General features: G+C 46.4%; 4 protein-coding genes, 1 long non-coding RNA gene and 20 other non-coding genes across 29 annotated transcripts; 23 read left to right on the forward strand and 2 right to left on the reverse strand.

Moving 5' to 3' along the window:
• The first annotated feature begins 9,588 nt into the window (after positions 1–9,588).
• LOC132807014 (uncharacterized) lies at positions 9,589–32,613 on the forward strand. Of its 4 annotated transcripts, XM_060821293.1 has the most exons (4): positions 9,589–9,736; positions 14,513–14,611; positions 25,471–25,774; positions 29,573–32,613. In XM_060821293.1, the coding sequence occupies exon 4, from the start codon at positions 30,371–30,373 to the stop codon at positions 31,985–31,987; it is 1,617 nt and encodes a 538-aa protein (XP_060677276.1). In that variant the 5' UTR covers positions 9,589–9,736; positions 14,513–14,611; positions 25,471–25,774; positions 29,573–30,370; the 3' UTR covers positions 31,988–32,613. The 4 variants fall into 4 exon arrangements, with proteins under 4 accessions (XP_060677276.1, XP_060677277.1, XP_060677278.1 ...); XM_060821294.1 differs by lacking the exon at positions 25,471–25,774; XM_060821295.1 differs by lacking the exons at positions 14,513–14,611; positions 25,471–25,774.
• Positions 32,614–92,225: 59,612 nt separating this feature from the next.
• Positions 92,226–101,534, forward strand: LOC132807103 (uncharacterized). Of its 2 annotated transcripts, none has more exons than XR_009641926.1 (2): positions 92,226–92,771; positions 100,353–101,534. It is a non-coding gene; the product is annotated as an uncharacterized LOC132807103 (long non-coding RNA). The 2 variants fall into 2 exon arrangements; XR_009641925.1 differs by having other exon boundaries at positions 92,226–92,601.
• Positions 101,535–101,796: 262 nt separating this feature from the next.
• On the reverse strand, positions 101,797–112,816 carry LOC132807136 (gastrula zinc finger protein XlCGF7.1-like). The gene is made up of 2 exons (XM_060821454.1): positions 112,718–112,816; positions 101,797–103,507 (listed from the first exon to the last, which is right to left on the reverse strand). The coding sequence occupies exon 2, from the start codon at positions 103,198–103,200 to the stop codon at positions 102,370–102,372; it is 831 nt and encodes a 276-aa protein (XP_060677437.1). The 5' UTR covers positions 103,201–103,507; positions 112,718–112,816; the 3' UTR covers positions 101,797–102,369.
• Positions 112,817–118,108: 5,292 nt separating this feature from the next.
• On the forward strand, positions 118,109–118,180 carry trnam-cau (transfer RNA methionine (anticodon CAU)). Its single transcript has one exon. It is a non-coding gene; the product is annotated as a tRNA-Met (tRNA).
• Positions 118,181–121,370: 3,190 nt separating this feature from the next.
• Positions 121,371–121,442, forward strand: trnam-cau (transfer RNA methionine (anticodon CAU)). Its single transcript has one exon. It is a non-coding gene; the product is annotated as a tRNA-Met (tRNA).
• A 12,709-nt stretch (positions 121,443–134,151) lies between these two features.
• trnam-cau (transfer RNA methionine (anticodon CAU)) lies at positions 134,152–134,223 on the forward strand. Its single transcript has one exon. It is a non-coding gene; the product is annotated as a tRNA-Met (tRNA).
• Positions 134,224–136,722: 2,499 nt separating this feature from the next.
• Positions 136,723–136,794, forward strand: trnam-cau (transfer RNA methionine (anticodon CAU)). Its single transcript has one exon. It is a non-coding gene; the product is annotated as a tRNA-Met (tRNA).
• A 2,475-nt stretch (positions 136,795–139,269) lies between these two features.
• trnam-cau (transfer RNA methionine (anticodon CAU)) lies at positions 139,270–139,341 on the forward strand. Its single transcript has one exon. It is a non-coding gene; the product is annotated as a tRNA-Met (tRNA).
• A 2,164-nt stretch (positions 139,342–141,505) lies between these two features.
• trnam-cau (transfer RNA methionine (anticodon CAU)) lies at positions 141,506–141,577 on the forward strand. Its single transcript has one exon. It is a non-coding gene; the product is annotated as a tRNA-Met (tRNA).
• Positions 141,578–144,076: 2,499 nt separating this feature from the next.
• On the forward strand, positions 144,077–144,148 carry trnam-cau (transfer RNA methionine (anticodon CAU)). Its single transcript has one exon. It is a non-coding gene; the product is annotated as a tRNA-Met (tRNA).
• Positions 144,149–146,635: 2,487 nt separating this feature from the next.
• trnam-cau (transfer RNA methionine (anticodon CAU)) lies at positions 146,636–146,707 on the forward strand. The gene has a single exon. It is a non-coding gene; the product is annotated as a tRNA-Met (tRNA).
• Positions 146,708–149,204: 2,497 nt separating this feature from the next.
• On the forward strand, positions 149,205–149,276 carry trnam-cau (transfer RNA methionine (anticodon CAU)). Its single transcript has one exon. It is a non-coding gene; the product is annotated as a tRNA-Met (tRNA).
• A 2,167-nt stretch (positions 149,277–151,443) lies between these two features.
• On the forward strand, positions 151,444–151,515 carry trnam-cau (transfer RNA methionine (anticodon CAU)). The gene has a single exon. It is a non-coding gene; the product is annotated as a tRNA-Met (tRNA).
• Positions 151,516–153,680: 2,165 nt separating this feature from the next.
• trnam-cau (transfer RNA methionine (anticodon CAU)) lies at positions 153,681–153,752 on the forward strand. Its single transcript has one exon. It is a non-coding gene; the product is annotated as a tRNA-Met (tRNA).
• A 2,497-nt stretch (positions 153,753–156,249) lies between these two features.
• trnam-cau (transfer RNA methionine (anticodon CAU)) lies at positions 156,250–156,321 on the forward strand. Its single transcript has one exon. It is a non-coding gene; the product is annotated as a tRNA-Met (tRNA).
• Positions 156,322–158,488: 2,167 nt separating this feature from the next.
• trnam-cau (transfer RNA methionine (anticodon CAU)) lies at positions 158,489–158,560 on the forward strand. The gene has a single exon. It is a non-coding gene; the product is annotated as a tRNA-Met (tRNA).
• Positions 158,561–160,727: 2,167 nt separating this feature from the next.
• trnam-cau (transfer RNA methionine (anticodon CAU)) lies at positions 160,728–160,799 on the forward strand. The gene has a single exon. It is a non-coding gene; the product is annotated as a tRNA-Met (tRNA).
• A 2,499-nt stretch (positions 160,800–163,298) lies between these two features.
• trnam-cau (transfer RNA methionine (anticodon CAU)) lies at positions 163,299–163,370 on the forward strand. Its single transcript has one exon. It is a non-coding gene; the product is annotated as a tRNA-Met (tRNA).
• Positions 163,371–165,858: 2,488 nt separating this feature from the next.
• trnam-cau (transfer RNA methionine (anticodon CAU)) lies at positions 165,859–165,930 on the forward strand. Its single transcript has one exon. It is a non-coding gene; the product is annotated as a tRNA-Met (tRNA).
• A 2,497-nt stretch (positions 165,931–168,427) lies between these two features.
• trnam-cau (transfer RNA methionine (anticodon CAU)) lies at positions 168,428–168,499 on the forward strand. The gene has a single exon. It is a non-coding gene; the product is annotated as a tRNA-Met (tRNA).
• Positions 168,500–170,666: 2,167 nt separating this feature from the next.
• trnam-cau (transfer RNA methionine (anticodon CAU)) lies at positions 170,667–170,738 on the forward strand. The gene has a single exon. It is a non-coding gene; the product is annotated as a tRNA-Met (tRNA).
• Positions 170,739–175,234: 4,496 nt separating this feature from the next.
• On the forward strand, positions 175,235–175,306 carry trnam-cau (transfer RNA methionine (anticodon CAU)). Its single transcript has one exon. It is a non-coding gene; the product is annotated as a tRNA-Met (tRNA).
• Positions 175,307–179,808: 4,502 nt separating this feature from the next.
• Positions 179,809–179,880, forward strand: trnam-cau (transfer RNA methionine (anticodon CAU)). The gene has a single exon. It is a non-coding gene; the product is annotated as a tRNA-Met (tRNA).
• A 22,610-nt stretch (positions 179,881–202,490) lies between these two features.
• LOC132807138 (gastrula zinc finger protein XlCGF49.1-like) lies at positions 202,491–206,823 on the forward strand. The gene is made up of 2 exons (XM_060821460.1): positions 202,491–202,568; positions 203,883–206,823. The coding sequence occupies exon 2, from the start codon at positions 204,482–204,484 to the stop codon at positions 205,235–205,237; it is 756 nt and encodes a 251-aa protein (XP_060677443.1). The 5' UTR covers positions 202,491–202,568; positions 203,883–204,481; the 3' UTR covers positions 205,238–206,823.
• An 8,076-nt stretch (positions 206,824–214,899) lies between these two features.
• Positions 214,900–225,868, reverse strand: LOC132807135 (zinc finger protein 239-like). The gene is made up of 2 exons (XM_060821453.1): positions 225,647–225,868; positions 214,900–216,984 (listed from the first exon to the last, which is right to left on the reverse strand). Exon 2 carries the CDS (start codon positions 216,587–216,589, stop codon positions 215,414–215,416), a length of 1,176 nt encoding a protein of 391 aa, XP_060677436.1. The 5' UTR covers positions 216,590–216,984; positions 225,647–225,868; the 3' UTR covers positions 214,900–215,413.
• Positions 225,869–242,114: the final 16,246 nt, after the last annotated feature.

Genomic DNA, 242,114 nt, shown 5'->3' on the forward strand with positions numbered 1-242,114 from the left:
ACGTCAAGGCTACCATCTGAATTTTGGATAACTCCACCTGAAAACGAATATCTTTCAGGACATTGAGATACTGCTGAGAGTGGGCAGGTCTGATTTTGGAAACAAAACAAAAATGGTTTAAATTCAGGTTGAACCTGTAGCTCCTTGAGAAACAACCAGACACAAAATGCTTAACGTCCCAGTGGGGTGGTGAATCAGACATCAGGGCATCGACAGACACCAGAGAGAAGCTGAACATAAAGACATGGCAAACATTGGTGGCAAGGAGAAAGTGAGGATTGTAGATGCTGGAGATCAGAGCTGAAAATGTGTTGCTGGAAAAGTGCAGCAGGCCAGGCAGCATCCAAGGAGCAGGAGAATCGACGTTCTGGGCATGAGCCCTTCTTCAGGAATGAGGAAAGTGTGCCAAGCAGGCTAAGATAAAAGGTAGGGAGGAGGGACGTTGGAAATGCGATAGGTGGAAGGAGGTCAAGGTGAGGGTGATAAGGTGAGGGTGAGGTTTTCGTCCAATGTGTGCAGGAAGGTTTCCTGACCAGTACGTAGGCAGACCAACAAGGGGCAAGGCCACATTGGATTTGGTACTGGGTAATAAACCCAGCCAGTTGTTAGGTTTGGAGGAAAGGAGCAATTTGGTGATAGTGACCACAATTCAGTTATGTTTACTTTAGTGATGGAAATGGATAGGAGAAAGTGAGGACTGCAGATGCTGGAGATCAGAGCTGAAAATGTGTTGCTGGAAAAGTGCAGCAGGTCAGGCAGCATCCAAGGAGCAGGAGAATCGACGTTTCGGGCATGAGCCCTTCTTCAGGAATGAGGAAAGTGTGCCAAGCAGGCTAAGATAAAAGGTAGGGAGGAGGGACTTGGGCGAGGGGCTTTGGAAATGTGATAGGTGGAAGGAGGATAAGGTGAGGGTGATAGGCCAGAGTAGGGGGTGGCGCGGAGAGGTCAGGAAGAAGACTGCAGGTTAGGACGGTGGTGCTGAGTTCGGGGGTTGGGACTGAGACAAGCTGGGGGAGGGGAAATGAGGAAACTGGAGAAATCTGAGTTCATCCCTTGTGGTTGGAGGGTTCCTAGGTGGAAGATGAGGTGTTCTTCCTCCAGCCGTTGTGTTGCTATGGTCTGGCGATGGAGGAGTCCAAGGACCTGCATGTCCTTGGTGGAGTGGGAGGGGGAAGAGTGTTGAGCCACGGGGTGGTTGGGTTGGTTGGTCTCTGAAACATTCCGCAAGTAGGCGGCCTATCTCCCCAATATAGAGGAGGCCACATTGGGTGCAGCGGATGCAGTAAATGATTGTGTGGAGGTGCAGGTGAATTTGTGGTGGGTATGGAAGGATCCCTTGGGGCCTTGGAGGGAAGTAAGGGGGGGGGATGTGTGGGCGCAAGTTTTGCATTTCTTGCAGTTGCAGGGGAAGGTGCCGGGAATGGAGGTTGGGTTGGTGGACTTGATGAGGGAGTCACGGAGGGAGTGGTCTTTTTGGAACGCTGGTAGGGGAGGGGAGGGAAATATATCCCTGATGGTGGGGTCCGTTTGGAGGTGGCGGAAATGATGACGGGTGATACAATGTATATGGAAGTTGGTGGGGTGGTAGGTGAGGACCAGTGGGGTTCTGTCCTGGTGGTGATTGGAGGGGCGGGGCTCAAGGGCGGAGGAGCAGGAAGTGGAGGAGACGCGGTGGAGGGCATCGTTGACCACGTCTGGGAGGGGGAAATTGCGGTCTTTGAAGAAGGAGGCCATCTGGGTTGTTTGGTATTGGAACTGGTCCTCCTGCGAGCAGGTGCGGGGGAGATGAAGGAATTGGGAATATGGGATGGCATTTTCACAGGGGGCAGGGTGGGAGGAGGTGTAGTCCAGGTAGCTGTGGGAGTCGGTCGGTTTATAGCAAATGTCCGTGTTGATTCGGTCGCCCGAGATAGAAATGGAGAGGTCTAGGAAGGGGAGGGAGGAGTCTGAGATTGCTGGCAAGCCAGAGTTATAGAGAAATACAGCACAGAAAAAGATGCTTCCGTCCAACTCATCCATGCCGACCAGATATCCTAACCTAATCTAGTCCCATTTGCCAGCAGTTGCCCATATCCCTCCAAACCCTTCCTATTCATGTACCCATCCAGATGCCTTTTAAATGTCATAATTGTACCATCCTCCATCACTTCTTCTGGCAGCTCATTCCTACACGTACCACCTTCTGCCTGAAAACGTTGCCCCTTAACTCCCTTTTAAAATCTCCCCTCCCCCCGCCTCCATTACACTAAACATATTACCCTGCAACTCTGGACTCCCCCATCCCAGGGAAAAGACCTTGTCTGTCTACCCTATCCATGCCAATCATGATTTTCTAAACGTGTGTCAGGTCACCCCTCAGCCACTGGCAAACTAGTGAAAACAGCTCAAACCCTGAAACCCTGGCAACATCCTTGTTAACCTTTTCTGAACCCTTTCAAGTTTCACAACATCATTCTGATAGGAGGGAAACCAGAACTGCACACGATATTCCAAAAGTGGCCTAACCAATGTTCTGTACAGCCACAACATAACCTCCCAACTCCTATACTCAAAGGATTGGGAAAGTTTTCAAAACCCACAAAAGACAACAGGAAAGAATGAGGGACAAGCTGAACTGTTGAAGGTCAGCTTGGAAGCATCAATGTCTGAGGGCAGGGGGTGGGGAAGGAAGCCAAATGTGCTGGAGCCAGGGGGAAAACAAGAAATTAGAATGCCTACAGTGTGGATACACACCCTTCAGCCCTACAGGTTCACACCGACCATCCAAAGTGTATTTCACCCAAACCCAGTCCCCTACCCTAGGACTCTACATTTACCCCGAACTAACACATCCTGAACACTATGGACAATTTAGCACGGCCAATTCACCGTAACCTGCACACACTGGGGGAGGGAGGCTTGAATCGAACCCGGGTCCCTGACGCTGTGAGGCAGCAATGCTAACCACAGAGGCCATGGTGCTGCCCACTTGTGCTGGAAGAGGTAGAGGTTGGGAGCTTTATTGACTGTACAGCATGACAAATTGTTGAGTAAGGTTAAATCTCACAATCCGGGGAGAACTAGTCAACTGGGGTACAAAATCTAGGAGCACATTGCTGCAGATGCTGGAATCACTCTTGAAAACAAATACTGGAGATCACAGTGGGTCAGGCAGTGTCTGTTAGCATTTGTTTTGAGTTTCTCACACACTTGATGCAATTGCAACACCAACTTCTGTGAACAAGCAACCAAATGTATTAAACGCAGTACAGTACAGGCTTCCTGCAGGCACCTTAAACACACACCTCGTGGAGCCTACGGGGTCGTGGCAAAAGCTCTCTCTGAACAGAGGAAACAATTCAAGTTTATTAAAGCTTGTACAATCTAGGTGACCCCCTTTGATCTCCATCTCAGGCGTGCGAGGTGGAATCAAAGTGAGGCACTCGAAGAAATCATATCTCCTCTATACAGGTCAGTTGCAATGCCCTGATACACTGGCTACTTCCCCACAGTCACATGCTTCTCAAGACAACCCCCAGTTACTCGCAGTCACATTCTACCCCTGGTACAATGGCAGGAGGGGATCATCCTCGGAGATAACACACATGCTAATGCCCCAATCCTGGGGAATCCTTATGCAAATGATTTACTGACTCAGTGATTTCCCCAAGACAATGAAGGTATGAGATACCTCTGGCCAGAAAGCATTTCTGAATGGAAGAGATTGAATTGATGGTGAATTTGACAATAGCAGGGGAGGAATGTCGAAATGAAGCGTAAATTACAATGGATAGTCAGCCGCATTCTTTCATGGCTGTTGTCCCCACCCAAAGGGAGAATTTCTGCAGATCTCATTGCTGCAGAGAATTGATTAGATTCCCTACAGTGTGGAAACAGGCCCTTCAGCCCAACAAGTCCACATCGACCCTCCAAAGAGTAACACACACAGACCCATTCCCTATACTTATCCCTGACTAATGGACCTAACACTTTGGGCAATTTAACATGGACTGTTCACCTGACCTGCACACATTTGAATTGTGGGAAGAAAGGAGAGCACCCGGAGGAAACCCATACAGACAAAATGGGTGTGTGGAGTCTATACAGTCGCCAGAATTGTACCTGTGTCTCTGGTGCTGTGCGGTAGCAGTGCTAACCACTGAGCCATCATGCCGCCCCAGTTAGGATTAGAATGTAGAACATTACCAGTGCAGTTCAAACCCTTTGGCCCTTGATGTTGCACTGACCTGTGGAACAAATCTGAAGCTCACCAACCTACACTCTTCCATTTTCATCCATATGTTTATCCAATGACCATTTAAATTCCCCTGAAAGTTGGCAAGTCTACTACTGTTGCTGGCAGTGTGTTCCATGCTAAGCCTTGTTAACATGGATATAGTTTGTTATTTGTCAAAGTATCCTTTTTATTATTTAGAGTCATAGAGATGTTTAGCACGGAAACAGACCCTTTGGTCTAACACGTTCATGCTGACCAGATATCCGAAATTAATCTAGTCCATTTTCCAGCACTTGGCTCATATCCCTATAAACCCTTCCTATTTGTATCTCCATCCAGATGCCTTTTAAGTGCTGTAATTGTACCAGCGTCCATCGCTTCCTCTGGCAGCTTATTCCATACGTGCACCACCCACCCTCTGCATGGAAACTTTGCCCCTTAGGTACCTTTTATATCTTTTTGCTCTCACCCTAAACCTATGCCTTCTAGTTCTGAACTTCACCCCTACACTGAGGAAAAGCCATAAAAATGTTGAGCAACCAGACAAGATGCAAAAGCAATAAAATATCGAGCCATATGGGAAAAAAATTGTGGCTCTACCCTTTTTTTCTCCTATTGGTATTTGGACACTTAAAATCTGTCAATAATATCAGCCATGCCACTGAGCATATTGTGTGCATTCCTGTGTCAACAAGCACGGCCATGTTCACCGGTGTCACCAAAACATTGTGCATGTTCCTCACTATTGGCAGAAAAGGCGTGAGACCTTCTTTTGATTGACCAAGAGTACAGCATTCTGATTTCTCATCCCCTTTACTATTTATTTTTCATTGTGAGGTTCATTTGTTGACTTGCTGCAACTGATAGGAAAGGGAGTGAATCCAGGGAGGGCACAGACTCGAGAAAAGTTGGTCCAGGTCTGTGACTCAATTGGCAAAACAAACAGGCAGGAGGCTGGAAGAATGCAGCAAGCCAGGCAGCATCAGGAGGTCAAGAAGTCAACGTTTTGGCTGTCACCCTTGTTCAGGATGGGGGGGGGGGGGGGGGGTGTCAGGAGGAGCTGCAGAACAAGGATGTGCTGGGGGCAGGGTGATGAAGTGGGGATAGGTGAAGACAGGTAGAGGTTGGTCACTGTGAGGAAGGAATCTGGTTGGTGGCAGGGAGGAGGGGGAGGGGCTTGGAGGGGATTCAAGGGGTGGGGAGGGAGGTTATTTGAATTTGGAGAACTCAATGTTGAGTCCTCCATGCTGTAGGCTGCCCAGGTGGAAGATATGGTGGTGTTCCTCCAATTTCCGGTTTGGTTCGTTGTGGCAATGGAGGAGGCCTAAGGTGGTCATGCAGAAAGGGAGTGGGAAGGGGAATTAAAACGGGTGGTGACTGGGAGGTTTGGTTGGCTTCTACGGACCCAGCTGTGATGCTTGGCGAATCATTCCCCAAGATTACACACTCACTCCCCAATGTAGCGAAGACTACAATTGGCAAACACATGGCAAATACTGTACCCCAATGTGAAGTCAGAACGTTTGCTGTGGGGAGAGAAAAAGCAGGAAGGAAGTGCATTGTTTAAATGTTGATGTACTGTATTGGGATATGGAGAAAGTCAGGCCGGCAGATGCTGGAGATCAGAGTCGAAAAGTGTAGTGCTGGAAAAGTACAGTAGGTCAGACAGCATTCCAGGAGTGGGAGAGTTGACGTTTTGGGCACGAGCCCTTCATTAGGAATGATGTGTGGATGTACAAAGGGGCCTCAGCATCCTTCCTCACTAGTCAATACTAGTTGTCAGGTGCAGCGTGCAATGAGCAATGCAAGTAGTATATTAGCAAGAGGAATTGAGTTCAGAAGTGGGGATGTCTTCGTGCAGTTAGGGGGTTATTGATATATTCAAGGCTAAGTTAATGTGATTTTTGAACAACAAAGAAGTGGATGTTTATGGGGGAAGGTGAGAAAATGTGTCTGGGCATTCATTCCACACACAAACCACACTCTTCTCCTCTCGCCGTCAAAACTTGCTCCCTAATCTTAAAACCCCACCCGAGGGCAATGACACCCACTGTTACTTCATCTACCCCCCCCCCCCCCATGATTTTATACAACCTCTCAACCTCCTGTGCTCCAGTGAAAAAAGTCCCACCCTATCCACCCAGATGTGGGTAGAGTAATATCCAGTTCAATGCTGGTGCAGACTCGAAAGACCCAATGGCCTATTCCTGCTCCCAATTCTGACACTGTCCAGGACAGCAAGAGACCATAGGAGCAGAAATTAAACCATTCAGCCCATCAGGTCTGCTTATACCACACAATCATGGCTGATAAGTTTCTCAATCCCATTCTTTCACTTTCTCACTGAAACCCTCGATCCCCTTAATATTCAAGAACCAGTCTATCTCAGTCTTAAATATCCTCAATGACCTGGCCTGCACAGCCTGCTGTGGCAGTGAATTCCATAGATTCACCACTCTCTGGCTGAAGACATTTCTCCTTCTCTCCGCTCTGAAAGGTCTTCCCTTTACTCTAAGGCTGTGCCCTCGGCTCCTTGTCTCTCCTATCAATGGAAACATCTTCACAATGTCCACTGGTCAGTATTTTGACCCTTCATGATGAGGTACAGCAGGGATTAGGTTCAGCAAAGTGAAAAAGGAGGGGGGAGTGTGTGGTATGGAGATTTTCAGCTTCTAGGGCATAAGAGAGCAAAGAGAGTTTACTATAAATTTGAATTTATGGGATGGGCAATGGACTGAGGAGTGGCAGATAGAGTTTAATTTAGAGGAATTGAGGTATTGCATTTTGATCAAGCAATCTAGCCAGGACTGACACAGTTTAGTGGAATGTTGCTGAACAAAGAGACTTTGGAGTCACAGGTCGATAGGCGAGTGAAGAAGGCGTTTGGTATGCTTTCCTTTATTGGTCAGAGCATTGTGTAAGGAGGTCGTGAGGTCATATTGTGGCTGTATATTGGTTAAGGCATATTTGGAATACAGCATGAAGTTTTGCTCCCCCTGATATAGGAAAGAACTTGTGAAACTTTGAAAGGGGTCGTGAGAATGTTTATAGCCTTAAAACTTGTCCTTAAACATTTATGCTAAAATCTAATGTTAAATTATAGAACACATTTGCTGCACATTAGAAAATAGACAGGCAGAGAGGGTAAGGCAATTACGAACACTTGCCTTAACATCAGCGAATCTGTATAAACAGGATATTGAGTGATAACATTCATGGCTGTTCATTTGTGAAATGAATAAGTGTTTGATTCTGACCTCAACACAAAACTCTGTATCTATTACTTCTCCCCTGAATTATTGTCCTTCACTGTCATCTGTCTAGTTCAGAACATGCAGTGCTTTTGTAAAAAAAATTCATACAGACAAAGCAAGTTTGCGACAGCACTGCCTCTTGAAAGAAGAGCGATTGCCGATGACATCAAAATTGGAGGTGTAGTGGACAGCGAAGAGGGTTACCTCAGATTATGACAGGATCTGGACTAGATGGGCCAATGGGCTGAGAAGTGGCAGATGGAGTTTAATTCAGATAAATGCGAGGTGCTGCATTTTGGGAAAGCAAATCTTAGCAGGACTTACACTCCCATTAAGTGTATAGGAGACCTTGGAGTGCAGATTCATAGCTCCTTGAACGTGGAGTCACAGGTAGATAGAATAGTGAAGGCAGCATTTGGTATGCTTTCCTTTATTGGTCAGAGTATGGAGTACAGGAGTTGGGAGGTCATGTTGCAGCTGTACAGGACATTGGTTAGGCCACTGTTGGAATATTGCATGCAATTCTGGTCTCCTTCCTATTGGAAAGATGTTGTGAAACTTGAAAGGGTTCAGAAAAGATTTACAAGGATGTTGCCAGGGTTGGAGGATTTGAGCTATCAAGAGCGTTGATCAGGCTAGGGCTGTTTTCCCTGGAGCATCGGAGGCTGAGGGGTGACCTTATAGAGGTTTACAAAATCATGAGGGGCATGGATAGGGTAAATAGGCAAAGTCTTTTCCCTGGGGTCGGGGAGTCCAGAACTAGAGGGCATAGGTTTAGGGTGAGAGAGGAAAGATATAAAAGAGACTTACTGGACAACGTTTTCGCACAGGGTGGTACGGGTGTGGAATGAGCTACCAGAGGAATTAGTGGAGGGTCTGTTTACATGCTGCACATCTCAGTGACTCTATGACATTTGCTGCACACTAGAAAATAGACAGGAAGGCTCAGAAAAAGGAGGGGAACCTCAAGGTATGCAGAAGATAAAAACATCTGTGCTCATCCAGTGATAACAGGGTGCCCTAAGGCAATGAAGAACATTTGCCATAGCGCCAGTGAATCTATGTAAACAGGACACCAAGTCCATTGACAGCTGTTCCCTTGTGAAATTAATGACAGCGTTTGATTCTGACCCCAAAACAAAACTCGGTACTATCAAAAGCCTTGTAATTGACTGTCGGGTCCTGTCAATTATAATGGATTCTTATTACCCCTCGCAAGTGAGGCAGACAGAGAAAAACATCTTTGCTGTTACAAGTCCCAGACTTGAGTTCAAAAGGACACGAGAGAGAGAGAGACCATTTTGATGCTGACGCTGATGAAGCCAGTAGAAAATTAACTCTTAGTGCATAGCTGCTATGGATTGAATTTAATTGCATTTTGGGACTAATGATGATATTGAGTAGCCATTACTGGTTATTAAATACAAACTCTGTAAAAGGTAATATTGAGGAAGCTTTAACTTGCTGTTCTTGCAGAATACTCTGCAGACCTTACAGCCTGCCCCTTTGTCAATTCTAACTAATCAGCTCTTGTGTCTTGTTTGAATTCGAATCACAACCCTGAAAAGAAAGCATGTTTAATTCGAAAACTAATGAATCAGTTTAAATGCAACCTTCCGTTAACATCTCAGCCTCAGGTACAGAATGATTCAGTGCTTAAAAAGCAGGAGTCTGCTCCTCGCTTAGAAATTATTCTCGGCCAAATATTGAAGAGATTCTGGCACAATGTGTCGGGAAGCCATTTTATGGTCAAACGTTTGCCCTCCTTGCTAAGAAGTCATGGCCTGAGGAGTGATTAGTCAAGTGTACACAGACCTGTCAATTAACATTTCTTCCTTACGAATTATTGTCTTTCACTGTTATCTGTCTAATTAAAAACATGCAATGTTTTTGTAAACTTTTGTATAAAGGAAGTCACTATGTATCAGTTGATTGGAGTAGCCTGCTGGGGCACATGAACAGCTGGTACCCTATTCTCCTAGTTTATTAGAACCTAGTTAGTTTAGCTTATAGGTGTCAGTGTTATGTCGTAACAGTGATGCTATTGGTAAATAAAGGGGATGACTAAAATTAAACTAATCTGTCTCTGCGTTTTTTTTTATTCCAGACTTCTGAAGAGTACGATCTCTGGGACGACCCAAGAAAGAGAGGCTTACGGGTCTGAGTCCATAACGGATTCCCTGGGCTATCTCATATATGTACTTCAACAGTGCAGGTTCACAGTTCCTTGAAAGTGGAGTCTTAGGTAGACAGAAGAGTGAAGAAGGTATTTGGTATGCTTTGCTTTGTTGGTAAGAGCATTGAGTAAAGGAGTTGGGAGGTCATGGTGAGGCTGTACAGGACATTGGTTAGGCCACTTTTCGAATACTGTGTTCAGTTTTGGTGGTGGGGTCTTTTTGGAGGTGGCAGAAATGTCGGCGGATGATTTGGTTTTTGCGAAGGTTTGTAGGGTGGAAGGTGAGCACCCAGGGGCGTTCTGTCCTTGTTACGGTTGGAGGGGTGGGGTCTGAGGGCAGAGGTGCGGGATGTGGACGAGATGCGTTGGAGGGCATCTTTAACCACATGGGAAGGGAAATTGCGGTCTCTAAAGAAACTGATCCTCCTGGGAGCAGATACGGCGGAGGCGGAGGAATTGGGAATACGGGATGGCATTTTTGCAAGAGATAGGATGGCAAGAGGTGTAATCTAGGTAGCTGTGGGAGTCGGTGGGTTTGTAAAAAATGTCATTGTCAAGTCGGTCGTCATTAATGGAGATGGAGAAGTCCAGGAAGGGGAGGGAGGTGTTAGAGATGGGAGCGAGTTTCACTTTGAAATTGACAGGGCCATTGTGATGTCAACAATTGGAACGGGGGGGGCGGGTGGGGCAAGGCCAACAGCGGGCCCCGCACTGTGCCTGCGCTGCCCTGCATTGTTGGTAAAAATTCCTTTTCCTTCAGAGAATCCCCACAGTGCAGAAGCAGGCCACTCAGCCCAAAGACTCCACACCTACCCGCCAAAGGGTAATCCACCCACACCCATTCCCCTACTCCTATTGCTCTGCATTTACCCCTGACTAATACACCTAACCTGCACATCCCTGGACACTATGGGTAATTTAGCGTGGTCAATCCACCCTAATCTGGACAATGTTAAAAATCACACAACACTAGGCTAAAGTCCAACAATTTATTAGGAAACACAAGCACTGCTTCATCAGGTGGTTGTGAAGAATAAGATCATAAGGCACAGAATTTATAGAAAAACATTACAGTGTCCTGCCACTGAAATGATATATTGAACAAACTTGGATTGTTCAGTGTTTCATATATTAGAATAGGTTGCAGCTATCATTATGTAAATTCCAGAACTTCCTGTAGGGCACCTTCAAGATAGCCTAAGGTTTTCATGACAAAAGGTGACATCTCAGCTCAAACAATGCATTAAAGGTGCAAGGTCAGAGTCTGTCTGTTTTTCGATCTTCAGTCAGACTGGTGATAGAGTCATAGAGATGTATAGCACGGAAACAGACCTTTCGGACCAACCCAGCCATGCCGACCAGATATCCCAACCCAATCTAGTCCCATCTGCCAGCCCTTATCCCTCCAGTTGCCTTTTAAATGTTGTAATTGTACCAGCCTCCACCACTTCCTGTGGCAGCTCATTCCATACATGTACCACCCGCTGTTTGAAAACGTTGCATTTTAGGTCTTTTTTTATATCTTTCCCCTCTCACCCTAAACCGATGCCCTCTAGTTCTGGACTCCCCAACGCCAGGGAAAAGACTTTGTCTATTTAACCTATCCATGCCCCTCAATTTTATGAACCTCTATACGGTCACCCCTCGGCCTCTGACACTCCAGGGAATAGCCCTAGCCTGTTCAGCCTCTCCCTATACCTCAAGTCCTCCAACCCTGGAAACATCCTTGTCAATCTTTTCTGAACCCTTTCAAGTTTCACAACATCCTTCCGTTAGGAAGGAGACCAGAATTACACGCAATATTCCAACAGTGGCCTAACCAATGTCCTGTACAGCCGCAACATGACCTCCCAACTCCTTTACTCAATACTCTGACCAATAAAGGAAAGCATACCAAACGCTGCCTTCAGTATCCTATTTACCTGCGACTCCACTTTCAAGGAGCTATGAACCTGCACTCCAAGGTCTCTTTGTTCAGCAACACTCCCTAGGACCTTACCATTAGGTGTATAAGTCCTGCCAAGATTTGCTTTCCCAAAATGCAGCACCTCACATGTATCTAAATTAAACTCCATTTGACATTTCTCAGCCCACTGGCTTATCTGATTAAGATCCCATTGTAATCTGAGATAATCTTTGCTGTCCACTACACCTCCAGTTTTGGTGTCATCAGCAAACTATACCTCATGTTCACATCCAAGTCAAGTAATGGGCCTATTGTCAAAGTGGAATTTACAAAATATTATATGTATTGACTGCCTGCAGATTGTGTAGTTTTTGAGCAAAGTAGAATGTATCTGCAAACATCATGCTGCAAATACAAAATCACTCCCATGGACGTGTGTGTGTGTGTGTGCATGCATGAGATAGAGAAAAAGTCTATTTCCGTGCTGTATATCTTTATGTCTATTTGATAACAGATGCTTTATTTCTGTTGGTGTAAATGTTGTAAATCATAACTGGGTACTATAAGTTAGATGTAAGGGTGACATAATTCCTCTAGTAGGGCACTGTAAGAATCCTGGGAGAACCCTATTTCTGGTTTACTTCCTCATGAACAAACATTAAGCACAAGCGCCTATTTATTTATGATTTTGTTTCATTTTTCTTGTTTGATTCCCTGCTGTGACTACACCCTGGGTCTGGATGGTTGGCAGGCTGGGAGATTGTGGGTTGGATGTCGATTGAATGTTTTATTGTTCCAGAAGATGTAAAAGGAGGGGTAAAAGCTTTAGCAGAAATCCAGCAGAGCTGAGAACAAACCGATCTCTTATTCTGTGGGAACAGGGAATTCAACAGAGGACAGAAAAATCAGGACCTGAAACCCGAGCTGACACCAGTGATCAGTGCTTTGATTAGCAGTGCCAACCCTCTTCCTTGACCGAGCTTCCCATTTGACTACCCCCTCGATATTTAGGACCCAATCCTTATTATCCTGAAGCCATGTCTCTGCAAGGAGTCACAGATCATAATTATTCTCTTCAATGTGTGCAATTTATTCACTTTTGTTACAATGCAGCACATGTTCTGAATTTTTGTGATCTTTAAAACCAATTTTGATTGCTGGTATATTTACTCTCCTTGTCCCTTTCTATCGTTCTCTGTGATGTACATTTTCCACATCACTACATTGCTCACCTGCCTTGATATAATTGGCCATGCTAAATTGCCCATTGTGTCCAGGGATATGCAGGTTAGGTGGGTTAGCCATGGGAAATGCAGGGTTATAGTTTCATAATAATAGAAGCATGAGGCGGCTATTTGGCCCATCCAGCCTGCTCCACCATTCATTAAGATCATGGCTGATCTTTACATCGTCTTAGCTCCGCCTCCCTGCATTATCCCAACTACCCTTTATTCCCCTACCATACAAAAACCCATCCAACTGTGTCTTGAACATATTTAATGAAGCTGCCTCTACTGCTTTCTTGGGCAGACAATTCCATAGATTCACTAGTCTCCAGGAAAAGCAGTTCCTCCTCACTTCTGTCCTAAATCTACTCCCCCTAATCTTGAGGCCTAGTCACAGCCACCAGCAGAAATGACTGGATAGAGTAGTGCTTCATCCCCACAGTGCAATGAATTCTCACTTTCCACCAAAATCCTGGATGTACTCACTCATTTGATGTCTCACAAATGAAAGATTTCATTGCAACTTATTCTGCTCCCAGTAAGGGCATAACACCTCAGAAATCTGCTCTCAAAATCCAGTGTTCACAGCCACACTTCTGCTTTCGCCGAAGACGATAGAGTCATCCAGCGTGGAAACAAACCGTTGCGTCCAACTAGTCGTGCTGGCCAGATATCCCAAATTAAAAGAGTTCCTTTTGCCAGCATTTGGTCCATATCTCTCTATTCATGCACCCATCCAGGTGCCTTTTAAATGTTGTCATTGTACCAGCCTCCGCCACTTCCTCTGGCAGCTCTTTCCAGACATGCATCACCCTCTGTATGAAAAGGTTGCCCTCAGGTCCCTTTCCCCACTCACCTTAAACCTGTGCCTCTCTCGTTCTGGACTCCCCTACCCTGTGGAAAAGACCTTGGGTATTCAGCCTATCCATGCCCGTTATAAACTTCAATAAGGTTGTTAAAGTACAGATTTGAGATGGCCCTGGGAATCCCTTGTGAATTGAACCGGTAAGCCTCTCTTGATTTGTCCCGGAGATCGTACTTTTTGGAAGTCTGGAATAAAAAAAAACCTCTTACAGATAGTTTAGTTTAATTTTAGTCACTTACCAATAGCATCACTGTTAAAGCATAACACTGTTACTGAGAAGCTAAACTAACTGGGCTCTAATAACCCAGGAGAGTAGAATATCGGCTCTTCGAGACCCCTGGCAGGCTACTCTGCTGTACTGTCTCAAACAGGCTTCCGTTATACAAAATGTTTACAAAAAGCACTGCATGTTCTTAATTAGACAGATAACAGTAAAAGACAATAATTCATAAGGAAGAAAAGTGAATTGACAGATCTGTGTGCGAGAGACTGATCACTCCTGCACTTCCTCAGGTGGGATAAACAAATCCAGCTGAGTTAGCTGGCGAGATAATTTCCTATAAAGAAGTACCAGTCTAAATCAAGTGGGAGATGGCATAAGGTAACCTTGCAGAGCTCCCATATCTGATACATTTGTTTTACAAAATGGCGACTTAGCAAGGAGGGCAAACTGTTGACCATAAAATGGCTTCCCGACCGATTGTGTCAGAATCTTTTCAATGTTAGGTTTAGAATAATTTTAAGCTGGGAGCTGATTCCTGCTTTGTATCTTAAACACTGAATCATTTTGTACCTGAGGCTGAAATGTTACTGTAAAGTTGCACTTAAACTGATTCATTAGTCTCAAATTAAACATGCTTTCTTTTCAGGGTTGTGAATCAAATTCAAATAAGACATAAGATCTGATTAATTAGAACTGACAGTGGGGCAGTCTGTGAGGTCTGTAGAATGGTCTGCAAGAACAGCAAGTAAGTTAAAGCAGCATCAATATTACCTTTTACAGAGTTTGCATTTCCTAATCAGTAATGGCTACGCAAAATTATCAAAGTCTCAAACATACAATTAAATTCAATCCGCAGCAAGTAAGCACAAAGAGTTAATGTTCTACTGGCTTCAGCATTGTAAGTAATCTAAGCCGTCCCAGCACTAAAATGGTCTCTCTGTCTGTCTCTCTCTCTCTTAGTGTCCTTTTGAACTCTCAAGTTAGGGACTTGTAATAGAAAAGATGTTTTTCCCTCATTGTCTGCCTAGCTTGCAAGGGGTAATAAGAATCCATTATAATTGATAGGACCTGACCATCAATTACAAGGCTTTTGATAGTACCGAGTATCATTTCAGGATCAGAATCAATCACTGTCGTGAATATCACAAGGGAACAGCCGTGAATGTTATCTCTCGGTGTCCTGTTTACACAGATTCACTGATGTTAAGGCAAGTGTTCTTAATTGCCTTTGAGCATCCTGTTGTCACTTGGTGAGAACAGATGTTTTATCTTCTGCATAACTTGGGTTCCCCCTTTTTTTCCCTGAGCCTCCCTGCCTGTCTATTTTATAGTGTGCAGCAAGTGTGTCTTAATTCAACATTACATTTTAGTCTAAACGTTTAATGGACAAGTTTTAAGGCTATAGACTTGCTCAGCCTCGTCTCAACCATCAGCAGAAATGATTGGATAGGGTAGGTCTTCATCCCCACAGTGCAATGAATTCCCACTTTCCACCAAAATCCCAGATGTAATCAGTCACTCAGTTCTGTCTCACAAAGGAAACATTTGACTGTAACTTCTGCTCGCAGGAAGGGCAAAACATCTTTGAGAGCTGCTCTGAAAGTCCAGTCTTCACAACCACACTTCTGCTTTCACCAAAGACGATTAGAGTCATGCAGCACGGAAACAGACCCTTCAGTCCAAATCATCCATGCTGATCAGATATCCAAAATTAATCTAGTTCCATTTGCCAGCATTTGTCCCATATCCCTCTAAACCCTTCCTATTCATGGACCCATCCAAATGCCATTTAAATGTGATCATTGTGTTAGCCTCCACCACTTCCTCTGGCAGCTCGTTCCATCATGCACCACTGTCTTTGTGAAAATGTTGCCCCTCAGGTCCCTTTCCTCTTAAACCTCAAGTTAAACCCCTGCCCCTCTGGTTCGGACTCCCCTATCCTGGGAAAAAGACTTTGGGTATTCATCCAATTCATGCACCTTTAAACTTCAATAAGATCACTCCTCAGCCTCCGATGCTCCAAGGAAAATTATCCCAGGCTCTCCCTGTAGCTCAAACCCTCCAAATCTGGTAACTGTCTTGTAAATCTTTTCCGAGTGCTTTCAAAATTTCACAACATCCTTCTATAGGACAGAGACCAGAATTACATGCAACTTTCCAAAAGTGGGCTAACCAATGCATTGTACAGCCACAACATGATATCCCAACTCCTTTACTCAATGCTCTGATCAATGAAGGAAAGCATAGGAAATGCCTTCTTCACTGTCCTATCTACACTGTCCTATCTATCTATCACTTTCAAGGAATTATGAACCTGCACTCCAAGGTCTCTTTGTTCTGCAACACACCCCTTAAGTGTGTTGGTCATGCCTGGATTGCTTGACCAAAGTACAAACCTCACATATCTCTAAATTAAACTCCATATGCCAGTCTCGGCCCATTGATCCATCCAATCAATTCGAATTGATAGTGAACTCTTTTTCCTCTCTCATTCCCTAGAACCTCAAAATCTCCATCTGACACACTCTCCCTCCATTCTCACTTTGTTGAACCTAATCTCTGTTGTACTTCACCCTGAAGGGTCTGGTTCATGCTAATTAACAGGCCCACACTCAGGGGGGATCTAACTGAAACACACAGAACCCTGAACAGCCTGAACTGAGTGGACATTAGGAAGATGTTTCCATTGATCTGAGAGACTAGGACCCGAGGGCACAGCCTTAGAATAAAGGGAAGATCTTTTAGACTGGAGATAAGGAGGAACTTCTTTAGCCAGAGAATGGTGAATCCGTGGAATCCATTGCCAACGAATGCTGTGCAGGCCACATCACTGAGGATATTTAAGACTGAGCTAGATAGGTTCTTGAGTATCAAGGAGATTGGGGGTTATGGGAATAAAGCCAGAGAATGGGTTTGAGAAACTGATCAGCCACAATCGTATGGTATGAACAGACCTGATGGGCTGAAGGGCCTAATTTCTGCTCGTATGTCTTACAGTCTCTTGCTGTCCTGGACACAGTGGGAGAATTGGGAGCAGGAGTAGGCTTTTTGGTCTGCACCAGCATTGAATAGATCATAACTAGATATGAATATACTTATAGCTAGGTGGATGGCTGAGACTGTTTCACTGGAGCACAGGAGGTTGATAGGTGACCTGAAACAAGTTTAAAAAACCATGAGGGGTCTCGACGAGGTGAATGGCAGGTGCCGTTTCCTGAGGGTGGGGGTTTAAAAATTGGGGAGCAAGGTCTTAAGATGAAAGGAGAAAGATTTTAAAAAGATTTCAAAATATATTTTTTAAAAAAGACATGAGGAGCATTTTTTTTGAGTGGTTTGTGTGTGGAATGAACATCCAGAAGAAGTGGTGGATGCAGGTATGGATACAACGATGTTTGGAGAATTACATGAATATGAAAGATTTAGAGGGACATGGACCAAAAACTGGCAGGTGGGACAAGTTTAGTTTGAGATCACAGTCAGCATATTGAAACATACAGAATACTGAATGGCCTGAACAGACTGGAAGTTGGAAAGATGTTTCCATTCAAAGGAGAGACTAGAACCAGTGGGCACAGCCTTAGAGTAGATTAGATAGAATCCCTACAGTGAGGAAACTGGCCCTTTGGCCTAACTAGTCCACACCGACCCTCCGAAGAGTAACCCACCCAGTCCCATTCCCCGATATTTACACTTATGAGCAATTTAACATGATCAATTCACCTAACCTGCACATCTTTAGTCTGTGGGAGGAAACCAGAGCACCCGGAGGAAACTCACGCAGACATAGGGAGAATGTGTAAACTCCACATGGACAGTCACCCGAGTAAAGGGAAGACCTTTTAGAATGGAGATAAGGAGAAACTTCTTCAGCCAAATTGCAGTGAATCTGTGAATGTCACAGAAGGCTGTGAAGGCCAGGTCACTGAGGATATTTAAGACTGAGATGGAGATGTTCTTGAGTATCAAGGGGATCGAGGGTTACGAGGAGAAAGTGGGAGAATGGGGTAGGGAAACTTATCAGCCATTATTGAATACTGGAGCAGACCTGATGGGCTGAATGGCTTCATTTCTGCTCCGATCTCTTATTTTCTTTTGCTGTCCTGGACACAGTCAGAGAATTGGGAGCAGGGCTAGGCCATTTGGTCTTTCAAGCCTGCACCAGCATTGAACAGATCATAACTGAATACATCTAGGTGGATAGTCTGGGACTTTTCCATTGGAGGAGGTTGAGAGGTGACCTTGCAGAGGTTTATAAAATCATGAAGCACAGAGAGGCATGTTTTTTGTGGAACCCTACAGGAGTTTTCTGATCACAGAATCATACAGTACAGAAAAGGCCCTTTGGCCCATCAAGTGTGTACCACCAAAATATTGCTACTTACACTAGATTCATAGAGCTGTACAGCATGGAACCAGACCCTTTGGTGTCCAAAACTAGAGGGCATAGGTTTAAGGTGAGAGGGGAAGGGGGATCTAAGGGGTAACCTTTTCACACAGAAGGTAATGCATGTATGGAATGAGCTACCCGAGGGAGTGGTGAGACTGGTACAATTACAACATTTCAAAGTCATTTGGATGGATACATGAGAGAGATGTATGGTACAAATTCTGGCACATAGGATGAGATTAATTTCAAATTGATCAGAGTGGCCGAGTTGGATGGAAAGGTCAGATTCCGTACTGTCCAGCTCAATGGTGGGGACATAACCTGTGTCCACATTCCCCCCTCCACCCTGCCACTTGTTCCCAGGCTCTGAGTACACAACATCATTGGGTCACCCAGATCCTGACAATTTCCAAATAGCTCCGGGCATTTCTCACAAGCACCACTCAGATTGTCAGCCGCCGTCAGAAACTTTAGTTGTCCTTTTTGTCCAACCTTCAGCACTGGGCAAGCATTCTCTGTTCCCGTTGTGGGATCGTGTTCAAATGTTGTGGTTCTGTTCGCCGAGCTGGGAATTTGTGTTACCGACGTTTCGTCCCCTGTCTCGGTGACATCCTCAGTGCTCCTGTGATCTTTCCTCCGGCATTTGTAGTGGTTTGTCTCTGCCGCTTCCAGTTGTCAGTTCCAGCTGTCCGCTGCAGTGGTCGGTATATTGGGTCCAGCACATCGACCTGGATCCAATATACCGACCACTGCAGCAGACAGCTGGAACTGACAACTGGAAGCGGCAGATTCAAACCATTACAAATTCCGGAGGAAAGCTCACAGAAGCGCTTCACATGAAGCTCCCAAACACTGAGGATGTCACCGAGACAGGGGACGAAACGTCTGCAACACAAATTCCCAGCTCGGCGAACAGAACCACAACAACGAGTACCCGAGCTACAAATCTTCTCCCAAACTTTGATCGTGTTCAAATAGCGACCAAAATCAGCGACTGGCGAAAATAGCCTCTTCATTCAGCAACTGCAAGTTGCACAAGTTTGAGATAGTGATGGAATCGCAAAATACCGTCCTTACAGCAGCCTCTTTACATACAGTTCTTACAGAGATTAACACTCCATCACTATGGTGTCCCATTGTTTTATCTACTGTACACAAACGCTGGCTGCTACTCCCGATAGGATTGAGATTGTCTGTGTGGTCTGCTTGCTGAATTAAGAGGTGTTAATCCTTTAGTCTTTTAAGCTTGCAAATGTTCGTAAAAATACTAGGCCTGCATGCTCTATATAAGTTGGACGTTGTGCCTGCACTGAATAAAAGAATAAAGGATATTAAACTGCTTACTGCAGCTGGGTTGTGAGATTTCTTTAGTATTTGCCGACGTGAGTTTCATTCATTCCTGCAATTTCACAGAAGTGCAGTCTAGATAGTCAGTTTCTTAAAGGGGACAGTGGCTGTGAGTTGAGGAAACTGTTTGATGCTCTGTATCTGTGCAGATCCCAAGAGGTGGTTGGCAAGGACTGATTAATATCATAATTCTTCATGGAGACAAGATGGCATGGGATGGTATTGTTCTGAATAAATTACTGCGTTCAGAGTTAGCTTTTGATGTAGAAATAAGCCTAAACACTGCTTGTAACAAGAGCTGATAAGGGTTGAAGGTGCGAAAAAGTAGGAATGACTTGAAAGGTGTTTTAATTTAGTCTATCTTGTAATATTAAAATAGATTACAAAACCGCGGTTTTATGAATGGGGCGCATTATAGGCATGAGTTATGAATGAATCAAACGGGAATGCAGAATTATTAGATACAGGGCTCTTGTGAGCAGGTTAGAAAAGACTTATGAATGAGTAAATAGAAAGCGTTTGTGAGTGGGTTAGTAAAGAGACCACTTTATAATACAACATCTCACACCATATTACCGTCCTCACAGCCTCATGGAAAGGGAGAAAACGGAGCCAATCTTTACACAGGGTAAATTTCTTCACAGAGATAAACATGACACGTATGCACCTCCCAACTCCACTGTATGTTCCAAATCAGTAAATGTGTCTTAAATAGGGATTCAATTCACCAAGGAATGTATGCCCCCTTGAATACTAATAGAAGTCACACCCACAAAGCTTCCAAACGTTCTCTAGTCGCCGTGACTGGATTGGTGTCTGAACAGATGGGATAACTGACTGAATACCTTCCTGCAGACGGAGCAGGTGAACGGTCTCTCCCCAGTGTGGACAGGCTGGTGTTTCCGCCGGGAAGACCAATCAATGAATCCCTTCCCGCACACGGAGCAGGTGAATGGCCTCTCCCTGGTGTGGACCTGCTCCATCACATGAAAGAAAACTAGATTTGCAATTTAAGGCCAAACATGCTATTCCGCCAAGTTACTCCAATTAATTGGTTTTTTTTATTTAAAAATGTGAAAACTTAGTGTATAGTTCTTCCAGTTAATCACTGGGTATTTAAATTTTTCTTCAAAATTAAAAATCATAACAAAACTGGGTTTGGGGGATTTTAAATCTGTAGGGTGTGCTTGGTAAAGTTTGAATGAACAATATTTCAAAGTGAATTTTATCGTGTTAAGTACCAAGACTTTCTGGAGAGGAAAGATTTGCCCACAAAATAAGTGTTGGTTCTGTAGAAAATGAGTCTGGGGACTCAACAACAGAGGATAAAGAGATAGCAGATGAATTGAAAGAGCTTGAATGTCTTTACTAGAGAAGGATACAAGAAACACCCTGGAACTAGCTGTAAAGCAGGAATTGAAAGGGAGGGAGGAACTGAAGAAAATTACAATTGCTAGGGAAGTAATACTGAGCAAACTGTTGGAACTACGGGTTGACAAGTCCCAGGTACCCGAAGGATTTCATCCTAGACTCTAACAAAAACTGGCTAGTGAAATAGTTAATGCATTGGTTTTAATTTTCCAAACCACATTAGTTTCAGGGAAGGTTTCTTTAGATTGGAAAACTCCTTTCTACAAAAAGAGAGACCGAGAACAGGAGACTATTTACCTTAATATATATCGTAGGGAAAATGTGCAAAGCTATTATTAAAGTTTTTATGACAGGGCACTCGTATAAGTTCAAGGTTATCAGGCAGCGTGAATATGTTTTTGTTAATGGGAAATAATGTTTTGAAGAACGGCATCTCCCCACTGCGACTGATCTGATGAATCTCCAGTGTCGATAGGGAATAGAATCTGTGTAACTAGTTACAGCTCCTTCCCACAGACAGCTCATTGGGACACATTCTCTCTCAACAAGGGGAAAAGACATACAAACGTTGAGCAACGAGATAAAATGTCGAACCACAGGGGAAAAAATTGTGGCTCTGTCCTTTTTAATTTTCTTTCGGCATTTGGACTCTTTTAAAATTTGCCAGTAACACCACCCACGTAGAACATACTGCGCATGTTTGCCGGTGTCAGCAAAATACTGGGCATGCTCATCGCTGTCCGCAAAAAAAGGCGCGCGACCTTTTCTTGATTGACCAATAGAGAATCCTGGAGGACCGGAAGGGGTCTGGTCCTCCTGCCAATCAGAGCCACCCCATTGTCTGAATGCGGACTTTGGTCCATGAGCTTTTGAAGCTTCTACTCCTGTTCCTCTCTCTGAATAAAGATTGAGCTTCGCCTAGACGGCAAATTCCTTCCTCTGTCCAAGATCTGTGAGTACGGCAGTCTATTTTCTATTTGTTTTTCATTCTGGGATTCAATTATTGACTTGCAGCAATTGATAGGAATGGGAATAAATCCGGGAGGGGACAGACTCTGGAAACGATGGTGCAGGTCTATGTCTCAATTAGCAAAATAGACAGACAGGAGACTTGAAGAACACACCAAGTCAGGCAGCATCAGGAGGTGGAGAAGTTGACATTTCGGGTGTAACCCTTCTTCAGGACTGGGGCCTGGTGTAGGGGAGATGCAGATAAATGGAGTGCAAGGGGCAGTGTGGTGAAGTGGGGATAGGTGAAGATAAGCCGAGGGTACGACCTAGTTGGTGGCGTGGACCAGTGGAAATGAGCTGTCTAGGCTCAGAAGGGAGTCGGGGAATGAGAAGGGAGGTTATTTGAAAGTGGAGGTATCAGTGTTGAGTCCTCTGAGCTGTAGACTGCGCAGGTGGAGAATGAGGTGTTGTTTCTCCAATTTGCAGTTTGGTTCGTTGTGACAATGGAAGAGGCCAAAGATGGTCATGCTAGAAAGAGAGTGGGAGGGGGGATTAAAATGGGTGGTGATTGGGAGGTCTGTTCCGTCTCTGCCGATCCAGCTGCTACGCTCAGCGAACCAAAAATTTTTTGAAGATGTAACTCTGAAGATTGACAAGGGAGATCCAGTGGATGTAGTGTACTTGGACTTTCAGAAAGCCTTTGATAAAGTCCCACATAGGAGGTCAGTGAGCAAAATTAGGGCGCATGGTATTAGGGGCAAAGTACTAACTTGGATTGAAAATTGGTTGGCTGACAGGAAACAAAGAGTAGTGATAAACAGCTCCCTTTCTGAATGGCAGGCGGTGACCAGTGGGGTACTGCAGGGATCAGTGCTGGTTCTGCAGCTTTTTTTACAATATATATTAATGCTATCGAAGATGGTATTAATAGTAACATTAGCAAATTTGCTGATGATACAAATCTGGGTGGCAGGGTGAAATGTGAGGAGGATGTTAGGAGATTACAGGGTGACCTGGACAGGTTAGGTGAGTGGACAGATGCATGGCAGATGCAGTTTAATGTGGATAAATGTATGGTTATCCACTTTGGTGTCAAGAACAGGAAGGCAGATTACTACCTAAATGAAGTCAAGTTAGGTAAAGGGGCAGTACAAAGAGATCTGGGTGTTCTTGTACACCAGTCAATGAAGGCAAGCATGCAGATACAGCAGGTAGTGAAGAAAGCTAATAGCATGGTGGCCTTCATAACAAGAGGGATTGAGTATAGAAGCAAAGAGGTTCTTCTGCAGCTGTACAGGGCCCTGGTGAGACCGCACCTGGAATATTGTGTGCAGTTCTGGTCTCCAAATTTGAGGAAAGACGTTCTGGCTATTGAGGGAGTGCAGCGTAGGTTCACAAGGTCAATTCCTGGAATGGCAGGACTATCTTATGTTGAAAGATTGGAGCGACTAGAGGGGATCTGATTAGATGTATAAGATTATTAAAGGATTGGACACTCTGGAGGCAGGAAACATGTTTCCGCTGATGGGTGAGTCCCGAACCAGAGGACACAGCTTAAAAATAAAGGGTAGGCCATTTAGGAATGAGACGAGGAGAAACTTCTTCACCCAGAGAATGGTGGGTGTGTGGAATGCTCTGCCCCAGAAGGCAGTGGAGGCCCAGTCTCTGGATTCATTTAAGAAAGAGTTGGATAGAGCTCTCAAGGATAGTGGAATCAAAGGTTATGGAAATAAGGCAGGAACAGGATACTGATTGAGGATGATCAGCCATGATCATATTGAATGGTGGTGCAGGTTCGAAGGGCAGAATGGCCTACTCCTGCACCTATTGTCTATTATCATTCCCCAAGTTTACACTTGGTCTCCCCAATGTACAGAAGACCACAATTTGCAAACATGTGGCAAATGCAGTACCACCATGTGAAATTTTAGCCTTTGCTGTGGAAAAAAAAGCAGAAAGGAGGCTTATTATTTAAATGGTGATGTATTGGGATGTGGAGAAATTGAGAATTGCGGATACTGGAGATCAGAATCAAAAAGTGTGGTACTGGAAAAGCACAGTAGGTTAGGCAGCATCCAAGGAGCAGAAGAGTCAACATTTTGAGCACAGGAATGATGTGTGGATGTATAGAGGGGCCTCAGCATCCTTTCTACACCAGTCACTGCCAGTTGTCAGACAGGTGCAGCAAGCAATCAGCAAGGCAAGTGGTATATTAGCAAGAGGAATTGAATTCAGAAGTGGGGATGTCTTCCTGCAGTTAGGGGGGTCATTGAATGTATTCAAGGCTGAGTTCATCTGGATTTTGAACAGAAAAGAAGTAGATGGTTATGGGGGAAGGTGAGAAAATGATTTTAAGACCAGTCTACAACAGTTATAGTATCAGACAGCACAGACCCTTCAGTCCAACTACTCCATGCTGACTATATTCACAAACTAAACTAGTCTCACTTGCCTGTGTTTGGCCCGTATCCCTATGAACCTTTCCTATTCATGTAGTTATCCAAACGTCTTTTAAATGTTGTTACTGAACTGCATCCATCACTTCTTCTGGATATTCATTTCACATACCAATTATTCTCTGTGTTAAAAAAAAAGTGCCCCTCATGCCTTTTATAAAATATTTCTCCTCTCTCCTTCAAATTTGCTGCATTATCTTGTTACCCTCACTCTAGGGAAAGGATACCCGGTGGTCACCTCATCGATGTCCCTCATGATTTTATACGCCTCTCTAAGGTCACCTCTCAACCTCCTGTGCTCCAGTGAAAAAAGTCCCAGCCTATCCACCGAGATGTTGGTAGATCAATATCCCATTATGATCTGTTTAATGCTGGTGCAAGTTCAAAAGACCAAATGACCTTCTCCTGCTCCCACTCCCATTGAATCCAGGACAGCAAGAGATAGGACATAGTGATAAGTTGGAAATAAACACAGTGACCATATAGAAAATGGCGCTTGGCATGTCGGTTAAAATGGTCAATGTTTGTGGTGCATTGGCTGTACTGACCGACATGCTGAGCGAAACACAAACTGCTAACACAGCAACTTGTAAGGTTCCCTGAAACAAGCTGAATAAACAAGTCCGTTCCCACATGTCCGAAAATAGTATAGTACATAGCACCAGGTCAAGGGGCAGTTACCAGAAGGATGCTGGTGCCTAAATGTCTAACTTTAAAACAATGCTGATGTCTTAACTAAAGAAGGTGCTAATAGCTTATCTTCAGAAAAATGCTAATGTCTTAACTTGAGGTAATGCTGGCGTCTGTATGTCGGACTTAGAACATTCCTGATGTGTACTTTTACATTTAAGTATAACTTGATTAACGTACTTTGTGATAACCCCGTGACACGGGAAACTGTCTTGCGTGAGAACTTCTGTATAAATATGACAATGTTCCCAATCGAAGGCGAGCAACTACTGTCTAGCATCCGGCGTGGGCTAGCGTGGATCTGCTCCCAAGCTTGTTTGTATACGTGTATACTGGCAATCTTGAATAAAGACAGTACTGTTGACGCTATTAATCAAGTGGTGGTTCTCTGTTCTCGGACAGGCGTTCACAAGAAGCCAGCAAGCTCGGGGCTGGGCTTCCACATTTTGGTGGCAGCGGTGGGATCCCAACGGAAGGCGGCTCCTGGTGACGGTTGAACAGGATACGGTCTTGCCGAGGCGAGGTGGACACGGGCCCAACTAGGACGTGAGTATACCGTTTGGGACTCGCGACTAGTGTCTCCCCAAGCCAGGGGCAGACCTAGATCCAACTCACCGCAGCAGGAACTGCTACCGGATGGGATCCAGAACGAACCCATGAACAGCCTTTGAAAGGAACCACCACCGCGCTGGGAGCACTATAGAAGGTAGGAAACTTTAAAAAGCGCTGGGAGCACGGGTAGAAATAAGAGTAGTTAGATACATAGAACATAGAAAAATACAGCGCAGTACAGGCCCTTCGGCCCTTGATGTTGCGCCGACCAAATCCTACCTAACCTACACTAGCCCAATAACTTCCATATGCCTATCCAATGCCTGCTTAAATGACCATAAGGAGGGAGAGTTCACCACTGCTACTGGCAGGGCATTCCATGAACTCACAACCCGCTGCGTAAAGAATCTACCCCTAACATCTGTCCTATACCTACCACCCCTTAATTTAAAGCTGTGTCCCCTAGTAACAGCTGACTCCATTAGCGGTAAAAGGTTCTCAGTGTCTACCCTATCTAAACCCCTAATCATCTTATACACCTCTATCAAATCTCCCCTAAACCTTCTTTTCTCCAATGAGAACAGGCCCAAGTGCCTCAGCCTTTCCTCATACGATCTTCCTACCATGCCAGGCAACATCCTGGTAAACCTCCTCTGCACTCGTTCCAATGCCTCCACATCCTTCCTATAGTATGGCGACCAAAACTGCACACAATACTCCAGATGAGGCCGCACCAGAGTCTTATACAACTGCAACATGACCTCAGGACTCCGGAACTCAATTCCTCTACCAATGAAGCCCAGTACACCATATGCCTTCCTCACAGCACTATTTACCCGGGTGGCAACTTTCAGAGATCTATGTACATGGACACCAAGATCCCTCTGCTCATCCACACTACCAAGTAGCCTACCATTAGCCCAGTAATCCATCTTCTTGTTACTCCTACCAAAGTGAATGACTTCACACTTAGCTACATTGAATTCCATCTGCCACCTTTCTGCCCAGCTCTGCAACCTATCTATATCCCGCTGTAACCTGCCACATCCTTCTTCACTGTCCACAACTCCACCGACCTTTGTGTCATCCGCAAACTTGCTCACCCAGCTTTCAAACCCCTCCTCTAGATCATTTATAAAGATGACAAACAGCAACGGTCCCAAAACAGATCCCTGTGGTACACCGCTAGTAACTGCACTCCAAGATGAACCTAGTCCATCAACTACTACCCTCTGTCTCCTTCCAGCCAGTCAATTCCTAATCCAAACCTCTAATGCGCCCTCAATGCCATACCTCCGTAGTTTTTGCATTAGCCTTCCATGGGGTACCTTATCGAACGCCTTGCTAAAATCCATATACACCACATCTACTGCTTTACCCTCATCCACCTCCTTAGTCACCTTCTCAAAGAACTCAATAAGGTTTGTGAGGCACGACCTGCCCTTCACAAAACCATGCTGACTATCCTTGATCACATTATTCCTATTCCTACGTACGGGTTTAAAGTCCCTTGGGGTTAGAGTCCCCATAAAAGCACCACAGTACGTTTGTGTGAGAGGGTTTAAGGTCTTTTGAGCAGAATCTCATAAAAGCACCACCCACAAAGTTTAGGGAACATTATGGTACAGTTAATGGATAAATGTGAGGATCCGGGATCATTAATTGTAACAGTCTGCGCAGAATATCCTGAGGATGCGCAGTCACTCAGGAAATTGTCAGGATGGCTAACAGAAAAATTGGGACCCGACGAATGGCCTGTAGGGGGTACGTGGAAATTGGAGATTGTAAAGAGAGCTACGGAGTTAGTATGGAAAAAGGGAACAGGGGGAAAGAAGGGTAAGAAAATTATGGCCAAACTAAGAAATGCATGCTTAAAAAAGAAAGAGGAAGCTAAAAAACAACACGAGCAGAAGGTTTACAACAGTTGGTTACATAATGCTACCAAAAGGGGGTTAAGTGTCACCAAGGATGGGCTTCCTTTGACCCTCCATGAGCTCAAGGTTGCATGTGCAAAATTTGATGAAAATATTAACGAGAACAAACGGTTGGCCAACCAAGCGGTGGAGATAGCATTGTCAGACCTGAGGCTGGGTGCAGGATGGGAAGATAAGGGAATTAGTTCTAGGAACGTGGAATCCCATCCCCAACCCCCTCCACCGGGCTGAGACTCCTGTCCCCGTTCACGATTGCGCCCAGAAAATCATGCTAGACACTAGGCCCAGACTTGACTTGACTGACCGCCCCCTTCCACATCCCGATGTTACTTTGTTTGTGGATGGTAGCTCCTCTGTAAACAAGAATGGAGAACGTGTGGCTGGATATGGTATAGTAGATGCGGGGGGCAGGATTGTGGAGCAGCGTCGCCTCCTACCCGCGGTATCCGCTCAAAAAGCTGAATTAATTGCATTAACTAGGGCATGTGAGCTAGCCTCCGGACTTACAGCTAATATTTATACTGACTCTAGATATGCTTTCGGGGTTGCCCATGATTTTGGGACACTATGGGAAAATCGAGGTTTCCTCACCTCGTCTGGGACCCCCATCGCACACAGGGAGGAAGTTATTAATTTGTTACAGGCCATTCAAAGTCCTCGCGAATTGGCCATTATTAAATGTTCCGCGCACTCTGCCGGAACGGATCCAGTTTCTATGGGAAACAAACAGGCAGATGAAGTTGCTAAACAGGCTACGGAGCTCCCTGGCTCCTCTATGATGGTTCAGAGGAAATCTATTAGGGCCTCAGTTCCTGACAAGCAGCCTCCCTCCACCGCTGATATTGTTGCTTTACAGGGGGACGCCCCTGACAATGTACTTCATGAATGGACTGATCTGGGATGTTTCAAGGACGTTGACGGTCTTTGGAAAACCCCAGCAGGCCAGGTGTGTATGACTGATGTTCTAGCCGTCTGGGTGGTCGATGTCGTCCATCACTTAACGCACTGTGGGGCTAGACAAACTGCAGATTTAGTCTGGGAATCTTGGTGGCATCCCAGTGTTCTGCAATTGGCTAGAGCACAAACCAAAAAATGCTTGACATGTATGCAGCATAACCCCGGCAAGGGGGTCCCCTGTGAACAGGGTAGAACCCCGCTGCCTGAAGGCCCCTTCGACACGTTGCAAATGGACTTCATTGAGCTACCCAGGACGGCCAAGTGTAAATATGTTTTAGTTATTGTCGATGTTTTTAGTAAATGGATTGAGGCTTATCCTGCAGCCAATAACAAGGCTGACACTGTTGTTAAGACTTTACTCAAGGAGATTATTCCTAGATTTGGTGTGCCGCGGACACTCAGTTCCGATAATGGCCCTCACTTTGTGGCCCTTGTTAGTCAAGAACTTTGTAAAGTTCTTAATATCAAGCAGCAGTTCCACTGTGCTTACCATCCTCAGAGCGCGGGAGTGGTGGAACGGGCTAATCAGACCTTGAAATCCAAATTGGCCAAACTGTCAGCTGACAATGGTCTCTCGTGGCTCCAAAATTTGCCCATTGCCTTGTTTCAACTCCGGGTGTCCCCGGCAGGGGCCCACCGTCTCTCCCCCACCGAGATTTTGTATGGGCGGCCCCTCCGCACTCCCTTTAGCTCTGACTTCTCTGATTCTCCTGTTGACATCCATCAGATGTCGGATGGGATGATCTCCTATGTTTTATCCTTAACTGATGCCTTACGCATGAACCATGCGATGGTTAAAGCTGCCAGGCCTTTGCGGTCGGATTTGCCGTTGCCTCCAAACATCCGACCTGGCACCTTTGTAATGATCAAAAACTTTGCCAGAAAGCACGGCTTGGAACCCCGGTGGGAGGGCCCTTTCCAAGTCCTCCTTACCACCCCTACTGCTGTTAAGGTTGAAGGTCGTAAAGCCTGGATCAGCCTACACCATTGCAAGCTTATTGGGGAGGAATGAGAATAAGGGGCAGCTACTGCTGTATGTATTTTCTCTTCCCTTGACATAGGTGCCACTAAGGAAGGAAGACTGAAGGAAAGTGAAACGATGAAAACTACCCTCTTCCTCTTTGGCCTCTGCCTAACAGCGACATGGACATCAACGCAGACCAGTAACACCACCAGCGGTGCACCTCCCACTCTCCAAGGGCCTACAAGCAACTCTAGTGCAGTCACCGCGGATACTTGGATAAAAACAGGCACCCCCGCGATGACTTCACATTCTATAGATGTTACTACTAATATGACTAATGATTTTGTGAGTTTGGCATCAAGCATTGTTTCTGGTGGCCCCAATGGTGCTGTAATAGCCCCGAGGGACTTCGTGAGTACTATGAGTAACAAAATAACTACCAGCATCCACCCAATGAGTTTACCACTGCCCAGAGTGACAGATACCCAGTCTAATAAAATAAGAGAGTCCAGTCAGGCCCTAGCTATCCCTTGCAACCTTACCGGGGATTGGTGGATATGGAAACAGGAGAATAGCATAACGCTGAATAACAGGCCCCACTAGAATAGTTCAGGTCAGATTGAACGTCACGTGTGATCATCATGGCTCAGATAACAGTGGGTTTAACCAGACAATTTGTCCCTTGATCGGCTTTCCCGATTACTCCAATGCCACTTTTAACTATAGCAGCATAGTCATCCAAAATATTGCATGGTCACAGGATTGCGTAGAGCATTTGCAAAACTTAACAGGACTTAGACAGTGGTGCCCTGAATATAATATCACAACTCTGGATGCCAGGACGGAATGTCCCCATAATATAACAACTCATAACACTGGCACCTGCCAGGAAGTAATGTATGTGTGCCTACGCGGAAATGGCACCAAATCTGGTGACACCTATACGCACCTAAGTGATACACGCACTTGTTGCCATGCCTTTGTGAATAATACAGCAGCGGACCCCAGAACTTATTTGTTCAACTTTCCCGGTTGCTTAGAGTCCAAAAACCTCGCCCGCCTACCGCACCGTTTCCTTGAGACCCACCGAAAGAAACGAAGCGATCCACCGAGAGCAACGAGTCTTATCGGCAACACCTTTACTGGCTTCCTTGAAAAATTAAAAAATCATCTTGACAATCAGACTAATGGAGGAAAGAATACCAAAATAGTCTGCGTCCCAGGCCCACACTCGGTAGGGTCCGGATTCCTCATGATGGCAGTCCCTACGAGTCAGGATGAACTCTGCAGTCTTACCTATAAACGTACCCAACAAATCCCAAAGCTTATTCCCTATAGAGACATTTCTGACCAGTATCCAATCCATTATGGTTACCTCAGGCGTTGTTATAACACTTGGCAAGTGATACCGAAAGGTTTTGCAGTCGCGGTGGTGCCGGAATTTAAATGGTGCATTCGCAGTGCTACAGGAACGCATGACATGGGGGACTTAGAAGACAACAGATGCCAGGAAATAATATATCAGGACGAAACCGAGTCAGACCCCTTTGAGGGCTTCCCAGAAGACGATTGGGACCAGTGTGTTAACGAAAAGCCTCATCCCGTTGCACCTACAAGCCGCATGGGTGCTGTCCTCTTTCATGCTAAACACAGCATTACGCCTGCACTTAACGGGACATTTTGGTTATGCAATCACACAGCCTATGAATACCTACCCATTGAGTTTAAGGGCACCTGTGCGCTGATATATTACCTCCCAGCATTCCGGTTATTGAATTCAACCCCAGAAGTTAATAGCGAGTGGAAGAAGTGGCACGACCTTAATTCAAATTACAAACCTCATACTCGAGGCCAGAGAGACCTGTTCCACCAACAGTCATTTTGGAGCAGATTCTTTGGCGCCCTTCTGCCCAATTATGGGGTTAAGCAAGCCCTGGACCAGATCCGCGATCTCAGCCACGAACTTGAGGCAATGGCCAGAGCTGCTGTGGATGCCCTGGGTCATTTGGCACACGAACAGGTTGCCATACGAATGGTGGTCTTACAGAAAAGGATGGCTTTAGATTATCTCCTAGCAAGCCAAGGGGGAGCATGTGCAATTATTGGCCCTGAGTGCTGTACCTGTATTGAGGATGAGAGCTCGGCTGTATATAATGACACTTCACTAATTAACGACGTTGCCACTAGGGCATATGATCTGGACCACACAGTCTCAGATGAGGCCTGTGCCTGGTGGAATCTACTATGTCAGCTGCTGGGATGGCTAAACTCTATTGGGCTGGACATTCTCTCCATTCTGGCCATCATTCTTGGCATCTGTATTTGTATCCGAATCGCTTGGGCCCTTATCAAAAGAAGTTGTCAGACTTGTCCCGAACGACGCCGACGTGACAAAGAGTCAAGCCCGATATGGACTGAGAAGGAAGGGCTGATATCTACACTTTCGACTGATGACGGTTCAGATGTAGAAACAGGCAAGGAGTTTGCCCGACTTCAACGTATTATAAAATGATAAAAAGGGAGGAATGATAAGTTGGAAATAAACACAGTGACCATATAGAAAATGGCGCTCGGCATGTCGGTTAAAATGGTCAATGTTTGTGGGGCATTGGCTGTACTGACCGACATGCTGAGCGAAACACAAACTGCTAACACAGCAACTTGTAAGGTTCCCTGAAACAAGCTGAATAAACAAGTCCGTTCCCACATGTCCGAAAATGGTATAGTACATAGCACCAGGTCAAGGGGCAGTTACCAGAAGGGTGCTGGTGCCTAAATGTCTAACTTTAAAACAATGCTGATGTCTTAACTAAAGAAGGTGCTAATAGCTTATCTTCAGAAAAATGCTAATGTCTTAACTTGAGGTCTTAACTTAAGTCTGTATGTCGGACTTAGAACATTCCTGATGTGTACTTTTACATTTAAGTATAACTTGATTAACGTACTTTGTGATAACCCCGTGACACGGGAAACTGTCTTGCGTGAGAACTTCTGTATAAATATGACAATGTTCCCAATCGAAGGCGAGCAACTACTGTCTAGCATCCGGCGTGGGCTAGCGTGGATCTGCTCCCAAGTTTGTTTGTATACGTGTATACTGGCAATCTTGAATAAAGACAGTACTGTTGACGCTATTAATCAAGTGGTGGTTCTCTGTTCTTGGACAGGCGTTCACAAGAAGCCAGCAAGCTCGGGCTGGGCTTGCACAATAGGAGCAGAAATTAGACCATTCATCCCATTGGCTGTCATAGAGATGTACAGCATGGAAACAGACCCTTCAGTCCAACCCATCCATGCCGACCAGATATCCCCACCCAACCTAGTCCCACCTGCCAGCACCTGGCTCATATCCCCCCAAACCCTTCCTATTCATATACCCATCCAAATGCCTCTTTAATGTTGCAATTGTACCAGGCTCTATCACTTCCTCCGGCAGCTCATTCCATACATGTACCACTCCCTGGGTGAAAAAGTTGCCCAGTAGATCTCTTTTATATCTTTCCCCTCTCATCCTAAATTTGTGGCCTCTAGTTCTGGACTCCCTGACCCCAGGGAAAAGACTTTGTCTATTTATCCTATCCATGCCCCTCATAATTTTGTAAACCTCTATAAGGTCACCCCTCAGCCTCCGACGCTCCAGGGAAAACAGCCCCAGCCTGTTCAGCCGCTCCCTACAGCTCATATCCTCCAGCCCTGGCAACATCCTTTGCAGTCTTTTCTGAACCCTTTCAAGTTTCACAACATCCTTCCAAAAGGAAGGAGACCAGAACTGCATGCAATACTCCAACAGTGGCCTAACCAATGTCCTGTATAGCCGCAATATGACCTCCTAACTCCTGTACTCAATACTCTGACCAATAAAGGAAAGCATACCAAATGCTTTATCTATCGGCAACTCCACTTTCAAGGAGCTATGAACCTGCACTCCAAGGTCTCTTTGTTCAGCAACACTCCCTATCACCTTACCATTAACTGTATAAGTCCTGCTAAGATTTGCTTTCCCAAAATGCAGCACCTTGCATTTATCTGAATTAAACTCCATCTGCCACTTCTCAGCCCATTGGCTCATCCGGTCAAGATCCTGTTGTAATCTGAGGTAACCTTCTTCGCTGTCCACTACACCTCCAATTTTGGTGTCAACTGCAAACTTACTAACTGTACCTCTTATGCTCACATCCAAATCATTTGTGTAAATGACAAAAAGTAGAGGACCCAGCACCGATCCTTGTAGCACTCCACTCGTCACAGGCCTCCAGTCTGAAAAACAACCCTCCACCACCACCCTGTGTCTTCTACCTTTGAGCCCGTTCTGTATCCAAATGGCTAGTTCTCCCTGTATTCCATGAGATCTAACCTTGCTAATCAGTCTCCCATGGGGAACCTTGTCAAACGCTTTACTGAAGTCCATATAGATCACATCTACCGCTCTGCCCTCATCAATTCTCTTTGTTACTTCTTCAAAAAACTCAATCAAGTTTGTGAGACGTGATTTCCCACGCACAAAGCCATGTTGACTATCCTGAATTGGGCCTTGCCTTTCCAAATATGTGTACATCCTGCCCCTCATGATTCCCTCCAATAACTTGCCCACCACTGATGTCAGGCTCACTGATCTACAGTTCCCTGGCTTGTCCTTACCACCCTTCTTAAACAGTGGCACCATATTAGCCAACCTCCAGTCTTCCGGCACCTCACCTGTGACTATCGATGATACAAATATCTCAGCAAGAAGCCCAGCAATCACTTTTCTAGCTTCCCACAGAGTTCTTGGGTACACCTAATTGGGTCCTGGGGATTTATCCACCTTTATGCATTTCAAGACATCCAGCACTTCCTCCTCTGTAATCTGGACATATTTTGCAAGGTGTCACCATCTATTTCCTTACAGTCTACATCTTCCATATCCTTTTTCACAGTAAATACTGATACAAAATACTTATTTAGTATCTCCCGCATTTTCTGCAGCTCCTCACAAAGGCTGCCTTGCTGATTTTTGAGGGGCCCTATTATTTCCATAGTTACCCTTTTGTCCTTAATATATTTGTGAATCCCTTTGGATTCTCCTTAATTCTATTTGCCAAAGCTATTTCATGTTCCCTTTTTGCCCTCTTGATTTCCCTCTTAAGTATACTCCTACTGCCTTTATACTCCTCTAAGGATTCTCTCAATCTGTCCTGTCTATACCTTACATATGCTTCCTTCTTTTTCTTAACCAAACCCACATTTTCTTTAACCCTCAATTTCTTCATTTCTGAAGAAGGGCTCATGCCTGAAACGTCGATTCTCCTGCTCCTTGGATGCTGTCTGACCTGCTGCGCTTTTCCAGCAACACATTTTCATCTCAATTTCTTTAGTGATCCAGCATTCCCTATACCTACGTCTTTCCTTTCACCCGAACAGGAATATACTGTCTCTGGATTCTTGTTATGTCATTTCTGAAGGCTTCCCATTTTCCAGCCGTCCCTTTACCTGTGAACAACTGCCCCAATCAGCTTTTGAAAGTTCTTGTCTAATAACGTCAAAATTGGCCTTTCTCCAATATCGATCTGGTCTATCCTTTTCCATCACTATTTTAAATCTAATAGAATTATGGTCGCTCTCCCAAAGTGCTCCCCCACGGACACCTTAGTCACTGCCCTGCCTTATTTCCCAAGAGTAGGTCAAGTTTTGCACCTTCCCAAGTCGGTGCATCCACATACTGAATCAGAAAATTGTCTTGTACAAACTTAACAAATTCCTCTCCATCTAAACCTTAACACTACGGCAGTTCCAGTCTATGTTTGGAAAGTTCAAATCCCTGACCATAACCACCCTATTCTTACAGATAGCTGAGATTGTATTATAGACCTCCTAATAGTCAGAGGGAAATTGAGAAACATATTTGTAACGTGATCTCCGCTATCTGTAAGAATAATTGGGTTCTACTCGAACCTATCTATCTCAGTCTTAAATATCCTCAGTGACCTGACCTGCACTGTCTTCTGTGGGTTTCTCATTATCTCCGTTCTGAAAGGGGGTCCCTTCACTTTAAGACTGGGCCTCGAGTTCTCCCAATGAAACCATCTTCCCAACATCCACTCTGTCCAGGCTGTTCAGTATTCTTTATGTTTCAATTAGATCCTCCCTGAGTGTGGGCCTGTTAATCAGCATGAACTAGACCCTTCAGGATGATGTACAGCAGGAATTAGGTTCAGCAAAGTGAGAATGGAGGGAGAGTGTGTGGGAGGGAGATTTTCAGCTTCTAGAGAATAAAGAGGAAAGAGATTTGCTTTAAATTAGAATTGATCGGATGGGTCAGTGGTCTGAGGAGTGGCAGATGGAGTTTAATTTAGAGAAATTGAGGTGTTGCATTTTTGTCAAGCAATCTGGGCAGGACTGACTCGGTTAGGGGGAGTATTGCAGAACAGAGAGACCTTGGAGTGCAGGTTCATAGTTACTTGAAAGTGGAGTCTCAGGAAGGCAGGATAGAGAAGGTGGCATTCGGTATGAAGATGAAGAGGAGCTCCTTTTCCCGGTGAGTAGTGAATCCATGAAATTCTTTGCCCAAGGAAGCAGTAGAGGCAGCTTCATGAAGTATATTCAGCAAACAGTTGAATGGGTTTTTGCATGGTAGGGGAATTAAGGATAGTTGGTACAATGCAGGGAGGAGCAGCTGAGACAATGGATAGATCAGCCATGATCTTAATGAATGGCAGAGCAGGCTGGATGGGTAAAAAAAAATGGCCTACTCCTGCTTCTATTACTATAACCTTGCATTTCCCATGGCTAACCCACCTAATCTGCACATCCATGGACACTCTGGGCAATTTAGCATGGCTCATCCAAATCAAGATCAGTGAGCAATGTGGAAAATGAACATCAGAGTATGATAGAAAGGAACAAGGAGATTCAATGTACCAGCACTCAAAACTGGATTCTAAAGATACGAAAGTTGAAACTAAAAAGGGTGTGTCTGAATGTATGCTGCATTGTAAGAAAAGTGAATGAATTGACTGTACACATTGAAGAAAATAATTATGATCTGAGACTCCTTACAGAGACACAGCTTCAGGATGACAAAGATTGGATCCTGAATATCGAGGAGTAGTCAAATGTGAAGCTAGGTAAAGGTAGAGGGTTGGCCCTGCTAATCAAAGCACTGATCACGGGAGATCCAAGATGGCGGCGACTCAGCAAGTCTGAGTTTACAGTGCTCTTCCCAAAACCTGGGTAAAGTGAGTTACTCACCCCCACCACACTTACCAAACCACCCAAAAAAAAAATTTTTTTAACCTTAATTAGCTGCTTACTATTGTATTTAAGCAGTTTAATATTAAGTGGATAATGAGTAAACCAAAGGGATCCCGCAGCTCTCAGAAAACAAAGACCCCTCCCCCACCCTCCTCTCCTCCTGCTGCAGCTGATGTAAAAACAGGCCTTGAAGAGATGATTGCCAGGCTGGAAACGACACTCGTCAATTTCATCGCAGAATCCCGACAGAGATGGAACTCATTCGAAGAAAAGCTACAAAAGCACAGCCAGGCTATTGAGGAGCTGCAGGGCCGAGTGAAGGGGGCGGAGCTAAAGGCCACGACCTCCGAGGCTGCAGCACAAACAGCTGCAGAACAGGTGCGAGCTCTGGAGCAGAGAGTCCGGGCCTTTGAAATCTACATGGATGACCTGGATAATAGAAATCGGAGAAAGAATATCCGTCTTCTGGGCCTCCCTGAACAAGAAGAGAAGGGACAGTTAGCAGTATTTCTGGAGCGATGGCTGCCCCAGCTTTTAAACCTGGGGGCTGAAACTGATCGGGTAAGGGTGGAGTGGGCCTACCGGGTCGCAGTACACGGATCTGGCCCAAACCAGCGCCCACGCCCGGTCCTGTTCCGGCTGCAGAGTTATAGGGAGAGGCAGATACTCCTGGATGCCTCCAGAAATCTTGGAAAGGATCCTAAAGCCATGATCCATGAAGGATCCAAGATTATGTTATTTCAGGACTTCTCCCCGGCTTTGGCACGAAGGAGGAAGGCGTTTGATGAGGTGAAGAAATGTCTAAGGAACTTAAATATTCAATACACCTTACGCTACCCAGCGACGTTATGCTTTAACCACGAAGGATCCGAGTATAATTTTAGATCACCAGAAGAGGCTAAGGAACTTTTAGACTCGTTTAAATAAATCGTAAGAGACAATTTATGTTGGCTTGCCTCTTCCACACTCCGTGGGGAGAAGTGGATACTTTACTCTACTTTACTTTTGCTTCTGGGAGCAGGGTTGTCTTCCCTTGCTATTTTATGTTATTATACTTAACTGTAATTTGTTGGAGTTGTAATTTTATAGTTATGTGTGTTTGTACGTGGCATTGATGCTATCAGATATACTCAGATACTCAGGTATGGGTGGGGAGGGGTGGGGGTGGGGCGCTCACTGTTAACTCTAGCTCGGTATTATATCTAAATCCTATTAAGGAGCGCCCGGGTCAAGGGTGGGACACTGTTTGGGAGAGGATATGGTGGACCTTTAGAAAGGAAGTAAGGCCCCCTGAGAACAAGGGGGAGGATCTCCATTCAAACATGTTTTATTTTTTTTTGTTCTTGTTGTTTGGAAATAGTTTCCTTTTTATTATACTGTTATGAGTGTATTAGAGAACATTTTCTCTTGTTTGAAGGATGTAAGTGACTCAACTATACACTCTGGATAATTGTGGATTAGATTAGTAGTTAACTGAGTTTCATTGTTTTTCTTTCTTCTTTAGTATCATTCCTTTGAATTTTGATGATTATATATTTAAGATCTATTTTTATATTAATGTTTGTGCTTGAAAGTTCTGTTTATTTTTGTGAATCTGTCAAAATATTAAATTTCTAATAAAAATATCTTTTAAAAAAAAAGCACTGATCACAGGGTAGTCTGTTGTCAGCTCAGATTTCAGGTCCTGATTTCTCTGTCCTCTGTTGATCTCCCTGTTCGTCTGTTCTCAGCTCTGCTGGATTTCTGTTGAAGCTTTGACCTCTGCTTTTCACACCTTCCAGAACAATAAAACATTCTCGATCGAGACCCAACCCACGATCTCCCAGCCTGTCAACCATCCAGACACAGAGTGTGGTCATAGCAGGGAATCAAACGAGAAACATGAAACAAAATTAGAAATAAATAAATGCTTAATGTTTGTTCATTAGGAAGTAAACCAGAAATAGGGGTCTCCTGGGATTCTGATGTCCCCTACATGAGGAATTCTCTCTCCCTTAGATGTAACTGTTAGTGCTGTTGGGGCAAAGTAACTCGTGTGGCAAATCATTTAAAACAAAGTAGTCAGGAGAGGAGACCTTGAGCAATTAACTAGCTCTATTCATTCCCATGGGGAAGACCTCTTTGTTTGGAACAAAGTCCGACTTATTACACTGAAATACAGAATGTTACAAGTTTTATAGTAAAACACAAGCCCATTCTCCATTAATTATGCAACTGAGGGGCAGTCGTAAGGTTCACAGACATTGTCCAGACCTACATTTCTTAATGTCTACAAAACTGAATGTTATCTTTTACTGCAGGTTTAGCTCGGCTCGAATTACCGATAAGGAACAAAGAGAACCAATCCATCATTCTATGGAGCAGCACAGTCTAATTGCCTGAGGAGCGGAGACAGCCTACAGCTGCAAGGTCAGCCTATCAAAACAGAATTCCTTAGCCAGGGCATTACGTTAGCAGGCTACGTTTTACTGCAAACATAGCTTTGTGACAAAATAACCTCCACAGAGTTGTGTCAACTTCTCCCACATTCCCTCCTCCTTTTATTAAAAAGAGGAGATTGAGGGTGTCAGCAAAAGGGGGAATTATATACCCAGAGCCGGGGGATTGCCAGTGTGTGGTGGTTGGACATCGGACAGATAGTCCTCTGGCTTAGTAAGGACAGGGGCAGAAGGCTCCAGGGATTGGGAATCATCATTGGGGTTTCATCAGGAAGGGGAAATCTCGGCATCTGGGAGATTGCTGGAGAGGAGGGCCACAACAGTGAACTGAGCCGAGCACAGGATTGTCTGCGGGGTGACTTTGATTTTCAGTCGAGCAGTTCCAAAGGCAGGGGAAAAGAAAGCTGCATAAGGGCTCGTTTGGTGTGAGTTCAGGACAGATGGAGATATGGGCACATACCCAGCAGCCAGAGTGGTTGACCTGTGTATAAAGAAAAGTATTCAACTGTAATTCCCATTTACTAGAGGTTATCAGGCCCAATCAAATATAGTTCATGAAAGGAAGATAAGAAAGAGTGCAGTGAAAGGCTGAATGGTCAAATTAATATTTACAAATTAAACACACTTCAGCTCGTTTCCTAACTGCTTTCTGAAAATCTGGGTGCCAACAGGTTTGTAACAGAGTATTAATCATTCCCTCTTTGCTCAACTGTCTACAATAATGTACATAATCAACTGAAATAGGCAGCAGCAAAGAATGAACATAAACCAGTCCATCAGGGGTCACCCACATTTTGGTTTGGGTGTGGAGGGAGTATCCTATTTGAGACCATAGTTTGTGCTTTCCAGGAGCTTCCCCTGTGATTTCAGCACTATACCCAGGCAAATATGCATTCAAACCAGATTACTAAGTGTTAACCTTTCTGCAAGCTGCAGGGTGTCGGCGCTGAGTCTGTCTCTCCCTGTCTGCCTGCGGCTCTCTGTCTGTGCCCCCACCCCCCCCCTCTCTGCCTGCCTGCGCCCCTGTCTCTCTCTGCCCCCCCCCCCCCCGTCTGCCTGTGTGTCTCTCTCTGTAACATTTTCCAACTTTCTTCCTATCTCAGTTTGTCAGTTTTTGTTTATTCCTTCCTTCCAAGGGTAATGAGGCACTCACATTCCAGAACAGCCCAAGTTAGGGAGTTAAGCCTCATAAATCCTGGCTGTGACACTTAGCTGCCTAACCAAGTGTGCAACCTCTAAATACCTGTCAGCCGTTCCATTTGCAAATCGAACACTGTTTTCAAGGCAAGTTGTTCATGTCTCACAACCCAGGGGAATTACAACGGAGTCTTTAATAGTTGCCCAATGTATCCTGTATGTCAAATTCATTCAAGCCTAGACATCCTGAAGCGAGCAATTCTATTTACTGCAGATTTCTACTCCCTAATTAAAACTAATGTTGGGCACTCAAACGGATCAGGGCCTTTTGAAACATGCCGCGAACCTCCGTGTTGGTCCAGGGCTTATCAAGTAGGGTTTCCCTTGTCATAACCCTGGGGCAAGCAAATTCTTTATTGTTAATTTTGTAAAGTGTAAGTGCTCTCAGCAGCATTACGTCAGGACACTTAGGAGCCTGTTGAGTACTACACTCGTATCTTGTGGCTGAGTAGCGAGAATTGTATCAGCATTTCTAACAGCATTTTTGTCTCTGGCCAGCTTTCCTTTTTATTTTGGACACAACAAAAGCAGCAACCACCCTCTATATATCATCTCTCAAACAATATCGGCTGGTGACCCGGCAGGATCATGGTATCTCCTTCCTAACTCGCCAATTGTGGAGGATGGAAATAAAGTCCCATGCAAGGAAAGAATTGGTTTATCAGGGAGCAGTACAGCTGCAAGACCAACTGTCTCCGCTGAGCCTGGGAAACACAATCTTAGCCTGGGAAACATGAAGCCCTTAGCAAGCAGGCACTAAGAAGGCACAAAATGGTTTCCAGGCTTTTAATATGTAACAAAATGTCTGACCCAAATCTAACAATTCTCCCACATCCTCACAGGGAATGAAACAAGAAAAATGAAACAAAATTAGAAATAAATAGGCGCTTGTGGTTAATATTTGTTAATCAGGAAGCAAACCAGAAATAGGGGTCTCCCAGGATTCTTATGGTGCCCTACCTGAGGAATTCTCTCTCCCTTACATCTAATTATTAGTACCCAGCTAAGATTTACTACAATATTTACATCAACAGAAATAAAGCATCTGTTATCAAATAGACTTAGAGACTTACAGCACTGATGTAGACTTTTCTTCTCTCTCTCAGGGACATATGCACACACGAGTCCATGGGAGTGAATGTGTAACTGCAGAATTAAAAATCACACAACACCAGGTTATAGTCCATCACGTTTAATTGAAAGCCCTTGCTTTCAAAGTGCAGCTCCTTCATCAGGTGCGTGGAGAATAAGATTGTAAGACACAGAATTTATAGCAACAGTTTACAGTGTGATGTAACTGAAATTATATATTGAAAAAGACCTGGATTGTTGAAGTGTTCCACCTGTTAGAATGACGATGTTGATTTCAGTTCTTTCATATGTAAACCACAAAACTTTTTTAAGAAAAAGTTACATTCCCAAGTGAACTTTACCAATTGCTGTCATGTTAGCCTACATATTGTATTGATTGTGTGAGCTCCCCTGTGTGAGACTGATTCTAATCTAAAAAATTGATTTATGGAATCTTACATTGATTCATGCAGTTTTTGAGCAAATAAAGACGTAATTTTGCAAGTACAAATTCACCCAACAAACTGTGTGTGTGTGTGTGTGTGTGTGTGTGTGTGTGTGTGTGTGTGTGTGTGTGTGTGTGGAGGTATATTTGCAGATACAGTCTATTGTGCATTTTTTAAGCAAAATCTGCAGGCAGTCAATCCATGTAATATTTTGTAAATTCCACTTTGGAAATAGAACCAGTCTGACTCAAGATTGAGATACAGGCAAACTCTGACCTCACACCTATAATGCATTGTCTGAGCTGAGATGTCACCTTTTGCTATAAAACCTTGTTATCTCGAAGGTGGCATACAAGAAGTTCTGGGGTTTACATTGTAATGATACCTGCAAACCATTCGAAATGGTGAAAGACTTAACCATCCAGGTTTTGCTATAAATTCTGTGCCTTATACTCCACAACCACCTGATGAAGAAGCAGCACTCCCAGAAGTCACTGCTTCTAAAAAAGCCTATGGGACTAAAACCTGGTGATGTGTGATTTTTGACTTTTGTGCAGTTTAGAGTGGATTGGCTATGCTAAATTACCCATAGTGCCCAGGGATGTGCAGGTTAGGGTGGAATGGCTATGCTAAATTATGCATGATGTGCAGGTAAGGTGCATTACTCAGGGTTAAATGTAGGGGAATGGATGTGGGTGGGTTACCCTTGGGAGGGTTGGTGGGGCCGAGTGGCCTGTTCCCACATGGTGAGGATTCTCTGAAGGGAAGAGGGTTTTGAAGTGTGTTCGGCTGCACTGCATCGTATGCGTTGCGTTTCGCCCCGCGTTTCTTAAATGACGTCACAATGCGGAAGTGACCCTCCCTCTGGGCTACTCTTCATCCTGGGAGGAAGACCGGGATGGGGAAATCTGTTCAATATTGGCTACGGCCGTGAATCCAGGGAGGGAGCAGACTCCACAAACTCAAGTATGTGACTCCTGGTGAGGAGGAATGGAAGGATAGAGTCACAGAGATGTACAGCATAGAAACAGACCCTTCGGTCCAACCTGTCCATGCCAACCAGATATCCCAACACCATCTAGTCCCACCTGCCAGCACCCGACCCATATCTCTCTAAACCCTTCCTATTCATATACCCATCCAAATGCCTTTTAAATGTTGCAATTGTACCAGCCTCCACCACTTCGTCTAGCAGCTCATTCCACACACGTACCACCCTTTGTATGAAAAAGTTGCCCCGAGGTCTCTTTTATATCTTTCCCCTCTCACCTTAAACCTATGCGCTCTAGTTCTGGACTCCCCGACCCCAGGGAAAAGACTTTGTCTATTTATTCTATCCATGCCCCTCATGATTTTGTAAACTTCTATATGGCCACCCCTCAACCTCCGACGCTCCAGGGAAAACTGCCCTAGCCTGTTCAGCCTCTCCTCATAGTTCAAATCCTCCAACACTGGCAACATCCTTGTAAATCTTTTCTGAACCCTTTCAAGTTTCACAACACCTTTTCCAATAGGAAGACCAGAATTGCACGCAATATTCCAACAGTGGCCTAACCATTGTCCTGTACGGCCGCAACATGACCTCCAAACTCCTGTACTCAATACTCTGGCCAATAAAAGAAAGCAAACCAAACGCCACCTTCACTATCCTATCTACCTACGACTCCGCTTTCAAGGAGCTATGAACCTGCACTCCAAAGTCTGATTGTTCAGCAACACTCCCTAGGACTTTACCATTAAGTGTATAAGTCCTGCTAAGATTTGCTTTCCCAAAATGCAGCACCACACATTTATCTGAATTAAAGTCCATCTGCCACTTCTCAGGCCATTGGCCCATCTGGTCCAGATCCTGTTTTAATCTGATGTAACCTTCTTCACTGTCCACTACACCTCCAATTTTGGTGTCATCTGCAAACTTACTAACTGTACCTCTTATGCTCACATCCAAATCATCTATGTACATGACAAAAAGTAGAGCACCCAGCACCGATCCTTGTGGCACTCCGCTGGTCACAGGCCTCCAGTCTGAAAGATAACCCTCCGGCACCCTTTATCTTCCACCTTTTGAGCCAGTTCTGTATCCAAATGGCTAGTTCTCCTTGTATTCCGTGAGGTTGGGAAGGGGGAGGGTTAGATACCTTTTCTGTTTTTACTTTTAAACTGCATCCGATTCCCACAAGTAAATTCAACAGGTGCAAGTACAACACATGCAATATTCCTCATTGCAGCTTCACGTCGGCTTTACATCCTCTGTTCTTCCTCAGCCTTGGCTCCAGCACATTTGGCTTCCTTCCCTCATCCCCATTCTACCACCCTGAGGTCCAAGCTAACTCCCAAATTTCGGTTTATCCCTCCATTCTTTCCCAGTTGTCTTTGGTGGGTTTTGAAAACTTTCCCAATCCTCTGAGTATAAGAGTTGGAAAGCTATGTTGTAGCTGCACCAGACATTTGGTTAGGCCACTTTTGGAATGTTGTGTGCAGTTTTGGTCTCTCTGCTAGAGGAAGGATGTTGTGAAGCTTGAAATGGTTCAGAAAAGATTGACAAGGATGTTGTCAGGGTTTGAGCTCAATAGGGTGGGCTGTTTTCTTTTGCACGCCGGAGGCTATGGTGTGACCCTACAAACTTTTATAAAATCATAAGGGACATGTATTGGGTAAATAGACAAAGGTTTTTTCCCTGGGATTGGGTCATAGGTTTAGAGTGAGGGTAGAGGGGGGAGATTTAAAAGGGACCTTAGGGGCAACGCCTATATTCAGAGGTTAGTGTGTGTATGGCATGAGCTGCCAGAGGAAGTCATGGAGGCTGGTACAAATACAGTATTTAAAAGGCATCTGGAGGAGTATATGAATAGGAAAGGTTTAGAAGGATGTGGGCCAAGTGCTAGCACATGGGATTAGATTGATTTAGGTTATCTGCTTGGCAAGGACGAGTTGAACTGAACAGACTGTTTCTCTGCTGTGCATTTCTGTGACTCTGTCTTGCTCCCAACGTTTGGCATGTTTGTATGTTCAATTTCTCTCTGTTAATGCCTTGATGTTTCATTTTGCTCCCCACAGCTTGGGGCCATTAACCATTTCCCATCTGGTTGTTCTGATGATCCAGGTCTTGGTCAATAAATACATCTGAAAATGACTCTTTGTCAATCACACAAGCAATTGTTTATTCTTTGGTACGGCCAGGTCGGTAGACTGTGATCAGCACAGAAGGTATGAGTACTCCTCGAGTGCCATAAGAATCGGATGATTTAGAGTTTGCATAGAGCTTATGTACATTGTTTATAGTCAGGCATGGAGCGTGATCACATAGTAACAATCAGATTTCCTGAGGTCCTCATGCTCTTTTGACTTGGCCTATCACAATTTCTTGTAAACAACCTGATCTTGATATCGTATTTGTCCTGCCTGGTGGATAGAGTTAAACCATAACTTCTTCGACTAATGGTTAAGGTCATATTGTTACTTCTGCATTTGCAATTATTTCACCGGATTTACATCAGTCTGGTGTTTCTTGTTTATTCTGAGTATCTACCTGACTCAGTTCAGACCATGTTAGCCAAGCAGAAGCCATTTTGTGCAGCTCCTTCAGCCATTTTGTCTTACCTCCCAGATGCCTACATCCTCATTCCCCCCTTTGATCGCACTGCAATCACTAAAAGGAAAGGCTAATCCAAACAAATGCCCTTCAAGGTGTCCCAGCCATCAACATCCTCTAGAGTGGCACCATCATCTTCGCCACTCACCTGGTCATTGCCATCGACAGGTGAGCCATCAAATCTATATCACTAAGGGGAGCTCAGATGATTTCCAATTAAACATTTAATAGCAATACTGACATACAGAGGAAAATTATTCTGATATACATAGCTAAATTGATAAGCCCATTGTATCAAGAGCCCGATCCCCAGTTTCCCCAACTGGTCCCTTCAAGGAACACCTGGATCTCGTCTTGTTCCTTAGTAAAATTGCAAGTGCGATTGGGAATGCCCACAATGCATTTATCTTGGAAAGTAGTGTAGACCTCACCTTCCTGGGCTACTATAGTCTAAGGCATACCGATTCTGCATAGAGTAAAGAGGCAGATCTGATAATCCCAGGCTAATCTGTTCCAGAGCCTTTCTAGCCTTATTTCCTAGAACGGTCAGGCTGCAAATGAGGTAATTGCAGTTCTTTTGACTTATCACCCCTACCAATCTTCCAAAACTCAGGATTCCCCAGCCTATTGAGTGTCCTGAATTGTTATTCAGTCCCTTGGGATCCTTCCAGTTGGAGCAAGGTCAACTGAGACGGCCTGCTGCATCCTCCTCAGATGAAGGTCCCATTAACTTGTCCACAGGCCAGGACAAGGTACTGTTGTGGGAGCAAGGGCTCTGATAGTGACCTTATGAAGAACATTTTTGCCATCAAGGACAAGGAAATTGGTAGCTTTACCTTGACTGAAGAAATAGTAGCTGAAAATGTGTTGCTGGAAAAGCGCAGCAGGTCAGGCAGCATCCAAGGAGCAGGAGAATCGACGTTTCAGGCATGAGCCCTTCTTCAGGAAACTGAAGTAGTAGTATCCAGGTTTGGTGTATAATAGGGAGGATTTGTTAAAATAGGTTACTGAAATGTTACAGCAGAGGGTCTGGTCGGGTCTACAAGAGTAAAGGGCTGACGTTTTGCAAGAGGAGTCGCTTGTGCACCATAGAAAAATTGGCAAAGTGACTGTTGAGCGCTCGCACTGTATGGTAGACAATGGACCTCTGAATTCTGTTCCCGTTAGGCTGTCCCTTAGCTCTGTTTCACATGATCTTGGTGACAGTATTAGATTCTGAAAAGAGAAAAGACCTATAAATGCACCAGGGAAGGGTTCCGTTCTGGGTCAGTACATGGAGATGGGTATAGTTACTTTTGCTGCGTAAGGCCTGTTGTACCCCAGCCAGTGGCACACAAGTTGTTTGTATACATGGGAAGGAGGTATAAGGCCCCTTTTGTCTTACACGTGAGGGTGAGACAAGTCTCAAATAGGTGGGAGATGTTGTGTGGAACATTAAGAAGTGCACACCCATAGTCAGTTCCATTAAAGCAATTCTCCTATGACCCTGCAATAGAGTTAAAAGACTTGGCAGGAGGGCTAACACAGTATTGGAAATTGATATCTCTCTTTGAAGGGTCGGCAGTAGAAAGTCTGATGAATAGATTGGGATTGGGGACTGAGGACAGGGCAAGTAAGTTATCTACCAATAGAGAAAAGAGTAACATACTACTGACTCTGGGGTGAAGAGCATTCTGTGGGCCTGTATTAATAAGTTGTTTGTGGATTGAGGAGTTTCCCCTATCAGGCTTCTTTTCTCAAGTAGGTCCGTCCTGCAAAAAGGGATGGTGTTCCCGGGCTTCCTTCAAATATTTACCATAATAACGGGGTTGATCATTTTTATCCTCACTAGGCTTGCGTCTGCAGGTAAAATAAAAAAGACAGGTTCGGTAACGACAAGGTAACTCTCACTGATTTCTACCGTCCAGATGGACCATACGTTTCTGATGTAAGAGTCCATTGCAATAATCAATCACGTTCCACATGCCTCGACATCTCCTCGGCATAGGTGGTGGATAATCTCAGATCGTTCCAGATTGCATCATACTTAGTGGCTTTCCCCATCATGGGATCAAACAGGTCAATAGGTAGGCGATCCCCCACATGTCCCTCCTCTTAGTTCAGGTCTCTGTAATAAGAATAGCATTAGAACAACAGCAAAATTCAAAAACCCAAATGGACAGGATCCCCTCGGTTTTCAGTATTCTTTCCTACTCTCGCTCCTTTTGATTGGTGTGGCCAGTTAATTTACAATGATGCAGATGGACCCATGTCAAGCGCCCAGCGATTTTGACCGCCGTAGGGGTGGGAAGTAAAACATGGTAGGGGCCATCCCAACGAGGTTGGAAACCTTTGCGAGTCCAGTTCTTGAAGTGCACCAACGAACCAGGCTCTACCCGTGACGATGCTGAAAGGGAAAGAACATTGCCGTAGGCTGTATGCATAACGTTGGTTAGAACAACTCAAACCAATCATGCTTTGGTCATGTGGTGGAAGTGGACCAAGGAGAGAGCCGAATCATTCCAAGGGGTATGGAGTGGGCAACTGTCGTGTCTCACCTACAGGCGTGGGTTGCATCTGGAAGTTGCGTAACTAATGCATCTGTTAGAATACAGAAATTGCTTGATACGATAAGGAAGTATTAGTCGCTATGACCGCTAGAATACAAAAGAATCAAAAAGGTGACTGGCTGGCTCTCGGTGCAGGTGCAGTGGCACTGTATCACAAGACAAAAGTGACCTAACCGTTATGACCTAAGTTGTTTACCAGTTAATTAAATTGGATCAAGTAACTGTAAATAGTGATATCACGTATTGATTGGTAATTGTCTGAATATACAATGTGATCATGACCTATGTTCTCATTTAAGAAAAGTGTACAAGTGTCTCTGTATTAAGCCATATGTGTGCAGTTCCTCTGAGGAATTTAGAAGTGCATAACTTGTGTTTCTCGGCGCTCTGCACCCAGCCGCATGAAGAAGAGTGAAGTCTAAAACAGCCAGACTGAATTTGAGGGTTCATTGACCAATTGCAGAACCCCACCAGGTGTCCAGATCTTTACTTGCAAATTCAGTTGTGTGTCTTAATTACCTGGGTGAGAAGGGATGGAAGGATACAGATTGGGATGGGGATGGGGTAGATATCTTTTCTGTTATTATTTTATCTTTTCTATCCTGGACTGACAGTGATGACCTTTGTAATCTCTTTTCACAGAGTATTTGAAGATGTGAAGACGGAAGTTTCAAAATCAACAGATGGAGGGCTTAAGGCCTGAAACATCGACTCTCCTGCTCCTCGGATGCTGCCTGACCTGCTGTGTTTTTCCAGCGCTGCACTTTCTGAGTCTAACTCTCCTGTGTCTGAAGTCCTCGCTTTGTCGTCAATGTCTGACAGTCACTCAGTCCATCGGGACCCCAACAATTTTTGACTATGGTTCTGTAAAAAGGAGCAAAGCTTTTTGGTTCCTGTTTGAGTAAGTTTTCAGCATTTGTGGGACTGGATGAGAGATCCTACTGTTGCAGTACACTGAGTGTGGAGCCTGAAACAGTTATATGGCCTGAAAAGAGGAACCCACGGCAGAGAGAGGCTGTACACGCATTTGTGTGCAGCTGAAGCTTCAGCCATGGAGAAGCCTGAGGAATCCCGCCCCGTGGAGAAACCGTGGAAGTGTGACGACTGCGGGAAAGGCTTCTGTGCCCCGTCTGTCCTGGAGACGCATCGGCGCAGTCACACCGGGGACCGGCCGTTCCCCTGCCTTGAGTGTGGGAAGAGCTTTTATCAGGCCTCTGCCCTGCTAACCCACCAGCGGATCCACACAGGAGAAAGGCCCTTCAGCTGTCCCGAATGCAGGAAGGCATTTACCCAGGCCTCCAACTTACTGACCCACCGGCGGGTCCACACAGGGGAGAGGCCGTTCACCTGTGCCGAGTGTGGGAAGGGATTCAGTCACGTGGGCAGCTTGTGGACACACCAGCGGGTCCACTCCGGTGAGAGGCCCTTCAGCTGTCCTGAGTGCAGGAAGGCCTTCCGTGATTCCTCTGCCCTGTTGAGGCACCAGCGGGTCCACACGGGGGGAGAGGCCCTTCAGCTGCCCCGGGTGTGGGAAGGGCTTTACGCAGGCCTCCAACTTACTGCCCCATCGGCAGCTCCACACTGGGGAGAGCCCCTTCGGCTGCCCCGAGTGCGGGAAGGCTTTTCCTACACCCTGCTGAGGCACCAGCGGGTCCACACAGGGGAGAGGCCCTTCAGCTGCCCAGAGTGCGGGAAGGGCTTTACCCATACCTCCACCCTGCTGACCCATCGGCGGATCCACACGGGGGAAGAGGCCCTTCAACTACCCCAAGTGCAGGAAGGCCTTCACCGATTCCTCCTCCCTGTTGAAGCATCAGCGGGCCCACACGGGGGAGAGGCCATTCACCTGCTCAGAGTGTGGGAAGGGGTTCAATCGGGTGAGCCACCTGCAAAAACACAAGCAGCTCCACTCTGGAGGGGGCCTGTCAGGCGTCCCGAGTGCAGGAAGGAGCTCACTTGCTCGGTGAAGCAGCTGACCCACTGGTGGGTCCACACGGGGGAGTAGCCATTCACCAGTTTTCAGTTTGAGACTGGCTTCACACGCTGCTCCCACCTATAGAGGCTCCAGTTCATATAGGGTCAAGTGTTGTGCAGGTTAGGGTGGATTGGCCATGCTAAATTACCCATAGTGCACAGGAATGTGCAGGTTGGGTGTATTAGTCAGGGGTAAATGTAGAGCATGAGAGGTAGGGGAATGGGTGTGGGTGGGTTACCCTTCGGAAGGTCAGTGTGGACTCGTTAGGCTGAATGGCATTGCTCCACACTGTGGGGATTCTCTGAAGGTAAAGGATTTTTGGAAACTGTACAGAGCAGTGCGGGCCATTGGCCGCTGGGCGTTCGGAGCAAGCACAGTCCGGCAGCATGTTTTGGGCCTCGCTCCACTGATGACATCACAATGTGGCCCACACTCAGGGAGATCCAATTGAAACATACAGAATACTGAATTGTCTGGACAGAGTGGACTTTAGGAAGATGGTTCCACTGGTAGGAGAGACTACCACTCAAAGGCACAGCCTCAGAGTAAAGGGAAGACCTCTTAGAATGGAGATAAGGAGAATCCTTAAGGGGGAGGGTGTGCAGCCAGAAGTCGTGGTGCACATTGGCACCAATGACATAGGTAGGAAGAGGGGTGGGGAGGTCATTCAGGAAGTTAGGCTGGAAGCTAAAAGCTAGGACGGACAGTGTCGTCATCTCTGGGTTGTTGCCGGTGCCACGTGACAGTGAGGCAAGGAATAGGGAGAGAGTGCAGTTGAACACATGGCTGCAAGGATGATGTAGGAGGGAGGGCTTCAGGTATTTGGACAATTCTGGGGAAGGTGGGACCTGTACAAGCAGGACGGGTTGTACCTGAACCAGAAGGGCACCAATATCCTGAGAGGTAGGTTTGCTAGCACTCTGGGGAGGGGTGGGGGGGGGGGAGGGGGCGGTGGGGGGAACTAATTTGGCAGGGGGATGGGATCCGGACTTGTAGTCCAGCAAGTAGGCTAGCTGTTTTTCAGGATGTCCAAGAATGTAGGGAAGCTGTGGAGAAGGGAGCACTGACAGGGTATACTTGAGGACACAGAGATAGGTTCAAGTGTGCATACTTCAACGCAAGGAGTATCAGAAATAAGGTGGATGAACTTAAGGCGTGGATCGGTACTTGGAACTACACTGTTGTGGCCATCACGGAAACGTGGCTAGAAGAGGGACAGGAATGGTTGTTGGAGGTTCCTTGTTACAGATGTTTCAGTAAGATTAGGGAGGGTGGTAAAAAAGGAGGGGGTGTGGCATTGCTAATTAGAAATGGTATAATGGTTGCAGAAAGGCAGTTCGAGGGGGATCTGCCTTTGGAGGTAGTATGGGCTGAAGTCAGAAATAGGAAAGGTGCAGTCACCTTGTTGGGTGTTTACTATAGACCCCCCCAATAGCAGCAGAGATGTGGAGAAACAGATTGGGAAACAGATTTTGGAGAGGTGCAGAAGCCACAGGGTCGTAGTCATGGGTGATTTCAACTTCCCAAATATTGATTGGAAGCTCTTTAGATCAAGTAGATTGGATGGGGCGGTGTTTGTGCAGTGTGTCCAGGAAGCTTTCCAAACTCAGTATGTAGATTGTCCAACCAGAGGGGAGGCCATATTGGATTTAGTACTCAGTAACGAACCGGGACAAGTGACGGGCTTATTAGTGGGTGAGCATTTTGGTGATGGTGACCACAATTCTGTGACTTTCACCTTGGTTATGGAGAGAGATAGGTGCCTGCAACAGCGTAGGTTTTACAATTAGGGGAAGGGTAAATACGATGCTGCAAGACAGGATGAGGAGCATAATTTGGGAGCGTAGGCTGTCAGGGAAGGAATTCATTGAAATGTGGAACTTTTTCAAGGAACAGATGTGATGTGTCCTTGATATGTACGTACCTGTTAGGCAGGAAAGAGATGGTTGTGTGAGGGAATCTTGGTTGACGAGGGAGGTTGAATGTCTAGTAAAGAGGAAGAAGGAGGCTTACATAAGGTTGGGGAAACAAGGTTCAGACAGAGCGTTGGAGGGATACAGGATATCCAGAAGGGAGCTGAAGAAAGGGATTAGGAGAGCTAAGAGAGGGCATGAAAAATCTTTGGCAGGTAGGATCAAGGATAACCCCAAGGCCTTTTATGCGTATGTGAGAAACGTGAGAATGACGAGAACAAGGGTAGGTCCGATCAAGAACAGTAGTGGCAGACTGTGTATTGAGTTGGAAGAGATAGGAGAGGTCTTGAATGAGTACTTTTCTTCAGTATTTACAAATGAGAGGGACTGTATTGTTGAAGAAGAGAGTATGAAACGGACTGGTAAGCGAGAGGAGATACTTGTTAGAAAGGAAGATGTGTTGGGCATTTTGAAAAACTTGAGGATAAACAAGTCCCCCGGGCCTGACGGGATATATCCTAGGATTATGTGGGAAGCAAGAGAGGAAATTGCAGAGCCATTGGCAATGATCTTTTCATCTTCACTGTCAACGGGGGTGGTACCAGGGGACTGGAGAGTGGCGAATGTTGTGCCTCTGTTCAAAAAAGGGAATAGGGATAACCCCAGGAATTACAGGCCAGTTAGTCTTACTTCGGTGGTAGGCAAAGTAGTGGAAAGGGTACTGAGGGATAGGATTTATGAGTATCTGGAAAGACACTGCTTGATTAGGGACAGCCAGCACGGATTTGAGGGGGGTAGGTCTTGCCTTACGAGTCTTATTGAATTCTTTGAGGTGACCAAGCATGTGGATGAGGGTAGAGCAGTGGATGTAGTGTGGGAAATTTGGCCAGTTGGATAGAGAACTGGCTAACTGGTCAAAGTCAGAGTGGTGGTAGATGATAAATATTCAGCCTGGAGCCCAGTTACAAGTGGAGTGCTGCAGGGATCAGTTCTGGGTCCTCTGCTGTTTGTAATTTTTATTAATGACTTGGAAGACTGAGTCGAAGGGTGGGTCAGTAAATTTGCAGACGATACGAAGATTGGAGGAGTTGTGGATATTGAGGAGGGCTGTTGTCAGCTGCAAAGGGACTTAGATATGATGCAGAGCTGGGCTGAGGAGTGGCAGATGGAATTCAACCCTGTCAAGTGTGAGATTTGTCCTTCCAAAATGGACAAGAATGCGGAATACAGGGTTAACGGTAGGGTTCTTAGTAAGGAGGAGGAGCAAGGGATCTTGGGGTCTACGTTCATAGCTCTTTGAAAATTGCCACTCTGGTGATCAGAGCTTGTAAGGCGGCCTATGGTGTATTAGCGTTCATTAGCAGAGGGATTGAATTCAAGAGTCGTGAGGTGATGTTGCAGCTGTACTGGACCTTAGTAAGGCCACATTTGGAGTACTGTGTGCAGTTCTGGTCGCCTCACTTTAGGAAAGATGTGGAAGCTTTGGAGAGGGCGCAGAGGAGATTTATCAGGATGTTGCCTGGAATGGAGAATAGGTCATACGAGGATAGGTTGAGTGTGCTAGGCCTTTTCTCATTGGAACGGCGAAGGATGAGGGGTAACGTGATAGAGGTTTATAAGATAATCAGGGGAATAGATAGAGTAGACAGTCAGAGACTTTTTTCCTCGGGTACAACAGAGTGTTACAAGGGGACATAAATTTAAGATGAAAGGTGGAAGGTATAGGGGAGATGTCAGGGGTAGGTTCTTTACCCAGAGAGTGGTGGGGGCATGGAATGCACTGCCTGTGGGATTGGCAGAGTTAGAATCATTGGTGACCTTTAAGGGGCAATTGGATAGGTACATGGATAGGTGCTGAAGCTAGGATAAATCTTTGGCACAACATCGTGGGCTGAAGGGCCTGTTCTGTGCTGAATTGTTCTATGTTCTAAACTTCTATGGCCAGAGAGTGGTGAATAAATGGAATTCTCTGCCACAGAAGACTGTGGAGGCCAGGTGACTGAGACAGGTTGATTCTTGAGTATCAAGGGTTACAGTGATAAAGCAGAAGAATGGAGTTGAGAAACTTATCAGCCATGATTGAATGGCCGAGCAGTCCTGATGGGCTGAATGGCCAAATTTCTGGTCCTGTATCTTATAGTCTCTTGCTGTCCTGCCAACAGAGTGAGAGAATTGGGAGCAGGAGTCAGCACCAGCAATGAACAGATCGGAACTGGATATGAATATACCTAAACATCAGTGGATAGGCTAGGACTTTTCTCACTGGAGCAGAGGAGGTTGAAAGGTGACCTTATTGAGGTTTATAAAATCATGAGGGCCATAGATGGCCCTAGGGTATGGGTTTCAAGATTAGGGAGCAAACTTTTTAAGATGAAGAAAGATTTTAAAAAGACATGAGGTGCACTTTTTTTAATAGTGGTTTGTGTGTGGAATAAATGTCCAGAGGAAGTGGTGGATACAGGTACAGTTACAACATTTAAAACACATTTGGATAAGTACATGAATAGATAAGGCACAGAGGGACATAGGCTAATCACTGACAGGTCAGACTAGTTTAGTTTGAGAACATAGTCAGCATGGACTAGATGGACTGAACGGTCTATTTCTGTGCAGCCTGACTCTGTAACTGTTCTTAAAACCATTTTCTTGCCTCCTCCTATAACTATCCACTTTTTTGTTCTTTAAAAAAAATGAAATCAGCTTTGAATATATTCAATGACCTCCTAACTGCTGCAAAGCATTTCGACATCTGAAACCAATTCATCTTGCTAATATACCACTTGCCTTGCTCATTGCTTGCTGCACCTGTCTGACACTGGCATTGACTGGCGTAGAGGAATGCCAAGATTAGAGTGGTGCTAGAATTGCGCAGGTCAGGCAGCATCCGAGCAGAAAAATCGACATTTCGGGGAGGTGTGAGGACCCATTGTCCATCTATATATGATTCCAAATGAAGGGCTTGTGCCCGAAACGTTGACTCTCCTGCTCCTCGGTTGCTGCCTGACCTGCTGTGCTATTCCAGCGTCACGTTTCCCAACTGTGATCTGTAGTTCTCTCTCTCCACATCCCAATATATCACCGTTTAAACAATGCAACTGCTATCTGTTCTTTTTCTACGGCAAAAGTTATAACTTTACATTGTGGTACTACACTTACCACGTGTTTGCTAAATGAGTCACAGACCTGAACCAAATTTTCCAGAGTCTGTCCCCTCCCTGTATTCACTCCCTTTCCTTTCAATTGCTGCAAATCAACAACTGAACCTCAAAGTAAAAAAAAATGGAAAAGGGGGTGAGAAAATAGAGTAACGTACTCACAGATGTTGGACAAAGGAAAAAAAGATGCAGTCTGGAATGAAGCTCAATCTTCACTCAGAGAGATAGAAAGAGAGGAGCAGCAACATCTTCTTCACCTCATGGTCGAACTTCCGTAGTCAGACAATACGAAGACTGTGATTGGCAGGAGGACCACACGCCTTCCGGTCCTCCAAGGCTTTCCATTGGTCCAACAGAGGAAAGTCACGCGCTTTTCCGCTGACAGCGAGAAGCATGCGCAGATTTTTGCCGACGCTGGCAATGCCTGCTGACACCAAAGAGCATGCGTAATCTGACCTGTGAAGTTTCTGGTGTTACTGACAGATTTTGTGTCCAAATGACAACAGAAGAAAAAAAGGCTGGAGCGACATTTTTTGTTCCCTTATGCCGCGACATGTTATTTCTTTTTGCATATTGTCTTGCTACTCAAGTTTCGTATATCTTTTCCCCAAGGTGGGGGACTCCAAAATTAGAGGGCATAGTTTTAGGGTGAGAGGGGACAGATTCAAAGGGGTCCTCAGGATTAGAAAAAAGTGTGAAAGTTAATTCCCCTCAAAAAATGCGCTCTCTTACGTGGTGATAAAAATAGATTGTTCACAGCCTATTAATCACTGAATAGGAAGAATATTTTGAAACTTGAAATACTAGGGGCGGCTTGATGGTTTGTGCTGCTGCCTCACAGCACCAAGGACCCAGGTTCTGTCTGTCTTCTCCCATGTCTGCGTGGGTTTGCTCTGGTTTCCTCCCACAGTCCAAAGATGTGCAAGTCAAGTTAATTGGCTATGCTAAATTGCCATAATGGATAATGTTTGTTGTATTAATCAAAGTGGGTTACTCTTCAGAGGGTCGGTGTGGACTTGTTGGGCTGAAGGGCCTGTTTCCACACTGTAGGGGAATCTAATCTCACTTCAGAAATGATTTGTAAGGATGTTACTCGGGTTGGAGGGTTTGAACTTTAAGAAGAGGCTGCATAGACTGGGGCTGTTTTCCCTGGAGTATCGGGGGCTTAGGGGACTTTATAGAGGTTTATAAAATCATGAAGAGCATGGATAGGGTAAGTAGACAAGGTCTCCCCTCAGGGTGGAGGAGTCCAGAACTAGAGGGCATTAGTTTAGGATGAGAGGGGAAAGGTTTAAAAGGAACTGAACAGGCAACATTTTCACGCAGAAGATCATGCGTTGATTGAATGAACTCCCAGAGGAAGTGGTAGAGGCAGGTACAATTGCAAATACATGCTGGAGGATATTTAAAATGCATTTAGATGGATATATAAACAGGAAGGTTTAGAGAAATGGGCAAAGTGCTGGGAAATAGGACTAGATTAATTTAGGATACCTGGTCGGGACGGGCCGAAGGGGTTGTTTCTGTGCTCCACAACTGTCTGACTCTATTTCTACATAGTCAGAACCAATTTCACATGATAAGGAATAGGCCATTTTGCTAACAGCCTGTCCTTAACTGTGGCCTAACTGCGCATATTTCAATGCAAGTTTGAGAAATATGTCTGCAGCTTTTTTAAATATAAAATTGAATATGCTTTCAAATTTTAATAATGTTTCTGAATATATCATTTTAATTTTTCTCAACTTTAAAAATCAGCCATTTCCCGTGCACCTGCGACTCCTAGACAGAGTCATCACCATCCATTCTCTCTCTCTTCTGAGAAGGGCTTGTTACAGCGATCAAAGAGGGCTCAAGACATGAGAAATTTTGTGTGGTTCGGGGGAAAGAGAGACAGAATAGACAGGGGGTCAGAGTGTCGAGGCCATCAAGAGACTGCGGGGATAGAGGGTGAGGGAAAGGGAAAGTCTGGTGGGAACAAAGGGTGGGAGGAGAGAGAGAAAGAGAATGGGGGAGTATATATACATGGCTAAGACAGTAGAATCATATAATCCCTGCAGGTCATTCGGCCCATCAAATTTACACCGACCTTCCAAACAGCATCCCACCCAAACCCATCCATGAATTCTACAGGTGGCGCAAACTTCAAACAATTATGTACCTGAACCCATAGGACAGAAGGGTGGGAGTGGAAGAGAAGAAGAAAAAGAGACAGAGAATGAGCGAGAAAAGGGGGATAAAAGCCAGAAAAACAGACAGAAGTTAAGGAAAAATATGGAGAGACTGAGGAAGGGATACCATTCCAGTGGGTCCCAGTTTTCTCTATGATTTCACATACTCCCTCTCACCCATGAGGGATAGACTCTGCTCCTGAAGTCTGCTTCAGTCTAGATGGTTCAGGGAGGGGGGTGGGGGTGATAGAGGATGATTAATCGATCAAAACTGACACTGAGATTCTAACGTACCACACAGACACACAGAGAAACCCTCTGATACTCACCTCCTGCTCCATCCACATGGCAAAGGGAACTATGGCTGTCAGGACCTACTTTAAATACCTTCAGGTTTATCACTTAAAGACCCATCTGTACCCAAATCTCAGATCACCCAGTCAACTCCTTCTACCGAGGGCATACCTCCCCCCAGGGATGGAGCATTGCAAGAGTAATCTTTGTGAGCTGAGAGGAGGTGGGGGATGGTGTAAGAGAAAGCAGCAGCTCAATAGTTTAATCCAAATTATTTATCTGTCTGCCCCTCTCCTCCTTCCTCCACCTCCTCACTTCACACACAGATTCCAGACTTAAAATCCACACAGAGACAAAGCTGCAGTTTCAAACCAGCTGCAGCCACAACACACGTTCATTTAGACAACAAAACACAGGCTTCTGCACCCAAATTACACAAATTTATTTCACAAGGAAACAAGGATTTTCACACAGCTGATCACAACATTGTCTGTGTATATCTCTGTGGACATGTTTTAAAAGTCAGTGATTCTGTGTCTCACTGTCTGTATTGCGCTTCTGTTTTTGTGTTAATGCCTGTTTTTCTGTGTTGATGTGACCATCTCTGCAAGCAATGTGACACAGTTTATCTCAGAGGGAAGTTTGAGTGTGTCTAAATGTGTATGAATGACAAACTCTGTCTGCAGTGGCACACACACATCCCAGAAGCGTGTGACTGAAAGTCTCATTATAGCTGTCTGTGAATATGATTTTGTGCCTGTGTGTGTCCGTGTGTTTGTGTGTGCCCAGCTCTGCCTGCAATGGGACAAACTTTGAAAGAAATAATTAAAACGTGATGGATCAAAGTCAGGGTTTCTCTCCCTCTGACAAGTAAAGTAACACAATGCCTACCCATGTGATATCACAAGCGCTACATTTCCCTGTTCCACTCCATCTGTTTCTTGGTCCTCCTAGGGAAAGGTTATGGGGGTTGGATCCATCAGAATTTTATTGAGAATAGCAGCAGCACAAAACTGCCTGCAGTCAGGTATGAAATTGCTGGTGTGTCAGAGGGTGAGATGACTGAGTAAATCCTTTCCCACAAGATCAACAGGTAACAGCTTCTCACTGGTGTATATTCATTGGGGTTTCATTTCCCACACACAGAGCAGGGGAATGGCCTCTCCGTTGTGTGAATGTATTCGTGTATCAGCATTTCATGTCTCCATTTAAAGCTTTTCTCACAGCGTGAAAGGTCTCTCATCAGTGTTAACTAGGTGGTGTGCCTAGAGGTTGATAACTGAGAGAATACCTTGTCATACTCAGAGCAGCGGAATGACCTCTCCTCAGTGTGATCTCACTAGTGCGTCAGCAGGTAAGATGAGTCACTGAATCCTTTCCCACACTCAGAGCAGATGAATGGCCTCTCCCTACTGTGAGTGCATTCATGTTTCTCAAGGTCAGTTAATTGAATCTGTGAGAAACGAAGTTCACTCACTTCAATAATTTCAGTCCGAGACAAGATCTGAATCAGTAGTGTCATTTATTTTGCTCTTGCAAGAGGAATGTGGTGTCCACTATCCACAAGGCAGGGACACACACACACACTGAATTCAACTAGTACTCAATATTTATGTAATTCGTTCCTATTCTTTCATCCCATTGCTCCTCCCCGGTTTACATCTCCCACCTCTCTAAGACCGGCGCCCATTACTCTTGTTTATCTCTTGCCTTATCTGGCCTTGTCTGTGACAAAATGGTTATTTCTGGCCTCACAAGGCTGTTTGACCACATCCTGTTGTGGCCCATTGTTAGGCGTATCCTCCTTCACTACCATCTGTTTCCCTCACTTGTTATGACCTTATGACTTCTTGATTGTGATTTGTTCTTGTTTTTGCAGAAGCGCGAAACAGATGCTTATAACTACTGTTTGTACAGGTGTATCTAGCTTAACCTCCTCCCCTTACAGCACCTTATCTATTTGTCTGTAACATCATTGTTTGCAGGCACATTTCATTCTTGTATGCACATTTTAGCTAATATATAAACAATTATATATTTCCTTCACATACTTTTCATTCTCGTTGACTCAGCTCTTGGCTGAAACAATTATACACTGGTGTGAGTTCATTTACCTTGCATAAGTAGTTATGGTTGCAGAAGTAACACTACTTTACCTATATCCCACAATTTCCCCCTTTTTCTTTAATTATCATTTGTTACCTTCTGCATTTTTCTTATATGTTGCTTCCAAATTGACGAGCATCTTACCCAAAATTTCATTTATTTTGGAAATCTCCCCGAGGTCACTTATTCCTTCATTGTTTAACAGGTTGCTCTTTAGGGGCATCTGTTTCATTAAGGTCGTCTCAATCAGTCTCTGGGTGAGCCCTCGTATACAGGGTATGATGCAACAGCCAATAGCTACCAATACCCCGGCTGCTACTATCAGGGAAGTAAGGACGGAGACCACCACAGCCTTCCATTTTCCAAACCATGATTCAAGCCATCCCGTGAGAGATGTGTCTACTCCTGAATTCTCAGCCAGTTCCTCTGCTAAAGTAGTCAATCCCCTTACAGCCTGAGTAATTGAACCACCAGGCACAATGCTATTAGGAATAAAGGTACAGCAACTTCCTCCTAACATCACACACACACACACACACACACACTCTTTTTCCGCTAGAATTATATCAAGGGCCATTCTGTTTTCCCATGCCATCCTCCTTGTTGCATCAAGCTATTCTGATATTCCTTTAACCACATCTCTTGTATAATTTATAAATCACTGTTGATTATAGAAAATGTAATTTATCCAATCTACATTTTTATTAATTGATACCCACTAGAAGAGAGCTGACTCAAAGTCTGCTGCAACCACTCCACCGAGGACATGCAGGTCCTTGGACTCCTCCACCGGCAGAACACAACTACACGACGGCTGGAGGAGGAGCGCCTCATCTTCCGCCTGGGAACCCTCCAACCACAAGGTATGAATTCAGATTTCTCCAGTTTCCTCATTTCCCCTCCCCCCACCTTGTCTCAGTCGGTTCCCTCAACTCAGCACCGCCCTCCTAACCTGCAATCCTCTTCCTGACCTCTCCGCCCCCACCCCACTCCGGCCTATCACCCTCACCTTGACCTCCTTCCACCTATCCCACCTCCATCGCCCCTCCCCCTAGTCCCTCCTCCCTACCTTTTATCTTAGCCTGCTTGGCTCTCTCTCTCTTATTCCTGATGAAGGGCTTATGCTCGAAACGTCGAATTCTCTATTCCTGAGATGCTGCCTGGCCTGCTGTGCTTTGACCAGCAACACATTTGCAGCTGTGATCTCCAGCATCTGCAGACCTCATTTTTTACTCAAAGTCTGCTGCAATCTGGTTACGAGCCTTGAACTCATCAGATACCCCCCTTGGGACTCCTATAGAGTCTAGATAAATTCTGCCATCGAAAGAAGTGTCTAACAGTGATCTCTTACCCCTTCCCTTTTTCTCTACTATCTTTTCCTTCTCAAATGCCAGAGTAAATGGAATTGCCAATTATACGATTGCACATATCCCTCTCCAATCAGAAGGTAGGATGGGTCTCAATATTTTGCCTCCACAGTACCATCACAGATCCGCTCGGGGAACCTTTAGTGCTGAGTAGTTCCCTCTCTTGTATGTGTTGGCGACACTCTTAATCTCTGTACATAATTTCAGCTCCCCCTAATCTCTGGACCAATTTGTGCCTCATCTACGCACACACCACGTGTGATTTCCAATTGTGGCTGAAAACGTAGGGGGGTGCTTTTAAGTCTTTCTTCTCCAAGGTAGGGAACATCAGAGATAGGGAGGTACAGTTCCTATCATTCCATGCAGTCTCATCCTGGTACAGGGCTATCATACATTTCATGCCCTTCCTGTCTCACTTCCACCCGAGTGGAAAGGGTCACTGGCCTACCGGAGGCACATGCATAGCAATTGCTCTTGGACAGACTTTTTACAGTATATTTTACCCATTCAACCCAGGCATTTGCATCCCCATATCCAGTTTCTATTTCGATATTTCTGTTTCAAGTCCTTTACATTCATAATTTGTACTACTTTAGGGTCATTGGGAGGGGTGAAAGGTTGTACCTTATTATCCAGTAGTTCTGCCCATTTTCCCTGTCCTACGCTAATTCGAAAACAACAGCCCGAGAAATCCTTCCCGTTTGTTTTCATTTCTATCCTAAATGTTTCATTTAATTGTACCTGACAGGTGACCCCCCCCCACCCCTCACCCCCACCCCCCACCACCACAATCGCTTTGTGCCATGTGGTTTTCTTTATCGTTAGGCATATTGGGTTACGCTCTTTATCGGGACAATTGGGAGCAAGAGATCGGAAGGGGACCCGGTGTATTGTGCCAAAATGATTATACCAAGTACCATCCCCAAGGCCATCCCCATAGGACTTAAGATGTATCTCTGAGCTGCGGTACTGTCTCTGATTATCTACATACCCACAATTTACTAAGCTACATGCATCAGGTCTATTACTTGCAGATTATCAGACTCAGGAACCGTTAATAAACATATGAAAATAATATTTGACAAAATCTCAATATTAAGAGAGCTTGTATCATAACCCTAAGCATCCCCAGCATTCTAAAAATCATGTTGAAGCACCAAAAGACTTAATATACAACACCACAGAAATAATCCCGCGCCTGCATCGCCACTGTATAATCGGTTACTCAAAGTCTCTTTAGCCTGAGTTTCAGCGGGTCTTGCGTTGATTCGGCTGTCCAGACTTCTTCCTCAACTGGAGATTCCACTGGCCCTTTGATCTGAGTGTAGTGAGTCCAGCCTTTCCCCGCCATTCTTATCGCTGTTTCGGTAGTCCAAAGAGCCTGATACGGCCCTTCCCAATTTAGTCCCTGTCCGTGATTTTACTAGGATGCAATCTCCCGGTCGAATCGGATGAACAGTGAATTCAAGGGGCAGAGTCTGTGCCAATAATGCCTGTTTCCTGACGAAAGACAAAGAGGAGGACAAGCCTAGAATACACTTCTTTAAGAACAAATCTTTAGTTTCTGGGATTGGCACTGGCCAGAGATAAGAGCTTCCCAAGGACCCGGGACAGTAGATATTAGGGAATAAACCACCGTTTCCTGTGGATTCAGGCCTGCTTCTTTAGTTACCTCATCAGCCAGTGATGTAGCTTTCCATTCTTCAATTAACAATGAATTAATGCAGTCATGTTTTAAATTAGCCATGAATCAATATGACAGGTCACTGAGAATGTGTGGCGGGATCCTGCCAATTAATATTGATTCAGGCTAGCACAATCGATTTATTATAAATATTAATTATTAATTAGATATTATATTAATATAAAAATCATCAACTGTAATTCAGGGTGGAAATGTAACAAATGACCGAAACATTTTTGAAACGGTACTTGTGCAGTTCTCTTTGTTTATCAGTCACTTGTGACTTCTCATTCTGTTTCTGTCATTGTTTTGCTCGAGCACATTCATTTTTAAGAACCTCAACAGATTTCAAATCACCATTTACAGTTACTTCAGTCCCCAATTTGGTGGCAGTATTTTGTCATGAGCGCAAAACTGATTCTTCGTACCTCTCATCACAAAACTGTCACCATAATCCAATTAACTCTTTCGTTCCAGCTGCCTTGGGCTTAAATTTTAAGGATGACCTTACTGCCCTTGTATCAACTAGGAAAACTACTTCCTCTTTATAAAGTTCCACCTTTAAATTTACCAAGGGTTCCTGGTGGGTGCCCAGGGGCAGGAACCCCTGACACCCCTATTTTTCATCAAGGTTCATAAACGGTACTCCCTTTACTTCCTTTTTCAAATCTGGACACTCTCTCTTAAAGTGACCCGTCCTTTCACAGTAATAACATCCCGTCTGTGGGGATTTCCACTTCGATCCTTGTTCCTGTCCACCAGACCCCTTAACATCTCTTCCCGACCATTCCAGTTTCTTTCTTCTTTTAGTTTTGTCCCTTCTCTTCATTATCTCATCAACCGTGGCTATCATTATTTTTGCCTTTTGTTTCTACTTCTCATGTTACGTTGCCAGATGAATTGCTGACCCGATTTAACCAACTGAACAGCTTTAGGGCCACCTAATGGCCGTTCTTCATCACCCAATGTTTTGATTAGACCTTGAAATTTTTAAAAAAATAAATATTGCAATATTTTTTGCTTCCTATAACTTCAAATACCAATTCATCAATTTATGCTTGTCTAACTTTAAAGCCTGTTCCTAACTTGTAAATATATATTCATTTATTCAGTATTCAATATTTAAAATGTAAAATGCATACAGTTCCCAACTTTGAAATCCACTATAATTACCCAGTTTTAGTCCTTTAATTTAAATCCAAAATTGTTTCTTAAGTAGTCCTGACCAATCATTGCTCAATTACAATGCTATAGGTCGTGAAATAATTGGAGCTGCCTTAAAAGAATTTGTCTATTCAAGTTAGAAAAAAACCTTCTAATGCATGAATAATGGCCGAATTCAAGGTCACAGATATTAACCATAGGTTTTTTTTACTACAATCTAATGCTGAACTGAAACTTCAACTGTCCTCCATAAATCACTTTTACAAAAGGATAAAAGAGATTAGTTAGAAACTGATAGTGAGGCAGTCATGACCTGTAAAAAGAACAGGACTTAATATTTTATTTCATAATCACGGTAAAATCCTTAACCTTAAAAGAAATCATGTTAAATTTCCATAATAAAAATCAGATTCAAAATAGTCCTGGAACTCAAGCTCCAGGGAATAAAGCACAAACATTCAATCACCAACAAACAAATGTATTTTCAAACCAAATCACAAAGGGTTAAACTTTCTACCAGCTGTACAGCTCTTTTCATTCTCTCTCTCTCACACACCATATCTCAGAGACACTTTCTGAGCATCCCACAACACCTCTAGGTGCTCCTCGTTTCTCCCCTCTACCTTTTGATTATTTTTCTGAATGTCTGGCCATGATTTAGTTACAAAGTGTACCATCAGTAGCCCTTCAGCCACTAGCCCTTCCGACTTGAAGCATAATCTGATTTCTCCTGACTGTAAGGCTGTTTTTCATTGACATATAAATTCAAATATTTACAAACCCAGTCTTCGTCCGACCCGTACTTTGACCAGAAAACTCGAGACGAAGGATGGATTCCTTAGTCCATACAAAGCAACAATATTTAATCATCTGTTTCCTATCTTTTTCGTTTGTACAAGTATTATTTTTCCAATTCCACAATATCCTGTCCAACGGACTTTCTGGAGGTATGTTGTAAGGCACCCCCGCCTCCATTTCCATTGCCTTTTTCTTCTTTTGTTTTCCCAGATGCTTTTTCCTTACCCACGGTACAGCCCATATTGAGTTCCTTCGTTAGTCCCTTATTAACTACTAAAACTCAATCCCGGCCACCAAGGCAATACTTCAAAGTCAATTTTCTTACCTTGGCCTGTGCACAGAGTTGCATGGCCCCTTTTTGCCATATTTCCTATCTACCTCCTTTCACTGTCTGATTCAGATGTCTCTCTTGTGGGATTCGTACCAGTTGCCCAAGGGAGCGGACCAAACAGGAACACGAGACCGCTTCTTAATTGGGAATGGGACACGTCTTCCCAGTGTCTAGGGCTAGCCACTACCCCAGCGTTGGAAGAATATCCTGGACAGACCTCAATTGTGAGAAATGAAGCCCACTCACTTCAATAATTTCAGTCCGAGACAAGATCTGAATCAGTAGTGTCATTTATTTTGCTCTTGCAAGAGGGGTGTGGTGTCCACTGTCCACAAGGCAGGGACACACACACACACACACACACACTGAATTCAACTAGTACTCAATATTTATGTAATTCGTTCCTATTCTTTCATCCCATTGCTCCTCCCCTGTTTACATCTCCCACCTCTCTAAGACAGCGCCCATTACTCTTGTTTATCTCTTGCCTTATCCGGCCTTGTCTGTGACAAAATGCTTATTTCTGGCCTCACAAGGCCGTTTGACCACATCCTGTTGTGGTCCATTGTTAGGTATACCCTCCTTCACTACCATCTGTTTCCCTCACTTGTTATGACCTTATGACCTCATGACTTCTTGATTGTGATTTGTTCTTGTTTTTGCAGAAGCAGGAAACAGATGCTTATAACTACTGTTTGTACAGGTGTATCTAGCTTAACCTCTTCCCCTCACAGCATCTTATCTATTTGTCTGTAACATCTACCATTGTTTGCAGGCACATTTCATTCTTGTATGCACATTTTAGCTAATACAAAAAACAATTATATATTTCCTTCACATAGGTATTTGTATCCCTTCCCACAGTCTGCACATTTCCATGGTTTTTGTTGTGCAGGTGTCCTTATGTCTCTCCATATTGGATGATCAGCTGACTCCTCACCCAGACATAGGACAGGGTCAATAAATTTATAGAATCCCTACAGTGTAGGGATTTGTTTCGGCCCAACAAGTTCACACTAATCCTCTGAAGGGTAACCCACTCAGACCTATTCTCCTACCCCATTACTCAACATTTACCCTTGACTATTGCACCTAACGTACACATCTCTGAACACTATGGGCAATTTTACATGGCCAATCCACCTAACTTGCACATCTTTGAAATGAGGGGAAACCGGAGCACCCAGAGGGAACTGACACAGACCGGTGGAGAATATGCAAACTCCACACAGACGGTCACCTGAAGCTGGAATTGAACCCAGGTGCATGGTGCTCTGAGGCAGCATCTGTTTAGCGTGTGGGGTGCTGGAAAAGCACAGCAGGTCAGACAGTATCTGAGGAGCAGGAGAATCAATGTTTCGGGCTTAAACCCTTCATCAGGAATATCAGGCTTATGCCTTAAGCATCAATTCTCCTGTGCCTCCGATGCTGCTGTGCTTTTCCAGCACCACACTCTCGACCCCATGCCAGTCCAAGTCTGGCTCCTCTACATAGTTTCTAGTGAACACAGCCCACACTTGCCACTATTGCCAGTAAACTTTACAATGTCGATAAAATGATGCAGAACCTGTACTCATGAAAATTTTACAATTTCTAACGGTACTAGCTACTCATTCATTGTTCCTTCTGATACATGACTTTGGAAACTTAGTGTTGGAAGCTGAAAGAAATGATCAGTTTTAAAACAGAAACCTTTTGGATCTCACAGCTTTCAATGAAAGTCCAGAGTGTGGTATTGGAAAAGCACAGGAGGTCAGGCAGCATCCGAGGAGCAGGAGAATCGACGTTTCGGGCAAAATCTGAAAATTACAGGAATGAGGCTCAGAGTCTCGAGGCTGGAGAGATACATCCGACTCCAGCAGTAAGTTCAGGAAACTTTATTGCCACCCAATTTTGTTACAACTTCAAATCTCCCCAGCAGAAGGCATACTAAAACAGCTCAAGGTCAAAACGTTTCCAGACCCCTCCCCCCCCACCACCAGCCTAGAGTCACGTGTAAGCCAGACTGGGGAAAGGATACAGTTGGGACAACTGAGTGAATAATTTCCTGCAACGGCAGTTTCCTTCACTAAAAAGGACATGGTTTCATCATTAGATTCTGAACTCCAGATTTCTGAGCAAATTCCAACTCCATCATCTGTCGCAATGGGATTCAAACCCTGGAGTCCATGGAACTGGGTTGATAGTCTGGTCGATAATGGCACTCAGCTGCCGCTCCTTTTCTCTGGGGTGGGTGGGTCCAGAACTACAGAGCATAGGTTTAGGGTGAGATGTGAAAGATATGAAAGGGACCTAAGGGACAACTTTTTCATGCAGAGGGTGGTGCGTGTGTGGAATGAGCTGCCAGAGGAAGTGATGGAGGCAGGTACAATTACAACATTTTCAAATGCATCTGGATGGGGCATGAATAGGAAGGGTCTCTACCTCTCTCTCTCATTCTTTGTCTCTCTGATTCTTTCTCATTCTCTCTTTCAGTCTCTCTCTCTCACATATTCTCTCTCTCTCACATTCCATGTCTCCCCAGTCTTTCTCTTCTCTTCCCACCACACTCTATCCCCATGTCCATTTTTTTCTCTCTCCGCCTCCCTGACCATTCTCTCTCCCTTCTCCTTCACTCAACCCCATTCCCATCCTTTCTTGTTCGTCAAGCCCTCTTTAATCACTGTACCAAGCCCTTCTATGAGACAGTCACTCTACATGGGAGATGGGGGTGCATGAGAAATGGCTGATTTTTAAAATTGAGAATAGCTAAAATGATAATATTCAGAAACATCATTAAAGTCTAAAAGCATGTTCAATTTTATATTAAAAAAAAGCTGCAGACATATTTCTGTGCAAGTTCCAGAAAGATGCATAGTTAGGCAACAGTTGAGGACACGCTGTATAGAGTGAATGGCCTATTCCTGGTCTTGTGAAATTGGTTTTGACTATGTAGAAATAGAACCATAGAGTTGCAGAGCATGGAAACAACCCTTTAGTCTGTGTTGACCAGACATCCTAAGTTAATCTAGTACCATTTGCTAGCACTTTGCCTATGTCCCTTTGAAACCATCCTATTCACATACCCATTCAGATGTCTTTAAATATTGTAATTGTAACAGCCTCCACTATTTTCTCTAGCAGCTCATTCAGTACACATATCAACATATACGTGAAAACGTTGCCCCTTAATCCCTTTTTAAATCTTTCCTCTAGGTCTGGACTCCCCCATCCTAGGGGAAAAGCCCCTATCTGGGTCTAGATTAGAGTGGTGCTGGAAAACCACAGCAGGTTAGGCAGCATCCAAGGAGCAGGTGAATCGATGTTTCGGGCAAAAGCCCTTCATCAGGAATGCTAAAAGCCCCTATCTGTTTATCCCATCCATGATCCTAATGATTTTATAAACCTCTATAAGGCTCAACCTCCAACACTCCAGGGAAAACAGTTTAGCCTATTCAGCTCTGTAGCTCAAACTCTCCAACCCTAGCAACATCCTTACAAATAGTTTCTGAACCCTTTTAAGTTTCACAACATCCTTCTTGTTTAGTGAGTAATGGGCTGTGAACAATCAATTTTGTTCAGGTTGTAAGAGGGGGCTTTTCTTGAGGCGAAATAACTTTCACACTTTTTTTTCTAATCCTTAAGACTCTTTTAAACCTTTGCCCTCTCACCCTAAACCTGTGCCTTCTAGTTTGGGATTTCCCTTCCCCTGGGGAATAGACAGGCAAAAGGAATGCACTCCAACCTCCTCTCTGGCCTATCACCTTCATCCCACCCCCATCCACCCATTGTACTATTTGCTACCTTCCCCCACCCTCCTCTCTGACCTATCACCTTCATCCCCTCCCCCACTCACCTATTGTACTCTATGCTACTTTCTCCCCACCCCCACTCTCCTCTCACTTATCTCTCCACCCTTCAGGCTCTCTGCCTGTATTCCTGATGGATACTGGGGGGGGGGGGGGGCGCGCGGGAACGAGAAACAGAACTCACTCACAAATCAATCAGTCTGAGACAAAGCCTTGAAAACACGAACAATTTTTTACAGTCTTGCAAGAACTGAACACCTCTGCAATCAAGCAGAAATGTGCACAAAATCAGAGCGTGTAAGCAATCTTATTCATTTACAAGTTGCGGAATCACGCCTCCCTTTTCCCATCCTATCATAAGCCGATTACCTCACTTGTTAGTTATTTTCTTATCTGACCATCCTGCTGTCCTTGTCTGCATTCTTTGTTCCTTGTTTGTTACAGCTTGTTCTTTTATCCAGTTTCTCTTATCATACTATAAGCTTTATTGTGAAATGCCCCTGCTGCTTCTTTTTGTGGTCAGCTACAACCCTTTAAAGTTATTTCCCAGCTTAAAACTATTTTCTTTAAAAGACCCTCTATATTCATTAAAGTCTTAGCTTTAAGTATGCTACATGCTACAAGAATTCACACCCCAACCCCCCCCACCTGCAAAAACATTTCTAATCTCCCACAATTCCCCCTTTTTATTTTTCTCTAACTGTTGTTTTTTGCACTTAAGTCTCCTTTCATTCATTTTCTTATGTTCTGCCCTCTTACGCCTTTTAGCGATGAGGTTCACAATCTTACATTTTACATTTGTGCTGTTCATCCCTCGAACTCTAGAAGCATTTATTGACTTTCTCTTTGTTGCATATCACCTGCTGATTATAAAAGCATCTGATGATCTATTTGGGTTCCTTCCCCAAGGGATGTCATCAGTCGGCTCATTACCCATTTTAGGACATTGAACCCTACCACCAGACCCACTAATCCATAGATAGCCAGATTGACTAACCACCTTCCCCAACCAGTCAGTCCCCAAATCCCCCATTCCCATCCGAGTTTGTTCCAGTACCGATTACAGGCCTCCCTTATCTTGGTGATTTTGTTTCGCACATGTTTGGCGCTGGAAATGGAGCTGAATCAAGGACAATGAAAATGAAATGTTAAGGCTGCTTGAGAAAAGCAAACCAGTAAAGTTGTTGAATGATTTCCTACTGTCCTATTAAATAAAAAAGATGACAAGAAATACAGGGTTTAATTTCAGTGCTAGATTAGATTGTGAAAAGTAATAGCCACAAAGCTTTTATAACAGCGAATAATATCAAATATACATCATATGAAGCAATATTATGTCTACATTTTATATCAATGTGCCAATCCCTTAGATTCTGCTCCATCCCATGAGTAACTACCCTTTTAATTCTGAACATGAGGAAAGAAGCGATCTTTTTCCACAATGCAAATTGTATTTAAATAAGCGTGTCAAACTGAAGGAGAAAAATTAATATACCATTAAGAAGGACGGAGAGCATTTGATACCTTTCCAGAATCTGCTCCCTTCCTGGATTCACTCCAGATGCTACAAGTGAATAGTGTTTCTCCCCCACCCCTCCCCCCCCCCTCTCTCTCTCTCCCCCTCCCAAGATGAGGAATGGAAAAGGCGAAGACATTGCTTTGCTCCCATGACTTCTCCATGATGTGGGCATCCTTGTCTCTCTCTCCAGCTTTGACAATCGGGTTGAAAGACCACTCACGTACGGAGGTGTTCTGTCTCTTGCCGCTGCGAATGGGGTGTTGCTATTTCAGGCTGTGTACCCACTTAAAGCTCTTCCCGCGGTCACTTCACTGGGACACTCTCACTCAGGTCTGCGTGCCTCAGTCTCACTGATGTCTGAAACCTTTCGAAGCAGACAGGGCAGGAGAGAAATTTAAAAATCCTACAAGATTCAAAGGCTGATGATATTCCCGTGCCAATTAATTAATTGTCTCTATCAGATCTTGTTTTGAGATTTCTAGCTGGCACTGTGGCTCCAAGGCCTCCAAGCCCTCAGTTTTTTCCTTTCTCGTATCCTGTAAAAGGAGATTATAGAAGACATTGCTGTCTACACAGGATAGAATTTCAAAACAGACAATTCTAGTTTCTGTGGAACATTCCTTCTTCTCTCCTTCCCTCAAAAATGTGAATATTAATGCTACAGTCTCCCTGCATTCTTACTCTGCTGTAGCTACTATCACCCTCATTCCCGTTCTCCTAACAATACAGAAAAATGTTGACTGACTGATCTATGCTCGCCTTCTCCAGCCCTGGACACAGGCTGTAAGAGATTGGGCCAGGAGTGGGCCATTCAGCTCATGGGGCTTGCTCTGCAATTCCACAAGACCCTGTCTGTGCTGCTGTAGGCTTAACTCCATTTCCTGCCTGCTGTCTATAACCTGTCATATCCCTGTCACTCAAAATTATGTTCAATTCAGCCTTGAAGACATTCCATGAGCCAGTCTCCATTACTCTATGGGGAAGAATTACACAAATTAATGAGAGCATAAATTCCTCATTTCTGCCTGATATGGGAGAGCCCTGATTTGTAATCTGTGTAAGCGAGTTCTGGATTTTCTGACTAGGAAGCATTTTATCAGAACCTGTGCTGACGGGACGACCCTAGAATTTTATTGGTTTAAATAAGGTCACCCCTCATTTTTGTCAAAGCCAGTGACTGTTTGCCTAATGTGCTCAACCTCTCCTCATAAGACAACCCTCTTCATGCCAGTAATCAGTCGAGTGAACTTCCTTTGAACTGCTTCCAATGCAAGTACACCCCTCCTTAAGGAAATGACCCAGAACTGAATGGAATATTTGAGCTGTGGTCTCACCAATACCATGAGCAGCTGGAAAAAGCCCTCTCATCCTATAAACTCCACCCCTTTCACCTCCTGCAAAGTCAACAAGTTAACCTTGGAGTGAGAAAATAAATGGAAAAGGAGAGGGTGAGCAAAGAGTGTGTGGTACTCACAGATGTTGGACAGAGGAAAGAAGTTGCAGTCTGGGGTGAAGCTCAATCTTCATTCAGAGAGAGGTACAGCAGCAGCAGCATCTCCAGGAGCTCATGGTCCAACTTCTGCATTCAGACAATAGTGGGTTCTGATTGGCAGGAAGACCTAACAGCCATCGGTTGTCGAGGGATTCCAATTGGTCAATGTCCAGACATGGCTCACAATGGTGTTTGTGACACGAGGGTGGTTGACCAATGCGAGACAGGCAGTTTGGAACACATGCATGTCACTAGCTGTCACTGCGGCTCCAAGGCCTCCAAGCCCTCAGTTTCTTCCTTTCTCGGGGTCCCCACTGGTACCCCTCCAATGACACTTTTATTGACTTGGCTGAACTCGTCCTCACCCTCAATAATTTCTCCTTTGAATCCTCCTATTTCTGCCTGACCAAAGGGTCATGGTCACCGACATCGGCCCCAGCTACGCCTGTCTGTTCGTCGGGTACGTGGAAAGGTCCACCTTCTGCAGCTACACTGGGACTATTCCCCACCTTTTCCTCCACTACATTGATGATTGTATCAGCGCCACCTCGTGCTCCCACGAGGAGGTTGAACAGTTCATCAATTTCACCGACACATTCCACTCCGACCTTAAGTTCACCTGAACCATCTCGGACACCTCCCTCCCTTTCCATCTCCATTAACAGTGACCAACTCGACGCAGACATTTTCTACAAACCCACCGACACTCAAAGTTACCTGGACTACACGTCCTCCCACCCTGCCTCGTGTAAAAATGCAATCCCTTATTCCCAGTTCCTCTGCTTCCACCGCACCTGCTCCCAGGTGGATCAGTTCCATTAAAGAACACACCAGATGACCGCTTTCTTCAAAGGCCACAACTTCCCCTCCCACGTGGTTGATGATGTCCTCCAGCGCATCTCATCCCTTTCCCAACCCAACCCACCTCCCCAGGAATTGCGAAACCTGCACCTACACCTCCCCTCTCACCTCTGTCCAAGCCCCAAAGGAGTCTTCCACATCCATCATAGATTTACCTGCACTTCCACACACATCATTTACTGTATCCGTTGCTCCTGATGTGGTCTCCACTACATTGGGGAGACAGGACAACTACTTGCAGAATGCTTCAGAGAACATCTCCAGGATAGACACACGAAACAACCCCACCAACCAGTGGCTGAACACTTTAACTCTCTCTCCCACTCTGCCAAGGACATACACATCCTGGTCCACCTCCACTGCCAAACACTAACCATCTGATGCCTGGAGGAAGAATGCCTCAGTTTCCACCTTGAGACCCTCAAACCACACAGGATTAATTGGATTTCACCAGTTTCCTCATTTCCCCTCCCCGCACCTTATCCCAGACCCAACTTTCTAACTCGGCACCGCCCTCATGACCTGTCTATCTTCCTTCCCACCCATCTGTTCCACCCTCCTGTCTGACCTAGCGCCATTACCCCCACCTTCATCTACCTATTGCACTCTCAGCCATCTTCCCTCCCATCCCCACCTCCCTCTCATTTATCTCTCTACGTCCTTGGCTCACAAGCTTCAATTCTCCTGCTCCTCAGATGCTGCCTGACCTGCTGTGCTTTTTCAGCACCACACTCTCAACACTGCGGCTCCGATTGGCTCCTTCAAGAAGTCTCTCCCTGATTGCACAACGCAGAAGTAGCCCTGTCAGTTTGAGCAACATCTGGGAGCAAAGCAATGTTTCTCCCTTCCCATTCCTCATCCTGGGAGGGAACGAAAGGGGGGGAAATCACTGTTTACTTGTAGCAACTGGAGGCAAAGGCTGTGAATCCAAGGATAGGAATTTCACATTCTCTCTCTCTCCAGGTTTTCAGATCCTCATGGCAGTTATCAGTACTGGAACTTGAAAAGGGACACAAATCTGTCTAGTGTTATTAAATGGTTAAGCATTCAATGTTCGTGGTTCTGTAAAATTGTTGATAATTATTTGTTGTAATATTGTGTTGTAGCTGTGTCAATATACTTCAAATTATACTATTATTGAAGGGGACAGTAAGCGAGCATTGGGAAGAGAGTCACAGAGACGTACAGCACGGAAATAGACCCTTCGGTCCAACACATTCGTGCCCATCAGCTATCCTGGACAAATCTAGTCCCGTTTGCCATAATTTGACCCATATCCCTCTGAACCCTTCCCATTCATGTCCCCGTCCAATGCCTTTTAAATGCTGTAAGTTTACCAGCGTCCACTTCGTCCTCTGGCAGCATACACCACCCTCTGTGTGAAAAAGTTAACCCTTTAGCCCCTTTTAAATCATTTCCCTCTCATCTGAAACTTCTGCCCTTGGACAGTTTTGGACACCCCACTCTGGAAAAATGCTCCTCGTGATTTGATAAACCTCCATTAGGTCACCCTTCAGCCTCTGATGCTCCAGAAAAATAGTCCCAACCTATTCAGCCTCTCCTTATAGCTCAAATCCTCCAACCCTGGCAACATCCTTGTTAATCTTTTCTGAATAGTTTTAAGTGTTAAAACCCTTCCGAAAGCAGGGAGACCCGAACTGAACACAGTTATTCCAGAAGTGGCCTCACGAATTTGGGATATCTAGTCAGCATGGATGTGTTGGACTGAAAGGTCCGTTTCAGTGCTGTCAAGTTCTATGACCCTGTGGTAGGGACGTAACCTATGTCCACATTCCCTTCTCCATCCTAGATATGCAAACACTTAAGATTAGAGGCTATTCCCTCTGGCCCGAGGCTCTCCCACAAATGAACACTACCTTTTTGGCAACTAACCTTTCAGGCCCAGTAAGATTCTGATATTTATTCATTAAGATCTCCTCTCATTCTTCCAAACTCAAACAAATGCTCAACTAAGCTACTCAACCTTGCATCATTAGCAAACACGTCAATTCCCAGGATTAATTTTGAGAACGCTCTCTCAGCAGCTTCCAATGTTTCTGTCATCTCCTCTACTTCGAGGGACCAGAAGTGCAAAACACACAAGTTGCAGCATAATACAAGAATGATAAAGAATAGACATTTTTCTAGCAGCAATTCGAAGCTGCGTAAAAAACTTCAGATGGAAAAGAGTCCGATCATACAGTGTTAAAGAGCCTGATGGCTTGGGGGGAGAAACTGTTGCACAGTCTGGTCGTGAGAGACTGAATTGGGAGGTATGTGGGGTGGGGGGTGGACTTCCTCATTGCCACATCATTTTGTGCCTCAAAAATTGTTCGACTCATCCGGGAGCGGGGAGGTACCACCAACACAACCAGTTCTGTGGCTAGTGATGGCCTGGATGCCCTTCCACAAGCTCAACGTATCGCCACTGTCCTGAAAATGGATGTGTATTTTTTGTGTGTTATGCACATTTTGACTCTTTGATGGCCCGGGTCAGGTTGGCACTCTGTTGTTAGGCCCGCCTTGTCATCTGCTATGACGATGGAATTACGGGTCCTCAGCACCGCACACACTTTGCAGTCATCCGGGGCTTCTGGTTGGGGCAAGAATTGATGGTCTTGGACACAATTACATCATCAATACATTTCTAATGTAGGAAATCGCCGACACCATGTACTCCTCTAAATTGATGGAATTGCAATCAGTTGCTGTCTCTCTGAACACCCACCAGTCAGTGCGCTCAAAACAGTCTTGAAGAGCAGAAATGGCTCCACCTGGCTAGGTTTCACCTGCTTCAGAAGTGGTCTGACACGCCTGTATACTGGGATTAGCATAACAGAGATGTGGTCTGAGGAGCTGAGGTGGGGCCGGGGTATTAGTTTAACCCCAGAACGAGAAAAGAAATGGAAAAGATTGAGGAGGGTGTAAAAACAAAGTGCCGTGCTCACAGATGTTGGACAAAGGAAGGAAGCTGCAGTCTGGGGTGAGGCTCTATCTTCATTCAGAGACAGGGTAGCAGCAGTGGCAGCTTCCGGAGCTCATTCAGACAATAGGTGAGCTGTTTGCAGGAGGACCAGGTTCATTTCAGGTCCTCCATGGATTCCATTTGGTTAATCTCCAAGCACGGTTCATGTGTTTGTGTGACGTACGGGCCATTGGCCAAAAGGAGATAAACAACTTGGAATACAGCGACGTCACCGGCCGGCGCTGGGATTCCTTTGACAAAGGGTCAGTTATACTCGAAACGTCAGCTCTTTTCTCTCCTTACAGATGCAGCCAGACCTGCTGAGGTTTTCCAGCATTTTCTCTTTTGGGGTCTGCGATTCCTATTGGCTTCTTCAAAGTCCCCGCCCGCCGAGGTCAACTTCAGAGGGAAACTCCCTCCCTCTGGGCAAAATCTGGGAGCAAAGCAATCTCTCCCCTTTTCATTCTTCATCCTGGATGGAGGCGGGGAATGAGAGGAGGGATGGGGGAGGGAGAGGGGGAAAGCTGTTCACTTTTGGCAGTTGAAGACAGAGGAAGCGAATCAAGTGGAAGGGGTTTCAGATTCTCTCTGTCTCTCAAGACTTTCAGATCTGCAAACCATTTATCAGGACTGGAACTTGAGAAGGGACAGAGACCTATCTAGGTGTTATTGAATGGTTACATATTCAACATGCTATTCTCCGAGCTGTAGCTATGTCATATACTTCCAATTATAGAATTATTGAAGGGGACAGTAAGTGACCATTGGACAGAGACCTCGCAACTCCTGTATTCAATGCTCTGACCAATATAGGGTTACTTTCTCTGGAGTGTCAGAGGCTGAGGGGTGACTTTATAGAGGTTTATAAAATCATGAGGGGCATGAATAGGGGAAATAGGCAAGGTCTTTTCTCTGGGATGGGGGAGTCTAGAACTAGAGTCTAGAACTAAGTTACGGTGAGAGAGGAAAGGTATAAAAGGGACCTAAGGGACAACTTTTTCACGCAGAGGGGGCACGTGTATGGACTGAGCTACTAAAGGAAGTGGTGGAGGCTGCTACAATGACAACATTCAAAATGGCATCTGGATGGGTGTATAATTAGGAAGGATTTCGAGGGATATAGGCCAAGTACTGGCAAATGGGACTAGATTAGGTTCGGATTCTCGTCAGCATGGACGATTTGGAATGAAAAGTCTGTTTCTGTATGTACATCTCCATGATCCTAAGACTCTATGACTCTCCCTATAGCTCAAACCCTCCAAGTCTGACAACATCCTTGTACATTTTTTCTGAACCCTTTCAACTTTAACATCCTTCCTATATCAGGGAAGTCAGAATTGAACATAATATTCCAGAAGTGGCCTCACCAATTTGGGATATCTGGTCAGTATGGATGAGTTGGACGGAAAGGTCTGTTTCCATGCAGTCAGGTTCTATGACTCTATAGTAGGGATATAACCCATGTCTGCATTCCCTTCTCCATCCTGCCATTTGAGGTGTGGCTCAGACTCTGGGAACATCAGTGGGCCACATAGACTCTGACAATTTCAAAAATACCTCCAAAAGCCACCACTATCAGAAACTTTCCTTTTTCCAATTTGTCCAACCTTCAGCACTGGACGAGCATTCTCTGTTTCCCATGTTATCATCCTGACAGCCTCATGGTGAAGGGAGAAATCGGAGGCAACCTTTACGTGGGGTAGATGTCTTCACAGAGTCAAACATGGCAGGTATACATCTCCCGACTCCACTGCATGCTCCAAATCAATAAGGGTGTCTTAATGGGTGCTCAACTGACCAGAGAATGTAATCCCTCTTGTGTACTAATAGTCAAGTGTGTTGCTGGTCAGACAGCATCCAAGGTGCAGGAGAATCGATGTTTTGGGCATAAGCCTTTGCATGAGGATCGACACTCGGGCAGAAATCCTTCATCAGGATCAGCTATTCCTCAGTACTGCCTACGGAACCGTCTGATCTAACAGTTTGGACCTGAAAAGGATACCAGTGCACAGTACAAATCCGAAACCTTCAGCAATGATTCTCTTTCCGGATCCTCTGCTCTATGCTGTCAACCACCTGCCGCCACCTTCTCTACCTGCAGTCAGTCCTGTCTCAGCAATACTCCCCTTCCTCTTGAATACTAATACAAGTCACACCCACAAAGAATCCAAACATTCTCTACTGGATTGGTGTCTGAGCAGATGGGATGACTGACTGAATCCCTTTCCGCACATGGAGTAGGTGAAAGGCCTTTCCCCAGTGTGAACCTGTTGGTGTCTCTGCAGCTGGAATAATCCGTGAATCCCTTCCCGTACACAGAACAGGAGAATGGTCTCTCCTCAGTGTGGATGCGCCTGTGCCAGCAGGATGGACGAATGGCTAAACCCTTTCCCACAGACGAAGCAGGTGAGCAGCCTCTCCCTGGTGTGAATGTGCCGGTGTCTCTGCAGGTCAGAGGAGTTAGTGAATCCCTTCCCACACACGGAGCAGGTGTAAGGTCTCTTCCCATGAAACTCTGCTGGTGGGTCACCAGGGTGGATAAATGAATGAACCCCTTCCTGCACATGGAGCAGGAGAACAGTCTCTCTCTGGTGTGAACCTGAAGGTGCACAAGCAGGGCAGACAAATAAATGAATACCTTCATGCAGACAGAGCAGGAGGATGGTCGCTTCCCTGGTACGGACCTATTGGTGGATCAGCAAGGCGGATGACTGGGTGAATCCCTTCATGCACATAGAGCAGGCAAATCGTCTCTCTCCGGTGTGAGCCGGCTGGTGGGTCACCAGGGTGATAAATAAATGAAGCCCTTCCCACACACGGAGCAGGTGAAAGGTCTCTTCCCATGAAACTCTGCCGGTGGGTCACCAGGATGGATAAATGAATGAAGCCCTTGCTGCACATGGAGATGGCGAACGGCCTCTCCCCGGTGTGACCATGACAATGGCGTTCAAGCAAAGGTGGAACTTTGAATTCCTTCCCGCAGTCCTCACATTTCCATGGTTTCTCCATGATGAGGGAATCCATGTCTCTGTCCAGCTTTGACAACTGTTTGAAGGACCACTCACACATGGAACATGTTCAATCTCTTGCCACTGCCATTCATCAGGCTTACTTTCCAATTAAGAAGATCATGCATGTCCTGCTGTAGTGTTAACTTCATTTGCTACCTGTACTCAATAACCTTTCATTCTCTGTCACTCAAAATTCAGTTCAATACAGCCTTGAATACATTCAAAGAGCCTGTCTCTATTACTCTCTGTGTGGGAGCATTGCAAAAACGAAGAGAGAATAAACTCCTCATTTCTGTCTGATATGGGAAAGCCCTTATTTATAATCTGTGGTCATCGAGTTCTATATTCTCCGACAAGCAAGCATTTTATCAGCAAGCCCCCCTCAGAGAGTGCCGTACTCACAGATTTGGACAGCAGAAGGAAATTGCAGTCTGGAGTGAAGCTCTATCTTCATTCAATTTCAGTGTAAAACTCCCTCCTCTATGCAACATTGGGGAGCAAAGCAATGTCTCCCGATTTCCATTCTTCATCCCGCAATGTCTCCCCTTTTCCATTCGTCAGCCTGGGAGGGAGAGATGTGGGAAAACTGTTCACTTGTAAATGCAGTGAATCCAGGGAGGGACTAGACTCTGCAAAGGTGCGCGGATGCTCTCTGTCCCTCTTAAAGTATTTACACTTTTTTCTTTAATTTGACACATTCATTTGAATACAATTTGCACCCTAGAAATGGATAGCTTCTTTCCTCACGTACACAATGAAAAGGGTAGTTTCTGATGGAACTGAGCAGCATTTAAGAGATTAGCACATTAATATAAAAAGTACATATATGTTGCTTCATTTTGTGTATATCTAATATTATTCACTGTTGTAAAAGTTTCATGGCCAATATGTTGCACCTTCCAATAACATTCTATATTTCTTGCCATCTTTTTCATTTAATAGGATAGAAAGAAGTCATTCAGCAACTTAAATGGCTTTCTTTTCTCAATCTGCCGTGATATTTCATTTTCACGTCTTTGATTCAGCTCCATTTGCAGCATCTTTGAGAGCATCTTGTTCCAGGTCATTGTATATGGAGGAAAGCTTCACTTAGGTGATTCTTAAGGCGGGCCAGCTGGCTGCCTTTGGTGTCCTGGATAACATGTGATCAGAAGGCATCTGGCAGTTTGCAGGAATTAGGTGCCTATGCTATGCTCATTTAACAGTACACTTATTTTGTTATTTTTTCTGCAGAATATCAAGAGGAAGACATGCAGAAAGAAATCTGAAACCAAGTGTAATATCAACTTCTGACAGAGCCATTTGATTTATTGGAACTTGAATATCAGCAGCCATTTAAATCAATAATAAATGTTTGTTTCTGTGTGCTTCAAAGATCTTGGACACTGCTGTGGCAGGAAGAACATAGCGGAATAGATATCTAAGTGAGGGAGATTCAGGGCATTGACTGAAAAGCGCTTTACCGAATTACTCAGCTTGAGGGATCAATATCACGCCACCAGAGACTGTGTACCTGTTCTGTTTGCAATTGCAACTGGCCGACAAACCCAGAGCAACACCAAGAGAATCCAAGCCGAAAAATGAAAAAATAAACTGGAAATGTGGGAACGCTAGGAAAGGATTCCCTTCCCTTTCGGCACTTGAAACCCACAGATGCTTTCACAACGGGGAGTGGTCCTTCACCTGCCCTGTATACGGGTAGAGATTCATCGATTTTTCCACCCATCTGACGCACCGGGGGTTCATACCAGAGAGAGACTGTTCACCTGCCCCGTGTGTGGGAAAGGCTTCAGTCAGATGTGCAACCTGTGAACACTCCAGCGGATCCACTCGGGGGGGGGGGGGGAAGAGGGCATTCACAGCCCTGCGTGTGGAAGGTGGTTTGCTCAGTTAGCTGCTCTGCTGATCCACCAGCAAGTCCACACTAAGGACAGGCTATTCAACTGCTTTCAGTGTGGGAAAGGGTTCGTTGACTCCTCCTACCTGCGCAAGCAACGGTGAGTTCATGTGCCATCACGGAGGGGTTGAAGTAGCGACAGTCTCGTGCTATTATTGGCTGGACGATTAAACCAGGTTCGAATCCCCGCCGTGGCAGATGGTGGAATTTTCATCCGGTCAGAGGTCTGAAGCTTAAAACCTAACGATGAAATCATTTTCAGGGGTGGGGGTGTGGGACAAGGCCATCCGATTCACTAATGTCTTTTATAGGGAAGGTAAATGTCATCCTTTACCTGGTCCGCCCCACGCATGACTCCAGACCCGCAGCAGTGAGTGTCACTCTTGACAGTCCCCGCTCCCTCCGGGCAACCCAGCAGGAGCAAAACCAACGTAGTGTACAAAATCCCATGCAAGGACTGCACAAAACACTACATAGGACAAACAGGAAGACAGCTAACAACCCGCATCCATGAACACCAATTAGCCACGAAACGACACGACCAGCTATCCTTCGTAGTCATACACTCAGATGACAAACAACATGAATTCGATTTGGACAACACCACTATTATAGGGCAGGCCAAACAGAGAACAGCCAGGGAATTCCTAGAGGCATGGCACTCATCCACAAATTCTATCAACAGACACATCGACCTAGACCCTATATACCGGCCACTGCAGCGGACAGCAACTGACAACCGGAAGCGGCAGATTCAAACCAGTATAAATGCCGGAGGAATCAGCAAAGAAGCGCTTCACAGGAGGCTCCTAAGCACTGAGGATGTCACCGAGAAAGGGGACGAAACGTTTGCAACAAAAACTCCCAGCTCGGCGAACAGAACCACAACGTATAGCATTCCTGCTGTACTCTGGAAGGATATTCCTGGGAGTACATCCAGGGAGGTGATTTGGGTAGAAATAAGATAAGAAAGGGATGATCACCTGATTGGGATTGTATTATAGACCATGTAATAGTCAGCAGGAACTGATGAACAAATTTGTAAGGAGTTTTCAGGTATCTGCAAGAATACTAAGGTGGCTATGGTGGGGGTTTTAACTTTCCAAACATAGACTGGGAATGCCATTGTGTAAAGGGTTTAGATGGAGAGGGTATTGTTACAAAGGGACTTAAGGGACAACTTTTTCATGCAGAAGGTAGTGCATGCAAGGAAAGAGATGACAGAGGAAGTGGTGAATGCTGGTCCAATTATGACATTTAAAAGACACCTGGATGGGTCTGTGAATAGGAATGGTTGATAGGGATGTGGGCCCAATGCTGACCAAATGGGATTAGGTTAGATATCTGGTCGACATGGACAAGTTGGACTGAAGGGGCTGTTTCTGTGCTGTATATCTCTATGACTCTGGCTTGCCAGTAACATTTGCCGTGTGTGTATTTTCAGTTTCTCTCTGGTTGTAGGTGTCAATACCTTGACGTCTCGTTCCAACCACCCACCACTCACCCCCCCCCCCCCCCACCTCCCTATCCCAGATTGACAGTGATGACTATTGTAGTCTCTTCTTAGAATATTTCAAGATCTGAAGACGGAAGTTTCAAAATAAACAGATGAAGGGCTTATGCTTGAAACATCGACTCTCCTGCTCCTTGGATGCTGCATGACCTGCTGAGCTTTTCCAGCACTCTTCGACTCTGACTCTCCAGCGTCTGCAGTCCTCACTTTCACATCAATGTCTGACAGTCACTCAATGCGTCAGCATCGCGATGATTTTCGACTGTGATTCTCTGAGAAGGAGCAGAGCTTTTTGGTTCTTGTTTCAGTACATTTTCGGCATTTTGGGGACTGGACGAGAGACTCAGCGCACTGAGTGTGGAGTCTGAAACAGTTATACCGCCTGAGAAGAGGAATCGCGGTGGTGAGGGGGGCTGTACACACGTTTGTGTACGGCTGAAGCTTTGGCCATGGAAAAACCTGAGGAATCCCGCCCCGTGGAGAAACCATGGAAGTGTGGCGACTGTGGGAAAGGCTTCCGTGTCCCATCTGCCCTGGAGACTCATCGACACAGTCACACTGGGGAGAGATCCTTCAGCTGCCCGGAATGCGGGAACGGCTTCACCCACTTCTGCAACCTGCTGGTCCACTAGCGGGCCCACACCGGGGAGAGGCCATTCAGCTGCCCTGAGTGTGGGAAGAGGTTCAGTAGCTCTCCCACCTGCTGGCCCATCAGCAGATCCACACCAGCGAGAGGCCCTACCCCTGTCCCGAGTGCGGGAAGGCCTTCAGCAAATCCTCCACCCTCATAAAGCACTGGCGGGTCCATACAGGGGAGAAGCCCTTCAGCTACCCTGAGTGCAAGACGGCCTTCAGCTATTCCTCCAACCTGCTGGCCCACTGTCGAATTCACACGGACGAGAGGCCCTTCAGCTGCCCCAAGTGTGGGAAGGGCTTTACCCTGCTGGGTCACCGGCGTATCCACACTGGGGAGAGGCCGTTTGCCTGCACTGAGTGTGGGCGGAGGTTCACTGTGTCCTGCAACTTGCGGAAGCACCAGCGGGGGCACCAGCGTTCTCAACAATCTGATTCTGCTGGTGATGCTGCTGTGGGTCACCCCCAGGACTGAACCTCCTGCCCGCTCTGACAGTGGGTGCGGTGGTAGAGTCGGTGGGCTTTGTTTTTTGTTTGTTTTTGTGCTGGACACCCCCCTTGGACTTTGGATTCCAAAGTCGGCAAGCAGGAGGCTGGGAGAACACAGCAAGCCAGGCAGAACCAGAAGATGGAGAAATGAGCATTTTGAGTATTAACCCTTCTTCATCTACCAAAACATTGACTTCTCCATCAGAAATGATTTACCAGGGGGTTACTGAGGGTTGGAGGATTTGAGGAGAGGCTGAATAGACTGGGGCTGTTTTCCCTGGAGCATTGGAGGCGGAGGGGTGACCTAATAGAGGTTTATAAAATCATGAGGGCCATGGATAGGGTAAATAGACAATGTCTTTTCCCTGGAGGTGGGCGAGTCCAGAGCTAGAGAGCAGAGGTTTACGGTGAGAGAGGAAAGAATTAAAAGGGACCCAAGCAGCAACATTTTCACACAGAGGGTGGTGCGTGTATGGAATGAGCTGCCAGAGGAAGTGGTGGAAGTTGGTACAATTACGACATTTAAAAGGCATCTGGGTGGGGACATGAAATGGGAAGGATTTAGAGGGATATGGGCCAAGTGCTGGAACATGTGTATAGATTAATTTAGGACAACGTGGATGAGTCGGACCATTGAGTCCAGGTAACTTTGAAAAGTTCAGTCTTGTTGAGCTCACGTCTTGAAAGGTTTCAAATGCTTCCCTCCAAGTGATACTGTTTAAATATACTGAGTTAGACAAAGTATCCCATCAAGTTCGACATGAACCCAGAGTTGAAGACATCAGAAGTCATATGACACCAGGTTACAGTCCAAAGATTATTTGAAATCCCAAACTTTAGGAGCATTGTTTTTTGCTCAGTGCTGATCCTTCATCACTTCACCTGAGGAGGGAGCAGCGCTCCGAAAGCTTGAGTTCAAGTAAACCTGTTGGACTCTCACCTGGTGCTGTATGACTTCTGACCTTGATCCAGCCCGATCCAACACCGGCCACCTCTGCATCAGCGTTGACGAATGAGATCGGACTTTATTCAGTGTGATTTAGTGAGATGCTCATCTGGAAACTCAAAACTGTAGCGACAAAGAGACACAAGTCATAGAGTCCTACAGCATGGAGACAGGTCCTTTGGCCCAAACTGGACCATGCCGACCTAAACATCGATCAACACTAACCCCATATCCTTCTAAACCTTTCCACTTCGTGTATTTGTCCAAATGCCTTTCAAATGTTGTTAATGTACCTGCCTCAACCACTTTCACTGGCAGCTCATTCCATACGAAAACGACACTCTATGTTTTTTTAAAAAAAGTTACCCCTCAGGTTTTTCAATGTCATTCATTCCCCTCTAGCCTTAACTGATGTCCTCTAGTACTCGATTCCCCAACTCCAGGAAAAAGGCTGAGTGCATTCACCCTATCCATGGCTCTTATGATCTTGGACACTTCTATAAGGTCCCCCCACAGTCTCCTATGCTAAAAAGAAGTCCTAACTTGTCGAACCTCTCTCTATAACTCAGACCCTTGATCCTAGCAATATTCTTGTAAATTTCTTCTGCAGTCTTTCCAGTTTAATACCATCCTTGGCAAAGTGACCAAAACTGAACACAATACATCAAGTGTGGCCTCACCAACATCCTTGTTAATTGCAATGTAACTTCCCAACTGTTATACTCAGTGCCTTGACTGATGAAGGCCAGTGTGCCAAAAGACTTCTTCACTATCCTATGTTGTTAGAAACATAGGACTTACCCCAAACTGGATCCATAATCCAGCTGATGGGACAGGAAACAGCTTCCTTTCTCGAGACTAGTCTCCTGGAGAGAACTTGCTGGCTGGCTGATGTACTGAACCTCACAGTGCCCCACTACCCTCTGTTATCTGGAAGGGTCCACACACACATGCGCCTAAGGTAGTGCTCAAAACGTTTACTTCATCATCACTTTGGGATTGCTTAGTTGATGCTAATGAGTCATCAAGCCCGGAAACAGACCCTTCGGTTCAACCAGTCCATGATGCCCCACTAAACTAGTGCCACGTGCCTACTCCAGGCCTGTATCCGGTAGTAATAGTCATAGAGATGCCCAGCACGGAAACAGACCTTTCGATCCAACTCGTCCAGGCCAACCAGATATCCTAACTTCATCTCGTCCCATTTGCCAGCACTTGGCCCATATCCCTCTAAACACTTTCTATACATAGACACATGAAGATGCCTTTTACATGTTGACATTGTACCAGCCTCTACCGCTTTTGCTGGCGGCTCATTCCATACACATATCACCCTCCGCATGAAAAGGTTGCTCCTCAGGTCCTTTTTAAAAATTTCTCCTTTCACTTAAAACCTGTTGCCTCTCGTTCTGGACACCCCAACCCAGGAAAAGTCCTTGACAATTTACCCTATCCATACCCCTCATTCTTTTATAGACCTCTATAAGGCAACCCCTCAACAAAGGTAAACAATCCCAGCCTATTCAGTCTCTTCCTTTCCCTTCAAACCTTTCCTATTCATGTACTTATCCAACTGACTTTTGAATGTTGTAATTGTACCCATGACCTCTACTTCCTCTGGAAGTTCATTCCACACAAGAACCACCCTCTGTGTAAAAGATATGATCCACATATCTGTTTTTCAGTCTCTCTCTTCTCACTGCAAAAATGTGCCCCCGGTCTTGAAATCCCCCATCCTTGGGAAGAGACAACTACCATTAACCCTATCTATCCCCCTCATGCTTTTATAAACATCGCCTCTCAATCTCCTCTGCTCCACAGGAAAAAAAACATCCCAGCCGATCCAGCCTTAATTCCAATTTGGTAATAGTGGCACAGTGATGGTTTTGGCCTTGTGTGGTCGGGGAATTGCCAATGGTGTCTTATATTCCCATAGGCTACTTGTGACTGGGTCGTATGCTCTGATTTGAGCTCTATGAGTAAAACTTCACAATAAAAGGTGAATGAAACCTTTATTCATGACTCATTCTTGAACACACAATCACAGATGTGATTGAGAGGCTTCTCCGAATAACTGAGTTTGTCACGATTTTGCGAGTCACTGTGGCTCTGTCACAGCACAGGGAAGGGCTCTTTCAGACGGAATGCTTCAAGCAGAAAATTCTCCTACATCAGACGAGAGAAATCGACGTGTCTGTAACAAGTTGTGAAACTTGAAAGAGTTCAAAAAACATTTACAATGATGTTGCCAGTGTTGCAGGGTTTGATTGAAAGGGAGAGTCTGATTAGGCTGGAACTATTTTCCCTGGAACGTCGGAGGCTGAGGGCTAACATGATAGAGGTTTATAAAATCCACGAGGGGCAGTGATAGGGTAAATAGGCAAGGTTATTTCCTCAAGGTGGGAGAGTTCAGAACTAGAGGGCATAGTTTTAGGGTGAAAGGGGAAAAGTTTAAAAAGGATCTTAAAGTGGCAAGTTTTTCACAGAGGGTGGTGTGTGCTGCCAGAAGAAATGTTGGAGGCTGGTACAATTACAACATTTAAAAAGTATTTGCATGGGTATATGTGACAAATGGGACGAGATTAATTTTGGATTTCTGGTCAGCATGGACGTGTTGGACTGAAGGGTCTGTTTCCGTGCCGTGCACCTCTCCGCCTCTATAACAGGACAGATAGCGCCCTCGGGTTCACACAAAGAAACTGTCAGTAACATTGAGTCTCAGAGTGAGGTTGAGGCAATGTGGTAATTTTTGAGTCATACAAACGTACCTCAGGGAGACAGCACCTCAGAGGAAAGGGGCGGAGACACGACGCGATTGCGAACCTCTCCACCAATCACAAAACCCGCCATCGGCGCGGACCAATCGGAGAGCGAGATTCAGGGGGCGTGTCTCTGGACACCAGCCGCCATTGGCCAGATGGAGTAAGGTGCGTTCTGATTGGTGGGGGCGCGGATGACACGCATCACCGAAGAAGGAGACGGATGGAAGAAAAACAAAGATGGCGGCGCGAAGCTGTGGATTTCTTCTCGACTCAGCGGGCGGTTTCTAATGGACGGAGATGGGGAGGGAGGCATCGTTTACCTCAGAAAGTACCTTTAAAGTGCATTTCAAATTAAAGTCGGAACTTTTCAAACAAAAGTTGTGAAGAAAAGGAGAGAGTCCCCGGTGGTGTTTATTGTTTATTTGTGTATAATTCCCGGGGCCCGGGAAGGGGGAGGTGACGGTTACCGGGTGAACGGGAAAACAAATTAAAACTGTCGGCGGTGGAGGAGAGAGAGCCGGCGCCCGCGGCTTCTTCGGCGGCGGCCGGAGCCCAGGAGCTCAACAACCCCCCGGAGCTGGAGGAAGGTCCGAGCTCCAAGAAGCGGGGGGTCCGGCTGGAGGCTGGATTTACTCAAGGCTTGTATCTATTAACTTATTTAAATGGTACCTACTGTATGGGGGTATGGTTTACATTAAAACCGGAGGATCATGTCAGAGTGTTTGTTTATATTGAGCAGTTGTAGTTGGTAAAATACACTCCCTGGAGGAACACCTTCTATGATGCTGCATTTCTTACCTTCTGTCCTTCCCCCATTTGTTATCTCTCATCTCAATTTTACATTTTATTTGGTCAAATTTAATTTCACATTAATCGGACATGGTATTCACTGTATGCTATCAATTTGTTTGTTGGATTATTGTAAGACAAAATTAATGGTGTAATTTCATTTCTGATGTCAAACTCTGACATTGAATGTGCAGGTGTGAATACCAGTAAGTTGTGAAAATAAATCAAGAACTCCTGCTTTTAACAAATGCAGTTCACTGATATTAATGGCTTTGTTTCATTTCAGGGTGCTGATTCAAGTCTGACCAACGCTGTTTCATCCCGTCATCCAATTTAATTAAAATCTGATAGAAAATAACTCTGGCAGGCTAAAATTTATACAATTTATTTATAAGATTTATTTACGTGTCCGTTGCTCTTGATGTGGTCTCCTCTGCATTAGGGAGACTGGACTTGTGGAAAATTTCGGAGAATACCTCTGGGACACCCGAACTAAATGACCTCACCGCCCTGTGGTCGAACACTTTAACCACCTCTCCCATTCAGGCAAGGCATATGTGCCCTGAGCTGCCTCCATCACCAAACTCTAGCCACCTGACACCTGGAGGAAGAATACTTCATCCTCCATTATGGGACCCTCCAACACACGAGATTGATATAGATTTCACCAGTTTCCTCAATTCCACCCTCAATTTATGAGACAGTGAAGTATGGGATCAGAAAAAAAAAGCATTTTCATCTTGTACTTTGGTAGACATGGTAACTAGACTTAGCCTACAATAATCTATAAAGAGAAAAGGATCATAAGTCAAGGTAATGGAAAAATTGATAAGGAATTAAAGGGGGAATGCTAGCTAAGATACAGTGGAATGGGGGGAATTCATGCAAAACCAATTGAGAGGTATGTGGGGAAAATATAGACACTGCAGTACTGAACATGACAGCAAACTGTCCCTTTCAGAAAAGAGCATTTGCAAGACATCAGACAGAGATGCATAAAATTCCTACAGTGCAGAAAGAGGCCATTTGTCACATTGAGTCTGCACTGACCCATCAAAGAGCATCCCACTCTGAATCACCCATTCCCCTGCATTTATCATGGATAATCCACCTAGCCTACACATCATTGGGCAACTTAGCCTGGTCAGTCCACCCAACTTGCATATCTTTGGACTGTGGGAGGAAATGCATGTAGCCAGGGAGAACATGCAAACTCCACACAGATGGTCACCTGAAGTTGGAATTGAACCTGGGTCCCTGGTGCTCTGAGGTAGCAGTGCTAAGCACTGTACTACCCCAATATGTTATAAAATTCGAATAAACCCACTAAGTTGTAACTTTGTCCATAGGAAGAAATTACTGCAAATGATTGGAAGCAATAGTCCATACGAAATCTCTTTGAGTGTGATCCAAAACGTAATTCATTAATGATTGAAAATGCTTCAACCTCTGGAATGGTCTGCAAGAGTATGTGTTGGAATTAGATTCAATTATGGCATTCAAAAGAGAGTTGAATAATTAAACTGAAAAGTAAAGTAATTACAGTGTTCGGTGAAGAGTAGTACTAGGTTCTTTGGTGATTATAATGAGGTCAGTTACGTGGATAGCACAGAATATGGGGCTGTTAACCTGATCCTGGCTGACAGAAACAGGCATGTCAGGTGTTCTTTTACTCTGAGCAAACTGGACCAGTGTCATGGTTTCTGAACATGTAAATAAAGGGTAACATGGTGACACGCCTTTGTGGGGTTGTTTCAGGTACAATCCCCATATTTCCAGGCTGATTGTCTCCCATTGGACAGCTGACATGTGAGTCTCCTGGTTAAGGAGGCGCATGTCTGGGGATTGACCCAATGGGAAGCCCAGGAGGACCGGAAGGTGCCTGGTCCTCCTGCCAATCAGAGACCCCCTGCCATTTCTAAATGCAGAAGTTGGACCATGAGCTTCTGAAGCTGCTGCTGCTCCTTTCTCTGAATGAAGATTGATCTTCACCTCCAAAGTGCAGCTTTCTCCCTCTGTTCAACATTTTTCGGTACAACACTTTTTTTGAAGGATGCCATCTTTCCTGATCATCACAATTCAAGGGATGTCTTCCCCTGATATTTGAAAGGACGGTCAGTCAGGAAGGCAGGGTCATGCCTTGTGTTATTTGTGGTATGTGTGAAAGCTGCAACAAGACATCTCAACTCAGGTGCCCTGACTTATAAAAGCAAGTGGGCTAAAAGTCTTCCCTATCTACTAGTGACTCCACTTTCTAGGAGCTATGAACCTGACCCTAGATCTCTTGGTTTGAGTATTGCATATGAAACAGATTTGGTGCTTATTGGTAGACATTATTAGTTGGTGCTTATCTTGACTATTTCAGTACCTTATCGATACATAATTTATGGCTCTCTAACAGTATATTTTTGTTATTTTCTTCCTTTAATATAGCTCTTAATCTATTTCACATGCAGTGTCTCGAACCAAGAGATCTAAGGATGCAGGTTCATAACTCCTAGAAAGTGGAGTCATGGGTAGACAGGGAGGTGAAGAAGGCTTTCAGCATGCTTGCTTTCATCGGTCAGAACATCAAGTATCGGAGTTGGGTCGTCTTGTTGCAGCTGTACAAGATGTGCAAGGAGTACAGCATGCAGTTCTAGTCACCCTATTGTAGAAAGGATATTACTAACTAGAAAGGATGCAGAAAAGATTTACTGGGATGCTACTTGGGCTGGAAGGTTGTTGTAAGGAGAGGCTGAATAGGCTGGGACTTCTTTTTTCCCTGGAGCACAGGGGACTAAGAGGTGATCTTATAGAGGTACACTGCATAAAATCACAAGAGGCATAGATAAGGTAGACAGCCAACAGCTTTTTCCCCAGGTAGGGTTGTAAAATTAGAGGGCATAAGTTTAAGGTGACTAGAGGAGAGATATAAATGTGTCCAGAGGGGCAAACGTTTACACAGAGAGAGTGGAGAGTGTCTGGTACAGGCTGTCAGAGGTGGTGGTGGAAGCGAATACAATTTTGTCATTGAAGAAACATTTAGACAGGTACATGAATGGGACGGGAATGGAGGGATATGAGCTAAATGCAGGGAATGGGACTAAATTAATTGTGAAAATTGGGCATCATGGGCAAGTTGGGCCAAAGGAGCTGTTTCCATGCTGGAGACCTCTATGACTCGATTTCAAGACAGAAGGTTAGAATCATAGAATCCCTACAATGGGGAAGCAGGCCATTCGGTCCACCAAGTCGCCACCAACCCTCCAAAGAACATCCCACTCAGATCCACTCCAACTCTGCATTTCCCATGGCTAATTCCCCGAGCTTGCACATCCCTGGAGAATGGTAATTTAGCATGACCAATCCACCTGACCTACACATCCCTGAACACTATGGTTACTTCAGCACGGCCAGTTCACCCTAACCTGCACCTCTTTGTGGGAGGAAACCGATGCCGACACTGGGGTAATGTTCACACTCCACACGAACATTGAACCTGGTCCCTGGTGCTGTGAGACAGCAGTGTTAACCACTGAGCCATTGTGCTGCCCCATGGTTATTATGATACTAAAGGTTTTAATTAGGGGTGGCACAGTGGTTAGCTCTGCTGCCTCACAGTGCCAAGGACCTGGGTTCAATTCCCGCCTCAGGCAACTGACTGTGTGGAGTTTGTATGTTCTCCCCATGTCTGTGTGGGTTTCCTCCGGGTGCTCTGGTTTTCTCCCACAGTCCAAAGATGTGCGGGTCAGGTGAATTGGCCATGCTAAATTGCCCGTAGTGTTAGGTAAGAGGGGTATGGGTCGGTGCGGACTTTTTGGGCCGAAGGGCCTGTTTCCACACTGTAAGTAATCTAATCTAATCTAATTTGATATTTTAAGTTAAGAACAACACCTGTGCCCCCTGTACCCCTGCAAGCTTTTTTTTGTTTCAAACACCCATTCAGTTTTGAATCATTGATCCTTTGACTGGTGGCGAGAGTTCCAAAGAGGTTTACCAAATGTTGTTGGGGATGGAGGGTTTGAGTTATGGGATGGATCGGTTGGGACTTTTCCCACTGGAGCTTCGGACATTAAGGGTGACCTGACAGATGTTTATAAAATCATGAGGGGTATAGATGAAGTGAATGAGGTGTATTTTCTATAGACTGGGGGATTTCAAGACTACAGGGCACATTTTTAATGTGTGAGGAGACATAAGTGGCAAAGTGGTTTTACACAGTGGTTCATGTGTGGGATGAACTGTCAGAGAAAGTGGTGGTGCTGCTACAATTACAACATTTAAAAGGCATTTAGATAAGTACATGAATAGGAAAGGTTTGGGGGGATATTGGGTCAGCAGCAGGCAAGTGGGACGAGTTTAGCTTGGGATTATGTTCAGCATGGACTAGTTGAACCGAAGGGTCGGTTTCCATGTCATACGACCCGAGGAGCCATTCAGGTTATGATGGTCTGACTATCCAGATAACGCATGTGCTCACATCCCTATTGGCCTCTGATCAAATGTTACGGTATATAAGACAACAGAATGTAAAGGAAGATCTTTTAGCTTCGGGGATGTGGAAACCAGAATTGTCTGTTCTGAATCTCTGTACTGACTTTCATAATCTCTTTATACAGGTTACAAGAAGGGAAGGATCTACAGAGAGAAGTCTGAAAGCAAAAGTCATTTCAGGTCTGAAACAGCCACTCAACTCGCCATGACCTGAAGATCACAAGTCTCTGGACCTCAAATGTGAAACATTTATCTATTCTATTGGCTTCAAAAGGTTTTTAAACATCAGTGCGATTGGAAATGCATGGAGTGTGAGAACATGCACAGATGTGTGTGAAAGTGTTTGACTGACCATCAGAGGAAGTCTCCCCAGGAACACTGTCTGAGGGAGAGTCTTCCTGTGGACTTGGCTGTGGAAGGAGCTTGAACCAGTTAGACAGATCGAATCCTCACTGCACAATTGTTACGGACCAGACCGGATCCCCGGTCAAGTACTTTAAGAAGGTAGCCATGACCCTCACTTTTTCTCATTTAAAGCCATATGTGAAATGTGACTGCTGGCCGTTAAGCAAAACACGATTTGTTTAAACGCTGTCATTAAAATACAGCTAAAGAGAGGAGTTTAGGATAACTCTGCAGACTGGGAACTTAACAGATACAGTAACTGTTACTAAGTAAGTATTCCGATACAGTAACATCCCATTAAACATACCTTTTTTGGCAAAAAGGCAAATTCCAACACAGATTTTCACATCGAGTTCTCTAGCAGAAACAAACCTACAAGAGCAAATTCAGAGTGCAAATTCAGCAGCCAAGTGACACTCACTGAAGCTTCCAACTTCTCCTGCCTAAGGAGAATATCTAAAATAAAAGTAGAAAATGTGGTCTGAGGGCACTGGACACACCCAAGGTGCTCCATTGGTCTGTTCTGAATGTTGTGGTTGCGCTAGCCTCCGCCACTTCCTCTAATGGCACATTCTGTGTGCGCACCACCCTCTGGGTTGGGGTGGAGGTTGCCCTATGGGTCCCTTTTGTGTCTTTTCTCTCTTGCCTTGGACCTACACCCCATAGTTCTGGACTCCCCCATTCTGGGGGGGAAAAAGACCTTAATTATTCACCATATCCACACCTGTCATGATTCTGTAAACTTGTATAAGGTCACCCCTCTTCTTGTAAATCTCATTCATGAAAAGCCAAAGATTCATCAACGTCCAACTGACAGATGTCCAACTGACAGATGTCCAACTGACAGATGTCCAACTGACAGATGTCCAGCTCCCAAAATAGCGTCTCATATTAATTTCCATCAGAAAGTGGTGGTGCCAAGACAATGTCTCGCTCCCTCTGGGGTAAGGACTTGGCCACTTCATCCAGCCGATGGTTGTATGAATCATAGAAGAATCATGGAATCTCTACAGTGCGGAAACAGGCCCTTCGGCCCAACAACCCAAACTGAGCCTCTGAAGAGTAACCTACCCACACCCATTTTTCTACCTTATTGCTCTACATTTACCCCTGACTAATGCACTGCACCTACACATCCCTGAACACTATGGGACAATTAAGCATGGCCAATTCACCCTAACCAGTACATCTTTGGATTGTGGGAGGGAGTGAAGCACCCAGAGGAAACCCACGCAGACACGGGGAGACAACTTGGAAACTCCACACAGACGGTCGCCCCAAGGGAGGAATTGAACTCAGACTCAGCCAGCAATCAAGACCCTGGCAATTTCCACTTACTTCCAGCCTCTTGTCTCAAAAGCCACTGGAATTGAAAGATTCCATCTTAAGTTTATTTCGCTCCAGTTCCGACCTTCACTGTTGGTCAATGAATCTCTGTTCCCTTTGTCACAATTCCGACAAAGGGGAGGGAACAACTGGAGCCAATCTTTACACGGTTTAGATTTATTTTCAGAGTGAAACGTGATAGGTGTATGCCTCCCAACTCCAATTCGTGCTGTGTCAGTCGGTTTCCCTTTGTACGATCAACCTTACCAATGTCATCTTTTCCTCAGGGATGGGGAATTGAAGACTGGAGGGGGTGGATTTGAGGTGAGAGGGGAAAGACTTAGGAAGGACTTGAGGGGAAACGTCTACACGCAAAGGGTGGTGCAACAGTTCCGGTCACCACATTACCAAAAAGATGTGGACACTTTGGAGAGAGTGCAGAGAAGGTTTACGAGGATGTTGCCTGATATAGAAGGTGCTAGCTATGAAGAGAGGTTGAGTAGGTTAGGTTTGTTTTCATTAGAAAAATGGAGATTGGGAGGGACCTGATTGAGGTTTACAAAATCATGAAGGGTATAGGCAGGGTGGTGGGCGTCTGGAACGTGTTGATGTGTTGCCGGCAGAGGTAGTAGAGGCAGGCATGGTAGATTCATTTAAGATGCGCCTGGACAGATGCATGAGTAGGTGGGGAGCAGAGGGATACAGATGCTTAGGAAGTGGGCAACAGGTTTAGACAGTAGATTTGATCGGCTCAGGCTTGGAGGGCCAAAGTGCCTGTTCCTGGGCTGTAAATTTTCTTTGTTCTTTGTATGTGGAGTTGGCTGCCAGAGAAAGTGGTTGAGGCAGGTACAATAACAACATTTAAAAGGCATCTGGATGGGCTTTTGGATCATAGAATTATCGAATCTCTAGTGTGGCAACAGGCCCTTTTGCCCAAAACATTCACACCGACCTTCTGAAGAGTATCTCACCCAGACCCATTCCCCTATCATGTTGCATTGATCTAAATTAAACTCCATCTGCCAATCTTAAGTCCTTGGCACACTTAGAGTCATAGAGTAAGACAGCGTGGAAACAGGCCCTTTGGCCTAAACTGGTCCATGGTGCCCACCCAGCTAGTTCCAATTAGAGTCACAGAGATATACAGTACAGAAGTAGATCCTTTGGTTCAACTCATCCATACTGACCAGATATCCTAACATAATCTAGTCCCATTTGCCAGCACTTAGCCCATATCTCTATAAGCTCTTCCTTTATTCATATACCCATCCAGATGTCTTTTAAATGCTGCTGTTGTACCAGCCTCCACCACTTCCTCTGGCAGCTCATTCCAAACACGCACCACCCTCTGCTTGAAAAAGTTGCTTCTTTGGTCCCTTCCCCTCTCACCCTACACCTATGGCCTATAGTTCTGACTTTCCCACCGCAGGGAAAGAACCTTGTATATTTACCCTATCCACGCTTCTCATGATTTTATCAACCTCTAAAGTCCCCCCTCATCCTCCGATGCTCCAGGGAAAACAGCCCCAGCCTATTCATCCTCTCCTTGCAGCTCAAGTCCTCTGATTTTGGTGCAGCATGTTGTACAGTTTCAGCTGACCTCAATGTATTTCCAATGAAATTAATCATTTCACTGAATGACAAAGAGATGGACAGGCTTGTGGTCCCGCCCCGGACCTTTGTGACGTTTCCCGGACTCTCTGATCTCCCTCCTTGAGGCTTTTTCACACTGGATCCTGTATTCATTTAACATTTACTAGCTGTATCGTGGCAACTGCCAATTCATTGGATACTTGCCCATCACTTCAGGAACCTTTTAAATTCCTCATTAAAGGTGATCCAAATGCATATTGATCTTTGATCAGTTCCATCAAATTCATGGTTCCACCTACTATTAGAATTCTTTAGCGAATAAGCTGTTTACCAGTCACCTCTATCTTTATCCTTGGGTGTCTTATGTATTCATTCACCTCACATTCTGATGTCTGCTTATTTCTGTATCAATGATTCATTCCTCTCCGTAATATGGGGCTGCTTTCACTATCTGAAACTGGTTGGAATCTTCTAATGCTTTAATGATTTATTTTGTGTAGGTAGATAACTACTAAAGGATCTATATCTATAACTATTTGAAGGATCTTAGAGTCATAGAGATATACAGCATGGAAACAGACCCTTCGGTCCAACCTGTGCATGCCGACCAGATATCCCAACCCAATCTAGTCCCACCTGCCAGCACCCAGTCCATATCCCTCCAAACCTTTCCTATTCATATACCCATCCAAATGCCTCTTAAATGCTGCAATTATACCAGCCTCCACCACATCCTCTGGCAGCTCATTCCATACATGTGCCACCCTCTGTGTGAAAAAGTTGCCTCTTAGGTCTGTTTTATATCTTTCCCCTCTCAACCTAAACCTATGCCCTCTAGTTCTGGACTCCCTGACCCCAGGGAAAAGACTTTGCCTATTTATCCTGTCCATGCCCCTCATAATTTTGTAAACCTCTATAAGGTCACCCCTCAGCCTCTGACGCTCCAGGGAAAACAGCCCCAGCCTGTTCAGCCTCTCCCTATAGCTCAAATCCTCCAACCCTGGCAACATCCTTGTAAATCTTTTCTGAACTCTTTCAAATTTCGCAACATCTTTCCGATAGGAAGGAGACCAGAATTGCATGTAGTATTCCAAAAATGGCCTATCCAATGTCCTGTATAGTCGCAACATGACCTCCCAACTCCTGTACTCTATACTCTGGCCAATAAAGGAAAGCATACCAAACGCCGCCTTCACTATCCTATCTACCTGTGACTCCACTTTCAAGGAGCTATGAACCTGCACTCCAAGGTCTCTTTGTTCAGCAAGCTACTGTAAATATTAGAAAAGATTGATTAAATAATTAAAGAGTCTACAGAGTTATTATAATTTTACTTGTCAGACCTATTTTAAACAAACATTTTTCTCAAGATGTCTAACTCCTGTCAGCTATGTTCCGCTGCATTAACCATGGCTAGCTGTCTGTGTCCTGCTTAGTCATGGGCAGTTGGAACAGGAAAAGACTTTGGCTATTCACCCTATCTGTGCGCCTCATCATTTTATAAACTTCTGGATATTGTCTGAGGACTGGTATCTGTGATGCTGGAGATCACTGGAAGAGGCCGAGATGGATCATCCACTCGGCACTTCTGGCTGAAGATTGCTGCGAGTGCCTCAGCCTGATCTTTTGTGCTGATGCACTGGGGTCTTCCATCATTGAGGATGAGGATATTGGTGGAGCTTCCTCTTTCAATGAGTTGGTTAATTGTCCATCACCATTCACTACTGGATAGGGCAGGACTGCAGAGCTTAGATCTGATCCATTGGTTGTATTATTATTCACAATTTATACTGATGATTTGGAGTGGAGACAATGGGTCACAGGTCAAAGTTTGCAGATAACACTAAGATGAGTGGCAGAGCAAAGTGTGCAGAGGACTGTGAACTTTGCAGAGGAACATAGACATTTTGAGTGAGTGGGCAAAGGGCTGGCAGATGGAAAACAATGTTAATAAATATGAAGTCATCCATTTTCATAGGAATAACAGTAAAAAGGACTGTGACTTGATGGTGAGAAGTTGCAGCATGCTGCTGTGCAGAGGGACCTGGGTGTCCTTGGGCATGTATCAGAGAGCTGGTCTGCAGGTGCAACAAGTAATTAAGACGACAAATGGAATTTTGTCCATCATTACTAAAGGGATTGAGTTTAAAAGGAGGGAGGTTATGTCGGCCGTTCTGACAATCAAGTCCATGCCAGACCCTCCAAAGAACGTTCCACACAAATCCCCCTCTCACCCTATCCAGTCATTTCTGCTGGTGCGTGAGACCTGGACTAGGGGTATTGGTCTCAATATGAGGGGGAGTAGAATTCGGACAGAGATGAGGAGGAACTGCTTTTCCTGGAGAGTACTGAATCTTTGGAATTCTCTGCCCAAGGAAGCAGTGGAGGCAGCTTCATTAAGTATATTCAAGACACAGCTGGATGGGTTTTTGCGTGATGGGGGAATTAGGGGGTAGTCAGGATCATGCAGATAGGAGGAGCTGAGACAATGAATCGATCAGCCATGATTTTAATGAATGGCAGAGCAGGTACAATGGGCCAAATGGCCTACTTCTGCTTCTATTACTATGAAACTATAACCTTGCATTTCCCATGGCTAACCCACCTAATCTGCACTACCTTGGACACAATGGGCAATTTAGCATGACCAATCCAAATTGAGGCTGGTGAGCATTGTAGTGATGTGGAAAATGAATGTCAGAGAATGATAGAAAGGGACAAGTAGGATAAATGTACCATCAATCAAAACTGGATTCTAAAAATTACAAAACTTGAAACTAAAGAATGTGTCTGAATTGTCACAAAAGCGAATGAATTGACTGCACACGTTGAAGAGAATAATTATGATCTGAGACTCCTCACAGGGATATGGCTTCAGGATAACAAGGACCTGGATCCTGAATATCAAGGGGGTACGTGCCATTCAAGTCGAATGGGAAGCTAGATAAAGGTAGAGAGTTGGCACTGCTAATCAAAGCACTGATAATGGTAGTCTGGTGTCAGCTTGGATTTCAGGTCCTGATTTCTCTGACCACTATGGATCTCCCTGTTCCTACAGAGGAAGATGTCAGCTGTTCTCAGCTCTGCTGAAGCTCTGACCAACCCCCCCCCCCCAAACCTTTACACCTTCTGGAACAATAAAACATTCAGTTGATCAAGGCCCAGTCCACAATCTCCCAGCCTGTCAACCATCCAGACAGAGAGTGTTGAGAGTGTTGTCGTATCAGAGAATAAAACAAGAAAAATGAAACAAAATTAGAAAAAAATGCACAGTTGGTGATCATGCTTAATGCTTGTTCAATAGGACGTAAACCAGAAATCGGGGTCTCCCAGGATTCTTATAGTGGAAGAATGCTGTCTGTTTTTCATCTAAGTATTAGTACCCAACTATGATTTAAAACAATATTTACATCAACGGAAATAAAGCATTTGTTATCAAATAGACATAGAAACACACAGCATGGAAATAGACTTTTCGATCCAACACATCGAAAGATATCCTGTGTAAATCTAATTCCATTTGGGTCACATCCTTCAAACCCTTCCTGTTCACACACCCATCCAGATGTCTTTTAAATGTAATTGTACCAGCCACTTCCTCTGGCAGCTCATTCCATACACGCACCAACCTCTGTGAAAACATTGACCCTTCAGTCACTTTTAAATCTTTGCCCCCTCACCCTCTAGTTTTGGACTCCCCCAACCTGGGGAAATGGCCTTGATATAATATGTAGATTTATATAAAATATAAATTGCTTCATATGGTGTAAGTCTGATATTCACTGTTATACAAGCTGTGTGGCTATGATCTCTTACCTAATATAGTAATGGAATTTCATGCTGTATTTCTTGTCATCAATTTTATTTAATAGGTCAGCAGGAAATCATTCAGCAACTTTACTGGCTTTCTTTTGTCAAGCAGTGGAGTTTAATTTAGATAAATGTGAGGTGCTGCATTTTGGGAAAACAAGTCTTAGCAGGACTTAAACACTTAATGGTGAGGTCCTAGGGAGTGTTGCTGAACAAAGAGAACTTGGAGTGCAGGTTCATAGCTCCTTGACACTGGAGTTGAAAGTAGATAGGATAGTGAAGAAGGCGTTTGGTATGCTTTCCTTTATTGGCCAGAGTACAGTAGTTGGGAGGTAATGTTGTGGCTATACAGGACATTGGTTAGGCCACTGTTGGAATATTGCATGCAGTTCTGGTCTCCTTCCTATCAGAAAGATGTTGTGAAACTTGAAAGGGTTTATAAAAGATTTACAAGGATGTTGCCAGGGTTGGAGGATTTGAGGGATAAAGAGGTTGAATAAGCTGGGGCTGTTTTCCGTGGCTGAGGGGAGACCTTATGGAAGTTTATAAAATCATGAGCGGCAAGGATAGGATGAATAGACAAAGTCTTTTCCCTGGGGTGGGGGAGTCCAGAACTAGAGGGCATAGGGTTAGGGTGAGAGGGGAAATATATAAAAGAGACTGAAGAGGCAACGTTTTCACTCAGAGGATGGTACGTGTATGGAATGAGCTGCCAGAGGAAGTGGTGGGGGCTAGTACAATTGCAACATTTAAAAGTCATTTGGATGGGTATATGAATAAGAAGGGTTTGGAGGGATATGGGGCCGGGTGCTGGCAAGTGGGACGAGATTGAGTTGGGATATCTGGTCAACATGGATAGGTTGGACCAAAGGGTCTGTTTCCATGCTGTACATCTGTGTGACCCTGATGTTTCATTTTCATATCCTTATTCAGCTTCATTTCCAAGTCATTGTAACCAAATGAAGTTTTAATCCATACACACTTAAGGCTATCTGGCTGCATGATGTGTCCTGGATAATATGTGATCAGCAGGCATCTGGCAATCTACAGGAATTGTCATCTACGTCATATTTATTTGACTGTACTGATCGTGATCACTTATTTTGGGAATTCCTTTGCAGGAAGACATGGGGAAAGAAATCTGAAACCAAATGATACATCAACTTGTGATGGAGCTACTTGATTCGTTTGGAAAGGAAATCAATGAAATCGTACCAAACATCATCTTCACTATCCTATCTATCTGCAACTCTGAAAGAATTATGAATCTGTACTCCAAAGTCTCTTTGTTCAGCAACACTCCCTAGGCCCTGACCATTAAGTATGTAAGTCCTGCTCTGATTTGTTTTTCAAAAATGCAGCACCTCGCATTTATCTGAATTAAACTCCATCTGCCACTCCTCAGCATATTGACCCATCTAATCAAGATCCTGTTTAATCAGAAGTAAACTTCTTTGCTGTCCACTATAACTCCAATTTTGGTGTCCTCTGCAAATTTACTATACCTATGTTCACAGCCAAACCGCTTATATCAGTGATGAAAAGTAATGGACCCAGCACCGATCCTCATGGTGCACATTGGTCACAGGCCTCCTGTCTGAAAAGCACCCCTCCACCACCACCCTCTGTCTTCTACCTTTGAGCCAGAACTTAGAATTATTATTTTTTTCAGAAGTCAAAATGCCTCTCCTCTTCTTCTCCTGCTCACAGTACACTGGCTGTAGCCAGCCAGCTGACAGTCCGTCCTCAACAGAGGAGATTCCAATCTCTTTATTAACTGGAGGTGCTTAAATCTCTTGGTTAATTCTTTTTTTAAAAATCCCCTCACTACTGCTACTACGGTAGTGCTTGTTTTTCCCCAGCATCCATATTGTGTGTGTGGAGATGTGAGACAGCAGATACATTCAATTTTGCTCAAAGCACACAATTTGCAGGCAGTCAATCCATTAATATTTTATTAATTCCTACTTTGGAAGTAGAACCAGTCTGACTCAACATTAGAGTCTGCCTGTCTCCTAACCTCACACCTTTAATACATTCTCTGCGCTGAAATGTCACCTTCAAATTACATTGAGAACGTTCCTTATAAGTAGTTGTGGGATTTACATATTAATGAACTGAAACCTGCAACCCATTCTAAAAGATGAATGACGTAACAGCAATCTAGATTTGTTCCATTCAGTTGTTTGACACAGAATTTATACCAAAAGATTACAATGTCTTGTGATCTTGCTCCACAGCTACCTGATGAAGGAGCAGTGCTCCAAAAGCTAATACTTCCAAATAAACCTGTTGAACTATAACCTGGTGTTGTGAAACTTTTAATCTTTGTTTCTAGTGAATACAGCCCACACCTCCCACTGCTGCCAGTAAACCTTACAATGCTGATGAAACAATCAACCCACACTCCTGAAAAATTTACAGTTTCTCACAATTCTGCCACTCATTCACTACTCCTTCTGATCCAAGATGTTGGAAACTTAGTGCTGGAGGTTGAAAGAAATTAGCAGCTTTTAAGCAAAAACTTGTTGAATCTCAGCTTTCAATGAGAGTCTGAGTCTGATGGTGAATTCAAGTAACCTTTATTGAGCCCCAACTTCATTACAGTTCCAGTTTTTCCCGGAAAAAAGGTGCACAAAAAGTAGTGTTTTTTGAAAAAACTCAAGGTCAAAGTGCACACACTCCCTCTTCCCCCACTTTCTTGACTATTGGTCAGCACCAAATTATCCCTTTGTAACTGGATCCTTGGTCCATCCTTCACCTGGAGGAAGTATTGCCTCACTCAGCAATTTCAGCCTACACACTGTGTACAAGTTAGTTTCTCCAGCTCATTTGCAGGAGGGGGATGCAATCAAGAGTCAACCACACTGCTGTGGGTCTGGAGTTATGGGTAGGCCAGACCGGGTAAAGGATGCAGCTAGGATGACTTGAGTGAATCCTTTCCTGCAATGGTAGTTTCATTCTTAAAAAAAAGACACGTGAATAAGATGGGGTTCTTCTTCCCCTGAAAATGGTTTCATTGTTTATTTCTGAACTTCAGATTTCAATTGCACCATCTACCACGGTGGGATTCAAACCTGGGAGTTCCCAGTACTGGGTTGATAGTCTAGTTGAAAATGGCACTTATCCGTCACTCCTTCAATCTACCTGCGATGGCATGTGAACTCGCTGAGGTCTCTGGAGGTAGGAGGAGCGGGTGAACGGCCTTTCCCCAGTGTGGACCCGCTGGTGAGTCAGAAGTTTGGAAGAATTGATAAATCCTTTCGCACACTGAGAGCAGGTGAACGACCTCTCCCCGGTGTGGACCCGGTGGTGGGTCAGCAGGTTGGAAGAATTGCTAAACCCCTTCCCGCACTCAGGGCAGATGAATGGCCTCTCCCCTGTGTGGACCCGCTCATGCTGCTGCAAATTGCTCACATGATGGAATCTCTTTCCACACTCGAAGCAGGCGAATGGCCTCTCCCCCGTGTGTACCCGCTGGTGCCTCCGCAAGTTGCCCACATAACGGAAGACCTTCCCACACTCAGGGCAGGTGTATGGCCTCTCCCCCGTGTGGATCCGCTGATGCCTCCGTAGGTTAGCGACACGACCGAAGGCCTTCCCGCATTCAGGGCAGGTGAAGGGCCTCTTCCCCATGTGGACCTGCTCGTGATTACGCAAGTTGCTTATACTACGGAAAGCATTTCTGCACTCTGAGCAAGCAAACGGCCTCTCCCCAGTGTGAACCCCCTGATGCCTCAGCAGTGCAGATGAATGCGCAAACCCCTTCCCGCAAACCAAGCACATGAACGGCTTCTCTCCCGTGTGGACCCGCTGGTGGGACCGCAGGTTGGAAGAATCTGTGAACCCGTTCCCGCACACCGAGCAGGTGAACGGCTTCTCCCCAGTGTGAACACGTCTGTGAATTTCCAGCACTGAGGGGGAAGAGAATCTTTTCCCACAATCCCCACATTTCCACGGTTTCCCCATGGGGAGACCTTTCCTCGTGGTCACTCTGGGTTTGAAATTACAAACAGAATGGATACACAGTCTCTCCGCACCATGAGGGGTGAGATTTTGATCCCCCAAGCTGAGGAGATGGTGTGAAGCACTTTTCACAGTCAGCGCACTGAATCTCCCTCACTCGGGTGTCACAGTATTCTTCCTGCCACACCAGCGTCCAAAATCTCTCAAGCAGACAAAAGCAAACATTTCTTCTCAATTTGAATGGCTGCTGATATTCAAGTCCCAGAAGTCGATGTATCAATTGCTTTCAAATTTCTTTCTGCACGTCTTCCTGCAAAAATAAACTCTCAAAGTAAATTATCACTGTCAGTACAATTAAATAAATATAACATTGGTGGCAATTCCTGTAGATTGTCAGATGCCTGCTGATCACCCATTATCCAAGACAGAGAAGCCTGAAAACCCTCATGCAGCCAGATAGCCTTAGGTGCTGGATCAAGATATGAAAATAAAACATCGAGACTGCCTGCAGAAAGAAAGCCAGTAAAGTTGCCGAGGGGGGGAATGGGCCCCAGGGAAAAAGTGAGGAAAGAGATTAACCTGAGATTTGTATAGTTGCGAAAGGGAGTGAATCAAACAGTCAGGGCAGGAAGGAATAAAGCAGAGAACAAGGTAGGACTGAAAGTATACTGCAGTTACTTCTAAGCAAGAGGCCTAAGAGGAAAGGCAGATGAAATCAGGGTTCATGGTTAGCACCATGGATTGGGATATCATAGCAATTACAGAAAAGTGCCTCAGGGATGAGCAGGAATGCCAGCTCAATGTTCCAGGTTACAAATGCCATAGGAAAGATAGGAAGGAGGGCAAGAGAGGTGGGGGAGCGTCGTTTTGACAAGGGTTAGTATTACTGCTGTACTTAGGGAGGCTATTCCTGGGAATACATCCAAGGGAGTTATTTGCATGGAACTGATAAATAAGAAAGGGATGGTCACCCTATTGGGATTGTAATATTGAGAAACAAATTTGTAAGGAGATTTCAGTTATCTGTAAGAATAGTAGAATGGTTATGGTAGGGGATTTTAACTTTACAAACATTGATTGAGACTGACTGGGTTTAGATCAAGAGGAATTTGTTAAGTGTGAACAAGAAGATTTTGAGGCAGTATGTGGATGTTCCTACTAGAGAAGGTGCAAAACCTGACCTACTTTTGGGAAATAGGGCGGGGCAGGTGACTGAGGTGTCAATGAGGGAGCACTTTGGGGCCAGTGACCATAATTATATTAGTTTTAAAATAGTGATGGAAAAGGACAAACCGGATCTAAAAGTTGAAGTTCTAAATTGGAGGAAGGCTAGTTTTGATGGTATTAGGCAAGAACTTTCAAAAGCTGATTGGGGGCAGATGTTCACAGCTAAAGGGACGGCTAGAAATGGGAAGCCTTCAGAAATGAGATAACGGGAGTCGAGGCACAGTATATTCCTGTTAGGGTGAAAGAAAAGGCTGGTAGGTAAAGGGAATGCTGGATGACCAGAGAAATTGAGGAGTTGGCTAACAAAAAGAAGGAAGCATATGACAGTATAGACAGGAGAAATCAAATGAATCCTTAGAAGAGTATAAAGGCGGTAGGGGTATGCTTAAGAAGGAAATCAGGAGGGCAGAAAGAGGACATGAGATATCTTTAGCAAATAGGGTTAAGGAGAATTAGAAGGGTTTTTATAAATTAAGGACAAAAGGGTAACTAGGGAGAGAGTCGGACCCCCTCAAAGATCAACAAGGCAGCATATGTGTGGAGCCAGAGTAGATGAGAGAAATACTAAATGAATATTTTGCATCAGTGTTCACTGTGGAGAAGGACATGGAAGATATAGAATGTGGGGACATAGATGGTGACGTCTTGAAAAACGTTCACATTACAGAGGAGGTAGAGCTGGATGTCTTGAAACACATAAAAGTGGATAAATCCCTAGGACCTGATCAGGTGTACTCTACAATTCTGTGGAAGCTAGGCACGTGATTCTTGAGCCCTTTGCTGAGATATTTGTATTAGTGCCGGAAGACTGGAGAGTGGCTAACGTGGTTCCACTATTTAAGAAAGGTGGTGAGGAAAAGCCAGGGAACTTTAGACCAGTAAGCCTGACATCAGTGATAAGCAAGTTGATGGAGGGAATCCTGACAAAGGCAAGAACTAGTTAGGGATAGCGTGGCTTTATGCTTGGGAAATCAATCAAACAAAGATTTGTTAGCAAGGTAAGATTTCATGAAATACAGGGAAAACTAGTCAACTAGATACAGAACTGGCTTGAAGGTAGAAGAAAGAGGGTGGTGGTGGAGGGTTCCTTTTCAGACTGGAGCCTGTGACCAGTGGTGTGCCACAAGGATCGGTGCTGAGTCCACTACTTTTTGTCATTTATATAAATGCTTTGGATGTGAACATAGTAGGTATAGTTAGTAAGTTTGCAGATAACCCCAAAATTGGAGATTAAGTGGACAGAGAAGAAGGTTACCTCTGAATAAAATAGGATCTTGGGATGAGGAGTGGCAGATGGAGTTTAATTCAGATAAATGCAAGGTGCTGCATTTTGGAATTTTAAATCAAATCAGGACTTATTCAACCGAAGTGTCATGGAGATGTACAGCACGGAAACAGACCCTTTAGTCCAACTCACCCATGCTGACCAGATATCTAAACTTTGGCCCATGTCTCTCTCAACCCTTCCTATTCATATACCCATCCAGAGGCCTTTTAAATGTTGTCGTTGTACCAGCCTCCACCACTTCCTCTAGTAGCTCATTCAATACACGCACGACCCTCTGCATGGAACTTTACATCATTCTCCTCTCATCATCAACCTCTGCCCTCTACTTCTGGACTCCCCCACCCCAGGGAAGAGACCTTGTCTATTTCCTCTATCCAAGCCCTCATGAATTTACAAACCTCTGTAAGATCACCCCTCAGCCTCCAACACTCCAGGGAAAACAACCCCAATCTATGCAGCCTCTCCCTGTAGCTCAAACCCTCCAACCCTGGAAACATCCTTGTACAGCTTTTCTGAACCTTTCCATCCTTGCCATTCAAATACTAATTTTACACAGCTCATGTGTGGAATTAACTTCCTGAGGGAGTGGTGGATGCCAGTACAATTAAAAGACATTTGGTTAAGTACATGAATAGGAAAGGTTTGGAGAGATACAGGCCAGGAGCAGGCAGGAAAGATTGGTTTAATGTGGGATTATGGTTGGCATGGATTGGTTGGACTGAAGGTCTGTTTCCATACTGTATGACTCTATGGCAGACTTTGAGTTCTTTAAAGCGGAGTCACAGGTAGACAGGACAGTGAAGGTGGTGTTTGGTACACTTCACAGGACATTGTTAGGCCACTTTTGTAGTATTGCATGCAATTCTGGTACCAGTGATCCCATCCTGACATGCCATACACCAGAGGTAATGAGTAAAATTGACTGGGACACAGAATAAAATCATAAAAACCCTGCAGTGCACAAAGAGGCTATTTGGCCCATTGAATGCATTGGGTATAGGAGTTGGGAGGCCAGGATGCAGCTGTACAGGACATTGGTTAGGCCACTTTTGGAATATTGCATTCGATTCTAGTCTCCCTGTTATTGGGTAGGAAGGATGTTTTGAAACTTGAAAGGGTGCAGGACAGATTGATAAGGATGTTGCCAGTGTTGGAGGGTTTGTGGTATAAGGAGAAGCTGAATGATATGGTGCTGTTTCCTTGGACCATCAGAGGCAGAGGGACAACCTTGTCAAGGTTTATAAAATCATGTGGGGCGTGAATAGAATAAATAGGGAAGCACTTTTTCCCGGAGTGGGGGTGTCCAAAACCTGAGGGCATAGGTTCAGGGTGGGAGGGGAAAGATTGAAAAGGGACCCCAGGGTCAATGGTTTCATACAGAGGGTGGTGCATTTATGGACTGAGCTGCCAGAGGAAGGGGTCAGTACAATTACATTTAAAAAGCATCGGTATGGGTATGTGAATAGGAAGGCTTTGGAGGGATAAAGGCCAAATGATGGCAAATGGACCTAGATTTACATAGGATATCTTGTCAGCATGGATGGGTTAGATCAAAATGTCTATTTCCGTGCTGTTTCTATGTCTATTTGATAACACATTAGATTAGATTCCCTACAGTGTGGAAACAGGCCCTTAGGCCTGACAAGTCCATACCGACCCTCCGAAGACTAACCCACTTCCCTCTGACTAATGCATCTAACAAAATGGGCAATTTCGCATGGCCAATTCACCTGACCTGCACATCTTTGGATTGTGGAAGGAAACCAGAGCACCCGGAGGAAAACCACGCAGACACGGGGAGAACATCACCTGAGGCTGGAATCGAACCTGGGTCCCTAGTGCTGTGAGGCAACAGTGCTAACCACTGAGCCATCATACCACACAGATGCTTTATTTCCATTGATGCAAATATTGTTATAAACCATACCTGGGTACTAATACTTAGAGGAGAAAGTGAGGACTGCAAATGCTGGAGATCAGAGCTGAAAATGTGTTGCTGGAAAAGCGCAGCAGGTCAGGCAGCATCCAAGGAACAGGAGATTCGACGTTTCGGGCATAAGCCCTTCTTTAGGAATGAAGAAGTCCTTCCTGAAGAAGGGTTTATGCCCGAAACGTCGAATCTCCTGTTCCTTGGATGCTGCCTGACCTGCTGCGCTTTTCCAGCAACACATTTTCAGCTACTAATACTTAGAGTCATAGAGATGTACAGCATGGAAACAGACCCTTCGGTCCAACCTGTCCATGTCAACCAGATATCCCAAAACAATCTAGTCCCACCTGCCAGCACCTGGCATAGATGTAAGGGAGCGAGAATTCCTCAATTAGGGCACTATAAGAATCCTGGGAGACAACGATTTCTGGTTTACGTTCGAAAGAACAAACATTAAGCACAAGCACCTGTTTATTCCCAATTTTGTTTCGTTTTTCTGGTTTTATTCTCTGCTACGATGACTCTCTTGGTGTGGATGGGTGACATGCTGGGAGACTGTGGGTTGTGCCTTGATTGACTGAATATTTTATTGTTCTGGAAGGTGTAAAAGGGGGGGGGTCAAAGCTTCAGCATCAATCCCACAGAGCTGTGGGAACAGGGAGCTCAACAGACGACAGAGAACTCAGGATCTGAAATCCAAGCTGACACCAGACTACCATGTTATCAGTGCTTTGATTGGCAGTATCTTTACCTTTACCTAGCTTCCTATTTGACTAGAATGCCACGTACCCCCTCAATATTCAGGATCCAATCCCTGGCATCTTGAAGCCATGTCTCCGTAAGGAGTCTCAGACCATAATTATTGTGTTCAATATGCGCAGTTTATTCATTCAGTTTTGTTACGATGCAGCACACCTTCAGACACAGTCTTCAGTTTCAATTTTTGTGATCTTTAGAATCCAGCTTTGATTGCTGGTACATTTACTCTCCTTGTTCCTTTCTATCATTCTCTGATGTTCATTTTCCACATCACAGCATTGTTCACCTGCCTTGATTTGGACTGGCCTTGCTAAATTGCCTAGGGATGTGCAGGTTAGCCATGGGAAATGCAGGGTTATAGCTTCATAGTAACTGAAGCAGGAGTAGGCCATTTGGCCTGTCGAGCCTGCTCCGCCATTCATTAAGATCACGGCTGATCAATCCATTGTCTCAGCTCCTCCTACCTGCATTATCCCGAATACTCTTAATTCCCCTACCCTGCGTGGACTTGAGGGGCTGAATGGCCTGCTTCCACACTGTAGAGCTTCTAAGATTCACTACACTTATTTTTGTCCTGGATCACAGCTCCCAGAACCTCCCACCTTCTGCAAATCGAAAGACAAGTCCCATGCTTCCCTCTCGTCTGTGTGTTATCTAACTGCTTAATCGTTTCTCGTGAGTATAGCCCACACCTCCCACTGCTGCCAGTAACCTTTATAATGCTGATGAAACAATGCAATACCTGCAGTACTGAAAATCGTAAGGCTTCTAACAGTACCAGTTACTGATTCACCGCTCCTTCTGATGCACAGCATTGGAAATACAATGTTGGAGCCTGACACAAGTGAGCAGTTTAACTCAAAACCCACCTAATCCTTCACTAGGCTCCCCAATCAGCACACTCTACTTACTGTTGGTAAACCTTAAACCACTTCATCCCCACAGTGCAATGAATTCCCACTTTCCACCAAAATCCTAGACATACTCACGTACTCAGTTGCTGTCTCACAAATGAAAGATTTCATTGTAACTCCTTCTGTTCCCAGTAAGGGCAAAACATATTTGAAAGCTGCTCTCAATAGTTCAGTCTTTACAACAACACTTCTGCTTTCACGGGAGATGATTAAAGTCATACAGCACAGAAAATGAGCCCTCAGTCCGACTCATCCCTGCTGGCCAGATATCCTGAATCAATCTAGTCCCATTTGCCAGCATTTGGCCTGTATCCCTCTAAACCTGTCTTATTCACGTATCCATTTAGATGCCTTTTAAACTTTGCAATTGTAGCAGCCTCCATCACTTCCTCTGGCAGCTCATTACAAACATGCACTATCCTCTATATGAAAAAGTTGCCCATCAGGTCCGTTTTAAATCTTTCCCCTCTCATGTGAAACTTATGCCTTCTAGTTTTGGACTCGCCTACCCTAGAGAAAAGATTTTGCCTATTCAGCCTATCCATACCCCTTATAAGGTCACCCCTCAGCCTCCAATGCTGCAGGGAAATTATCCTTCGCCTATTCAGCATCTCCCTACAGCTCAAACCCTCCAACTCTGCCAACATCCTTGTAAATTTTTTTCTGAACACTTTCATGTTTCACAAGTCTTCCATAGGAGGGCAACCAGAATTGCGCACACTATTCCAAAACTGGCCTAACTGATATTCTGTGCAACTGCGACATGACCTCCTAACTCCTATACTCAATGCTCTGACCAATAAAGGAAAGTGTACCAAATGCCTTCTTCACTATCCTGTCTCCCTGCAATTCCACTTTCGAGGAACTATGAACCTACAAGGACTCTTTGTTCAGCAACACTCCCCATTAACTGTGCAAGTCATGCTCTAATTTGCCTTATCAAAATGCAACGCCTCATATTTATCTAAATTAAACTCACTCTGCCACTCCTTGGCCCACCAGCCCCTCCGATCAATTCTAATTTATATTGAACTTTCTTTCCTTTCTCATCCCTAAAAGCTGAAAATCTCCATCCCACACACTCTCCCTCCATTCTCACTTTGCTGAACTTAATTCCTGTTGTACTTCATCCTGAAGGGTCTGGTTCATGCTGATTAATAGGCCCACACTCAGGAAATCTAGTTGAAACAGACAGAATACTGAATGGCCTGGACAGAGTGCGCATGGGGAAGATGTTTCCACTGGTATATGACTCTATGGTAGGAGAGACTAGGACCTGAGGGCACAGCTTTATAGTAAAAGGAAGATCTTTTAGAACAAAAGATAAGGAGAAACTTTTTCAGCCAGAGAGTGGTGAACATATGGAATTCATTGCTGCAGAAGGCTGTGGAGGCCAGGTCACTGAGGATATTTAAGAAAGAGGTAGACAGGTTCAAGTATCAATGAGATTGCAGTTATGGGGAGAAAGTGGGAGAATGGGATTGAGAAACTTATCTGCCAGGATTTAATGGCGGAGCAGCCTGGTGGATTGAAAGACCTAATTTCTGCTCTTGTATTTTATGGTCTCTTACTGTCCTGGATGAGGAGTGAGAGAATTGGGAGCAGGAGTAGGCCATTTAGCCTGTCGAGCCTGCACCAGCATTGGACAGATCATAAGTGGATATGAATATACCTACATCTCAGTAAAAAGACTGGAAATTATTCCACTGCAGCAGAGGAGGTTGAGAGGTGAACTTATAGAGGATTATAGATGAGGTGAATGGTAGATATCCTTTCCCGAGGGTGGGGTTCAAAATTAGGGAGCAAATTTTGAAGGAGAGAGAAGAAGGATTTTAAAAGGACATGAGGGGCACCATTTGTTTTCCCCCCCCAGAGTGGTTTGTGTGTGGAATGAATTTCCAAATGAAGGGGTGGATGCAGGTACAGTTAGAACATTTAAAACACATTTGGATAAGTACATGAATGATGAAGTTGAATTCAGAGAAATGCGAGGTGCTGCATTTTGGAAAAGCAAATTGGAGCAGAACTTATACACTTTATGGTCAGGTCCTGGGGAGTGTTGCTGAACAAAGAGACCTTGGAGTGCAGTTCATAGTTCCCTGAAGGTAGAGTCGCAGATAGATAGGATAGTGAAGGCAGCAATTGGTATGCTTTCCTTTATTGGTTAGAGCATTGAGTAAAGGAGTTGGGAGGTGATGGTGCATCTGTACAGGACATTAGTGAGGCCACACATGAAATATTGCATGCAACTCTGGTCTCCTTCCCATCAAAAGGATGTTGTGAAATTTGAAAGGGTTCAGAAAAGATTTACCAGGATGTTGCCAGGTTTGAAAGATTTGAGCTATTGGGTGAGGCTGCATTGACTGGGATGTTTTTGCTGGAGAGGAGGCCGAGGGGTGACCTTACAGCGGTTTATAAAATCATGACAGGCATGGTTAGGATAAATACACAAAGTCTTCTCCGTAGGATGGAGAGTCGAGATCTAAAAGTTTAGGATGAGAGGGGAAAGACATAATGGGTGGCACGGTGGCACAGCGGTTAGCACTGCTGCCTCACAGCGCCAGGGACCTGGGTTCAATTCCTGACTCAAGCGACTGACTGTGTGGAGTTTGCACGTTCTCCCCGTGTCTGCGTGGGTTTCCTCAGGGTGCGGTTTCCCCCCACAGTCCAAAGATGTGCTGGTCAGGTGAATTGGCCATGCTAAACTGCCCGTAGTGTTAGGTAAATATAGGGGGTAAGTACATTGTAAGTAATCTAATCTAATAACAGGGAACTAAGGGAAGCTTTTTCACAAAAAAAGTGGTGCATGTATGGAATGACCAGCCAGAGGAAGTGGCGGAGGCTGAATAATTACAGCATTTAAAAGGCATCTGGATTGGTCTATAAATAGGAAGGGTTTAGAGGGAGATGGACCATGTACTGGCAAATAGGACTAAATTAGGATGGACTAATTGGACTGAAGGGTCTGTTTCTGTAACTGTTCTGTACTGGTCTTAAAGCCATTTTCTTGCCTTCCCCCATAACCATCCACTTCTTTGTGGTTCAAAAATCAGATGAACTCAGCATTGAATATATTCAATGACCCCCTAACTGCAGGAAGACATCCCCATTTCTGAACTCAATTCCTCTTGCTAATATAACACTTGCCTTGCTGACTGCTTGCTGCACCTGTCTGACAACTGGCAGAGAAGGACGCTGAGGCCCCTTTGTACATCTACACATCACTTCTGATGAAAGGTTCCTGCATTTGCTGTGTGTTTTTCAACTCGGACACAGAACTGGACCAACTTTCCCAGAGTCTGTTCGCTCCCTGGATTCACTCCGTTTCCCTTCAGTTCCTGCAAGTCAACAGCTGAACCCCGGAATGGAAAAGCGGGTGAGAAAAGAGAATGCTGTACTCACAGATGTTGGACAGAGGAAGGAAGTTGCAAGCTGGGGTGATACTCCATCTTAATTTAGAGAGAGAAGCACATGGTCCTACTTCCGCATCCAGATAATGGGTTTACTGCGATTGGCAGGAGGACTAGTCTCCATCCGGTCGCCCAGAGCTTCCCATTGGTCCATAAAAAAAGTTTGCGGGGCGGTACCCCGTGCTGTAGGAGCATGCGCAGTGTTTTGCTGACACCGGTGAACATGCGCATTGGTTGCTGACACTGAGTAGCATGCGCAGTATGGAGATGCTAGTATTACTGACAGATTTTCAAAGTTAAAAATCACACAACGCAAAGTTATAGTCCAACAGGTTTATTTGGAATCACTAGCTTTCGAAGCTCTGCTTCTTCATCGGGTGGTTGTGGAGCAGAATCATAATATACAGACTCTATGGCAACAGCATTTCAGTGTCATGGAATGTAATATTAAACAAATTTAGCTTATCTGTATCATCTTTTAGGATGACCATGTTAGTTTTGGTTCCTTCATATGTAAATCCCAGAACTTTTTAAAAGTTACGTTCTCAAGAGAGCTTTTAACAATAGGTGTCATCTCAACCAGACAATGCATAGAACATAGGATAATACAGCACAGAACAGGCACTTCGGCCCACAATGTTGTGCTGAACATTTGTCCTCGCTTAAGCACTTATCCATGTACCTATCCGATTGCCGCTTAAAGGTCACCAATGATTCTGACTCTGCCACTCCCACGGGCAGCGCATTCCATGCCTCCACCACTCTCTGGGTAAAGAACCTATCCCTGACATCCCCCCTATACCTTCCACCCTTCACCTTAAATTTATGTCCCCTTGTAACACTCTGTTGTACCCGGGGGAAAAAGTCTGTGACTATCTACTCTACCTATTCCCCATATCATCTTATAAACCTCTATCAAGTCACCCCTCATCCTTCGCCGTTCCAATGAGAAAAGACCTAGCACTCTCAACCTATCCTCATACGACCTATTCTCCATTCCAGGCAACATCCTGATAAATCTCCTCTGCACCCTCTCCAAAGCTTCCACATCTTTCCTAAAATGAGGCGACCAGAAATGCACACAGTACTCCAAATGTGGCCTTACCAGGGTCCTGTACAGCTGCAACATCACCTCACGACTCTTGAGTTCAATCCCTCTGCTAATGAACGCTAATACACCTTAGGCCTTCTTACAAGCTCTATCCACCTGAGTGGCAACTTTCAAAGAGCTATGAACATAGGCCCCAAGATTCCTCTGCTTCTCCACCTTACTGAGAACCCTACCACTGAAGGTGTTAAGTTAAAGTCTGTCTGTGTCCCAATGTTACATCAGGCTGATTCTAATTCTAACATGGTATTACAGACTCTTGTGTATTTATGAGTTTTTGAGCAAAATAAAATGTGATTCTGCAAGTACGAATTCAACTCTCTGACTTATATGTGTGCGTGTGCAGGGAAAACTGAGTGATTGTGTCTGTGTCGGTGTGTGAGTGTAATGGGGTATAAGGCTGTGAGGGGTGTCTGTGTGTGTGAGCATTTGAGAGAGTGCATGTGTATGAAAGAGGGTCTGCATGTGTTTGTGTAAATGCATGCTTGTGTGCATGTGTGTGTGAGAGAGTGTATAGTGTAATGGGGTCACCTGTAGTGTGACATGAACCCAAGGTCCTGGTTGAGGCCATCCCCATAGGTACCAAACTTGGCTATCAATCTCTGACCAGCCACTTCCAGTTGTTGCCTGTCTTGAAGTCTGCCTTGGAGGATGGTCACCTGAAGATCCGAGGCTGAATGTCTCAGACTGCTGTAGCGTTCCCTAATTGGGAGGGAAAATTCCTGGCTGATGATTGTTGTACAGTGTCCATTCGTCCGTTACTTTAGCATCCGCTCGGTCTCGCCAATATACCATGCCTCAGGGCATCATTGCCTGCAGCGTATGAGATAAACAATGCTGGCTGAGTCACGTGAGTACCTGCTGCACTCATGGTGGGTGGTGTCCCGACCTGTAATTGGTGGTAATCGTATTGTCACTCTAACACGTCTTGCATCATCTGCCGTGACAGGGTTGTATCGTGTTGTCCTGAAGGCCAGGCAGTTTGCTGCGAACAATTATCTGTTTAAGGTTTCGCGGTTGTTTGAAGTCGAGAAGTGGAGGCATGGGGAAGGTCTTGGTGATGAGGTGCTCATTAATATGTTGCAGGCTGTGAAGAACGTGGCATAGTTTTTCAGTTCCCGAGAAGTACTGGACAACAAAAGGTACCATTTTGGTTGCAGCCCATGTCTGTCTCCTAAGGAGGTCATTACAGTTTCTCGCTGGAGCACATTGGAAGTGGCAGTTGATGAGTTGAGCATTGTACCCCATTCTTATGAGAGCATGCTTGTGTACTTCCAAGTGTCTGTCACGATTCAACTAGTCCATGGGTGCTGAGCTTCAGGAAGAAATCCTTAGTGTCGCAACAGAAGTTTGGGGTTCCCTGCACAATTTGTTTCAAGATGGCTTCAACATAGTCAGACAGGTTCTCACACAGGGTCCCATGGCCTGATACTATGTGACGTCCTGGTGTGTTGGCTCTGTGTATGTTAGGAAGGCAGTAGAAGTCGTCTTCTGATAACACATGAAATGAGGGCGGTAGGAAACTCTGAAGGATTGGATCAGAAGTCTTGATCAATGTTATTAGTTCACAGGTGTGATCTTTGGTCGGATCAGCTGATAGTTGCCTGTCCTGTTCCTGGTCAGTTGTTTGTACACTTCCTTGCAGTAGTCCATTCTACTCTGAATTACTCAAAAACTTCATAAATCCATGTAAGATTCTGTAGCTCCCACTTTAGAAATAGAATCAGTCTGACTTAACATTGGGACGCAGACAGACTTTAATTTAATTTCACACATGCATTAGAGGTAACACCTATTGTTAAAAGCTATCTTGACAATGTAAGTTTAAAAAAGTTCTGGGATTTACAAACAAAGGAACCAAAACTAACATGGTCATTCTAAAAGATGCAAGCTCACCTGCATATTCCTGGTCACTTTAGCACAGCTGATCCACCCTAAAGTGCAGATCTTTGGACTGTGGGAGGAAAACAGAACACCCAGACACAAGGGGAAGAACATGCCAAACTCCACACAGTCACCGAAGGATGGAACCGAACCCAGGCTCCTAGAGTTAGAAAGCAGCACTGCTAACCACTGAGCCACCATCCCACCCAGAAGTTCGAGGTTCTGCTTTGTCTTTGTAGCTTTTAACTTCTCATGCGCCCTCAGCGGAGGCTCTCTCCTGCTGACATTGTTGGACCACACCCACTGCACCTCCCTTTCCCACTTCTCCAGCCCTGAGCACATTGGTTCCTGAATCCTGGCACCTGATTCCGATGCTATCTGTGCTCCTGCTGCCAACTGCACAGAACGGAGACAATCCCCGTCACTATTCTGTCCTTTACCTCCCCCTCCCTAACGTTGTTCTTACTCCCACCACCCAGCCAGTTAGCTCCTCCCAGCTGCAGCCCTCCCTCAGATCCCCTTTACCTGCCTGAACCACGCTTATACCCTTCTAACACTGTCCACTCACCCCATCAGAAGGCTCTGTCCGGAGGGAAAGACCATCTTCCTCCTTGCCTTCCCAGCATGTCTGCAGCCTGGCTTCCAGCTCCATCACTCTTAGCCAATGTTCCTCCAAGTTGTCTTTGCCCTGGATCAAAGCATTCAAAGCCTCCCAGCTTCTGCAAATCAAAAGACAAGTCCCATTCTGCCCTCTCCAATGTGTGTTGTATAACTGCTTAATCATTTCTCGTGGCCAAGCAGAGACTAATAGCCAAGTTTGGAACCCACGAGGATGGGCTGCACGTGACCTTGGATTCACGTTACACTACAGCTGACCCCACTACACTATACACCCGACCCCACTACACTATACACCCAAGCATGCACACATGCAAAAACACACTCTCTCAGATACACTCACATGCATGCACACATAGATATAAGACTATGGGGTGAATTTGCATTTGCAAAATTATATTTGTAGATACATTCTATTTTGCTCAAAAAGTGCACAATCTGCAGGCAATCACTCAAGTAATATTTTATAAATTCCTTGGAAATAGAACAAATCTGACTCAAGACAGACTTGAACCACACCTTTCATGCATTGTGAGAGCTGAGATATCACCTCTTTATAAAACCTTCAGTTATCTTGAGACAGTAACTTAAAAGAATTCTGGGATTTATATATTAATGAACTGAAACCTGAAACCCATTCTAAAGATGACACACTTAAAAGCAATCTAGGTTTGTTCAATATATCATTTCAATTGCATGACATTGTGATCTTTTGCTACAAATACTGTGTCAGATTAGATTAGATTACTTACCGTGTGGAAACAGGCCCTTCGGCCCAACAAGTCGACACCAACCGGCGGAAGCGCAACCCACCCATACCCCTACATTTACACCTCACCTAACACTACGGGCAATTTAGCATGGCCAATTCACCTGACCCACACATCTTTGGACTGTGGGAGGAAACCGGAGCACCCGAAGGAAACCCACGCAGACACGGGGAGAACATGCAAACACCACAGAGTCAGTCGCCTAAGGCAGGAATTGAACCTGGGTCTCTAGCGATTTGAGGCAAAACTGCCTGAGCAATTTTCTCAAAACGCACCTTGATGAAACGAGGTTGGGCTGTCTGGAGTACGGACAAGGCAGAAAACAGGGAAGTGAAATGGTTGAAGATAGTGTGGAACAGGTTGACGTGAGCTGTGCGGTGTTTGGGGAATGTCAGCAATCAAGGTAGATTGGAAAATTGGGACAGCTCCCCTCGGAGAACCGAAGTTTTCCAAGTCACGAGGGACCTAGAAACAGGAAATAATATTGTGAAAATGCTCCCACACCTGAAAGGATCCACAACGATTCGGCAGAATTTTAAAGTCACCAGGAATAAAAGTAAAAGTGACAGGAGGAAGAACGTTTTCGTACAGGGAGTGGTTAGTGTCAGTAAGTCCCTGTCGGACATTGACAAAGAGGAAGATTCAATGGACACAAAAGGGAATTCGGTGGTCACGTTCAGATGTGCAGATTGACGCTGAGAAGGCGAGAGAATGAAACGAATAGAGACACACCTTGACTTAAGTATAGAACCAGCAGAGCGAAGGTGGGCCGCATGGCCTCCGTCTGCGCTGCGACACGTGTTGTGATTCAGCGTGAAATCACAGTTCGACCAACAGAATGTGGGAATTTAGTAAAAACGTTTCTATTTCCACAGCCTCCGTACGTCTGCGAAACAGCATATTACACGACAGCAGCGGAGGTCTTTGACATCAGTCTCGAACGTGCATGCCGCGTGCCAGATGAAAAGCTGAAGTGTTCTGCGGACAGCCAGTCAAGCGTGGCAGCAGAGTGGCGCAGCGGGAGCGTGCTGGGCCCATAACCCAGAGGTCGATGGATCGAAACCATCCTCTGCTATTGTTCAATGTCACCTCGAGCTGATTTCCTTTGGATCGGTGCTCTCTTCTGCCAACTGCCTTTGCATCGACTTACCCGAATGCACTCGCCAAATCCACTCCATGAAAGAGGCGTGGTTTTAGAGGTCTCAGTGGCATTCTGTTCTTAGGCGGTTTTTATTCTGAACTGAATCGCAAAACCAGTTCTCTGCGATGCCAATCAGCTGGTCAAGTTGAAACAAATGTCTTGCGATTTCGTCCATTCCCTGCAGTGATTCGCTACCCTGGTTCAGACGTGAATGACAAGCATGTCAAAAACCACATCACGACTCAGACACAGTTCCCCCACGATTAGGACGGATCCCACCGATTGTGAATAACCTCAGAGAGAGAGAGAGAGAGAGACAGGCAGTCGGCATGAACTCGATGGGCTGAACGGCTTGTGTCTACGCGAGAATGGTGCTACGTGTTTATGCCGTCCCACTGCGTGTCTCTGGGACAGAGAGGCTGAGGGAGCAAAACTGGTTCATTTTTAACCGTCCCTGCCTGCAGTCCCTCAGCTCAGGGCCGTGGGGAGGACTCTCAGTGAGTGAAGGTTTCACTCGGATTCTCTTCATCTGGGACACTTGGCGCTCAGATGTTAACTGCTGCGCGGTAGCAACAAAGAAAGCGATGCCCACTTTGCAATAGACTTTCCGTAAGATTGCTGCGTGAAGACGATTTCTGAACACCAACAATGTGAATTGACCTGGGCGAAGAGTCCTCGGTGTCCATTTCTCTCTGTCCTGCCAGCACAGCATCTTTCTATCTCTCCGATAACAGACCTTTGGAGAAAGTTCACAATCAAAGTTGTTCATGTTCCCCGCATTAGTATAACTGACACCTCTCACCCCAAGGGTTTCAGAGAGAGAGGGAGAAAGAGAGAGAGAGAGCAGAAGAGCGAATGGACTCTACCCTCCCCCGACCCTAAATCCGCGCCCCCCCCTCCTCCCAGAACAACGTGCAAGTAGAAATAAACTGGGTTAATTATCTACCAGTGGAGATAGTCCAGTTCCTGGGGATGAGACAAACATCAGCGCCCCGGGGACAGAATGACAAGCAGATTTTCTGGAAACGCTTTGCTGCTTGCAATTCTTGCAGCAATGTGCAACTTACTTCACACTGAGTAAGTTTCAGCTGGCTCAGAGTCCCCAATGCACATTGCTGTGTTTGCCGCCAGCTCAGAGAGAGAACAATAGGAAGGACGTAGGAGTGAATAACGATCCGCGTGAGAGGGCGAATAACTATTCATGGAGACTGTTAGTGGCTAACAATACGTAATGTGTCATAGCAGACGAGGTGATAACAAGGAGTCGTTTGTGTGGTAGGGGTCAAGGACATGGGGGAGTTCAAGCCCTAAAGTTCTGGAACTCGATATTGAAGACCGGAGGGCTGTAAGGTCTCCAAGTGGAAAATGAGGTGTTGTTCTTTCATCTGGAGCTAGAACACTGCTGCAAGCCTGAGACAGAGATGTTGGCCAGGGAACAGGGTGATGTGTTAAAGTGGCAGACAACCGCAAGGTCAGGGCCATTTTCCTGCGGGCAGAACCGGGATGTTCTGCGAAGCAGTCACCTAGTTTATGCTTCATGCTACATTGGGGAAACGACACTGCGAGCAGCGAATGCAGTGGACTAGGTTGTGGCAAAAGTTCTGCTTCACTTGGGCAGGTATGTTTGAGCCCTTGGATATTCTGGAGGGGGCAGGTAAATGGGCAGGTGTTACACATTCGGCGGTTGCAGGCGAAAGCGACTTGGCACTATGGGGGGTGGGTGTGGGGTGTTGCGAGTGAAGGAAGAGTGGAGCCGAAGTGTAACCCCTGGCACAACGGGTGCGTGTTGGGACCATAGCCCATTCTCTCCTATTCACTCAATGTCGTCTTCAGCAGCTTTCCCGTATGACAGCGCTCTGTCTGCACCTCGCCTTCTCATCTGCTTCTGAAAAAAGCTTGGGCATAAATATTTCACAGTGATATACTGGCCCAATGTGCACAGTCGAGTTGATACACTCGTGGAGATGTGCGTCTTCTCCTGTTCTCTGTATCCTATGGCGAGGAGGGCAACGCTTGTCACTGGCCGCTCGGGTGTCAGAGAAGAGTTTCAAAACAAAATGGTTGAATTATCTGCCAGTGGAGAGAGCCCGATTCCTGGTGACGGGACAAACAGCAGCAGGGAGACTGAATGAGAAACAGCGGTTCGAGAAACTCTTTGCCGCTTGCAATTCTTAGAGCAATCTCAAATGTATTTCATTGTGAGCACGTGTCAGGTCACTCAAGCGGTGTGGGGCATTTGTCCCGGGCCGGCTCTCTGGCTCGTTGGTCTAGGCGTATCATTCTCGCTTAGGGTGCCTGAGTGTGATGAGTTGCGAGAGGTCCCGGGTTCAAATCCCGGATGAGCCCGAGGTGTTTTTTCAACTTGACCTGTGCAAAATTGCCTGATTAATTTTCTCAAAAAGCACCTTGATGAAACGAGGTTGGGCTGTCTGGAGTACGGGCAAGGCAGAAAACAGGGAAGTGAAATGGTTGGATGTAGTGTCGAACAGGTTGACGTGAGCTGTGCGGTGTTTGGGGAATGTCAGCAATCAAGGTAGATTGGAAAATTGGGACAGCTCCCCTCGGAGAACCGAAGTTTTCCAAGTCACGAGGGACCTAGAAACAGGAAATAATGGTGTGAAAATGCTCCCACACCTGAAAGGATCCACAACGATTCGGCAGAATTTTAAAGTCACCAGGAAAAAAAGTAAAAGTGACAGGAGGAAGAAGGTTTTCGTGGTTAGTGTCAGTAAGTCCCTGTCGGACATTGACAAAGAGGAAGATTCAATGGACACAAAAGGGAATTCGGTGGTCACGTTCAGATGTGCAGATTTACGCTGAGAAGGTGAGAGAATGAAACGAATAGAGACACACCTTGGCTTAAGTATAGAACCAGCAGAGCGAAGGTGGGCCGCATGGCCTCCGTCTGCGCTGCGACACGTGTTGTGATTCAGCGTGAAATCACAGTTCGACCAACAGAATGTGGGAATTTAGTAAAAACGTTTCTATTTCCACAGCCTCCATACGTCTGCGAAACAGCATATTACACGACAGCAGCGGAGGTCTTTGACATCAGTCTCGAACGTGCATGCCGCGTGCCAGATGAAAAGCTGAAGTGTTCTGCGGACAGCCAGTCAAGCGTGGCAGCAGAGTGGCGCAGCGGGAGCGTGCTGGGCCCATAACCCAGAGGTCGATGGATCGAAACCATCCTCTGCTATTGTTCAATGTCACCTCGAGCTGATTTCCTTTGGATCGGTGCTCTCTTCTGCCAACTGCCTTTGCATCGACTTACCCGAATGCACTCGCCAAATCCACTCCATGAAAGAGGCGTGGTTTTAGAGGTCTCAGTGGCATTCTGTTCTTAGGCGGTTTTTATTCTGAACTGAATCGCAAAACCAGTTCTCTGCGATGCCAATCAGCTGGTCAAGTTGAAACAAATGTCTTGCGATTTCGTCCATTCCCTGCAGTGATTCGCTACCCTGGTTCAGACGTGAATGACAAGCATGTCAAAAACCACATCACGACTCAGACACAGTTCCCCCACGATTAGGACGGATCCCACCGATTGTGAATAACCTCAGAGAGAGAGAGAGAGAGAGACAGGCAGTCGGCATGAACTCGATGGGCTGAACGGCTTGTGTCTACGCGAGAATGGTGCTACGTGTTTATGCCGTCCCACTGCGTGTCTCTGGGACAGAGAGGCTGAGGGAGCAAAACTGGTTCATTTTTAACCGTCCCTGCCTGCAGTCCCTCAGCTCAGGGCCGTGGGGAGGACTCTCAGTGAGTGAAGGTTTCACTCGGATTCTGTTAGTGGCTAACAATACGTAATGTGTCATAGCAGACGAGGTGATAACAAGGAGTCGTTTGTGTGGTAGGGGTCAAGGACATGGGGGAGTTCAAGCCTTAAAGTTCTGGAACTCGATATTGAAGACCGGAGGGCTGTAAGGTCTCCAAGTGGAAAATGAGGTGTTGTTCTTTCATCTGGAGCTAGAACACTGCTGCAAGCCTGAGACAGAGATGTTGGCCAGGGAGCAGGGTGATGTGTTAAAGTGGCAGACAACCGCAAGGTCAGGGCCTTTTTCCTGCGGGCAGAACCGGAATGTTCTGCGAAGCAGTCACCTAGTTTATGCTTCATGCTACATTGGGGAAACGACACTGCGAGCAGCGAATGCAGTGGACTAGGTTGTGGCAAAAGTTCTGCTTCACTTGGGCAGGTATGTTTGAGCCCTTGGATATTCTGGAGGGGGCAGGTAAATGGGCAGGTGTTACACATTCGGCGGTTGCAGGCGAAAGCGACTTGGCACTATGGGAGGTGGGTGTGGGGTGTTGCGAGTGAAGGAAGAGTGGAGCCGAAGTGTAACCCCTGGCACAACGGGTGCGTGTTGGGACCATAACCCATTCTCTCCTATTCACTCAATGTCGTCTTTAGCAGCTTTCCCGTATGACAGCGCTCTGTCTGCACCTCGCCTTCTCATCTGCTTCCGAAAAAAGCTTGGGCATAAATATTTCACAGTGATATACTGGCCCAATGTGCACAGTCGAGTTGATACACTCGTGGAGATGTGCGTCTTCTCCTGTTCTCTGTATCCTATGGCGAGGAGGGCAACGCTTGTCACTGGCCGCTCGGGTGTCAGAGAAGAGTTTCAAAACAAAATGGTTGAATTATCTGCCAGTGGAGAGAGCCCGATTCCTGGTGACGGGACAAACAGCAGCAGGGAGACTGAATGAGAAACAGCGGTTCGAGAAACTCTTTGCCGCTTGCAATTCTTAGAGCAATCTCAAATGTATTTCAATGTGAGCACGTCTCAGGTCACTCAAGCGGTGTGGGGCATTTGTCCTGGGCCGGCTCTCTGGCTCGTTGGTCTAGGCGTATCATTCTCGCTTAGGGTGCCTGAGTGTGATGAGTTGCGAGAGATCCCGGACGAGCCCGAGGTTTTTTTCCAACTTGACCTGTGCAAAATTGCCTGATTAATTTTCTCAAAAAGCACCTTGATGAAACGAGGTTGGGCTGTCTGGAGTACGGGCAAGGCAGAAAACAGGGAAGTGAAGTGGTTGGATGTAGTGTCGAACAGGTTGACGTGAGCTGTGCGGTGTTTGGGGAATGTCAGCAATCAAGGTAGATTGGAAAATTGGGACAGCTCCCCTCGGAGAACCGAAGTTTTCCAAGTCACGAGGGACCTAGAAACAGGAAATAATGGTGTGAAAATGCTCCCACACCTGAAAGGATCCACAACGATTCGGCAGAATTTTAAAGTCACCAGGAAAAAATGTAAAAGTGACAGGAGGAAGAACGTTTTCGTACAGGGAGTGGTTAGTGTCAGTAAGTCCCTGTCGGACATTGACAAAGAGGAAGATTCAATGGACACTAAAGGGAATTCGGTGGTCACGTTCAGATGTGCAGATTTACGCTGAGAAGGCGAGAGAATGAAACGAATAGAGACACACCTTGGCTTAAGTATAGAACCAGCAGAGCGAAGGTGGGCCGCATGGCCTCCGTCTGCGCTGCGACACGTGTTGTGATTCAGCGTGAAATCACAGTTCGACCAACAGAATGTGGGAATTTAGTAAAAACGTTTCTATTTCCACAGCCTCCATACGTCTGCGAAACAGCATATTACACGACAGCAGCGGAGGTCATTGACATCAGTCTCGAGCGTGCATGCCGCGTGCCAGATGAAAAGCTGAAGTGTTCTGCGGACAGCCAGTCAAGCGTGGCAGCAGAGTGGCGCAGCGGGAGCGTGCTGGGCCCATAACCCAGAGGTCGGTGGATCGAAACCATCCTCTGCTACTGTTCAATGTCACCTCGGGCTGATTTCCTTTGGATCGGTGCTCTCTTCTGCCAACTGCCTTTGCATCGACTTACCCGAATGCACTCGCCAAATCCACTCCATGAAAGAGGCGTGGTTTTAGAGGTCTCAGTGGCATTCTGTTCTTATGCGGTTTTTATTCTGAACTGAATCGCAAAACCAGTTCTCTGCGATGCCAATCCGCTGGTCAAGTTGAAACAAATGTCTTGCGATTTCGTCCATTCCCTGCAGTGATTCGCTACCCTGGTTCAGACGTGAATGACAAGCATGTCAAAAACCACATCACGACTCAGACACAGTTCCCCCACGATTAGGACGGATCCCACCGATTGTGAATAACCTCAGAGAGAGAGAGAGAGAGAGACAGGCAGTCGGCATGAACTCGATGGGCTGAACGGCTTGTGTCTACGCGAGAATGGTGCTACGTGTTTATGCCGTCCCACTGCGTGTCTCTGGGACAGAGAGGCTGAGGGAGCAAAACTGGTTCATTTTTAACCGTCCCTGCCTGCAGTCCCTCAGCTCAGGGCCGTGGGGAGGACTCTCAGTGAGTGAAGGTTTCACTCGGATTCTGTTAGTGGCTAACAATACGTAATGTGTCATAGCAGACGAGGTGATAACAAGGAGTCGTTTGTGTGGTAGGGGTCAAGGACATGGGGGAGTTCAAGCCCTAAAGTTCTGGAACTCGATATTGAAGACCGGAGGGCTGTAAGGTCTCCAAGTGGAAAATGAGGTGTTGTTCTTTCATCTGGAGCTAGAACACTGCTGCAAGCCTGAGACAGAGATGTTGGCCAGGGAACAGGGTGATGTGTTAAAGTGGCAGACAACCGCAAGGTCAGGGCCTTTTTCCTGCGGGCAGAACCGGGATGTTCTGCGAAGCAGTCACCTAGTTTATGCTTCATGCTACATTGGGGAAACGACACTGCGAGCAGCGAATGCAGTGGACTAGGTTGTGGCAAAAGTTCTGCTTCACTTGGGCAGGTATGTTTGAGCCCTTGGATATTCTGGAGGGGGCAGGTAAATGGGCAGGTGTTACACATTCGGCGGTTGCAGGCGAAAGCGACTTGGCACTATGGGAGGTGGGTGTGGGGTGTTGCGAGTGAAGGAAGAGTGGAGCCGAAGTGTAACCCCTGGCACAACGGGTGCGTGTTGGGACCATAACCCATTCTCTCCTATTCACTCAATGTCGTCTTTAGCAGCTTTCCCGTATGACAGCGCTCTGTCTGCACCTCGCCTTCTCATCTGCTTCCGAAAAAAGCTTGGGCATAAATATTTCACAGTGATATACTGGCCCAATGTGCACAGTCGAGTTGATACACTCGTGGAGATGTGCGTCTTCTCCTGTTCTCTGTATCCTATGGCGAGGAGGGCAACGCTTGTCACTGGCCGCTCGGGTGTCAGAGAAGAGTTTCAAAACAAAATGGTTGAATTATCTGCCAGTGGAGAGAGCCCGATTCCTGGTGACGGGACAAATAGCAGCAGGGAGACTGAATGAGAAACAGCGGTTCGAGAAACTCTTTGCCGCTTGCAATTCTTAGAGCAATCTCAAATGTATTTCATTGTGAGCACGTCTCAGGTCACTCAAGCGGTGTGGGGCATTTGTCCCGGGCCGGCTCTCTGGCTCGTTGGTCTAGGCGTATCATTCTCGCTTAGGGTGCCTGAGTGTGATGAGTTGCGAGAGATCCCGGACGAGCCCGAGGTTTTTTTCCAACTTGACCTGTGCAAAATTGCCTGATTAATTTTCTCAAAAAGCACCTTGATGAAACGAGGTTGGGCTGTCTGGAGTACGGGCAAGGCAGAAAACAGGGAAGTGAAGTGGTTGGATGTAGTGTCGAACAGGTTGACGTGAGCTGTGCGGTGTTTGGGGAATGTCAGCAATCAAGGTAGATTGGAAAATTGGGACAGCTCCCCTCGGAGAACCGAAGTTTTCCAAGTCACGAGGGACCTAGAAACAGGAAATAATGGTGTGAAAATGCTCCCACACCTGAAAGGATCCACAACGATTCGGCAGAATTTTAAAGTCACCAGGAAAAAATGTAAAAGTGACAGGAGGAAGAACGTTTTCGTACAGGGAGTGGTTAGTGTCAGTAAGTCCCTGTCGGACATTGACAAAGAGGAAGATTCAATGGACACTAAAGGGAATTCGGTGGTCAAATGAAACGAATAGAGACACACCTTGGCTTAAGTATAGAACCAGCAGAGCGAAGGTGGGCCGCATGGCCTCCGTCTGCGCTGCGACACGTGTTGTGATTCAGCGTGAAATCACAGTTCGACCAACAGAATGTGGGAATTTAGTAAAAACGTTTCTATTTCCACAGCCTCCATACGTCTGCGAAACAGCATATTACACGACAGCAGCGGAGGTCTTTGACATCAGTCTCGAACGTGCATGCCGCGTGCCAGATGAAAAGCTGAAGTGTTCTGCGGACAGCCAGTCAAGCGTGGCAGCAGAGTGGCGCAGCGGGAGCGTGCTGGGCCCATAACCCAGAGGTCGGTGGATCGAAACCATCCTCTGCTACTGTTCAATGTCACCTCGGGCTGATTTCCTTTGGATCGGTGCTCTCTTCTGCCAACTGCCTTTGCATCGACTTACCCGAATGCACTCGCCAAATCCACTCCATGAAAGAGGCGTGGTTTTAGAGGTCTCAGTGGCATTCTGTTCTTATGCGGTTTTTATTCTGAACTGAATCGCAAAACCAGTTCTCTGCGATGCCAATCCGCTGGTCAAGTTGAAACAAATGTCTTGCGATTTCGTCCATTCCCTGCAGTGATTCGCTACCCTGGTTCAGACGTGAATGACAAGCATGTCAAAAACCACATCACGACTCAGACACAGTTCCCCCACGATTAGGACGGATCCCACCGATTGTGAATAACCTCAGAGAGAGAGAGAGAGAGAGACAGGCAGTCGGCATGAACTCGATGGGCTGAACGGCTTGTGTCTACGCGAGAATGGTGCTACGTGTTTATGCCGTCCCACTGCGTGTCTCTGGGACAGAGAGGCTGAGGGAGCAAAACTGGTTCATTTTTAACCGTCCCTGCCTGCAGTCCCTCAGCTCAGGGCCGTGGGGAGGACTCTCAGTGAGTGAAGGTTTCACTCGGATTCTGTTAGTGGCTAACAATACGTAATGTGTCATAGCAGACGAGGTGATAACAAGGAGTCGTTTGTGTGGTAGGGGTCAAGGACATGGGGGAGTTCAAGCCCTAAAGTTCTGGAACTCGATATTGAAGACCGGAGGGCTGTAAGGTCTCCAAGTGGAAAATGAGGTGTTGTTCTTTCATCTGGAGCTAGAACACTGCTGCAAGCCTGAGACAGAGATGTTGGCCAGGGAACAGGGTGATGTGTTAAAGTGGCAGACAACCGCAAGGTCAGGGCCTTTTTCCTGCGGGCAGAACCGGGATGTTCTGCGAAGCAGTCACCTAGTTTATGCTTCATGCTACATTGGGGAAACGACACTGCGAGCAGCGAATGCAGTGGACTAGGTTGTGGCAAAAGTTCTGCTTCACTTGGGCAGGTATGTTTGAGCCCTTGGATATTCTGGAGGGGGCAGGTAAATGGGCAGGTGTTACACATTCGGCGGTTGCAGGCGAAAGCGACTTGGCACTATGGGAGGTGGGTGTGGGGTGTTGCGAGTGAAGGAAGAGTGGAGCCGAAGTGTAACCCCTGGCACAACGGGTGCGTGTTGGGACCATAACCCATTCTCTCCTATTCACTCAATGTCGTCTTTAGCAGCTTTCCCGTATGACAGCGCTCTGTCTGCACCTCGCCTTCTCATCTGCTTCCGAAAAAAGCTTGGGCATAAATATTTCACAGTGATATACTGGCCCAATGTGCACAGTCGAGTTGATACACTCGTGGAGATGTGCGTCTTCTCCTGTTCTCTGTATCCTATGGCGAGGAGGGCAACGCTTGTCACTGGCCGCTCGGGTGTCAGAGAAGAGTTTCAAAACAAAATGGTTGAATTATCTGCCAGTGGAGAGAGCCCGATTCCTGGTGACGGGACAAATAGCAGCAGGGAGACTGAATGAGAAACAGCGGTTCGAGAAACTCTTTGCCGCTTGCAATTCTTAGAGCAATCTCAAATGTATTTCATTGTGAGCACGTCTCAGGTCACTCAAGCGGTGTGGGGCATTTGTCCCGGGCCGGCTCTCTGGCTCGTTGGTCTAGGCGTATCATTCTCGCTTAGGGTGCCTGAGTGTGATGAGTTGCGAGAGATCCCGGACGAGCCCGAGGTTTTTTTCCAACTTGACCTGTGCAAAATTGCCTGATTAATTTTCTCAAAAAGCACCTTGATGAAACGAGGTTGGGCTGTCTGGAGTACGGGCAAGGCAGAAAACAGGGAAGTGAAGTGGTTGGATGTAGTGTCGAACAGGTTGACGTGAGCTGTGCGGTGTTTGGGGAATGTCAGCAATCAAGGTAGATTGGAAAATTGGGACAGCTCCCCTCGGAGAACCGAAGTTTTCCAAGTCACGAGGGACCTAGAAACAGGAAATAATGGTGTGAAAATGCTCCCACACCTGAAAGGATCCACAACGATTCGGCAGAATTTTAAAGTCACCAGGAAAAAATGTAAAAGTGACAGGAGGAAGAACGTTTTCGTACAGGGAGTGGTTAGTGTCAGTAAGTCCCTGTCGGACATTGACAAAGAGGAAGATTCAATGGACACTAAAGGGAATTCGGTGGTCAAATGAAACGAATAGAGACACACCTTGGCTTAAGTATAGAACCAGCAGAGCGAAGGTGGGCCGCATGGCCTCCGTCTGCGCTGCGACACGTGTTGTGATTCAGCGTGAAATCACAGTTCGACCAACAGAATGTGGGAATTTAGTAAAAACGTTTCTATTTCCACAGCCTCCATACGTCTGCGAAACAGCATATTACACGACAGCAGCGGAGGTCTTTGACATCAGTCTCGAACGTGCATGCCGCGTGCCAGATGAAAAGCTGAAGTGTTCTGCGGACAGCCAGTCAAGCGTGGCAGCAGAGTGGCGCAGCGGGAGCGTGCTGGGCCCATAACCCAGAGGTCGATGGATCGAAACCATCCTCTACTATTGTTCAATGTCACCTCGAGCTGATTTCCTTTGGATCGGTGCTCTCTTCTGCCAACTGCCTTTGCATCGACTTACCCGAATGCACTCGCCAAATCCACTCCATGAAAGAGGCGTGGTTTTAGAGGTCTCAGTGGCATTCTGTTCTTAGGCGGTTTTAATTCTGAACTGAATCGCAAAACCAGTTCTCTGCGATGCCAATCAGCTGGTCAAGTTGAAACAAATGTCTTGCGATTTCGTCCATTCCCTGCAGTGATTCGCTACCCTGGTTCAGACGTGAATGACAAGCATGTCAAAAACCACATCACGACTCAGACACAGTTCCCCCACGATTAGGACGGATCCCACCGATTGTGAATAACCTCAGAGAGAGAGAGAGAGAGAGACAGGCAGTCGGCATGAACTCGATGGGCTGAACGGCTTGTGTCTACGCGAGAATGGTGCTACGTGTTTATGCCGTCCCACTGCGTGTCTCTGGGACAGAGAGGCTGAGGGAGCAAAACTGGTTCATTTTTAACCGTCCCTGCCTGCAGTCCCTCAGCTCAGGGCCGTGGGGAGGACTCTCAGTGAGTGAAGGTTTCACTCGGATTCTGTTAGTGGCTAACAATACGTAATGTGTCATAGCAGACGAGGTGATAACAAGGAGTCGTTTGTGTGGTAGGGGTCAAGGACATGGGGGAGTTCAAGCCCTAAAGTTCTGGAACTCGATATTGAAGACCGGAGGGCTGTAAGGTCTCCAAGTGGAAAATGAGGTGTTGTTCTTTCACCTGGAGCTAGAACACTGCTGCAAGCCTGAGACAGAGATGTTGGCCAGGGAACAGGGTGATGTGTTAAAGTGGCAGACAACCGCAAGGTCAGGGCCTTTTTCCTGCGGGCAGAACCGGAATGTTCTGCGAAGCAGTCACCTAGTTTATGCTTCATGCTACATTGGGGAAACGACACTGCGAGCAGCGAATGCAGTGGACTAGGTTGTGGCAAAAGTTCTGCTTCACTTGGGCAGGTATGTTTGAGCCCTTGGATATTCTGGAGGGGGCAGGTAAATGGGCAGGTGTTACACATTCGGCGGTTGCAGGCGAAAGCGACTTGGCACTATGGGAGGTGGGTGTGGGGTGTTGCGAGTGAAGGAAGAGTGGAGCCGAAGTGTAACCCCTGGCACAACGGGTGCGTGTTGGGACCATAACCCATTCTCTCCTATTCACTCAATGTCGTCTTTAGCAGCTTTCCCGTATGACAGCGCTCTGTCTGCACCTCGCCTTCTCATCTGCTTCCGAAAAAAGCTTGGGCATAAATATTTCACAGTGATATACTGGCCCAATGTGCACAGTCGAGTTGATACACTCGTGGAGATGTGCGTCTTCTCCTGTTCTCTGTATCCTATGGCGAGGAGGGCAACGCTTGTCACTGGCCGCTCGGGTGTCAGAGAAGAGTTTCAAAACAAAATGGTTGAATTATCTGCCAGTGGAGAGAGCCCGATTCCTGGTGACGGGACAAACAGCAGCAGGGAGACTGAATGAGAAACAGCGGTTCGAGAAACTCTTTGCCGCTTGCAATTCTTAGAGCAATCTCAAATGTATTTCATTGTGAGCACGTCTCAGGTCACTCAAGCGGTGTGGGGCATTTGTCCCGGGCCGGCTCTCTGGCTCGTTGGTCTAGGCGTATCATTCTCGCTTAGGGTGCCTGAGTGTGATGAGTTGCGAGAGATCCCGGACGAGCCCGAGGTTTTTTTCCAACTTGACCTGTGCAAAATTGCCTGATTAATTTTCTCAAAAAGCACCTTGATGAAACGAGGTTGGGCTGTCTGGAGTACGGGCAAGGCAGAAAACAGGGAAGTGAAGTGGTTGGATGTAGTGTCGAACAGGTTGACGTGAGCTGTGCGGTGTTTGGGGAATGTCAGCAATCAAGGTAGATTGGAAAATTGGGACAGCTCCCCTCGGAGAACCGAAGTTTTCCAAGTCACGAGGGACCTAGAAACAGGAAATAATGGTGTGAAAATGCTCCCACACCTGAAAGGATCCACAACGATTCGGCAGAATTTTAAAGTCACCAGGAAAAAATGTAAAAGTGACAGGAGGAAGAACGTTTTCGTACAGGGAGTGGTTAGTGTCAGTAAGTCCCTGTCGGACATTGACAAAGAGGAAGATTCAATGGACACTAAAGGGAATTCGGTGGTCACGTTCAGATGTGCAGATTTACGCTGAGAAGGCGAGAGAATGAAACGAATAGAGACACACCTTGGCTTAAGTATAGAACCAGCAGAGCGAAGGTGGGCCGCATGGCCTCCGTCTGCGCTGCGACACGTGTTGTGATTCAGCGTGAAATCACAGTTCGACCAACAGAATGTGGGAATTTAGTAAAAACGTTTCTATTTCCACAGCCTCCATACGTCTGCGAAACAGCATATTACACGACAGCAGCGGAGGTCTTTGACATCAGTCTCGAGCGTGCATGCCGCGTGCCAGATGAAAAGCTGAAGTGTTCTGCGGACAGCCAGTCAAGCGTGGCAGCAGAGTGGCGCAGCGGGAGCGTGCTGGGCCCATAACCCAGAGGTCGGTGGATCGAAACCATCCTCTGCTACTGTTCAATGTCACCTCGAGCTGATTTCCTTTGGATCGGTGCTCTCTTCTGCCAACTGCCTTTGCATCGACTTACCCGAATGCACTCGCCAAATCCACTCCATGAAAGAGGCGTGGTTTTAGAGGTCTCAGTGGCATTCTGTTCTTAGGCGGTTTTTATTCTGAACTGAATCGCAAAACCAGTTCTCTGCGATGCCAATCCGCTGGTCAAGTTGAAACAAATGTCTTGCGATTTCGTCCATTCCCTGCAGTGATTCGCTACCCTGGTTCAGACGTGAATGACAAGCATGTCAAAAACCACATCACGACTCAGACACAGTTCCCCCACGATTAGGACGGATCCCACCGATTGTGAATAACCTCAGAGAGAGAGAGAGAGAGAGACAGGCAGTCGGCATGAACTCGATGGGCTGAACGGCTTGTGTCTACGCGAGAATGGTGCTACGTGTTTATGCCGTCCCACTGCGTGTCTCTGGGACAGAGAGGCTGAGGGAGCAAAACTGGTTCATTTTTAACCGTCCCTGCCTGCAGTCCCTCAGCTCAGGGCCGTGGGGAGGACTCTCAGTGAGTGAAGGTTTCACTCGGATTCTGTTAGTGGCTAACAATACGTAATGTGTCATAGCAGACGAGGTGATAACAAGGAGTCGTTTGTGTGGTAGGGGTCAAGGACATGGGGGAGTTCAAGCCCTAAAGTTCTGGAACTCGATATTGAAGACCGGAGGGCTGTAAGGTCTCCAAGTGGAAAATGAGGTGTTGTTCTTTCATCTGGAGCTAGAACACTGCTGCAAGCCTGAGACAGAGATGTTGGCCAGGGAACAGGGTGATGTGTTAAAGTGGCAGACAACCGCAAGGTCAGGGCCTTTTTCCTGCGGGCAGAACCGGGATGTTCTGCGAAGCAGTCACCTAGTTTATGCTTCATGCTACATTGGGGAAACGACACTGCGAGCAGCGAATGCAGTGGACTAGGTTGTGGCAAAAGTTCTGCTTCACTTGGGCAGGTATGTTTGAGCCCTTGGATATTCTGGAGGGGGCAGGTAAATGGGCAGGTGTTACACATTCGGCGGTTGCAGGCGAAAGCGACTTGGCACTATGGGGGGTGGGTGTGGGGTGTTGCGAGTGAAGGAAGAGTGGAGCCGAAGTGTAACCCCTGGCACAACGGGTGCGTGTTGGGACCATAACCCATTCTCTCCTATTCACTCAATGTCGTCTTTAGCAGCTTTCCCGTATGACAGCGCTCTGTCTGCACCTCGCCTTCTCATCTGCTTCCGAAAAAAGCTTGGGCATAAATATTTCACAGTGATATACTGGCCCAATGTGCACAGTCGAGTTGATACACTCGTGGAGATGTGCGTCTTCTCCTGTTCTCTGTATCCTATGGCGAGGAGGGCAACGCTTGTCACTGGCTGCTCGGGTGTCAGAGAAGAGTTTCAAAACAAAATGGTTGAATTATCTGCCAGTGGAGAGAGCCCGATTCCTGGTGACGGGACAAACAGCAGCAGGGAGACTGAATGAGAAACAGCGGTTCGAGAAACTCTTTGCCGCTTGCAATTCTTAGAGCAATCTCAAATGTATTTCATTGTGAGCACGTCTCAGGTCACTCAAGCGGTGTGGGGCATTTGTCCCGGGCCGGCTCTCTGGCTCGTTGGTCTAGGCGTATCATTCTCGCTTAGGGTGCCTGAGTGTGATGAGTTGCGAGAGATCCCGGACGAGCCCGAGGTTTTTTTCCAACTTGACCTGTGCAAAATTGCCTGATTAATTTTCTCAAAAAGCACCTTGATGAAACGAGGTTGGGCTGTCTGGAGTACGGGCAAGGCAGAAAACAGGGAAGTGAAGTGGTTGGATGTAGTGTCGAACAGGTTGACGTGAGCTGTGCGGTGTTTGGGGAATGTCAGCAATCAAGGTAGATTGGAAAATTGGGACAGCTCCCCTCGGAGAACCGAAGTTTTCCAAGTCACGAGGGACCTAGAAACAGGAAATAATGGTGTGAAAATGCTCCCACACCTGAAAGGATCCACAACGATTCGGCAGAATTTTAAAGTCACCAGGAAAAAATGTAAAAGTGACAGGAGGAAGAACGTTTTCGTACAGGGAGTGGTTAGTGTCAGTAAGTCCCTGTCGGACATTGACAAAGAGGAAGATTCAATGGACACTAAAGGGAATTCGGTGGTCACGTTCAGATGTGCAGATTTACGCTGAGAAGGCGAGAGAATGAAACGAATAGAGACACACCTTGGCTTAAGTATAGAACCAGCAGAGCGAAGGTGGGCCGCATGGCCTCCGTCTGCGCTGCGACACGTGTTGTGATTCAGCGTGAAATCACAGTTCGACCAACAGAATGTGGGAATTTAGTAAAAACGTTTCTATTTCCACAGCCTCCATACGTCTGCGAAACAGCATATTACACGACAGCAGCGGAGGTCTTTGACATCAGTCTCGAACGTGCATGCCGCGTGCCAGATGAAAAGCTGAAGTGTTCTGCGGACAGCCAGTCAAGCGTGGCAGCAGAGTGGCGCAGCGGGAGCGTGCTGGGCCCATAACCCAGAGGTCGATGGATCGAAACCATCCTCTGCTATTGTTCAATGTCACCTCGAGCTGATTTCCTTTGGATCGGTGCTCTCTTCTGCCAACTGCCTTTGCATCGACTTACCCGAATGCACTCGCCAAATCCACTCCATGAAAGAGGCGTGGTTTTAGAGGTCTCAGTGGCATTCTGTTCTTAGGCGGTTTTTATTCTGAACTGAATCGCAAAACCAGTTCTCTGCGATGCCAATCAGCTGGTCAAGTTGAAACAAATGTCTTGCGATTTCGTCCATTCCCTGCAGTGATTCGCTACCCTGGTTCAGACGTGAATGACAAGCATGTCAAAAACCACATCACGACTCAGACACAGTTCCCCCACGATTAGGACGGATCCCACCGATTGTGAATAACCTCAGAGAGAGAGAGAGAGAGAGACAGGCAGTCGGCATGAACTCGATGGGCTGAACGGCTTGTGTCTACGCGAGAATGGTGCTACGTGTTTATGCCGTCCCACTGCGTGTCTCTGGGACAGAGAGGCTGAGGGAGCAAAACTGGTTCATTTTTAACCGTCCCTGCCTGCAGTCCCTCAGCTCAGGGCCGTGGGGAGGACTCTCAGTGAGTGAAGGTTTCACTCGGATTCTGTTAGTGGCTAACAATACGTAATGTGTCATAGCAGACGAGGTGATAACAAGGAGTCGTTTGTGTGGTAGGGGTCAAGGACATGGGGGAGTTCAAGCCCTAAAGTTCTGGAACTCGATATTGAAGACCGGAGGGCTGTAAGGTCTCCAAGTGGAAAATGAGGTGTTGTTCTTTCATCTGGAGCTAGAACACTGCTGCAAGCCTGAGACAGAGATGTTGGCCAGGGAACAGGGTGATGTGTTAAAGTGGCAGACAACCGCAAGGTCAGGGCCTTTTTCCTGCGGGCAGAACCGGAATGTTCTGCGAAGCAGTCACCTAGTTTATGCTTCATGCTACATTGGGGAAACGACACTGCGAGCAGCGAATGCAGTGGACTAGGTTGTGGCAAAAGTTCTGCTTCACTTGGGCAGGTATGTTTGAGCCCTTGGATATTCTGGAGGGGGCAGGTAAATGGGCAGGTGTTACACATTCGGCGGTTGCAGGCGAAAGCGACTTGGCACTATGGGAGGTGGGTGTGGGGTGTTGCGAGTGAAGGAAGAGTGGAGCCGAAGTGTAACCCCTGGCACAACGGGTGCGTGTTGGGACCATAACCCATTCTCTCCTATTCACTCAATGTCGTCTTTAGCAGCTTTCCCGTATGACAGCGCTCTGTCTGCACCTCGCCTTCTCATCTGCTTCCGAAAAAAGCTTGGGCATAAATATTTCACAGTGATATACTGGCCCAATGTGCACAGTCGAGTTGATACACTCGTGGAGATGTGCGTCTTCTCCTGTTCTCTGTATCCTATGGCGAGGAGGGCAACGCTTGTCACTGGCCGCTCGGGTGTCAGAGAAGAGTTTCAAAACAAAATGGTTGAATTATCTGCCAGTGGAGAGAGCCCGATTCCTGGTGACGGGACAAACAGCAGCAGGGAGACTGAATGAGAAACAGCGGTTCGAGAAACTCTTTGCCGCTTGCAATTCTTAGAGCAATCTCAAATGTATTTCATTGTGAGCACGTCTCAGGTCACTCAAGCGGTGTGGGGCATTTGTCCCGGGCCGGCTCTCTGGCTCGTTGGTCTAGGCGTATCATTCTCGCTTAGGGTGCCTGAGTGTGATGAGTTGCGAGAGATCCCGGACGAGCCCGAGGTTTTTTTCCAACTTGACCTGTGCAAAATTGCCTGATTAATTTTCTCAAAAAGCACCTTGATGAAACGAGGTTGGGCTGTCTGGAGTACGGGCAAGGCAGAAAACAGGGAAGTGAAGTGGTTGGATGTAGTGTCGAACAGGTTGACGTGAGCTGTGCGGTGTTTGGGGAATGTCAGCAATCAAGGTAGATTGGAAAATTGGGACAGCTCCCCTCGGAGAACCGAAGTTTTCCAAGTCACGAGGGACCTAGAAACAGGAAATAATGGTGTGAAAATGCTCCCACACCTGAAAGGATCCACAACGATTCGGCAGAATTTTAAAGTCACCAGGAAAAAATGTAAAAGTGACAGGAGGAAGAACGTTTTCGTACAGGGAGTGCTTAGTGTCAGTAAGTCCCTGTCGGACATTGACAAAGAGGAAGATTCAATGGACACTAAAGGGAATTCGGTGGTCACGTTCAGATGTGCAGATTTACGCTGAGAAGGCGAGAGAATGAAACGAATAGAGACACACCTTGGCTTAAGTATAGAACCAGCAGAGCGAAGGTGGGCCGCATGGCCTCCGTCTGCGCTGCGACACGTGTTGTGATTCAGCGTGAAATCACAGTTCGACCAACAGAATGTGGGAATTTAGTAAAAACGTTTCTATTTCCACAGCCTCCATACGTCTGCGAAACAGCATATTACACGACAGCAGCGGAGGTCTTTGACATCAGTCTCGAACGTGCATGCCGCGTGCCAGATGAAAAGCTGAAGTGTTCTGCGGACAGCCAGTCAAGCGTGGCAGCAGAGTGGCGCAGCGGGAGCGTGCTGGGCCCATAACCCAGAGGTCGATGGATCGAAACCATCCTCTGCTACTGTTCAATGTCACCTCGAGCTGATTCTACCAACTGCCTTTGCATCGACTTACCCGAATGCACTCGCCAAATCCACTCCATGAAAGAGGCGTGGTTTTAGAGGTCTCAGTGGCATTCTGTTCTTAGGCGGTTTTTATTCTGAACTGAATCGCAAAACCAGTTCTCTGCGATGCCAATCAGCTGGTCAAGTTGAAACAAATGTCTTGCGATTTCGTCCATTCCCTGCAGTGATTCGCTACCCTGGTTCAGACGTGAATGACAAGCATGTCAAAAACCACATCACGACTCAGACACAGTTCCCCCACGATTAGGACGGATCCCACCGATTGTGAATAACCTCAGAGAGAGAGAGAGAGAGACAGGCAGTCGGCATGAACTCGATGGGCTGAACGGCTTGTGTCTACGCGAGAATGGTGCTACGTGTTTATGCCGTCCCACTGCGTGTCTCTGGGACAGAGAGGCTGAGGGAGCAAAACTGGTTCATTTTTAACCGTCCCTGCCTGCAGTCCCTCAGCTCAGGGCCGTGGGGAGGACTCTCAGTGAGTGAAGGTTTCACTCGGATTCTGTTAGTGGCTAACAATACGTAATGTGTCATAGCAGACGAGGTGATAACAAGGAGTCGTTTGTGTGGTAGGGGTCAAGGACATGGGGGAGTTCAAGCCCTAAAGTTCTGGAACTCGATATTGAAGACCGGAGGGCTGTAAGGTCTCCAAGTGGAAAATGAGGTGTTGTTCTTTCATCTGGAGCTAGAACACTGCTGCAAGCCTGAGACAGAGATGTTGGCCAGGGAACAGGGTGATGTGTTAAAGTGGCAGACAACCGCAAGGTCAGGGCCTTTTTCCTGCGGGCAGAACCGGAATGTTCTGCGAAGCAGTCACCTAGTTTATGCTTCATGCTACATTGGGGAAACGACACTGCGAGCAGCGAATGCAGTGGACTAGGTTGTGGCAAAAGTTCTGCTTCACTTGGGCAGGTATGTTTGAGCCCTTGGATATTCTGGAGGGGGCAGGTAAATGGGCAGGTGTTACACATTCGGCGGTTGCAGGCGAAAGCGACTTGGCACTATGGGAGGTGGGTGTGGGGTGTTGCGAGTGAAGGAAGAGTGGAGCCGAAGTGTAACCCCTGGCACAACGGGTGCGTGTTGGGACCATAACCCATTCTCTCCTATTCACTCAATGTCGTCTTTAGCAGCTTTCCCGTATGACAGCGCTCTGTCTGCACCTCGCCTTCTCATCTGCTTCCGAAAAAAGCTTGGGCATAAATATTTCACAGTGATATACTGGCCCAATGTGCACAGTCGAGTTGATACACTCGTGGAGATGTGCGTCTTCTCCTGTTCTCTGTATCCTATGGCGAGGAGGGCAACGCTTGTCACTGGCCGCTCGGGTGTCAGAGAAGAGTTTCAAAACAAAATGGTTGAATTATCTGCCAGTGGAGAGAGCCCGATTCCTGGTGACGGGACAAACAGCAGCAGGGAGACTGAATGAGAAACAGCGGTTCGAGAAACTCTTTGCCGCTTGCAATTCTTAGAGCAATCTCAAATGTATTTCATTGTGAGCACGTCTCAGGTCACTCAAGCGGTGTGGGGCATTTGTCCCGGGCCGGCTCTCTGGCTCGTTGGTCTAGGCGTATCATTCTCGCTTAGGGTGCCTGAGTGTGATGAGTTGCGAGAGATCCCGGACGAGCCCGAGGTTTTTTTCCAACTTGACCTGTGCAAAATTGCCTGATTAATTTTCTCAAAAAGCACCTTGATGAAACGAGGTTGGGCTGTCTGGAGTACGGGCAAGGCAGAAAACAGGGAAGTGAAGTGGTTGGATGTAGTGTCGAACAGGTTGACGTGAGCTGTGCGGTGTTTGGGGAATGTCAGCAATCAAGGTAGATTGGAAAATTGGGACAGCTCCCCTCGGAGAACCGAAGTTTTCCAAGTCACGAGGGACCTAGAAACAGGAAATAATGGTGTGAAAATGCTCCCACACCTGAAAGGATCCACAACGATTCGGCAGAATTTTAAAGTCACCAGGAAAAAATGTAAAAGTGACAGGAGGAAGAACGTTTTCGTACAGGGAGTGGTTAGTGTCAGTAAGTCCCTGTCGGACATTGACAAAGAGGAAGATTCAATGGACACTAAAGGGAATTCGGTGGTCACGTTCAGATGTGCAGATTTACGCTGAGAAGGCGAGAGAATGAAACGAATAGAGACACACCTTGGCTTAAGTATAGAACCAGCAGAGCGAAGGTGGGCCGCATGGCCTCCGTCTGCGCTGCGACACGTGTTGTGATTCAGCGTGAAATCACAGTTCGACCAACAGAATGTGGGAATTTAGTAAAAACGTTTCTATTTCCACAGCCTCCATACGTCTGCGAAACAGCATATTACACGACAGCAGCGGAGGTCTTTGACATCAGTCTCGAACGTGCATGCCGCGTGCCAGATGAAAAGCTGAAGTGTTCTGCGGACAGCCAGTCAAGCGTGGCAGCAGAGTGGCGCAGCGGGAGCGTGCTGGGCCCATAACCCAGAGGTCGATGGATCGAAACCATCCTCTGCTATTGTTCAATGTCACCTCGAGCTGATTTCCTTTGGATCGGTGCTCTCTTCTGCCAACTGCCTTTGCATCGACTTTCCCGAATGCACTCGCCAAATCCACTCCATGAAAGAGGCGTGGTTTTAGAGGTCTCAGTGGCATTCTGTTCTTAGGCGGTTTTTATTCTGAACTGAATCGCAAAACCAGTTCTCTGCGATGCCAATCAGCTGGTCAAGTTGAAACAAATGTCTTGCGATTTCGTCCATTCCCTGCAGTGATTCGCTACCCTGGTTCAGACGTGAATGACAAGCATGTCAAAAACCACATCACGACTCAGACACAGTTCCCCCACGATTAGGACGGATCCCACCGATTGTGAATAACCTCAGAGAGAGAGAGAGAGACAGGCAGTCGGCATGAACTCGATGGGCTGAACGGCTTGTGTCTACGCGAGAATGGTGCTACGTGTTTATGCCGTCCCACTGCGTGTCTCTGGGACAGAGAGGCTGAGGGAGCAAAACTGGTTCATTTTTAACCGTCCCTGCCTGCAGTCCCTCAGCTCAGGGCCGTGGGGAGGACTCTCAGTGAGTGAAGGTTTCACTCGGATTCTGTTAGTGGCTAACAATACGTAATGTGTCATAGCAGACGAGGTGATAACAAGGAGTCGTTTGTGTGGTAGGGGTCAAGGACATGGGGGAGTTCAAGCCCTAAAGTTCTGGAACTCGATATTGAAGACCGGAGGGCTGTAAGGTCTCCAAGTGGAAAATGAGGTGTTGTTCTTTCATCTGGAGCTAGAACACTGCTGCAAGCCTGAGACAGAGATGTTGGCCAGGGAACAGGGTGATGTGTTAAAGTGGCAGACAACCGCAAGGTCAGGGCCTTTTTCCTGCGGGCAGAACCGGGATGTTCTGCGAAGCAGTCACCTAGTTTATGCTTCATGCTACATTGGGGAAACGACACTGCGAGCAGCGAATGCAGTGGACTAGGTTGTGGCAAAAGTTCTGCTTCACTTGGGCAGGTATGTTTGAGCCCTTGGATATTCTGGAGGGGGCAGGTAAATGGGCAGGTGTTACACATTCGGCGGTTGCAGGCGAAAGCGACTTGGCACTATGGGAGGTGGGTGTGGGGTGTTGCGAGTGAAGGAAGAGTGGAGCCGAAGTGTAACCCCTGGCACAACGGGTGCGTGTTGGGACCATAACCCATTCTCTCCTATTCACTCAATGTCGTCTTTAGCAGCTTTCCCGTATGACAGCGCTCTGTCTGCACCTCGCCTTCTCATCTGCTTCCGAAAAAAGCTTGGGCATAAATATTTCACAGTGATATACTGGCCCAATGTGCACAGTCGAGTTGATACACTCGTGGAGATGTGCGTCTTCTCCTGTTCTCTGTATCCTATGGCGAGGAGGTTTTTTTCCAACTTGACCTGTGCAAAATTGCCTGATTAATTTTCTCAAAAAGCACCTTGATGAAACGAGGTTGGGCTGTCTGGAGTACGGGCAAGGCAGAAAACAGGGAAGTGAAGTGGTTGGATGTAGTGTCGAACAGGTTGACGTGAGCTGTGCGGTGTTTGGGGAATGTCAGCAATCAAGGTAGATTGGAAAATTGGGACAGCTCCCCTCGGAGAACCGAAGTTTTCCAAGTCACGAGGGACCTAGAAACAGGAAATAATGGTGTGAAAATGCTCCCACACCTGAAAGGATCCACAACGATTCGGCAGAATTTTAAAGTCACCAGGAAAAAATGTAAAAGTGACAGGAGGAAGAACGTTTTCGTACAGGGAGTGGTTAGTGTCAGTAAGTTCCTGTCGGACATTGACAAAGAGGAAGATTCAATGGACACTAAAGGGAATTCGGTGGTCACGTTCAGATGTGCAGATTTACGCTGAGAAGGCGAGAGAATGAAACGAATAGAGACACACCTTGGCTTAAGTATAGAACCAGCAGAGCGAAGGTGGGCCGCATGGCCTCCGTCTGCGCTGCGACACGTGTTGTGATTCAGCGTGAAATCACAGTTCGACCAACAGAATGTGGGAATTTAGTAAAAACGTTTCTATTTCCACAGCCTCCATACGTCTGCGAAACAGCATATTACACGACAGCAGCGGAGGTCTTTGACATCAGTCTCGAACGTGCATGCCGCGTGCCAGATGAAAAGCTGAAGTGTTCTGCGGACAGCCAGTCAAGCGTGGCAGCAGAGTGGCGCAGCGGGAGCGTGCTGGGCCCATAACCCAGAGGTCGATGGATCGAAACCATCCTCTGCTATTGTTCAATGTCACCTCGAGCTGATTTCCTTTGGATCGGTGCTCTCTTCTGCCAACTGCCTTTGCATCGACTTACCCGAATGCACTCGCCAAATCCACTCCATGAAAGAGGCGTGGTTTTAGAGGTCTCAGTGGCATTCTGTTCTTAGGCGGTTTTTATTCTGAACTGAATCGCAAAACCAGTTCTCTGCGATGCCAATCAGCTGGTCAAGTTGAAACAAATGTCTTGCGATTTCGTCCATTCCCTGCAGTGATTCGCTACCCTGGTTCAGACGTGAATGACAAGCATGTCAAAAACCACATCACGACTCAGACACAGTTCCCCCACGATTAGGACGGATCCCACCGATTGTGAATAACCTCAGAGAGAGAGAGAGAGAGAGACAGGCAGTCGGCATGAACTCGATGGGCTGAACGGCTTGTGTCTACGCGAGAATGGTGCTACGTGTTTATGCCGTCCCACTGCGTGTCTCTGGGACAGAGAGGCTGAGGGAGCAAAACTGGTTCATTTTTAACCGTCCCTGCCTGCAGTCCCTCAGCTCAGGGCCGTGGGGAGGACTCTCAGTGAGTGAAGGTTTCACTCGGATTCTGTTAGTGGCTAACAATACGTAATGTGTCATAGCAGACGAGGTGATAACAAGGAGTCGTTTGTGTGGTAGGGGTCAAGGACATGGGGGAGTTCAAGCCCTAAAGTTCTGGAACTCGATATTGAAGACCGGAGGGCTGTAAGGTCTCCAAGTGGAAAATGAGGTGTTGTTCTTTCATCTGGAGCTAGAACACTGCTGCAAGCCTGAGACAGAGATGTTGGCCAGGGAACAGGGTGATGTGTTAAAGTGGCAGACAACCGCAAGGTCAGGGCCTTTTTCCTGCGGGCAGAACCGGGATGTTCTGCGAAGCAGTCACCTAGTTTATGCTTCATGCTACATTGGGGAAACGACACTGCGAGCAGCGAATGCAGTGGACTAGGTTGTGGCAAAAGTTCTGCTTCACTTGGGCAGGTATGTTTGAGCCCTTGGATATTCTGGAGGGGGCAGGTAAATGGGCAGGTGTTACACATTCGGCGGTTGCAGGCGAAAGCGACTTGGCACTATGGGAGGTGGGTGTGGGGTGTTGCGAGTGAAGGAAGAGTGGAGCCGAAGTGTAACCCCTGGCACAACGGGTGCGTGTTGGGACCATAACCCATTCTCTCCTATTCACTCAATGTCGTCTTTAGCAGCTTTCCCGTATGACAGCGCTCTGTCTGCACCTCGCCTTCTCATCTGCTTCCGAAAAAAGCTTGGGCATAAATATTTCACAGTGATATACTGGCCCAATGTGCACAGTCGAGTTGATACACTCGTGGAGATGTGCGTCTTCTCCTGTTCTCTGTATCCTATGGCGAGGAGGGCAACGCTTGTCACTGGCCGCTCGGGTGTCAGAGAAGAGTTTCAAAACAAAATGGTTGAATTATCTGCCAGTGGAGAGAGCCCGATTCCTGGTGACGGGACAAACAGCAGCAGGGAGACTGAATGAGAAACAGCGGTTCGAGAAACTCTTTGCCGCTTGCAATTCTTAGAGCAATCTCAAATGTATTTCATTGTGAGCACGTCTCAGGTCACTCAAGCGGTGTGGGGCATTTGTCCCGGGCCGGCTCTCTGGCTCGTTGGTCTAGGCGTATCATTCTCGCTTAGGGTGCCTGAGTGTGATGAGTTGCGAGAGATCCCGGACGAGCCCGAGGTTTTTTTCCAACTTGACCTGTGCAAAATTGCCTGATTAATTTTCTCAAAAAGCACCTTGATGAAACGAGGTTGGGCTGTCTGGAGTACGGGCAAGGCAGAAAACAGGGAAGTGAAGTGGTTGGATGTAGTGTCGAACAGGTTGACGTGAGCTGTGCGGTGTTTGGGGAATGTCAGCAATCAAGGTAGATTGGAAAATTGGGACAGCTCCCCTCGGAGAACCGAAGTTTTCCAAGTCACGAGGGACCTAGAAACAGGAAATAATGGTGTGAAAATGCTCCCACACCTGAAAGGATCCACAACGATTCGGCAGAATTTTAAAGTCACCAGGAAAAAATGTAAAAGTGACAGGAGGAAGAACGTTTTCGTACAGGGAGTGGTTAGTGTCAGTAAGTCCCTGTCGGACATTGACAAAGAGGAAGATTCAATGGACACTAAAGGGAATTCGGTGGTCACGTTCAGATGTGCAGATTTACGCTGAGAAGGCGAGAGAATGAAACGAATAGAGACACACCTTGGCTTAAGTATAGAACCAGCAGAGCGAAGGTGGGCCGCATGGCCTCCGTCTGCGCTGCGACACGTGTTGTGATTCAGCGTGAAATCACAGTTCGACCAACAGAATGTGGGAATTTAGTAAAAACGTTTCTATTTCCACAGCCTCCATACGTCTGCGAAACAGCATATTACACGACAGCAGCGGAGGTCTTTGACATCAGTCTCGAACGTGCATGCCGCGTGCCAGATGAAAAGCTGAAGTGTTCTGCGGACAGCCAGTCAAGCGTGGCAGCAGAGTGGCGCAGCGGGAGCGTGCTGGGCCCATAACCCAGAGGTCGATGGATCGAAACCATCCTCTGCTATTGTTCAATGTCACCTCGAGCTGATTTCCTTTGGATCGGTGCTCTCTTCTGCCAACTGCCTTTGCATCGACTTAGCCGAATGCACTCGCCAAATCCACTCCATGAAAGAGGTGTGGTTTTAGAGGTCTCAGTGGCATTCTGTTCTTAGGCGGTTTTTATTCTGAACTGAATCGCAAAACCAGTTCTCTGCGATGCCAATCAGCTGGTCAAGTTGAAACAAATGTCTTGCGATTTCGTCCATTCCCTGCAGTGATTCGCTACCCTGGTTCAGACGTGAATGACAAGCATGTCAAAAACCACATCACGACTCAGACACAGTTCCCCCACGATTAGGACGGATCCCACCGATTGTGAATAACCTCAGAGAGAGAGAGAGAGAGACAGGCAGTCGGCATGAACTCGATGGGCTGAACGGCTTGTGTCTACGCGAGAATGGTGCTACGTGTTTATGCCGTCCCACTGCGTGTCTCTGGGACAGAGAGGCTGAGGGAGCAAAACTGGTTCATTTTTAACCGTCCCTGCCTGCAGTCCCTCAGCTCAGGGCCGTGGGGAGGACTCTCAGTGAGTGAAGGTTTCACTCGGATTCTGTTAGTGGCTAACAATACGTAATGTGTCATAGCAGACGAGGTGATAACAAGGAGTCGTTTGTGTGGTAGGGGTCAAGGACATGGGGGAGTTCAAGCCCTAAAGTTCTGGAACTCGATATTGAAGACCGGAGGGCTGTAAGGTCTCCAAGTGGAAAATGAGGTGTTGTTCTTTCATCTGGAGCTAGAACACTGCTGCAAGCCTGAGACAGAGATGTTGGCCAGGGAACAGGGTGATGTGTTAAAGTGGCAGACAACCGCAAGGTCAGGGCCTTTTTCCTGCGGGCAGAACCGGGATGTTCTGCGAAGCAGTCACCTAGTTTATGCTTCATGCTACATTGGGGAAACGACACTGCGAGCAGCGAATGCAGTGGACTAGGTTGTGGCAAAAGTTCTGCTTCACTTGGGCAGGTATGTTTGAGCCCTTGGATATTCTGGAGGGGGCAGGTAAATGGGCAGGTGTTACACATTCGGCGGTTGCAGGCGAAAGCGACTTGGCACTATGGGAGGTGGGTGTGGGGTGTTGCGAGTGAAGGAAGAGTGGAGCCGAAGTGTAACCCCTGGCACAACGGGTGCGTGTTGGGACCATAACCCATTCTCTCCTATTCACTCAATGTCGTCTTTAGCAGCTTTCCCGTATGACAGCGCTCTGTCTGCACCTCGCCTTCTCATCTGCTTCCGAAAAAAGCTTGGGCATAAATATTTCACAGTGATATACTGGCCCAATGTGCACAGTCGAGTTGATACACTCGTGGAGATGTGCGTCTTCTCCTGTTCTCTGTATCCTATGGCGAGGAGGGCAACGCTTGTCACTGGCCGCTCGGGTGTCAGAGAAGAGTTTCAAAACAAAATGGTTGAATTATCTGCCAGTGGAGAGAGCCCGATTCCTGGTGACGGGACAAACAGCAGCAGGGAGACTGAATGAGAAACAGCGGTTCGAGAAACTCTTTGCCGCTTGCAATTCTTAGAGCAATCTCAAATGTATTTCATTGTGAGCACGTCTCAGGTCACTCAAGCGGTGTGGGGCATTTGTCCCGGGCCGGCTCTCTGGCTCGTTGGTCTAGGCGTATCATTCTCGCTTAGGGTGCCTGAGTGTGATGAGTTGCGAGAGATCCCGGACGAGCCCGAGGTTTTTTTCCAACTTGACCTGTGCAAAATTGCCTGATTAATTTTCTCAAAAAGCACCTTGATGAAACGAGGTTGGGCTGTCTGGAGTACGGGCAAGGCAGAAAACAGGGAAGTGAAGTGGTTGGATGTAGTGTCGAACAGGTTGACGTGAGCTGTGCGGTGTTTGGGGAATGTCAGCAATCAAGGTAGATTGGAAAATTGGGACAGCTCCCCTCGGAGAACCGAAGTTTTCCAAGTCACGAGGGACCTAGAAACAGGAAATAATGGTGTGAAAATGCTCCCACACCTGAAAGGATCCACAACGATTCGGCAGAATTTTAAAGTCACCAGGAAAAAAGTAAAAGTGACAGGAGGAAGAAGGTTTTCGTGGTTAGTGTCAGTAAGTCCCTGTCGGACATTGACAAAGAGGAAGATTCAATGGACACAAAAGGGAATTCGGTGGTCACGTTCAGATGTGCAGATTTACGCTGAGAAGGCGAGAGAATGAAACGAATAGAGACACACCTTGACTTAAGTATAGAACCAGCAGAGCGAAGGTGGGCCGCATGGCCTCCGTCTGCGCTGCGACACGTGTTGTGATTCAGCGTGAAATCACAGTTCGACCAACAGAATGTGGGAATTTAGTAAAAACGTTTCTATTTCCACAGCCTCCATACGTCTGCGAAACAGCATATTACACGACAGCAGCGGAGGTCTTTGACATCAGTCTCGAACGTGCATGCCGCGTGCCAGATGAAAAGCTGAAGTGTTCTGCGGACAGCCAGTCAAGCGTGGCAGCAGAGTGGCGCAGCGGGAGCGTGCTGGGCCCATAACCCAGAGGTCGATGGATCGAAACCATCCTCTGCTATTGTTCAATGTCACCTCGAGCTGATTTCCTTTGGATCGGTGCTCTCTTCTGCCAACAGCCTTTGCATCGACTTACCCGAATGCACTCGCCAAATCCACTCCATGAAAGAGGCGTGGTTTTAGAGGTCTCAGTGGCATTCTGTTCTTAGGCGGTTTTTATTCTGAACTGAATCGCAAAACCAGTTCTCTGCGATGCCAATCAGCTGGTCAAGTTGAAACAAATGTCTTGCGATTTCGTCCATTCCCTGCAGTGATTCGCTACCCTGGTTCAGACGTGAATGACAAGCATGTCAAAAACCACATCACGACTCAGACACAGTTCCCCCACGATTAGGACGGATCCCACCGATTGTGAATAACCTCAGAGAGAGAGAGAGAGAGACAGGCAGTCGGCATGAACTCGATGGGCTGAACGGCTTGTGTCTACGCGAGAATGGTGCTACGTGTTTATGCCGTCCCACTGCGTGTCTCTGGGACAGAGAGGCTGAGGGAGCAAAACTGGTTCATTTTTAACCGTCCCTGCCTGCAGTCCCTCAGCTCAGGGCCGTGGGGAGGACTCTCAGTGAGTGAAGGTTTCACTCGGATTCTGTTAGTGGCTAACAATACGTAATGTGTCATAGCAGACGAGGTGATAACAAGGAGTCGTTTGTGTGGTAGGGGTCAAGGACATGGGGGAGTTCAAGCCCTAAAGTTCTGGAACTCGATATTGAAGACCGGAGGGCTGTAAGGTCTCCAAGTGGAAAATGAGGTGTTGTTCTTTCATCTGGAGCTAGAACACTGCTGCAAGCCTGAGACAGAGATGTTGGCCAGGGAACAGGGTGATGTGTTAAAGTGGCAGACAACCGCAAGGTCAGGGCCTTTTTCCTGCGGGCAGAACCGGGATGTTCTGCGAAGCAGTCACCTAGTTTATGCTTCATGCTACATTGGGGAAACGACACTGCGAGCAGCGAATGCAGTGGACTAGGTTGTGGCAAAAGTTCTGCTTCACTTGGGCAGGTATGTTTGAGCCCTTGGATATTCTGGAGGGGGCAGGTAAATGGGCAGGTGTTACACATTCGGCGGTTGCAGGCGAAAGCGACTTGGCACTATGGGAGGTGGGTGTGGGGTGTTGCGAGTGAAGGAAGAGTGGAGCCGAAGTGTAACCCCTGGCACAACGGGTGCGTGTTGGGACCATAACCCATTCTCTCCTATTCACTCAATGTCGTCTTTAGCAGCTTTCCCGTATGACAGCGCTCTGTCTGCACCTCGCCTTCTCATCTGCTTCCGAAAAAAGCTTGGGCATAAATATTTCACAGTGATATACTGGCCCAATGTGCACAGTCGAGTTGATACACTCGTGGAGATGTGCGTCTTCTCCTGTTCTCTGTATCCTATGGCGAGGAGGGCAACGCTTGTCACTGGCCGCTCGGGTGTCAGAGAAGAGTTTCAAAACAAAATGGTTGAATTATCTGCCAGTGGAGAGAGCCCGATTCCTGGTGACGGGACAAACAGCAGCAGGGAGACTGAATGAGAAACAGCGGTTCGAGAAACTCTTTGCCGCTTGCAATTCTTAGAGCAATCTCAAATGTATTTCATTGTGAGCACGTCTCAGGTCACTCAAGCGGTGTGGGGCATTTGTCCCGGGCCGGCTCTCTGGCTCGTTGGTCTAGGCGTATCATTCTCGCTTAGGGTGCCTGAGTGTGATGAGTTGCGAGAGATCCCGGACGAGCCCGAGGTTTTTTTCCAACTTGACCTGTGCAAAATTGCCTGATTAATTTTCTCAAAAAGCACCTTGATGAAACGAGGTTGGGCTGTCTGGAGTACGGGCAAGGCAGAAAACAGGGAAGTGAAGTGGTTGGATGTAGTGTCGAACAGGTTGACGTGAGCTGTGCGGTGTTTGGGGAATGTCAGCAATCAAGGTAGATTGGAAAATTGGGACAGCTCCCCTCGGAGAACCGAAGTTTTCCAAGTCACGAGGGACCTAGAAACAGGAAATAATGGTGTGAAAATGCTCCCACACCTGAAAGGATCCACAACGATTCGGCAGAATTTTAAAGTCACCAGGAAAAAATGTAAAAGTGACAGGAGGAAGAACGTTTTCGTACAGGGAGTGGTTAGTGTCAGTAAGTCCCTGTCGGACATTGACAAAGAGGAAGATTCAATGGACACTAAAGGGAATTCGGTGGTCACGTTCAGATGTGCAGATTTACGCTGAGAAGGCGAGAGAATGAAACGAATAGAGACACACCTTGGCTTAAGTATAGAACCAGCAGAGCGAAGGTGGGCCGCATGGCCTCCGTCTGCGCTGCGACACGTGTTGTGATTCAGCGTGAAATCACAGTTCGACCAACAGAATGTGGGAATTTAGTAAAAACGTTTCTATTTCCACAGCCTCCATACGTCTGCGAAACAGCATATTACACGACAGCAGCGGAGGTCTTTGACATCAGTCTCGAACGTGCATGCCGCGTGCCAGATGAAAAGCTGAAGTGTTCTGCGGACAGCCAGTCAAGCGTGGCAGCAGAGTGGCGCAGCGGGAGCGTGCTGGGCCCATAACCCAGAGGTCGATGGATCGAAACCATCCTCTGCTATTGTTCAATGTCACCTCGAGCTGATTTCCTTTGGATCGGTGCTCTCTTCTGCCAACTGCCTTTGCATCGACTTAGCCGAATGCACTCGCCAAATCCACTCCATGAAAGAGGCGTGGTTTTAGAGGTCTCAGTGGCATTCTGTTCTTAGGCGGTTTTTAATTCTGAACTGAATCGCAAAACCAGTTCTCTGCGATGCCAATCCGCTGGTCAAGTTGAAACAAATGTCTTGCGATTTCGTCCATTCCCTGCAGTGATTCGCTACCCTGGTTCAGACGTGAATGACAAGCATGTCAAAAACCACATCACGACTCAGACACAGTTCCCCCACGATTAGGACGGATCCCACCGATTGTGAATAACCTCAGAGAGAGAGAGAGAGAGACAGGCAGTCGGCATGAACTCGATGGGCTGAACGGCTTGTGTCTACGCGAGAATGGTGCTACGTGTTTATGCCGTCCCACTGCGTGTCTCTGGGACAGAGAGGCTGAGGGAGCAAAACTGGTTCATTTTTAACCGTCCCTGCCTGCAGTCCCTCAGCTCAGGGCCGTGGGGAGGACTCTCAGTGAGTGAAGGTTTCACTCGGATTCTGTTAGTGGCTAACAATACGTAATGTGTCATAGCAGACGAGGTGATAACAAGGAGTCGTTTGTGTGGTAGGGGTCAAGGACATGGGGGAGTTCAAGCCCTAAAGTTCTGGAACTCGATATTGAAGACCGGAGGGCTGTAAGGTCTCCAAGTGGAAAATGAGGTGTTGTTCTTTCATCTGGAGCTAGAACACTGCTGCAAGCCTGAGACAGAGATGTTGGCCAGGGAACAGGGTGATGTGTTAAAGTGGCAGACAACCGCAAGGTCAGGGCCTTTTTCCTGCGGGCAGAACCGGGATGTTCTGCGAAGCAGTCACCTAGTTTATGCTTCATGCTACATTGGGGAAACGACACTGCGAGCAGCGAATGCAGTGGACTAGGTTGTGGCAAAAGTTCTGCTTCACTTGGGCAGGTATGTTTGAGCCCTTGGATATTCTGGAGGGGGCAGGTAAATGGGCAGGTGTTACACATTCGGCGGTTGCAGGCGAAAGCGACTTGGCACTATGGGAGGTGGGTGTGGGGTGTTGCGAGTGAAGGAAGAGTGGAGCCGAAGTGTAACCCCTGGCACAACGGGTGCGTGTTGGGACCATAACCCATTCTCTCCTATTCACTCAATGTCGTCTTTAGCAGCTTTCCCGTATGACAGCGCTCTGTCTGCACCTCGCCTTCTCATCTGCTTCCGAAAAAAGCTTGGGCATAAATATTTCACAGTGATATACTGGCCCAATGTGCACAGTCGAGTTGATACACTCGTGGAGATGTGCGTCTTCTCCTGTTCTCTGTATCCTATGGCGAGGAGGTTTTTTTCCAACTTGACCTGTGCAAAATTGCCTGATTAATTTTCTCAAAAAGCACCTTGATGAAACGAGGTTGGGCTGTCTGGAGTACGGGCAAGGCAGAAAACAGGGAAGTGAAGTGGTTGGATGTAGTGTCGAACAGGTTGACGTGAGCTGTGCGGTGTTTGGGGAATGTCAGCAATCAAGGTAGATTGGAAAATTGGGACAGCTCCCCTCGGAGAACCGAAGTTTTCCAAGTCACGAGGGACCTAGAAACAGGAAATAATGGTGTGAAAATGCTCCCACACCTGAAAGGATCCACAACGATTCGGCAGAATTTTAAAGTCACCAGGAAAAAATGTAAAAGTGACAGGAGGAAGAACGTTTTCGTACAGGGAGTGGTTAGTGTCAGTAAGTCCCTGTCGGACATTGACAAAGAGGAAGATTCAATGGACACTAAAGGGAATTCGGTGGTCACGTTCAGATGTGCAGATTTACGCTGAGAAGGCGAGAGAATGAAACGAATAGAGACACACCTTGGCTTAAGTATAGAACCAGCAGAGCGAAGGTGGGCCGCATGGCCTCCGTCTGCGCTGCGACACGTGTTGTGATTCAGCGTGAAATCACAGTTCGACCAACAGAATGTGGGAATTTAGTAAAAACGTTTCTATTTCCACAGCCTCCATACGTCTGCGAAACAGCATATTACACGACAGCAGCGGAGGTCTTTGACATCAGTCTCGAACGTGCATGCCGCGTGCCAGATGAAAAGCTGAAGTGTTCTGCGGACAGCCAGTCAAGCGTGGCAGCAGAGTGGCGCAGCGGGAGCGTGCTGGGCCCATAACCCAGAGGTCGATGGATCGAAACCATCCTCTGCTATTGTTCAATGTCACCTCGAGCTGATTTCCTTTGGATCGGTGCTCTCTTCTGCCAACTGCCTTTGCATCGACTTACCCGAATGCACTCGCCAAATCCACTCCATGAAAGAGGCGTGGTTTTAGAGGTCTCAGTGGCATTCTGTTCTTAGGCGGTTTTTATTCTGAACTGAATCGCAAAACCAGTTCTCTGCGATGCCAATCCGCTGGTCAAGTTGAAACAAATGTCTTGCGATTTCGTCCATTCCCTGCAGTGATTCGCTACCCTGGTTCAGACGTGAATGACAAGCATGTCAAAAACCACATCACGACTCAGACACAGTTCCCCCACGATTAGGACGGATCCCACCGATTGTGAATAACCTCAGAGAGAGAGAGAGAGAGACAGGCAGTCGGCATGAACTCGATGGGCTGAACGGCTTGTGTCTACGCGAGAATGGTGCTACGTGTTTATGCCGTCCCACTGCGTGTCTCTGGGACAGAGAGGCTGAGGGAGCAAAACTGGTTCATTTTTAACCGTCCCTGCCTGCAGTCCCTCAGCTCAGGGCCGTGGGGAGGACTCTCAGTGAGTGAAGGTTTCACTCGGATTCTGTTAGTGGCTAACAATACGTAATGTGTCATAGCAGACGAGGTGATAACAAGGAGTCGTTTGTGTGGTAGGGGTCAAGGACATGGGGGAGTTCAAGCCCTAAAGTTCTGGAACTCGATATTGAAGACCGGAGGGCTGTAAGGTCTCCAAGTGGAAAATGAGGTGTTGTTCTTTCATCTGGAGCTAGAACACTGCTGCAAGCCTGAGACAGAGATGTTGGCCAGGGAACAGGGTGATGTGTTAAAGTGGCAGACAACCGCAAGGTCAGGGCCTTTTTCCTGCGGGCAGAACCGGGATGTTCTGCGAAGCAGTCACCTAGTTTATGCTTCATGCTACATTGGGGAAACGACACTGCGAGCAGCGAATGCAGTGGACTAGGTTGTGGCAAAAGTTCTGCTTCACTTGGGCAGGTATGTTTGAGCCCTTGGATATTCTGGAGGGGGCAGGTAAATGGGCAGGTGTTACACATTCGGCGGTTGCAGGCGAAAGCGACTTGGCACATGGGAGGTGGGTGTGGGGTGTTGCGAGTGAAGGAAGAGTGGAGCCGAAGTGTAACCCCTGGCACAACGGGTGCGTGTTGGGACCATAACCCATTCTCTCCTATTCACTCAATGTCGTCTTTAGCAGCTTTCCCGTATGACAGCGCTCTGTCTGCACCTCGCCTTCTCATCTGCTTCCGAAAAAAGCTTGGGCATAAATATTTCACAGTGATATACTGGCCCAATGTGCACAGTCGAGTTGATACACTCGTGGAGATGTGCGTCTTCTCCTGTTCTCTGTATCCTATGGCGAGGAGGTTTTTTTCCAACTTGACCTGTGCAAAATTGCCTGATTAATTTTCTCAAAAAGCACCTTGATGAAACGAGGTTGGGCTGTCTGGAGTACGGGCAAGGCAGAAAACAGGGAAGTGAAGTGGTTGGATGTAGTGTCGAACAGGTTGACGTGAGCTGTGCGGTGTTTGGGGAATGTCAGCAATCAAGGTAGATTGGAAAATTGGGACAGCTCCCCTCGGAGAACCGAAGTTTTCCAAGTCACGAGGGACCTAGAAACAGGAAATAATGGTGTGAAAATGCTCCCACACCTGAAAGGATCCACAACGATTCGGCAGAATTTTAAAGTCACCAGGAAAAAATGTAAAAGTGACAGGAGGAAGAACGTTTTCGTACAGGGAGTGGTTAGTGTCAGTAAGTCCCTGTCGGACATTGACAAAGAGGAAGATTCAATGGACACTAAAGGGAATTCGGTGGTCACGTTCAGATGTGCAGATTTACGCTGAGAAGGCGAGAGAATGAAACGAATAGAGACACACCTTGGCTTAAGTATAGAACCAGCAGAGCGAAGGTGGGCCGCATGGCCTCCGTCTGCGCTGCGACACGTGTTGTGATTCAGCGTGAAATCACAGTTCGACCAACAGAATGTGGGAATTTAGTAAAAACGTTTCTATTTCCACAGCCTCCATACGTCTGCGAAACAGCATATTACACGACAGCAGCGGAGGTCTTTGACATCAGTCTCGAACGTGCATGCCGCGTGCCAGATGAAAAGCTGAAGTGTTCTGCGGACAGCCAGTCAAGCGTGGCAGCAGAGTGGCGCAGCGGGAGCGTGCTGGGCCCATAACCCAGAGGTCGATGGATCGAAACCATCCTCTGCTATTGTTCAATGTCACCTCGAGCTGATTTCCTTTGGATCGGTGCTCTCTTCTGCCAACTGCCTTTGCATCGACTTACCCGAATGCACTCGCCAAATCCACTCCATGAAAGAGGCGTGGTTTTAGAGGTCTCAGTGGCATTCTGTTCTTAGGCGGTTTTTATTCTGAACTGAATCGCAAAACCAGTTCTCTGCGATGCCAATCAGCTGGTCAAGTTGAAACAAATGTCTTGCGATTTCGTCCATTCCCTGCAGTGATTCGCTACCCTGGTTCAGACGTGAATGACAAGCATGTCAAAAACCACATCACGACTCAGACACAGTTCCCCCACGATTAGGACGGATCCCACCGATTGTGAATAACCTCAGAGAGAGAGAGAGAGAGACAGGCAGTCGGCATGAACTCGATGGGCTGAACGGCTTGTGTCTACGCGAGAATGGTGCTACGTGTTTATGCCGTCCCACTGCGTGTCTCTGGGACAGAGAGGCTGAGGGAGCAAAACTGGTTCATTTTTAACCGTCCCTGCCTGCAGTCCCTCAGCTCAGGGCCGTGGGGAGGACTCTCAGTGAGTGAAGGTTTCACTCGGATTCTGTTAGTGGCTAACAATACGTAATGTGTCATAGCAGACGAGGTGATAACAAGGAGTCGTTTGTGTGGTAGGGGTCAAGGACATGGGGGAGTTCAAGCCCTAAAGTTCTGGAACTCGATATTGAAGACCGGAGGGCTGTAAGGTCTCCAAGTGGAAAATGAGGTGTTGTTCTTTCATCTGGAGCTAGAACACTGCTGCAAGCCTGAGACAGAGATGTTGGCCAGGGAACAGGGTGATGTGTTAAAGTGGCAGACAACCGCAAGGTCAGGGCCTTTTTCCTGCGGGCAGAACCGGGATGTTCTGCGAAGCAGTCACCTAGTTTATGCTTCATGCTACATTGGGGAAACGACACTGCGAGCAGCGAATGCAGTGGACTAGGTTGTGGCAAAAGTTCTGCTTCACTTGGGCAGGTATGTTTGAGCCCTTGGATATTCTGGAGGGGGCAGGTAAATGGGCAGGTGTTACACATTCGGCGGTTGCAGGCGAAAGCGACTTGGCACTATGGGAGGTGGGTGTGGGGTGTTGCGAGTGAAGGAAGAGTGGAGCCGAAGTGTAACCCCTGGCACAACGGGTGCGTGTTGGGACCATAACCCATTCTCTCCTATTCACTCAATGTCGTCTTTAGCAGCTTTCCCGTATGACAGCGCTCTGTCTGCACCTCGCCTTCTCATCTGCTTCCGAAAAAAGCTTGGGCATAAATATTTCACAGTGATATACTGGCCCAATGTGCACAGTCGAGTTGATACACTCGTGGAGATGTGCGTCTTCTCCTGTTCTCTGTATCCTATGGCGAGGAGGGCAACGCTTGTCACTGGCCGCTCGGGTGTCAGAGAAGAGTTTCAAAACAAAATGGTTGAATTATCTGCCAGTGGAGAGAGCCCGATTCCTGGTGACGGGACAAACAGCAGCAGGGAGACTGAATGAGAAACAGCGGTTCGAGAAACTCTTTGCCGCTTGCAATTCTTAGAGCAATCTCAAATGTATTTCATTGTGAGCACGTCTCAGGTCACTCAAGCGGTGTGGGGCATTTGTCCCGGGCCGGCTCTCTGGCTCGTTGGTCTAGGCGTATCATTCTCGCTTAGGGTGCCTGAGTGTGATGAGTTGCGAGAGATCCCGGACGAGCCCGAGGTTTTTTTCCAACTTGACCTGTGCAAAATTGCCTGATTAATTTTCTCAAAAAGCACCTTGATGAAACGAGGTTGGGCTGTCTGGAGTACGGGCAAGGCAGAAAACAGGGAAGTGAAGTGGTTGGATGTAGTGTCGAACAGGTTGACGTGAGCTGTGCGGTGTTTGGGGAATGTCAGCAATCAAGGTAGATTGGAAAATTGGGACAGCTCCCCTCGGAGAACCGAAGTTTTCCAAGTCACGAGGGACCTAGAAACAGGAAATAATGGTGTGAAAATGCTCCCACACCTGAAAGGATCCACAACGATTCGGCAGAATTTTAAAGTCACCAGGAAAAAATGTAAAAGTGACAGGAGGAAGAACGTTTTCGTACAGGGAGTGGTTAGTGTCAGTAAGTCCCTGTCGGACATTGACAAAGAGGAAGATTCAATGGACACTAAAGGGAATTCGGTGGTCACGTTCAGATGTGCAGATTTACGCTGAGAAGGCGAGAGAATGAAACGAATAGAGACACACCTTGGCTTAAGTATAGAACCAGCAGAGCGAAGGTGGGCCGCATGGCCTCCGTCTGCGCTGCGACACGTGTTGTGATTCAGCGTGAAATCACAGTTCGACCAACAGAATGTGGGAATTTAGTAAAAACGTTTCTATTTCCACAGCCTCCATACGTCTGCGAAACAGCATATTACACGACAGCAGCGGAGGTCTTTGACATCAGTCTCGAACGTGCATGCCGCGTGCCAGATGAAAAGCTGAAGTGTTCTGCGGACAGCCAGTCAAGCGTGGCAGCAGAGTGGCGCAGCGGGAGCGTGCTGGGCCCATAACCCAGAGGTCGATGGATCGAAACCATCCTCTGCTATTGTTCAATGTCACCTCGAGCTGATTTCCTTTGGATCGGTGCTCTCTTCTGCCAACTGCCTTTGCATCGACTTACCCGAATGCACTCGCCAAATCCACTCCATGAAAGAGGCGTGGTTTTAGAGGTCTCAGTGGCATTCTGTTCTTAGGCGGTTTTTAATTCTGAACTGAATCGCAAAACCAGTTCTCTGCGATGCCAATCCGCTGGTCAAGTTGAAACAAATGTCTTGCGATTTCGTCCATTCCCTGCAGTGATTCGCTACCCTGGTTCAGACGTGAATGACAAGCATGTCAAAAACCACATCACGACTCAGACACAGTTCCCCCACGATTAGGACGGATCCCACCGATTGTGAATAACCTCAGAGAGAGAGAGAGAGAGACAGGCAGTCGGCATGAACTCGATGGGCTGAACGGCTTGTGTCTACGCGAGAATGGTGCTACGTGTTTATGCCGTCCCACTGCGTGTCTCTGGGACAGAGAGGCTGAGGGAGCAAAACTGGTTCATTTTTAACCGTCCCTGCCTGCAGTCCCTCAGCTCAGGGCCGTGGGGAGGACTCTCAGTGAGTGAAGGTTTCACTCGGATTCTGTTAGTGGCTAACAATACGTAATGTGTCATAGCAGACGAGGTGATAACAAGGAGTCGTTTGTGTGGTAGGGGTCAAGGACATGGGGGAGTTCAAGCCCTAAAGTTCTGGAACTCGATATTGAAGACCGGAGGGCTGTAAGGTCTCCAAGTGGAAAATGAGGTGTTGTTCTTTCATCTGGAGCTAGAACACTGCTGCAAGCCTGAGACAGAGATGTTGGCCAGGGAACAGGGTGATGTGTTAAAGTGGCAGACAACCGCAAGGTCAGGGCCTTTTTCCTGCGGGCAGAACCGGGATGTTCTGCGAAGCAGTCACCTAGTTTATGCTTCATGCTACATTGGGGAAACGACACTGCGAGCAGCGAATGCAGTGGACTAGGTTGTGGCAAAAGTTCTGCTTCACTTGGGCAGGTATGTTTGAGCCCTTGGATATTCTGGAGGGGGCAGGTAAATGGGCAGGTGTTACACATTCGGCGGTTGCAGGCGAAAGCGACTTGGCACTATGGGAGGTGGGTGTGGGGTGTTGCGAGTGAAGGAAGAGTGGAGCCGAAGTGTAACCCCTGGCACAACGGGTGCGTGTTGGGACCATAACCCATTCTCTCCTATTCACTCAATGTCGTCTTTAGCAGCTTTCCCGTATGACAGCGCTCTGTCTGCACCTCGCCTTCTCATCTGCTTCCGAAAAAAGCTTGGGCATAAATATTTCACAGTGATATACTGGCCCAATGTGCACAGTCGAGTTGATACACTCGTGGAGATGTGCGTCTTCTCCTGTTCTCTGTATCCTATGGCGAGGAGGTTTTTTTCCAACTTGACCTGTGCAAAATTGCCTGATTAATTTTCTCAAAAAGCACCTTGATGAAACGAGGTTGGGCTGTCTGGAGTACGGGCAAGGCAGAAAACAGGGAAGTGAAGTGGTTGGATGTAGTGTCGAACAGGTTGACGTGAGCTGTGCGGTGTTTGGGGAATGTCAGCAATCAAGGTAGATTGGAAAATTGGGACAGCTCCCCTCGGAGAACCGAAGTTTTCCAAGTCACGAGGGACCTAGAAACAGGAAATAATGGTGTGAAAATGCTCCCACACCTGAAAGGATCCACAACGATTCGGCAGAATTTTAAAGTCACCAGGAAAAAATGTAAAAGTGACAGGAGGAAGAACGTTTTCGTACAGGGAGTGGTTAGTGTCAGTAAGTCCCTGTCGGACATTGACAAAGAGGAAGATTCAATGGACACTAAAGGGAATTCGGTGGTCACGTTCAGATGTGCAGATTTACGCTGAGAAGGCGAGAGAATGAAACGAATAGAGACACACCTTGGCTTAAGTATAGAACCAGCAGAGCGAAGGTGGGCCGCATGGCCTCCGTCTGCGCTGCGACACGTGTTGTGATTCAGCGTGAAATCACAGTTCGACCAACAGAATGTGGGAATTTAGTAAAAACGTTTCTATTTCCACAGCCTCCATACGTCTGCGAAACAGCATATTACACGACAGCAGCGGAGGTCTTTGACATCAGTCTCGAACGTGCATGCCGCGTGCCAGATGAAAAGCTGAAGTGTTCTGCGGACAGCCAGTCAAGCGTGGCAGCAGAGTGGCGCAGCGGGAGCGTGCTGGGCCCATAACCCAGAGGTCGATGGATCGAAACCATCCTCTGCTATTGTTCAATGTCACCTCGAGCTGATTTCCTTTGGATCGGTGCTCTCTTCTGCCAACTGCCTTTGCATCGACTTACCCGAATGCACTCGCCAAATCCACTCCATGAAAGAGGCGTGGTTTTAGAGGTCTCAGTGGCATTCTGTTCTTAGGCGGTTTTTAATTCTGAACTGAATCGCAAAACCAGTTCTCTGCGATGCCAATCCGCTGGTCAAGTTGAAACAAATGTCTTGCGATTTCGTCCATTCCCTGCAGTGATTCGCTACCCTGGTTCAGACGTGAATGACAAGCATGTCAAAAACCACATCACGACTCAGACACAGTTCCCCCACGATTAGGACGGATCCCACCGATTGTGAATAACCTCAGAGAGAGAGAGAGAGAGACAGGCAGTCGGCATGAACTCGATGGGCTGAACGGCTTGTGTCTACGCGAGAATGGTGCTACGTGTTTATGCCGTCCCACTGCGTGTCTCTGGGACAGAGAGGCTGAGGGAGCAAAACTGGTTCATTTTTAACCGTCCCTGCCTGCAGTCCCTCAGCTCAGGGCCGTGGGGAGGACTCTCAGTGAGTGAAGGTTTCACTCGGATTCTGTTAGTGGCTAACAATACGTAATGTGTCATAGCAGACGAGGTGATAACAAGGAGTCGTTTGTGTGGTAGGGGTCAAGGACATGGGGGAGTTCAAGCCCTAAAGTTCTGGAACTCGATATTGAAGACCGGAGGGCTGTAAGGTCTCCAAGTGGAAAATGAGGTGTTGTTCTTTCATCTGGAGCTAGAACACTGCTGCAAGCCTGAGACAGAGATGTTGGCCAGGGAACAGGGTGATGTGTTAAAGTGGCAGACAACCGCAAGGTCAGGGCCTTTTTCCTGCGGGCAGAACCGGGATGTTCTGCGAAGCAGTCACCTAGTTTATGCTTCATGCTACATTGGGGAAACGACACTGCGAGCAGCGAATGCAGTGGACTAGGTTGTGGCAAAAGTTCTGCTTCACTTGGGCAGGTATGTTTGAGCCCTTGGATATTCTGGAGGGGGCAGGTAAATGGGCAGGTGTTACACATTCGGCGGTTGCAGGCGAAAGCGACTTGGCACTATGGGAGGTGGGTGTGGGGTGTTGCGAGTGAAGGAAGAGTGGAGCCGAAGTGTAACCCCTGGCACAACGGGTGCGTGTTGGGACCATAACCCATTCTCTCCTATTCACTCAATGTCGTCTTTAGCAGCTTTCCCGTATGACAGCGCTCTGTCTGCACCTCGCCTTCTCATCTGCTTCCGAAAAAAGCTTGGGCATAAATATTTCACAGTGATATACTGGCCCAATGTGCACAGTCGAGTTGATACACTCGTGGAGATGTGCGTCTTCTCCTGTTCTCTGTATCCTATGGCGAGGAGGTTTTTTTCCAACTTGACCTGTGCAAAATTGCCTGATTAATTTTCTCAAAAAGCACCTTGATGAAACGAGGTTGGGCTGTCTGGAGTACGGGCAAGGCAGAAAACAGGGAAGTGAAGTGGTTGGATGTAGTGTCGAACAGGTTGACGTGAGCTGTGCGGTGTTTGGGGAATGTCAGCAATCAAGGTAGATTGGAAAATTGGGACAGCTCCCCTCGGAGAACCGAAGTTTTCCAAGTCACGAGGGACCTAGAAACAGGAAATAATGGTGTGAAAATGCTCCCACACCTGAAAGGATCCACAACGATTCGGCAGAATTTTAAAGTCACCAGGAAAAAATGTAAAAGTGACAGGAGGAAGAACGTTTTCGTACAGGGAGTGGTTAGTGTCAGTAAGTTCCTGTCGGACATTGACAAAGAGGAAGATTCAATGGACACTAAAGGGAATTCGGTGATCACGTTCAGATGTGCAGATTTACGCTGAGAAGGCGAGAGAATGAAACGAATAGAGACACACCTTGGCTTAAGTATAGAACCAGCAGAGCGAAGGTGGGCCGCATGGCCTCCGTCTGCGCTGCGACACGTGTTGTGATTCAGCGTGAAATCACAGTTCGACCAACAGAATGTGGGAATTTAGTAAAAACGTTTCTATTTCCACAGCCTCCATACGTCTGCGAAACAGCATATTACACGACAGCAGCGGAGGTCTTTGACATCAGTCTCGAACGTGCATGCCGCGTGCCAGATGAAAAGCTGAAGTGTTCTGCGGACAGCCAGTCAAGCGTGGCAGCAGAGTGGCGCAGCGGGAGCGTGCTGGGCCCATAACCCAGAGGTCGATGGATCGAAACCATCCTCTGCTATTGTTCAATGTCACCTCGAGCTGATTTCCTTTGGATCGGTGCTCTCTTCTGCCAACTGCCTTTGCATCGACTTACCCGAATGCACTCGCCAAATCCACTCCATGAAAGAGGCGTGGTTTTAGAGGTCTCAGTGGCATTCTGTTCTTAGGCGGTTTTTATTCTGAACTGAATCGCAAAACCAGTTCTCTGCGATGCCAATCAGCTGGTCAAGTTGAAACAAATGTCTTGCGATTTCGTCCATTCCCTGCAGTGATTCGCTACCCTGGTTCAGACGTGAATGACAAGCATGTCAAAAACCACATCACGACTCAGACACAGTTCCCCCACGATTAGGACGGATCCCACCGATTGTGAATAACCTCAGAGAGAGAGAGAGAGAGAGACAGGCAGTCGGCATGAACTCGATGGGCTGAACGGCTTGTGTCTACGCGAGAATGGTGCTACGTGTTTATGCCGTCCCACTGCGTGTCTCTGGGACAGAGAGGCTGAGGGAGCAAAACTGGTTCATTTTTAACCGTCCCTGCCTGCAGTCCCTCAGCTCAGGGCCGTGGGGAGGACTCTCAGTGAGTGAAGGTTTCACTCGGATTCTGTTAGTGGCTAACAATACGTAATGTGTCATAGCAGACGAGGTGATAACAAGGAGTCGTTTGTGTGGTAGGGGTCAAGGACATGGGGGAGTTCAAGCCCTAAAGTTCTGGAACTCGATATTGAAGACCGGAGGGCTGTAAGGTCTCCAAGTGGAAAATGAGGTGTTGTTCTTTCATCTGGAGCTAGAACACTGCTGCAAGCCTGAGACAGAGATGTTGGCCAGGGAACAGGGTGATGTGTTAAAGTGGCAGACAACCGCAAGGTCAGGGCCTTTTTCCTGCGGGCAGAACCGGGATGTTCTGCGAAGCAGTCACCTAGTTTATGCTTCATGCTACATTGGGGAAACGACACTGCGAGCAGCGAATGCAGTGGACTAGGTTGTGGCAAAAGTTCTGCTTCACTTGGGCAGGTATGTTTGAGCCCTTGGATATTCTGGAGGGGGCAGGTAAATGGGCAGGTGTTACACATTCGGCGGTTGCAGGCGAAAGCGACTTGGCACTATGGGAGGTGGGTGTGGGGTGTTGCGAGTGAAGGAAGAGTGGAGCCGAAGTGTAACCCCTGGCACAACGGGTGCGTGTTGGGACCATAACCCATTCTCTCCTATTCACTCAATGTCGTCTTTAGCAGCTTTCCCGTATGACAGCGCTCTGTCTGCACCTCGCCTTCTCATCTGCTTCCGAAAAAAGCTTGGGCATAAATATTTCACAGTGATATACTGGCCCAATGTGCACAGTCGAGTTGATACACTTGTGGAGATGTGCGTCTTCTCCTGTTCTCTGTATCCTATGGCGAGGAGGGCAACGCTTGTCACTGGCCGCTCGGGTGTCAGAGAAGAGTTTCAAAACAAAATGGTTGAATTATCTGCCAGTGGAGAGAGCCCGATTCCTGGTGACGGGACAAACAGCAGCAGGGAGACTGAATGAGAAACAGCGGTTCGAGAAACTCTTTGCCGCTTGCAATTCTTAGAGCAATCTCAAATGTATTTCATTGTGAGCACGTCTCAGGTCACTCAAGCGGTGTGGGGCATTTGTCCCGGGCCGGCTCTCTGGCTCGTTGGTCTAGGCGTATCATTCTCGCTTAGGGTGCCTGAGTGTGATGAGTTGCGAGAGATCCCGGACGAGCCCGAGGTTTTTTTCCAACTTGACCTGTGCAAAATTGCCTGATTAATTTTCTCAAAAAGCACCTTGATGAAACGAGGTTGGGCTGTCTGGAGTACGGGCAAGGCAGAAAACAGGGAAGTGAAGTGGTTGGATGTAGTGTCGAACAGGTTGACGTGAGCTGTGCGGTGTTTGGGGAATGTCAGCAATCAAGGTAGATTGGAAAATTGGGACAGCTCCCCTCGGAGAACCGAAGTTTTCCAAGTCACGAGGGACCTAGAAACAGGAAATAATGGTGTGAAAATGCTCCCACACCTGAAAGGATCCACAACGATTCGGCAGAATTTTAAAGTCACCAGGAAAAAATGTAAAAGTGACAGGAGGAAGAACGTTTTCGTACAGGGAGTGGTTAGTGTCAGTAAGTCCCTGTCGGACATTGACAAAGAGGAAGATTCAATGGACACTAAAGGGAATTCGGTGGTCACGTTCAGATGTGCAGATTTACGCTGAGAAGGCGAGAGAATGAAACGAATAGAGACACACCTTGGCTTAAGTATAGAACCAGCAGAGCGAAGGTGGGCCGCATGGCCTCCGTCTGCGCTGCGACACGTGTTGTGATTCAGCGTGAAATCACAGTTCGACCAACAGAATGTGGGAATTTAGTAAAAACGTTTCTATTTCCACAGCCTCCATACGTCTGCGAAACAGCATATTACACGACAGCAGCGGAGGTCTTTGACATCAGTCTCGAACGTGCATGCCGCGTGCCAGATGAAAAGCTGAAGTGTTCTGCGGACAGCCAGTCAAGCGTGGCAGCAGAGTGGCGCAGCGGGAGCGTGCTGGGCCCATAACCCAGAGGTCGATGGATCGAAACCATCCTCTGCTATTGTTCAATGTCACCTCGAGCTGATTTCCTTTGGATCGGTGCTCTCTTCTGCCAACTGCCTTTGCATCGACTTAGCCGAATGCACTCGCCAAATCCACTCCATGAAAGAGGTGTGGTTTTAGAGGTCTCAGTGGCATTCTGTTCTTAGGCGGTTTTTATTCTGAACTGAATCGCAAAACCAGTTCTCTGCGATGCCAATCAGCTGGTCAAGTTGAAACAAATGTCTTGCGATTTCGTCCATTCCCTGCAGTGATTCGCTACCCTGGTTCAGACGTGAATGACAAGCATGTCAAAAACCACATCACGACTCAGACACAGTTCCCCCACGATTAGGACGGATCCCACCGATTGTGAATAACCTCAGAGAGAGAGAGAGAGAGACAGGCAGTCGGCATGAACTCGATGGGCTGAACGGCTTGTGTCTACGCGAGAATGGTGCTACGTGTTTATGCCGTCCCACTGCGTGTCTCTGGGACAGAGAGGCTGAGGGAGCAAAACTGGTTCATTTTTAACCGTCCCTGCCTGCAGTCCCTCAGCTCAGGGCCGTGGGGAGGACTCTCAGTGAGTGAAGGTTTCACTCGGATTCTGTTAGTGGCTAACAATACGTAATGTGTCATAGCAGACGAGGTGATAACAAGGAGTCGTTTGTGTGGTAGGGGTCAAGGACATGGGGGAGTTCAAGCCCTAAAGTTCTGGAACTCGATATTGAAGACCGGAGGGCTGTAAGGTCTCCAAGTGGAAAATGAGGTGTTGTTCTTTCATCTGGAGCTAGAACACTGCTGCAAGCCTGAGACAGAGATGTTGGCCAGGGAACAGGGTGATGTGTTAAAGTGGCAGACAACCGCAAGGTCAGGGCCTTTTTCCTGCGGGCAGAACCGGGATGTTCTGCGAAGCAGTCACCTAGTTTATGCTTCATGCTACATTGGGGAAACGACACTGCGAGCAGCGAATGCAGTGGACTAGGTTGTGGCAAAAGTTCTGCTTCACTTGGGCAGGTATGTTTGAGCCCTTGGATATTCTGGAGGGGGCAGGTAAATGGGCAGGTGTTACACATTCGGCGGTTGCAGGCGAAAGCGACTTGGCACTATGGGAGGTGGGTGTGGGGTGTTGCGAGTGAAGGAAGAGTGGAGCCGAAGTGTAACCCCTGGCACAACGGGTGCGTGTTGGGACCATAACCCATTCTCTCCTATTCACTCAATGTCGTCTTTAGCAGCTTTCCCGTATGACAGCGCTCTGTCTGCACCTCGCCTTCTCATCTGCTTCCGAAAAAAGCTTGGGCATAAATATTTCACAGTGATATACTGGCCCAATGTGCACAGTCGAGTTGATACACTCGTGGAGATGTGCGTCTTCTCCTGTTCTCTGTATCCTATGGCGAGGAGGGCAACGCTTGTCACTGGCCGCTCGGGTGTCAGAGAAGAGTTTCAAAACAAAATGGTTGAATTATCTGCCAGTGGAGAGAGCCCGATTCCTGGTGACGGGACAAACAGCAGCAGGGAGACTGAATGAGAAACAGCGGTTCGAGAAACTCTTTGCCGCTTGCAATTCTTAGAGCAATCTCAAATGTATTTCATTGTGAGCACGTCTCAGGTCACTCAAGCGGTGTGGGGCATTTGTCCCGGGCCGGCTCTCTGGCTCGTTGGTCTAGGCGTATCATTCTCGCTTAGGGTGCCTGAGTGTGATGAGTTGCGAGAGATCCCGGACGAGCCCGAGGTTTTTTTCCAACTTGACCTGTGCAAAATTGCCTGATTAATTTTCTCAAAAAGCACCTTGATGAAACGAGGTTGGGCTGTCTGGAGTACGGGCAAGGCAGAAAACAGGGAAGTGAAGTGGTTGGATGTAGTGTCGAACAGGTTGACGTGAGCTGTGCGGTGTTTGGGGAATGTCAGCAATCAAGGTAGATTGGAAAATTGGGACAGCTCCCCTCGGAGAACCGAAGTTTTCCAAGTCACGAGGGACCTAGAAACAGGAAATAATGGTGTGAAAATGCTCCCACACCTGAAAGGATCCACAACGATTCGGCAGAATTTTAAAGTCACCAGGAAAAAAAGTAAAAGTGACAGGAGGAAGAAGGTTTTCGTGGTTAGTGTCAGTAAGTCCCTGTCGGACATTGACAAAGAGGAAGATTCAATGGACACAAAAGGGAATTCGGTGGTCACGTTCAGATGTGCAGATTTACGCTGAGAAGGCGAGAGAATGAAACGAATAGAGACACACCTTGACTTAAGTATAGAACCAGCAGAGCGAAGGTGGGCCGCATGGCCTCCGTCTGCGCTGCGACACGTGTTGTGATTCAGCGTGAAATCACAGTTCGACCAACAGAATGTGGGAATTTAGTAAAAACGTTTCTATTTCCACAGCCTCCATACGTCTGCGAAACAGCATATTACACGACAGCAGCGGAGGTCTTTGACATCAGTCTCGAACGTGCATGCCACGTGCCAGATGAAAAGCTGAAGTGTTCTGCGGACAGCCAGTCAAGCGTGGCAGCAGAGTGGCGCAGCGGGAGCGTGCTGGGCCCATAACCCAGAGGTCGATGGATCGAAACCATCCTCTGCTATTGTTCAATGTCACCTCGAGCTGATTTCCTTTGGATCGGTGCTCTCTTCTGCCAACAGCCTTTGCATCGACTTACCCGAATGCACTCGCCAAATCCACTCCATGAAAGAGGCGTGGTTTTAGAGGTCTCAGTGGCATTCTGTTCTTAGGCGGTTTTTATTCTGAACTGAATCGCAAAACCAGTTCTCTGCGATGCCAATCAGCTGGTCAAGTTGAAACAAATGTCTTGCGATTTCGTCCATTCCCTGCAGTGATTCGCTACCCTGGTTCAGACGTGAATGACAAGCATGTCAAAAACCACATCACGACTCAGACACAGTTCCCCCACGATTAGGACGGATCCCACCGATTGTGAATAACCTCAGAGAGAGAGAGAGAGAGACAGGCAGTCGGCATGAACTCGATAGGCTGAACGGCTTGTGTCTACGCGAGAATGGTGCTACGTGTTTATGCCGTCCCACTGCGTGTCTCTGGGACAGAGAGGCTGAGGGAGCAAAACTGGTTCATTTTTAACCGTCCCTGCCTGCAGTCCCTCAGCTCAGGGCCGTGGGGAGGACTCTCAGTGAGTGAAGGTTTCACTCGGATTCTGTTAGTGGCTAACAATACGTAATGTGTCATAGCAGACGAGGTGATAACAAGGAGTCGTTTGTGTGGTAGGGGTCAAGGACATGGGGGAGTTCAAGCCCTAAAGTTCTGGAACTCGATATTGAAGACCGGAGGGCTGTAAGGTCTCCAAGTGGAAAATGAGGTGTTGTTCTTTCATCTGGAGCTAGAACACTGCTGCAAGCCTGAGACAGAGATGTTGGCCAGGGAACAGGGTGATGTGTTAAAGTGGCAGACAACCGCAAGGTCAGGGCCTTTTTCCTGCGGGCAGAACCGGGATGTTCTGCGAAGCAGTCACCTAGTTTATGCTTCATGCTACATTGGGGAAACGACACTGCGAGCAGCGAATGCAGTGGACTAGGTTGTGGCAAAAGTTCTGCTTCACTTGGGCAGGTATGTTTGAGCCCTTGGATATTCTGGAGGGGGCAGGTAAATGGGCAGGTGTTACACATTCGGCGGTTGCAGGCGAAAGCGACTTGGCACTATGGGAGGTGGGTGTGGGGTGTTGCGAGTGAAGGAAGAGTGGAGCCGAAGTGTAACCCCTGGCACAACGGGTGCGTGTTGGGACCATAACCCATTCTCTCCTATTCACTCAATGTCGTCTTTAGCAGCTTTCCCGTATGACAGCGCTCTGTCTGCACCTCGCCTTCTCATCTGCTTCCGAAAAAAGCTTGGGCATAAATATTTCACAGTGATATACTGGCCCAATGTGCACAGTCGAGTTGATACACTCGTGGAGATGTGCGTCTTCTCCTGTTCTCTGTATCCTATGGCGAGGAGGGCAACGCTTGTCACTGGCCGCTCGGGTGTCAGAGAAGAGTTTCAAAACAAAATGGTTGAATTATCTGCCAGTGGAGAGAGCCCGATTCCTGGTGACGGGACAAACAGCAGCAGGGAGACTGAATGAGAAACAGCGGTTCGAGAAACTCTTTGCCGCTTGCAATTCTTAGAGCAATCTCAAATGTATTTCATTGTGAGCACGTCTCAGGTCACTCAAGCGGTGTGGGGCATTTGTCCCGGGCCGGCTCTCTGGCTCGTTGGTCTAGGCGTATCATTCTCGCTTAGGGTGCCTGAGTGTGATGAGTTGCGAGAGATCCCGGACGAGCCCGAGGTTTTTTTCCAACTTGACCTGTGCAAAATTGCCTGATTAATTTTCTCAAAAAGCACCTTGATGAAACGAGGTTGGGCTGTCTGGAGTACGGGCAAGGCAGAAAACAGGGAAGTGAAGTGGTTGGATGTAGTGTCGAACAGGTTGACGTGAGCTGTGCGGTGTTTGGGGAATGTCAGCAATCAAGGTAGATTGGAAAATTGGGACAGCTCCCCTCGGAGAACCGAAGTTTTCCAAGTCACGAGGGACCTAGAAACAGGAAATAATGGTGTGAAAATGCTCCCACACCTGAAAGGATCCACAACGATTCGGCAGAATTTTAAAGTCACCAGGAAAAAATGTAAAAGTGACAGGAGGAAGAACGTTTTCGTACAGGGAGTGGTTAGTGTCAGTAAGTCCCTGTCGGACATTGACAAAGAGGAAGATTCAATGGACACTAAAGGGAATTCGGTGGTCACGTTCAGATGTGCAGATTTACGCTGAGAAGGCGAGAGAATGAAACGAATAGAGACACACCTTGGCTTAAGTATAGAACCAGCAGAGCGAAGGTGGGCCGCATGGCCTCCGTCTGCGCTGCGACACGTGTTGTGATTCAGCGTGAAATCACAGTTCGACCAACAGAATGTGGGAATTTAGTAAAAACGTTTCTATTTCCACAGCCTCCATACGTCTGCGAAACAGCATATTACACGACAGCAGCGGAGGTCTTTGACATCAGTCTCGAACGTGCATGCCGCGTGCCAGATGAAAAGCTGAAGTGTTCTGCGGACAGCCAGTCAAGCGTGGCAGCAGAGTGGCGCAGCGGGAGCGTGCTGGGCCCATAACCCAGAGGTCGATGGATCGAAACCATCCTCTGCTATTGTTCAATGTCACCTCGAGCTGATTTCCTTTGGATCGGTGCTCTCTTCTGCCAACTGCCTTTGCATCGACTTAGCCGAATGCACTCGCCAAATCCACTCCATGAAAGAGGCGTGGTTTTAGAGGTCTCAGTGGCATTCTGTTCTTAGGCGGTTTTTAATTCTGAACTGAATCGCAAAACCAGTTCTCTGCGATGCCAATCCGCTGGTCAAGTTGAAACAAATGTCTTGCGATTTCGTCCATTCCCTGCAGTGATTCGCTACCCTGGTTCAGACGTGAATGACAAGCATGTCAAAAACCACATCACGACTCAGACACAGTTCCCCCACGATTAGGACGGATCCCACCGATTGTGAATAACCTCAGAGAGAGAGAGAGAGAGACAGGCAGTCGGCATGAACTCGATGGGCTGAACGGCTTGTGTCTACGCGAGAATGGTGCTACGTGTTTATGCCGTCCCACTGCGTGTCTCTGGGACAGAGAGGCTGAGGGAGCAAAACTGGTTCATTTTTAACCGTCCCTGCCTGCAGTCCCTCAGCTCAGGGCCGTGGGGAGGACTCTCAGTGAGTGAAGGTTTCACTCGGATTCTGTTAGTGGCTAACAATACGTAATGTGTCATAGCAGACGAGGTGATAACAAGGAGTCGTTTGTGTGGTAGGGGTCAAGGACATGGGGGAGTTCAAGCCCTAAAGTTCTGGAACTCGATATTGAAGACCGGAGGGCTGTAAGGTCTCCAAGTGGAAAATGAGGTGTTGTTCTTTCATCTGGAGCTAGAACACTGCTGCAAGCCTGAGACAGAGATGTTGGCCAGGGAACAGGGTGATGTGTTAAAGTGGCAGACAACCGCAAGGTCAGGGCCTTTTTCCTGCGGGCAGAACCGGGATGTTCTGCGAAGCAGTCACCTAGTTTATGCTTCATGCTACATTGGGGAAACGACACTGCGAGCAGCGAATGCAGTGGACTAGGTTGTGGCAAAAGTTCTGCTTCACTTGGGCAGGTATGTTTGAGCCCTTGGATATTCTGGAGGGGGCAGGTAAATGGGCAGGTGTTACACATTCGGCGGTTGCAGGCGAAAGCGACTTGGCACTATGGGAGGTGGGTGTGGGGTGTTGCGAGTGAAGGAAGAGTGGAGCCGAAGTGTAACCCCTGGCACAACGGGTGCGTGTTGGGACCATAACCCATTCTCTCCTATTCACTCAATGTCGTCTTTAGCAGCTTTCCCGTATGACAGCGCTCTGTCTGCACCTCGCCTTCTCATCTGCTTCCGAAAAAAGCTTGGGCATAAATATTTCACAGTGATATACTGGCCCAATGTGCACAGTCGAGTTGATACACTCGTGGAGATGTGCGTCTTCTCCTGTTCTCTGTATCCTATGGCGAGGAGGTTTTTTTCCAACTTGACCTGTGCAAAATTGCCTGATTAATTTTCTCAAAAAGCACCTTGATGAAACGAGGTTGGGCTGTCTGGAGTACGGGCAAGGCAGAAAACAGGGAAGTGAAGTGGTTGGATGTAGTGTCGAACAGGTTGACGTGAGCTGTGCGGTGTTTGGGGAATGTCAGCAATCAAGGTAGATTGGAAAATTGGGACAGCTCCCCTCGGAGAACCGAAGTTTTCCAAGTCACGAGGGACCTAGAAACAGGAAATAATGGTGTGAAAATGCTCCCACACCTGAAAGGATCCACAACGATTCGGCAGAATTTTAAAGTCACCAGGAAAAAATGTAAAAGTGACAGGAGGAAGAACGTTTTCGTACAGGGAGTGGTTAGTGTCAGTAAGTCCCTGTCGGACATTGACAAAGAGGAAGATTCAATGGACACTAAAGGGAATTCGGTGGTCACGTTCAGATGTGCAGATTTACGCTGAGAAGGCGAGAGAATGAAACGAATAGAGACACACCTTGGCTTAAGTATAGAACCAGCAGAGCGAAGGTGGGCCGCATGGCCTCCGTCTGCGCTGCGACACGTGTTGTGATTCAGCGTGAAATCACAGTTCGACCAACAGAATGTGGGAATTTAGTAAAAACGTTTCTATTTCCACAGCCTCCATACGTCTGCGAAACAGCATATTACACGACAGCAGCGGAGGTCTTTGACATCAGTCTCGAACGTGCATGCCGCGTGCCAGATGAAAAGCTGAAGTGTTCTGCGGACAGCCAGTCAAGCGTGGCAGCAGAGTGGCGCAGCGGGAGCGTGCTGGGCCCATAACCCAGAGGTCGATGGATCGAAACCATCCTCTGCTATTGTTCAATGTCACCTCGAGCTGATTTCCTTTGGATCGGTGCTCTCTTCTGCCAACTGCCTTTGCATCGACTTACCCGAATGCACTCGCCAAATCCACTCCATGAAAGAGGCGTGGTTTTAGAGGTCTCAGTGGCATTCTGTTCTTAGGCGGTTTTTAATTCTGAACTGAATCGCAAAACCAGTTCTCTGCGATGCCAATCCGCTGGTCAAGTTGAAACAAATGTCTTGCGATTTCGTCCATTCCCTGCAGTGATTCGCTACCCTGGTTCAGACGTGAATGACAAGCATGTCAAAAACCACATCACGACTCAGACACAGTTCCCCCACGATTAGGACGGATCCCACCGATTGTGAATAACCTCAGAGAGAGAGAGAGAGAGACAGGCAGTCGGCATGAACTCGATGGGCTGAACGGCTTGTGTCTACGCGAGAATGGTGCTACGTGTTTATGCCGTCCCACTGCGTGTCTCTGGGACAGAGAGGCTGAGGGAGCAAAACTGGTTCATTTTTAACCGTCCCTGCCTGCAGTCCCTCAGCTCAGGGCCGTGGGGAGGACTCTCAGTGAGTGAAGGTTTCACTCGGATTCTGTTAGTGGCTAACAATACGTAATGTGTCATAGCAGACGAGGTGATAACAAGGAGTCGTTTGTGTGGTAGGGGTCAAGGACATGGGGGAGTTCAAGCCCTAAAGTTCTGGAACTCGATATTGAAGACCGGAGGGCTGTAAGGTCTCCAAGTGGAAAATGAGGTGTTGTTCTTTCATCTGGAGCTAGAACACTGCTGCAAGCCTGAGACAGAGATGTTGGCCAGGGAACAGGGTGATGTGTTAAAGTGGCAGACAACCGCAAGGTCAGGGCCTTTTTCCTGCGGGCAGAACCGGGATGTTCTGCGAAGCAGTCACCTAGTTTATGCTTCATGCTACATTGGGGAAACGACACTGCGAGCAGCGAATGCAGTGGACTAGGTTGTGGCAAAAGTTCTGCTTCACTTGGGCAGGTATGTTTGAGCCCTTGGATATTCTGGAGGGGGCAGGTAAATGGGCAGGTGTTACACATTCGGCGGTTGCAGGCGAAAGCGACTTGGCACATGGGAGGTGGGTGTGGGGTGTTGCGAGTGAAGGAAGAGTGGAGCCGAAGTGTAACCCCTGGCACAACGGGTGCGTGTTGGGACCATAACCCATTCTCTCCTATTCACTCAATGTCGTCTTTAGCAGCTTTCCCGTATGACAGCGCTCTGTCTGCACCTCGCCTTCTCATCTGCTTCCGAAAAAAGCTTGGGCATAAATATTTCACAGTGATATACTGGCCCAATGTGCACAGTCGAGTTGATACACTCGTGGAGATGTGCGTCTTCTCCTGTTCTCTGTATCCTATGGCGAGGAGGGCAACGCTTGTCACTGGCCGCTCGGGTGTCAGAGAAGAGTTTCAAAACAAAATGGTTGAATTATCTGCCAGTGGAGAGAGCCCGATTCCTGGTGACGGGACAAACAGCAGCAGGGAGACTGAATGAGAAACAGCGGTTCGAGAAACTCTTTGCCGCTTGCAATTCTTAGAGCAATCTCAAATGTATTTCATTGTGAGCACGTCTCAGGTCACTCAAGCGGTGTGGGGCATTTGTCCCGGGCCGGCTCTCTGGCTCGTTGGTCTAGGCGTATCATTCTCGCTTAGGGTGCCTGAGTGTGATGAGTTGCGAGAGATCCCGGACGAGCCCGAGGTTTTTTTCCAACTTGACCTGTGCAAAATTGCCTGATTAATTTTCTCAAAAAGCACCTTGATGAAACGAGGTTGGGCTGTCTGGAGTACGGGCAAGGCAGAAAACAGGGAAGTGAAGTGGTTGGATGTAGTGTCGAACAGGTTGACGTGAGCTGTGCGGTGTTTGGGGAATGTCAGCAATCAAGGTAGATTGGAAAATTGGGACAGCTCCCCTCGGAGAACCGAAGTTTTCCAAGTCACGAGGGACCTAGAAACAGGAAATAATGGTGTGAAAATGCTCCCACACCTGAAAGGATCCACAACGATTCGGCAGAATTTTAAAGTCACCAGGAAAAAATGTAAAAGTGACAGGAGGAAGAACGTTTTCGTACAGGGAGTGGTTAGTGTCAGTAAGTCCCTGTCGGACATTGACAAAGAGGAAGATTCAATGGACACTAAAGGGAATTCGGTGGTCACGTTCAGATGTGCAGATTTACGCTGAGAAGGCGAGAGAATGAAACGAATAGAGACACACCTTGGCTTAAGTATAGAACCAGCAGAGCGAAGGTGGGCAGCATGGCCTCCGTCTGCGCTGCGACACGTGTTGTGATTCAGCGTGAAATCACAGTTCGACCAACAGAATGTGGGAATTTAGTAAAAACGTTTCTATTTCCACAGCCTCCATACGTCTGCGAAACAGCATATTACACGACAGCAGCGGAGGTCTTTGACATCAGTCTCGAACGTGCATGCCGCGTGCCAGATGAAAAGCTGAAGTGTTCTGCGGACAGCCAGTCAAGCGTGGCAGCAGAGTGTCGCAGCGGGAGCGTGCTGGGCCCATAACCCAGAGGTCGATGGATCGAAACCATCCTCAGCTATTGTTCAATGTCACCTCGAGCTGATTTCCTTTGGATCGGTGCTCTCTTCTGCCAACTGCCTTTGCATCGACTTACCCGAATCCACTCCATGAAAGAGGTGTGGTTTTAGAGGTCTCAGTGGCATTCTGTTCTTCGGCCGTTTTTATTCTGAACTGAATCGCAAAACCAGTTCTCTACGATGCCAATCAGCTGGTCAAGTTGAAACAAATGTCTTGCGGTTTCGTCCATTCCCTGCAGTGATTCGCTACCCTGGTTCAGACGTGAATGACAAGCATGTCAAAAACCACATCACGACTCAGACACAGATCCCCCACGATTAGGACGGATCCCACCAATTGTGAATAACCTCAGAGAGAGAGAGAGAGAGCGAGACAGGCAGTCGGCATCAACTCGATGGGCTGAACGGCTTGTGTCTACACGAGAATGGTGCTACGTTTTTCTGCCGTCCCACTGCCTGTCTCTGGGACAGAGAGGCTGATGGAGCAAAACTGGTTCATTTTTAACCGTCCCTCAGCTCAGGGCCGTGGGGAGGACTCTCAGTGAGTGAAGGTTTCACTCGGATTCTCTTCATCTGGGACACTTGGCGCTCAGATGTTAACTGCTGCGCGGTAGCAACAAAGAAAGCCATGCCCACTTTGCAATAGACTTTCCGTAAGATTGCTGCGTGAAGACGATTTCTGAACACCAACAATGTGAATTGACCTGGGCGAAGAGTCCTCGGTGTCCATTTCTCTCTGTCCTGCCAGCACAGCATCTTTCTATCTCTCCGATAACAGACCTTTGGAGAAAGTTCACAATCAAAGTTGTTCATGTTCCCCGCATTAGTATAACTGACACCTCTCACCCCAAGGGTTTCAGAGAGAGAGGGAGAGAGAGAGAGAGAGCAGAAGAGCGAATGGACTCTACCCTCCCCCGACCCTAAATCCGCCCCCCACTCCTCCCAGAACAACGTGCAAGTAGAAATAAACTGGGTTAATTATCTACCAGTCATGGTGAGCACGTCTCAGGTCACTCAAGCGGTGTGGGGCATTTGTCCCGGGCCGGCTCTCTGGCTCGTTGGTTTAGGCGTATGATTCTTGCTCAGGGTCCCTGAGTGTGATGCGTTGCGAGAGGTATCGGGTTCAAATCCCGGATGAGCCCGAGGTTTTTTTTCAACTTGACCTGTGCAAAACTGCCTGATTAATTTTCTCAAAAAGCACCTTGATGAAACGAGGTTGGGCTGTCTGGAGTACGGGCAAGGCAGAAAACAGGGAAGTGAAATGGTTGGATGTAGTGTCGAACAGGTTGACGTGAGCTGTGCGGTGTTTGGGGAATGTCAGCAATCAAGGTAGATTGGAAAATTGGGACAGCTCCCCTCGGAGAACCGAAGTTTTCCAAGTCACGAGGGACCTAGAAACAGGAAATAATGGTGTGAAAATGCTCCCACACCTGAAAGGATCCACAACGATTCGGCAGAATTTTAAAGTCACCAGGAAAAAATGTAAAAGTGACAGGAGGAAGAACGTTTTCGTACAGGGAGTGGTTAGTGTCAGTAAGTCCCTGTCGGACATTGACAAAGAGGAAGATTCAATGGACACTAAAGGGAATTCGGTGGTCACGTTCAGATGTGCAGATTTACGCTGAGAAGGCGAGAGAATGAAACGAATAGAGACACACCTTGACTTAAGTATAGAACCAGCAGAGCGAAGGTGGGCCGCATGGCCTCCGTCTGCGCTGCGACACGTGTTGTGATTCAGCGTGAAATCACAGTTCGACCAACAGAATGTGGGAATTTAGTAAAAACGTTTCTATTTCCACAGCCTCCATACGTCTGCGAAACAGCATATTACACGACAGCAGCGGAGGTCTTTGACATCAGTCTCGAACGTGCATGCCGCGTGCCAGATGAAAAGCTGAAGTGTTCTGCGGACAGCCAGTCAAGCGTGGCAGCAGAGTGGCGCAGCGGGAGCGTGCTGGGCCCATAACCCAGAGGTCGATGGATCGAAACCATCCTCTGCTATTGTTCAATGTCACCTCGAGCTGATTTCCTTTGGGTCGGTGCTCTCTTCTGCCAACTGCCTTTGCATCGACTTACCCGAATGCACTCGCCAAATCCACTCCATGAAAGAGGCGTGGTTTTAGAGGTCTCAGTGGCATTCTGTTCTTAGGCGGTTTTTATTCTGAACTGAATCGCAAAACCAGTTCTCTGCGATGCCAATCAGCTGGTCAAGTTGAAACAAATGTCTTGCGGTTTCGTCCATTCCCTGCAGTGATTCGCTACCCTGGTTCAGACGTGAATGACAAGCATGTCAAAAACCACATCACGACTCAGACACAGTTCCCCCACGATTAGGACGGATCCCACCGATTGTGAATAACCTCAGAGAGAGAGAGAGAGAGCGAGACAGGCAGTCGGCATCAACTCGATGGGCTGAACGGCTTGTGTCTACACGAGAATGGTGCTCCGTTTTTCTGCCGTCCCACTGCCTGTCTCTGGGACAGAGAGGCTGATGGAGCAAAACTGGTTCATTTTTAACCGTCCCTGCCTGCAGTCCCTCAGCTCAGGGCCGTGGGGAGGACTCTCAGTGAGTGAAGGTTTCACTCGGATTCTGTTAGTGGCTAACAATACGTAATGTGTCATAGCAGACGAGGTGATAACAAGGAGTCGTTTGTGTGGTAGGGGTCAAGGACATGGGGGAGTTCAAGCCCTAAAGTTCTGGAACTCGATATTGAAGACCGGAGGGCTGTAAGGTCTCCAAGTGGAAAATGAGGTGTTGTTCTTTCATCTGGAGCTAGAACACTGCTGCAAGCCTGAGACAGAGATGTTGGCCAGGGAACAGGGTGATGTGTTAAAGTGGCAGACAACCGCAAGGTCAGGGCCTTTTTCCTGCGGGCAGAACCGGGATGTTCTGCCAAGCAGTCACCTAGTTTATGCTTCATGCTACATTGGGGAAACGACACTGCGAGCAGCGAATGCAGTGGACTAGGTTGTGGCAAAAGTTCTGCTTCACTTGGGCAGGTATGTTTGAGCCCTTGGATATTCTGGAGGGGGCAGGTAAATGGGCAGGTGTTACACATTCGGCGGTTGCAGGCGAAAGCGACTTGGCACTATGGGAGGTGGGTGTGGGGTGTTGCGAGTGAAGGAAGAGTGGAGCCGAAGTGTAACCCCTGGCACAACGGGTGCGTGTTGGGACCATAACCCATTCTCTCCTATTCACTCAATGTCGTCTTTAGCAGCTTTCCCGTATGACAGCGCTCTGTCTGCACCTCGCCTTCTCATCTGCTTCCGAAAAAAGCTTGGGCATAAATATTTCACAGTGATATACTGGCCCAATGTGCACAGTCGAGTTGATACACTCGTGGAGATGTGCGTCTTCTCCTGTTCTCTGTATCCTATGGCGAGGAGGGCAACGCTTGTCACTGGCCGCTCGGGTGTCAGAGAAGAGTTTCAAAACAAAATGGTTGAATTATCTGCCAGTGGAGAGAGCCCGATTCCTGGTGACGGGACAAACAGCAGCAGGGAGACTGAATGAGAAACAGCGGTTCGAGAAACTCTTTGCCGCTTGCAATTCTTAGAGCAATCTCAAATGTATTTCATTGTGAGCACGTCTCAGGTCACTCAAGCGGTGTGGGGCATTTGTCCCGGGCCGGCTCTCTGGCTCGTTGGTCTAGGCGTATCATTCTCGCTTAGGGTGCCTGAGTGTGATGAGTTGCGAGAGATCCCGGACGAGCCCGAGGTTTTTTTCCAACTTGACCTGTGCAAAATTGCCTGATTAATTTTCTCAAAAAGCACCTTGATGAAACGAGGTTGGGCTGTCTGGAGTACGGGCAAGGCAGAAAACAGGGAAGTGAAGTGGTTGGATGTAGTGTCGAACAGGTTGACGTGAGCTGTGCGGTGTTTGGGGAATGTCAGCAATCAAGGTAGATTGGAAAATTGGGACAGCTCCCCTCGGAGAACCGAAGTTTTCCAAGTCACGAGGGACCTAGAAACAGGAAATAATGGTGTGAAAATGCTCCCACACCTGAAAGGATCCACAACGATTCGGCAGAATTTTAAAGTCACCAGGAAAAAATGTAAAAGTGACAGGAGGAAGAACGTTTTCGTACAGGGAGTGGTTAGTGTCAGTAAGTCCCTGTCGGACATTGACAAAGAGGAAGATTCAATGGACACTAAAGGGAATTCGGTGGTCACGTTCAGATGTGCAGATTTACGCTGAGAAGGCGAGAGAATGAAACGAATAGAGACACACCTTGGCTTAAGTATAGAACCAGCAGAGCGAAGGTGGGCAGCATGGCCTCCGTCTGCGCTGCGACACGTGTTGTGATTCAGCGTGAAATCACAGTTCGACCAACAGAATGTGGGAATTTAGTAAAAACGTTTCTATTTCCACAGCCTCCATACGTCTGCGAAACAGCATATTACACGACAGCAGCGGAGGTCTTTGACATCAGTCTCGAACGTGCATGCCGCGTGCCAGATGAAAAGCTGAAGTGTTCTGCGGACAGCCAGTCAAGCGTGGCAGCAGAGTGTCGCAGCGGGAGCGTGCTGGGCCCATAACCCAGAGGTCGATGGATCGAAACCATCCTCAGCTATTGTTCAATGTCACCTCGAGCTGATTTCCTTTGGATCGGTGCTCTCTTCTGCCAACTGCCTTTGCATCGACTTACCCGAATCCACTCCATGAAAGAGGTGTGGTTTTAGAGGTCTCAGTGGCATTCTGTTCTTCGGCCGTTTTTATTCTGAACTGAATCGCAAAACCAGTTCTCTACGATGCCAATCAGCTGGTCAAGTTGAAACAAATGTCTTGCGGTTTCGTCCATTCCCTGCAGTGATTCGCTACCCTGGTTCAGACGTGAATGACAAGCATGTCAAAAACCACATCACGACTCAGACACAGATCCCCCACGATTAGGACGGATCCCACCAATTGTGAATAACCTCAGAGAGAGAGAGAGAGAGCGAGACAGGCAGTCGGCATCAACTCGATGGGCTGAACGGCTTGTGTCTACACGAGAATGGTGCTACGTTTTTCTGCCGTCCCACTGCCTGTCTCTGGGACAGAGAGGCTGATGGAGCAAAACTGGTTCATTTTTAACCGTCCCTCAGCTCAGGGCCGTGGGGAGGACTCTCAGTGAGTGAAGGTTTCACTCGGATTCTCTTCATCTGGGACACTTGGCGCTCAGATGTTAACTGCTGCGCGGTAGCAACAAAGAAAGCCATGCCCACTTTGCAATAGACTTTCCGTAAGATTGCTGCGTGAAGACGATTTCTGAACACCAACAATGTGAATTGACCTGGGCGAAGAGTCCTCGGTGTCCATTTCTCTCTGTCCTGCCAGCACAGCATCTTTCTATCTCTCCGATAACAGACCTTTGGAGAAAGTTCACAATCAAAGTTGTTCATGTTCCCCGCATTAGTATAACTGACACCTCTCACCCCAAGGGTTTCAGAGAGAGAGGGAGAGAGAGAGAGAGAGAGCAGAAGAGCGAATGGACTCTACCCTCCCCCGACCCGAAATCCGCCCCCCACTCCTCCCAGAACAACGTGCAAGTAGAAATCAACTGGGTTAATTATCTACCAGTCATGGTGAGCACGTCTCAGGTCACTCAAGCGGTGTGGGGCATTTGTCCCGGGCCGGCTCTCTGGCTCGTTGGTTTAGGCGTATGATTCTTGCTCAGGGTCCCTGAGTGTGATGCGTTGCGAGAGGTATCGGGTTCAAATCCCGGATGAGCCCGAGGTTTTTTTTCAACTTGACCTGTGCAAAACTGCCTGATTAATTTTCTCAAAAAGCACCTTGATGAAACGAGGTTGGGCTGTCTGGAGTACGGGCAAGGCAGAAAACAGGGAAGTGAAATGGTTGGATGTAGTGTCGAACAGGTTGACGTGAGCTGTGCGGTGTTTGGGGAATGTCAGCAATCAAGGTAGATTGGAAAATTGGGACAGCTCCCCTCGGAGAACCGAAGTTTTCCAAGTCATGAGGGACCTAGAAACAGGAAATAATGGTGTGAAAATGCTCCCACACCTGAAAGGATCCACAACGATTCGGCAGAATTTTAAAGTCACCAGGAAAAAATGTAAAAGTGACAGGAGGAAGAACGTTTTCGTACAGGGAGTGGTTAGTGTCAGTAAGTCCCTGTCGGACATTGACAAAGAGGAAGATTCAATGGACACTAAAGGGAATTCGGTGGTCACGTTCAGATGTGCAGATTTACGCTGAGAAGGCGAGAGAATGAAACGAATAGAGACACACCTTGACTTAAGTATAGAACCAGCAGAGCGAAGGTGGGCCGCATGGCCTCCGTCTGCGCTGCGACACGTGTTGTGATTCAGCGTGAAATCACAGTTCGACCAACAGAATGTGGGAATTTAGTAAAAACGTTTCTATTTCCACAGCCTCCATACGTCTGCGAAACAGCATATTACACGACAGCAGTGGAGGTCTTTGACATCAGTCTCGAACGTGCATGCCGCGTGCCAGATGAAAAGCTGAAGTGTTCTGCGGACAGCCAGTCAAGCGTGGCAGCAGAGTGGCGCAGCGGGAGCGTGCTGGGCCCATAACCCAGAGGTCGATGGATCGAAACCATCCTCTGCTATTGTTCAATGTCACCTCGAGCTGATTTCCTTTGGGTCGGTGCTCTCTTCTGCCAACTGCCTTTGCATCGACTTACCCGAATGCACTCGCCAAATCCACTCCATGAAAGAGGCGTGGTTTTAGAGGTCTCAGTGGCATTCTGTTCTTAGGCGGTTTTTATTCTGAACTGAATCGCAAAACCAGTTCTCTGCGATGCCAATCAGCTGGTCAAGTTGAAACAAATGTCTTGCGGTTTCGTCCATTCCCTGCAGTGATTCGCTACCCTGGTTCAGACGTGAATGACAAGCATGTCAAAAACCACATCACGACTCAGACACAGTTCCCCACGATTAGGACGGATCCCACCGATTGTGAATAACCTCAGAGAGAGAGAGAGAGAGACAGGCAGTCGGCATGAACTCGATGGGCTGAACGGCTTGTGTCTACGCGAGAATGGTGCTACGTGTTTATGCCGTCCCACTGCGTGTCTCTGGGACAGAGAGGCTGAGGGAGCAAAACTGGTTCATTTTTAACCGTCCCTGCCTGCAGTCCCTCAGCTCAGGGCCGTGGGGAGGACTCTCAGTGAGTGAAGGTTTCACTCGGATTCTGTTAGTGGCTAACAATACGTAATGTGTCATAGCAGACGAGGTGATAACAAGGAGTCGTTTGTGTGGTAGGGGTCAAGGACATGGGGGAGTTCAAGCCCTAAAGTTCTGGAACTCGATATTGAAGACCGGAGGGCTGTAAGGTCTCCAAGTGGAAAATGAGGTGTTGTTCTTTCATCTGGAGCTAGAACACTGCTGCAAGCCTGAGACAGAGATGTTGGCCAGGGAACAGGGTGATGTGTTAAAGTGGCAGACAACCGCAAGATCCGTGTCTTTTTAGTGAAACTGACACCTCTCACCCAAGGGATTCAGAGAGAGGGAGACAGCAGAAGAGCAGAAGTGCTTGATCACTTTTCCACAAAAGCATCTTCGTTAAACGAGATCGGACTGCCAGAAGTAGGGGATGGGGCTGAGCTACCATTGCAGCGAACACAGTGAAGGGAAACACTTGTTCAACGTTAGAACAGGTATTGCAGATCGTTCGCCCACACAATCCGAGTCTGAATGAATCCTCCAGCTGCGTTTTTGCTCAAATCTGACAGTGAAATTTCAGGAAGAGGGGAATTGACGTGACTGGAGACAGCGCTGGACAGGTTGCCGTGAAATGTGCCGTGTATGAGGAATGTCAATAATGAAGGCAGACTGGAAAGTTGGGGCAGTTCTCCTTGGAGAACAGAAGTTTGAAATCTGTCCCAGTTGACGTTTTCCAATACATGAGGGTTCTAGACAGAGAAAATAATATAGTGAAAATGGTACCACGCCTGAAAGGATCGCTAACAATTAGGCAGAGTCTTGAGGAAAGGAAGGAAAAATGACATTATGAAGAACGTTTTCGTGCAGAGAGTCAGATTTACACAGTTGCTCTGGCACCCTTGTGGAGCTCTGAGTTGTCTTGTATTCTTCTGTCGGTGTGTTCTGACCTCCAGTGTGAAACCTCTTCTCTCAGATGGTAATGAACTGGTGAAGTTGAAACACATGACTTGCTGTTTTTTGTCCATTTCCTGCGGTAAAGAAACAGACGCCCGTGTAACAAAATACTTGCTGTAGGATTGCTGTGTCAAGGCAAATTCTGAACACCAAACAGGCTGCACAAGAAGGCACTCGTATCAATTTACCTGAGGGAAGACTCTCCGGTGTCCATTTCTCTCTGTCCCGATAGCACATCACCTTGCCATTTCTCCGATAACAGACCTTTGGAATAAGTTCAAAGTTGCCATTTGATACATTCGTGTCAATGACATCTCCTACCCCATGTGGTAGTGAGAGAGAGCAGAAGAGCGAATGGGCTCTGCCTTCCACCAGCACAGCTTGCAAGTAGAAACAAAATGGTTCAATTATCCGCTAGTGGAGAGAGCACAGTCCCTGGGGACGGGACAAACAGCAGTGTCCTGGGAGCAGGGAGACAGATTGAGAAGTAGATGTTCTTGAAACTCGCTGCTGCTTGACATCCTGGGAGCAATGTACAATGTATTTCGTGCTGAGCAAGTCTCAGCTGCTTCTGGAGCTGGCTGCGCCCATGGCATGTGGCTCGTTGGTCTCAGGGTATGAACAGGTTGACGTGAATGGTGCCGTGCCTGAGGAGTGTCAGCAATGAAGGTAGATTGGAAAGTTGGGACAGATCTCCTTGGACCTGTAGTTGCTGTGGAGGAGGATCATAAGACACAGAACATAGAATAAAAGATTATAGTGTCATGTAACATAAATGATATATTGAAGAAACCTAGATTGCTGGTGAGTCTTTCATCTTTTAAAACGGGTTATAGATTTCGATTCATTAATCTGTAAATCCCAGAACTTTTTAAAAGTCACATTCTCCAGGTATCTTAAGGTTTATAAAAGGAGGTGACACCTCAGGTCAGACAGTGCATGAAAGCTGTGAGGGTAGGGTCTGTCTGTATCCTTATCTTGAGTGAGACTGGTTCTATTTCCAAATATATAACCCTGCAAACGCAGATACACCCCAAAGAATTCTATATGTGAGTACATGCATGAGAGAGAGTGGGTGAGTTTGCGTGTGCATGCTCGGTACAGTGTGTGTGTGTGTGTGTGTGTGTGTGTGTGTGTGTGTGTGATGGAGTATCAGCATGTGAGATGGTGTGTGCGTGGGTTTGAGTGTGGGGATGTATTACTGTGTGTCTGAGAGAGAGCAGGTCTATCAGAGAGGATCTGCACGAGCGTGTGAGTATGTAAGAGAGTGTGCTTGTGTGTGTGAGAGTGTATTGTGTAGGTGGGTCTCCTGTAGTGTGACATGTTCCCAGTGTCACGGCTGAGGCCATCCTCATGTGTTCTAAACTTGGCTATCAGCCTCTGCTCGGCCACTAGAACAAAGAGGGCTGAGGCACGAGAAAGGATGGGCGGGGGCACTGGTGGTGGTGGAGAAGGGAGAGAAATGGAGAGGGAACAGAGGTTGGGGATTAGAGAATGACTGGGGTTCAGAGGGTTGGGGAGAGAATCGAGGTGCAGTGTGAAAAAGGGAGAAAGGGCAGGGGGCAGTGGGTGGGGAGAAAATGGACAAGGGGCAGAATGTGAAGCGAGAGACAGCACAAATCCCACCTTCCCCAGGGCTGGTGTCAGTGTCCCACGAACTGGAACCCACACGTCCCACAGCAAATTTGGGGAAATCATTTCTCAATATAAGCATGGCTAAGGCATATCATCCCTGCAGGCCAGTCACACCGACCTTCCCAACAGCATCCCACCCAGATCCACTCGATTACGCTGCAGCTCTGCACTTCCCCATGGCTATTTTCTGATGAAGAATTTTGCTCAAAACATCGAATATCCTGCTCCTCAGATGCTGCCTGACCTGCTGTGCTTTTCCAGCACACAGTCTCGACCCTAATCTCCAGCATCTGCAGTCCTCACTTTCGCCCTGTAAGGGGTGAATGTTATATTCCTAGTCTTTTAAATCTTTTAAAATCGTTTTCCCTCACCCTAAACCTATACCCTGTAGTTTTGGAATACCTCTACCCTGGGGAAAGGACAGAAACATTGAGCAGCCAGACAAAATGCAAAAGGAATAACATGTCAAGGCACAGGGAAAAAACATTTCGACAAAAAATTGCTTTGGTATTTTTCTCTCGTATTCGCAGTTGGACACTTAAAATTTGTCATGATGTGGAGGTGCCCGTGATGGACTGGGGTGCACGAAGTTAAAAATCACACAGCACCAGGTTACAGTCCAATCGGCTTGTTTGGAAGCACTAGCTTTCGGAGCGCCGCTCCTTCATCAGGCGGTGGTGGAGTATAAGATCATAAATTCTGGGTCTTAGATCTTACACTCCACAATCACCCGGTGAAGGAGCAGCGCTCTGAAAGCTAGTGCTTCCAAATCAGTCTGTTGGACTATAACCAGGTGTTTTGTGATTTTTAACTTTAAAATCTGTAACAACTTCCTGCATACTGAGCATGCTCCGCGGTGTCAGCAAGCACTGCGCATGACCGCCGGTGTCAGCAAAACACTGCGCATATTCCTTGGTGCCCGCAGAAACTGTGCGTCAGCTCCTTTCCATTCACCAATGAAGAACCTTGGAGGACCGGAATGAGACAGGTCCTCTTGCCAATCAGAGCCGGCCATTGTCGAAACGTGGAGGTTGGACCGTGAGTTCTGAAGCTGTTGCTGCTCCTTCCTCTGTGAACTTCACCCCAGACTGTAACTTCCTTCTTCTGTCTAACTTTTGTGAGTACAACAGTCTGTTTATCACCACTTTTTCCATTTTTTGTTTCATTCTGGGGTTCAATTGTTAATACGCAGCAACTGAAAGGAAAGGGTGAATCGAGGTTGGGGGGATGCGGACAGACTCTGGAAAAGTTGATCCAAGTCTGTGTCTCAATTTGCAAACACATGGCAAATGCAGTGACACAATCTATGACCTTTGATGTTTAAAAAAACGCAGAAAGGATATGTTGAGATGTGATGAAAGTGAGATGATGGAGATCAGAGTTGAAAAGTGTGGCGCTGGAAAAGCACAGCAGGTCAGGCAGCAACTGAGGAGGAGGAGAGTCAATGTTTTGGGCACGAGCCCTTCATCAGGAATGATGTGTGGATGGACAGAGGGGCCTCAGCGTCCTTCTGCCTGTCGTCAGACAGGAGCAGCAAGCAATCAGCAAGGCAAGTGGTATATTAGCAAGAGAAGTTGAGTTCACAAGTGGGGATGTCTTCCTGCAGTTAGGTCAGTCATTGAATGTATTCAAAGCTGAGTTCATTTGACTTTGAAGAACAAAGATGTGGATGGGTACTGAGGGAAGGTAAGAAACTGGTTTTAAGACCAGTATAGAACAGTTACAGTCATACAGCACAGAAACAGACCATTAAGTCCAACTAGTCCATGCTGACTGTGTTCTGAAACTAAACTAGTCCCACCTGCCAGTGTTTGGCCCAGACTCCCTGAACCTTTCCTATTACAATTGCAACATTTAAGAGGCGTTTGGATGGGTATATGAATAGGAAGAGTTTGGAGGGATATGGGCCAGGTGCTGGCAGGTGGGACTAGATTGGGTTGGGATATCTGGTCAGCAGGGACGGGTTGACCGAAGGGTCTGTTTCCATGCTGTACATCTCTATGACTCTATGTACTTATCCAAATGTCTTTTAAACACTGTAACTGTACCTGCATCCACCACCTCCTCTGGACATTGATACCACATGAGAACTATTCTCTGTCTTAAAATAAAATGGTGCCCCTCATGTCTTTTTAAAATATTTCTCCTCTCATCTTCAAAGTTTGCTCCCTAACCTTGAAACACCCATCCCAGGGAAAGAATACCTGCTGTTCACCTCATTGATACCCCTGAGGATTTTATAATCCTCTCTAAGGTCATCTCTCAAACTTTGATGCTGCAGTGAAAAATATCCCAGCCTATCCACCTGGATGCAGGTATATTTATATCCAATTATGAACTGTTCAATGCTGGTGCATACTGGAAAGACCAAAAGACGTATTCCTGCTCCCAGTTCTCACACTGTGTGTCCAGGTCAGCAACAGACCAGATGACATAGGTGCAGAAATTAGGCCATTCAGCCCATCAGATCCACTCCACCATTCAATCACAACTGATACGTTTCTCAACCCCATTTTGAAATTTTGATTTTGGAAAGGCAGATCAGGGCAGCATCTGCAAAGTTAATGGGGAGTGTTGTTGAATAAAGGTAGCTTGGAGTGCTGCTTCATAGTTTCTTGAAAGTGGAGTTGCAGGTAGACAGGATAGCGAAGGAGGTGTTTGGTATGCTTGCCTTTATAGGTCAGTGCATCTCAGTATAGAAGGTGGGAGGCCATGTTGCCCCTGTACTGGACATTGATTAGGCCACTTTTTGAATACTGTGTTCAGTTCTGGTTACCCTGCTACAGGAAAAGTGTTGTGAACCTTTGAAAGGGTTTGGCAAAGATTTACAAGGCTATTGCCAGAGTTGGAAGGTTTGAGCTATAGGGAGAGGCTGAATAGGCCGGGACTGTTTTCCCTGGAGCATTGGAGGCTGAAGGGTAACTTTATAGAAGTTCATATGGAGCATGGATAGGGTGAATATCCAAAAACATTTCTGCATAGTAGGGAAGTCCAAAACTAGAGGGCATAGATTTGAGGTGAGAGGGAAAAGATTTAAAAGGAACCTTATGGACAACTTTCTCACACAGAGAGTGATGCAAGCATGGAATGAGCTGCCAGAGGAAGTGGAGGCTGGTATAATTACAGCATTTTAAATGACATCTGGTAACAGGGTGAATTGAGAGGGATATGGGTTATGTGCTGACAAATGAGACTGTTAATTTGGGATATCTGGTCAGCATAGACAATTTGGACTGAAGGAAAGCAGAAGTATTGTTGTGAAGACTGGAATTTTAGAGCAGCTTTCAAAGATATTTTGTTCTTACTGGGAGCAGAAGCTAGACTGAAATCTTTCATTTGAGAGACAGCAACTGAGTAAGTGAGGACATCCAGGATTTTGATGGAATGTGGGAATTTGTTGCAATGTGGGGTTGAATTGTTTTAAGTAAAGTATCCTGAGCGGGAAGCCTAGTGAAGGGTTAGGTGGGTTTTTGTTTTAAACTGCTCATTTCTTTCAGCCCTCAACAATGTACTTCCAATGCTGTGCATCAGAAGGAGCGGTGAATCAGTAACTGGTATCATCAGAAGCCTTACGGTTTTCTATTGCAGGTATTGCATTGTTACATCAGCATTGTAAAGGTTATCGGCAGCAGCGGGAGATGTGGGCTGTATTCACTGGAAGCGATGAAACAGTTAGATAACACACATATGAGAGGGCAAGGTGGGACTTGTCTTTCAATTTGCAAAAGTTGGGAGGTTCTGGGAGCTATGGTTCTGGATAAACACGACTGCAGTAAATCATAGAAGCCTTACAGTGTGAAAGGAGGCCATTCAACCCATCAAGTCCACACTGACCCATCGAACAGCATACCACCCAGACCCACCCTATTTTGTCATTTCTGCTGGTGGGTTAGGCTAGGTAGCAAGATTAGGGGTAGGTTTAAGGCAGAGGAGGAGAGACTACATTTCCTGGAGAGTGGTGAATCTATGGAATTCTTTGCCCAAGGAAGCAATAGAAGCAGGCATATTCAAGACACAGTTCGATGGGATTTTGAATGGTAGGTGAATTTAGGGTAGTCAGGATGATACAGCTAAGAGGAGCTGAGATGATGGATAGATCAGCCATGATCTTAAAGAGTGACGGAGTAGGGTCGATGGGCCAAATGGCCTCTTTCTGCACTGCAGGGATTTTATGATTGCTTCATATGGTATATATCTGATATTCGCTGTTGTACACGCTGAATGGTTATGATTTTTCACCTTCTAATTTAGTAATGGAATTACATCCCGTATTTCTTGTATTCATTTTTATTTCACAGGTCAGCAGGAAGTCTTGCAGTAACTTTACTGGCTTTCTTTCCTGAAGCAGCCTTGACATTTCATTTTCATATCCTTGATTCAGCTCCATTTCCAGCACCTTTGTAGGCAACTTGTTCCAGGTCATTATCACCTAAATGAAGTTTTCCTCTTTACATACTTAATGCTACCTTGCTGAATGAGTGTTTTCAGGTTTCTGTGTCATGGATAATATATGATCAGCAGGTATCTGCCAATCTAAAGAATTGTCACCGATGTTATGTTAATTTGACTGTACTGACCGTGACTTATTTTGTGATTTTGTTTGCAGGAAGACATGGGGAAGAAATCTGAAACCAAATGATATGTCAGCTTCTGACAGAGCCACTTGATTCATTGGGACTTTAATATCAGCAGCCATTTCAGTCGAGAAGACATGTTTGCTTTTGTCTGCTTGGACACTGGTGTGGCAGGGAGAATACTGATACACCCGAATGAGCAAGATTCAGTGCGGTGACTGTGAAAAGTACAGTACTTCACACCATTTACTCAGCTTGGAGGATCAAAGAGGTCGTTCACTTGCTCTCTGTAAGGGAAGGGCTTCACCCGCTCCTCCCACCTGCAGAGACGTCAGTGAGTTCACCGACCATCACAGGGGGATTGAAGGAGCTTCGGCCGAGTGCCATTATCGACTGCATTTAATAGCCCAGTTCTGGGGACACCTGGGTTTGAATCTCACCGTAGCAGATGGCGGAATTGGAGTTCAGTCAGAAATCTGGTGTTCAGAATCTCATTATGAAACCATTTTCGGGGAACAAACACCCCAATCTGATTCACTCATGCTTTAGGGGAGGAAACTGCCATTGTGGGAAAGGATTCACTCAGTTGTCCCAGCTGCATCTTTCCCTGGTCTGGCCTATATGTGACTCCAGACCCACAGTATTGTGGTTGACTCTTGACAGCCCCTCTACAAATGCGCGGAGAGAATCTTACTTGCATACAGGCTATGGGTTGCAATTGCTGAGTGAAGCAATACTTCCTCCAGGCTAAGGCTGCACCAAGGATCGAATTACAATGGGACAACTCAGCTGACCAATAGTGAAGAAAGTGGGATGCAGGGGAGTGTGTGTGTGTGTGTGTGTGTGTGTGTGTGTTTCGAAAAAAAAAAGCTACTTTTTGTGCACCTTTTTGCTGGGACGATCTGAAGCTGCAGCAAAGTTGGGTCACAACAAATGTTACCTGAACTTACTGTCGGACTCAGACATTGAAGGCTCTGAGATCCAACAGGTTTTTGTTTCAAAGCTGCTAATTTCTTTCAATCTCCAGCGCGAGGTTTCCAATGTCTTATATCAGAAGGAACCATCAATGTGTGGCTTGTATTATTAGAATTGTACATTTTTCAGAACTGATGGTTCACCGTTTCTCAGCATTGTAAAATTTACTGGCAGCAGTGGGAGGGGTGGGCTGTTTTCACTAGAAACAAAGTTTAAAAATCCAGTTATAATCCAACAGGTTTATTTGGAAGCACTAGCTTTCAGAGTGTTGCTCCTTCATCAGGTAGCTGTACAGCAGGATCATAAGACACAGAATTTGTAGCAAATTGATATATTGAACAAATCTCGACTGCTTTTAAATGTTTCATCTTTAGAATGGGTTGCAGGTTTCAGTTCACTAGTATGTAAATCCCAGAACTACTTTTAAGTCACAGTCTCGAGATAACTTAAGAGGTGCCATCTCAGCTCTGACAATGCATGAAAGATGTGAGGTTCAAGTCTGTCTTGAGTCATACTGGTTCTGTTTCCAAAGTAGGAATTTATAAAATATTACGTGGATTGACTGTTTGCAGATTGTGCACTTTTTGAGCAAATTAGAATGTATCTACAAACATAATTCTGCAAATGCAAATTCACCCATAGTTTTATATCTATGTGTGCATGCATGAGAGTGAGTGAGTGTGTGCATGCACATGAGTCTGGCTGAGAGAGTGTGTGTTTGTGTGTGTGCACGCTTGGTAAAGTGAGAATGTGCAGGAGTATAAGTCTTTGAGAGGGTGTGTGTAGGGGTGAGAGTGTTGGTGGGTACATGTGTGTGCATCTGACAGAGCGCCAGCGTGAGTATGTGAGAATGTATGGCTGTGTGTGAGAGACAGAGAGACAGAATGTGTACAGTGTAGTGGGGTCACCTGTAATGTAACATGAACCCAACATCCTGGTGGAGGCCATCCTCGTGGGTTCCAAACTTGGCTATCAGTCTCTGCTCGGCCACTAGAAATGGTGAAGCAGTTACACAAGACACTGGAGAGGGCAGGGTGAGACTTGTCTTTCGATTTGCAAAAGGTGGAAGGCTGTGGATGCTGTGATCCAGGGCAAAAACAACTTGGAGGACCTTCGGTTCAGAGACTTGGAGCTGGAAGCCAGGTTGCTGACACACTGGGAGGGCAAGGAGGAAAGTTTATTCTGAGAGATGGTCTTTCCCTCCATACCGAGCCTTCTGATGGGATCAGTGGACAGGGTCAGGAGGGTGTGAACCCGGGTCAGGCAGGTAAAGGGGATCTGAGAGAGGGCTGCAGGGGGGAGGAGCTAACTGTGGGGTGTGAGAGTAAGAACAACATTAGGGAGGGGGAGGTAAGGGACAGAACAGTGACAGGAATTGCCTCTGTTCTCTGTAGTTGACAGCAGAAGCACAGATGGCATCAGAATCTGATGCCAGGATTCAAGAACAGCTGTGCTCTGGGCTGGAGAAGTGGGAAAGGAAGGTGCAATGGGTGTGGTCCAACAATGTCAGCAGGAGAGAGCCTCTGCTGAGGGCGCATGAGAAGTTAAAAGCTGCAAAGACAAAGCAGAACCTCAAAGCACTGGGTGGAATGGTGGCTCAGTGGTTAGCAATGCTGCTTAATAACGCCAGGAGCCTGAATTTGATTCCACCCTTGGGTGACTGTCTGTGTGAAGTTTGGCATGTTCTCCCCCTTGTATCTGGGTAGGTTACCTCTGGGTGTTCTGGCTTCCTCCCACAGTCCAAAGATCTGCACTTTAGGGTGGATCAGCTGTGCTAAAGTGTGCAGGTGAGCTTGCATCTTGGATGACCATGTTAGTTTTGGTTCCTTCATTTGTAAATCCCAGAACTTTTTTAAAGTTACATTCTCAAGATAGCTTTTAAAAATAGGTGTCATCTCAGCTCAGATAATGCATTGAAGGTGAGACATTAAAGTCTGTCTGTGTCCCAATGTTAGGTCAGACTGATTCTATTTCTAAAGTGGGAGCTACAGAATCTTACATGGATTTATGCAGTTTTTGAGTAATTCCGAATAAATGGACTTCTGCGAGGAAGTGTACAAACAACTGACCAGGAACACGATAGGCAATACCAGCTGATCTGACCAAAGAGCACAACCGTGAACTGACAGCATTCATCAAGACTTCTGGTCCAATCCTTCCAAAGGCTCAGCATCCACAGACGAGTTGAATCCGTGGACGTGTCAGTATTCTACACCAGCATTCCTCACGATGATGGCATCACGGTAACAGCCTCAGTACTCAATACCAACAATTGTCAATCTCTGAGCACTGTCCTACAACTCATCTGCTTCATTCTCAACCACAACATTTTCATCTATGACAACCAATTCTTCATCCAGACACATACAACAGCCATGGGCACCAAATTTACACCCCAGTATGCCAACGCTTTCACGCAGAGGTTCGAATAAGGCTTCTTTTCTGCACAGGACCTCCAACCAACACTATATACCAGATATATTGATGATATTTCTTCCTCTGGACCAATGGTGAGGAGTCACTGAAACAACGATACTGTGATATTAACAAATTTCATCTGACCATCACACTTACCACACTCTTTAGTATCTGTCTCATTTTTAAACACATGCCGATCTATCAAGGATGGGTATCTCAGGTCTTCTCTGTACCGCAAAACCACGGATAACCTGACAGTGCTACACTTCACTAGTGAAACATATTAAAACCGCCATCCCCTCTGGACAAGCCCTTCGCATACACAGGATCTGTTCAGGTGAGGAGGAACGTGACAGACACTTGGAAGTACACAAGCGTGCTCTCATAAGAACGGGGTGTAATGCTCAACTCATCAACTGCCAGTTCCAATGTGTCACAGCAAGAAACTGTAATGACTTCCTTTATGAGACAGACATGAGCTGCAACCAAAATGGTACCCTTTGTTGTCCAGTACTTCTCAGGAGCCGAAACACTACGCCACATTCTTCACAGCCTGCAACACATTATTGATGAGGATGAGCACCTCGCCAAGACCTTCCTCATGCCTCCACTTCTCGCCTTCAAACAACTGCCAAACTTTAAACAGATAATTGTTTGCAGAAAACTGCCTGGCCTTCAGGACAACACGATACAATTCTGTCACGGCAGATGATGCAAGACGTGTTAGAATGTTGACACGATTACCACTATTACACGTGGGGACACCACCCACCATGAGTGTGGCAGGTACTCATGTACCTCAGCCAACATTGTTTGTCTCATACGCTGCAGGCAATGATGCCCTGAGGCATGGTATATTGGCGAGACCGAGCAGAGACTACAGCAACAGATTGAATGTACACTGCACAACAATCACCAGCCAGGAGTGTTCCCTCCCGGTCGGGGAACACCAGCAGTCCGGGACATTCAGCCTTGGACCTTCGGGTGACCATCCTTCAAGGTAGACTTCAGGATAGGCAGCAACGGAAAGTGCCTGAGCAGAGGCTGATAGCCAAGTTCAATACCCATGGAAATAGCCTCAACCAGGAGCTTGGATTCATGTTACACTACAGGTGACCCCACTACACTATACATTGTCTCTCTTTCTCACTCACACACACACACATACACACAAGCATGCATTTACACAAACACATGCTCGTTCAACCCAACACACTCACACAGACTCTGTCATACACATGCACACTCTCAAATGCTCTCTCTGTCTCTCACACACACCCTCTCACAGACTTATAGCCCATTACACTCTCACACACACATGATCACTCGGTTTCTCCTACACACACACACACACACACACACACATAAAAGTTTGTGGGTTGAATTTGTACTTGCAGAATCGCATTTTATTTTGCTCAAAAACTCATACACGTAAGATTCTGTTATACCATGATAGAAATAGAATCTGTCTGACCGAACATTGGGACACAGACAGACTTTAACTTAACACCTTCAATGCATTATCTGATTGAGATGACACCTATTGTTAAAAGCTATGTTGAGAACGTAACTTTTGAAAAGTTCTGGGATTTACATGTGAAGGAATCAAAACTAACATGGTCATTCTAAAAGATGGTAGAGGTAAGCTAAAGTTGTTTAATATTCCATGACACTGCAATCCTGTTGCTATAAAGTCTGTATGTTATGATTCTGCTCCATAACCAACCGATGAAGGAGCAGCACTTACGAAAACTAGTGATTCCAAATAAACCTGTTGGACTAAAACCTGGCATTGTGTGAATTTTAACTTTGAAAATCTGTCAGTAATGCCAACATCTCCATCCTGCGCATGCTACTCGGTGTCAGCAATTCAGTGCGCATGTTCGTCGGTGTCAGTAAAACATTACGCATACTCACGCAACAAGAGGAAACACTCCATGACATTGTTTTGATGGATCAATGAGAAGCTCTGGAGGACCGAATGGAGACTGGTCCTCCTGCCAATCACAGCAAACCCATTGTCTGGATGCGGAAGTAGGACCATGAACTTCTGAAGTTGCTGCTGCTGCTCCTCTCTCTGAATGAAGATTGAGCTTCACCCCAGACTGCAACTTCCTTCCTCTCACCAACATCTGTGAGTACAACACATTCTTTTCTCACCCCCTTTTCCATTCCGGGGTTCAGCTGTTGACTTGCAGGAACTGAAGGGAAACGGAGTGGATTCGGCGGGGGGGAGAGAAACAGACGTTGGGAAAGTTAGTCCAGGTCTTTTTTCAAAGGCAAATACAGGAGAAGTGACATTTCAGGCTCGAGCCTTTCATCAGAAATGATGTGTGGATGTAAAAAGGGGCCTCTGCGTCCTCCTAATCCAGTTGTCAGACAAGTGCAGCAAGTAGTGAACAAGGCAAGTGGTATATTAGCAAGAGGAATTGAGTTGAGAAGTGGGGACACCTTCCTGCAGTTTGGGCGTAATTGAATATCTCCAAGGCTGAGTTCATCTGATTTTTGAACAACAAAGAAGTGATGGTTATGGGGGAGGCAAGACCAGTACAGATCAGTTACAGAAACAGACCGGGTAAAAAATGAGGTCTGGAGATGCTGGAGATCACAGTTGAAAATGTGTTGCTGGTTAAAGCACAGCAGGTTAGGCAGCATCCAAGGAATAGGAAATTCGACGTTTCGGGCATAAGCCCTTCCTGATGAAGGGCTTATGCCCGAAACGTCGAATTTCCTATTCCTTGGATGCTGCCTAACCTGCTGTGCTTTAACCAGCAACACATTATCAACTACAGAAACAGACCCTTCAGTCCAACTCGTCCATGCTGACTATGTTCTCAAACTAAACTGGACCCACCTGCCCGTGATTAACCTATATCCCTCTGAATCTTTTATATTGGAGTCATAGAGATGTACAGCACAGAAACAGACCCTTCGGTCCAATTTATCCATGCCTACCAGTTATCCTAATCTAGTCTATTTGCCAGCCCTGGGCCCATATCCCTTGAAACCCTTCTATTATAGACCAATCCAAATGCCTTTTCAAATTCTGTAATTATACCAGTCTCCTCCACTTCCTCTGGCTGGTCATTTCATATATGCACTATTCTGTGTGAAAAGGCTCCCCTTAGAGGTTCACCTACCTCCCAACTCCTTTACTCAGTGCAGTAACCGATAAAGGAAAGCATACCTTGAAGGAACTATGAACCTGCACTCCAAGGTCTCTTTGTTCAGCAACACTCCCCAGGACCTTACCATAAAGTGTATAAGTCCTGCTTTGATTTGCTTTTCCAAAATCCAGCATTTCACATTTATTTAAATTAAACTTCATCATTCATGTACTGATCCAAATGTTTTTTTAAATGTTCTAACAGTATCTGCATCTACCCCTTTGTCTGGAAATTCATTCCAACACACAAACCACTCTCTGTGGGGGAAAAAATGGCGACCCTCATGTCCTTTTAAAATCTTTCTCCTCTCTCTCTTTCAAAATTTGCTCCGTAGTCTTGAACCCCCAGCCTAGAGAAAGGATTTTGGCCGTTCACCTCATCTATACCCCTCATGATTTTATAATCCTCCTCTGCTCCAGTGGAAAAATTTCCAGCCTATTAACCTGAATGTAGGTATACTCATGGCAGGTCAGGCAGCATCCGAGGAGCTGCCTGACCTGCTGTGTTTTTCCAGCACCACTCTAATCTAGACTCTGGTTTCCAGCATGTGCAGTCCTTGTTTTTACGTAGGTATATTCATATCTACTTATGATCTGTTCAATGCTGGTGCAAACCCGACAGGCTAAATGGCCTATTCCTGCTCCCAATTTGCACACTCCTAGTCCAGGACAGCAAGAGACCATAAAACACAGGAGCAGAGATTAGACCTCTCAGTCCATCAGGGCTGCTCCACTATTAAGTTCTGGCTGATCAGTTTCTCAATCCCATTCTCCCACTTTCTCCCTGTAACCCTCGATCCCCTTGATACTCAAGAACCTATCTATCTCCATCTTAAATCTACTCCGTGACCTGGCCTCCACAGCCTTCTGTAGCAATGAATTCCACATATTCAACACTCACCGGCTGAAAATGTTTCGCTTTATCTTTGTTCTACAAGATATTCCTTTTACTCTGATGCTGTGCCCTCAGGTCCTAGACTCTCCCACCAATAGGAACATCTTCCCCTGAACTCTGTCCAGGCCAGTCAGAATTCTGTCTGTTTCAATTTGATCTCCACCTCCCCCGAGTGTGGGCCTGTTAATCAGCATGAACCACACCCTTCAGGATGTGTTACAGCAGGAATTAGATTCAGCAAAGTCAGAATGGAGGAAGTGATTGTGGGATGGAGAGTCTCAGCTTTTAGGGGATGAGAGAGGAAACGAAGTTCAATATAAATTAGAATTGATCGGACGGGCTGATGGGCCAAGGAGTGGCAAAATGAGTTTAATTTAGATAAACGTGAAGTGTTACATTTTGTAAGGCAAATCAGGGCACGACTTACATAGTTAATGGGGAGTTTTGCTAAACAAAGTGTCCTTGCAGGTTCATAATTCCTTGAAAGTGGAATTGCAGGGAGACAGGATAGTGAAGAAGGCATTTGGTACGGTTTCCTTTATTGGTCAGAGCATTGAGTACAGGGGTTGGGTGGCATGGTGGCACAGTGGTTATCACTGCTGTCTCACAGTGCCAGAGGCCCGCGTTCAATTCCTGCCTCAGGCTGCTGACTGCGTGAAGTTTGCACATTCTCCTCGTGCCTGGCTCATCGTATGAGCCTTGATGAAATTTGGAAGTAGTAATCTGAAACTTGAAAAAATAAGCACACCGCAGTTAGGCGATAGTGCAGGGGTAAGAGAAAAAAAAGCAGGAGATTCCCTTTGATGTGAAGGGCAGTGCGTGTCACTGGCCACCTGGGGGTTTTCCTATCTTCCTGGTGGTGGAAATTGAATATAGATTTGTGCACCTTGTGTCTCTCACCTGCACGCACACACACACACCATGGGTGCTGGGGAATAAATAAGCGCTACCGCAGTTAGGCGGTAGTGTGGGGGTTTATTTTAAATAAAAAAAGAAAAAATACAAACTGGGGAATCACGCAGCATTACCCAATTAAAAAAAAATTACAGGGGTTGGAAGGTCATGTTAGGCCACTTTTGGAAAACTGTGTGCAATTCCATTTTCTGCCCTCTGAAAGAATGTTGTGAAATTTAAAAGGGTTCAGAAAAGATTCACAAAGATGTAGGCAGAGCTGGAGGGTTTGAGCGATAGGATGATGCTGAATATGCCAGAGATAATTTCCTTGGAGCATTGGAGGCTGATGGGTGACCTTACAGAAGTTTATAAGGGGTGTAGATAGGTTGGATAACCAAAATCTTTTCCCCATGGTAGGCGACTCCAAACCTAGAGGGCATAGGTTTCACGTGAAAGGGGAAAGATCTAAAACGGACCTGAGGGTCAACTTTTTCACACAGGGAGTAGTGCATGTTTGGAATGAGCTGCCAGAGGAAGTGGTGGAGGCTGCTACAATTACAACGTTTAAAAGGCATCTGGATGGGTATGTGAATAAGAAGGATTTAGAGGGATACAGGCCAAATGCTGGCAAGTGGGATTAGATCAGTTTAGGATATCTGGTCGGCATGGAGTTGGACCGAAGGCTGTGTTTCTGTGCTGTATGGCTTTAATCATCTTGCGTGAAAGCAGAAGTGTTGTTGTGAAGACTGGAGTTTCAGAGCAACTTTCAAAGATGTTTTGTCTTTACTGGAAGCAGAAGAAGTTACAATGAAATAGTTCATTGGTGAGACAGCAACTGAGTACATGAGTACGTCTAGGATTTTGGTGGAAAGTGGGAATTCATTGCACTGTGGGGGTGAAGAGCTTTAAGGTTTACCAAAAGTAAGGACAGTGTGCTGATTGGGGTGCTGATTGGGGTGCCCAGTGAAGGTCGAGGTGGATTTTTGAGTTAAACTGCTCATTTCTGTCAGCCTCTGACATTTTGTTTCCAATGCTGTCCATCAGAAGGAGCGGTGAATCAGTAACTGGTATTGTTAGAAGTCTTACAGTTTTCAGTACTGCAGGAATTGCATTGTTTCATCAGCATTGTAAAGGTCACTGGCAGCAGCAGCGGGTGTGGGCTGTATTCACTAGAAATGATGAAGCATTTAGATAACATACATACAAGAGGGCGGAGGGGGAGACTTGTCTTTCGATTTGCAGAAGGTGGGAGATTCTGGGAGCTGTGATCTGAGGCAAACATAACTGCGGTAAATCATAGAAGTCCAACATGTGGAAGCAGGCCAATCAGCCCATCAAGTCCATTCTGACCCCTCTAAAGAGCATCCTGCTCCCGCCCCCACCCCTTAGGGAATCAAGGGATGTCGGGATAATGCAAGTAAGAAGAGCTGAGATGATGGATAGATCAGCCACAATTTTAATAAATGGTGAACCAGGCTCAATAGGCCAAATGGCTTACTCCTGCTTCTATTACAACAAAACTATAACCCTGCATTTCCTATTGGCTAACCCACCTAACCTGTACATCCCTGGGCACTATGGGCAATTTAGCAAGGCCAATCCAAATCAAGGTAGATAAGCAATGTAGTGATGTGGAAAATGGACATCGGAGAACAATAGAAAGGAACAAGGAGAATAAACGTACCAGCAATTAAAACTGTATTCAAAAGATTACAAACAATAAAACTAAAAGGTCAGTATCTGAATATGTGCTTGTTATGAAGGGGTAGAGGTACTGTAACTTTGAGAGTAAAAAAATTGAGCAGAACAAAGTGTTCTAAACAAGATGAGAATGTAATATTTGGTCAACACAAATAGAGCAACTGGGTTGCCATGAGGCACAAACAAATTTAAATTCGGCCAATCAGTTTAAATTTTGCCCCAAAATACCAAAGTCCAATCAAGTTTGAATTAAGTATTTTGATAATATTAACACCAATAAAACGATCCGATGTTTTGGACTATAAACCGGGCATTTTTGTGAGTTTTAATATTCACTGTTGGACACAAAGAGTAAAGTTGTTAATTTTTAATTTAAATATTTACCTTTGGGATAGTTCTTTGCCTCTCGGACTTTAACATATTACTGCATGGGGTGAATCATCTATATATTGCTGGTTTAATTTAACAGAGGGGGTTACCCCATGTCGTAATAGCGCTGCAACGTAACAAAAGTGAAAGAATTGACTGCTCACATTGAAGAGAATAATTATGATCTGAGACTCCTTACAGAGACATAGCTTCAGGATGACAAGGATTGGATCCTAAATATTGAGGGGAGATGTGGCATTCAAGTCGAATGGGAAGCTAGGTAAAGGTAGAGGGTTGACACTGCTAATCAAAGAACTGACCACTGGGCAGTCTGGTGTCAGCTCGGATTTCAGGTCCTGCTTTCTTTGTCCTTGGTTGATCTTCCTGTTCCCACACAGTTGTTGTCTGTTCTCAGCTGTGCTTCATTTCTGCTGAAGCTTTAACCTCCTTTGACACCTTCTGGAACAATAAATCATTCAGTCAATCAAAGTTCAACCTACAATCTCCCAGCCTGTCACCCATCCAGACAGAGTATCATAATACCAGAAAATATAACAAAAAAGGCGAAAAATTAGAATTAAATAGGTGCTTGTGTCTGTTCATTGGCAAGTAAACTAGAAATAGGGGTCTGCCAGGATTCTTGTAGTGCTCTAATTGAAGAATTCTCTCTCCCTTACATCTAAGTATTAGTACCCAGCTATGATTTATAACAATATTTACATCAACAGAAATGAAGCATCTGTTATGCAATAGACATAGAGATATACAGTATGGAAACAGACTTTTTCCTCTTTCTCATGTGCGCATGCGCGCGCGCGCACACACACGTCTATGGGGTGAATTTGTATTTGCAGATACCTTGTGCATTTTTTGAGCAAAATGCAATCTGCAGGCAGACAATACATGGAATATTTTATAAATTCCACTTTGGAAATAGAACCAGTCTGACTCAAAAACTGGGATACATACAGACTCTGGCCTCACACCTTTAATGCATTGTCTGAGTTGAGTTGTCACCTTTTCTTATAAAACCTGAAGTTATCTCGAGTAGGTGTCTTATAAGAAGTTCTGGGATTTACATATTAATGACACGGCAACTCATTCTAAAAGATGAAAGACTTTACAATCCAGGTTTCTTCAATGTATCATTTCAGTGGCATGACTGTAGTGTTTCGCAGTAAACTCAGTGATCTTATACTCCACAACCACCTGATGAAGGAGCAGAGCTCCGAAGGCTAGTGCTTCCAAATAAACCTGTTGGACTGGTGTCATGTGATTTTTATTTTTATTTTTGTTCAGGTTAGGGTGAATTGGCCCTGCTAAATTACCCACTGTGTTCAGGGTTTTGCAGGTGTGGGAGAATTGTTAGAAGCGATTTGATTCCACCTTCTCGTGACTGTCTGTGTGAACCATGGTATGTTCTCCCCCTTCTGTCTGCATGGGTTACCTCTGGGTGCTCCGGTTTCCTCCCACAGTCCAAAGATCTGCAGTTTCGGATGGATCGGCTATGCTAAAGTGTCCAGGGATGTGCAGGTTAGAGTGGGTTAGCCATGGGGAACTGCAGAGCTGTCGGGTAAGTGGATGAGTCTAGGTGGGATGATGTGTGGAAGGTCGTTGTGAATTTGATAGGTGAAATGGCCTGCAAGGATTATATAATTCTTCTGCTTCAGCCATATGTAGATTGAGAAATGACTGCTGTGGGAGGAGTAGGTTCCAGTTCATGGGACACTGTCCCAGTCCCGGGGAAGATGGGAATTGTGCTGTCTCTCTCCCCACTCACTGCACCCATCCATTCTCTCTCGCCCTGCAACTCTCTGCCCCCCATTTTCTCTCTCTCTCTCCCTCATTCTCTTCCTCCATCCTTTGACCCTTGAGTCTTTCCTTTCCGCCCCCACCACCCTCTGTTCCCCCCAGTCTCTCAGTGGCCCCAACACTCTATCACCCTGTCCATTCTGTATCTCTTCGAACCCCCACTAAACTTTCTCATGCCTCGAGCAGTCTTTGATTGCTGTATCAAGCTCTTCTCAGAAGAGAGAGAGAATGGTTGGTGATGACACTGCCTGGGAGATGGGGGTGCACGGGAAATTACTAATCTTTCAAATTGAGAATAGCTAAAATAATATATTCAGAAACAGCATTAAAGTTTGAACGCATGTTCAATTTTATGTTAAGAGAAAGCTGCAGCCATCTTTCTCAAACTTGCTTTGAACTATGTGCAGTTGAAGACAAGCTGTTCGGGGTGAATGAGGCTTTTGCCCGAAATGTCAATTTTCCTGCTCCTCGGATGCTGCCTGACCTGCTATGCTTTTCCAGCACCACACTCTTGACTCTAATCTCCAGCATCTGCAGTCCTCACTTTCACCTTTAGGAGTGAATGGCCGATTCCTAGTCTTGAAAAATTGGTTCTGTTAGAAGGTGTAGAGGTGTATTCTACCTTTAAGAGAGTTGTAAAGTGAGCAGAACCACCTGATATAGCACCAAGCGTTCTGAACAAGGTAACAATTTAACATTTGGTCGAACAGCTAGGTAGCTGGGTTGCCTGGAGACAAAAACATACTCAATTTTGGCCAATAGATTTAAATCTTGCCCCAAAATACTGAATTCCAATCCCCGTGTCTGCGTGGGTTTCCTTCGGGTGCTCCAGTTTCCTCCTACAGCCCAAAGATGTGCAGGTCAGGTGAATTGGCTATGCTAAATTGCCCATAGTGTTAGGTGCATTAGTCAGAGGGAGATAGGTCTGGATGGGTTACTCTTCGGAGGGTTGGTGTGGACTGGTTGGGCCGAAGGGTCTGATTCTGCACTGTAGGGAATTTAATCTAATCTAATATTAACACCAATGAAATGATTTGACGCTTTGGAGTACAAAATCAAAAACAAAATTGAACAGTTGCAGGAGAACTGCCAAAAGACCAACAAATGTAGGCTGCTAGTGAGATCTCTCTTGAGAAGTACCTGTCCAGAGAAGGAGTTTGCACAGAAAAAAAACATTGACACCGACCTGGAGAGCAAATCTACAGAGGAAGATACAAAGAGAAGATTTAACAGCTGACTGGTTTTGAAGTTTGAATCTTTCAGTAAATCTTAATCAGGGGTTTTCATTGGACTGGTATCGTACAGGGGAAGGTAGAAGATAGGTTAGAGAAAGGAGTTGTAAATGGTTGTTAATTAATTATTCTCCATTAGATTTTAATAAATAAAGTTGTTATTTTTTACTTTAAATATTGACCTTTGGGAATAGTTTCTCGGTTCTTGAATTTTCACAGATTACCGCATGGGTTAAACCTTCTCTCTGTTGCTGGTTTAAATTAGGTGGGGGAGGTTGCACCCAGTGTTGTAAAATTTGGGGGCTTTCGTCTGAGATTTGAACTGGTTTAGACCGATTTGAATAGATTTGGGAGTACGAAAAATCCCAGCAGAATTAAACACTTGCAAGTTAGTGTCCTCGATCATTAAATAAAACTTTAAATAGTGACTTGGAAACAGTTCCTTACCTCTTGAATTTTCACATTAGCACATGGGGTAAATCTTTTTTGGGTTTAAATTAGTGGGGGGAGTGCAGTCCGTGTCATAACAGTTCTGACTATGTAGAAATAGAATCATAGAGTCGTGGATCATGGAAACAAACTGTTTGTTCCGTGCCAATCGGAAATCCTAAATTAATCAGGGCACATTTGCCAGCTCTTGGCCCATATCCCTCCAAACCTTCCTGTTCATATACCCATCCAGATGCCTTTTGAATATTGTAATTGTACCAGCCTCCACCACTTCCTCTGGGAGCTCATTCAATCCACGCACCACCTGCTGCGTGAAATAGTTGCCCTTTAGGTCCCTTTTAATCCTTTCCCCTCTCACCCTAATAGAAATCAATTGCTGCTTTTTCTGAACAGGCTCAGTGGTTAGCATTGCTGCCTTATAACGCTAGGGACCCGGGTTTGATCCCAGTCTCTGGTAACTGTCTGAGTGGAGTTTGCACCTTCTCTGCGTGGGATTCCTTTGGGTGCTCCGGTTTCTTCCCACAATCCAAAGATGTGCAGGTTTGGAGAAAGTATTTCTTGAGGGGAATTAACTTTCACTTTTTCCCTACTCCTTAGGTCCCTTCTAAATCTTTCCCCTCTCACCTTCAACCTATGCCCTCCAGTTTGGGAGTCCCCTATCCTGAGGAAAAGATGGATAGTCAAAGAAAATGCAAAAGGAATAAAATGTCAAGCCGCAGGATAAATATAAAACGTTGCTCCAGCCTTTCTTGTCTCTGATTGTCATTTGGGTACAAAATCTGTCAGTAACACCAGCAACTTCACACAGCACCTTGCGCGTGCTCCTCGGTGACAATACACACTGCGCATGTTCGCCGGTGTCAGCAAAACCTGCGCATGCTCCTGGCTGTCCGCGGAAACTGCGTGTGATCTTCTTTTGTTGGGCCAATAGGAAGCCCTGGAGGACCGGAAGGAGCGTGGTCCTCCTGCTAACCAGAGACACTACTATTGTGCCTCTCTCTGTCTCGCTCTCAATCACAATTTATGGAGGGGACAGATTCTGGAAAAGTTGGGCCAGGTCTGTGTCTCAGTTGGCAAACTCATGGAAAATGCAGGACCATAATGTGAAATGATAGCATTCCCTTGCGGGGTGGGGAGTGGAAGCGAAAAGGAGATGCATTGTTTAAATGGTGAGAAATTGGGATTTGGAGAAAGTGAGGACTGTAAATGTTGGAGATCAGAGTCGAAAAGCACAGCAGATGAGGCAGCATCTGAGGAGCAGGAGAGTCAGCATTACAGGTTCGAGCCCTTCATCAGGAATGTGTATAAAGGGGCCTCAGCGTCCTTCCATACCAGTTGTCAGATAGGTGCAGCAAGCAATGAGCAAGGCAAGTGGTATATTAGCAAGAGGAATTGAGTTCAGAAGTGGGATGTCTTCCTGCAGTTATGGGATCATTGAATATATTCAAGGCTGAGTTCATTTGATTTTGGAACAACAAAGAAGTGGATATTTATGGGGGAAGGCAAGAAAATAGTTTTCAGACCATTGCAGAACAGTTACTGAGTCAAACAGCACAGAAACAGTCCCTTCAGTCCAACTACTCCATGCTATGTTCTCAAACTAATCTAATCCCACCTGCCAGTGTTTGGCCTATATCCCTCTGTCACAAAGCTGGTCCTTCTTCCCAAGGATGCTGTGTCATTGTTTTTTTTCAGAGGGGTGGTAAAAAGACTCGGGCTCCGAAGCGACTGTTTTAGTACAGAGATGAAAAACGGTATTGGGAGGCATTTTTGGTCATATATGAACAGATGAGACTTGAGGCCAAAGCTTTTATGTTTTAGAAGTGACCTGTACAATGAAAGGGGAATGGTCAGTCCTGAAAGCTGAAGTCTCGTTTGGTGAGTTAAGCAGTGGACTGTGTGGAGAAAGGCTGCTAACACTGTCTCCTTCTGCCCTTCTAACTTCAACTGTAAGCCTCTGTTTCAGTTTTACTTTGTTTAAGGGTTTTTTTTGGTACTGTTGTGTACAAGCATTACAAAGAGTGTTAAGAGTTTCTCCACAGCTTGTACTTTATTAAGTAAAGTTTGGTTGTTCACAGAAGTTGGCGTATTGCAGTGTAAGAAGCTCAAGCAAAAGAACTTAACAAAGGAACCTAAGGGATAAGTCTTTCATGCAGAAAGTGGCGTGTTTAAGGAAAGAGCTGTCAGAGTAGGTGGTGGCTGCTGGCGACCGAAGGGTCTGTTTCTGTGCTACATATCTCTATCGCTCTGGCTTGCCACGAACACTTGCCACATCTATATGTTCAGTTTCTCTCTGGTGTCAGTGTCAGTGCCATGATGTCTCATTCTTAACCGGACTGGCAGTAATGACTTTTGTAATCTTTTCTTACAGACTATCTGAAGACAGAAGTTTCAAAGTCAACAGATAAAGGGCTTATGTCCAAAATGTTGATTCTCTTGCTTCTCTGATGCTGCTTGCCGTGCTGCGCTTTTCCAGCGACGCATTTTTTGACTCTGACCCTCCAGCATCTCCAGTCCTCACTTTCATATCAATGTCTGACAGTCACTCGATCCATCAGGACCGCAACAATTTTCAACTATGATTCTGTGAGAAGGAGCAAAGCTTTCTTTTTGGTTCCTGTTTGAGTAGGGGGGCCTGGTTGAAAGACCCTACTGTTGCAGCGCACTGTGTGTGGAGCCTGAAACAACTCTACTGCGTGGAAAGAATAATTCACTGCGGGGTTGTACACGTGTGTGTGTGTGTGTGTGTAGCTGAAACTTCGGCCATGGAGAAACCCAAGGAAACACGTCCCGTTGAGAAACCATGGGAAGTGTGGCGACTGCGGGAAGGGCTTCCGTGTCCCACCTGTCCTCGCGGCTCATCAGTGCAATCACACTGGGAAGAGGCCGTTCTCCTGCCCCGAGCAGGCAAAAGACTTTACTTGCTCCCGTGTCCTGCTGGCCCAGCAGCATATACAGACTGGTGAGAGGATGTTTCACTGCTCCATGTGCGGGAAAGGGTTCACTTGGGTGGACAACCTCCAGACCCACCAGCGATTCCACGCAGGGGAGAGGCTGTTCAGTTGCCATGAGTGCGGGAAAGCCTTCAGCAATTCATCCAACCTGTTGGCCCATCAGCAGGTCCACACGGGGGAGAGGCCCTTCAGCTGCCCAGAGTGTGGGAAGGCCTTCAGTAAATCCTCCAACCTGCTGGCCCATCAGCGGGTTCACACGGGTGAGAGGCCCTTCAGCTGCCCAGAGTGCGGGAAGGCCTTCAGCAATTCCTCCGACCTGCTGAGACATCGGCGAATCCACACGGGGGAGTGGCCTTTCGCCTGCCCAGAGTGTGGTAAGGCCTTCAGCAATTCCTCTGACCTGTTGTCCCACTGGCGGGTCCACACCAGGGAAAGGCCATTCAGCTGCTCTGAGTGTGGGAAGGGGTTCACCCGCTCCTCCAAACTGCTGGCCCACCAATGGGTCCACACCGGGGAGAGGCCGTTTGCCTGCCCCGACTGCGGGCAGAGGTTCACATTGTCCTGCAACTTGCGGAGGCACCAGCAGGGGCACAAGTGCATCCAACAATCAGATTCCACCAGTGATGCTGCAGTGGGTCACCCTCCAGAGCTGAACCTCCTGCCTATTCTGACAGTGGGTGCAGTGGGCTTTTGTTGTTTTGTGCTGGACTCACCCTCTTTCCCACCTCCCCCCCCCCAAACCCACCTATGTGGCTCAGGGGTGGCATGGTGACTCAGTGGTCAGTACCACTGCCTCATGATGTTCACCTGGGTTCAATTCCATCCTCAGGGTGACAGTCTGTGTGTAGCTTTCACGATGCCCCCCCCCCCCCCCCACACACACACACACATCTGTATGGGTTACCTCTGAGTGCTCTGGTTTCCTTCCCCTGGTCTAAAGGTGTGCAGGTTAGGATGGATTGGCCCATCTAAATTGTCCCATAGTGTTCAGGGATGTGTAGGTGTGGTGCATTAGTTGGGGTAAATGTAGAGGAATAGGGATAGGGGAATGGATCTGGCTGGGTTACTCTGCAGAGGGCCAGTGTGGACTTGTTGGGCCAAAGGACCTGTTTCCATAATATAGGGAATCTAATCTTAAAAAAAATTCCTCCAAGCGATACTGATAAAATATGCCGAGTTGGACAAAGTATCCCATCAAGTTTGAGACAAATCCAGAGTTGAAGAAGTCGGAAGTCACACAACACCATGTTACAGTGCAACAAGTTTATTTGAAATCACAAGCTTTAGGAGCTTTGCTCTTTCATGAGTGCTGCTCCTTCATCAGGTGCCATGTGACTTCTGACCTTGTCCACCTCAATTCAACACCAGCACCTCTGCATCACAGTTGACGAATGAGATTGGATTTTATTCGGCCTGATTTAGTGAGAAGTTCATTTGGAAACTCAAAATTGTCAGACCTACAAAGAAACGCGAATCATAGAGTCCTACAGCAGGAGACAGGCCCTTCTGCCCAACATGTTCCATGCTGACCAAACTGTCCACCAACACTAAGCCCATTTCTCTGCACTTGGCCATTTCCTTTCATACCTTTCCTATCCACGTATTTGTTCAAATGCCTTTTAAATGTTGTTAATGTACCCAGCTCAACCACTTCCGCAGGCATGTCATTCCATATGTGTACCACCATCTGTGTAAAAACAAAAGTTGCCCCTCACATTCCCTTTTATTCTTTTTCCTCTAACCTTAAACTGATGCCCTCTAGCCCTCACTTCCCCAACCCGGGGTAAAAGTGAGTGCATTCACCCTCTCCATGCGTCTCACGATCTCTTCACTTCTCTAAGGGCCTCTCTCAGTCTCTAATGCTCTAAATAAAAATATCTTAGCTTGTCTAACCTCTCCCTTTTACACAGACCCTTGAGTCCTGGCAACATCCTTGTATATGTCTTTAGCACTCTTCCAAGTTTAATAACATATTTGTTATAGACACTGCCCTGTCTACCTATTTTGTTGGAAATATAGGACCTCACCCAAACTGAATAATCTGCCTGATGGGACAGGAAACCACTTCCTTTCTTGAGAGACAGTCTCCTGGAGAGAACTGGCTGGCTGATTGAGTCCACACATTTGCCTAAGGTGGTGCTCGAAACCTTTATCATCTTTGGGATGGATCCCCAATCATGACTCCAGTGCTATGGAGTCATGCAGCCTGGAACAGACCCTTCAAACCAGCCAGTCCATGATCCCCAACTAAACCCGTGCCACCCATCTGCTCCTGGCCTGCTAACAGTTTGTTTACAGTTTTGTTCATTTGTTCAGCGTGAGAGTTGGATAAATAAATTGCTGATTGTTGATTTTAAAGTGTTGGGGATTTACTCTTATCACTAGAGCAGGTTACACCACTTTTCATGCTAAATTTACAGATTATTGGGTGACACGCTCCTCTGGGTGTTTCTATTTGAGAAAGGTGGTGCTGTCAGCCTTCGCTTTATAAGGGTATTGACGTGATGTACTGCTGAATGCAATGGAGTCAACATGAATCCCAGCCTCTCACTGTGGTTGTGGGTGAATCGCCTTAATTTGGCTCTTAACTCAGAAACTGCACACAATAAACTGCTGAAACAATGATTTACACTTTATTGTATGTAGCAACCAAAAATAAAACTCCTCAAGTAACCAAGTTCAACCTCACTCACAACTTGGCTATCACCCAATCGATGGCAGAATTTAACTGAGTTTCCACCAACAGTATCTATCTCTGGAAGTGTCCAGGGATTCACTGCAGTGTTGTTCTTCCAAGTACTGCTGCTACATCATTCTGGAGTTAAATTCTGCTGGAGATTCCTCGTTTTCAAATCTGTGATGTGATGCTTCTTTAGATTCTAACACCAACTCCCCACACTTCTGGAGTTCTCCGGTCTGTAGCTTACCTTCTTATCCTCGAGGTTTAGTGCTTTGTTTGATGCAGCCTTTCCTGCAAAAGACCCTTTTACATCAGGGCTTTCCTTTTACAGACAAACTTAATTGTCTTTTAGTCATGAGGTTATTAAACACTTAGCTCATCTGTCCCAGGAAACAGCTTGTTGTTTTGCGTCCTTCTTCTCAGGGATGGTTAACTAGCAGAAATTTGGCCATTCAGCCCATTGAGTCTGCTCCGAGAATTGGGTTGAGTAACATATCAGCCATGATGGGGCTGAATGGCCTAATTTCTGCCTCTGAGGTCTTCTGATGTAGTAGTTTCTCAGTGGCTCTTTTGATTCTTGGTCCAGAAAGAGTTCCTGCTGACTCAGGGAGTTTGGAAAGTTCTGCAGTTTAAAGGACCACACCACATTCCCCTCTGCCTCCTCCTGAGATACTGGCAATTCCCAAGATCCTTTGGTATCCCTGAAAACAATTGAGGTGTCTGGAAATCTCTGCTGCTACTCTAGAACAGAAGGATTATGGGGAGAAAATTCAGAAATCTGATGTGCAAAGAGATTATGGAGTTCTACTCCAGGATTCTCTCTCAGGTTGAGTCAGTGGTTAGGAAGGCAAATGCAATGAAGGCATTTATTTTGATCAGACTCGAATATAAAAGCAGGGATGTACTTCTGAGGCTCTGTGAGGCTCTGGTCAGGCCACAATTGGAGTACTGTAGGTAGATTTAGGCCCCATATCGCAGGAAGGATGTACTGGCCCTGGAACATGTTCAGAGGAGGTTCACAAGAATGATCCAGGAATGAAAAATTTAACATATGAAGAACATTAGAGGACTCTAGGTTTATACTTCATGGAGTTCAGAAGGATGAGAGGGGATCTAATTGAAACCTACAGAATAATGAACAGCATGGATGTTGAGAAGATGTTTCCATTGGAAGGAGAGACTAGAACCTGAGGGCTCAGCTTTCACTTCAAGGGAAGACTTTTTAGAACAGAGGGGAGAGAAACTTCTTCAGCCAGTGTGGTGAATCTGTGGAATTCACCGCCACAGAAGGCTGCAGAGGCCAAGTTACTGAGTATATTTTAGACTGAGATAGATAGGTTCTTGAGTATCAAGGGGATCAAGGATTACGGGAAGAATGGGTTTGAGAAACATAGCAGCCATGATTGAAAGGTGAAGCAGATTCAATGGGCTGAATGGCCTAATTTCTGCTCCTATGGTCTTATGATATGCTGATGTGTGGAGGGGTGAAAAAAAGAGATGTAGAGAAAGACAGTTAAGGTGAAGCTCGATAGAGACGAAGGAAATATAAGAATTGTATGATAAATGACAGAACACATAGGAGCACTGGCATATAGAGGGATCTGGGCCTTTAGATCCATGGAAGTGGGAATGCAGATGGGCACAGTGGTCAAGAAGGTACACAGCACGCTTCCTTGAGTGTAAGAGTTATGTTACAGCTGTTTATTCTGGCCACATTCGGAATATTGTGTGCAGTTCTGGTCACTGTGCTACTGGAAGGATGTGGGTGCTCTGGCAGGAGGTACAGACAAGGTTCACCAGGACATTGCCTAGTCTGGAGGGCTCTCGTTACGAGCAGAGGAAGCATAAACCTGAATTGTTTTCTTTGGAAAAACAGTGGCTGAGAGGAGACCTCGACAAAATGATGAGACACACAGATTAGCTGGACAGGGGTGGCAGGGTAGCTCAGTGGTTCGCACTGACGCCTCACAGTGCCAGGGACTGCGTTCGATTTTAGTCTCAGACAACTATCTGTGTGGAGTTGGCACATTGTCCCTGCACCCCACCTCCCATGTCTGTGTGGGCTTCCTCTGGTGTTCCGGCTTCCTCCTACAATCCAAACATGTATAGGTTAGGGTGGATAAGCGATGCTAAATTACCCATAGTGTCCAGGGAGAGGCAGGTTAAATTGGATTGTCTGTGTGTAAATTGCCCCAATGTTCAGGGATGTGTAAGTTCGGTGCATTAGTCAGGGGTAAATGTAGATAATAGAGGTAAGGGAACGGCTCTCTATGTGTTAATCTTTAGAGGGCTGATGTTGACTTGTTGGGCTGAATGGTCTGTTTCCATGCTGGAGGGATTCTATGATAGTCAGAGTTGATTTTTGCCCTCCACAGTGGAAAGGTCAACTAAAAGAGGGAACAACTTCAAGGTGATGGGGGGCCTGTTTGGGGGAGAAGTGGTGGGGGTGGGGAATTTACACAGAGGGATGGTGGGTTTCTAGAACACACTGCCAGTGGAGGCAGTGGAAGCAGGCACCTTAACAACGTTTAAGGTGTATCTTGATAGACACATGAAGGGGAGGTAAACAAAGGAATAGAAACCACACATGGGCAATAAATAAGTAAGGATTAAGAATTAGCACAGGCTTGAGGGGGTGTGTGCGCCTAAACCAAGTGAGAAGGGCCTGTGACTGTGCTGTATTGTATTGATACAACTTTCACTCACTATTCGAAAGTAGAGTGTTCCTTTCATAAGCCAAAATGGCCTAAAGCGAAGAAGCAATTACCATAAATTAACTTATATTATATCTTTCTTTGTAAAAGCAACAATCCTCTTCGGATTTCTTTCGGTTTGTGAGAACAGGTATTAATGTAGGTCATTTGTAAAAGTGAAGTAGTGTAAAGTGAACTTTTGAAAAGTGAAGATATACAATATTATGAGCCCTGAAACAACTGCAAATCAGGCTTTTAGAGCCATAAACATTCCATCAAATATGCAACATATACCCCAGACTTATCTGTCTTATATTAACACACGGTTGTCTTACATTTCCAGAAGACTCAGATTTAAGTTTTAAGTGTGACTTTTTGTAAAAGAAGCCATCTTTTGGACTCCTTCCATACCATACTGACTCTATTACTGGGAATACATCCATATTACACCAGGATTCATGGATCAATGACGTGAGGCTTATCTTTACCCTCTTATAATTTTCTGTTGCATAAATGTTTTGACAAATGCCAACGCTTTTCACCAGTCATAGAGTCAGAGACATAAAACACAGAAACAGATCCTTCAATCGAACTTGTCCATGCCGACCGGATATCCAAAATTAGTCTAGTTCCATTTGCCATCACTTAGTCCATATCCCTCTAAACCCTTCCTTTTCACATACCCATCCAGATGCCTCCACCACTTCCTCTGGCAGCTCATTCCATACACGCATCACCCTGTGCAAAAAAAGGTTGACTGCAAGGATCCTTTTAAATTTTTCCCCTCTTGCCCTAAACCTATGCCCTCTAGTTCTGCACTCCCCCTATCCCAGGGAAAAGACCTTGTCTATTCACCCCATCCACACCCCTCAAGTTTTTATAAACCTCTTTAAAAAACACACACTCAGCCTGCGATGCTCTATGGAAAACAGCCCCACCTTATTCAGCCTCTCCTTGTGGTTCAAACCCTCTTACCCTGGCAACAGCCTTGTGAATCTTTTCTGAATCCTTTCAAGTTTCACAACATCCTACCTATAGGAGGGAGACCAGAATTGCACACAATATTCTAGAAGAAGCCGACTGAAACTGACTTTTGCAGAGTCTGCTCCCTGCTTGGATTCACACTCTCTACCTCCCGTTGTTGCAAGTGAACAGTTCTTCCCCCCTTCTCTCTCTCCCAGGATAAGGAATGGAAAGGGGGAGAATTGCTTCATTCCCAGATTTTGCCCAGAAGAGCCCCCCTATTGTCTGAATGCACAAGTTGGACCATGAGCTTCTAAAGCTACTGCTGCTCCCCTCTTTCTCTGAATGAAGATTGAGCTTCACCCTTCCTCTGTCCAAACATCTGTGAGCACAGCACATTTTTGTTGAAGTAAGGCATCTTTCCTGAATGTTACAATTAAAGGGATGCCTTCCCCTTAATACTCAAAGGGATGGTAAGTCAGAGAAGGACCACGCCTTGTGTTGTGTGGCATGTGTGACAGTTGCAACAGGATGTCCCAACTCCTATGCTCAATTCAAAGTTTGTGAGAAGATTTGTAGCTCGGGTGCTTGTTGTTGTGGTTCTGTTCACCGAGCTGAATTTGTGTTGCAGACGTTTCATCCCCTGTCTAGGTGACATCTTCAGTGTGAAGCGCTTCTGTGATGTTTCCTCCGGCATTTATAGTGGTTTGTCTCTGCCGCTTCTGGTTGTCAGTTCCAACTGTCCACTGCAGTGGCCGGTATGTTGGGTCCAGGTCAATGTGTTTGTTGATAGAATCTGTGGATGAGTGCCATGCCAGAGAACAGCCAGGGAATTCCTAGAGGTATGGCCTCTAAGCATTTTTCCAGCACCACATTTTTCAACTCTGGATCTGGGACAAGGTGTGTGGTGTGGAGGTGGGTGGAGGGAGGGGAAATAAGGAAACTGGTGAAATCTACATTGATCCTATGTAGTTAGTGGGTCCCAAGGCAGAAGACAAGATCGTGGGTGGCACGGCAGTTAGCACTGCTGTCTCGCAGTGCCTGAGACCTGGGTTCAGTTCCCGACTCAGGCGACTGACTGTGTGGAGTTTGCGTGTTCTCCCCGTGTCTACGTGGGTTTCCTCCTGGTGCTCCAGTTTCCTCCCACAGTCCAAAGATGTGTGGGATGAGTTGGCTATGCTAAATTGCCCGTAGTGTTAGGTAAGGGGTAAATGTAGGGGTATGGGTGGGTTGCACTTCGGTGGGTCGGTGTGGACTTGTTGGGCCAAAGGGCCTGTTTCCACACTGTAAGTAATCTAATCTAAATGTTCTTCCTACAAGCGTTAGGTAGCTAGAACTTGGAGGGGGTGGCAGCAGAGTATTTGCATGTTCTTGACAGATTGGGAGGGGGAGTTAAAGCATTCAGCCACAAGGCAGTGGGGTCGTTTAGTTTTGGCATTCCAGAGCTGTTCCCTGAAATGTTCTGCAAGTTGGTGTCCAGTGTCCCCAATGTGGCAGAGACCACATCAAAAGCAATGGACATATCAATAAATCTTATAAACAAATTGTACAAATCTTAGCCTGCCACAGTTATTTTCTTTAATTAAGTTAAAGAAAATTTTAATTAAATTGGGTGACTACATGAAATGGTTTGTTGGTCAGACTCAAATCATCCTCAAATGAGACAATGCCTTTAATATCAGAGAAATGCTTTTTTTTGTTAGAACTACAAGTTCTTGATTTAATTGACATCTGCACATTCAATGTCAAACTCTGACATCAGAAATGACATGGCACCATTAATTTTTTCTTACAATAATCCAACAAACAAATTAATAGCACACAGTCAATACCAAGTCTCATTAATATGAAATTAAATTTGACCAAATAAAATGTATAATCGAGATGAGAGATAACAAATGGGGGAAGGACAGAAGGTAAGAAATGCAGCATCATAGAAGGTGTTCCTCCAGGGAGTGTATTTTACCAACTACAACTGCTCAATATAAACAAACACTCTGACATGATCCTCCGGTTTTAATGTAAACCATACCCCCATACAGTAGGTACCATTTAAATAAGTTAATAGATACAAGCCTTGAGTAAATCCAGCCTCCAGCCGGACCCCCCGCTTCTTGGAGCTCGGACCTTCCTCCAGCTCCGGGGGGTTGTTGAGCTCCTGGGCTCCGGCCGCCGCCGAAGAAGCCGCGGGCGCCGGCTCTCTCTCCTCCACCGCCGACAGTTTTAATTTGTTTCCCCGTTCACCCGGTAACCGTCACCTCCCCCTTCCCGGGCCCCGGGAATTATACACAAATAAACAATAAACACCACCGGGGACTGCCTCCTTTTCTTCACAACTTTTGCTTGAAAAGTTCCGACTTTAATTTGAAATGTATTTTAAAGGTATTTTCTGAGGTAAACGATGCCTGTCTGCCCCCCTCCCTCCGTCAGAAACCGCAGCCTCGCGCAGCAATCTTTGTTTTTCTTCTTCTTTCCGTCTCCTTCTGTGACACGTATCATCCACGCTCCCTCCAATCAGAGCGCACCTGTCTCCACCTGACCAATAGCGGCCGCGTTTGCGTGTCGTGTTGTCCCACCCTCTGCAATCTCTCTCTCCGATTAGTCGGTACCGACCACAAGCTTTGGGATTGGTGGGGAATGTCACAAGCGGCTCAGTGTATCCGCCCTTTTCATTCCCGTTCATTCATTCAACAGCAGCTGACCCAATTTACTGCAACGGGCTCTGGGGCTATAGCGGTAGTGTCACATATTCAGGGGCAAGATGTGATTTTTAACGATTTAAACTGTGGCACCTCCACATCCATTCATTCAACCGAAGAGGACTCAATTTACTGTAATGGGCTCTGAGGGTATAATATTTGTATCCCATCTTGAGAAGAAACCTCTCCCCTTTCATTCAATAGAAGAGGACATATTTGCTGCAGAGGGTTTTATATTATGGCGCAGTGGTAGTGTCTCTACCTTCGAGCCCTGAAATCCCACTGCTACGAGGATGCGTGATAACAAATTTTTTAGTCATAAGTCACCTGACACCAGATTATAGTCCAGCAGGTTGTTTGGAAGAGCTTACAGAAATATATTAAATTCTGAAAGAAATAGAAATAGAATGTTGCACTGGTAGGTGAGACTAGGATAAGAGTGCATGACCTCAAGATTAGAGGAAGCAGGTTTAAAACTGAACTGAGAAGAAACTTCTTCACCCAGAGGGTTGTTAATATATGGAATTCCTTGCCCAGGGAAGGATTTGACATTACTCAACAATCAATAGAAGCAGTAGATAATTCTTTTATTTTTTCTCAAGAACATAAGGGATATGGTGAAAACGCAGGTAAGTGGAGTATAGTCCACGAAAAGATGAGTCATGATTTTATTGAGTGGTGAAGCAGATTCGAAGGGCCGGAAGGCCGACTCTTGCTCCTAGTTCTTATGTTGAAATCACAAGCTTCAGCAGATGAAGTCATGAAAAAACAAGTGCAGGAAAGAGAATTTAGATAAATGAAAGACAGAGCATCTCGACGGTCAATTACTTACTCCCATTCCTATTTAGGATGATCTCACTATACAGCAAGTGGTGTGTTTTCCATTGTTTAAAAACAAATATTTAAGATGAACAGTTTGTTTTTCCTCACTTGGACACATTGTGACCCATAACAATTTATATAGCACTGTGAATATCATAAACCCTCTCATGAGACATCATAGGAACAATTCAAAACTAGATTTGTCACTGAGTCACTTAAATAGATGCTAGAAAGGAGAAAAAATCCCAACATGTGCAGGATGCTAACGAAAAGTCAGCAACCTGAAATGGTAACAGGAGCAAGTGAACAGCCCCAGTCAGGAAACTCATATTCTGACGTCCACTACAGTACCTTGTACTTTTCTTCACTGAACACTGCAACTGCTTTCCTTTTCAGTTTAATGATCCACCTCTATTTTGAATACCGTAATTGAATCTGACTCCAACACACTCTCTGGCAGACAGTTCCAGAGGTCAAAGTATTTTCAATCATTAACAAAGTAAGTTTTGGATCCGTCCCAAAGACAATTCTGATGGACTTTTGCTTCCAAACATTTACAGTAAGTTCTTGGCATGGACACATTTCCAACTTAGTAGGTTTATTCAAATTTTATAACATATTGGGAGTAGCACACTGCTTAGCATTGCTACCTCACAGCATAAGGGACCCAAGTTCAATTCCAGCCTCAGGTAACTGTCTGTGTGGAGTTTGCATGTTTTCCCTGTCTGCACAGGTTTCCTTCCACAGTCCAAAGAGGGGCTTCGGTACATCTGTGTGGACCTCCTCCAGTTAACTGAGGGCAATGGGGCACTGTGAGGATCAGTAGATCAGACGATCAGTCAGCAAGTTCTCTCCAGGAGACTTGTCTCAAGGCAGGCAACGGTTTCTTATCTCATCCATTCTCCTACCCTCCACAAACTCCACACAGACAGTTGCCCCAAGGGTGGAATTGATCCTTGGTTCCTGGTGCCATGAGGCAGCAATGCTAATCACTGAGTCACCATGCCACCCCTGAGCCACCGTGGGGTTGCAGTCCAACGGAAAACAAATACATTGCACCAACTCTCCCACTGCACCCACTGTCAGGAGAATCAGTCCTGGGGGGGACTCACAGCAGTGTCAGTGGTGGAATCTGATTGTTGTGAGCGCTGGTGCCCCCGCTGGTGCTTCCGCAAGTTGCGGGAAAATGTAAACCTCTTCCCGCACTCAGGGCAGCTGAAGGGCCTCTCCCCGGTGTGGACTCGCTGGTGCTTCAGCAGAGCAGAGGAATCGCTGAAGGCCTTCCTGCACTCAGGGCAGCTGAATGGCCTCTCCCCTGTGTGGATCCGCTGGTGGGTCAGCAGTGTGGAGGAGCGGGTAAAGCCCTTCCCGCACTCTGGGCAGGAGAACGGCTTCTCTCCGGTGTGAACGCGCTGGTGCCTAAGCAGGGCAGAAGAATTGCTGAAGGCCTTCCCGCACTCGGGGCAGCTGAATGGCCTCTCCCCCGTGTGGACCCGCCGGTGGGCCACGAGGTTAGAGGAAACAGCAAAACTCTTCCCGCACTCGGGGCAGGAGAACGGTCTCTCGCGGGTGTGGATCCGCTGGTGGGTCAGCAGGTTGGAGGGCTGGGTAAAGCACTTTCCACACTGGAGGCAGGAGTACGGCCTCTCCCCAGTGTGGACTCGCTGGTGCCTCAGCAGGTGGGAAGACCTGCTGAAGGCCATCCTGCACTCAGGGCAGCTAAAGGGCTTCTCACCCGTGTGGACCCGCAGATGGGTCAGCAGAGCGGAAGAGCGGGTGAAGCCCTTCCTGCACTCAGGGCACGAGAACGGCCTTTTCCCGATGTGGACCCACTGGTGCCTCAGCAGGGTAGAGGAATCACTGAAGGCCTTCCCGCACTCAGGGCAGCTGAATGGCCTCTCCCCTCTGTGGACCCGTTGGTGCTTCAGCAGGTCCGAGGATTTGCTGAAGGCCTTCCCACACTCAGAGCAGGGGAAGGGCCTTTCCCCAGCGTGGACGCGCTGGTGGGCCAGCAGGTGGGAGGAGTAGGTGAAGCCCTTCCCACACTCAGGGCAGGAGAATGGCTTCTCCCCAGTGTGGACTCGGCGGTGGTCCAGCAGGTGGGAGGAGCAGGTAAAGCCTTTCCCACACTCGGGGCAGGAGAATGGCCTCTCCCCGGTGTGACTTCGCCGATGAATCTCCAGGACAGAAGGGGCATGGAAGCCTCTCCCGCAGTCGCAACACTTCCACGGTTTCTCCACAGTGTGGGATTCCTCTGGTTTCACCATGGCCGCAGCTACAGCCCCATGTATGGCCCCTGCCCACAGTAAATTCCTCTTTCCTGGCCGTATAACTGTTTCAGGCTTTACACAAAGTGCGCTGTAACAGTACAGACTCTCATCCAGTCCCGCTGATGCTGAAAATGGTCTGAAACAGGAAGCAAAATGTTTTGCTCCTTCTCACAGAATCATAGTTGAAAATTGTTGAGGTCCCGATGGATTGAGTGACTGTCAGACATTGATGTGAAAGTGGGGACTGCAGAGGCTGGAGAGGAGTTGAAAAGTGCAGTGCTGGAACAGCACAGCAGGTCAGGCAGCATCCAAACAGCAGGAGAATCGACGATTCAGGCATAGGCCCTTCATCTGTTGATTTTTAAACTTCAGTCTTCAGATCTTCAAATACTCTGGAAAGAGAGATTACAAAAGTCATCACGGTCAGTCCAGGGTAGAAATTCAGAACAAGCTACTCCACTTTCTGCAGAACATTTTTTTCTTTTGCTGTTCCACAAAATTGAAAGCATCCCACTCTCTCTCCTCCTACTCTATTCTCACTCAACTCAAATTAATTCTCCTGAAGGTGCTGATTCAGGATCTTACAGGGACAGAAAAAGCAAAAATGTCAGGACTGACATCTTCGAATTTTGGATAACACCACATGAAAGTTAATACCTTTCAGGATATTGCTGACAGTGAGCAAGTCTGATTTTGGGAAGCAAAAGAAGTGTAAATTCAGGTTGAACCTGCAATACAGCTTCTTGATAAAAAAAAACAGACCTGAATTGGTTATCGTCCCTGTGGTGGGTTGTGGGATGTGGAGGGTGGAATGAGACATGAAGGCATTGACGCAGACAACCTGAGAGAAACTAAACATATGGACATGGCAAATGTTCGTGGTAAGCCAGAGTCAGATGTACAGCACAGAAACAGCCCCTTTGGGCCAACCAGATATCCTAGCCTAATCTAGTCCCATTTGCCAGCACTTGGCCCATATCCCTCTAAACCTTTCCTATTCAAATACCTATCTAGATACCTCTTAAATGTCATAGCTGTATCAACATCCACCACTTCCTCTGGCAGCTCATTCCTTATACACACCACTCTCTGCCTGAAAAGGTTACTCCTTAGGACCCCTTTAAATCTTGCCCTCCTCCACTCTAAACCTTTTACCCTCTAGTTCTGGACACTCTCACCCAGGGAAATGTCCTTGTCTATTTACCCTATCCATGCCTCTCATGATTTTATTAATGACTCTCAGTCACCCCTCAGCCTCTGGTGCACGAGGTAAAACTGCCCAGCCCATTCAGTTCAAACCCTGGCAACATCGTTTTAAATGTGTTCTGAACCCGTTCAAGTTTCACAACATCATTCTGAGAGGAGCGAGACCAGAATTGCACACAACATTCCAAAAGTGGTCTACCCAATGTCCTATCAGCCACAACACAACTTTCCAAACTCATATCCTCAGTCAGAGGATTGGGAAAAGTTTTCAAAACCCACAAAAAGACAACCAGGAAAGAATGCAGGGACAAACCAAATTTGAGGGTCAGCTTGGAAGCATCAATGAGAAAATGGCGCACTGGGTTTATTACTACCCATTCTTCTTGAGTACGTATACGTATTTCTCTTCTGCTCTTCGCAGTTCCTCTGTGCTGCAATGTGTGGTGGCTCGTTGAAATAATCTGATGCAGCTTCGTTTGTGGGTGTTGGGATGATTGTTTCTGTAGTTATGTATTTGGTCCGTGTGTATTGTTTCCTGTAGACGCTAGTTTGAAGTTTCCCTTAACTGTTTGCTCTACTGTGACATCTAGGAATGGCACTTTGTTGTTGTTCTCCTCCTGTTCAAACCAGGAGCCCCCCTCAGGCCCACAGTCTCACTACCTGGAACACCAGTATACAGACTAGTCAAAGGCCTCCAGTGAAGACGAAAACACTGAGTAGAAGATTCATGCCACTCCATTCACTCCACCCAAGAATTCCTGAACACCAAAGACACCAAGATAGAAGAGGATGAAATAATGCTGTCCTTTGACTTAACAGCCCCGCTCACATCCATGAACATCAACATGGCCAAAGAAACACTGACTACACTACAAAAACCATCGAAGACACAAACACCAAACAGCACCAACTTCATCAGCAAAGATGACATTGTCAAGCTTGTGGACCCGTATCTTATCACCTACTTCACATACAATAATAAGCCTTACAAATAAATCAACAGAACACCCATGAGACCACCAATATCAAGGTTCCTAGCAGAAGCAATAATGCAGAAACTTGAACAAACAGTCCTCCCAACGCTCCAACCCAAAATTTGGGTCCACCACAGTGATGACACCTTTATCATCACAAAATGAAACAGATTAGAGGAAACCTACAACACCATCAACAATATCCTTACTGGCATAAAATTCACAAAAGAGAACAACAACAAAGTGCCATTCCTGGATGTCAGTAGAGTGAACAGTCAATAGGGAACTTCAGACTAACGTCTACAGGAAAACAACATACACAGACCCAAGTACCTAATGCAGAAGCAAATCATCCTAAACAAATCTGCATCAGGACACTCTTTCAACGAGCCACTACATACTGCACCACCCAGGAACTATGAAGAGCATAGTTATACAGCATATTCAAGAAGAACAGGTACCCAATAAACCCTGTCCGCTGATTTCTCAACAACAAACTCAAACAAGCAGACACATGCACAGAAACCCCAGCCACATTACCTTACATCAAAGACATCGGTCAAGTGTGAGGTTGTCCATTTTGGAAGGACAAATAAGAATGCGGAATACCGGGTTAACGGTAGGGTTCTTAGTAAGGTGGAGGAACAGAGGGATCTTGGGGTCTATGTTCATAGCTCTTTGAAAGTTGCCACTCAGGTGGAGAGAGCTTGTAAGAAGGCCTATGGTGTATTAGCGTTCATTAGCAGAGGAATTGAATTCAAGAGTCGTGAGGTGACGTTGCAGTTTTACAGGACCTTGGTGAGGCCACATTTGGAGTACTGTGTGCAGTTCTGGTCGCCTCACTTCAGGAAAGATGTGGAAGCTTTGGAGAGGGTGCAGAGGAGATTTACCAGGCTGTTGCCTGGAATGGAGAATAGGTCGTATGAGGATAGGTTGAGAGTGCTAGGTCTTTTCTCATTGGAACGGCGAAGGATGAGGGGTGACTTGATAGAGGTTTATAAGATGATCAGGGGAATAGATAGAGTAGACAGTGAGAGACTTTTCCCCCGGGTACAGAGTGTTACAAGAGGACATAAATTTAAGGTGAAGGGTGGAAGGTACAGGGGGGGATGTCAGGGGTACGTTCTTTATCCAGAGAGTGGTGGGGGCATGGAATGCACTGCCTGTGGGAGTGGAGAGTCAGAATCATTGATGACCTTTAAGCGGCAATTGGATAGGTACATGGATAGGACAAATGTTCGGCACAACATCGTGGGCCGAAGGGCCTGTTCTGTGCTGTATTGTTCTATGTTCTAAATAATGTCTAGACAACTCAAACCTCTCTGCATCATGGTAGCCCACAAACCTACCAACACACTTAAGCAGCAGCTAATGAACCTGAAAAAAACAAATGTTATTTACAAATTACCATGCAAGGAAATATAGACATAGACTCTGTCCCCATAGTTCTCGCTAGCAAGAAATGCTGGGATGAGACAAGGAAGGTTTTTTTCAGTCAGAAAGAGGTGACTCTGCGGAACTCATTGCCACTGAAACGAGGCAAGTAACTGAGTGCTTTTAAAGCAGATAAAGATAGGCTCTTGATTAGTAAGGACATCAAGGGTTACAGGGAGGATGCAGGAGAATGGGGTTGAGAAACATTGGCCATGATCGAATGGTGGAGCAGATTCAACAAGTCGAATGGACTGATTCTGCTTCTGTATCTTATGGATCTGTAACCACAAAGATCGGACTTAGTTTTCACGACTTTTACTGTGTCCCTGTCGTATTTATAGCAAGCGTGTGGCAATACGTTGAAGATTTCTCAAGCTAGATCTTCTAATTTGATATCAAATATTGATAATTGGAGCTAATATTAGAGAGAGTAAAGGTGCTTATTTCTTGGATAAATAAACCTGTCATGCATTTTAAGCTTAAACCTTGCATACTTGCGAAATTAGAGTTGCCATTTTGCCCGCTGTCATCAAATCTCCAATTATACTTCCCTTCCACTTGATAACCCATTTTGGGAAATAATAAACATAACTGAGGTTTTGTGTTTTATGCAAGCGCTTTAAGCTTTTGATATAATGATTTTAAGCCATCTACACAGAGTGTGATTGAATTTCTAAACTTAAGTAACAGCCTTATTGTTATTTGTGTCACTCACATAACTGTAATTAATGTAAAAATTGAATTAAACTTATTGAAAATAACATATTTGCTGAATTAGAGTCAGCATTGTTTTCATCGCTTTGTCCATTATTCCCTTTCACCTTATTACCTATTTTAGAGAAAGAAAAAGATTGCACATGTTTGAACATTTACTTTTTTTGGCAATATTATAAAATGAAGAAAGCAGTTCAGTCAGTCAACTTCAATCTTCATCCAGTCACTTTTTAGAAAAGGTTTTGAGCAGTTATAAAATAATAATGCAAGATTACCTAATTTGCAGCATTGCTTGAGACAGATTTAATAGTACAAGAAGTTATGATCTCGATTCAGTAATGTCTTGATTTGAACATAGTTTAAATTAAGCAAAGGGTGTTGCAGAAATTGAAGTAATTGTGAAAATGTTACCAGGGAAAACATTGGATCAAAAAAAAATCTGGTTTGAGTTTCTTCTTTGGGTATAAACAGATACTGGATCCAAGTATCCTCCTAATTTTCTAAAACTATGCCCACAAAATGAACACAATGCAACCTCAATAAATCAGGCCCAAAAGAAATTCAGAACCCACACTAATATATGGCAAGGAGGAAAGTTTTAGACTACAGGGCAATAAAGATGGCTTGGTCAGATGAGCAGAACAATGGCAGATGGAGTCCAATCCTGAAAAGATTGAGATGATACATTTCAGGAGGATCAACAGGCAAGGGAGTACATGATGAATCGCAAGAACTTAGAATGTACTGAAGATCAGAGAAAGGTATGTGTTCATAGATTCTTGAAGGCAACAGGACATGTGGATTAAATGGTTAAGAAGGCATATGAAATACTTGCCCTGAGTAGTAAAAGCACTGAACATGAGAACCAGGAGATCATGATGGAACTGTACAAGACATTAGTTGGGCCATTGCTGGAGTAGTGGATCTGGTTGTCACATTATTAGAAGGATGTGATGGCACTAGAAAGGGTGCAGAAGGGAATACTAACCCAGGGTGGTGCATGTTGGCGGGTTTCAGCTATAAGAGTGATTAGATCGGCTGAGGGTATTTTCCTTAGAGCAGAGAGGACTGGGTGAGGACCTGTTTGGATTGTACAGATAAGACACTTAGGGTCTAGATAGGAAGAAACTTTTCCCCTTGGTGGATGACTTCAGCAGTTCAGACAGGGAAAAACTTTGTTCTTGTGGTGGTCAGTGGAGACTTAATCAAGTATTAACTACCAGTGCATCTCACATAGATGTTGTATAAATAAAGATCTTATTGATCACTATTGACAAAATTAAACCTATTGATCTGACTCTTTACAAAATAAGAACATATTTTAGTGCATAACATTTTCCCATAATACAGACATTTGTAGTAGTGCAGTTATGTGAAAAAAAATCTGCGTTGTTAATTTAGTTTGTTGCTCCACTTCATAAATGTTGTTTTCATTTATTTTGAAACATCAACCCTTCCACTCTTTCTAAAGGTACTTGACACTTTAATTTCTTTTTCTTTGCCAATTTTCTTTCACCAACAAAACCATTCACTTTTTTGGCATTAGGTGGGGGAGCTCTGCCAGTTGACAATTTCTTGCTAAAATTGTTTCACTTGACATGGGTGTTGTCAATAAATGACAGCAACAGCAACAGCTAATATGGATGAGAACATTTCAACAAAATTATACCAAAGTGCTTCACATTATGTATCACCCAAGTTGGAGAAACGTGAGGATCTCCTTCTCGGCCTTTCCCCTCGGCTGAGATGTGGTGACCCTCAAGATAAACCACCACCAGCCATCTCTAATGAGAGAGAACAGTCTAATCCTCTGGGAAGACTGTGATGAATGTGTTTAAAGTTGAAAGACTGTTGAAATAGAAGGGAGCGGCATGGTGGCTCAGTGGTTAGCACTGCTGCCTCACAGCACCAGGGACCCGGGTTCAATCCCATCCTGGGGCGACTGTCTGTGTGGAGTGTGCATAATCTCCCCGTGTCTGTGTTGGTTTCCTCCGGGTGATCCGGTTTCCTCCCACAATCCAAAGATATGCAGGCTAAGTGAATTGAACATGCTAAAATTGCCCATAGTGGTACATAAGTCAGGGGTAATTGTAGAGGAATGGGCTTGGCTGGCATACTCTCTACAGGGTCAGTATGGAGTTGTTGGGCCGAAGGGCATATTTCCACACATAGGGATTCTATGACTGTAACAAACACTACATCTGACAAACAGGTATAAAACTAGCCACCTGGATATATAAACATCAACTAGCCACAAAAACACATGATCCACTATCACTAGTATCTTTACATACAGACAACGGAGGATACCATGCCGACTGGGACCATCCTATGACAAGCCACCATCCTATAAGCCAACCAGAAACACACAAGAATTCCTCGGAGCACGTCATTCCAACTGGAAATCTATTGATTTGGACCCCATCTATTATGCTCTGAGAAAAAGAACGGAAATGATATCACCCACCCTAAGAAACCAAAAGACATAAATAGAAAGCAGGACATAGTACCAGCGCTCCACTAAACTCACTGATGATGTTATCTTGTATGGTGATGAAACATTTGAAAATGACCTTCCAGCTCAGCGAGCAAACTTACATCCAGAATGAGAAAATTCCCATTGACACAAAGGCTGCCACAAAGTTGGAATTCTCTCCCAGAAATATCAGCTGATGGTGCCCTCACCAAGAGGGATGCTCGCGCTCGCCGCCCCAAGACAACGTGCGTCTTACCCTTACGAATATGGCGACCGGTTGCCCCCAGAGGTCCTTCCCCAAACAAAGTAAACACTGGGCCTGTGGAGCTTTTATTCACGGCCTCAGGCCTTCCCTAGGAGTTGATAAACTCCCCAGTCTCCCTCCTCCCACGGTTTCCAATCCTCCCCTGTCTCACTGTCTCCTCTCGGTAAAAACAATGACTGCAGACGCTGGAAACCAGAGTGTAGGTTAGAATGGTGCTGGAAAAGCACAGTTCAGGCAGCATCTGAGGAGCAGGAAAATTGACATTCCGGGCAAAAGCCCATCATCAGGAATACAGGCAGAGATCTTGAAGGGTGGAGAGATAAATGAGAGGAGGGTGGGGGTGTGGAGAAAGTAGCATAGAGTACAATAGGTGAGTGGGGGTGGGAAGAAAGTGATAGGTATGGGGGGAGGGGTGGTGGAGTGGATAAGTGGAAAAGAAGATAGTTAGGTAGGACAAGTCATGGGGACAGTGCTGACCTGGAAGTTTGGAACTGGGGTGAGGTGGGGGAAGGGGAAATGAGGAAATTGTTGGAAGTCTACATTGATGCCCTGTGGTTGAAGTGTTCCGAGGCAGAAGATGAGGCACTCTTCCTCCAGGCGTCTGGTGGTGAGGGAGCAGCGGTGAAGGAGGCCCAGGATCTCCATGTCCTCGCAGAATGCAAGGGGGAATTGAAATGTTGGGCCACAGGGCGGTGTGGTTGATTGGTGCGGGTGACTCAGAGATGCTCCCTAAAGCGCTCTGCTAGGTGTCCAGTCTCCCCAATGTATAGGAGACAGCATCTGGAGCAATGGATACAATAAAGGATATTGGTGGATGTGCAGGTAAAACTTTGATGGGTGTGGAAGGCTCCTTTAGGGCCTTGGATGGAGGTGTGGTCGCAGGTGTTGCAATTCCCGCGGTGGCTGGGGAAGGTGTCAGGATAGGAGGGTCGGTTGTAGGGGGGCATGGACCTGACCAGGTAATCACAGAGGGAACGGTCTTTGCGGAAGGTGGAAAAGGATGGGGAGGGAATATATATCCCTGGTGGTGGGGTCTGTTTGGAGGTGTCGGAATAGTCGGCGGATGATTTGGCTTATGCGAAGGTTGGTAGGGTGGAAGGTGAGCACCAGGGGCGTTCTGTCCTTGTTACGGTTGAGGGGTGGGGTCTGAGGGCAGAGGTGCGGGATGTGGACAAGATGCGCTTGAGGGCATCTTTAACCACGTGGGAAGGGAAATTGCGGTATCTGAAGGAGGCCGCCATCTGGTGTGTTCTGTGGTGGAACTGGTCCTCCTGGGAGCAGATACGGCGGAGGCAAAAGAATTGGGAATACGGGATGGCATTTTTGCAGGAGGTAGGGTGGTGAGAGGTATAATCCAGGTATCTGTGGGAGTCGGTGGGTTTATAAAATGCCAGTGTCAAGTCGGTCGTTATTAATGGAGATGGAGGGGTCCAGGAAGAGGAGGGAGGTGTCAGATGGTCCAGGTAAATTTAAGGTCAGGGTGGAATGTGTCGGTGAAGTTTGCTCAACATCCTCGCGGGAGCACGAGATGGCGCCAATGCAGTCATGAATGTAGCGGAGGAAGAGGTGGGGAGTGGTGCCGGTTTAATGACGGAAGATGGACTGTTCTATGTAGCCAACAAAGAAACAGGAATAGCTGGGGCCCATACGGGCACCCATGGCTACCACTTTGTCTGGAGGAAGCGGGAGGAGTCGAAGCAGAAATTGTTAAAGGTGAGGACCAGTTTGGCCAGATGAATGAGAGTGTCGGTGGAAAGGTACTGTTGGGGACGTCGGGAGAGGAAGAAAAGGAGGGCATGGAAGCTTTGGCCATGGCGGATGGAGGTGTAGAGGGATTGGATATCCAAGGTGAAGGTGAGGCGTTGGGGGCTGGGGAAACGGAAGTCTTGGAGGTGGAGGAGGGCGTGGGTGGTGTCTCGAACGTAAGTGGGGAGTTCCTGGACTGGGGGGGGGGGAAATAGGACAGTGTCGAAGTAGGTACTCACTGTCCCCTCTCCCCGGGCGCTCAGGCCTGGCGACCTCTCCGGGATGTTTCCGAAACCTGTCTCTGTTCTAAAGAGAATCACTGGACACGTAATGTTTCCTCGGAGTCTCTTGACACATGCAGCCAGGGCTGCTCAGCTTTTCCAGCGGTTTCTGTTCTTGTTCCTTAAGCCGCCGGCGCCATTCCTCGCCCACACTCAGTAACACTGTCTTTGTCCCACTACATGACCCACACTGCACATGCGCCAACTCACACGGGGCTGGATGACCAGACCGTGATGTCACCCCGCGTGTCGTGGGCGCGGTTCGACGAGGCATCCAACCAATCGGAGACAATGGGGGCGGGGCGAATGTGTTCCCTTCTCCCTTCGGCGGCCACCTGAAAGGTGGGTTTTTCTTTAAGTTTTAACGTAGTTAAAAAAAATTTCAGTCTTTTCCGAAATGTTATTCCAGACCTCGAAAGATGAAACATTGGAAAACTTGCAAACATAAACGAAGGGATAGTAAAAAAAACGAATAAAGGTAAATTACGAAAGAAACCTAGCGCAAAATATCTAAAAGAATAGCAAAAGCTTCTGTTGGCATGCTAAAGGGAACAGAGTTACTCAAGTCCCTTGGAAGATGAAACCGGTGAGTTAATAGGAGGAACACTGAAATGGCAGAGATGCTAAGCCAATCCTTTTCCTCAAGCTGGAGGACAATAGTACCATTCCTATTGGAATGGACAAGTCAGAGATGATAGAAAGGATCGACCTTAAACAATAACATTGAGAGGGAAAAGGTACACAGCAAACTATTAGGATTGAGGGCAGACAAGTCCCCTGGGCCTGACGGCCTACATGCCAGGGTACAATATAGACTTCAGTAAGGCGTTTGACAAGATTCCCCAAGGGGGACAAGTTCGCAAGGTTAGGTATCATGGAATACAGCGAGAACTAGCCATTTGGATACAGTATCAGCTCACAGGTAGGAAGACAGAGGGTGATGGTGGAGAGTTGCTTTTCAGACTGGAGGCCTGTAACCAGCAGCATACCACAAGGATGGGTGCTGGGTCCACTACTTTTCATCATTTACATAAATATTCCTGTCAGGGTGAAAGGGAAGGCTGGTAGGTATAGGGAATGCTGGATGAGTAAAGAAATTGAGGGTCTGGTTAAGAAAAAGAAGGAAGCATATGTCAGGTATAGACAGGATAGATTGAGTGAATCGTTAGAAGAGTATAAAGAAAATAGGAGTATACTTAAGAGGGAAATCAGGAGGGCAAAAAGGGGACATGAAATAGCTTTGGCAAATAGAATTAAGAAGAATCCAAATGTTTTTTACAAATATGTTAAAGACAAAAGGGTAACTAGGGAGAGAATCGGGCCCCTCAAAGATCAGCAGGTCAGGCAGCATCCAAGGAGCAGAAGAATCGACATTTCGGGCCTAAGCCCGATTACTGAAGAAGGGCTCATGCCTGAAACGTCGATTCTCCTGCTCCTTGGATGCTGCTTGACCTGCTGTGCTTTTCCAGCAACACATTTTGATCTCCAGCATCTACAGTCCTCACTTTCCCCTCAAAGATCAGCAAGGTGGCCTTTGTGTGGAGCCACAGAAAGTGGGGGAGATACTAAATGAATATTTTGTGGAAGTATTTACTGTTGAAAAGGACATGGAAGATATAGACTGTAGGGAAATAGATGGTGCCATCTTGCAAAATGTCCAGATTACAGAGGAGGAAGTGCTGGATGTTTTGAAACGTTTAAAATTGGATAAATCCCCAGGACCTGATCAGGTGTACCCAAGAACTCTGTGGGAAGCTAGAGAAGTGATTGCTGGGCCTTTTGCTGAGATATTTGTATCATCGATAGTCACAGGTGAGGTGCCGGAAGACTGGAGGTTGGTGCCACTGTTTAAGAAGGGTGGTAAAGACAAGCCAGGGAACTATAGACCGGTGAGCCTGACCTCGTTGGTGGGCAAGTTGTTGGAGGGAATCCTGAGGGACAGGATGTGCATGTATTTGGAAAAGCAAGGACTGATTCGGGATAGTCAACATGGCTTTGTACTTGGGAAATCATGTCTCACAAGCTTGATTGATTTTATTGAAGAAGTAACGAAGATTGATGAGGGCAGCACAGAAGATCTGATGTATATGGACTTCAATAAGGTGTTCAACAAGGTTCCCATGGGAGACTGATTAGCAAGCTTAGATTTCATGGAATACAGGGAGAACTAGCCATTTGAATACAGAACTAGCTCAAAGGTTGAAGGTGGTGGTGGAGGGTTGTTTTTCAGACTGGAGGTCTGTGACCAGTGGAGTGCCACAAGGATCGGTGCTGGGTCCCCTACTTTTTGTCATTTACATAAATGATTTGGATACAAGCATAAGAGGTACAGTTAGTAAGTTTGCAGATGACACCAAAATTGGAGGTGTACTGGACAGCGAAGAGGGTTACCTCAGATTACAACAGGATCTGGACCAGATGGACCAATGGGCTGAGAAGTGGCAGATGGAGTTTAATTCAGATAAATGTGAGGTGCTGCATTTTGGGAAAGCAAATCTTAGCAGGACTTATACACTTCATGGTAAGGTCCTAGAGAGTGTTGCTGAACAAAGAGACCTTGGAGTGCAGTTCATAGCTCCTTGAAAGTGGAGTCGCAGGTAGATAGGATAGTGAAGGCGGCTTTTGGTATGCTTTCCTTTATTGGTCAGAGTATTGAGTACAGGAGTTGGAAGGTCATGTTACGACTGTACAGGACATTGGTTAGGCCACTGTTGGAATATCGCATGCAATTCTGGTCTCCTTCCTATCGGAAAGACGTTGTGCAACTTGAAAGGGTTCAGAAAAGATTTACAAGGATGTTGCCAGGGTTGGAGGATCTGAGCTACAGGAAGAGGCTGAACAGGCTGGTGCTGTGTTCCCTGGAGCGTCGGACGCTGAGGGGTGACTTTATAGAGGTTTACAAAATTATGAGGGGCATGGATAGGATAAATAGACAATATCTTTTCCCTGGGGTTGGGGAGTCCAGAACGAGAGGGCATAGGTTTAGGGTGAGAGGGGAAAGATATAAAAGAGATCTAAGGGGCAACTTTTTCACTCAAAGGATGGTACGTTTACTGAATGAACTGCCAGAGGAAGTGGTGAAGACGAGAACAATTGCAACATTTAAGAGGCATTTGGATGGGTTTATGAATAGGAAGGGTTTGAAGGGATATGGGCCGGGTGCTGGCAGGTGGGACTAGATTGGGTTGGGATATCTGGTTGGCATGGATGGGTTAGACCGAAGGGCCTGTTTCCATGCTGTGCATCTCTATGACTGTAAATGCTGTGGATGTCACTATACGAGGTATAGTTACTAATTTTGCAGAACACACCAAAATTAAAGGTGTAGTGGACAGCGAAGATGCTTAGCTCAGAGGACAACAGGAACTTAATCAGATGGGTCAATGGGCTGAGAAATGGCAGATGGAGTTTAATTTAGATACATATGAGGCACTGCATTTTGGAAAAGCATATCAGAGGAGGACTTATACACTTAATGGTAAGATCCAAGGGAGTGTTGCTGAACAAAGAGATCTGGAGTGCAGGTCCATAGCTCCTTGAACGTAGTCACAGGTAGATAGGATAGTGAAGGCAGCGTTTGGAATGCTTTCCTTTAATGGTCAGAGTATCAAGTATTGAAGTTGGGAGGTGATGTTGCAGCTGTACAGGGCATTGGTTAGACCACTTTTCGAATATTGTGTGCAGTTCTGGTCTCCTTTCTGTCAGAAGTTTGTTGTGAAACTTGAAAGGGTTCAGAAAAGATTTAGAAGGACGTTGCTAGGGTTGGAGGATTTGAGCTATCAGGAGAAGCTGAGTAGGTTGGTTCTGTTTTCCCTGGAGTGTCGGAGGCTGAGAGGTGACCTTAGAGGTTTATAAAATCATGAGGGGCATTGATAGGATAAAGAGACAAGATCTTTTCCCTGAGCGGGGTGGGGGGGTGGAAAGAGTCTAGAGCTAGATGCTGTACATTTAGGGTGGGAGGGGAAAGAAATAAAAGGGACTTAAAGGACAACTTTTTAACGCAAAGGGTGGTGCAGGTATGGAATTAGATGCTTGAGGAAGTCGTGGAGGCTGGTAAAATTACATTTGAATGGAATCTGGATGGAAGGGTTTAGAGGGATATGGGCCAAGTGCTAGCAAATGGTACTAGACTGTTTAGGCTAACTGGTCAACATGGATGAGTTAGAGTGTTAAAGTAGGGATTTCAGACAGCCCAGGAAATCCCTTGTGAAGTCAGACCTGTAGCCTCTCACGATTCATCCTGGAGATCGTACTCTTTGACAGTCTGGAATAAAAAAAACTCTTACAGACTGTTCAGTTTAATTTTAGTTATCCCCATTATTTACCTACAGCTCCACTGATACCGATAAGCTAAACTAGCTAGGTTCTAGTAACCTAGAGAGTAGTGGACGAACTCTTCAAGTGCCTTGGCAGGCTACTCTGATGTACTGATACAAAATGGTTTCCTCTACACAAAGATTTACAAAAACATTGCATGTTCTTAATTCGTAAGGAAGAAAAGTTAATTGACAGGTCTCTATACGCTTGACTAATCACTCCCACAGGCCCTTAGCCATTCATCAGGTGGGAAAAACATACCCAACCGAGTGAGGTGTCTGCTAGCGAGATAAACTCCGATCATAAAGAGGTACCGGTCTGAGCTAATTGGAGAGTTTCTAACCTTGCACAGGTCACAGGTCAGATACAACTGTTTTCCAAAATGGCTTCTTAGCAGGAGAGCAAACTTTTGACCATAAAATGGCTTGCTGACACATTATGCAAGAATCTCTTCAATGTTAGGCCTAGAATAATTTCTAAGCGAGGAGCAGACCCCTGCTTTTTAGGCACTGAATCATACGGTACCGGAGGCTGAGATGTTACCAAAAGGTTGCATTTAAACTGATTCATTAGTCTTCGAATTAAACATGCTTTCTTTTCAGGGTTGTGATTCAAATAAGACATAAGATCTGATTAGTTGGAATTGACAGTGGGGCAGTCTGAAAGGTCTGTAAAGTGGTCTGCAAGAACAGCAAGTAAGTTAAAGCTTCATCAATGTTACCTTTTACAGAGTCCATATTTAATAACTGGTAATGGCTACTCAATACCATCATAAAGTCTCAAAAATGCAATTACGTTCAATCCAAATCAGGTAAGCATGAAGAGTTAATTTTTTAATGGCTTCAATGGTTTCTATAATGGTTTCTCTCTCTCTCGTCCTTTTAAACTCTCAAATCAGGGAGTTGTAACAGCAAAGGTGTTTTCCCTCGGTTTACCTAGCTTGCAAGAGGTAATAAGAATCCATTATAATTAACAGTTCCTGACTGTCAATTACAAGGCCTTTGATAGTACTGAATTTTGTTTCGGGGTCAGAATCAAACGCTGTCATTAATTTCACAAGGGAACAGCCATGAATGTTATCACTGTGTCCTATTTACACAGTTCACTGTTAGGGCAAATGGTCTTAATTGCCTTAGGGTATCCTGTTATCACTGGTTACCTTCTGCATACCTTGAGTTCTCCCCTTTTACCAAGCCTCCCTGCCTGTCTATTTTTTTTAGTGTGCAGCAAATGTGCTCTATAATTCAACATTACATTTTAGTTTAAATGTTTAAAGACAAGTTTTATGGCGAGAGACCTTCTTATTCCCTCCTTTTATTATTTCATGACAACTACTTGGCTTATAATTATTATTAGTCCATCCAGTCAATTTATATTTTCAAATAAGTCAAATGCCTCCTCTGCCAGGTCATCGTCCAGAGGAGCAGAGTCTGAAAGATACAGGATTTCAGCATGGAAGTTCAGGCACAGAGTTAGAGGGGTAGACAAGGGTCAATTAACCAGATGCCTCTTTGGCTTAGGTGAAAAACAGTGCACAGTCTATTTCACGCATAAGCAGATGACAGTGTATATTCCTAGGATGAGACCAAAGACTATCAGTACATCCCACACGATCCATCCACACAGCGATCATAGCCAGCAAGTAAACTTCCATCCACATGAATCAGGCAACAGTTGGGCAGGTATCTTCCCTGCATCTTGACCCGTTTTGTTGATCACATCTGTGACGTCTGTAAGATCAGAACATGGTTTAGTAACAAGTTCATTTATGAGAACACAATAATGGGGAGGATCAGGCAGTTCAAGTGGTTCTTCCTGCAGGAATGTAGCGGGGTTAATGTTAGAGCAGTATTTAAAGGAGAGAAATGGATTCAGAAGTAATGAAATCTCATAGCGACTGAGACAAACTATAGCGGGGTGCTGAGTGTTTAGAAATCAGCAAGGATACTGCAGAGTGCGACGTACAGACTTCTACATTTTGATGTAAAGTTATATTAGAGGCAGCCACTACCAGAGTGTGGATGGCAGAGAGAATCTGGGTGCAGAAAGGCATACCTTGAGCAACAGGGTCAAGCTCAGTAGAATAATAGACAATAGGGTGCCAAGAGGAGCCATGTTGCTGGGTGAGAACAGCTGTAGCACAGGTATCAAGGATGGCAACATAAAAATGAAAGTGGCAATCATACAAACGTCAGCCCAGTGTGGTGCTGAAGAGAGGGTCATCCAGAGGAGCAGAGTCTGAAAGATACAGGATTTCAGCATGGAAGTTCAGGCACAGTTAGAGGGGTAGACAAGGGTCAATTAACCAGATGCTCTTTGGCTTAGGTGAAAAACAGTGCACAGTCTATTTCACGCATAAGCAGATGACAGTGTATATTCCTAGGATGAGACCAAGGACTATCAGTACATCCCGTAAAGATTTGTAGTTGTTTTGGGGTGAGTTCATACTGTTAAGGATCATTAGGAACTTAACTTTGTTGCAGGGGATACAATATAACCACATTGATGTGGATGGTTGAGAAAGGTAGTGGAGTCAGTGTGATTGGACACTTTGTCAGGGCTAGCAAGGAGGTCAATGTTTTGAACTAGGGTAGCGTCTCCAGGAAATTCAAATAATTCAAGCTGTGCGTGAAGAGTCTCTGAAAAGAGTGTGGGCGAGTGAATAAACCCTTGAGGTAGGCAAGTCCACGTATATTGGTGGCCCTTAAAAGGAAGCAAAAATGTATTGGGCTATTTGGATGCAAAGGACGACAAAATAATGCATGTTGGAGGTAAACGACAGTGAAGATCTTGGCATCAACTGGAACCTGGCTGAGGATAGTAGCAGGATTGGCAACTGGAGGATTATGAGCCTCAATGATTTTATTTACTTCATGAAGGTCGTGAACAACATTCATGACATCCTGGTTTAGGGATCGGAAAGATAGGTGTATTGACAGAAGAATGGCATGGGACTAGAAGGCCTTGCTGTAGAAATGAATCAATGACAGGTTGAATGCCAGCTTCACCTTCTGGTTTCAGGGGGTATTGAGATATAGACAGGAGGACAGAATTAGCTTTGGTCAGAATGGAATGGGTGGGACCTGAGTAAGGCCCACTTGTGTTTTGGAGTCCACCCAGACTCCAGGATATACTACGTCCTGCGGGTGAGGGTAGGCATGATGATGAAGAAGAGGTAAAAACAATGACTGCAGATGCTGGAAACCAGATTCTGGATCAGTGGTGCTGGAAGAGCACAGCAGTTCAGACAGCATCCAATGAGCAGCGAAATCGCGTTTCGGGCAAAAGCCATGATGATGACGAAGGCTGCCATGTATCGACTAAGGCTGTGCATAAAATAGGATTGATCCTTGAGCAAGCAGCTGAATTTCACGGCAAGTTTGATCAGCATGGTCAAAAAGAGTCTTAGCGTCATAACCTACATCTTGGGCTTTGTGTTCTGGGTTCAAATGAGGGGACCAGGTTTGCAGCTATGAGGGGGAACTGACACGAAAAGAACGCCATCAACTGGTGACCTGATCTCACCAATCACCCAAGCGTGCTGAGTAGTGCCCAGTAAGGGATTATAACGTGTTCAAGTCTGAGATCATTCCCAGATGAGTCATAAGCTAAAGTAATGTGGGGGTGAGGGACGTTATGTAAAATAGGATCAAAAGCGAAAGGATCCAAATCAAATGACCACCATCGAGGAGGCTTTGGTTTGATATTGATGTATTGAACAAAATGAGGTGGATCCTGAATCAGGATACTATCATCATGACATTCAATAGTAATATTTAGAGGACAGAGGAGATCTCTAGCAAGTAGAGAGATACGTAATCCATTAGTAACAACAAAGCAAAAAGGGAACGTGACAAAATTTTTCCACGCCACTGTCAGAGGGACAGCGTATGCATGTTTATTAGAGGGACCATCAAAACATTGCTGGATTTCATCATCGTCCGAGATTTGAAAATCAAAAGCATTAGCAAGATGGATGGGAAGTGATGAAACAGTGGCTCCTGTGTCAAACATGAATTCAATATCGTGGCCATTACGGTTAAGAATTAGCATAGGTCCGTCCTCTAGGCTAGCGGTAAGTATGGGAAAATTCAAAGCAGGAAGCTGCTCTATATCCGGGAGTCAGTTTTGAAAAGGGTTTTGTGCAGTAAAAGGGGTCACTGGGAAGGGAGACCAGGAGATTGTCTGTTGTTTTTACTCCAGTGATGAACCAGGGACTGCTATGGCAATTCTTGAACCAATATCCTGGTTGATTGCAAATGAAACAAAGGTGTAGTTGTTGGGGGAGTCTAGGGGGTGGGGGAGGCAGTGAAGAGTAATGAGTGGGTGTATAGGGGCATCATGGACTGTTGGGGAAGGATACATAGGACCACCGCATGGTCCATTGGGATGTTGTGAATACACAGTACCATTTCTACTGTCCTGCCATACTGGACGATAGTATGAGTGTTTCATTTGTTCGCTTGACTGACCTTGCAGACGGAAAGGTCTACTTTGAATCCTGGGTTTAGGTTTAGCCACTGTAGTTTGGGCAAGTTCTGTCTTGACCGTGCCAACGGTAGCCTTACTCTTGGGATCCTTTAGTTCCCAGAAGTAACAAACCTCTTGGCTGAATTGTGCAACCTCAGCATCTTGCTCATGGATGTTGTGGGTTTAATAGCTTTCTGTACCTGATCAGGTAAGACAGTCATACATATGGCATTAAATTGGGATGATCACCCTTGTAGGTAGTTAGCGTCACCAGAGGAAGCGCTATAGCATTCCTTGAAATGGGTAAGGAACTCCTGAGCCTCTTCACCCGAGCTGGGTTTACATGTTAAGACTTTACCCACATCAACTACACGATGCACGCTTGGTGGAGACAGGTAATAATCCAATCTGATAGTTTTGGCCGGGTGCCGGACTACAAGCTGGGTATGATTATTACCTCAAAATTTCTCAGAACTCGCCCATTTTTCAGGTGAAAATCTGCATTCTGAGGTGAACTAGATCTTGGGAGGCATCATTATAAATTGTCTTAGTCCTATGAATATAATTAACAGATCCCTCAAGATTCCTTCCATAATCTGCAACCTTATTGATAATGCTTGAGAGTCATGAGGTTTCCATGGTTGATAAAGATCCATAAATTGGGCGTGTCCCAGATTCCAAGCCTGTGGGTCAGGAACCTCTTCTATTCAGGAAATTTCTTTTTTGCCCTCCCACATCACAGGGTGAGTGCAAGGACCAATATTAAGGTCCTGAGACTTTGATTGCAAATTTAGTTTAGGGGCAGTGGAAATCAAAAGGAGTCTCTTCAATGTTTCTTCCGGATTTTAATTTTAATTGACTCCTAGTTCGGTAGGCACCAGGTTTGTGGTAAGCCGAAGTCTTATTTGGCAGAACAGCTGGGGGAAGGTTATGAGCCTTGGCACATTCGTCATCAGAGCAAAGGGGGCGGGGAAGGGTTCGGGGGGGAAACCGGAGGTGATCAGCTGACAGGATGGGAGGCATGAAATATTTCCTCCTTCAAATCAGTATCCCATCCACAAATGGATCAGGATTCTTCAGTAATGGGTCTCTGGAAGAGGGAAGGTTGGGGTATAAGGAACAGGCCTTGTCAGCTTTGTCCTGCGCAGCTGCAATTGCAGTCTGTTGTTTATTCACCAGTTTCCTTTTTCTTTGGTGCCCTTGGTGTTGAAACATCGATTCTGAATTTTTTAAAAATTTTCTCCCTTGCCCATTCCAATTCTGCTTCACATTTATGTTTTAGTTCTGCCCAATTTAGTTCAGATCTTTTCTCAGTTAATGGACTAACTCCCCTTTTAATACAGTTTTGTCTCCATGATGGTTGCATGGATTTTTCCCATTTTTCCTTGAGCTACCCTTTTCCACTCTGATAAGACTTCTTTCTGCTTTCTTCCCTTTCTTTTTTTCCCAAATCCCTTGTTCAATTTTAGTGAATAGAATTAAATCATGTGTGCCTCCTAGAGACCAATCCTTATTCTGTTGAGCAGCTGCGGCTGATAGTCTCCTTAATTGTTTCTCATAATTAAGGATGCAGACTTGTTATTTCTGTTCGGGGACATTTGTCTTCCATCTTATTTGGGGCACACTCAGTTATCCTACCTACTTTAAATCTTTGAAAACTACTGATCTACATGGGCTCCAACCTCACAGAACACAAACATTCACTTGTCAACAAGCAAATGTGCATCCAAACCAAATCTCAAAAGGATTAAACTTTCTGCAAGCCGCAGGGAATCAGTGCTGACTCTCTGTCTCACGCGCGCGCTCTCTTGTACATACACATGAACATGTTAAGAGGAACGAGGCACTCAGTCCAGATATCTCATAAATCCTGGATGTGGCACATAGTTGTTTAACCAAATATACAGGAATTGTATCACTGGCCAACTTTCTTTTTATTTTATACATGACAAAAGCAGCAGCCACCCTCTATATTTCATAAACGAAGAACACCCAAACAGAACAAAATCATAACTAACAAACAAGACAAAACAGCAAAGCAAGACAAGCCAAGCTGAACAGATACAACAGAGAAGATAATCTTGACATAAAACTTTCACTAATCAACAACCCGACAATGAACAAGACTAATGATTTCTGCAAAACATTCTCTGTTTTTAGTCCTATTTAAACGATCTCATTTAGGGTTCTGAGCGGGTACCAACAGTGAAATGGGGGAAAACACCACGCAGATGTAGACAGAGAGTAATCAAAGTACAATTTTACCTTGTGGGTCCATTGGTCTTGAGTCCAACCCTTAGATGGAACTCCTTTTTTCCAGTTTCAGTCAAATGTAGCCCTTGTTGGAGACCTGCTTGCAGCGCCAAATTGATAAAGTACAGATATGAGACAGCCTCGGGAGTCCCTTGTGGACTCAGACCTGTCAGCCTATCTTGGTCCCAGAGATCATACTCTTTGGAAGTCTGGAATAAAAATAAAACTCTTACTGTTTAGTTTAATTTTAAATTATCCCCTTCATTAATACCATCACCGTTACAACATAACACTGATACTTATAAGACAAGCTAACTGGATTCTATTAACCCAGAAGAATAGCAATCACTCTTCTTCCAAGAGCCCTGGTGGGCTACTCTGTACTATCTTTATATACAAGTTTTTTACAAAGGCGGTGCTGTTGCAAACAAGCTTTCTTTAAATGAATTTTTTTTTTTACAAAAGCACTGCATGTTCTGAACTAGACAGATAGCAATGAAGGGCAATAATTCGGGAGAGAAGTAATTGATTCAGAGTTTCGTTCTGAGGTCAGAATCAAACACTTTTTCATTTCACAAAGGAACAGCCGTGAATGTGATCACTCAATATCCTGTTTATACAAATTCACTGATGTTAAGGCAAATGTTCTTAATTACCTTACCCTCCCTGCCGGTCTATTTTCTAGTGTGGAGCAAATGTGTTCTATAATTCAACATTATATTTTAGTCTAAATGCTTAAGGACACGTTTTCCTTACAAACATTCTCACGACCCCTTTCAAAGTTTCATAAGTTCTTTCCTATATCAGGGGGAGCAAAACTTAACGTAGTATTCCAAAAATGCCCTAACCAACATACAGCCACAATATGATCTCACAACTCCTTTATTCAATGTTCTGACCAATAAAGGAAATCATACCAAACGCCTTCTTCACTCGTCTATCTACCTGCGACTCCAAGCTCTCTTTGTTCAGCAACACTCCCCTTAACTGTCAGTCCTGCCTGGATTGCTCAACCAAAATGCAATACCTCATTTCTCTAAATTAAACTCTGTCTGAGACTCCTCAGCCTATTGCCCATCCCAAAAATTCTAATTTATAGCAAACTCTCTTTGCTCTCTTATTCCCTAGAAGCTGAAAATCTTCACACCACACACTCCCCCTCTGTTTTCACTTTGCTGAACCGAATCCCTGCTGTACCACATTCTGAAGGGTCAAAATACTGACCAGCCAGGACGAGTGGACGTTGAGAAGATGTTTCCAATGGTAGGAGAGACAAGGAGCTGAGGGTACAGCCTTACAGTAAAGGGAAGACCTTTTAGAACAGAGAGAAGGAGAAACGTCTTCAGCCAGACAGTGGTGAATCCATGGAATTCATTGCCATAGACAGCTATGGAGGGCAGGTCACTGAGGATATTTACGATTGAGATAGATAGATTCTTGAGTATCAAGGGGATCGAGGGTTACAGTGAGAAAGTGAAAGGATGGGATTGAGAAACTTATCAGCCACGATTGTGTGGTATGAACAGACCTGATGGGCTGAACAGCCTAATTTCTGCACCTATGTCTGATGGTCTTTTGCTGTCCTGGGCACAGGGTGTCAGAATTGGGAGCAGGAGTAGACCATTTGGTCTTTCGAGCCTGCACCAGCATTGAACACATCATAACTGGTATTAATCTACCTACATCTTGTAGATAGACTGTGACTTTTCTCACTGGAGCACAGGAGGTTGAGAGGTAACCCTATAGAGGTTGTATAAAATCATGAGAGGGATAGATGAGATGAATCATAGGTGTCATTGCCCTCGGGTGGGGGGTTTAAGATTAGGCAGCAAATTTTGAAGGTGAGAGGAGAAAGATTTTAAAAATACTTGAGGGGCAGCATTTTTTTTTAAAAAAGAGAGTGGTTTGTGTGTGGAGTGATTATCCAGACATTTTCTCACCTTCCTTCCCCCCCCCCATAAACATCAACTTCTTTGTTGTTCAAAAATCACCTGAACTCAGCCTTGAACATATTCAATGACTCCTTAACTGCAGGAAGAAATCCCCACTTCTGAACTCAATTCCTTTTACTAATATACCACTTGCTTTGCTCATTGCTCGCTGCACCTGACAACTGGCAGTGACTGGTGTAGAAGGATGCTGAGGCCCCTTTGTACATCCACACATCATTCCTGATGAAGGGTTCATGCCTGAAATGTCAACTCTCCTGCTCCTGGAATGCTATTTGACCTGCTGTGTTTTTCCAGCACCACACTTTTCGACTCTGATCTCCAGCATCTGCTGTCCTCACTTTCTCCATAACCCAAAAAAGTACATCAACATTAAAACAATGCACATCCTTTCTGTTTTTTTTAACATAGCAAAAGCTCTAACTTCACATTGGTCATGTGTTTGCTATTTGTGGTCTTCTCTACACTGAGGGAACTAAGCATAAACTTGGGGAACAGTCTGCAGCCAGGGCCGCAGAGGCTGACCAGACCTCTCAGTCACCACCCATTTTAATTCCCCTTCCCACTCCATTTCTGACATGACCATCTTTGGCCTCCTCCATTGCCACAACGAACCAAACCGCAAATTGGAGGAACAGCACATCTTCCATCTTGGCGGCCTACAGCTTGGAGGACTCAACATTGAGTTCACCAATTTCAAATAACCTCCCTCACCACCCCTTGAATCTCTTCCCAGCCCATCCCTGCTACCACCAACCAGATTCCTTCCTCCCGGTGACAACCAGGTTGTACCCTCTACCTGTCCCCACCTATCTCCAATTCACCACCCTGCCCCCAGCACATCCTTGTTCTGCAGCTCTCCCTACATCCATCCCCAGTCCTGAACAAGGGTGACACCCAAAACATTGACTTGACCTCCTGACACTCCCTGGCTTGCTGCATTCGTCCAGCCTCCTGCCCGTCTATTTTGCCAATTGAGTCACAGACCTGGCCCAACTTTTCCCAAGTCTGTCCACTCCCTGGATTCACTCCCTTTCCTTTCAGTTGCAGCAAGTCAACAATTGAACATCACAATGAAAAATAAATGGAAAAGAGGATGAGAAATGAGAGTGTCGTACTCTTGGTCAATCAAAATAAGGTCTCACACCTTTTCTGCCGACAGTGAGGAACACACGCAATGTTTTGGTGACACTGGTGAACATGCGCCATGCTTCTTGACACAGGAGCGCACACAATATGCTCAGTGGCGCTGCTGGTATTACTGACAGATTTTAAGTGTCCAAATGCCAATAGGAGAAAAAAGGGTAGAGCCACAATTGTTTTCCCCATACGGTACAATATTTTATTGCTTTTCCATCTTGTCTGGCTGCTCAACTTTTTTGACTTTTCCCCAGTGTAGGGGTGAAGTTCAGAACTAGAGAGCATAGGTGTAGGGTGAGAGCAGAAAGATATAAAAGGTACCTAAGGGACAACTTTTCCATGCACAGGGTGGGGTGGTGTGTGCATGGAATGAGCTACCAGAGGAAGTGGAGGAGGCTGGTACAATTACAGCACTTAAAAGGATCTAGGTGGGTATATGAATAGGAAGGGTGGAGAAGCATATGAGCCAAGTGCTGGCAAATAGGACGAGATTAATTTAGGATATCTGGTCAGCACGGATGGGTTGGACCAAAGGTGTCTGTTTCCATGCTGTCCAACTCTGACGACTCTAAATAATAAAAAGTATAAGTTGACAAATAACAAACGATATCCATGTTAACAAGGTTTAGCTCACCACATGCTTTACTAACCATTCTCCACAGATCCTATCCCTTCAATGACTGAGGAACAGATGCTGGTGCATCATCTCCTCCACTAGTATTTACACACTAGTCTAAGGAATTGCACAAGTAACAGTGAGGGGTAAAAAGCACAAGGATTAATAAAAGAGTGAGGGGTAAACAGCACAAGCGCCAGTAAAAGCAGATGGAAAGTGAGTGTAAAATGTGACTATGACAGGACAGGCCCCACATTCCTTCCCCTCCGTCCCCCCCACAACCTGCCTCACCTTTCACCTCCCGGGCCCAGTACCTTCCAGGTGGCCCCATAGTTGACACAGGAGCCGCCCCACGACCAGTAGAACTCCACCACCCAGGCGGCCGACCAGTTCCCAAGCAGGCCCTTAACCCCATCCGCCTCCAGAATGGTCACCGGCTCCTGCCTGCTGTACAGCCGGCCGGTGTGGCCGTGACACAGCAGCTGCGCCAGGAAGGCGGCGGTGACCAGTGACGGGGGTCTGCCCCGGGCCGCACGGAGCCATTTTCCTAACGGCCGCCGCTTCCCCGCTCGAGCGACTTCTCCTCCCAACCGCCTTCACCCCCGCGTGACGTCTGCACGGGGGATGGGCGGGGCCGGGGGAGCCTCACCGTCACCAAGCAACAGCCACCTCGCGCTACAACTGCTCATTCACAAAAACAAACTCTCCTGTCTCGCTCTGCAGCTGCAGGGGGGGTCACTGCCACGTTTCGAGGAGCCCTGTCTACATTGGGAAAGCTCACGGCTCCATTTAAACAGATATTCCGACATCTAACGGAACGGCCTCATATCTAAAGGGGGCAATCTGCATTTTAAAGGGACATGGACATTTTAACGGGTATTTCCGCAAATACAGAGATGTAAATGGACGAGATTATATTTCAAAGGGATGTGGCACATTCAAAGGGATATCTTAATATGTAAAGTGACGCAGTTATATCTAAATGAATCTATATTTCGAAGAGACGTTGTCCTATTTATAAGCAGAGACAATAGGTGTGAATTCTGTCTGTGTCTCAATGTTGAGTCAAACTGACAATTTTCTTAGAAAAGCTCTGCATTTAAATTACATTCTTCAGAAGGTAATTTACAGATTAGAGTGTAGGTTAGGGAGGATTGGCCGTGTTAAGTTACCCATAGTGACCAGGGATGTACAGGTTCGGGTGGATTGGCCATGGGAAATAAGGAGTAAGGGGTTGGGTATGGGTGGGATACTGTTCAGAGGGCCAGATTGAAACAGATGGGCTGAATGGCCTGCTTCCACATTGTTGGAATTCGAGACCCTCCCACAAAGGTGCATTTTATCTGCATCTATCCTGTCAAGTCCCTTTCAGAATTTGACTGGTTTCAATAGAGGTATACAGCACAGAAACAGACACTTCGGTCCAATTCGTTCATGCCCACCAGGATTCCAAACTAAACTAGTCCCACTTGACTGCATTTGGCCCATATCCCTCTAAACCTTTCTATTCATCTACCCATCCAAATGCTGTTTCAATGTTGTCACTGTACCTGCATCGACCACATCCTCAGCAAGTTCATTCCACATGCAAATCACCCTTTTTCAAAATGTTGCCCCTCCGCTTCCTTTTAAATCTCTCTCCTGACATTTAAAAAAAATGCCTCCTAGTTTTGAGTTCCCC

Source organism: Hemiscyllium ocellatum (genome assembly GCF_020745735.1).
Source record: "Hemiscyllium ocellatum isolate sHemOce1 chromosome 27 unlocalized genomic scaffold, sHemOce1.pat.X.cur. SUPER_27_unloc_1, whole genome shotgun sequence".
Classification (NCBI taxonomy): domain Eukaryota; kingdom Metazoa; phylum Chordata; class Chondrichthyes; order Orectolobiformes; family Hemiscylliidae; genus Hemiscyllium; species Hemiscyllium ocellatum.

What these genes read in the sequence shown, in the direction of transcription:
- LOC132807014 (XM_060821293.1), top strand. Translation starts at nt 30,371, where the DNA reads ATGTATGTGTGCCTACGCGGAAATGGCACCAAATCTGGTGACACCTAT.
- LOC132807136 (XM_060821454.1), bottom strand. Translation starts at nt 103,200, where the DNA reads ATGGGGAAACCGTGGAAATGTGGGGATTGTGGGAAAAGATTCTCTTCC.
- LOC132807138 (XM_060821460.1), top strand. Translation starts at nt 204,482, where the DNA reads ATGTTTCACTGCTCCATGTGCGGGAAAGGGTTCACTTGGGTGGACAAC.
- LOC132807135 (XM_060821453.1), bottom strand. Translation starts at nt 216,589, where the DNA reads ATGGTGAAACCAGAGGAATCCCACACTGTGGAGAAACCGTGGAAGTGT.